A 248777-nucleotide genomic window follows, 5' to 3' on the forward strand; every position below is an offset into this window, starting at 1 on the left:
AGGGGGAAACCAGGGACTAACCACTCTTTAGCCTGGTTTTTGTTGCCCCCGACGCTGCCTGCGCTCATTATTTTGAACCAACTCGTGAGTAACATCTTCACTTCGGCATTCTCTTTGGACTTAATATCATCCCAAACAGCCTTTGAAAAATTACCATCATTATTAAGTACATCAAGACCAGTAAAATTCAAAGGACAAGGCTGCGAGGTGGTAGAGGATGGACTTGATCTAGATGGGGGGGGTAACACTCTTACTATTTTATTATGTTATATTATGCTTTTAATACATTATTTAATTTAAATTAATTTACTTTGTATTATGTTTATAATTTTGTATGATAACGTATTATGTTTATTTGTTAAGTTTTATATTTTTAGTGTTTGTTTTCTTATTTTTTCTTCTTTTCTTTTTTTTTTTTCCTTCTGTCTGGCATGGAGTGGGAGGCCTGCTTGCCCAGCGAGGGGCCTTTTAATATTCCGGTGGTCATGGGTAGAGGGCGATATGGCTCTGGCACAGCCCCTGCTCGTGTTAGTAGAACAGCGAACAGATGTTTGAAGGCTGTTCACTGTTCTGAGGCTGTGACCAACCCCCAATATCGAGGTAATCAGTTCAGCCAGCCTTCCACTCTAACCCTGGTGCTGTTGAATGCCAGGTCTGTATCGAATAAGCCCCAGTTGATTCATGATCTTATCCTGGAGGAGGATGCAGACCTGGCATGTATAACCGAGACGTGGCTCAATGGGGAGGGTGGTCCTCCCCTGGCCCTCATCTGCCCGCCCGGTTATGATGTCCAGCACCAGGGTAGACTGGAAGGACGGGGAGGGGGAGTTGCCATTGTTTATAAATCCAGCTTGGAGGTTACCAGGCGCTCCTCGGTGGTGAGGCCGGGTCTAGAGGCGCTCCACGTGTCGATAGGGGCCAGGGATGGAATTGGGATTTTGCTGGGCTACCGCGCTCCCTGCGGCCCAGCCACTTCCCTTCCGGAGCTGGCCGACTTTGTCTCCGCCGCACTGTTGGTTTCCCCAAGGCTTTTGGCCTTGGGTGATTTCAACGTGCATGCGGAGGCAGAGGTTACTGGGCCAGCTTTTGAGTTCCTGGAAACCATGGCTTCCTTGAACATGTCCCAGCATGTCAACGGCCCCACCCACGTGGGTGGTCATACTCTGGACCTGGTCTTTTCCTCCAATTGGGGCGAGAGTGGTCTGATGGTGGCAGACCTGGTGTCAGTCCCCTTGTCATGGTCAGACCACCACCTGATCAAATGTAACCTCACAGTGGCCCTCCCCCTCCCGCAGGGAGCAGGGGCCTATTTCAATGGCCCGCCCTCGAAGACTACTGGATCCGATTGGTTTTCAGGATGTCATGAGAGGGATTACGGCTGAACTGGCTAGTGCTCCTGTCGACGTCCTGGTGGACAGCTGGTCCACCGCAGCCACCAGGGCAGTAGACACGATCGCGCCCAAACGCCTTCTCCGGCGCAGAACTCGTCCGGCGCCCTGGTTCAACCAGGAGCTCCGGGCGATGAAGCGAATAAGGAGAAGGCTAGAGCGTAGATGGAGGAAGAATCCGACGGATAACAATTGGATAGCTGTCAAGGTCGCAACTAACCTTTACCTGAATAAGGTGAAGGCTGCATGTAGATCATACTTCGCTAACCGGATAAGCGAAGCGTCCAACCAGCAGGCGGAGCTCTTCCGTATAGTGCGCGACCTATCCGGAGTTGGCCCGGGAGATGGGCCTCCCCCTAGTTTTTCTCCGGACCAATTTGCAGCATTTTTAAAATCTAAAGTGGAGGCCATCCGCCGGGAGCTCTCTCCCTTTTTGAATGCAGTGAATCGAGCTGAGATGTCCAGCGCTCCGTCTTGCCCGGTTATTTTCGATTCTTTTCAGCCGGTAACGCCTGACTCTGTGACCAGGGTGCTTGACCGCTGTCGGGCCACCACCTCCTCCTTGGACCCTTGCCCGGCCTGGCTAATCAAAGCAGCCAGGCCGAAAACAACTGAATGGGCCACAGCAATAATAAATGGGTCTTTCCTGGAGGGCAGGTTTCCGCCTGCCCTCAAGGAGACACTCATTAGGCCCATACGAAAGAAACTCAACTTGGCGGCGGACGAAATTGGCAACTATAGGCCCGTCGCCAATATTTCTTTCATGAGCAAAGTGGTGGAGAGGGTGGTGGCAGACCAGCTTCAGGCTCTCCTGGATGAAACAGATGCCCTGGATCCATTCCAGTCGGGCTTCAGGCCGCGCCACGGTACAGAGACGGCATTGGTCGCCCTGTATGATGACCTGCTGAGGGAGGCTGACAGGGGCAAAACGTCTCTGTTGGTCCTCCTCGATATTTCGGCAGCCTTTGATACCGTCGACCACGGTATCCTCCTGGGGAGACTCTCTGAGTTGGGAATCGGTGGCCTGCCGTTAGCCTGGCTCCGCTCCTTCTTGGAGGATCGTCCCCAGAGAGTTCAGCTTGGGGAGAGTGTCTCGGCCCCGTGGAGCTCCAATTGTGGGGTTCCACAGGGGTCGATTATCTCCCCAATGCTATTTAACATCTACATGAGGCCGCTAGCTGGGATCATCAGGGGGTGTGGAGCATCGTGTCACCAGTATGCTGACGACACCCAGCTCTACATCTCCTCTTTACCAACTGCAGGTGATGCCGTCCTGTCCCTCCAGCGCTGCCTGGGGACCGTACTGGAATGGATGCAGGAGAATGGCCTGAGGCTGAACCCGGACAAGACGGAAGTCCTGAGGGTGGGGCCCCCCGTGGTTGGTGGCTTGGTCGACTCTCTCTCGTTTGGGGGGGAGGAGCCTGACGCCGAGGGAGGCCCGAAGGGAGAAGACACGAAACCGGGCCTTCTCGGCGGTGGCTCCTCACCTTTGGAACAATCTCCCTCCTGAGATTCGCGCGGCCCCTACCCTGGGCACATTTAAAACTCAGCTAAAAACATGGCTTTATGTTAAGGCCTTCCCTCCTGCCAGCATTTAATTTAATTTAATTTATTTTTCTTCTTTATCTGTTATTTATGATTTATGTTATGTTTGTTAATCGATATTTTTATTTTATGTTGCTATAATTGTATTAATATTGTTGTTAGCCGCTCAGAGTGGTATAGATGTATCAGATGGGCGGGATATAAATCAAATAAATAAATAAAATAAATAAATAAAATAATAATGTTGACTGACGTGCACACGATATGGAGCCTGGTGAGTGAACCGGCTGGTTCTGGGGGCTGAAAAAGGACCTCCAGGGCACCTGTGTTGGTGCGCTTCTTATTCATATCCTCTGGATATAAATACAAAGTGCCCATCTCTAATTGCTACAATTCAGAAACCAACTGTATTATGACCAGTTTATATGTCATAGTCATACAATTGGGACAAGGAAGAGCCACCAACATAGCCTTGATGTTGGAGGTCATGATTGACTGATTGATTGATATTATTTATATCCCATCTTCCTCCCCCGCTTACTGCTTAAAAGATGAAATGCTGTGTCTCATCTCCACTCAACACAACCTTGAAGTAGTAGCAGCGTAGAGGTCCTTTGGGGACCCCAAAGGTCCTTTGGGAGACTATGGCTGGAGAATTCCCCCTCATGAGACCCAGTCTGGACAGATGGCCAGGACAGGGATACAGTACCCCTATTGGAAGGGGAGGATGGACAATTATTAAGCACAGACTTTACCCTGGACTGGCTGGGTCCCTGCAACACCCAGGAGACTAATCCGTTCAAAGTTGAAAACTGGAAGCCCCCTCCTAACTCATTGTTAGAGGGACAAAAAGGTTGGAATATGTTTGTAGACATAGGCTGTTTGTTGAACAATCCAGTAAATGTAACACCAATTTCTAAATCAAGGAAGTCTCTCAATTTATTTGAAGAAAAAGTAGAGCCAAGACCTGAGCCCTCACAAGAAGGCAGGAACAGAGTGAAAATACAGTATATCTTCCTTCTCATGTAAATAAAAGCCACCTGCAGAAAGCTTGGAAAGAACTATAGAACCCATTCAATTCCCTCACAACACCCAAACTGCAAATCTGACTTCAGGTACAGTATAACACCATCCAGTACAGGATCAATCCCTATCCTCTGATTTGTCTTGTGACTGACCAGGAGCACTTCTGTCTTGTCTGGATTATGTTTCACTTTGTTAGTCCTCATCCAGCCCATTATTGACAACAAGGTGCTGATCTAGGTATAAAACAGCTTGCTTTGAATCAGATGGGAAGGAGTGACAGAGGTGGGTGTCATCAGCATGTTGGTGGCACTCAACCCTGTAGTGGTCCGGCCGCCACACAGGTGTGGAAGAATCACACGGGACGCAAAGATCAGGGTTGAAAGGGTTCCGGAGCGATACGGTCAGCCGTGGTGTATTATGGCTTGAGGGGAAAAAGAGACTCCGCCCTGATCGTCCGCAGCCCTCATTTAATTTTTCTTAATGCTCTCTCAAGGTTACACAGCCAATCCAATCAAGTACAGTGGTGCCTCGCATAACGAGTGCACCATTTAACGAATTCGCATAGCGATGCGGATTTTGCGATCGCTAATGCGATCGCATACCAATGTTTAGATAGGGCAAAAATCGCTTTGCGACGATCGGTAAGCATTTCGCTTACCGATCGTTGCATAGTGATTTTTTAAAACAGCTGTTCGGCGGTTCCAAAATGGCCGCCGGACGCTCAAAATGGCCACGTGCAGCGTTTTCGCGCCCTGCCCTCGCTTACCAAGGGTGTGAAAATGGCAGCTGGATGGGGAAACTTCGCTGAACGGTGAGTTTTGGGCCACATTGGAACGCATTAAATGAAGTTTAATGTGTTCCAATGGGTTTTTCTGTTCCGTATAGCAATGTTTCCCCATAGCGACGGTTAATCCGGAACGGATTAACCTCGCTATGTGGGGCACCACTGTATATGAACTTACATACAAATCTTACATAACATCTCTTACTGAGCATGCTCAGGGTGATACAACATTACCATATATGGGTATGTTACATAAGTTCCCTAGCTTGCTGGTGTACGTAACTGCTTCACTTAAGCATAATGGCGTACTCCCACAGAACCCCAAGACTGAACAACCTCTCCGAGCTGTTTCAAGTAGATGTTGAATAACATGGAGGGCAAATCTGAACTATGGGAGACACCATAGGCTGATGGCCAAGATGTCAAGCAGGGTTCCCCCAACACCATCTTCTGAGATTAGCTGTCCAGAAAGGATCAGAACCACTGTACAGTGGTGCCTCACTTAGCGATCACTCTGTTGAGCAATGAAATCGTTTAGCGATGGGGTTTTGGCCATCACCAGAGCGATCGCTTAGTGATGGCCCCTATGGGAAAAATCGCTTTGCTATGATCGCGGGGAAGCAATCATGGCAAAGCAACCCTTTTTGCACAGCTGATTGGCGGTTCCAAAATGGCCGCCGGAAAAACAAAATGGTCACCCACTGTTTTGCTTTGCTTTAGAGGCACCGAAAATGGCTGCCCCTATGGAGGATCTTCGCATAAAGTCAGTTTTTAAGCCCATAGGAACGCATTAAACACATTTTAATGCGTTTCTATGGGCTTTTTAAAATCGCTTAGCAATTAAATCACTTAGCAATGTTTTTCCTGGAATGGATTAACATCGCTAAGCGAGGCACCACTGTAATGGAATACGTCCAAGTCTCATCCCAGAAAGGCATTCCAGAAGGATACAGTGGGGTCTCGACTTACGAACTTAATCCATATTGGAAGGCAGTTCTCAGGTCGAAAAGTTCTTAAGTCAAATCTGCATTTCCCATAGGAATGCATTGAAAACCATTTAATCCGTATCTGCTCTTTTCGTCCATAGAAACTAATGGGAAGCTGCTATTCCGCCTTCTGCCACTAGAGGGGGATATTTTTTCTTTTTTCCTTTTAACCTAAGATGACTTGGCTTTTTAAAAAAGGGAAAAAAAGAGTTCGTAACTCGAATCTAAGTTCGTAAGTCGAGTCCATATATTCCTATGAGAGCAGTTCGTAAGTTGAAACGTTCGTAAGTCGAGCCGTTCGTAAGTCGAGACCCCACTGTACCTTAGTCAATGGTATTGAAAACTGTTGAGAAGTCCAGCAGCACCAACAGGGACACACTCTCCATCTGGTTCCCAGCATAGGTCATCCATCAAGGTGACCAAAATATATTTTGTAACCAGGCATGTAGCCAGATTGAAACCTTTTGATTGGGAATGTAACTAAGTTACATTTCAAAGGTAGCATAGCAAAGAATCATTTTGATATAATAAGTAATGGGTATTTGTTTCAAACATTACTTTTAAAGGGCATATTTTAATGTATTTTCAGGCATTTTGACAAGGATTTTTCAAGGCTTGTGCCATTTTCTTACCAAACTGCAAAGAAAGTACTGTTTGGGATTTTTTTTATTTTCAAGGTTATTATCAAAATTGGCCATTAGAGGGGACTAGAGAGTATTTTTCTGGCAAGATGGTTAACAACAGTGCCATGTGTTAACAACAGACAGACACTGGCCTTCTAGTGCACACAACAGAGATGACCCAGGAAATTTTGAAAACTGAGTTAGAAAAGCATATAGCATCCTTGAACCACCCACATCCTGGTGCATAGAAATCAAGGCTAGCCAAGTTATTCTGACTCATGAATCAGAAAATGCCACCTCTTTCCAACCCTGGCAGCAAAATTTCACTGATAACAAATAACTGACAACTTGCTGCCTTTTCACTACATCTCAAGCCTAGTTCCTGAGGCAATCAGCTCACTGTCTAAAGACAGTGTCACCTCCTTCACCATGTCTTCCATTATTTTCACCTTTTCCTTCTTTCTCTCTCTAACCAGGTCAGAGTTTCTCTCTGTCCTTACTACCTTATCTGTATCTTCCTTATCCTCAACTCTTCATTCCTTCTTTTTCATGCAGAAATGACAGCACTCAGGTGGAAATGCCCTCAGATCTGTTCTATTGTAAGTGTCCTTTTACTTTATGGGGTTTTTTTAAAGCGAATTCCTTATAACAGATACAGGAACATTATATAGCAAGAATTCATTAAAATCCAAGGGTAACTGATAACAATAAGAAGCAGAAAAATAATGCCTGAGTTAACAGGCTTCATTTTCCAAGTTGAAGAAAATGAAATGCATGTTTTAACAGGTAAGTGTGTAGTTGACAGTAGAATAGAATAGGCATCCTTCAGTCTCGAGAGACTATGGTATTGTGCTCTGCATGGAGGACTTGGAACAGCGTCTAGTGTGGCTGAGAAGGCCAATTTGAGAGTGACAGTCCCTTCCACACTGAGGACAAATACAATCTGTACCCCATCTAGCTCCATGATTTTGCTGCTTTCGTGACTGCCTCTTTGCCTCGGCCTGCTGGACAAGGGTCTCTTCAAATTGGGAGAGGCCGTGATGCAGCACCTGCCTCCAGGCTGAATGCTCAGATGTCAGGGTTTCCCATCTGTTGAGGTCCATTTCCAAGGCCTGCAGATATCCTTGTATCGCAGTAAAAACACCCAAAACTCAGGCCTCCCTAATATCTCAGTTCCATGTAAGGGGGCCACAACAAAGATGGTCCCACTCTACCCTATAAGTTTCACTCCCTAACTGCATCACTAAGGCTCTGAGTAGGTCCTTCAGAAAATATATACTGTATTGTAAACCCAGAATATTGCAAACCTTCAGTTCATCATGGTTGAAAGGAATATGCAGAAATGAAGCACTAAATAAGAAGGGATTTCCTATGTATGCACCACCTGGAGAACAAGAACACCAGAGCATGAAAGTACATTTTCTGCCCTATCTAAGGAGGAACTATTATCATGTTTTAATCTAGAGAATTGTCTGGCTATTGTTCTGACTCACTAGAGTTAATTGCAGACAATCCAAAACTCAATACATTTGGATTGCTAAGATAAAATTGAACTGAAATCACTTTCCTTCAGGGTACTTATGAAAATAAAAAATAAGGTATTGAATTCTATACAATGTCAAAGTCGATAGGGAGACATATTCAGGCTAGTCTGAAAGATCAGCAGGTCTATATCTAGAAAATAAGTTAATTACTAATATGTTATTTTCCCATCATTTTAAAAATGATTTCTGTTCACTTTTAATAATGTATTTTGTAGTGCTTTGTAAAATATGCTCTGTTCTGATTCTGTGGCACTTTCTGTTAAATTTTAAAAGAAAACCTGTTTTATCTTTGCCCATCACCTTGTATCTGCTTTATTGTTCTCATTCATTATTTAGATTGTGGGTTCACCCACACTGAACTAAGTGCTTTTTAAGAAAAGGGAGAGCATAGTTTATATAATGAGGAGTGGAACCTTGTGTGATTTAAAGAAAAGCACAGCTTGCCGCAACCACAGTGGGGGGAGAGGTCACTGAAGAAAGCTCCATTCACAAACAATTTTCCTAGTGGTGATGTTTCTTTTTAAAATACTGCCTCCATGAAAAAGTTGCTTTGGGAACTACTGGGGCCAGGTGAGGGGAGACATTTAATGCATTTTAATGGAAATATAGAAGTGGTTCCTTGAAACATAATCCTGTGTGCTCAGGGTTGGTGAACATTAGGCACTCCAGATGTTTTGGACTTCAGCTCCCAGAATGCCCACCCTGTATTGCCAATTATAAGCTTGTGGGAGCTGCTGTCCAAAACATCTATAGTTCCAAAGGGTTGCCACTCTGAAAATCCTGCTGCAGCATAAAATGCTATCTGCCTACCCACTTTAAGAATCAAATCACATAATCACATAATAATTAATTAAGAAAATATTGAAGCAAAAGGGAATAATCATAAATCAGTCATAAATCAAAGTATATTTTGCTGCTATCTGGTTGTAAATTAGTTCCCTTTTTTGCTGATAGTGTTTTCATTTTACTAGAAAAAATGTCTCAGCTGATGTGTTAACTATATCATAGAGGCATTAAATGACCTTCATTAGATTTCAGCACCTCTTGTTTTCAGTAACAACACTTAGGATAGGAAACAAGTTTATAAAAACTGTAAATTTCATAAAACATTGGCTGAAATCCTGTTGCTTAGTGTCGTTGTCGTCGTTTAGTTGTTCAGTCGTGTCCGACTCTTCGTGACCCCATGGACCAGAGCATGCCAGGCCCTCCTATCTTAGTGTAGTAAGTTGCAACTGGAGTATGCCCTTTGTATCAGTGGCAATTTAGTGAGTTAACTCCTGTGTACGTTCCATTGATTCAATGGGCATACTCTAATTGCGACTTACTACACAAGCCACAGGATGTCAGCCACTTGGAAGTGTTATTTTTTTTAATTTTAATTTTTTACTACAATTTTGACAACATTCCAGGCTCTGGCCATATTGGTGGGAGAATTCTGGGAGTTATGGTACTGTACAAAAAAAGAAGAGAAGGAACTTCTTGAAGCTCTGTATTTATATGATAGGACCCAAAAGAAGCTATGGCTTACCAGTTTAGATGACTGCCGTACTAAGGTTGCAACCTTGCTACAACATCCCAAGGGTTATAGTGAGCCTCGTGGCGCAGTGGTTAAAACGCTGTACTGCAGCTAAAACTGTGCTCACGACCTGGGGTTCAAATCCCATGTAGCCGGCTCAAGGTTGACTCAGCCTTCCATCCTTCCGAGGTCGGTAAAATGAGCACCCAGCTTGCTGGGGGGGCAATGTGTAGCCTGTATAATTAAATTGTAAACTGCCCGGAGAGTGCTTGTAGCGCTATGGGGCAGTATATAAGTCCAATAAATAAAAATAAATAAATAAATAAATAAATAAATAAATATGCCTAATGTACACTTTTCAATGCAGCAGCAAATCATTGGAATTAGTCCCAAGCAAGTGCAGAGTTAAATAGCTTCCAAACTTTGCAATGAAAAGATCTCTGGTCATAAAATGAAATCAGTACATACATTGGAAGAAAGAGAAGGAAAAGAAGAAGAACGAATGAAAAAAAAAGTTATTGTGATTCGGAGCCAGCAGCAGAGGAAAATGTTTAGACGGCTGCTCTCATATCACTCTTTGAGAGATTATCCTTGAAGACCGTTTTTGGCAGCTTCTTTTTTGTTGCAGGAACAACCTTCAATACATCCTCCTGGAACGTGAAAGCAGATATGCTGCCAATATTCTCAGCCTTGAGATTGTTAGGCTAGAAGGCTATTGCCAAACTCTCATTTCCACTCTGCAGTTCTTTCTCGTTGTCCCATGCAGATCTCAGAATACTGTAACTTTTTCTGTCCAGAGGGCTATAACCCAGAGAACATCTCTTGGATCAGTGGGACTGGATCTGTTCTTAGATGTCTGTTTTATTGTAGAGATTGTTCAAACTTGAAAAGATATTCAGGAGATGAAAGGCAAATTTCTATGGGGCAATATGGCTTTAATGATCACACACTTGCATAATATTTAATATCATTAAACATTAAATTATCTAAAACACAAATTTAATCACCAGTATCTTCCTTAGGGAATCAGATAATAAATCCATTATTTTCTTAAAAAACAAAGTTCATTAATATGCTGCCTGAAACCAATACTTGTTATTCTGTCTCAAAATGAGTTTAGTGTAGTATTAAAGGCTAGTTTGTGCATGATATTTGAATAAGTTCCAAAGTGTTCTGGGCAGAATACCTTGAGATGTTAAGTTGATTTTCAAACATGGCATAAAGTGCAGCTTTTATGGAAGAGGTGGCAAATATGTGTTCTAGCCTACAAAATAGGACTTTCACCCCATTATCAGTCACTTGTTTTATTGCTTAAATCTGCATAGATTTGCATATGACTAAAATAACTGTTTCGATAAAAATTTGCATTCATATGTTTCTGTAGGCATTTCATCCTCTATGAAAATTTTAAAAAATGAACACCACTTAAAGGAATATGCTTACCACCCACAGTTTTTAAAAGTACTTAAGTTAACAATAATGTACATTTTTTAAAAAAAAATGAGATTACTGTCAGGTCAATAAAAAGACAGCAACCCCATTATAATGCTTTTAGATTAATCTGTATCAGAGACAGCAAAATCTAATTTGAGTGTACAGTATATTGAGAAAGCATCAGTTAACCAAACAACTAGAAGCAGAGCTTAGAAAGTTATTTTTAAAGAAATTTTAGTTTCATTTCAAAAAGTAATTAATTATTGTAGTTATACATTTTAGAGTAACGCTTTATTTTCATGTTATTCAAATGTAACAAAAATTCCTACTTTAAATTTTTTTTAACCATTAGAATAGTTACAAGCTGTTGAGCTGTGATACAAACAGAGCTTGGAATGCTATTTAAAGGAGGTAATCCATTCTGTAGCTTGTTAGAAACTCACATGAGCAACTCATTAAGAGTAAGATTTTGTGGACTGTAAAAACAATATCTTGCACTGTTCTTTACCATACTACTTTCATTGCTGTTGCGTTGGGCAACAGGGTGGTATATTATAACTTAACTAAATTGCATGAAGGAAACTGCTGGAGGGATTCTGCCCTTCAGTTTTTAACTTCAAAATAAGGCAAGGGTAGACAAGGGTCCTTGCCTGTACATTGACTTGGCCTCTATAGTATAACCCACTTACATAATGCTGTTTTCTCCAACAAATTAATGTCAAACCCAGGATGTCCACTTTACAAATAAATACAAAACACCATAGCAAGATTTTTATTCTATACTATGTATTTATTCTACTATGTATTTATCTTTGTATAATCAGGTCCATGACCACATAATAAAACTTTACATTTGTTGTTCTTTAGTCGTTAAGTTGTGCCCGACTCTTCGTGACCCCATGGACCAGAGCATGCCAGGTCCTCCTGTCTTCCACTCCCTCCTGAAGTTTGGTCAAATTCATGCTGGTAGCTTCGATGACACTGTCCAACCATCTTGTCCTCCGTCCTCCGCTTCTCCCCTTGCCTTCACATTTTCCCAATATCAGGGTCTTTTCCAGGGAGTCTTCTCTTCTCGTCAGATGGCCAAAGTATTGGAGCCGCAGCTTCAGGATCTGTCCTTCCAGTGGCCATATAGTAGCCATCCACACACACACACACACACACACGCACACACACACACACACACACACACACACACAGAGAGAGAGAGAGAGAGAGAGAGAGAGAGAGAGAGAGAGAGAGAGAGAATTCAAATTCACACTAATCGGTCAGTGAGAATGTCATAGAGGGCCCAGTTCCTAGTAGTCATTTTTCAGGCCTCTTTTGGGTGACCACCCACAATAGCTTTCCCTCAGTGCCTTCCTTACATTACCTATTAGCTGGCCACTAAACAGGGCCACTTCTGAGATCCAAGACAAGAGCACCTGAAGGCATGAGGCTTCCTTCCTTCCTTGTCCCTGGCTACTGAGATTCAGACCTACACTGCTGCTGAACACAGGCGCTCTACTAAGTGCCCACGCTAAACACTGGCAGGCCCTGCCTCCTCCATCATGACTTTCAGGGGAAGAAATCACTTGTAACTGAAAATGAGTTAAGGAGTTTCAATGGCATGATTTAAAAATCTTTAAAGCTGAAGGTTTGGCAATTTCAAATAGCATCCTTGGAATTCCGTTATTCTGTGATTTTATGAAGGGGTCACAAGGCCTTTTGTCACTCTTGATGCAAGAAACTAAGGTGATGACTGCATGGGTGTTTAGAGCGCTGCTTGGTCCGCTGCAGGAATTGGCTGGTTCGCTCTTACAAATGGCAAATATCTTTATTGAAATGAACTAGGCCACTCCTAGAGCTATCCTGTCCAGTGGCTTTAGCTTCAGGCAGTTTCTCCACTGGTCCTTTTTAGGAGAAGGCAAAGCTGGGTGCAGGAGCAATTTCTGTGTGAACCATCAGGCTTGATTAGATTGTGCTAATCAAGCCTGATCATTCCAAAGCAGCCCATGCTGGCTTGCTCCCTGCTGCTAATGTAGCTGCACCCTAAAATGACTCTGCCCTCCACCCATGGAAACATCAGCCAATGTGATACAGTGGATAGTAGTTTGCCCTTAGGACAGGTTCCAAACCCGCTGTCAGCCATAAATCATAGTGAGTCAATGTTGATCCATTCATCTCAGTTTGACATATATTTCAGTCAGGTAAGAGTATCCTGTCTTTCAATTGACAGGGTTATAAGGACAAAATTGTGGGGAGGTTTATCATGTATATCAGCCTAAGATCTCGGCAACAGAGACGGGAATAGTTAGTTTTTCCATCTCTGCCCTGGAACCTATGTAACACATACTTTTAACAACCACTTCTCTCATTCTAGAATCATGTAGATTTAGGATGTGTTTATTGCATACTTGGGATCAAACATTTCATTATTTTAAGCTTTAATCATTAAGGCAAGAAGAGAAACTATTAGAAAAGCGTCATTTAATCCTTTAAAAGCTTTTAATTGAAATAATACATCAGCTGTGGGTCCTGATGGCAATTTTTAGATTATATATTTCAATTATATTTTAATTGTTTTAACTTTTTTACTGTATTTTAATTGTTGTAAGCTACCCAGAGAACTTTGGGTAGTGTGGGTGGCATATGAGTTAAATAAATAAATAAATAAATAAATTCGATTATATTTCAAGCGGTATGAATGTTGTGTCAAACATATACATTCTGAGCACCAGAAACACCAATGCTCATAACATATTGTGAAGATATGTATTTATCAGGATAATGCATTCCAATTCTCCTACTTTAACTCAACCACATCCATTTTTGACCTTTTTCTGTGGATATGAATGGCCTGGAAAAACAGCATAGAAACACGTTTATATGGCATGCCTGCTTTCCGTAATCAAGAACTGTGAGCACACAGAGTTTGGGGGCACACAGAGCAGCTGGACCCGACTTGCAGGTTGGGGACAGAAAAGAGTCTTGCAGAGCATGTCTCACCAGCCCTCCTCAGTGAATTTCTGAAGAGGGCTGAAGTTAACAGGCAAACACACACTGTCCTGCCTTATTTTATTTCCTCAAGGCTTCCCTTTTAACAGTTCCTGACACAGACCTTTTAAAATAGACCTGAAACCCAGGATGAGGCTTCATACAAGTGAACTCTAATTCAGAAAAAAACAAATTATTCCATAATACAGAGTTGTTAAGCTGCATTACTCTTTTTTGGTTTTGCTACAGGAGACCAACACAGCTCTCCTCTGAAAATCAAAATGTTCTTCAGTGTTTCTACGCTGTACATTTTGATGCTGCTTTAACTACCATGGCTTCCAAGCCTGGGATTTGTGGCTTGGCAAAGTACTAAGAATTCACTACACTAGGGCTCTCCAGCAGAGAATTAAAGGAACAGGAAAGAAATTCAAATGGGTAGCAACGACAGATGAAACCTAACCCACCCAAAGATAACCCTTCCATCCTACCCTGCTGGTGAACTAATCCATTGGAATGTCACCAGGGCCATTTGTCTTTAGGAGCCGCAGAAAGGCCTACTACAGCACAGCTGGGAGGGTGATAATCAAGCTGTGGTTGCCAGCAAGTGAGTCAAGCTACAAAATGGACGTTTACAGGTCCATGAGGAAAAAGGGGTCATTTAGTTTCAAGTTGGGGCATGCAGGGTTGATCAGTTTTTATAGGACTGTGTGAGGTATAAGGATAAAATATTTATTGAGGGTTCAGTACAGGTGATCCTGTGGATATTTTACATTATAGTTCAGAAACAGTAAAATTGCTGTATGTCAGTGGCAATAATAGGGTGTTTCTTATATAACATTTAGAAAAGAAAGGGGCAGAGGAAGGGGCAGAGGAACTACAGACCAAATTGCTAACATGCGCTGGATTATGGAGAGAGCCAGAGAGTTCCAGAAAAACATCTACTTCTGCTTCATTGACTACGCAAAAGCCTTTGTGCTGTGTGGACCACACCAAACTATGGCAAGTCCTTAAAGAAATGGGAGTGCCTGACCACCTTATCTATCTCCTGAGAAACCTATATGTGGGACAGGAAGCAACAGTTAGAACTGGATTTGGAACAACTGATTGGTTCAAAATTGGGAAAGGAGTACAACAAGGCTGTATATTGTCTCCCGGCTTATTTAACTTATATGCAGAATACATCATGCGAAAGGCAGGACTGGAGGAATCCCAAGCAAGAATTAAGATTGCTGGAAGAAATATCAACAACCTGCAGATGATACCACTCTGATGGCAGAAAGTGAGGAGGAATTAAAGAATCTCTTAATGAGGGTGGAAGAGGAAAGCGCAAAAAATGGTGTGAAGCTCAACATCAAAAAAACTAAGATCATGGCCACTGGTCCCATCACCTCTTGGCAAATCGAAGGGGAAGATATGGAGGCAGTGACAGATTTTGCTTTCTCGGGCTCCATGATTACTGCAGATGGAGACAGCAGCCACGAAATTAAAATACACCTGCTTCTTGGAAGGAAAGCGATGGCAAACCTAGACAGCATCTTAAAAAGCAGAGACATCACCTTGCCGGTAAAGGTCCGCATAGTCAAAGCTATGATTTTTCCAATAGTGATGTATGGAAGTGAGAGCTGGGCCATAAAGAAGGCTGACCACTGAAGAATTGATGCTTTTGAATTGTGGTGCTGGAGGAGACTCTTGAGAGTCCCCTGGACTGCAAGGAGAACAAACCTATCTGTTCTGAAGGAAATCAACCCTGAGTGCTCACTGGAAGGACAGATCCTGAAGCTGAGGCTCCAATACTTTGGCCATCTGAGAGAAGAGAGGACTCCCTGGAAAAGACCTTGATGTTGGGAAAGTGTGAAGGCAAGAGGAGAAGGGGACAACAGAGGACGAGATGGCTGGACAGTGTCATTGAAGCTACCAGCATGAATTTGACCAAACTCTGGGAGGCAGTGGAAGACAGGAGGGCCTGGCGTGCTCTGGTCTATAGGGTCACAAAGAGTCAGACATTACTTAATGACTAAAGAACAACAAAGAAAGAATTATTGATGGTGGAGGAAGGAAGAGGAGAACATGATAAGGGAAACATCTTCCTAGTTACATGCACACATACAATATTGTTGGTGGTGAGCAATGCCACGTCTCCGTCCATAGTAAAGGCCTTTCCCACCAGTCTGCCTCCCCTTGCCTTCCAGGCATCTTGTTGAAGTGTGTTAGTACTTTAGATCAGCTGACACAGGATCTATCACATATAAAGGCAAACCTCCTTTTCACCCCCCCCCCCTCTTAAGAGTATATTCTCTGGAGGCATGTGTGGTAAATTCTGCCTCATTATATTGTGTTTCAGTCCTTGCTACCTTTTTCACCATATTTGTCTATAAACAGAAGCTTGACTCTGTATGGATTAGCTATGGAAACCATCAGACATAAGGCCCATTCCTCAAATTTCAGGCATTCCACTGGAGGGTCTTAGGACCCTGATATAGCTGGCATAGGACCTAGGTCCTATGCGCTTCCCCCCCGCAGGGAGCAGGGACCTATTTGGATGGTCTGCCCTCGAAGGTTACTGGATCCCATGAGATTCCAGGATGCCAGGTCTGTATCCAACAAATTCCAGCTTATACAAGACCTTATTCTGGATGAGGATGCAGACCTGGCATGCATAACTGAGACCTGGATGGGTAGGGAAGGAGGGGTCCCTTTGACCCTTTCCTGCCCTTCGGGTTATGCAGTGCAGCACCAGGGCAGACTGGAAGGGCCGGGGGGAGTTGCCATTGTTTATAGAAAATCATTAGAGGTTACTAGGCGCTCCTCACTCGTGAGGCCGGGTCTGGAGGCTCTCCATGTGTGGATTGTGGCCAGGGATGGTATTGGGATCTTGCTGGGTTACCGCGCTCCCAGCAACCCAGCCACCTCCCTACCAGAGCTGGCGGACTTCGTCTCCGCGGCACTGTTGGAGTCCCCGAGACTTTTAGTCCTGGGTGACTTCAACATCCATGCGGAGGCGGAGGTATCCGGGCCAGCTCTTGAGTTCTTGGAAACCATGGCTTTCTTGAACTTGTCCCAACATGTCAACGGCCCCACACACATGGGTGGCCATATGCTTGATCTGGTCTTTTCTACCGAGTGTAGCGAGCGTGGTCTGATGGTGACTGACCTTGTGTCAGTCCCCTTGTCATGGTCAGACCATTACCTGATAAAATGTAACCTCGCAATGGCACTTCCCCCCCCCCCCCGCAGGGAGCAGGGACCTATTTTGATGGTCCGCCCTCGAAGGTTACTGGATCCCATGAGATTCCAGGATACCATGAGAGGGATTCCAGCGGCACTGTCTGGCGCTCCTGTTGAAGTCCTGGTTGAAGGTTGGTTCTCCGCCGCCACTAGGGCTGTTGACATGATCGCACCCAAACGCCCTCTCCGGAGTAGAGCTCGGCCAGGACCCTGGTATAGCCAGGATCTACGAGCGATGAAGCGAATAAGGAGACGGCTAGAGTGCATTTGGAGGAAGGAACTGACGGCTTACAATAAGCTTGCTGTCAGGATCGCAACTAACCGTTACCTTGATAAGGTAAAGGCTGCTAGAAGAGCTTACGTCGCTGACTGGATAAGCGAAGCATCCAACCGGCAGGCGGAACTTTACCGTATAGTTCGCGATCTATCCGGAATTGGCCAGGGTGAAGGGCCTCCTTCTATCATCTCACCTGACCAATTTGCAGCGTTTTTTAAATCTAAAGTGGAGGCCATCCGCCGTGACCTTTCGCCTTTTTTAAATACAATGGATCGAGCAGAGATGTCCAGCGCTCCGTCCTGCCCGGTAATTCTCGATTCTTTTCAGCCTGTAACATCAGAGCTGGTAGACAAGGCGCTTGATCGCTGTCGGGCCACCACCTCTTCTCTCGACCCTTGCCCGGCCTGGCTAATCAAAGCAGCCAGGCCGGTAACAACTGAATGGGCTACTGCAATAATTAATGGGTCTCTCCAGGAGGGCAAGGTACCCCTTGCCCTCAAGGAGACACTCATTAGACCCATCAGGAAGAAACCTAATCTGGCGGCGGATGAAATTGGCAATTATAGGCCCGTCGCCAGTGTGTCCTTCCTCAGCAAAGTGGTTGAGAGGGTGGTGGCAGACCAGCTTCAGGCGCTCTTAGATGAAACCAATGCTCTAGACCCATTTCAATCGGGCTTCAGGCCGCGCTATGGTACAGAGACAGCACTGGTCACACTGCTGGATGACCTGTTGAGGGAGGCCGACAGGGGCAATGTGTCCTTGTTGGTCCTCCTCGACATCTCAGCTGCCTTTGATACCGTCTACCACGGTATCCTCCTGGGGAGGCTCTCCGAGTTGGGAGTCGGCGGCCTGGCACTTGCCTGGCTCCGCTCCTTCCTGGAGGACCGCCCCCAGAGAGTGCAGATTGGGGAGAATGTCTCGGCCCTGTGGAGTCTCAATTGTGGGGTTCCACAGGGGTCGATCATCTCCCCAATGCTGTTTAACATCTTCATGAGGCCGCTGGGCGGGGTCATCAGAGGGTGTGGGGCATCGTGTCACCAGTACGCTGATGACACACAGCTCTACATCTCTTTTACTCCAACTTCAGTGGATGCCGTCCAGTCCCTTCAGCGCTGCCTGGACACCGTACTGGAATGGATGCAGTCAAATGGATTGAGGCTGAACCCGGACAAGACGGAGGTCTTGAGGGTGGGTGGCCCTCCCGTCAGCGGCATAGGTGACTCCCTTTCTTTTGGAGGGACGACCCTTGCCATAAAGAGTGAGGTCCGCAGCTTGGGGATACATCTGGACCGGGCGCTAACCATGGAAACCCAGGTGGCATCCGTGGTCCGTTCTGCCTATTTTCATCTATGGCGGATTGCCCAGCTGCGGCCATATCTTGATCGGGGGGCCCTCACTACTCTAGTCCACACGCTCGTAATCTCGAGACTAGACCATGGTAACGCACTCTACGTGGGGCTGCCTTTGAGGCTCATGCGGAAACTCCAGATGGTCCAGAATGCAGCAGCCAGGCTTATTAGTGGGGTGAGAAAATATCAGCACATCTCCCCCACTCTGGCTGCGCTGCACTGGTTACCTATTCGTTTCCGCATTGACTTCAAAGTATTAATGATTACATATAAAGCCCTAAATGGTTTGGGACCACAATATTTGGCAGATCGCCTCCTCCCACCCAGATCTACCCGAGTCACCCGACATAGCCAGCAGGGACGGCTGAGGGGACTGACACCGAGGGAGGCCCGGAAGGAGAAAACAAGAAACCGGGCCTTCTCGGCAGTTGCCCCTCGGCTGTGGAACACACTTCCCACTGAAATTCGGCTGGCACCTTGGCTGGGTGTGTTCAAAAACGAACTAAAAACATGGTTATTCAGACAGGCCTTCCCCCCAGTCACCTAAGTTCTTTTCCCCCTTTTTTCTGGTTCTTAATGTTGCCATCTTGGATAATATTAATTATAATAATTGCATTATGTTAGTTATTGTTCTACATTGTTTTAATGTGTTTTAATTTTTGTAAGCCGCCCCGAGTAGACGTTGTCTAGGGGGGCGGGGTAAAAATTGAATAAATAAATAAAATAAATAAATAAATAGTTCCTGAGAAATGAATTTATATTTGCAGAATACATGCTGAATGCATTTGTGTACAATATATATGTACACACAAAGTTTGCATCTTAATTGTTATTTGCTCCCAACACTGATAAGGAACTGTGTGTATATGTTTTTCTTTCAAATGTCACACATATGATGGAGGCCTTACACAAAAATGGTCCCACATCAGTTGGATACAGACAAGAAGTGGCTTCTAAGCTTAGACCGCATTCCTAGCTATTGTCAGAAACCTCCTTTTCTCAAAATCAGTTCTTTGGCTGTAACCCTATGCACACTTATTTAGAAGCGAACTATATTGAAATAATTGTAATTTACTTCCTCATCAGACTGCTGGTTTACCTATTTATGAAGTAAAGTGTGTTGAGAATTTTGATTATAACATATATTCTCATAACATCAACAAAGTAAGGAGATATTGGTTAGCAGAGATACTTATGACACTACAACACTGAGAGAGTAAAACCAACTTAGTCTATTTACACATATACATAGAGAATAGACATTCCTCTGGCAGCATAACATGAGATGAAGCAACACACAGCATAGGAAAAAGTGATATGGATGTTCATTTTACACATTACTTATGTGCAGTTCTGTGACCAATCAGAAAATACATTACTTCATTTTCTGTTACACAACGCTTCATCATGTACACAGTTGTACAACATTGTCTTAATCCTTGATACCCACACCTGAATACAATCAGTACAGTGACTAAGGTAAAATCAGCCATTTTACATTTAAGTATACAACATTAATGTTTAATACAGTTTCATATCAAAATACTGGTGCCTCATGGTCTAAATTCATGGGATCCCATTAACAGCAGCAGTACCTCATCATCAACACATAAACTTGCACTCATAAGGGGTATTTGTTCAGGTAGTAATGAATATGGCATCCTCAATGGCATTCCATGTAACCTGCCCATTTTCCTTTTTTAAGCCCAGGCTTCTCCCCCCTTTTTCCTTCTATAGGATAGAGCATTGCTAATTTTATATGCAAACAAAGTAAGTCACACATTATATAGGCCACTAAAGTCCTCTAGAGTTTCCTGTTCCATCTCCCAGCTGTCCTGGCCCGCATAACCAATGGTGAGGAATTTGAGAAACCTGGAGGGCGAAGTCTACAATTTAAAAAATAAATGAATGAATATGTATGTGTTTTTTTAATATCAAATTTTGTTATGCTGTGGAGCCTCTTGAATATGACTTCATTTAGGGCCCCGGGATGTCTAAACCCACACAGTTTCTGAAAGATTTCTAGACTGATACCAGCAGTCTGCTCAGGTTTATAACTTTCTAGCTGCTTCATATCCAGAAAGCAAATATAATTTTGGAGGGTCTGTTTGCAGAATGTCCGGCACATCATCAATGCACTATCTAAGTAGAGGAAGACAGCAGCTTTCTTAAATGTGGAGCCAAGATGTTTTTGCTTTACAATCAGGATACAATCCAACTCTGCTAAAATGTAGAGGAAGTTTCCCATCCAGATGTTCAATGTGATGTTGATTGGACTGTTAACTAAAACTTGTTTTTTCCAGTCTTTCAGAGTTATAGCTTTCATCCAGTATCAAATAAATATGAAGGAGTCAAAGTTCAAAGAAAGCCATGAGGGAGAGAAGAGAGTCTCTGCAGGATGTTTAAACCATGATAATACAAGCTCAAATCAAATAAATAACACAGATTAGGACATGATTAGGAAATGCATAAAGAAGACCAAGAGGACAGCCATGTGGTTAACAAGCAAAGTCAAAAGCTTGGTGGCGGTAACAGTGTAAGGCAAGAAAAAATGATGAAATACTAATGAGAAAAAAACCTTTTTTTATTAAAAATATTTTAAAAAATGTTAAAGCCTCATTAAAAGAAGCTAATGTTGAACAATTTTGGGCCTAGGGAAAAACACTGTTCTATTTCTCTTCTGGTTTATGAGGAACCATTTGTGAGCACTTTTTGGGTACTGCCTGTCAGCCAGCTAAAATCCACCAAACCACAGCATTGTCCAGCCCACATTTTACCAGTGTGGCTCCTACAATATCATGAGAAATCTTACCAAAAGCCTTGCTGAAATCAAGATACACTACTGTATATCCATAGCATTTCCTTCATTTAACAAACTTTCAGCTCTGTCAAAAAAGAAATAAGATTAGTCTGTTCAATCAGAGTTTATCCAGCAGGGAAATTGATTTCTTAAAGGTTTCTTGATGTATTTATTTTTTTGTTAAAAAGAGAAACAGTTTTCTTAAAGTGAAGAGAACTCAGCTTTTAAAAGAAGTCTGAACACAAATCCTGATAACTGTTTGCTCCCTTGCATCCTTGAACCAAGTTGCAAGGATGGGGGACAAATATTTCATCTGGAAGAGTAGAATGAGGGTGCAACGGCATTGCATTTAACCCTGCAGCTGGTGCTGGACTTCTCATAGTTACATTCAATCTATTTCCCACCAACTACACAAGTAAAACCAGCCTTTTTTCATGGGGACTTGTTGCTGTTAATTTAGTCAGCAGGAGCTAGTGCTTTTTTGTAGGGATTCTGCTCACATTGCTTTGGAAGGGGGGTGTTGAGTTCTGGCATGTATGATATTTTGTATTAGCCCAAGGCGCAGAGGAGGGTGTGCCCTAGGGTGATGTTTATAGTGGGACATCTTTAGATAATTCTTTCTTTTTTCTTTCTTTTCTTTTCTTCTTCTTTTTTTTGCAAATGACATAGCACTGAATTATTGTAACAACTTGTGAAACAGCAGTATGTATCTGACAGAGCTACGTATACTGGAAAAGTACAATAAAAATTGTTTGGAGGACATACTGTAACGAGGCTTTCACCTGAGGAGAGTGATACAACTGTAGTGCGTATTCCTCAGTGGTCTGGTATGCCAGGACAATTGGAACATTTATTTATTTATTTATTTATTTATTTATTTATTTATTTATTTATTTATTTATTTATTTATTTATTCATTCATTCATTCATTCATTCATTCATTCATTCATTCATTCATTCATTTTTGTTTGTTTGTTTGTTTGTTTTGCTTTTATACCGCCCATCTAGATTAATCTACACTCAATTTTGTTTAAAATACACTTTTCCGGTACAGGACTGTGTCATATAAGTACTGCAGTCACATAAAGTACTGTATGTCACTTGCCCATGTTAAAAAATGTTAGGGAACAGGGCATTGCTTATGACAGTAATCTGATGTGAATTGTAGCAATTTGTAGTGCAGTATGAATTCCTGCCCTGAAAAAAATTCTGAGATAATTGAATATTCAAAGAGAAGAACTGTGGCTATTTAGCTGCCCTAGGTAACTTCAAAGTGACCCAAATCAAACCAGGACAGCTTGCTAGTTAAGTCAAATTGCTTTAGACAGATTCACAGAGAGCAGATCAGTCAACCACTATTAGCCACAATAGTGAAACTGTACAATCTCCATGTCAAAGTTCTTATGACGAGTCTGAATACCAGTTGTTGTAGGACATGGCAATGGGAGATATAGTACCTTCATGCTTCCTTGAATCAACTGGTGCACCAGGATGCTATTTCAGAGGACCTTTTGGCCTGATCCAGAGCTATTACACTTTACTGGGTGCTATTCAGTCAGCAGGTAAGAATCAATCATAACTTCAATTACCTCTTTTCCTTTGTAATTTTCTCCTGATTCAATAATATGTTATGTTGATGCTCTACAACATATTATTCAACTTTATAATCTCCAATCACATTCCATCTCTGTGAGAACAAATATATTGCTTTAATTTTGCACCCTTCTATGTATCTTTCATCTTATACCTCAGTTCTAATAAATCATCTGTAGGTATAGATTATTTGTCTTTCAGCTAGCAAGTTTGAGTACAGTGACTATTCCATTTGTGTCATCATAAAAAGAAGAAAAAGAAAAAGGGGGAAAGGAAGCAGCTTTATAGGAGACATTTTAATATTATTTTAAGGCCAGAATCCTACTTGTGTCCATGTAAGTGCATTATGTGCTGTAGCTAACTGGGAAAAGTTGACAAGGCAGAAGGCTATATGCCTGCTCATGCAATTGTAGTGAATCCCGACTCTCATCAATTAGCCCAATTACCTGTGAAAAGTTACATAAATCTTATGTAAATATCAACAGGATTCTGGTATTGGTTTAAGTGAGGGTTCTCTAAAAGAATCTTAATTGCTCATTTATGTTCAGAGGCTGAGTGAGTGATGGCTGGGCTGCTATTAGTCACCTCAGAAATCTGTTCAAATGTGTCCACCTAACTCAGACACACATCAGTTTTTTCTCTTGCCCAATGTATTTATTACTTTCTTAAGTTCTTATGGAGATTTTCACACAGAGATATTCTATTTATGAATGAACACACGCACGCCCAATATAGAATCAAATTGAGACCAAATTAGTTGCACTTTGTTCCCACATAAATCAATGGGAGGTAAGTAATGACTAACTGATCTCATTTATTTAAGTGAGAACATCAAGTGCAAGTAACTTAAATGTGTACTCAGAATGAAGCCCTATTAAGTTTGGTGGGATTTTCTCTGAGATGAGCAAGTATGACCTGCATCCAATCCATCAGTTACAGTTTCGATAACCTACCAGAAACAATTGGTGATTTTTGCTTGTATAAGGAAAATCACATAAGTAATGGTGGCCAACTGCCATTTATTAATGAGGTTCTGGTTGTGTACTGGGCATGCACCCAAGATTGCAACCATCGCCTAATTAATGAGTGGCTTTGGCTGCCCTGATTTATGCAGTTTATTGTAACACAGGCAGAAATTGGCATTAAAATTCTCGCTAATGAAATTGAGTAATAGCCCTCTGTCAAACACTTGCAGCTTTATGAAGCTCTCTTTGGACCCCACAATACTGAAAAATTTCTGACGAGTATAATATCCCATTCTTAGGGAAGGTGCCAGAGCCGGTTGTAGCCTCTTAACTGCAGAGATTTCAGGATGGGACAGATTATCTAGATCCATTTCAACCTGGCTTAGGCCTGGTTATGGGACAGAGACAGCTTTGGTCAACTTGGTTGATGATCTATGCTGGGAACTGGATACAGGATCTATGTCCCTCTTGAATTTGCTGGACCTCTCACCATCTTTCATTGCTATCAACCACAGTATCTTCCTGACCCGTCTCTCTGGAATGGGACTTGGGGGCAGTGTTTTACGGTGGGTCCTCCTCCTTTCTGGAGGAGAGAACTCAGAAGGTGGTATTGGAGGATTCATCTTCAACACTCTGGCAGCTGACCTGTGCAATCCCTCAGGGTTCTGTTTTGTCTCGCATGTTATTTAACATCTACATGAAGCCACTGGGAGAGATTATCTGGAGTTCTGGGGCTCAGTGTCACAAGTATGCAACTGACATCCAACTCTACATCTTCTTGCCACCTAAATCCGAGGAAGCTGCTTTGGCTCTAGATCAGTGATTGGTATCAGTAATGGACTGGATAAGGGTAAATAAATTAAAACTTAATCCAGACAAGACAGAGGTGCTCCTGGTCATTTGAAAGGCAGATTAAGGAATAGGAATGTAGCTGGTACTGGATAGGATTACATTCATGGTTCCCTCAAGGAACTGTAGCTCCCCAGTGCCGGCAGCACTCATGCAGCCCCGGACCATGACACTTCCAGCACCATGCTTGACTGTAGGCACGACACACTTGTCTTTGTACTCCTCACCTTGTTGCCGCCACACACACTTGACACCATCTGAACCAAGTAAGTTTATCTTGGTCTCATCGGACCACAGGACATGGTTCCAGAAATTCATGCCCTTAGTCTGCTTGTCTGTAGCAAACTGTATGCAGGCTTTCTTGTGCATCAACTAGTGTGCTAGTTGTTAATAGAACCAGCCACAAATGTAAATGTGTCCTTTTCTTTCTCTCTTCTTTACCAAACCAAACCAAAATAAAATAACTCTTTTTGTGACATTCCTGCCCAAGGAGGCACTGACCTTTCCACTAATTTTTACACTAGCTGGGCCAGACATTCTTCAGGCTGTTGCAGGCATAACTTAGGCAATTTTTCACACCTTTTTAATGCCTAAAATTCTAGACATAAAATGTAGTTTCATGCAATATGTGTGTATATTTCTTTGTTAGTAGACTGTATTCCCTAATCTTCATTCCAAGGTACAGTACAGTTTATTGTTACGGTCCTTAGACCAATCACACAGGGAAAAAACATAGACATTCATAGTTTCCAAAATTCCAAATATCTTGTAAAACATTTGACATTAAAAGAGAATTTAAAATCTAGTATCTAGCTCCCATAACATTTCAAAATTTCAGGTACTTCGTTAAAAAAGGCATTTAAAACATAATTTAAAATCTAGTATCTAGTTACCATGGAATTTTCAAGACCTTAATATTGCCATATAAAATCTGGCTATTTGATAAGTGATCTTGGAGTCTATATCAAGAAACTCGAGTCTATTTTTTCCTTGATCAGTGGGGTGATGATCTCCTTTCAAGTCACCTTGTAATCAATCAATTCTTTATTTTCAGTCCTTAGAACTATCATACAGAGAAGTGGACAACCCAGATCCACACGATCTCTGCAATACGTAAAAACATCAAACACAGATATAGAATAAACAAGTATACAACAAGTATAAAACAAACAAGTATACAAGCAATTCAAAACCCTCCATAACCAATACCAGAATCAAGTGTGGGAAAAATTCGGAAACTTGAGAATCACCAGACAGAACCCAGATGCCTTGTATGATATCTTACTATCCCTGTCTGAGAAGAGATACTCAAACCTAGTTTTCCCTGATTGGCCAAGGATGTTTTCAATCAATGGGGTAATAATCTGAGTTCATGCTATTGCATAATGCAGGCAGCGGAAAAACATCTTTGTTCCATTTACAATTAATCATAAAAAGAGATTGCTTCTAACAATTAAATGGGATTTTTATTTAGAGACCAGAGGTAATACACGTGAAGGGAAAGGTAGATTCTCTTAATTTAAAAGTAGTAATAAAGGTTAAAACAACAGTAAAACATTTCTTCATAAAACTATAGCACAGACTATCAACTTTCTGCTCTAACTTTATGATGTCTCCCTCTAGACAGTCATAACTCAACTATTCTTTCAGCTATTTTCTCTTTAGACAATCTAATATCAACTCTGCTTACTGCTCGCTTGCTCTCTAGACAACCTAACTTTAACTTTTTTCCTGTTGTCTGTCTCTAGATAGTCAAATTTCAGTTAACTTCTCACCAGACCATACTCTCCCAATGTTCAATCATACCAGGTGGTCACCATTCAGCTTATTCATCTGTCAGTCACTACAGCCCCTCCACCCATATCTATGTGCAACACATTCAAATATATACATCAGATTTGTACACATAATACATATATCAGATATATATGTACATAACTTTAAAATATAGTCTCCCAATGGGCACAATCAACGCACACACACCAGAAAAGAAAATGCAAAACAAAACAAAAACCAAACTTGTATGGAAAAACAAAAAACAGCTAGGGACAGCTCTGTTGCCCTAACCCCCATCCCAACATGGGCTGAAGTTTTGCTTACATTTTTCCTGGATTTTGGACAGATCAGTTTGTAGTCTGTTTTAGCAATATTAAAAAAGTCTTGTGCCACCTTTAGGCCCAACACATTAATTTTGGTATGAGATTTCAGGGGTAGCCTGCTGTTCTGTCTGACTTCCATCCGTTTACTTGGTTCTGGGTGCTTTGTTTTTTTTTACGTAACAAAGTAATTATGGCAGGGGGAACTGGCCAGCATGGTAGGCAAAACCACTATTGGGGTCCTAGCAGGATGTTAGTGGGTACTGCTGTAATGCCCAGCAACTGCATGCCAATGTATTACCCAACGATTTTATAGCACTTGGAAATTGCTTGCAAATGCTGTTTGTTTTTGTTTGTTTGTTTGTTTTGTACAAGCAAGAATAGTGTGGAACCAGTTTTGCAGCCCAGAGACTGCAGCTCAAAGACACGTTCATGTGGGAGGACTTAGTGTATCCTTATCGGATATAAAGATCCCAAACCTGTGGAGCTTTGAAAGAAAGAGAACATTAAACTAGGCCTATACAAATGTTCAGGTATGCTTGGTGGTTCTTTAGGCACAGGATAATGATAGTTGTTACATACATGTACCAGTCTCAAGAAAGAAAGTGGAGAAGTGGTGTTACATAATTCTTGGTCCCAAACTAAATTAAATCCATGTCCGTTCCATGACAAAAATCTTCTTAATATACAGGAAATTGTGTTGTTGTTGTTTTTGTTTAGGAAGCCACTGAAATGTCATGGCTGCACACACATACAGTGAAAGCAGGAAATACTGTATAGGGATATATCGTCTATTGTCTCTATATTAAGCTTAAATGAGGAAAACACCTTCTTTTGTGCCTTAAGTAATGAAGGCAAACCATCCCTTTATCTGTATTTATAGATTATTCTCAATTATTCATGTTGAATATTCACAGGGCAGTTTCTATTGCAGATTTTATTATTGGCCTTTTGAAAATGATTCTGATGGAGGCACTCACATGAAAAAGTTCCATTGGAACAAGCCATCCAGGCAACTTCTTTAAAAACTGTCCCATAAACTTGTCCTGGTACTTTTGTCCAGCTTCCATTTACACATTTGTCTTTCAGCAAATTGCAGGGATGAGTCATTCCAATTACATGTGGGCGGATGTACACTGTTTACTACCATGGGCTGTATTTCAACAGTTGGCTTGTGGATAGACACATTATATTGGAACTGATACAACACCAAGACAATATGTATCTCCTCAAACCACTCCATCAGGACAAGCTTCAATTAAGACAAAGAGGCTGGACATCTTTAAGAACAGAGTTTTGATGCTCTTTGCTGGTTGCTTCCAAATTTTGCTAGATTTGAAATATAAGTGATTCTGAGTGGATTGTAACTACACATAGGTACCTAGTGTAGTGTTGTGGGTAGAGAAATGGGCTAGGAGGACTCAAGAGACCTGAGTTCGAATCCTCACTCAGCCATGGGAATTCATCGGGGCTGGGGGGGTTAGCACTGGTAAAACCAAACTGTAAATATCTCATTTACCTTGAAAACCTTATTTGAATATTGGATGCGACTTGATGGCATGTTACACATATGCATGCACGCACGCATACACACAAACTGTGCACCTAAAAATGAAATGTGCACTTCCTTTAATACGAAAGAGATCAATCTGAGATGATGATAAGGAACAGCAAATTGAAGGTCAGAGAAGGTGATTGTGAAGAGGAAACATGCACGATTCTGTCCCATTATTTGCATGCACTGACAGTGCTTAGAATATTTACTTTTTTGGACTACAATTTCCGAAACCCACCGGCAGCATGGTCACTAGCTGAGAGATAGTGAGGTATAATTTGGCCATACATCTGATATATGAGAACATTCAAACAATTAGCTATTATAGCACACACAAAATTGCTCTACAGTTCTCTTCCCTAAGGATGTTTAAAGTTAACATAATAGTAGTTAAAAACTCGAAGTCACGCCTCAGCAATAACCATGCTGGATAATTTGAGGACTAGCAACTATCACCCCAGTTACAATTTTAGAGTGCTAACATTGGCCTAAAAATGGGGGGGGGGGAGAGAATTGGCTTGTTTGTTTTACTACACCTCCAGTTTCTGAATAATCTTTGAGACACGTCAGTTTAGAGGTGGGGAGAATTTATTTCTCTGGACTTTCACTCCCAAAATGTACCAGCCAGAATGGCTGCTGTAGTCTGGAGCCATCTGGAGATGAAGTTCAAAAAGATAACATCTTCCACATCCCTGCACAAGCCTGTCTCAAAGAATCAAATGGGCAGATGCTTCACAGAAACCTTAACTAAGAGAGTCACATACTACTTAATATAAAAAAATTGGTCTTTTTCCTCAGAGTCTAACATCATGTTCATGGTTTAAATATTTATCCTCTTGTTCATAAAACTTTTGATCAATAGTTCTGGAAAAACAGTATGATTTCAGGGGGTGGGTGGCATCACCCAAACAAGCTGGTTGCTTAAGCTAATCACAGTCAGCCTCTGATAAACAGTGTTGATAACTACGCTAGTGAAATTATTTCCCTCAGTCTACGATTAAAGCACAAAGAAATGCATCCTGCAGCAACTGGCCCAAAAGAAAAAGGCCTGGACTTCTATTTTGGATTGAAAAAGCAGAAAATAGCTGCAGATTTGTCAGAAGAAGAAACTAACAATATGGCAGCTAAAAGCACTCAAACAGGAAAGAAAGGGTTTCTGCAGCAGAACAATCTGGTAAGAGACAGATTATCTAGATATGCAATTATAACTAGATGTCCAATGCTTTGAGCAGCCAGAAAAGCAACATTTTCACAATATTAAATTACTAATTATTTTAAATCACATAATTCTGTTTTGGTCAACTTGGCTGAACCACAAGCAGCTTGAAAAAGAATATCAGCCAGTCTTGAACCACTGGAGACTTCAGTTTCCACACTGACAAGAGAAATTGACATTAATCTCTGGAACAGCTAATGAGGCCTTAGGTCTGGGAATACAAAGTAGTACCAGAATCACAGCTCTTACTGCAATACCTAAAGTGTTCCAACTAAAGTTGGAAGATCTAAAAAATCAGCATGATTTTTTACATTGGCTTTAATGGCACCTGATAGCGTGTAACCCATTAATAAATCAGTCGTCTAAGAAAGGAGGTCTTCATCCTGCCACTTTGGCATTAGACATTCTCATTTCTTTGACCACAGTCCATTGGGGGTATATCCTAGTGTGGTTTCAGAATTTTCACAGTGTGTGCTGCTGTTTTTTCAGATCCAGTTGATTCTTCGTCTTCCTGCTCCACATTAAAATCCTGGCTTCTTCTCAGGCTTAGGGTGTTGACACCCATTCTGGCTTAGGAAGCCTCCAGAGCTGCACTCTGGGAAGCATGAAAAGCTGTTTCCTGGTATAAGCAACACCCACCTTCTTTTTCCTCTTCATGTTCTCCCCACTTCCCTCTAAAATAACTCAAATGCTTCATGCTATTTCCATCCTCTTTTATGCCACTAGAATTTATTTAATACAAGCCTTTCTAAAATAGTTTGTGGGGGCATAGCTGGCAGTGGAATGTCCACCTAGGACTCCCATCAAGGTCTGCTGTACCTTCATGAAGACCAATGATGGGAGCTGAAACCACATGAACTGCATGATCTGCAGCTGCCTTTTCTGCATGTGAGAGATCACAGAAGTCGCCTTCCTCAGGCGGAGCTGGTGGGGAAACAGTGTGGGTCAACAGTAACAGTTAGAAATCAACAGAGTCAGCCAAGGGAGTCGTTTTTGGAGGGTAAATGGACAGCAACTCCATTTCAATTGTAACAACATGTAAACTATGCATAAACTGTTAGATGGAAGTTGGAAGTTAAACTGGTGCCCCATTTAATATAACCTTAGCATCCTTACGAAAGGCCAGAGAAGCAGCACTATTGGCTGCAGAATTCCCTTTGCTGCCTTTGCTACTGGCTCTCCATCCACCTCTCCTCATCCTCCTGCTGATGGTGGCATACTTTGAGAAGCAGAGATTACAGGCAGGCTCATTCCCTTTTTTCCCCCCTTTGGAGTAGTTCACCTCCCAGGGGAACAGGGAGGATGAGGAGGACGTGACATGTACTCCAGCCGTAGGCCTCGCTTTGGTAGGTCTTTGAGAGAGTTAGAATTTGTCAGTGGATCAGGGCTGGGGGTGGGGCTTGAAGACTTTGTGCATCCCAAGAGATGTTGCAGATGTTCATAAGGTGAGAAAGAGAAAAGGTTAAGGTTAGGGTTCCTCTCAGTAGCAGCACTAAGTGCTGTGTAGATCCCAGGGCTCTTAGTGCCACAACAAAGCAGGTTAATACAAACAATGAACCTTCTTTAAGACAATTGCATTTAAGATAGAAAAGCCTGAGCCCCAATTTTAACTGGATAGATCTGTGCACTTGGAGGGCATCTGGGAGAGGAGCCACCGTCATGTCTTCTCCTCAGAGAGTTAGGAAGAAGAAAGGAAGTGAGACTGACATCCAGGCCCTGACAATATCCATTCATGGACAGATGCAGGAGGAAGTCAAGGTCAAAACACAGGGGAACCTCCTTGACTTTCCCACTCCCCAAATTCCCCCTTGGGGGTATCTGAGGTAGATAGGTGCTAACAGGCTGTGCTTGGAGGAGGTCAAGTCAACAACTGGTATCTCTTTGTTGTTTAGTCATTAAGTCATGTTTGACTCTTCGTGACCCCATGGACCAGAGCATGCCAGGCCCTCCTGTCTTCCACTGCCTCCCAGAGTTTGGTCAAATTCATGTTGGTTGCTTCGATCACTGGTTCTTAACCTTGGGTTACTCAGGAGTTTTGGACTGCAACTCCCAGAAGCCTTCACCACCAATTGTGCTGGCTGGGGTTTCTGGGAGTTGCAGTTCAAAAACATCCGAGTAACAAAGGTTAAGAACCACTGGCTTCGATGACACTGTTCAACCATCTCGTCCTCTGTTGTCCCCTTCTCCTCTTGCCTTCACACTTTCTCAACATCAGGGTCTTTTCCAGGGAGTCTTCTCATGAGATGGCCAAAGTACTGGAGACTCAGCTTCAGGATCTGTCCTTCCAGTGAGCACTCAGGGTTGATTTCTTTCAAAATGGATAGGTTTGTTCTCTTCGCAATCCAGGGGACTCTCAAGGGTCTCCTCCAGCACCACAATTCAAAAACATCAATTCTTTGGCGGTCAGCTTTCTTTATGGTCCAGCTCTCACTTCCATACATCACTACTGGAAAAACCATAGCTTTGACTATACGGACCTTTGTCGGAAAGTGTCTCTTAGATGCTTGTATATTCCCCCTTAGAACTTGTGTGGGGGCAGCACAAATCCCTCCCCGTGCAAAGGCTTCTGTCATGGATTCTTGCATTGAGCAGGGAATGGACTCAAAGGCCTTACAGGCCTCTTCCAACACAATTACTCTATGAGTCCAATAATTTGATCTTAAAATGCTTAATTATGCACTTCATTTGTTTAGAAATACTGTATTTCCTTATGAAAGCAGAAACACATCTTTAAAAAAAACCCAGCAATTCTGTACTAGTTATAACTGGGTCAGAGCCACAGCCAAGAACCTAAAGGGAAATAACCTAAAGGGGGAAAGTCCTCCAGGCCAGATTCTAAATTGACATTCAGTTGCCCAACCAGAAACTGAAACATGATAAATCTTTTAAAAAGTAGTCAGACTAAAAAGGGAATATTCTTTCTGCTCTGTAGGTGAAAGAAATTAAAGTAGGCAGCAAAGTGCCGTGGTAAAAGAAAAATAGGTACAGAACTGCAAAATGATAGAATCCGTTCAGGCAAGTGCATCCAGAGGTTTCAGCTGGGCACTCAAGAACAGTGTACATTGAACACTTGACTGGTACATTACATGACCTTACCTTAAAGAACAATATCGCTCCCCCTCCTCCAATCCCTAGATTCCAAACAAGGAGGTTTTTTCAGTTACTGACTTTTTGGGGGAATTTTTTTTCTGAAGAAATAAGATTTAAAAGTTAAGTGGAACAAATAGTGATATCAGAGCAAGCTTGAGGGCAATGTAAGTTACACTCAGATTTTAGTTATTTAAAAGTTTTATATCCCATTTTAGAGCAAATTTTTATTTTTTAAAAAATACACCACAAAGGCTTAAGTACAATTGCTGGCCTAAACTAAATTATACCCTTTGCATCGGTGGAACTTACATAGCTGCTAATTTATCCATTGAGTCAATGGCTAAAATCCAGTAGTAAATGGCAACTAGAGTAAGGCCATTAAATCAGTGGGGATTTGGAGAGAAAACTCCATATGCTTCTTTGATTCATTGGTCCTACTTTCATTGTGACTTGCTTCTAGATTTCAGCCAATAGGACTCTATGTGTGGCCTAACAATTGGTTTGGTAAACAAAGGCAATATGTTGCACCATATTATACTTTAAAATACAGTTAAAAGCCTGTGCGACTCAACTGCCTTCATTGTGAGATGAAACAACAACAACATTGGTTCTATGGAGGGAGCCTCCTTAAGCATAGAGTTTGGCAGATGGAGGCTGCCTGTACAATGGTTACTTTTCTCTGCATGCAGGGAGAATCTGGAGAAACCACATTTATATCTAAGGAAGTGCAAACAGCTTTTAAGGAAATGAAGAACAGCATCAGGTGTTGTGATCATAAGTGCGAGATTCACAAGGGATGCTTTATTTGTTCACCACCAGCTTCTTTCTCTGCTAACAATCACCCTCCAGGTTTTTCCTTGTAACTTGAAAATTTGTGGCATCTCAAGAAAGATACGTATACAGTGGGGTCTTGACTTGAGAACTTAATCCGTATTGGAAGGCGGTTCTCAAGTCAAAAAGTCTGTAAGTCAAGTCTCCATTGACCTACAGTGCATTGAAAACCCATTAATCCCGTAACAGGCCGTTTTTGTTCCATTTTGGTTTTTTTCTGGTCTGTAAGTCAAATCTCAGTCTGCAAGTCAAACCTAAATTTTGCGGCCAGAGAAGTCTGTAACTCAAAAAGTCTGTAAGTCAAGCCGTCTGTAAGTCAAGGGTCCACTGTATTTTAATAAACTGCAACCCTGAGTGAGGGATTCAAATCAGGACTGCAGAACTCTAATCCTTCCTCTAATAGTGATTTTCGCTGGGAAACCAGCACTAGGTAAACGGTTGAACACACCTCTCCTGCACCATGGCTGTACACCAAACCTACCCTGTTATTAGCTGCTAGTATTTACTAAAACATTGAGAACTAGAAGGTCCAGTAAAAGATTTTCATTGCTTTATCTATTCTGCCCTTAAGACTTCCAGAAAGATTTGAACTAGCAAAACGAAGTATATGCCAGACATAGACATAAACTATTTCATCTTTTAAAGCTTTCCTCCATGTTTGAGAGAACAATATGAAATGTTATTCCTTGCAGTCTGCCATTATTAACAACAAAAATGCCAAGGAGTATATATTTTTATTACACTGGTTCCTAGAAACATTTGATTTCTCCATGTAATCAATTCTAAATCAGTTTCAGAATACTTGAGCTATGGTGGTGGCTGCAGAATAGAATCTCAGAATATACCTTATGCATAGTAAGTCATTTCTTGTGCTCCAGAGATGGAATTCCAACAGCACGCTCATCTAGAAACTACTGGAACACACGTGCTATGGCAAGCAGAAATCCTTCATCACATAAGGAATTATCCCTTCTAATAACATACTATCTGTAATGTATAGTTCAATACTTAACATTGGCCCCATTGTGGCAGTGATTTGGATAGAGGGTGGATGGAAGGTAGTGCTCAGGAAACCAAAGTTTTGCAGCAAAAGCATATTTCTGAAATAGAACCAAATGCAGAAGAAGAGATTCAAAGTGTTCAAAATGGTGGTTCAGTTAATTTCACAGTGCTGTTCAGCACAAGGAAGGACAGAAAGTTTGTCACCTTTTGGAGGTTGTTGAACTTAACGCCCATGAACAGTTGTCACTTGCTATGCTGACTAGGGCTGACATGATTTGCACTCCAACAAGACATGGAGGGGTTACACATCCTCCGCCTTTGTTTGTGGGGTACTGAATAATAATGCACCTTCTTATATTGCAGCAATGTGTGTCTCCAGGAGAAGCCTTTCAGTTCCTGAGATGCGAGTGCTTTCTGGGGGTAAACACCATGAGAGAGAGAATAAACATATCAACATATAGTTGGCTGCAGCCCTCTTGCTCATAGTCACTTCTTGGCATCTGTCATCCACATACCCGAGGATACTTAGAGACATGGAAATCTTGTTTTATATATCTGTTGAAGTCATAATCTCAGTATATAAGCAGAAGTCCTCTAGCACACTTCCCAAAGCAATCCTGAGAAAACTCATTAAATTGAAAGGAGCTTTTGTAAGATAAGTGTCTTGTGGATTGCATTTGAATTCACTCCAGTGAAGAAATGGCTTCATCAGCTTGGATCTGAAAAGTTAATTCAGAGAACTCAGAAGTAATGAGCTCACCAAAGTTGATTCTTCTTAAAATAGCTGATGATGTCCCATGAGCCACTACAAAATAAATTGCATTCCAAGTGAACACAGTATGCATAAGCAGTGAAGTAATTCCTGGGTGATCATGATGTTTTCTTAGTTGCAGGCTTGAATTTCAGAGGACTCAAATCTGGCATAAGAAACTGCAGAGCTATATTTGAGATGAATATATTTCAGAAGCTATGGATTTCTGTGGATTATTTTGATTCTGCACTAAAAATCATCAGATCTATAAATACATATGTTTTAAAGCATGACCGAATTAGCTAGCGATGAAGACTCAAGCAGTGTTTAGTTGAACTACCACAACATTACTGAGAGATAGAATAAGTATAAGCTCACTGAGGATAAAACTAGAGATAGGTTTGGTATGTTTTGATAAGATGTGCGCCTTCAAGATGTAATAAGGATTGTCACAGCATAAATGATTTTCTTCACCTATGTATCTCACATTTGGTGTGTTTTGTTTTAACTCTGTGGTCAGATTATTCATTGGAAGGGAAAGATGGGTTTAATTTGGCTGTTGAATGGGTTAGCTAATTTCAAATGGGTGAGCTGGTTGGTTCCAAGGAAAGGGGATAACAGACAGAATAAGAAATGGTAGTAAGATAAAAACAGAAATTGAGACAAACAAGTAAGATTTAAAGAAAAACCTAGAGGAACGAGACTGAAAGGGTGGATGGCCCCAAGCAATGGTGGATGTATCCAATATTCTGTGCACTTGGCAGGTAGGGGGCAAGCTACAGCAATATAAGACCCATGATATAGTCCTAAGGGAGTGGTAAACATACATAGATTTAATTATGTTTCCCATATACTACAATTGACAAATGCAGGGGAATCCCTGAACCACCATAGCCTTATCTGCTGTTCAGTTCTGGGAGATAATTGAGAAAATAGACATTCAATGTGTCTTTTTGAAGTGGACAACTACTTTTAATCCAGGAGGTGAAAATACTATGACTAATACTGAATATTTGGAAAATCATTGCTTTAGTCAAAGCATTTTAACAGGTTCACAACTGACAATATTGGCTGAGTATCTTAGTGTAAATATTCAAATGTACAGTGGTGCCCCGCATAGCGACGATAATTCGTGCAGCAAAAATCATCGCTATATGGATTCGTCACTATGCGAAATTAAAAAGCCCATAGGAATGCATTGAAACCCCTTCAATGTGTTCCTATGGGCTTAAAACTTACCTTTTACTGTAAATGAAAATCCTCAATACGGCAGCCATTTTAGCTGCCCAGTATGCGAGGAATCCGTCCCTGTTTTACCTGGTGGTCATTTTGGAATTGCCGATCAGCTGGGGAAAAAACATCGCTATGCGAAAATCGGTAAGCGAAACAGCTTACCGATCATCGCAAAGCGATTTCCCCATAGGAAACATCATTATGTGATCGCAAAAACATTGTCGATATGCGGATTCATCGTTAAACAGGGCGCCCGTTATGTGAGGCACCACTGTATAGTAGAGATGGGGACAAAGAAAAAAATGGTGATTCGTTTTGATCTGTTATTTGTCAAGGTTAACAAATCAACGAATGCGAATATTGTTCTACAAATTGATGAATCGATCTGTCAATTTGTCTGCACTTTAAATGGCTATAAGGATCTAGAGGCACCAGATTTGCAGGGAAGTTTCCTCAGACACATGTCTACACCTTCTGAAAGCTTGGTGAACATTGGATCACAGACCCCCCCCAGTTATATAGTCACGAAGAGGACTCACCCAGGAAAGCTTCCCCCAGGTACTTAGAGACTCCAGAATCACAACGAAGCTTCCTATGTCTTTCCCCAACATATCTACCAACTTTGGTGAAGATTGGATATCACACATCCGAGATATTCACCCACAAATTGCCCCCCAGGAGAGTTTACCATACAGCACAGAAGCCCATTCTGCCTACTGGGCACCGATCAACTGATCAGAAGCCGATAGGCAGCCATACAAACACACAGCCAGCCACCTCAACAGTGTACCGCCACACCCCTTCCTTTCCCTACCTTAGTTCCCACCGCACTCCCACCGAGACCCCCTTACCTTAATAACTGCTGCTGAGGTCTCCATCAGGTCTTTGCAGCCATGGCATGTAAAAAGGGAAACTGGCTGCCCTTTGCAAAGATGGCAGCTGTGGCTTCATTTAGGGTAGGAAAGCTGCAGCTGCCAACTTTGCAAATGGCAGCCTGGATTACTTTAAGGCAGGCTAAGGGAATCCAGGCTGCCCTTTGCAAAGATGGCAGCTGCAGCTTCCCTACCCTAAATGAAGCTGCAGCCGCCATCTTTGCAAAGGGCAGCCAGTCTCCATTTTCACATGCGTGGCTCTGAGGCCAGAAGACCTCAGCAGCAGCGATTAAAGTAAGAGGGTGTCATTGGGGGTGGGGTGGGGTGGCGCCTAAGGTAGGGAAAGGAAGGGGGTGGGGTAGGCTGTGGTATTGGGTGGCTGTGTGGGATTGTGGCTGCCTTTCTGCCGCTGATCAGCTGATCGGTGGCCGATAGGCAGAAAGGTGTGGTTTTTTGGTGTTTTTTTAAATACAAAGGACAAATAAAAAGGGTAAATATTCATCCCTTCGTATTTATGGGGGCCTCTGGAACCCACAAAAATGGATCAATGAATATTTAACGAATCGGCTATATTTGTCAGAAAAAGCAATCCGTTTTTATATTCATCCCCATCTCTAATGTATAGTTCAAATTGTTCAGTTACAGCTATAACTTTTACTGTGCTATGGCTCTGACTACTGGTGGTCCAAGACATTTTGCTTCTGGGGGCAAATGGCAAGATTGCTCCATATCCACAATTCTAACTGGGGCTAAAACTACACATGTGCAGCAAGCTTTTTACTGTGGTTTATCTGCAAACCAGAATGGAACCACATACTGTACCTCTTATTTGACCTGGATTACTCAATGGCCAGAATCTTATTGGTGCTCATGTAAGGCTTATAAAGCATGCTGCTCCTTAACATCACTAATTGTGGCTAATTGATGAGGTGTCACAGTGCATCTCAGCTGTGCAGTCAGGAGTATGATAAGGCATATTACTCAGACATGCCCCACTATGTAGTTAGTTAACTACAACTAGCCACAGTAAATTACATAAATCTTATACAAATACCAGTAGGACCTTGTCACTGAATCTGATTCGATCACCAGTAACAGGACTGCATTCTGCTTCACAGTTGGACAGTGCAAGCTGTTAGGGAAAGTCATGCTGTGTGGCACCCATGCTTCTCAATTTTTTAGAGTACCTAAACATTGTTCCTTTTCAGTTGTAACCTTCTTGCTTTTTCCTACAACTTTCCCATTTCTTTTCAGGAGAGAAAGTTCTGAAATGCAATTTTGCAATATTTGTTGATAAGTAAGGCTAAGAGACATCCTGTGTGTAGTTGTTCATCAGCTGCTAATATTGTGAGCTTATCATCAAAGAAAAGATATGACTGCCAATTTATTTTTATGATTTGCCTGGGAAACAAATCAGAGCATACAACAGTTATTAAAACTATCTTGATGGGTACAATATTAAGCCTATGAAAAATTAGTCAGGAGATCACTCCTGAGACACAAAAATTCAAAACACTAGCTATTGAAGTATTTCAGAGAAGCTTGCCATCCCTTGTGCATAAATTCTAAGTTAATGGTACAAGACCTACATTTAAACGGGGGAACAGGATGATCCTTATTGCAACATGCTCCAAATGAAGAAGTAATCTTCAGCATGAAGAGCTCTCTTTCTTTTAAAAGATCATTTAACTGGAGGTAAGTCTTACTCACACAGTAATTAAATAAGAAATATACAGTATATTTGGATCTGATCTGTCTCATTTGGCTAGAAAAAAATTCTGGAAACTGAAGAAAGCAACCCTAGCAGATAAAGTTAATAAGTGTCTTTGACTGTTATGTGTTATCATGAAAGTATCTAGAGGGAAAAAATGACATGTTTTCTAATAATAAAATAGAAGCTTTCCATGTCTTGGTCTGTTCCAAGCCTGGTTAATGAGTTGTTTCACATAAATCTATCCATAAGAAAGTGTAGGTTTAATTAGAGGGATAACAGAAGTTAAACATCATTCTCCAGCCTGTAATCATACCAAATTCATAGTTTTAGTCACTGGGTTTGAAAAAGAATTAAAATTTCAGCTTTAGGAACAAAATCTATAACACTAATGACCGAAGAATGATGCCATGTTATTTAAGCTAGTGATAGTCAGCTCCTGCCATCTGGCTGGTTGATCTAAGTTTCCTTCCCTCTCCAACTCATTTTAATTCATCTTTCTTCTTGACTGAGGGCCATGACAAGATGGCTAGTAGGTTCTCCTTATTCCAATAGAATGGAAACTACTGGTGTAAATGCAAAAATAGGCAATACCTTTATAGACCACAAAAAAAATCATCACACAATAAACTGGGTTTTGTGGATTAAACACCACTTCATCAGAACTGGGCCAGTGTGAAGAACTTAAAATCCAAAATGCAAAGTCCAAAAATACATGGGTTTTTTTTTTTTGGCCAGGAAAGTTGCTCTTAGACGTTAAGTCCAACAGTCTTGGCCATTCGTCAGGCTTTTCTCTCTTAGATGGAGGTGAGGAGGCTGGTTGCTGTTTTACGGTTGCAATTTAGGCATCCAGTTCTACAAAGAAGCATAAGCACGTATGTACACTAGAGTTGGGGGGTATTCATATTCATACGTATATGAATATCTCCCCATAGGTGCAGATAACGAGGCCTGGGGCCAGACCTACCACTCACCATTCCACTGCTGCTGCACGCTCTGTGCTCCCTTCCTATCGTTCCAGAGCTCGCAATGGATTATTCACTGTTGGACCTGGCAGAGAGGCTCATCATCCCACCTTCTGCCAAGAGTGGCTAATCCACTATGAGCTCTGGGGCAATAGGAAGGAAGCATGAAGCCCAGAACAGTGGCAGAATGGTGAGTGGTTGGTCTGGCCCCAGGGGGCTAGACCTTTGTTATCTGCACTTGTGTGGGGGGGATATTTGTATTTCTACATGAATACCCTCATCTCTAGTGTACACACATCTGCCCATTCAGCCTTAGTTTGAAACAGATGTTTCTGATTGGCCAGTGGGGGGTGGGGTGGGATGACACAGAAAACCTGAATCTTCCATCTGAGAATTGGGATGATAATTTAGTAAACTCACTAGGTTTAGCCAATTGAGGCCAGATTAAAGCCAAAATGATATTATCTAGTGGTTGCAGTCCTCCTCTGATGATGTTGAGATTCCAAGTGTCTTCCTGTTGGTATGGGGGCGGTGTGGGGCTATTTCTTGGTATCCTCCTAGTTCCATTGAAGTAAAGGGCAGCCATGTGGACAAAACAAAATAAAATCCAAATGCAAAAATAGGTGGTAATAGACCACTAAAAAATAATCACAGAATAAACTGAACTTTCGTGGATTAAACACCACTTCATCAGGATTGGACCAGTGTGAAGAATTTAAAAGTCCAAAAGTACATGGCAAGATGGTTTTCTTGCCAAGAAAGTTGCTCTTAATAAATCACAATAAAGTGATTGGTTCAAAATTGGGAAAGGACTACGACAAGGCTGTATATTGTCTCCCTGCTTATTTAACTTATATGCAGAATACATCATGCAAAAGGCAGCACTGGAGGAATCCCAAGACAGAATTAAGATTGCTGGAAGAATATTTATTTATTTATTCCATTTATACCCCACCTATCTGGTCATTGCGGCCACTCTAGGTGGTTTACAACACAAAATACAAGAACAATATAAAAAAGGAATTTTTACATAATTAAAGAATTCTACAAGATGGAGCAAACAAAATAAATCATAATAGAGAAATATCAACAGCTTCCGATATGATGCTATCACTCTAATGGCAGAAAGTGAGGAGAAATTAAAGAACGTCTTAATGAGGGTGAAAGAGAAGAGCGCCAAATATGGTCTGACGCTCAACATAAAAAACCCCTAAGATCATGGCCACTGTTCCCATCACCTCCTGGCACTGGGGGTGTGGGACTGGTACAACAACTCTTTAAATATCTTACTTGCCTTGAAAGCCCTATTAGGGTCGCTATAAGTTGGTTCTGACTTGACAGCATGTAACTATCTTGGTCCCACCACCTTCCCAAGCTCATTTGGTGAGGACACCAGTGGCTACTCCCAGGGTTTGGAATGCACTGCCCCAAGAAAGCTAGGTTGGACCCTTTTGTCCTTCCATTGTCAGGCAAACACTTTCCTTTTCAAGCAGGCTTTTAAGCACTAAGTTGGGGTCTATGGATCACTCTATTTACGATATTTAAACATTTTTTTGTTTTAATCTTGGTTTAAATCTTGATTAATATTTTAAAATATTGCTTTGTATAGTATTGTAAACTTATTATTGTACAGTTTTAATTGTCAGCTGCCTTGATTCTCTGAAGGGGAGAAAGCCAGCATATATATAATATCAATAAATATCAAAGAATAGTTGCTGCTAGTTAGAAATGATTTCTGTTGCTATAATACCCTGTTTCCCTGAAAATAAGACCTAACCTGAAAATAAGCCCAACTATGATTTTTCAGGATGCTTGTAATATAACCCCTATACCCAAAATAAGCCCAGTTAAGTGAAAGCCCGCCCTCCATTGTGTAGCAACAGAAGATGACATGACTGGAGTGCCTGACCACCTTATCTATCTCCTAAGAAATCTATATGTGGGACAGGATTTGATTTGTTGGTTCAGGACTTCCAACATGAGAATAAACAGTGGGGGGGGGACAGCAGGCATCTTTGCCTTGTGCCTTTTTCAATTTGAATTGTTTCAGCTCTCCACTTACTTTGATTCTTGCTTCTTGTTTAGAATATATTGATCTAATTTCTCCTATAAATGTCTCTCCAGCTTCCATTAGTTGCAACTGTGTCAGCCAAAAATTCCAGTTCATATTGTCAAAGGCCTTCTCTGCATCGAAAAATATTATTGCCATCTGTTTTTCAGGGTGGTGTTCATAGTATTCCAAGACATTCAATACTATCCTGATAATTGTTTTTCATTTGTCTTTTTAGTAAGAATCCTGATTGATCCTGATGAATTATCTGCACCAAAACGTTTTTCAATCTGTTTGCTAATATTGATGCAAAAATTTTATAATCTACATTCAATAATGAAATTGGTCTATAGTTTTGGATTTCTGATTGATCTGTACCTTCTTTATATATCACTGAAATTATTGCTTCTTTCCATGAAGTGGGAATTTCTTTTTCTATTTTTATTTCTTCTATTAATTCCTTAAAGGGTAAATGTAAAACATCTTCAAAATTCTTATAATATTCAGCCGGTATTCCCTCGCTTCCTGAAGATTTATTATTCTTTTGTTTTCTAATAGCTTCCACCACCACACATCGTTATTGAGGAATTCAACAACTCTTTATTTTCTTTAGATAATTTATTTAACTGAAACTTCTGTAGTTATTCTCTTTGCTCTATTATTGATTTCCTTGGTTCTTTGTATAGCGCTTGATAAAAACCCTTGACAATTTTTTTTATTTCCTTCTGCTCTCATTTAGTATCTTCTTCCTGGTCTTAAAGGTTTATAATTTCGTTTCTTGTTTATTCTTTTCTCAGTCTATAGGCAAGCCATCTCCCTGGTTTGTTTGCTTTTTCAAAGAAAATTTGTTTCGCTTGTTTTATGTTCATTGCCATTTCTGACATCCACTATAGATTTATTTGATGTTGTACTGATTTCATATTACAGTATCTGCTAGTTTTTCAGTTGAGCTATTTGGTTTTGATTGTTCTTCTAGCTGGAAGAGTTTTTTCTCTAATTCTTTGTATTTTTGTATTTTTTTCCTTTTTTGTCTTGCTGCATGCTTTATAAATATCCCTCTTAGCTTTGCTTTTCCTGCATCCCAGACTATTCTCATTGGTGCATCTGGAGTTTTATTTTCTTTAAGAACAAAGACATTTCTTGCATAGCTTCTTTCTTAAAAATCTTCATTTAGCAAAAGACTAGTGTTCATTCTCCAAAACAATGTTTGTTTTGTATATTCCGTTGTAAAATAACTGGACTATGATCAGCAAAATTTCTTGGTAGTATGTCTATGGTCTTCATCACTTTTATCCAGCTTATTGGAATGTTTTAATAAACATTTAATAAACATTTCTTTAAAACACCCAAACATTTCTGGAAAGCAGAACAGATACACCATAGTATCATGCTGTGGGCTGCAGTTTGAATTTCCTAGATAAAGGGATTTGTGTTCACTCAAAATATGTTTCTTTACCAATTTAGAAGGAACACATACACTGACTTTATATTATTGGTAAAACAGTAAAGACCTTGGTTTCTTGGTTATTGTTTTAGAAATGTATTTATAGGATTTGAATTTGTTGCACATTTTTAATGCAGTTTTTAAAGGATATTCTTCAGTATGGCTTTTACATTTTTGTGCTACTAAAAAAGGATCCTACAATCAGTGGAGATTATCTCCATGTTTTGAAATGCAGCTATTATTTACACTCACTTTTTTGTGGGGAGTGGAATTATGGTTAGGATACAAAAAATAGCTCAGCTAACAAATACTTTAAAAGGGAAAGGGAACTCAAAGGCAGAACAAGAAAAGGCTAAACTGAGGTAGAAGTGATTGAAACATCTGCTGTTGGAAAGCACCAAATAATATACAAACATAACAACTGTGAGCCGTAACAACAACCTGCAATGGCATCATTTTATCAACATCTGCAAGTAGTTCATTACCTTCAGACTTAACTATCTGGTACTACTGAAAATACGTTTTTAAACACTGGAATGTAACTCTTGTCACTTAAAAAATGAAGGAAAAATGAGATTCTTTTTCTTGTGCTTCTTCTCACTATGAAGATTCTTCTTCATGATGTTTCTCCCTTCTTTCATCTTTATTTGTGCACTTCAGCAGTCTTGTCCCACATTTGCTTTGCTTACAGGTATGTGTGTGGGGATATTTTTTCAGTCTGAGGGGAGTTTACTGACAGACACATTGTTGATGTTTTTGGTTAGACATTGTGTCCGACTCTTCGTGACCCCATGGACCAGAGCACATCAGGCCCTCCTGTCTTCCACTGCCTCCCAGCGTTTGCTCAAATTCATGTTAGTAGCTTCGATGACACTGTCCAACCATCTTGTCCTCTGTCGTCCCCTTCTCCTCTTGCCTTCACACTTTCCCAACATCAGGGTCTTTTCCAGAGTATTGGAGCCTCAGCTTCAGGATCTGTACTTCCAGTGAGCACTCAGGGTTGATTTCCTTCAAAATGGATAGGTTTGTTCTCCTTGCAGTCTCCTTCCACCACAATTCAAAAGCATCAAGTCTTTGGTGGTCAGCCTTCTTTATGGTCCAGTTCTCACTTCCATACATCACTACTGGAAGAACCATAGCTTTGACTATGCGGGCCTTTGTTGGCAAGGTGATGTCTCTGCTTTTTAAGATGCTATCTAGGTTTTTCATCACTTTCCTCACAAGAAGCAGGCATCTTTTAATTTTGTGGCTACTGTTACCATCTACAGTGATCATGGAGCCCAAGAAAGTAAAATCTGTCACTGCCTCCATATCTTCCCCTTCTATTTGCCAGGAGGTGATGGGACCAGTGGCTATGATCTTAGTTTGTAATAACGATGGCAATTCAGTATGAATAATTACACTTTTCCAGCCAAAAGTTCTTACATTCAGAGATATTAATCTCTGTGGCCAGCATCTTCAGAGGTTGCTGTCCTCTGAAGATGCCGGCCACAGAGACTGGCGAAACGCTAGGAAGAATAACCTTCAGAAAATGGCCAAAGAGCCCGAAAAACCCACAACAACCATTAGATCCCGGCCGTGAAAGCCTTCACGAAGTTTATTATATTTATTGTATTTATTACATTGTGTTGTTATTGAATTATTTTTATATGGTGAACCACCCAGAGAATAATACCAATGGGGCAATATTGAAGTGGAAATAATAAATAAAGAGCAAGTTTAAATTGGAGAAGTGGAATGCTGCTAGTTAAATTAGCTATTTTCCCCCTTCATTTCTCACCAGTTCAAACAACATGAGGGACAGTCTCATAGCTACATATAAATAAACCAGTCTGAACCCAGTAGATCTATAATGGGAGATTTCTGCTCTATGTAGGGTGTTTCCTTGCTCAAAAGGAAATACAGACTAGATGTTCATGCTTCAAATCTTTTGCCATGAATAAACAGAGCAGAGATCTTCACTACAGCAAACTGGTGTAGATCATAGCAAACTACAGATTAGGAAGGAAAGTAAACAAGACAAGGATGTAATCAACATACCCTTAAAAAGCAGGTACCATTTCATATAATAAATGTTTATTTGTGGCACAAATGTATTCCAGTTTATACAGTATTCAAGCAACATCAACACAATCAAATATGCAAGTGGAAACAAATTTGGGCCCTTTATTGCTGGGAAGGATAAGGATACAGCAGTGTCACATGATTTCTCCTGGCAAATTGGGAACAGGTTATACAGTGACTTATACAAATTTATTTCAAATTAATGACAGTCTTCAGCAATGAACTTTCATCAAAGTTAACCAAATACAACATAACACAATGGGTTTGGTTTAAAATAAATATAAAATAGGTTTACAGAAAAACTGGAAGTCCATTCTAGCAAAGCAAATGAAACAGTGAAACCTCTTAAAGCAGATTAGCCAGAATTCTTTTGCTGGTTAGTGTACGAGGGATATGGGAAGTCATATTAAGTTTTGCCAGAAAATTGCCACTCATCAAGATGCCAGTTGCATTCTAGTCCACACAAATGCATAGGAATGCAAACACTATATGCAGCAAACACTAAGGCTTACACAATTTATCTTATGCAAACAATAAGCTTCCGGTCATCATGTATTTTCTCCCAAGGCGGTCTGCAAGAGCATTGTTTACTAAACAATTATGCAGAAGGCCAATTTAACATTCAATTGAAAAAACAATGGAGACAAGAACGATACCTACCTTTAACAATTCTACAAATTAATGATCATTTCTGTATCATTTACAAAACAAGATGAGACTTATTCAGTACCTCCCAAGAAATTACACTAATACCACCTAGACAACTGTAATACAAACTTCACAGTTACAATTAAAATTCCAGTTTAAAATCTCAAGTGTTCTCATCTCCATCCAATGCTAACATGGCACACAACTATCTTATTCAGATTCATATTAATCTACTCAGCATACCGAGTTCATTCGGCCTCACTCTAGAGGAAGTAATACAGGGCCATAGGCCGACAGTCTACAGTACAGTCAACCGGTACCCCCCCCCCCCAAAAAAAAACAGACCCACGGAACCAACGGCTGAATAGGAGGTACATGTGTATAGAAATCAATTCAACAGATTTAGTTTACGGGTACTACCGATGCTTATGACATCAAAGAAAGTGGATGGCGCTGAGGATATGGTGCGACTAAGGAGCCTCGGATGTCCTTACCAGGACAAACTCCATATTCCTGAAGTAAACAAAAAATATGAGTGCGAGAGAACGATGCAAATGGGACAACAGAGCAAGTTATTTTAAGCATGCGTTCCCCCCGTTTTATTCCCCTCCTCTCCTCCTCTGCTGTTCCACGTTCGCTGGGCGCAAAGAAACAACTCGTCGTCGTCTCTCGGCGAGCCCTTTGGCAAAGTCAACTTGTGCTGTCGTTTCCCGCACGTCGGCTAGGGCCGCTCTCCCGCGCCTACTCCCCGGAGAGGTTGAAGCGCCCGGAGGCCCCGAGGAAGAGAGGCCGCCCTTTTGAGCTCCGGGCACAGAGAGAGAGAGAGAGAGAGAGAGAGAGAGAGAGAGAGAGAGAGAAAGAGAGGGCCCCGCTTTGGCGGCGGCGCTCGAACTGACCGCGCCGAAGAAACGCCCCAATTCTCTCTCTCTCTGCAGCGGCCGACGGGAGGGGCAGGCCCCTCTTACGCAACTCTGCTGGCTCTCTGGTACCGGCCCTGAGGAAAAGGGAAACAAGTACGGCGCTGCCCGCTTCTTGCACCGGAACGGCTCAACATTGCCTCACGTGGGCCGACAGACGAACCTTCGGCAACCGGAGAGCCTGCTAGCCGCCCACCCCACCCCCTCACAAGCTGCCGCCGTTGCGAGGACGGTTTAACGGTTCCCTCCACGAAGACTGTCGGAGCCTCGTTCGTTGCATTCGAGGGACTCTAGGAAGAGAGCAGCGAAGCGCCGCCCCCGTTGTCCCTATTCTGCTTATACAGGACCGGGGGAGGGCGGGGGCTGCTTCGGGCTGTTCTCAAAGCGGCCATTCGCAGATCTGGAGTGCGCCCGCCCCCTCACAGCGCCCCGCCGGGCTCGCCTCCAAGCCTCGGCTGACTCCTCTCCTCACCCTCTCAGAACGCCGCGCCAAGGAAGCCATTATTATTCGTTGGTGCCAGGAGGGCCACGCCCCAGACTCGGCCCAAGGGAAGGCGGGGAAGGGGGGCGCTTGCGCGGGCGATGAGCGGTGCCCCCCCCCCCGGCTCTGGAGAAAGAATGACGGCGATGACAGCTACAGCCGTGCGTCCACACACACTGGTTCCATAGCAGCAGCAGCAGCAACCCCTCCGCGAGTCCCCTGCTTAATATCTAGCATGGCAGCCATTTACACGATACCTTTTTCTCAGCGAACTACCCACTAGCGAATCCTCCCCACAGCACGTAATTTAAAGGATGCAATACAAACTTGCTGCCTGTGGGGGAAGGGGAAAAGAAGCGATTTGATTGACTTCCTAATGGCCGAATAGCGATCCGTAGTGCACAGAAATCCCACTCCTTCCAGCCAATACTGCGCGGCCAATAATAAGGGCGGAAGCCGAAGAGGTAGACAAGAAGAAGAAAACTGCCGGTTTCTGTTTGGCACGTTTACACCTTCTCCAAAGGCTGGGAAGAGTAATAGAAATCATGTGGAAAGTAACCACAAATAAACAGGGTTAGAGGCGCTATTTGTTCGGCGTTGTTAAAAGCCCCCCCCCATCTTCAAATGAGTTTTGGTCACTAATTGACACTACTCCCTTATTGCCTGCTGAGACAGAAGGCCAGTGTTCAGGAGAAAAGCAAAAACACTTTCGGCAATTCAGCTTCGCTGTCTCTTTCTCAGTTCAGTTTGTGCTCTCCATCTACAGTATATGATTTTGTGACAGAAACCAGAATTTGTAGGTGATATGAGCGGTTGAGAAAGCTGAGGCCGAAATGGCATTTGTGGAACAGGTTTTTTTAAATGGATATTGATAATTAAGTCATATCCTGACAGAAGGGAACAGTGAGCATATCGAGATGTTTCAGAACTTTTTAGATATCAAATGTCTATTTTTGAGAAACAGACTTCATCTTCAAAAACTCTTACGACTGTACATCAGAAACACAGCCTCGTAACTACGTGTAATCGAACGGGGAAAGGCCTCTCCCATTGGATTTGCATTTGACAACTTTCAAATCCATCAGAGGCGGAGTCCAGCCATAAATTCTAGGTCTCATGTACAGTACTTTGATGTCTAAGTCTTTCGTAAGCTTGACACTATCTCCGGGTTCTACACCTTTGCCATTGAATTTCTGTTGGTATGGGGGTGCAGAAAGTCCAGCTGCTTCTTTTTCCACTTTTTGAAAGGCGAAGCCACGTGCCCAATTCAAAACAGTACGCCGAGGAACCTTGGTGCTTTTTCGCAGTGGCACAGGGAAAATGGTACGAAAATGTAATCGGGGAACCTGAAGTCGGGCGTCGAAACTACGGAGACTATAACTCTTCGGTAGAAGTAGCGAGGCTACCAAGCTCGAGCGTAGCGCTAGAAGAGCGCTATGACTGACGTAAGTCAACAAAGGTCACGTGGGCAAATCTAGCTGCACCGATTGGCTCCTGAGAGCACAGGCAAGCGGGGTGGGGAGGGGGGTCACGGTGGCGGCGTGGGGTTCGCTGTGTGACACAATTACAACAACTTTGTGCAGCTGCTGGGGAAGTTTGTACAGGCAACAAATACACCCCGCGCGGGCGCGCGCGGGCCCCTGTCACCCCGACTCCACTCAATCTTCGCCGCCGGGGCTGTCGGCTCAGCAGCGATGTAAACACTACTCCGCCGCCGTCACCGCCAGCAGTAGCAGCAACAGCAGCAGCCGCCTTCTCCTCCTCCTCCTCCTCCCTCCCCGCCTCCTCCCATTCCCTCTCTCCCCCCCCCCCGTCTCCAGCGCTGGGGCTCCCTCCGTCCCTCCCTCCCCTCCGTCCTCCTCCTCCTCCGAGCAGCGGGGCTTCCCCCCGCCTCCCTCTCCCTCCCCCTCCCTGCCGGCTGTTGTTGTTGTAATAAAAGTTGTGGTGGTGGTGTGTGTGTGTCGGGCACCCCGCCCCGCCCGGCACTGGGGGGGTGTTGGGGGCGCGCGGGGAGGGGGGGCTTGCGATCGTGAGTTAATTACGTTGCGTTTCCATGAAATCGTGTGGAGTGTCGCTCGCCGCCGCCACCGCCGCCTCTACTGCTTCTTTCGGTGATGAGGAAAAGAAAATGGCGGCGGGGAAAACGAGCGGCCAGAGCGAGGAGGACTTCGCCAGCCTGACAGCGGAGGAGAGAGAAGTCCTCGCTGGCCTCGACAGGTACCCGAACGGCAGCCGCTGGGTTCCGGCTGGTCCGGTGTTCTCCCTCGCCCGCCCGCGGTGTGCGAAAGAGTGAGTGTGAGTGTGTATATGTGTATGTGTGTGTGCGCGAGTGGGAGAGAGAGAAAAAGCGAGCGGAGTGTGAGTGTGGTGGTGCTCTTGGGCCGAAGTGCCAGGCGGCGAATGTGAGGGAGCGAAGGAAGCGGTCTCTTTGGGGCGGGGTGGGCTGTGCTGGTGGGGACTTCACGGACGTGGCTGTTTTTCTTCAACCTCCCTCTCCCTCCTGTTCCTCCTCTGCAGCCGACTCTTTGGATTTCTGAGGCTTCATGAAGATGGCGCCAGAATGAAGGCCTTGCTGTTAAAGGTAAGGGGACCGGGGTGGGGGAAGGAGGAGGCAACCGACGACGAGGGAGGGAGCCACCCTCCTCCTCCTCTCGTTCCCGTGGCGGTGGCTGCGGGTGAGGGAGCAGAGAGCGCAGTGGAATTAAACCGTCACACCGCGCTCGTGTAAGGCTCGCCAGGAGGACTTCGTAGCCGAGGAGCTGCCCTGTGTGACCGCCACCTCTTTCCTGGCTTTCCGACGAGAACCGTTCGGCTCTTCTCTGGCGCGCTGAGCAAGGAGCGTGGCGTTGAAAGCTTGTCTTAGCCACTTTCTGGGCATTGTCCGAAAGTAGGACAGAAAGTGCCTGCGCATCGGGCCCCACTCTCTCCAGCTCGGAACAACCTTTGAGAATGATCAGGAGATCGGACGTTACTCCTTTGCTTCCAGTGTGGAGCCCGTTTTCCTCCTCGTTTTAGCCGTTTCCGTCGTTACTGTTGCTGGTGGGGGAAGCCTGGACTGTAGTTGGCCTTTTTGATTGAATTCAGATCAGGAGGAAGAAAGGGGTGTTGATCAAATGCGGCCCTTTCCTTTCCATACTGTGTCACTTTCAGGAGTCAGTCCCCAACGATTTCGTTTATTCTCTTATCTGTCCATCATCTCTCAAACATGCATGTTCCTCTGATGTCTGAGGTCTTGTCAGAGAATTAGAGAACAGGCTGGTTGTGGTGGTAGTCATCTTGGATTATTAAAGCCAATATTGGGTCTGTAAAAACTTCTTGGTCCTGTCATTTAGTTAAGTAATGGCTGCTGTTGGCAGCCCAAGATGGCCGGACAGGGAGGAGAAAGAATTGGGTGGGAGAAGGTAAACTGGTAAATAAATAGTAGGAATTACTATGCATATCAACCGAACTCTGTGTTTTTAGCAGCTGTAAAGGCAAACTCCACTTGCCTGTCAAGAGTTTTCTTCCTTGATTTTCTGGAATAGAATATTTTATAGGCAGGGCTGTGGACATACTTTTATCAACCTGTGGCACATCTAGCTGCCACTCCATATGCCTCTGACAAAGACTGTAGAATCCAATTCTGACAAGGTAATTGTCTATATAATTTTAACAGTTATTTTGTAATAATAATAGATCATTTGACCCATCAAATGTTGGCAAAGCCAACATTTCTGCATTGTGACATTTTTATATCTATGTTAGATGTAAATGATATTATTTCCTTGTTTTGAAAATAATGTTGCACACTGAAGTCATTAGTCTACTTTAGATCCTGATGCATGTATACATAATTTCTTTTAGTACAAAGAATGGATTTATTTTTTTTGAAAATTTGATTTTGTGTGTGAGGTTGGCATTCTGCTCTGCTTACTGTAGATGTTCTGTTTACTATTGCAGTTAGAAATAGGGAGCTTCTATGAATTATGGAGCCCTTACCAGATATTTTAGTGAAATCTCTTATGTAACATGGTATATTGGGTTATCAGAATTTGAATGTTTAAAGAAAACAGCTAGCTTTAAGGCAGAAGATGAAAGTTGGAATGAAGAAGTAAGAATTTTCTATTTAAAGTGTTAGGTATAAGTCTGTAAATAACAGCAGCTTAAATAACTTGTGATATTCTGAGTTTCAAAAAATGTGCACATATAGCTAATATATTTGCTTTTGTGGATGCTCATTGTTCAAAACGTTTTCTGTTTTTCATGACTGCATCTATTGTATGGAACTGTAGGCCTGAATTATTCTGACATTAGTGGGGTGGATTTTTATCCTTGCTCTGATCTGTGTATGCGTAACCCTTGTGAATTCAAAGATATTAGTAGTGAGCCAAGATCTGAGCTGTTACCAATGACTGTTGGTCTCTTGAGCAGAATGCCAGAAATTATCATGTAATTCTTGTTGTGTACTTATTTTCAAGTATATTTTGAACTTCTGCTTCTCACTTTTCACTGATCTGCATCACTGTTTCTGAATATTTAAGCCAGATTAACAGAATAGTCCTATAAGTGTCTGCTCAGAAGTAAGTCCTTGGAATTCAGCAAGGCATTCTCTTGGTTAGGTGGGTATAGTTTAACAGCCATGCAAGACTTAAAGACTAGGGTATTTGATACAACTGGATGGTTCTGTTGATAGCTCTGACATTATGTAACTCAGACTTACTCTCCAGAATGAATCACTTACTTTCACGCAGGGAATGTTGTTGAGGTAACAGAAATCCAGTCAAGGTGGATTGAAGGCAGGTATGCGATAGAGGTTCCAAGTATGTAAAGATTCTGGTGGAACTAATCAAAATTCAACAGAAAGTAATAAATGGCGAAGAAAGCAATTTGGGACTTTATCCTCTATCCTTTATGCCCCTACGAATATTGTTGGGCTACAACTTTCATCTCTTGCTATGCTGGTTGGTATACATGGATACTAAAATCTAATAACATCTAGAGGGGTCATATGTTCCCCATCCTGCTCCAAATGGTGGCAGCTTTTAAAAACCACAATCTAATTAGCTGTTTTGGAGTCCTTGTGTCACTTTGGTCTAGTTTTGGTTTCTTAGTTCATTTATTGCTCTGATGAAGGTTATAGAATCATTTTAGATGGATCGAGAAGAACTTACATTGTAGTGGACAAATTTAGGAAAATACAATTTTGTGACTTGTATCAAAAGATAAATTCTGTCTAAATATATGGCTGCTGGGTGAAGTGTGTGAGTAAGAAGTGGGGAACCTCTAGAAATTGCCAGCTGTGCTCTGATCCATGGTAATACTGTCTCTTATGGCTTAACATTCTGAAGTTCTTTGCCACAGATAATAGATCATGTGAATTTGTCATATCAGTGGGACCTGGTTTACAGTGTAATTAGTATTGCAGGACAATTTGATTCCCCCCCCCCCAATAAGTTAGCCTTGTTGTGTAAACATAATGTTGCCTCTGTGTTGATACCTTATACTTTTCCAAAAAATTAAAAAAAATAAGTTTTGTGGGTGTATTGTATCCTAGAAATTAAGCATAATATTATCTCACAATCATACAAATAGGTGTGCTTTTCTTTGAGGCACAGCAGTGTTCTTGTTGGAGTTAGGAACAATGCTGTTTTAACTGAGAAGCAAGGTGGATGCTTAAACTATGATGTTTGTGACTTTTTGCTAAAATTTCTGTGTGGGATGCATTTAGGCTGTCACAGTAAGGCAGCAGTATTAGCTCATGTGTTTTGTAATTTTTGGACCAGGAGCAGTACTAGTGTGCGTACAACTTTGTGGTCTGGTTTAATGTTTACAGCCACATCTTTATTTGACTCAAGGGGGTGATAGAAAAATTGTAAGTGTTCCATACAGTGGGTTTTTTTATACGCTACTTTGTATAAGGATAGAGCATCTGTTTCTGTGCTTAATAGGGGTTAGATGATATAATAACAAAAATTACTTCTGAATTATACTTATTCATTTGTGGGCTAATAGCTTCCGGCATTGCTAATTTGGTTCTTAACTCTTGGTTCTGTATACCTGTAGAGCAGTAGGTAACTATTGGGTTAGAAGAAATAATTACTTTGTTATACTCAGTATTCTGAAAGATACATGTGACAGAGTGCTGGAGCCAAATGCTGTATATAAATGCCTTAAAAATGAGAGAACCATTTATCTATCATTTTCCATAGGTACAACAATTCTTGCTTAAATGATATGTTTATCAAAAGAATGATCTCTAGTCAACATTATGTTGGGTCATCATGGCCAATGTGCAATTCAATATAGGAGTTACAGTATAAAATTCGTTACATCATTGGCTATTATACCAACTAAAATGTTGTAACAGTTATGGTAAAGTACATTATTCTTTATATTTCTTCCAAATTAGAATTAAAAATACTTATCTCTGTAGTTTGGGATGAAATCTGACTAATGACCAAATTAACATACATGACATGCTTTTCTTTGTAGCACAAGGCAACTTTGTCTCTAGTTGCACTTAATGGTCATGCACAGTGACATATAAGTTAGTGATAATATATCAAGAAAGAAGGTCTTCGTGGTCTTTGATTCACAACTATGGGTTAGTTATTTGCTTGTGCAGATGTCTTTAGAACTTTCCAGAGCCTAGGATGGAATTTTCCATGTTTATAATATATTTGTGCACATTTTCAAGATGTATGTTCATAGGCTTAAATGCATATAGACTGAGATAATTGTGCACTTTTTGGTTTAATGCAAACCTCCCTTATTTAGAATAAGTATGATTGAACATATTGGCTAACAGCTACAACTTTTTGGTCCCATCGTACCTGCATTAACTTAGAAACATGACCTTTCATTGCAATAATTTCTGAGTAAAGACATATTGGCTTAAATCCTGTTGTGTAGCATAGTGAGTTGCCACTGGAGTAGATCTATTTAATTAGTGGAACCTATGGAGGACTTGACTCACCAAATCCCACAGATTCAGTGGGCCTGCTGCAGTGACGACTTATGCTTTAAGCAACGGGGTTTCAGTTACTATCTTGCAGGCTTATTCATGCTGTTTGGAGTATTGTATAAGTACTGGAAGTGGCTGGTGTTAAAGCATGAGCATTTCTAGATGTACTACTTCCTGTTTTTTTTCCTCATAAAAGCCGAGCAATTGTATACATTATTGTCAAAATGCAGTTATAATAAAAGCAAATATTTTAGGTAAAAGGTACTTGTTGGAATTTCAAGAGATATGAAGTTTTGAAACAGCATTATGCTTGGAACAGTTAAAGCATTTCTCTTCTGCTCTTTAGTTGAATAATGTCTAATATCCTGTTTTCTAATTTCATTCTAATAATTAGCTGAAGTTTGTGGAGATGGTTAATTTTAGTGGAATGTTTTATTGGTGGCTTGGTTAATATTTGATGTAATCAGAAAAATATATTTTACTTTCAAAGTATTGGTAGTGTTGTGATCTGTAGTATTTGCTTTCCTGTGATTAGTTACAGAAATATATTTATATGCTTTTTGGAGTTCTGGAATATATGTAAATCTCTGTGAGCGTCACAAAGATCAGAATTGGTTTTTCATTGTGACATTGCTTAGAGAGTATTGTACTGTGGCATCACAGCTTGAATATGTCAGCTTGGTTTCTCCCTTCTTCCTTGGTGGGCAGAGTACACATTTAAAGTCCCTGAGGGATTTTGTGTGTGCATCATTTGATTGCATTAATATGGATTCACTTCCTTTAAAATGTTTTGTAACCCCATTTCAGTTGAAAGAGGACTTCTTAAAAGTGATGAGAAATTAATTATTTTAAAGGATGTGATTTTCTTCATCTTTGTATCTTCTACTTAGTGTGCTTTGTTTTGTGATTGATTGTTGCAAGGTAAATAAATAACAGCTTAATCTGCATGTCTTTATTGCCGAGGCACGTGTCTCTGAGAAAAGCCAGTTGTCCGACAAAATGCAGGTAATCCCAAGGAGTATACATTTTCCTTAATGTCTAGTTAGACCCCTTGTGCTTAAGCTTGTATGCCAAATGACTACATCACTGCACACCTAAAAAACACAGAGAACAAAAATTTGATTTTTAAAAATTTATATTGTCAAAAAATCAGCTTTTAAAATTCAAATAGCGATTTAAATCAAATTCACCCTGCAACAGACTGTCTTATATGGTGGTGGTATTCCTTCATTGCAGGTTTTAAAGTAGAGTTTGGATGGCCATCTGTTGGGGATGATTCAGTTGTGGATTTACTGCTTTTTCAGGGGGTTGGACTCAGTGGTACTTGGGGTTCCTTCCAGCTCTACAGTTCTGTTATTTTAACATCTGAAGACCACGTCACCCAACTTTGCAGTGGATAACACCTGTGACTAGTAATAGTTCTGTCTATTTTCAGTTAAAAACACATGTACACAACCTATGTTCTGCCACCAAAATGAACTATTACAAGTATACTCATTTATGAAAACTTTGCATTCTAGATTTTGGGAAGATTATAGATTACAAATCAAGCAAAAGAATGGTCACATTTACCAAATTTAAAAATTCATTAGGGTGGAATGGATTGTAAATGCATGCAGATTTCATGTTGTCATTTATTTGTTTGTTTTATTAATTAATTAATTAATTAATTAGTTAGTTAATTAATTAATTTTACAGAGGTGTATGGATAGGAGTACAAGATGAGATTGCCAGAGTTAACAGCTTTCTTGAATCCTTTTTTCATCGTGGTACCGTGTTTCCCCGAAAATACGACAGGGTTATTAATTTTTGCTCCAAAAACACATTAGGGCTTATTTTCAGGGGATGTTTTATTTTTTTCATGTACAACAATTTACATTTATTTAAATGCAGTCATGTCGTCTTCTGCTTGCTGCACAGTGGTGGAGGGCAGGGTTTCACTTAACTGGCGTTTATTATTGGGATAGGGTTTGTATTACGAGCATTCTGAAAAATCAAACTAGGGCTTATTTTCAGGTTAGGTCTTATTTTCGTGGAAACGGTAGAACTGTATGCTCTGGATTGGAACGCATTTGTATGAATGGGACTTTATCATCAGGGAACTCAGGTTTTTTAAAGACCTTTTCTCCTTATTTGTGGAAGGAGTGGCACTTAACAGAAGAGAGGCGTAATTTGTTCCTAGTCTTTTACTTTTTCTTTTGGATCTTGCATAGCAATGGTTGGAGGTTAATCTGATGAACAGACAATTTAGAAGGAGAATGGGCATCAGCTACAATCTTTACGTGTTTGGCGGCAAGCAGAACTGTTCCTCACATATGAAATGGAAGGAAGTGAGAGGAAAGTGCTGACAAGCAATATGTGGAAGGGAACTCTGTATTTCTTATTCCCCCCTTTGACTCCTCTTTTATTTCCATTTCCTGCTGGAAGGGATGTAGGCCAAAGAATATATATCAGCAGGAGAATACAGTTATACATATGTCCTTATGTGTGCATCAAAAAAAAAAGACACAGGATATATAAGAATATTGCTGATACCTGTTCCAGACCTTTTGTTTCTCTGAGTGAACCAATATAGTGGTAGGGAGAAGCACCTTGGAATGAGAATTCTGCCACCTGCATTCTTTCTGATCTGAATGTTTCTTATGAAGCAGTTTGGCATACTATCTTTAAAGGCTCAAAATTGAATCATCTTTCATACCATATGCCCTTTACCAAACAAATGCTCAGTAGCCACTTACTGCTAAATTAAAGTTTTTGGGGAAAACTAAAAAGCATAGTGAGGTGGGGAATGGAATGTAGAGGTGTAGTCCATGCTCCATCATTCTGTTACATGCTTAACCTGTTAAGTATATCAATACTGGTTTCAATTTCCAAGTGCCAGGAGTGGTGTCTATAGACTTTGGAACATAAAATACTCTAAATGAGGAGGAGCATATATGAACAGGTTTGGAATTATGTTTAAGTGTTCACAGAACAGAATGGTGGACCATGGAGGAGGTGAAATAGAATGGAGCATCTGGAAAGAGGGCATAACTGGTGGAGTGGAACTTTAAACATGAGTGTCCACACTACAGTATTTTGCTGTAGTTCCTTTTGTATTGTACTTTCAACAATAGATGCCTTGAGATCTTAAGGATGTTTGGAACATGTTATGGATTCCTCCTCTCCCCTATGCTTGCTAATTCAAACAATCAGTTAAGGGGGTTGCATCCTAAATTAGGTAAAGAGAGGTAGCATGCAAATACTCAGCTGCTTTTATTGCATTCATATGTCAGGGGCCAGATGAACTGCATGCAGGAATACTAAGGAATTTGCAGGTGTAATTGGAAAGCCCCTGTTAAGGAACTTTGAGAAGTATTATGCAACATTTACATATCAACATAGGTGCATGTTGTCCCCATCTTCAAAAGGAGAAAAAATTTGATGCTATGGAAAATTCAAGAACAGCTTGTTAAATATTCAGTGTGTGATCACTTAGGAAAAAATACAATATTTACTAACAGCTAGCATTGGTTTCTCAGAAATAAGACTAATCTTACATTTTTAAAAAAGTTACAAGCTTGATAGGTTGTGAGAAGCAGTGGATATAGTGTATCCTCATTTCAGTCATGTTTTGGGCAAGGTTCCCAGTGATATTCTATTGATAGGTGTAAAAGGTGGGTAAATAATGCAAATGTTAGGTAGGTTTGTACCTGGTTGATGGACTGTAACCAAACAGTGCTTCCTAGTGGTTCCTTGTCATCCCAGAGATATGTGACAAATAGAGTGCACTACTATTTTGTCCTGGGCCTTGTATTGTTTAATATTTTTATTGGGTATCCTCCTCTAGATATGTTAGATGAAGGAATAAAGACAGTAGTCTTCAAATTTGCAAATGACACCACACTGTAGTGGGGGTGGCTAATATTTCAGTAGACAGAATCTAGATTTGAAATGATCTTAAGAAAGTGGTCAACTAGGCAAAAACAAAAATAATTTCTATGGGGATAAATGTAAAATTATGCATTTAGGTGGAAAAAATCAGTGTCACAGATACAGGATGTGTGACACCTGGCTTGATATCAATCTGTGTGAATAGGGTCTAGCGGTGTTAATCAGGAACAAGCTAACTGTGAGGAAAAACTCAAATGCAGTTTTAGCATATATCAGTAGAAGTATATTATTCAAATTAAGGGAAATAATAGGACCATCCTCTTCTGCATTGATCAGATATCACCTGAATTATAGTGTCCAGCTTTGGGCACCTTAGTTTAAGAGGGATATCAGCAAGCTGGAATGTACCAAGACAAGGATAACTTGATATGGCAAAAGATCTGGAAATCAAGCTCCTTGACACATACTATTGAGGGAGCTGGGTACAGTGGTGCCTCGCTTGACGATGTTAATTCGTTCCAGCGAAATCTCTGTAGAGCGAAATTGTCGTCAAGTGAAATAAAAACCCATTGAAATGCATTGAAAACCGTTCAATGCGTTCCAGTGGGTGAAATACCTGCTCGTCCAGTGAAGATCCTCCATACGGCAGCCATTTTCTAGTGCCTGTAATGCGAGGAATCCGTCCCTAACACAGCGGGGAGCCGTTTTCTACAGCTGGTGGCCATTTTGAAACCCGACAATCAGCTGTTTGCTGGTCGTCGTAAAGCGAAAAATTGGTTCCCGAAGCAGGGAACCGATCAATGTTAAGCGAAATTCCCCCATCTAAACATCGTTTTGCGATCGCAAAAGCGATCGCGAAAACTTCAACGTTGCTTAATTCGTCATCAAGCAGGGTAATCGTCCAGTGGGCCACCACTGTATATTTAATCTGGAGAAGAGACGATTGAGAGGTGATACAATAGCCATCTTCATATACCTGAAGGCCTGTCACATGGAAGATGGAACTAGCTGCTTTTCTCCTGCTTAGAGGATAAGACCTGAAACAGTGGATTTAAATTAGAAGGAGATTATGACTAAGCATTAGGAAAAACTTCATGACACTAAGGAACGTTTGACAGTGGAACATATTACCTTGGAAGGTGGTGAACTCTTGTTCGTAGTACTGTAGATTTTTAAACAGATTTTATGGCCATCTGTTGGGTATGCTTTAGCTGTGCATTCATTCATTATTAGGGGTAGACTGAATGATCCACTGGGGTCCTTTCCAGCTTTGCAGTTTTGTGGTCCTGTGATTTTGAAAGCATTTTCAACATTGATTTACACAAGTTCCTCAATAATAAAACTATTTGAGAATAGGCCAATTTAACTAAATAGAACATAATTTAAGATGGTGTGTATAGGATTATTCTCAATTATAGACAAACATGCTGAACTCATTTTAAGAGATGTCTTTTTACCCACAAGTTAATTATTTGTAAAATCTCTCTTGCATGAAGTATTGAATTGGAAGCATCTTTTGGCTAAAAGTTTTTGTTCCTATCATTTAGATGTATGAAACATATTGCACTAATATTTTTAGCATCTCCAAAAATGCATTGTTTCAGAATAGTGGTGACTGAATGGGTAGTGTACTACGCAGATTTTAGAGTTTCAGAGTTGTAATTAGGGATGCACCTTTTAAAAAAAAACTCCAGATCCCAGAAGTCTGCATTCTGGGAGTTCCTTCTGCCAGATCTACACTTAAATAGTGCACACCTAGAGAAGGGCTGGTTTGAAATGCTACATGGCAAAGGATAGATCAAGCTCCAGTCTAGTGCCTATTAGAAAAGAAAGTTACCCTGATGCCTGTTGGGAGTTCTTGCATGCTAAATTCTTTGCTAAACAAGATTCTATGCTAGTCTGTGGTGACCTCAGCCCTCTTCACTGGTTGAGGCTGGATGTGGACTACTTCCACTCCATCTGCCCCACTGCTGGTGCCACGTGACAGTCCTCATTCTTTTCCTCCTCCTCTTGTTACTGCTTTATTGCCCTATCTTGCCTGTCTGTTTACTCTGGGGAAAAAAAGAGAAAAGTTGCCACCATGACATATTTTGTGAAATAACAACCCCGTGCAAAGGTATGCCAGAAGAGGCAAACAAGAAGAGAAGCAAGCAGTAGCAGTGATGGCAGCACAGGGAGAAGGAAATTTAGACAAGGCAAGGCAGCATGCATAAATACTGTAGTTTCATGGGAGGAGCAAAGTGGTCACATTGCTGGGAGGAGCAACTCAGTTTGTTCGTCATGGTGCTCCACTGCTTGAGGTGACTGTTTTATTCTAATTGTAAAAAATAAAAATTGTAAAAAAAATTGTAAGATTGGTTCATATACAGTGAACTAGAAATGAGCATGAACCAGTGGTGCATGTCAGTTTGGCTGATGGATGCACAGCTGATCTACAGCCCCGGGAGGGGGCGCCCACTCAGCGGCAGTGCCCAGAGGAGGCAAGGCAGGTAAGCTGGGAGGAGTGCCAGAGGGGGCAGGGTGTTGAAACACAAATCAGCTGTGTGGCCACCGACCAAACTAACTGTTTGAGCCCCTCTCTAGAGTGAATTCATGAAGTACACACATTGTCAAGGATACCTCATGTAATTATTGAGAAGGACACTTATATATTATATTAATTATATGTTATGTTATGGTATAATATTATGTTTTTGATATAATATGTGTGGAACAGTATGAGATTCAGATGATTATTAAGAAATGATTAAGTTCTATGCATATTCCTTGTACAGTAATGAATGAATTTATGCAATCTTAATTGTTTTCCTAAATGCCAAAAGGTATTTCCGTATTTTGCCTTTTAGAATATAGTGTTGAGATCTTCCAGTAGCCTTATCTTAAATTACTCTTCTTCCTCTTTTCCCCCTTCTTCAAATTCCTTTTGATTATTATTAAATGTGAGAGCATATAAAGGTATGTGCTATAACAAAGTTTCTGTAGAGAGTGTTCTTATAAAACAAAACAAAAAAACAAAGCACAGTTACAGAAATCTACCTCAATGTGAATGTTTGGATTTAATGAGCAGTTTAAATTGCATCTGTTTCTGCCTCAAACTGTGTTTCTTCTAACACAAATACCATTTTCTTTCTAAACCTCCAGTGTTCATTCTTCTTTTACTCTCAACAATTCTTCATTAGTCATCCTAAGTTCTTAAATACGTTGTAGTTGCTAAATGCAAGATAATCTACTTTTGCCAGTTACAATATTCTAAGTCACTTTCCAAACAATAAAATATCTATTTACAATAGTAAACAATTGATCATCTGCAATATATTAGTACACATTTAAAACCTACCCAGTTTTCATCCTGCTTTACTGCATATAACGTCCTCAAGAAAATATGTCTTTGTTTTCAGGAGAATCCAGTCTAGTTTCACAGCCTTCCTAGGAGGTATGTGGGTGACATGCAAGTGTTTCTAGTGAGCTTCAAAAACAGTCTTAGAATAGTATTAGTACTTTTATGTAAAAGGGATTGGTTACTATTCAGAGCTTTTTGGGCTCCATCCCCATCTCAGAAATGCTTCTCAGTGTGCCAGGGGAGTAGGGAAGGCCTGTAATTGTCTTAAAATCTGAAACTGGAGAATATCACATGAGGAATGCTGAAAGCTTGGCTGACAAATTTAAATTGGTATTGCAAGCTTTTATGTCTTCATATTCTGACTAGAGACAAACAGATTTCATATCAGTAATGGTGTGTTTCTCTGTGTGTCGTTCCACACACAGAGGTCTCTAGCACACAAAAATTTCTTATTTGGCACATCCACCTCGGAGCTGCCTGCATCATTTTGTGATGATTATATAGCTACCATTTTCTGTTTTGAGCTACTATGTAATTATAAAATTTTAGCATATTGACTATAAGCATGCATTCACAGATATGGTCTGTATGACTGCAATCTTGTATACATTTCATGTTGTGAAGTAACATTTAATTAGATAAAATCCAAAGAAACAAAATAAAACAAAAAAGACAAAAACGTGGCACCTTAAAGACTATTATATTTTAATGTTAGCTTTCGTGGACAAATCTGCTTCATCACACATATGGGAAAAATGAAATGCTGGTTTAAATACCAACATACAAGCAAAACAGACTGTTCATTGGCTCTAAAAGTCTTTTTTTTTCTGAATTGGGTATTTGGCTACATCTCACATGCAGTGATTTGTGGCTTGTGTTTGGTTTAGGTTATAAACATTTCTCCAGGAGATAGAAAATGGATGACAGGCATGGGCATAAAGGAGAGGGAGAAGAGGTGGGGGTGAAGACAGTTTAAAAGTCTGCTTGCACAGACTAAGAGGACTACTTTTTTAAAATTACATTTAATTAGATGGGACTTAAAACTAGCTAATCTATGAATGAGTTGCATTGTATAAATAACTAATATATTCTGCTTTGATGTATCAAGAGAAAAAGGGGGAGAAACTTGATTTTTTCTCCCTATTTTGAAGTAAGATAAATATTTCTGAGATAACAAATAAATAAAAATGTCAAATGATAAGAATGTTGCTCAGAAAAAGTTGAAAACTATGGAGTAGGTATTCTGAGTAAACAAACCAATGTTATGACAACTCTTGCTTCCCTACCGTTTTGAATTACAGCTGTGACCTTCTGGATAGCTCAGTGGTTTAGGCATCTGGTTATGGAGCCAGAGGTTGGGAGTTTGATTCCCCACTGTGCCTCCATGATGGGCTGGATTTAATGATCCATAGGGTCCCTTCCACCTCTGCAGAACTAAGATTAAAACTTCTTAATCCTGGAAGGTAACTGATATGATTACACTATTCCCGTTTCAGTTAGTCAGCCCCTTGTCACAGTCATAGAGATATATTATAGAGGTAGCAGCAGAAAATACCATGTTTCCCGAAAATAAGACAGGGTCTTACATTAATTTTTGCCCCACAAAACATATCAGGGCTTACCTTCAGGGGATTTTTTTTTTCATGTACAACAATCTACACACAAGTGCATTAAGTATGTCCGTTACAACACAATGCCGAAGGGCAGTTGGCCAAGAGGACACAAAGAAGAAAAAGATGATGATGATGCAGGAGGAGGAGGCAAACCGGCGGCAAGAAGCAAACCGGGAAGGAAAAGAGCGGGAAGATGGTGTTGGTCGTGGCACGGGGTGGGGGAGGGAAGTGAGGAAGAGAGGCAGAAAGGGCACCCACTGTGGGTCAGTCACCCAGCGGGCACCACGCAAGGTGCTGACACAGCTACGGCTGACGGCTGCTTGTGCAGAAGGGGAAACTGGCCAGCTTCTTCTTGTTGGGAGGGGCGCCCTCCGGGTGCTGCAGCACCCAATTGGCGGCAGACCTTACAAGCACCACTTATCAGAGCCACACACTCCCTTTCTCTTTCTCTCTCCTCGCCTGGTGAAGTCCTCTTTTCAATCCGCAGGAGCAAGCACAAGATTGAGCTCAGGAGCTTCTAGCCTTGTCTTTCCTGTCCTCCCCCCCCCCATGCCTCCCATCCTTCCAATTCCCTGGATGTTTGGCTTCTTTTTAGCCCTTTCTCAATACCTCCCTTCCCATTCTTCTTCCCCTTATTTAAATGTACCTGGAGCCACTTCCTCCAGGGGTGCCTCCGCTGCCGGTGCCGGGAGGTGCCATTGTAAGGCTTGGGTTCCTTCAGGGACAGTGTCTGGGCTGAGGCTCCTGCTGTGGCTGGGAGGCGCTGGGTTTGCAGAAAACGGTGGCGGCGTTGGCAGCTGCAATGGTGGCAGTAGAGGGAGCGACATTGGTGTGGAGGGAGGTGGGGGCCCAAAGCCGGCAAGCCCAGTTGAGGAGAGGGTTCAGCATGGCAGTGGCCCAGCCAACAGTACCCAAAGAGGGAGCCAGATCAGAGGAGGGTTAAAAGACGTTTTAAGTCTCTCTGGAGGGCTTGGAGGATCCCAGTGAGTCCCTGGTGAAGGGTGCGGTTTTACTTAACTAGGGTTTATTTTTGGGGTAGGAATTGTATTAAAATCATCTTGGAAAAATCATACTAGGGCTTATTTTCAGGAGAGGGTTTATTTTCTGGGAAACACGGTAATATAATGCCGACAACATTAGGCCTTGCTGCATTTTACCAATGGCTGTACTCTCAGTGAAGGAAGAAGAGACAGGCAGCAACTATAACAATTTTGTTTCACCTAGCTGAGAAATCAGTTTTGTGGCTGCTGCATTTGTCTAGGTTGTAGGACTCCTTTTTGGTAGGCTGAAGACAATTTTCACTAACTTCTGGCAAACCCACCGTATTTTTCCATGTATAAGATGCCGCATGTATAAGATACCCCCCACTTTTCTAACCTCAAATTAAGAAACCAATATTTTAAGCATAATACATAATTTAATTTAATACATAATAGCCACCTAGAGTGGTCGAAATGACTAGATAGGTGGGGTATAAATAAATAAATAAATAAATAAATAAATAAATAAATAAATAAAATAAAAATAAAATAAAATAAAATAAAATAAAATAAAATAAAATAAAATAATACATTTTTATTTAGTAATTAGGTAATATTTACATACCAGTACTGTCCCTGTTGCATCTGAGCACTGCCTACATTCTCCACATCCAACGAGATGTGTTGCAGTTGGTTTCTTCAGCTTCAGCTGACGTCAGTTACATAAGGCTCGTGATTGGAGGAAGCTAAGTCTCCAGACTGTAGGAAACTAAGCCTCGTTATTGAAGAAAGCCTGTTTGCAGAGGCAAGTTGTGGGCTGTTTTGTTCTCTCCTCAGCTTTCGTTTATAAGTTGACCTTCAATTTTTAGTCTAAAGATTTTATTGTCTTATATTGTATATTGTATATTAAGAGTAATCTTAATTGATTAGATAGGTGGGATATAAAATAAATAAATAAATAAATAAATAAATAAATAAATAAAAATTGTATATTTTTTATGCATGGAAAAATATGGTAATTGTTATATCCTAACAAATTTCTTCCAACCTATGTGACCTTTTGAGTTAGTAGCCTCCAAGAGATCCTGTCATTGACGGCTGTACTGAGCTTATACACATTAAAAGCTTTCTCTTCTGAGTCTTATCTATCATCTATTAGGCCTTCTCCTTTGTATTTTTAGTCAGTTTTGTCCTTTCATGGTATGTCCTAATTACGATATCTTCAATTCAGTCTTTTTGCTTCTATAGAGAGTTCTGGCTTGACTCAGTCATGTGCACTTCAGTTGATTCTGAGTTATAGAACCCTTTTTAGGATTAAGTGTAGAGTACTCGGTGGTTTACTAGTCCACTGTTCTCTAAGACTGCAGTTTGCCCAAAGCGGCTTGGATTGGCTCTTCTCTGAAGAAAGAATTGGGGGTCAAACTAATCATTTCTGCCGTATTCCCAATGCACTAAACTATCCAGGGAGCTGATTTGATCTACCATTCACTTGCTTGTCCTTCTGCTGGTCCATCATTTTCACTGAGCACCTTTTCAGTATGACATTACAAATGAATCAATTGTTGTCTGCCTCCCCCCAACCTTCCTAACAGTCCAGCTTTCACATTCACACCATAGTGTGGATGATCTTGATCTAAGTCTTCAGTGACACATCATTAGTTTAAAGCATAGGTCGGGGAACAGGGATAAATTATCCCAAATGGGGTAAAAGTGAAAATCCTGGGGGTAATGAGCAGAGTGCTACCCCCTCCCTCCCACCCCACCCTCTGTAGCCAAACCTCAAAATGTAGGCCTTCTCTCCCTGTTACTTCCTTGGTAGCAGCAGGGCACTTGTAAATCCTCCTTAGTTCAGAGATCGGAGATAAGCTTCCTTGATTGGTTGCACCTGTGGATTAGCGACAGGCAATCAATCAATCCGGGGCTTCTGAATGACTGCTTCCTCTGGAGTGAGAGAGTGACTCAAAACTATGAAAAAGAACAGGCAAGCAAAAGAGAAAGCTTGAATTAAGGCGGGAGGAAGGGTATCTTTTTAAGGTGCTGTCTAGGTTTATCATTGCTTTCCTTCCAAGAAGCAGGCGTGTTTGAATTTTGTGGCTGCTGTTCCCATCTGCAGTGATCATGGAGCCCAAGAAAGTAAAATCTGTCACTGCCTCCATATCTTCCCCTTCTGTTTGCCAGGAAGTGAAGGGACTACTGGCCATGATCTTAGTTGTTTTGATGTTGAGCTTCAGACCATTTTATGCACTCTCCTCTTTCACCCTCATTAAGAGGTTCTTAGTCCTCACTTTCTGCGATGCTTTTGCGTAGTCAATGAAGCAGAAGTAGATGTTTTTCTGGAACTCTCTGGCTTTCTCCATAATCCAGCGCATGTTAGCAATTTTCTAGTTCCTCTGCCCCTTCGAAATCCAGCTGGTACTTCTGGGAGTTCTTGGTCCACATATTGCTGAAGCCTACCTTGTAGGATTTTGAGCATTAACTTGCTAGCGTGTGAAATGAGTGCAATTGTATGGTAGTTGGAGCATTCTTTGGCACTTCCCTTCTTTGGGATTGGGATGTAGATGGATTTTTTCCAGTCCTCTGGCCACTGCTGAGTTTTCCATTGATGATGATAAAAAAGCACACTGGTCCTTTGATATTGGGCTGTGGTACCAGGATGGGTGACATGACCTTTAGCATGGTTTGTTCCTTTTTGCACACCACACATAGAATGATTAAAGTGGTAGGGAAAGCCCCCTCCCCAATTCTGCGTTGGCTGTCTCTAGCAAGCATGTCGTTGCTAGCACCACTCTGGCAGCCACTGATGATGATTAAATCCTCTGCGAGCTAGCAAAAATTTAATGCAACTTGTTATGCACGTTGGACACCTTTTTACTCCCTGTACCACACCATGGCTGGAGTGCAATGTGTTCCAGCAAAAATAGTGCACATCTTTATCAAATTTGGTACATCCTGCTAGTTCGGTATACAGCCTGTGTAGATTCAATAATATTTTTAATTCAAATAATGTATGATTTCTTTCCTTTCAAATCAAGAGGGTAATGTTGGCGTATATAATTTTTTTTGGGGGGGGGGAAAGGTAAAAAAGTTCCCTGACCCCTGGTTTATTGTCTGCTATATTTGGGAAATTCCCAGGTTTGATGGATGTAACGTTTGGCAAAATAGAGTTTATGATATTTAGACCATCTTGAGTGAATTTATGATACTGGCCTGTATCCTGTTTATGGCAGTGTAATGTAAAGTTACACTGATGTAAATGTCCCAAGCATTACAAGGGATGTCCCAAGCATTACAAATGTCCCAAGCAAGCTATTGTGCCATGCAGTTGTACAATTAATTGGTCATGTGTCCCCAGCATGACCAATTGCTTAATGTATTGGTGTAAGCACTTCAGAGATTGCATTTCTGTCTCTGCTGTTGCACACCTACTGGAGGTGGAACCTCAGGTTGTGTACATACAGTTGCATGAGAGGATTTGGGCCATTGCATGGCTCAGACTGGCTTTTCTTCTGAAACCTCCTTTCCCGAGATTATATTGAAAATTGCTACAGATACTCAAGTGAGCCATTTGCAGAAGTGAGGCAAATGGGGACAAAAGTCTTAGTGTACAAATATAAGTCCTCCTGTATTCCTAAAATGACTTGGTAGACTGCTTACATACATTTGTAGTAATTGGAACTAATATCTATAAGAGAGTCTTTGTGTGTCAAGCAAAAGGTTATCTAGTCTAGCATCCTATTCCTCCATAGCCAAGCAGATATATTGTATGTGGTATAGGCAGAAGCAGAAGGACCGTAGTGTTCAGCTTGTGTTTTACAACAATTGGTATATAGAGACACTCTCCTGATTCTGGAGACATACTGTATTTTTCCATGTATAAAATGACAGTTTTTCCTTAAATAATTTGAGAAAAATTGAGAGTCATTTTATACATGGAAGGCAGCTCTTTACCACTGCCTTTTGTGAAGGCACAAGACTTAGCAAAAAGGAAGGGGAGGCATTGCTCTCTTCCTTTTTGCTAAGCTCCATGCCTTCTCAAAAGGCAAGGGGCGCAGGGCTTTAGCAAAAAGGAAGGGGAGACGTTGCTCTCTTCCTTTTTGCTAAGCTCCACGCCTTCTCAAAAGGCAAGGGGCGCAGGGCTTCAGCAAAAAGGAAGGGGAGGCATTGCTCCCTTCCTTTTTGCTAAGCACTGTGCCTTCTCAAAAGGCAAGGAAAACTGGCAGTCACTTTGATAGCTGCTTTCTTTGTCTTTTGCCAAGGCACGGGGCTTAGCAAAAAGGGAGCCCTTTGATCCCTGCTTTTTCTAATTTGGGGTTACAAAAGGGGGGTCGTCTTATATTTTGGGTCGTCTTATACAGTCAACCCTCGACTTACAACCATCCCTAGTACAAACATTTCGACTTACAAACCACTCTGATAGAAAAATATTGACTTGACTTGCAAACTTAGATTCGAGTTACGAACTGAAAAAAACATGCAGGGGGTGGGGAAAGTGCAAAATTTGAACTTTCAGTTAACCATTGGCCAGTGAAGAGGGTGCCTGTCTGCTTCCTTGCTCTTCCCAGTGTTTTGAGAGTGGATTTGGACACAATCTTCAGACTGCCTGGTACTGCCTGGTATTGCCTGGTACAGTGCTGTACAGACTGTATTTTTATTTTTATTTTTGGATTTTTAAAAGGTGTTCCCTCCCTCCTTTGCTGCCCCCTTTCCCCACAAAAAAGGTGCTTGTATTGGCTTGTCTTGATTGAAAAGGTGCTTTTCAAGGTGATCTGTTATCTGAAAGGTGCTTGATTTTCCCAGAAGGTGCTTGTCTTGGCTGAAAAGGTCCTTTTCAAGGTGTTCTGTTGAAAAGGTGTCTGTTCCCTCTTTCCCTCCCTGTTTTCTTTCCTTATTTTTAACCTAAGTCATCGTGGGTTAAAAGGAAAAAAATTCTGCCACTAGTGGTAGGAACAGATTAACCGGCTTTGCATTAGTTCCTATGGGAACTAATGATTCGAGTTACAAACCGTTCCTCAACCTAAGAACCCAAAACAGCCAGAACGGATTAATTGGTTTTCAATGCATTCCTACGGGAAATGCTGATTCAATTTACAAACTTTTTGACTTACAAACTTAATCCATTCCGGAAGGAAGTTTGTAAGTCGAGGGATGACTGTAAATGGAAAAATACGGTGACATCATGATTGATAGCCCAATGTTAGTCTTTTCTTCCATTATTATCCTTCCTCCCTTTTAAAGCTGTGAAATATAGACTATTCAAAGGTTGCTAATGTTTGTACAGTATATGTTATGCAATAATGAATGAATTCATGTAGTGTTAATTGTTACTGTTTTGTAGGCCTCTTATACTCTTCAGTAGCACTTTCTACATCAACATTTTAGAGTAATGGTAATGGATGAATGATTATGTTGCTGGTTTCAGAGGATGAGTGAAAAATTGGAACAAGGCACTTTTTATCTTATCAATTTGAGCAGTATATTTCCTCCTGGCCTTTTCTTCTCCATCCCTTTTTCATCCGTCTGCTCTGGGTTTATATGATTAGTTGGTGACATCTGTTTTTAGGGTTATTGTTGCTGCTTTTCATGTTTCTACCTTCATTTTTGTTTTCTATTGTATGCGTTATAACTGCCCAGATAAGTGCCTCAACACTAATGGAGCAGGATACAAATTGACTGACTGACTGATGACATTAAAAAAATGCATGCATGCATGCATGAAGAAAATAAATAATAAATAATAAAAGAAATGTGATTGGGTTCTTTTGTGAGTGTGGGCGGGCCAGGAGTTTCGATGGGAAGAACGGATGGAGATGACGCAGAAGGTACAAACAATGGTTCTTTATTCCGATTAACATCAACAGTTCCCAAACCAAATGGATCTAACAACTCAACATCAGTTAACACATGATAACGTTTCCCTCTGGTACTTTTATCTTCTTTAACATCTTTCAAACTTTCTTCACTCCAGGGGTAAAGTTGCCCGCTGGGTTCAGTATGGGTGCATTCAACACTGCGCAGGTTGTCCCGCAACATGGGTGCTTGACTAGCTGCCCCTCCAACTGCGGGAGATAAGGGTGGGAACCACATGGTGTCCCTTTCATCTCCAAAACCATGAAAGACTGAACTGTCCCCGAAATCCATCTCCCTCCTGCTCCACACTTATCTTTCTTGGACGTGTCCAATGGGTCTGGCAGTAACCCTCCTCCACTCATCAGGTTGGGGAAGTCTTTCACTAATTTCGCCACTAGATCTCTTTCTACTCCTGTCTCTTCGTCTGCACTGCTTCATCCTTCAGCTCCAACGCCCTGTACCCCTCCCTTTTCTCCTCCTTTATATTGTCCCACCTCCATGCCTTTAGCTCCTCCTTTTCCTCCCCCTGTCTACTTTCTGTTAAGAACACTTCTGTGGCTTTATTATTCCCTCCTTCAATGTCATCAGGGTTTATCAGTTCTCCAACGACGCATCCCTCATTTACTTCGACTTGTTCTTTTGGGGAGGACGGCACACTTCCCATCTCTTGCTCACAATAAATAAATAAATAATAAATAAATAAAATAAAATAACTAACCAATTTACTAAATAATCCAGTATAAGCCCCAGTTCCATGAGATCCATGTACCTGTATTTCTGACTGATTTACAGGGTGCATACAAATCTCCAGGCTCTTGGAAAAATGTGTTTTCTTCCTAAAGAAATTGTATCATTACTGCAATAATCTGAGATGAGTTTGGGAGAGCTCACTCTTGTTTATTTGCGGTAGTCTTTGCCAGTCCTTGTGCTTATTTATTAGAGCAGCAACTCATAGAGTTTAGTTATTGTTTAATTACTTGCTTAATTACTACATCTACTCTCTTAGTCCATTTATAACTGTACATTTACTGATTATTTTAGCAATTCCAGAAACCAGACATTTTGTCATTCGTAGCCCTGGTAGTCACATCTTGTGAAGGCATTTTTATGAATGTTTCTCAGAATATATCGAAGATATAAAGATAATACAGGAATTTGTACCATCTTAGAAAAGTGTTCTGATTTGTAAACAGAAGCATCTTCTTTTTTACAATGAAAAACAGCCATGTGGTCTATAAACAAAATAAAAAAATAAGGTTGAATTGTGTTTTTCTATGCTGGAACACTGAAACATCATAAGAAATATGAGTTTCAGGTTTTTGAGAACTCTGCATCGGTCTCCTCACTACAGAACTTAGTAGAGAAATAAGAGTCTGAAAACTATCCAGGCCTTATTTTAAAGGCATAGGATCTGAAGTTAGACTAAAGTCCTGAACTAGACTTCATAGATTCTTTTCAGTCATTCTAACATTTCAAAATTTTACAACTGTTAAGACATAGTATACTACAGTATTTGCATTTTGCCTTCAATCTGGCTATAGTTAGGCAAGCTTAACACCCAACTGATTTAAGTGGATGTGAACTATTGCAACTGCAGAATAGTATCATCACAATTATTATATGTAATTTAACATTTATTACATACTTAGTAATTAATGTTGCATTTTTAAACCTAAACTCATTTGAATGTAATACAGTATATTTATATGTTTCTCAAAATCATTTTGCTTAACATTAGCAATTATAAAGTCCCTAATTCATATTTTGGCAGCCATGGCATGGATGGACTCACTTTCTGTCTCTTTGAAATATACCCTTCTGACAGTGAAAAAAGCAAATCCTGGCACTATCATTGAGAAGAGAAACAAGTACTTGAGAGTTTCTTCTCAGAGCAACAGGACATTAATGTGAAGGGATAGGGCTGACTGAATCTTGGGATTTAAGATTCACTGAAGCTCCTAGCAGATCTAGAAATGCTCAGATATTTGGTGAAACTCCTCTGGAGACCACAGTTATGTGTCTTTTCCACTTGCAAAAGGGTCATCTTGTCAATTTGTGCCAACCCTTCAGGTGCTTTACTGAAGAGGAATGGAGCAACAGCTCATTTTAACTCCTTTAGTAATTAGCATTGCTTGTATCCACTGTGTCCCATGAATTTAGCTTGGCACTCAGGTTGTTGACTTGCTGATGGACTATCCTCTCGGCAAGCATTTGCTGAGTAATCTGTATTCTCTAGTATGGCTGTTGTGTCGTCCTATCACTCATTTTGCTCTGGGAAGTGATCATCCTTCAAAATCTATTTTTTTTACTGATAGCTCTTGCTTCCTGTGTATGACTGTCATCAACAGTGGTACTTCATGGATTTTTCTCCTACCTGGACTTCTTGCTAGAGGAGAATTTGTTTTCTGCCACTGCGGGTATTTAAATGCATGTGTTGATTCTTGTACCCAACAATCTTTAGCAAGAAACTCCAGAAGTGTCAACCATCCCTACTCCGTGGCAGTTGCTGGTAACACCTGTTCTGTTGCCAGAGAAGATAGTTTTCAGTTGGAATCAGGTCCCTAAGGTTAAAGTTGACTCATGAATCTTGACTTCTTTCAATACACTTAACTTAATCTAGGGGGTTGGATTTAATGTGAGATCATCTCTTAATGGTTTTGCATCCGCACTTGTGAGGAGAGCAGTAAATTAGAACCTAAGATTTGCATATGCTAGTGCACTGCTCTTCCATGTTAAACCAGGATTGGTGGGTTGTTGTGGCATCAAAATGCAGCTGTTAGGATATTAATTATAAATTCATTTTTTTGTATAATTAGCTTCAAAAATAATGAGATCAGTTTTAGGTTTCTAAATTTAAAGACTTTTTCTGTAGAGATGTTTATAGAATTTGAACAATTAGTCTGTGCCTTTATGAAGAGAAATAATAGTGATTCAGTTTCAGCATATATCAGATTAAAAGTTATCCTTCACATTACTGGATAAAATCCAGTAATAAGTTGCAACCAAAGTTGGTCCATTGAATCAGTGTGGATTTTGGACTCCTCGATAAGTACCTTTTTAGTCAATGGGTCTAATCTAGTTGTGACTTACTACTGGATGTCAGCCCTGTGTAAGAAAATTGTAGTGCTATTTGAGTTAAAATTATAGCTTAGAGATGACGTAAAATACATTTAGATACCATTGTGACCACTACAAAAATGTCTTGAAATTACCCACATTTTAACCATAAAAGTATTTGATAAAATAAATATAGCTGAGGTAGGGAGTTTATATTATAAAGAGAGTTTTAGGTTGAACATTTCCTTTAATTATATCATTTTTTCCCATATTGAGAAGTCATACTTAACATAAATTTAGTAATTTGTTGATTTCACATGAAAGGGTTTTACAGTAATGTTCTGTGGAGTCTTCTTTGAATTAAATTTAATTCTGACTTGTAGGTTTTTTTCCCACTGTCTTCGTTGATCCAGTTTTTATGGGGCCAATTTCTCTGTAACCTGATACAGTGGTGCCTCAACTTACAAATTTAATCCGTCCCAAAAGATGTTCGTAAGTGGAAATGCTCGTAAGTCGAAGCACCACTTCCCATTGAAATGCATGGAAATGGGATTAATCCATTCCAGCATTTCAAAAGAATACAAAATAAAAATAAAATAAAAATAAACAGAGCAAGTCCAATGCTGGGACTGCAAAAAACAAACAAAAAGCAAAAACAAAACAAAACACAAATCTAAAAACAAAACAACACAGCACAGAAACATAACCCCCCAGCCCAAACCCGCCCTGTAAAACCCACCCAGAACAGTTTTCTAAAAGGAAAAAGCAGCGCCTTACTAGTCCGAAGCCTCCTGGGCTTCCACCGCTGCAGCGACCTCTGCAGCTGCCTAGCCCGGGCTTCTGCCGTTGCTGTCTGGCCTGGGCTGCCGCTGCTCAGCCCAGGCTCCGCTGCTGCTGCCCAGCCCAGGCTTCTGCCACCGCTGCCCGGCCTGGGCTTCAGCTGCCGCTGCCTGGCCTGGGCTCTGCCTCCTGGAGCCTGTCCGGGAGCCGAGCAGCGGGGACTGACCCAGCACCGGGAGCCAATGCCCAGCCAGGGGGCGAACCCACCCCAGCCAGGCTCTGCCTGCTGGTGCTGGGTCAGTCCCCGCTTGCTTGGCTCCCGCCTGGGCTCTGACTGCTGAGCAGCAGGGACCGACCTGGCACCGGCGGGCAGGAGTCCAGCCAGGAACTGAGCAGCGGGGACTGACCCTGCGCCAGGAGCCAGAGCCCGGCTGGGATGGGTCCTCGCCTCCTGGCTGGGCTCTGGTTTCCGGCGCTGGGTCGGTCTCCACTGCTCAGCTCCCGGCCGGGCTTCGGGAGGTAGAGCCCAGACAGGAGCTGAGCAGCGGGGACCAACCCAGCACCGAGAGGCAGAGCCTGGCCAGGATGGGCTTGCTGGCTCTGGGTCCCCGCTGCTGCCACTGCTGCTGCTTCATTCCTTCTCCTAACCGTTGGGGCGAAAGAGCTGTAGAAAGAAGCAGCCTCTTCGCCACCAACAGTTAGCAAATTTAAATTTCCCGCCCTTTTCCCCTGCCTTTTTCTGTTCATAAGTAGAAGCTCCGCTCGCAAGTCAATGCAAAATTTTGTGAGTGGAGCTGCTCGTAAGTCAAAATGTTCGTAGATAGGGATGTTTGTAAGTAAGGCACCATGTAATTTTTTTTAGTTAGAAAGATGGGCTTTGCTTTTTAGTCAGTAAAAGAGTATCTGTTGTAAAGATAGTTTGTTCAATATTTTTGTTACCTCATTGTTGTAGATAAGCCCTCCTGTCACTTTGCTCCAGTAGTTCATTATAATAGATGAACATTCGTGTATCTAGTTTCCTTAAAAATCAGATAGGTGTGGTAAGGTCTGTATTCATTACAGTATCTAATGACAAAACATGTAACCTCCCATGAGGTTAACTGAACTTTGAACAAAAGCTCCAGCTGAATTTTTTAAAACAGATTAGTATTTATGGTTCATCAAAAAATGCTTAAACTCAAAAAAAGAAAAGAATATTAAATGCAGAGCCTTAGTTCACAGGCATGATGCTATACCACACGCTACATCAAAGTTTTCTATGACATCTGAACTGATGAACTGGTTTTAACTGATTTTGCAAACCATGGGTATGATAACTATGATCTATCATTACATTCAGAATAGCAAACCATTTTCAAGATTGTCATTTCACCCTAGAGGCAATGTATCATGAAGATGACAGGAAGAAAAGAAGAGCACAGAAATGGTTCTTACTGATGCTTCCTTAAACAGTTCTTAGCACTGTGATCATCCCCTGCTCAACTCATGGTGGATATTCTCAAAATGAAAATATTTTGAGTAATTCACAGAAGTTAAAATGATGTGAACAGCTAAAATAATTTTCAAGAGATCTGTTTGACTTTGTCCATTAATATTTCCCTTCAAGTTCCTTGTTGCATTCCTTTCCTGGCAATGTATTTGCCAGTTCATTGTTTTTGAATACACTGCCAAGCTATGACAACTGCAGAGCTGATGATATTCGTGGTATCCTTTCTGATTGAGTAAATAATATTGTAATTGCTGTTTTTCTTTGCAGTAATATTCACTTCTTGTAAATTGTAAGTAGCAACATAATTTCTAGTGTTCCTTATCCTTCTTTTGGTGTGACTTGGGTCACCCTGACTTAGATGTTATCTTAATTAAAATATCTATGGATGCATCTGGAATATTGTTGATCTTGAGTCAAGTTTTCTTGGTCAAATTTGTTGAGATACAAAGCTGCTGACAGGATGCTTCATGCAGTATGTGGTACCATCTGTATATTTGATTCATTTCGTGAAACTGCTTGTCACCAATAATCTGGGGCCAAAAGACCACACCCTGCTAAGGGTGTGGGTTGAGGTGCTTCAAAAAAGCATTGTTGTTGTAACCTGCTTAGGTGGCAATGTATTTTTTTAAAATCACATATAACTTCAAAAGAAAATTAAATAATAGATTTTTCTAATAATAACCTCATGAATATTAGAGATGGATGTGTGTTCATTCTGAAGTTGTGATTTGAACTAAATCTGTTCCTTCTACCAGATATACTTGATTGAAAAGAGACTTTTCAATGTAAATGAAGAACAGACATGATCATTTCTCAGATAAAAATATGTGTTACCTCCCAAACATTTGCAATCCCATAACATAAATATATTTGGTCAGAGGACAGATAATATTCTTGGTAAAACAAAGTGTGTTGCTCATATACCTGCCCCACTCTCTGGGCAGTTCACAGTTTAATTATGCAGTCTGCACATCTCCCCACCCCAACAAGCTGGATACTTACTTTACCAACCTCAAAAGGATGGGAGGATTAGTGAACCTCAAGCTGGCTACTGGAGATTGAACCCAGGCTGAGAGCAGTTTTGGCTGCAGTACTACAATTTAACCACTCTGCCATGAGACTTCTTAATAGTAGTCCTTGGTAGCAGTCTACCCTGTTTCCCCGAAAATAAGACCTAACCTTAGTATGATTTTTCAGGATGCTCGTAGCATAAGCCCTACCCAAAAAATAAGCCACAGTTAAGTGAAACCCTGCCTTCCACTATTGTGCAGCAACCAGAAGATGACATGGCTGTATTTGAATAAATGTAGATTGGTGTACATGAAAAAAAATAAGACATCCCCTGAAAATAAGACCTAATGCGTTTTTTGGAGCAAAAATTAATATAAGACCCTGTCTTATTTTTGGGGAAACAGGGTAGTTATAATTTAAGAGAAACTTGGTATTTATATGCCTTTTCTAAACATCTGACTTGAACAAGACAGTCTGATTTTTAATATTACAAAAGTAGTTTATTTTTATCCTCCACCTTGTGAAGAACTTCTCTTTCACACCCAACCAGAAATACAGACATGTCCTTTCCCTGCTAATTCCAGTAGGCTAGTAATAGGGTTTTTTCCTGCTTCTTCTTAAATATGATAGCTTTACTTACTAGTTAGGGTTTGTTTTGTTTTGTTTTGTTTTGTTTTGTTTTAGTATCAACATTAGTAGATAAAATATGAGCTTTTGAGGTGGTTTTCTCCAGATGTCAGGAAAAGATTGAAGATGGCCTTATTTCAATTTGGTTACAAATGAGTATTAACAAAGTTGTTATTTTTAATTGAAATTTTATTTTATTTATTTTATTAATTTATATTATTTATATGCTGCCTTTTTCCATAGGGAACTCAAGGCAGCTCACAGCAATTGAACTATACGAAAATCAATAGTTTCAAAGTGTTATAGGAACCAGGGTGGATAGAAATCAATGATTTTTCAAAATTGAATTGATTTAAATCACAATTTAATTTTTTAAAAATGATTTCATTTAAATCAATTCTACCCTAATAGAAACTGTATTAAAAACAATTAAATGTACAATAGTATTAAAACCAAGATTAAAAAACAATTTTTGAAACTTAAAAAAAATATTTTAAAATCTCTAGGTTTCTCAGGGCAGCACAAGTAATATAGTGGTGCCTCGACTTACGAACTTAATCTGTATTGGAATAGTATTTGTAAGTCGAAATGTTCATAAGTTGAAGCACCATTTCCCATAGGAATGCATTGAAAACCGATTAATCCGTTCCAGCTGAAGAAAAAAAATCACCAAAAATTTAAAAAGAACACAGCAAGCCCGGTCAGAAGGTGCTCCGTTGCTGAGGTTTATGAAGAAAAAACCCTCCAGAAACAAACACTAAAGCCACCTCTGTTGCTGAGGTTTAAGAAGAACTCCATAAACAAAAAGTAAAGCCACCTCCATTGCTGAGGTTTAAGAAGGAAAAAAAAACCTCCATAAACAAACCCTAAAGCTACCTCCGTTGCTGAGGTTTAAGAAAAAAACCTCCAGAAATAAGCACTAAAGCCACCAACAACACAGCACAGAAAACATACCTGCCCCAACCAAAACCCACCCAGAACAGTTTTTTAAAAAGAGAAAACAGCAGTTTACCTCCCTGCAGACACACGCACGCACGCACACACACACATGAAGCAGGAGGCTCTCCCAAGCCTCCTACAACGACGACACACACTCTAACTGCCGAAAGTGAAAGAGCTACAGTACAAAGCAGCCTCGTTGCCACCTCTGGATTTAGCCAAACCCTGCTGATCCAAGAGACCAGTCCTCAATAAGGATTTTTATAATTATTTTTTATTAAGAAAACATAGTTTCATAGAAACAGTTTGTTTTTGCTCAAGCATTAGCATAAAGACATGTTCAAAAGATTACCATAGTTAAATACAATAACTAATTCCCATTAAAATAATAAACACTAAAACTGGGCTAAGATGGGCTAGCCTCATCATCTCCTCTTGCCTACATTATTTTACTTTCAAACTACATTAAACTATCAAGAACTTCTGTCAAGCAAAAGTTCTCTTCCACACCATGGTCTCCATTCAGACATAACCCATTGTCCATTTTCTACATTCCTCGGTGTTACATACAGCACTGATGTTACCTGTCTGTCATGGGTTTGGAGGGAAAGTTCCATCCTATGGGGAGTGGAAGGCGGGACATCAGGAGGAGGGGCTGTACTGTATATATATGTGAAGCGTGTGTGGAGATGCTAGGAGACGCTGGGATGTGACGAAGCAGCAGCTGGGAAGAAGAAGCTGGTGTGGGAGTCTGTGTGTCAGACAGGGTACTACTGTGTGTCAGAGTACCAACCTGATAGGTTCAGGTGTCTGTTGGTTAGCCAGAACTGATAGGTTCAGGGTCTGTGCTTCAAGTTAAGGGTTCTGTGTGAACCAAACTGTATGCATGTATGAATGAGAATAAGCCACGTTACTTTATCTTATTCACCTGATCATTTTATTTTCCCTGTGTGTTGTTTTAAATAAACCTTGTTCTTTATTTGTTTAAAAATCCATCCCTGGTCTGTGTGACTTCTTATAGGGAATGGTTGGTGGCAGCTTAGTTAACGTGTGGCAGATCCCAGTAGGTCTGGGTTTGTCACATTGATTGGTGTCCAGCGTGTGGGATACGACTGGTCCAGTTGTCCAGCGGTCCAGCAAAGCCTTGGCAAGTGTGCCCAGAGCAAGGGGGGTCTAGTCAGGGACAATCTGAGGCGCGTAGGTAATCTTCTAGGTGTACCTCACGGGGAGGTGCGCTAGTGGAAGAACGTGCCAACTGGGAAGACTAGATTAGGGTGCTCTGAGGCAGCCTGGTTTTGGCGGGAAAAAAGCTGAGGCAAAACTGTGTAGTAACAGTGATTTAGCCTGCCTGCTGAGAGGCCTAGCAGAGGGGGGTAGGCTCTGGCTCGCAACTGTTGCAAGTTAAGTGCTGAAGGACAGCAGCAATCTCTAGGGAAAGCTGGTTCTGAGGCAAAAGAGAAAAAAGTGGTCGTTTTATTTTGAGGCTTGACTTTTTAAAGCAGCCTGTTCTGAGGGGGGATTATGCCCTTGACTCGAAGCCAGATGGCAGAAATGGGTGAAGTGAAAGACCCCCAGGTTGACCAAGGTTCTGAGGATGAATTTGGCTCAGTGCAGGGTGACAGCACAGGAGAGCAGAACCCAGAACTCAGAAAATTGCTCCTAGCCCAACAGCATGAACTGAGGGTGAGGGAAATGGAGGAAAGGTTAGAGAGAGAAAGAAGGGAGGAAAGGGAGAAACAGAGACAATTTGAATTAGAGAGAGAGAGAGAGAAAATTGCTCTGGAAAAAGAAAGGATGGCGTTTGAATTAAAAAAATTGGAACTGATGAACCAGAACAATAATAACAATAGGGATTCTGAGGGAGGCCAATTGTCTAAGGCTGACCTGAAGAAATTCCCTGTGTACCACAAGGGAGATTGTCCTGAGGTGTTCTTTTCCCTAGTGGAAAGAGCGTTTGTGGACTTCTCAGTGAGGGAAACTGAGAAGATGACCATCATGCGATCTTTAATCAGTGGTAGCCTGGCTGAGGTCTATGCCGAGATGCCTGAGGAACTGATGAGAGATTTTGCAGAGTTTAAAAAACTGGTGTTTGCAAGACATGGGATAAATGCGGAACAGCTGAGGCAAAGATTTAGGTCAATCACCAAAAAGCCAGAGCAGACTTTTACCCAAGTGGGGGCCCAATTGGTGAGGCTGCTTGAGAAATGGCTATCTCAGGAGGGGACAGAGACCTACGAGCAGCTTAAAGATTTGATAGCACTGGAACAGTTCTATTCAGTCCTGCATGGGGAATTGAAATTCCAGGTGAGGGAAAGGAAACCAAAATCTGTGGCAGAAGCCGCCGAGATTGCAGATTTTATTCACCAGATAAGAAAGCCCTTAGGTGAGGAGAAATCTGTAGGAAAACCCAAAGAAACCTACAGCAAGTACTCTCAGGGACCAGGGAAAAACCAGCAAGGGGGAGGGGCCCATGGTGAAGGGAAGCCCTCAGACATGAAACCAAGACCTCAGGTTTTGGAGGGAAAACCAAAACAAGATGAGAGAGAATCAAAATACACCAGAAAATGTTATTTCTGTCAGGGAAAGGGCCATCTAATCTCAGAGTGTGAGAAATTAAAGCAGCTAAAAGGAATGGTGCCTCAGGATTCTAGTGGAACCAAGCCAAAAGCTGTGTTCTGTGTCCAGAAAGAGCAAGGCTCATTGTCACTGAGGGAGCCTGTTGCCATGGCTGCTCAGTCTGGAACGGCTGCATCTGCTGATCAGGCTGAGGAAGGTGGTCCTCTTGTGGAGGTCAAGCGATGCTTGCTCGTGAGAACAGATTCTCAGTTGTTTGAGACAGCAGGGGTGGACGTAGGAATACTTGGCCGTCAGTATCGGGGGCTGCGGGACACTTGTTCTCAGGTGACCCTGTGCCATCCAGATATTATTCCTAGGGAATATATAATCCCGAATGAGAGCATAAAGGTAGCAGGGATTGAGGGGCAGATAATCTCACTGCCAGTCGCGGAGGTACCTGTCAACTTTCAAGGCTGGAGGGGAGTTTGGCGGCTAGCGATTTCATCGACTTTGCCAGCAGCCGTGCTCGTGGGAAATGACCTGGCTGAACATGTGAAACGGGTGCTAGTGATTACACGTTCACAAGCCACCACGGGGACAGTTCAGGGGGGTAATGATGAGCCAGAGACGGAAGCAGGTGGGGGGAGTTCAGAAGCTGTGGTGGAAACCTTAACCACAGACAGCAGATTTGGACAAGAGCAAAAGGCAGACGCCACTCTCCAAAAGTGTTTTGAACAGGTGACTGACGCCCAGCTAACACCTGAAACCCCAGTGAGATTTCTGGAGAAAAAGGGGATTTTATATAGAGAAACCCTGAGGAATATCTCAAAAGGGGGAGATGGGATCAGAAGTCAGCTAGTGGTACCTGAAAAGTATCGCCCCATGATCTTACAAAGGGGGCACTCTGACATGTTTGCTGCACACTTAGGGGTGAACAAAACACAGCAGAGAATCACACAGAATTTCTACTGGCCTGACATAGGGAAGCAGATCAGGGAGTTCTGTAAACAGTGTGATGTGTGTCAAAGGCAGGGGAATAGCCGCGACAGGACCAAAGCAAAGTTGTGCCCTTTGCCTGTGATTGACACTCCGTTCAAATGCATAGGGGTGGATATTGTGGGACCTTTGCCCAAGGCCACAAAGAGGGGGAACAAGTTCATTCTCACAATTGTGGACCATGCCACAAGGTACCCTGAAGCCATACCCTTGACTAACATTGAAACTAACACAGTGGCAGATGCCTTGGTGGGGTATATGTCCAGGATGGGATTTGCCTCAGAAATAATCACAGATTTGGGCGCATCGTTCACATCAAAGCTCATGAAACGCTTATGGCAAATCTGTGGAATTAAGCACAAGGAAACCACTGCTTATCATCCTGAAAGTAATGGGTTAACTGAGAAGTTCAATGGGACTCTAATGCGCATGATTAGGGCTTACTTGGCAGAGAATCCAAACAATTGGGACCAGAAGCTGCAATCCCTTTTGTTTGCTTATCGATCAGTGCCACAAGCCAGTACCGGGTTCAGTCCATTTGAACTTTTATTTGGGAGAAGGGTGAAAGGGCCCCTTGATTTGATCAAACAAAATTGGGAGCAGATCACCCAGGATGACCCACAAGACGTTGTGACATACATAGACTCTTTAAGGAATGACCTAAAGAGAAATCTAGAGCTAGCAGCAGAGACCCTGCAAGCTCAAAAGGTCAGAAAGAAAGTTTGGGATGACCAGAAAGCCGGGGAGAGGCACTTTAACCCAGGGGAGGGAGTGCTTTGGCCTAGGTCTTGCAGAGGGAACAAACTGCAGCTGGGTAGCCCAGAAGTAAAGTGCTTGGGTCACATAGTAGGGGGAGGAGTGATAAAACCCCTGGAGGCCAAAATAGAAGCTGTTCGTGATTGGCCCAGACCCAACACCAAGAAAAAAGTCAAATCATTTCTTGGGTTGGTGGGCTACTACAGAAAGTTCATCCCGAGGTTTAGCGAGATTGCGGCTCCGCTGACCGATCTGACGAGGAAGAAGGCTGATGACCGCATCCCGTGGACCAGCGACTGTGAGGCGGCGTTCCAGAGGTTGAAGGAGGCGTTAATCAACTATCCAGTGCTGCGTGCTCCAGACTTCGACCGGGAGTTCATCATCTACACCGATGCGTCTAACAGCGGGGTAGGAGCAGTTCTGTGCCAGGAGGATGAGAATGGTGACCAGCATCCAGTGTCCTACCTGAGTAGGAAACTTCAAAAAGGTGAGAGACATTTGGCAACCGTGGAGAAGGAGTGTTTGGCCATAGTCTACGCGATCCAGAAGGCCAAGCCTTACATCTGGGGAAGACATTTTATTCTGTGCACTGACCATTCACCATTGCAATGGTTAAAGACAATGAAAACCCACAATAGCAAACTTATGAGGTGGGCTTTAAACTTGCAGGACTATGACTTTGAAGTGAAGGTGGTCAGAGGGTCAGTGAACTGTGTTGCTGACGCCTTGTCAAGAAGACCTGAAGAATGAAGACGGCGAAAGAACATGGACTATGTATATATATTGATGACAAAAAGTTAAATGTACCTGTTTTTTTTGAACTTGGTTTGTATGAATAAAGGTAAATTGATGTATTGTATATGGTAAATGTTTAAATGCCTAAATGGTAAATGTTTAACTTAGAATGTAAGTATAAGTAAGTATAATATGGTATGTATAACTGTTGTTGTGTGTTTTATCCAGGTTGTTTTTTTGGGAAAAAGCACCTTAGCTTTCCCCCTACAAAACAACTTATAAAGAGGGGAGGTGTTACATACAGCACTGATGTTACCTGTCTGTCATGGGTTTGGAGGGAAAGTTCCATCCTATGGGGAGTGGAAGGCGGGACATCAGGAGGAGGGGCTGTACTGTATATATATGTGGAGCGTGTGTGGAGATGCTAGGAGACGCTGGGATGTGACGAAGCAGCAGCTGGGAAGAAGAAGCTGGTGTGGGAGTCTGTGTGTCAGACAGGGTACTACTGTGTGTCAGAGTACCAACCTGATAGGTTCAGGTGTCTGTTGGTTAGCCAGAACTGATAGGTTCAGGGTCTGTGCTTCAAGTTAAGGGTTCTGTGTGAACCAAACTGTATGCATGTATGAATGAGAATAAGCCACGTTACTTTATCTTATTCACCTGATCATTTTATTTTCCCTGTGTGTTGTTTTAAATAAACCTTGTTCTTTATTTGTTTAAAAATCCATCCCTGGTCTGTGTGACTTCTTATAGGGAATGGTTGGTGGCAGCTTAGTTAACGTGTGGCAGATCCCAGTAGCAGATCCCTGCTGATCCAAGAGACCAGTCCTCAATAAGGATTTTTATAATTATTTTTTATTAAGAAAACATAGTTTCATAGAAACAGTTTGTTTTTGCTCAAGCATTAGCATAAAGACATGTTCAAAAGATTACCATAGTTAAATACAATAACTAATTCCCATTAAAATAATAAACACTAAAACTGGGCTAAGATGGGCTAGCCTCATCATCTCCTCTTGCCTACATTATTTTACTTTCAAACTACATTAAACTATCAAGAACTTCTGTCAAGCAAAAGTTCTCTTCCACACCATGGTCTCCCTTCAGACATAACCCATTGTCCATTTTCTACATTCCTCGGATCTCCATGACTGTAAACCCAATTAATTCAAAGAGGTGTAATTGTCTAATCCACCTACAATTCTCATGGAGATGCAGGTGGTTTATCTCAATTCCAATTAAAAAAGAATTTGTTGGGTCTTTGCTCTGGGCCTCCTTGTCATTGCATCTCTGTCAGGTTTCACGCTGTTACAGCTTGGCTGTAAATTAAAAAATACTAACCTCTTTGCCTTTCTCACATTCCCTTTCACTTTTAAACCCTAACAGACTCAATTTTCTTTCCTCCTCATTGACTACAAATCCAACTCTTCTTTAATCTCTGACGGCAAGTCCCATTCTCCTTCAATCTCATGACATCCACAAACAAAGATCTCTAGACCTGTATACAGTAGTGCCTTGATTTACGAACATCCCGACATACGACCATTTTGAGTTACGACCAGCTCTGGCTGCAAAATTTTGCTTCGACTTGCGACCAGAGCTTCAAGTTATGATTTTAAAAAGGCAGGGAAAAACGGTGAGGAATTCAAATTGCTAACAGTTGGTGGTGTACAGGCTGCTTCTTTGTAGCTCTTTCGCCCCAGCAGTTAGAGAGTGTGCGATTGGAGGAGGCTTCGGACTGCCTGGTAAGGTGCTGCTTTCTGCTTTTTTAAAACTGTTCTGGGTGGGTTTTGCAGTGTGCTTTTGGGCTGGGGGGTTTATGTTTCTATGCTGTGATGGGTCTTGTGGTCTTTCTTTTTGGGTTTTTTTCGTGTTTCTGATGGGTCTTGCAGGGTTTGTTTACTTTTTGTCCCCCCCCCATTTCTGATGGGTCTTGCAGGGTTTGTTTGCTTTTGCCCATTTCCGATGAGTCTTGCAGGGTTTGCTTGCTTTTTGGTTTTCTTTTTCCCCATTTTCGATGGGTCTTGCAGGGTTTGTTTGCTTTTTGGGTTTTTCCCCCCTTTTCTGATGGGTCTTTCAGGATTTGTTTGCTTTTTGGTTTGCTTTTTTTTGCATCTCTGAAGGGTCTTGCAGTGTACTTGCTTTGCTTTTTTTTTTTTTTTTTTTTTTTTTTTTTTTTTTTTTTTTTTTTTTTTTTTGCATTTCCAAACGGTCTTGCACGGTTTGTTTGCTTTGCTCCCCCCCCCTTCGGCCAGAACAGATTAATCATGTTTCCGATGGGTCTTGCAGTGTTTTTTGTGAGGGTTTTTGGGTGATTTTTTTCTTCCGCCAGAACGGATTAATTGCATTTCAATGCATTCCTATGGAAAATGGTGCTTCGACTTACTACCATTTTTAGTTATGACCAGAATTCCAGAACCAATTAAGTTTGTAAGTCGAGGCACCACTGAACCTCTAGAGTTGCCACAACATGGCCACAACCACCTTGGAAATTCATTACAAAGTCTTAATATGCAGTTCTCCTTCCACTTGGGCCTACTTCTATCCCTTTGTCATGTATATTGTATTTTTACCTGTGGCCCAGCTAGCCAAGTCTGACTCTGAAATATGTTTGTTAGTTTTAAAGTGCAGAAACATAGGGAACTGGTACTTCCAATGGTATTAGAAACAAGAATGAGAAACTAGGTCTCAGGATGTAGAAGAATGTAAATAAACTTTATTCTAATTTTTAAATGCTCAACATGTTTTGGTACATGGTCTTCTTCAGGAGCAAGGTCTTAGAATTGGAACTTCATTAGCTTATTTGATCTGTATCAGCTTCAAATACTACCTTAGAAGAAGGCCATGTGCCAAAATGCATTGACCATTTTTAATCAGAATAAAGATTATTTACATTTTTTCTGCATCGTGAGACCTAGTCTCTCATTCTGATTTCTGATAGCTTTTAAGTGCGACAACAATTTTGTTTCTGTTGCTGAATCAGACTATCAATGACTGTGTCTTTGAAGTCCACAAAGAATGTGTTCTGAAGGTTGGAGGGGGAGAGGTCTTGCGAAAATCCACTTGTCAAGAAAGGATAATGGATGTACACATAGACAATGGGATTCAAGGAGGGCTTTTTTGACAAAAGTCTTACTATTGCCTCCTTTAGGTATGCTGGTATCCTTTTGTTGCAAGGATAGAAGGGACAAAATTCACCACTCCCTAACCTACTCAGTGAGTCGCCCTCTGGCTGCTTTTATAAACCAGGAAGGGCAAGGGTCCAGCACACACATGGTGGCTTTCACCTCTCCAAAGAATCCTGTCCACATCCTCAGGCTGCACCAACTGAAACATACCCATTATAACAGGACAAACAGGGACCAAAGTTACTTCAGCAGAACTTGCAAAACATCTTCTTTGCAGCAGGATAAGTTTGAAGCTGTTCAACATAGACTATCCATGGGAACAGCAGGAAACTCCTCAAGAAGAGTCAGAAAACCATTGGATCCATCAGTTTTTTAGGGCAGACCATTTTAATTGCTCCTCTATCTCTACAGAGGCCCAGAGTTCCAAAAAGCCTAACCCCCACTAGGTAATGATGTGTCCATGACAATGGAACTACCAAGAGTTTCTCCACACCCAAATCACCACTATCCTGCTCAGTACAGAAGACCAAGTCAAGAGTGTACTCTGCAACATGAATGTGTCCAGATACCACTTGGGACAGCTTCATGGTTGTCATCATAGATATGAAGTCCTGAGCTGCTCCTGATAAATTGGTCTTCACATGGATGTTGAAATCCCTCAGCACAACAAGCTGAAGAGACTGCACAAGGCCAGATCATACAGCTCAGACAGGGAGACTATTGTTCAGTGGGGTGGGCAACACACCAACAGAATCCCTATTCTGTCATGGGCTCCTACTCTTAGATACATATCCTCAAACCCAGCAGTCTTACTCAGCACCAACGCTTCTTCCCTGCTTCCCTGGTCTGGCCTACTGGTGCACAGAGAACCCAGGTGGGCAAAGCTAATAAAGACTAACTCTCCCAGCTTCATCCAACCAGGTCTGTAAAGAAAGCCAGGGATAGTATATTTGTCCAGGGTCAAATCCTAGAATGTTAGCTATCTTACCTTTTACTGACCTGGCATTTAGCAGGACTTATATTTTATATATTTTGTTTAGGTTTTATATCCTCTATGTGAAATACAATACCCAACTTTGTATTAAATGGAACCATAAATACTATAATGATAATGCAAGGGAACTATTGTTTAATTCATTGCCTATTAGTAAGCAGATGGCAGAATGACGTAAATTATTTTATATATTTTAAACTGAAATTCTGTTTTTCCAGTCATTTCTCTTTGCTTCTTTCGTCTGCTGTAGTTATGCTTTCTGTAGGGCAGCTGCTGCTATCATTTTACCAACTTGTATTATTCGGGTATTGCTTCCATCTCATTAAATAAAGGGAAGGAAGTAAACTAACTTCTTCCATTTTATTGTGGGACTCTTTATTACATTTGTAAAAAGCAACAGTCATAGAGGCTAGCTACAGTTGAATGCACTGTAAAATGCAACATATACTTTGGCTTTTTGACAATTTTGGGATCAAGATTCTTAATCTTCCAAGCAAGAAGAATATTGTTTTTCTAACACTCAGAGAACTAAGTCTATGCTGTGCTAACATAGTCTATATTTAGTGTCCAGAATAAATTTAGCAAAATAGCATACTTATTTCAACATATACATATGTCTTCAAGATTTATTAATTTGCTGTGTTGGAAAAGGTTCTGATACAGGCATGAACACAAGAAGGAGACTAATAAGGACTTTGTGCAATTCTGAGAGAAGGAACAGTTAAAGTAATGTCCAGTGAGAACTAAGGAAATATCCAAAGCGTATTAAAGTCTTACTCACCCACCCCAGTGCCTAGTCCCTTGCTCCCTAGCTTTCTAACTTCTCCCAAGTGATCAATACAGTGGTGCCTCGCCTAACGATATTAATTGGTTCCAAAAAAATTGCTGCTAAGTGATTTCATCGCTAAGCGAAACCTGGTTTCCCATTGAAATGCATCAAAAACCAGATAATCTGTTCCAATAGGAACGAATTGCCGTCCTTAAGCAAAAATCGTCATAGGAAACATCGCTAAGCGAAACGCAGTTCCCCAGTTGAAATGCATTGAAACTTATTCAATGCGTCTTAATGGGGAAAAAAAATACAACAACAAATTTAAAAAGAGTCAGAACAAAGTCAAATTTGGTTAACAAAGGGTTTATTAAGTGCACTTTATGATTTCAAACATTTTAAACAGTAAACTTTAGCTTAATAAGTAACAGAAAAACATTTTTAAAAAGCAGACATGAGGCATGAACTTTAAGTTTATAAACCTTAACTTTATAAATAACACAGAAAAACATTTTAAAAACAGCAAACATGAGGCAGGAACATTGGATTGTACAAAACTCTTTAGAAAGTGCATCAACATACAGAAAGTCTTCATAAAGTGCACAAACATAAAGAAACATTACATAAATGTTTAAGGACATTACAGAAACTTTTAACATTTTAACATTGTACTGTACAGTACAGTAAACATTACATTACAGAAACTTTTAACATTTTTGAACTGAACAAGTGAGGCTGAAGTCTGTAAACCACCCGGACCAGTGCTCAATGCAGGGACCTGGAGGCACACAGAACTGTCCCGACATCACAGCAAGCAGCAGTCTTCTAGGAGGATGAGGGGGAGGAAGAAGGCAACTGGGCACCTCTGGTGGAAGGAGCAGGTTCCTCTTCCTGTCTTGGCCTCTTTGTGAGAAACCTCTGCATAGTCAGCTGCTTCTGCCACCTTTTCAGCATTCCTCTGAAAGGGGACACGATCCTTTCATCATAGGAGTTTGAAAAGTTATGTGCCAGAGCCTTGTCCGGGTGGTGCTGCTGCGCTACAGTCTGCACAAACTGCCAGCAGTGCAAGAATTTCTTCAGGTCCCTGGTGGACAGCTGTTCCTCCTCTGGCTCTTCTTCCTGCTCCTCCATAGCCTGTGGCTGCATCTCGACCAGCTCCTGGGTGGACAGTTCCTGGTCGTGGCCCTCCACCAGTTCAGAAATGTCCTCCTCTGTGACCTCGAGGTCCATGTTCCTTCCCAAGGCCACAATGTCCTGCATCACTGTGGACTCTGGTGCAGGCGCAGAAACACCAGTAGCCACACAGTCTGGCCAGAGCGGGCGCCGCGCAGAGTTCAAGTTCCTCTGGCTGATGCCGTCCCAGGCCCTGGAGATCATCTTGAGGCAGCCGACGATATCAAAGTGCTCCTTCCAAAAATCATGGAGGGTGAGGTTGGTGGCCTCGGTCACCTTGAAGCACTCCCGGAAAAGCTCCTTCATGTAGCTCTTCTTAAAGTTGGCGATGACCTGCTGATCCATCAGCTGGAGTACTGGAGTGATGTTAGGCGGCAGGAACATGATCTTGATAAAGCTGAACTCCTGCAACAAGTCGTCCTCAAGGCCTGGAGGATGGGCAGGAGCATTGTCCATGAGGAGCAAGGCCTTCAGTGGCAGGTCCTTCTCCACAAGGTAACGCTTCACAGCTGGGCCAAAAGCGTGATTGACCCAGTCCACAAACAGGGTGCGTGTGACCCAAGCCTTGGCATTGGATCGCCACATCACCCTCAGCTGGGCTTTGTCCACCCTGTGCTTCTTGAAAGCCCGTGGATTCTCAGAGTGGTAGACCAGCAAGGGCTTAATCTTCAGGTCCCCACTGGCGTTGGTGCAGAAGAGGAGGGTGAGACGGTCCTTCATGGGCTTGTGGCCAGGCAGCTTGCTCTCCTCTTGCATCAGGAAAATCCTTTTGGGCATCCTCTTCCAAAACAGGCTGGTCTCGTCACAGTTGAAGACCTGCTGTGGAAGGTAGCCCTGTGTAGTCACAACCTCCAGGAACTCCACGGCAAAATCCTCAGCCGCAGGAACATCAGAGCTGGCAGCCTCTCCGTGCCTCACCATGCTGTGGATGCCGGATCTGGTTTTGAAGCGTTCAAACCAGCCGCTGCTTGCCCTGAACTCTTCTGGCTCAGCTGAGGGTCCGGGCTGTTGCTCCACGAGATCCGCATACATGGTCCTGGCCTTCTCACAGATGACAGCCTCAGTCACTGTGTCCCCAGCACGCTGCTTCTCTCTCATCCAGATAACAAGGAGCTTCTCGACTTCCTCCAGGACAGCTGGCCGGTTTTTTGCAATCCTGGTGACCGCCTGCACTGCATCCATGGCAAGGATCTTCTCCCTCATCACTACAATGGTGCCGATGGTAGATGGATTCCTGCCGTACTCCCTGGCAATGTCCGCGATGCGCTTGCCTCCATCGTACTTCTGGAGGATCTCCTTTTTCATCTCCAGGGTCATCTTCTCCCTGGTCAGCTTGCCAGCCTGGGCAGAAGCAGGCTTCTTGGGACCCATGTCAGCTGTTGCTAATTAAAAAAACAACAACAGTCAGTGCTTTACATCTGCTTCACCTTCCCACACACCTTCCCATACCTGGCCAAAACTGCCCTGGACAAACAAGTGGTATAACACCACCACCCCCAGCACAAGCTAAGAAAAAAAACCCACAGGAGAACAAATTCAGACCTACCTCTTCCTGTCCCAGAAGCTATGGAGAACTAGACTGCAGGCCACACCACGCCACGCCACAGGAGGATGCCTGACCAAAGAAATTTAGAAAGACTTAGCATAACTAACACCCCCCCCCCAGCACAAGGTAAGAAGAAGAAAACACAGGAGAACAAATGTAGACCTACCTCTGGCTGTCCCTGAAGCAGCAAACTCCACCGCAGGCCACACCACAGGAGAGGAGGATGTCTTAACAGAGAAATTTTTTAAAAATTAAACTTAGCATAACAAACATAAGAAAAAAAACAAACAGCATAACTCCCCCACCCCAAACAGGAGAACAAATGTAGACCTACCTCTGCAAACTCCACCGCAGGCCACACCACACGAATGCCACACGAACCGCAGGAGGGTGCCTGACCAAAGAAAAAGAAATTCATCTTGGCCCAACCTCCCCCCCCAAAAAAAAAACAGGAGAACAAATGCAGACCTACCTACCTTTTGCTCCCAAAAAGTTCTGGAAAACGCCAACATCACTGAAGACCACACCACACCAACCTCACCAAGAAAGATGATGCCTAAAATAAAACTTGGCATTACCTTCCCCACCCCAACACAGGAGAAGAAATGCAGACCTACATTTTGCTGTCCCAGATGTTCTGGAAAAGTCCACCCACCGAAGGCCACACCAAACGACAGAAAGGATGCCTACAGGAAAAAGAAAAAAATCAAACTTGGCATTAGACTTTTGCATTCAAACATCCACAACAGAAGCTACTGTATCCCCTAAGTTTCCCCTGCAGGGTACCCAAAATTTTAAATCACATTTCTGCACTTTTCTCCCACACAGAACCAATGCAATAGCAGATCCAAATTCTCCCAGGAAAAACATTTTAAAAGGCAGTTTTAAACTTTAAATCCCAATGCAAGACTCTAGCCATCCCAAACACACACTGCAGTCCCCCCCAATAAGAATGAGACTTCTCCAGAACTCTCTCACACCGAAGGAAAGCAATCCAAGGGGGGAAAAAATAAAAAGGCAGTTTTAAACTTTAAATCCCAACTTTTAAAAGGCATGCACAACCCCCCCTGCAATTTACCCCAAAATAAGAAAATAAAAATACAGTACAGTAAAAAAATTTAAACTTTTAAAAGGCTTGCACAAAATAACCCTTGCAGTTTCCCAAAATAAGAAAATAAAAATACAGTACAATAAAAATTTTAAACTTTTAAAAGGCATGCACAAAAAACCCTGCAATTTACCCCAAAATAAGAAAATACAAGACTTATGCAATAAAACCCACACAAGAGAACAAATGTAAACTTACCTTCTGCTAGCCAAGTTCTCCAGAAGAAACCAAAGTTGCTCCTGATGAAGCCAGCCCTGGAACTCCACGTGCAAAAGTAAATCCAGGCTGCATGGGGAAGGGTTTTTAAACCTTCCCTGCACAAGGCACAATGCATCCTGGGTATTGACGGTTGAAATTTGAAAGAAAACAGCAACAGGGAAAAGCACCCTGGAGGCAGTTGCATTGCAAAACAGCGACCGTTAAAACGCCATTCATGCAAAGCACGACCTCCGGGCTGTCAAAACCATTGTTAAGCGAAACAGGGTACCCAAAATTTAATCGCATGCGAAGCATGGTCCGGGCATCGCTAAGCAAAAATCGCCCATAGGGACCATTGTTAAACGAAGCGTAAAAACGCTCCAAAAAAGTTGTCGCTAAGTGATTTTGTCGTTAAATGAAGCAATTGCTAAGCGAGGCACCACTGTACTTTCCAATATTTTTCTTTTTGCAACTGAAGGGCTATTAAATGTTTTCACCCTTAAATTGAAGAGAATTTCAGATGCATGTCTGGAGAGGCTGCCATGAAAAGGATAAGTTGTCTAAGTTCATACTGTATTTTATATCATCAGAATGCTGTATTTCAATATTTGTGTAAAGTCCTGGTTGTTATTCTGTCCATTGCAAAATATATTTCATATACAAGCTGATGAGCATAAGACCAAAATAATGTTTAGATATTTAATGGTTGTTTCAGTACCTGATTAGAATCTTTCATTGTAAGAGTAGAAGAATAGTGGGGGAGGGAGGACAGTAATTTTAAAACACAAACAAAGTATGGTTTTATGGATACTATTGTCATACAATCAGAGCAGTTTCAAATCTTGCTCTCCCCCCCCCAAAAAAAACAGTGCTGTAAAACATTTCATTGAGAAAGTTAGTTGCAAGACTTACAAATCAATGTAAATTGTCTATAAAATATACTTAATAAATTTGTGTCCTTTTCAGGCTGTTGGCTGCTATGAATCGCAAATATTGAAAGCAGAAGGAAAAGTTGAATCTGATTTCTTTTGCCAGTTAGGTCACTTCAACCTCTTATTGGAGGATTATCCAAAAGGTAAGAAGATTACTATTTCTTTTAGTAGCCCTTGTTTATAATTCATGTGTGCTCCTTTTGTATTCAGTGTGCCTTATTCTTTCAACTGAGATGCTTATCACTGCATTGGATAGTATTGTCCATAATTCCTTGACTTTCACGAGTTGAGTACTGGTGGGAATGTTGCAAGAGGTTAGTTGAGTTCCTGTAAGACTTCCTGCACAGTCCTCTGGATCCCAGTCTTGACATACCTAAAAGAGTACTGTAAAATGCTCATGATAATCAAAAGAAGGAACTTTTCATTGTGATTAGTTACACATTTTAAGAAGGAAAAAAATGATTTGTGGATATTTTAATTTGCAGATTGCATCTGTCCAGCAATGATTTGAACTGTACAACTTAATCACACATATGATTGGTGTTTTGTTAAATACAGTACTCTTATTTTATACATGTTTTTATTTATCTTGAATAATAAAAGTATTCTGAAATGTTGGCTAGGAATTATATTTATCATTAAATAAGATTACTGTCTTGAAATATGATAGCATGTGTACATAAGTGAGTCATGATGACTCCGAGTGACCTAGCTACAATCATAGTGTTCACTTGACTGAAGCTTTCTAATATTCTATATGTGTTGACAGTTGGAAAGAGAGTACAGATACTAGGGCTATTATTTCCAATAGGAATTAACAAATAGGATATATGTAAATTGAAGGCAATTATGATAGTCCATTAGTGAAGAAAAAACTGAAAGCCACCTTAGGGTAGTTTTGATTGTCCTAAATATGTTAAGAAAAGAGACAATTGATTTTTTTTACCATGATGTGCTCTGAGAACAATTGGTTCAGCTTTTGATTTAGCAACTATTTCGAAAACAACACAGTTCAACTTACACTGGTTTGGAGGCTGTGCAATTCAACATGGGTCCAAGTCTTGATCTGGAAATGAAAATGTTTCTACCTTTCATTGATTGCCATTGGAAAGTTACAGTTGTAACATTTTTTTTTGTGTTAGGATTTGATGAAACCCACTGGAAGAGATTGTCTAGAGGGGTAGAGTGTCATCAGATAAGGCTTATAGTTAGTGAGTGGGGTATTTGTATTCATATATGAGTACCCACACACAGCTGGATGTAACGACCGTCCACTCGAGCATCTGACTCTGGCTCTGCTCTCCCTTCCAATCACTCCAGAGCTGCCGGATGGCTATGCACCCATCAGCCTGGCGGGGAGACTCTGCTTCTGCCAGGAGTTTTTTTTCCCCTTTTTGTCTGATTCCAAGGAAGCTGTACTGGTAGTCTAAACCAGTACCTGATATCTCTAATGGGCTAGATGGGAGTGAAGAAATTGAAGCTTAATCCTGGTAAGACAGAGGTGCTCTTGATTTAATTAGGGAAGGGGTAGCATTGTGTCCCCCTTCATTGTAAGGGCAGATTTGGCTGTCATGGCTCATGCATTCAAACTGCTAGAGACCCGCTGAAGGCTCTTCTACATGGATTCCTTTAGAGTGGGATGGTATAGGCTACATAAAGTCACTTAGGGTCAGATTGAGGTGTGATCCTTGCATCCAGATGGCATACTGGGCTTGAAGTGACTCTTTTTGGTCCAACTCTTTCTGCTGTCAATTTGCCATATCATAATGTAGCTCGAGAAGAGAACCACAGGTTATTGCCAAGTTAAACATTTTGGTGGAGGGGCAGAGGAAATGAAAAATAAATAGACTCTATTAGGGCAGTGCAGAATGATCTTCATCACTTATTTTTTAAAAATTAAAATAGAAAACTTCCTCCCAGAAGTGGGAGGACACTTCTCCTCTTTTTCAGCCTTTGTAAAAATTTGGTGCACTTCTGTGCTTTCTGCCATTTCTTCTTTCCGGTCTTCGAGGGAAGCATCAGCAGTTTGCAGAAATTACTCAACATCTTTATGAAAACGCTTTAGTCGTGTGAACTTTTTTCTCAATAATTCAGTGAGAACTGACCATGCTTATGGGCCACAGAGCAATGCCTTGATTGTTGGGGAAGAGATGTCAAATGAAAGATGAGGGTGGGGATACAGAACTGAGTGAAGTACTTGGAATCCTGCAGTGTTCATTTCTGTGTAAAAGTGAAGAGGATTAGTCAGTGGGAAGAGGTGTGGATATTAGAATCCTTTTCTCTCACCTTTTTAGAAATGAATTGTATTCCCCATTTATTCTTCAACTGTTTCAGCAGTTCATTGACATGGAAGTTGAATGTGGTTCAAGGTGCATTTATTTTAGACAGAACTCAAACTCAACTACGGTTGGGACATCTTGGTTTAATGGAACTCCCAGTTAAGATTTCTTTTAAGTATGATTAGTACATATCGAAATGAATTTGTGGGCAAAAGAATACATTGTTAGGAAGTAGATATGCCATTTTACTATGTTGAAGTGGGAGCCAGTACTATTCTTGTGATGTGTAAATAATTTATTATAACCATGTTTTGGATTTTCTTTTAAAAAAGTATTCTTTCCATTCCAGCATTATCTGCATACCAGAGGTACTACAGTTTACAATCTGACTACTGGAAGGTCTGTATAGATTTATAATTTTAAACTTTCATGCAGTTTTTCAGTTTTATATTAGGAATCTTGTTTTACTGCTTCCATATTTCCCTTTAATTATTGTCTACATCGTTGCTTTCTCCAGCTCTATCTTGCATGTTGAGAACCTAAGAAGATTAGTACCAGATAAATTCATAAATCTATCTAGTCTAGCATTTTTTTCTGTAGTTGATAGTCAAATTCCAAAAGAAGCACAAAAGAAGTAAAAGAGGGTAATAGCTCCTCTTCTCCTATTATTCTATAGCAAGTGGTGCTCAGAGGCATGATAGCTCTCATTTTGGAACCACTGTCTATATATCCTGTGTTTCCATTGGTAATTTTATCGCTCATAAATTTGTCTAGTCTTCTTTTATAGGAAGCAGTATATAAACGTTAGTAAAACAGAGCTGCCTTATTGGTGGCTATCACCACATCTTTTGCAAGCAGATTCTATAGTTTATTTATATACAGTAGGACCACTATACCTGTGTCGGCTCGGTTCTGTGATCTACAGTCAACCCTCGACTTACAAACTTAATCTGTTCCGGAAGGAAGTTTGTAAGTCGAAAAGTTCGTAAGTCGAATCAGCATTTCCCATAGGAATGCACTGAAAACTAATTAATCTGTTTCGGATGTTTTTGGTTCTTAGGTCGAGGGGTGGTTTGTAACTCGAATCATTAGTTCCCATAGGAACAAATGCAAAGCCGGTTAATCTGTTCCTACCACTAGGGGCAGAATTTTTTTTCTTTTTTTCCTTTTAACCTAAGATGATTTAGGCTTAAAAAAGAGGAAAGAAAAGAGCGAGGGAAGGAGTGAACAGACACCTTTTCAACAGAACACCTTGAAAAGCAACTTTTCAGCCAAGACAAGCACCTTCTGGGAAAAACCAAGCACCTTTTAGACAACAGATCACCTTGAAAAGCACCTTTTCAATCAAGACAAGCCAATACAAGCACCTTTTGGGGAAAAGGGGGCAGCAAAGGAGGGAGCGAACACCTTTTAAAAATCCAAAAATAAAAATAAAAATACAGTCAAAATGTTTGTAACTAGGGCCATTTGTAAGTCGAGGGTTGACTGTACCATGGTTGCCTCAAATGGCAGATAACAAGGGAGGAACCCTATATACAACACAAAAGGGGATGGGACAAAGGCACAAGACACACCCTTGAATGTTGCATTTAGAACTGTGGCAAACAATGGATAAATGGAACTGTGGATGTGGATCCTGCGGATACTGGGGTCCTATTGTACTATGTTCTGTTTAGTTTGGTTTAATTTAATGAACTGTATTTCTCATACTGTGAGATTGTGATAAAAACTTCACCATGCATGGTTTTATGCAAAAAGTCTGAACCATTGTTATCTTTCATTTGTTCATTTGTTTCATTGTTCATTTCTGTACCTTTTCCAGTTCTTCAGTATGCTTTTGAAAGTATGTGATCTCTAACATGGATTTCATCTTTTTCAGAGCAGCTGCCGGGATGGGTTTGATTTAAATCAAAGTGATTCAAATCATGATTTAAATTTTAAGAACTGGATTTTTTTCTTGATATAAATTTTAAAAATTGATTCTTATAATTTAAATTGTGATTTAAATCAATTATATATATAAATAAATTGATTTTTATCCACCCTGGTAACTGATCATTGGAATGTTTTCATTGAGTTGTTCCTGCAATTTCAAGATACTTTTCTTTGCAGTTGCTGTGCATCTGGGACTAGGAGAGAAGTAACCAAAAAGAAACCCAGTGGTTTTTGGGTCTTGCTACCCATTAGACTTTGTGGAGGGAGTCTCTCGCTGAACTACCCTCTCATGGAGTGCTAAGATGACTCCCAGGAAGAAAAGTGACTGAAGGGGCATTTCTGTCTTTCCAGTTGAACCACATAGAATAATGCAGACAATGGCAGCAGAAAGACATCTCCTTTTGCTTCCTGGTTTTTTCTCTCCCCGTTCTAGAAGTCTACCTTGGGAATTCTTAGTGACCTCTGGGACCAGAAATCCTAGAATTACAAAAACTCGTTATCTAGTATAAATCAGTGTTGCACACTACACACTGGTGTTGTGTGTTTTAATCTGCATGCGTGCCAAGTGTTTGCAATTTCAGTCATTTGATAAATGTAGAGAAAAGGATTCATCCACATTTAGGACCTGTAAATGGAAGAGGATTGTCCTTTCAGCCTGCAGCATGTCCCCCTCTCTGGGAGGAAGCTTTGGGCTCTTCAAAGCCTAATGGATCTCTTTGCGCGGTACAGGAAATGAATTAGGTTTTAAAAAACTGTTCATGGATATTGTGTGCACATTGTAGTCAGTGAAATTCTTCTGAATAATTGATGAAAATATTAATCCTGTTTTTTTCATTTATAACAAATTAATACAGGCTAACCTCTGCATAGCACCTCTCTTTTTACAAGTAATTCATCTCTTCCTTCTCCTGATAAAGTACAGCTAAACAACATGTTTGTACAGATTTGATTAAAGGATACCATGTTGCCCTTTTAATTATGATGTAAAGTTTCAAAGGTCAGTTGCTCATTTGAACTGTCCAAACATAACTTCTGGTTTGGCATCCGTTGTAGTTCACAGATGATATCTGTCTAGGTCCTAGTCACAAATTCTGCTAGCTTTGTGGAGATTTTTGTATTTTAGGATTACAAATTGTGCAAAACAATGCAAGAACTGCACAGGAATAATCTTCATGTGTTGTTATCATTGGAACCAGAGGATGAGAGATCCTGCATATCATTGGCATACAAAAAAGAGTTCTGCTCTGGGCTGTAGTACGTTCCTCACTGGAGCTCTGTTGTTTAGATAAATTATGCCCATCTGATTTATTATACACATATATAAAGATAGCCTATTCTTTTGAAGTGAGCAGAAACTGGTGTGTATAGAGTTTATGAGATAGTGGTGAGGTAATTGTACCGATTGGTTCTAGTGTAATAGTTGTATGTTTTTAACCACAACAAACCAACTGTCTAACTTACTAATAGTTTTACATACATCCTTTTTAATGGAGCAGTGGTGGCCAAGGTTCCCTCTAAGCTGAGCTCCCATGCATGCATAACTTCGCCTCCCTCTGTGCAGCTCTCTTCATCCTCCGTGCAGTGATCACTTTTGGTTCCGGTCGTTACAGAACCCTGCGTGTGAGGGGGCGGAGGCGTGAGCACAGGGGTGAAGTCATGCAAGAGAGAGGCGGAGCCCCATGCAGCGGGTCTGAAAATTAGAGGGTACGTTGGTGGTGGCCTAGTCCTTGTTGTTTCAGACACATTGGAAATCTGTGCAGTTTTTGTTATTTGACTGGGATCCTGGTGTCCTCATGATCTGTGCTCCAAAATTCTTTAGTGTGAAATGTTTGTGGAGGATTACAGAAGTATTTTGTGTTTCATTTTAAAATTTATTTAAACTGAATAAGCACATGCATGGGTTTCATTCTATTCTATAACATTCATTGAATTTTCAAAGGTAATTGATATTTGGTGAGCAAATCTTCCTTGGCAACAAGGCAACAAATCTTTACAGACACTGGAACATTATTTCCTTTAGTTTACAACTGTTAAATTATTGTATGACTAGCACTTGTGCATCAGGAGTAGAATAGTTTGTGGTGTGTCTGTGTTCTGACACCAGAAAATGTTAATATATTTAAGTTTTGTGCTAAAGGCTAGGGTTCCATGTACACATTTTGTATAGCATAATATCTAAGAGATTTCCTTTAACCTCTCTGAGTGGGACCAACCTACTGAGAACCAGACTTGCTTCTGGATCTTTTGCATTATACTTTGTCAAAACCAGCATGGAACATTTTTCATTCAAATATATTACATGAGTTGGGTTGTCTGGCTGTACAGTCAGGTGTCTGGAGTTAGGTTTCTTGCTGGCTCCTGGGAGAAGAGCCAGCCTGTGTAGCCTTCGGCAAGTTGCACAGTCCCAGAGCAACCCAGAAGAAGAGAGTAGTAAATCATTCTGAATATTCTATGCAGAAAACTCTGGAAAGGGTTGGCATAAGTTGGAATTGACCTAATGACAATTAATTAATTTTAGGGTAATATAGTACCTTATCTGTGAGGAAAAAGGAATTTCATTGGAAGCGTCATTTCACAGAGGAATATCTGAATAACTTCACAGGGCTCCTGTTTCTACAGACTCTCTGTGAGAGACTTATACATTTATGTTTTATACACATCTGACAAGGAATTTAATTGTGGTCACAGAAGATTTTATATATCCCTTTATATTCATTTAATTCTTCCTTACTAGATATCCTTCAGAACCTTGACATAAAGTTCAAAAATATATCCTTTTCTTCTTTAAAAGATTTATTTAGCAAGCAAGTAATCATATAAATAAGAACCAAAAATGCAAAATACACTTGGAGCATATAAAAAGCTAAATGTGTATGTATTCTCACCTAGATATAGATATATAGTAAAACTCACAGTCCTCTAATACAAAAATTCCTATTTCATATCTGTAGATAGCATTTTTAATTAAAAAAACCATAGGATTTGCTAAAAGTACGATTTTCTATTAAAATGGCATGGAACTGAAATTTAGTACTTCAAAGCAGTGGTTCTTAACGTGGGCGATAATGCCCCCCAGGGGGCGATTTCATTTTTCAGGGCGGCGGTAGAACGAAAAGGGGTGGCGTGGGGGCGCTGTAGCAGAAGGGTGCAGTAGGGGGGGCGCTGGAGCAAGCCAAACCTGTGAAGATGGCTGCAGCCTTTTTACAGTGTGCATGAATATATATTTTCCTTCAATTTTAATTTAGTTTCAGACTTTTTTTCTTGAAATTTTTAGTTCCTGCATTTGTTTTTATGCCCTTTTTATATTTCTTTTTGCGTCTTAAACTTCACTTGCAACTAAATCATTAAATGTTACTTTTTTGGGGGGCATTTCATTTTCTTGGAATTTAATTTTGTTTTCAGAGGTCATTGGATTTAAGTGTCTTAAATAAATAAATAAATAAATAAATAAATAAATAAATAAATAAATAAATAAATAAGATATCATCACCGCGGGGAGGGGGGCGATGATAACTTCCTCAATGGCTCAAGGGGGCGTTTCTTTCAAAAAGGTTAAGAACCACTGCTTCAAAGGATACAGTATTAAAGCTATTTCCTTAGCAAAAAGCTATAAAATGCATAAACTGTCATACAAGTCACTTAAAAAATCTCTATTCCAGTACATATTATTTGTAAAAACAAATCTGATCATGGTATAAGTCACATTACATTTCATAATTCTCACCCACTCCAAGCAGAGCTTTTCCTTTTGTTTGCAAAACCAAGGTTCATGCATCTTTTGAGATGTTCCATAAACATGGTAGAAATCTCTGTTTATATATCTTATGATGTTATGCGTAGTCAAAACATTCTAATGTGGGACTCTAGCTTTCCTGTGGGTCTGGGATGTCAACATGCCCTGATCTCTGTCTAAGCAATATCATGAACCAGGGACCTCCTAGACCACTCTATTAGCCCCCTCCTTTGGAGTACAGCAGCTAAATTGCGTAACCTACTGACATTATTTTTAGACAGTACAATGCATTTTGAATGTCTATTGCTTCTTACATTTTCCATGTTATAAAATGTTCCCCATTGGGGATAATGGATTTTAATAAAAATTGTGTCTCAGGAAAAAATAAAAAATTCAAATGGGGAACATTTTATAACATGGAAAATGTAAAAAGGATGTGATAAACAAGAGAAAACAATGGATTTGCTGGTGGGGAAATAATGGAGTCTGAACATGGCAAGTGGCTAAAACATGGAGACAATATCAGTACTGTATAACTCTTCATGTGATAGTCACAGAATGCCTGAACTGAAGTTCTGATATTATGTGAATTCGACATTAACAGCCTGACCCAGAAGGGAATAAAATGTCCCATTCTGGTACATGAGGTTTAAACACATAAAGTAGAGCAGCTCAGGTGAGGAAGGCACCCAGCATAAAAATGAATGTGAGATCATAAAAGTGGAACCCTGCAATTCCTATCTTTATTTCTACACACCTTCTGTTCACTGTATGCTGTTTCGGAGATCAGCCACTATTTTCTCTGACTGAGCAGCAGATTTTTCAACAGGTACAGGAAGTTACTGTGTATCAGGATATGTCTGGTGTGTGGGAAAAGTCTTTTGCTTAAGTATGACACAATTTGTCAGTCTTTGAATGGAAGTACAGTGGTGCCCCGCAAGACGAGCACTCCATTTAACGACGAAAGCACTTGACGTCGATGTTTTTGCGGTCGCAAAAGCGATCGTAAAATGATGTTCCCTATGGGGGAATTTCGCTTTGCGATGATCAGTTCCCTGCTTCGGGAACCGTTTCTCGCAAAGCAATGATTTTTTAACAGCTGGTCGGCGGTTTCAAAATGGCTGCCAGGTAAACAAAATGGCCGCCCCGCTGTTTTCTGGGATGGATTCCTGGCTGCACAGGCAGCGAAAATGGCCATGCTATGGAGGATCTTCGCTGGATGGTGAGTTTCCAGCCCATAGGAACACATTAGCCAGGTTTTAATGCATTTCTATGGGCTTTTTAAAATCGCTTTACGACATTTTTGTTCTACAGCGATTTCGCTGGAAAGAATTAACGTAATGCGAGGCACCACTGTAATCTAATACTAATACTTGTAGAAAAGAGATTGTGACACATTCTGTGGACATGCCTTCAAGTTCTCACACATGCTTTTTATACGTCACATAATTCAGAAACAGAAGTATCCCTTATGTTCTGCCTCGGTTGATGCTGTGATTTATTTTAAATAGTAGGCATTATTGTTTAATATGGATATATAGCAAAAGTACCGTAATGGAAAATTCTTAGTGCAAACCTTTAGATGTTTTGTCAAAAACTAAGTCTAACTTCGACAAGAATTACTCCAAGTTAAATATGTGTAGGATTGCAGTCTTAATGCCAATGAAAGCTTAGATCTTACTTTTTAGATAGATTTTGTGTGTTTTGTAATTGGTGAAAATAGCCTGTTGGATTTATGTTGACATTTTTTTTACAAAGCTGATCTCCTTCCCTTTCATGCTATGCTATTGTTCAGCATAGTTTGCAACAATATGGAAATATAATAGAAAGAATTTTTTTAAGGGCACATGAAACCAAACCAAAAGTGTAAAATTTAAAAAGAACAAGAAAAAAAAGGAAAGCAAGTACAGTATTAAAACAAACTTCTTAACCAGCAATGGTGGTCTTCACTCTGGAGTTCAGTTTTTTGGTATATAGATAGTGGTATATGTGATAGACCAAACATTTCAGTCATCTGGACTTTGTCTGTGAACAACATTTGAATAGAAGAGTATCTCTTGGCTAGATCTCCATAATCTCAAACATGTTTCAGGCTTAAATGAGACACAGACACATGCTTGTCTCAGGAGTCCTAGCAAAAGTGTATCCCAACAGACAATATGCTTCTCTTCGGTTGTTTTTCTACCAGAATGTTTGCAAGAGCTGAACTCAGACTGAGAACTGCTAGCTCAGATCAGTCAAAGCAGAACATCTGATCTATGATTCAGCATACATCTTTTTACAGGCAAGTAACAAGGTTTACGTTAAGATTGGAAGAACTAGGCATAGCATGGGAAGAAACAGCTGAACGGGTCTGGCTAGATTCATGTATGCCTTTTAAACACTCTGCTGCCCAGTATTTTTTGATGACTTTAAGATATTGGAAGATAAATGTGATGCTGATTAAACCAGAAAAACCCAGGAAACTTTGCTGCTTCATTATAATCTCTGTGACTGTCAGATTTTTATAGAAGCAGCCAAGCTTGTGACCTGTCCTCCACTCGCAAACACAGACATTCCAGCTGACAGTGCAGAAAGTAGATGGTTATCGATGGAACAGCTGGAATATGTACCGTATTCGCCTCTTGGCATGTCAACTGACAAAGTGTACTATATCATCATTTGGGAAGTATACCACATGATGTATGAGTAGGCAGGTGACGTGGACAACAAAGTACATGTAGGCAGTGCTGAAATTTTTAAAAATATCAGTAATATTAGTCTGGATTACCAGATGGCAGCAATTAATGTCAACATATTCTTCATAATACTATACAGTGTCATAGAGCTCCAAAGGCAGGGAGAAAGGGCGATGCCAATTTTTGCGAATGGAGCCGTTCATAAATCAAAAAGTTCATATGTAGGGACATTCGTAAATCGAGGGTTGACTGTGTATCAACATTGTGTATATTTAGAGTCCTGTTTCCATGCTAATAAAAATAGTATTTCAGCTAGATGTGTCTCATATTCCAGAAGCCATCTGACTGTTTCATATATCATTGTAGTCCATTCCCCCCTCCCTAATATTTTTTTGTCTTCATCCGTTGGAAACCTACTGTTGTTATTGCAGCAGATGGTAGAAACCTTCTGGTGGTTAGACATGTTTGTATCCTTTCATCAGGATTTCTTTGGGTACATAGACTTTAAGAGATACTCTGTCTAGATATTACAAGGTAGAATTGGCTTATCATGTTGTGGGAAAATCTCGCAGTGGGATTAGGGCTCATTCAATGTGGTGGTTGCCATGCCACCTATTTTATGAGATAAGTCCCTCAGACAAATTTGCAAGATGTACACTCACAAGGTACAATGAGTTTGTTTCTTCTTGTATAGTATTTGATCAAAGAGTTCTGCTGAGGCTTCTCATTGTTTCAATTGAGGTGGGCAGGATCCCGAAGTCTGGGCCACATATGCATGTTTCTGTAACTTGGAGAATCACTTCCTTGACCCCACTCAGAAATAATTATTTCAAAACTAGAGGGAAGTACCTTCTGTGGCCAGTTCTCTTTTTAAATGAGCAGGGGCCTTAGGGATGTAGGAGCCTCTTGAAAATGGGGAAATTTACTCCGTGTCCCCTAGAGCAGTGGTCCCCAATCTTTTCTGAGTCTTGAATTGCTTGGGGGGTCCATTTGTGGGGGCACCCCTCGTGTTCACGGATGGAAGGGGTGGCATGTGCTCATGCAGAGGGGCAAGGCATGCTTGCGGAGGGGTGTGCATGTGCAGAATGCACTCATGCACAATGGAGCAGAACGCACTCATGAGCATGCGCAAAGGGGCGGGCTGTGCTTGTGGAGGGGTGGGGCAAACTTACACACATGCACAAAGGGGTGCAGTGAGCTTACAGAAGGGAGAAACATGCTCGTGAGTGGGCAGGGCACCTGTGGGTGCGGGTGGGGTTTGCTGGGGTGAGGGGGGGGAAATCTGTCTACACGGCCCTGTCCTGCCATGGCCATGGACCAGCACCGGGCTGCGGAGTGGGGGTTGGGGACCCCTCCCCTAGAAGGCACATGGGGATTTTGTGAGCCATTCCCTGACCTGAAAAGGTTTTATAAAACATTTAGGGTGCTGGAAGGGCTTATCCTCACATAAATGTTCCTCACATAAATATTTTGCTCTTATAGGTACTGATTTTCTACATATCACTAGGCACAGAGTTTTATCTTTTTTTCATGTAAATTTAGATTCTTGGGGGACACTGGAAGTCATTTTTCCCACTTGGTACACAAGATTTCTCTGTGAATTTGGGTTTTGTGTTCAGGACTTCTTGGAATGATATTCTGGGACTTTTCACAATTTTTTCTGTTTCTTTACCTTTCTGTTTCTCTGGAGTTACTTTATGTTTCAGTTTGTTGTTTGTGGTTTACTTTTCATTACCATGCACTGTTAATGATAGAATTGATTCCTACTTTCTTAATTCTACTCTATAGGGGAAGTATCTCCTCAGTGGGGGAGTCATTTGCAAAGTGTCATTCCGCTTCTGATGAAATAACTTCAAAAGCATTAGACCAGTGGTTCCCAACCTTGGGTATCACATGTTCACTGCAGCTCCCAGAAAACTTGACCAGTGTAGTTACTGGTGAAGGCTTTTGGGAGTTGCAATCCAAGAACACCTACGTTACCCAAGATTAGGAACCAATATTAAAGCGAAGAACAATAAGTATACAGATATATTAAAAAAGTCACTTCAGCAAAAATAACTTCAGCAAAAGATTATTATAGCATCTTTTTATATTTCCCCAATTTCCAATTTTGATATGAACAATACAGAACACAATGTTAGAATTATTGGTAATATTTTGTCATCATCCTTAATTTCAGTTATGTTCAAACCTCAGCTTAGTTTCAAGAACAAATAGTTGTTTTGGAGCTTTCTCCCTATATTCAATTTTTGAAAATAAGGATGACATCTTGAGCATAGAACTTGAGATCTAGTAGCACAGGACTTGTGACTGATGAAGCAGTACTCCAGGTCAAAGATCCCTCTAAGGCAGTGATGGCTAACCTTTTTGAGCCCGAGTGCCCAAATGGCGACACAAACCAAATTATTTCTTTCGAAGTGCCAACACTGCAATTAAATCTGAATACTGATGTTTTAGTTTAGAAAAAACAACTCATACAGTTGTCTGAAATAATCATCACCTTTTGTCTTCAAAACATAACAGAACTTTCAATGATACACACACTTTGTTTCCTTTTACTAAAGTTAATGATTATTTTTCAATAAAAAATAACCATTAACTTTAGTAAATGGAAACAAATATTAAAGTAATACAAGCCAGGTAATTTATACAAACTTTTAAAATAATTATATGCATGTATTTTTTGATAAGGGATACTCAACTTGGCAACTTTTGCACAATGTGATTTTTGAAGTTGTATGCATGCTGATAATTTGTCAAACCTTGGCCCATATGCTGTTAGTTTGAGAGCAACACATGCAGCACCCAGACAACCCAGATAGTGTGGTTGCTGACCTTGAGCCAGACATCCTGGAGAGTGAAGTCAAGTGGGCCTTAGAAAGCTCGGCTAACAACAAGGCCAGTGGAGGTGATGGCATTCAAGTTGAATTATTTAAAATCTTAAAAGATGATGCTGTTAAGGTGCGACACTCAATATGCCAGCAAGTTTGGAAAAGTCAGCAGTGGCCAGGGGATTGGAAAAGATCAGTCTACATCCCAATCCCAAAGAAGGGCAGTGCCAAAGAATGCTCCAACTCCGTACAATTGCACTCATTTCACACGGTAGCAAAGTTATGCTCAAAATCCTACAAGGTAGGCTTCAGCAGTATGTGGACCGAGAACTCCCAGAAGTACAAGCTGGATTTTGAAGGGGCAGAGGAACTAGAGACCAGATTGGTAACATGTGCTGGATTATGGAGAAAGCCAGAGAGTTCCAGAAAAACATCTACTTCTACTTCATTTACACAAAAGCCTTCGATTGTGTGGAGCACAACAAACTATGTTAAGTCCTTAAAGAAATGGGAGTGCCTGATCACCTTATCTATCTCCTGAGAAATCTATATGTGGGACAGGAAGCAACAGTTAGAACTGGATATGGAACAACTGATTAGTTCAAAATTGGGAAAGGAGTATGACAAGGCTGTATATTGTCTCCCTGCTTATTTAACTTATATGCAGAATACCTCATGCGAAAGGTTGGACTGGAGGAATCCCAAGCTTGAATAAAGATTAAATGTAATGGGAGGAAATGGGCATACTGGAAGAAATATCAGCCTCAGATATGCAGATGATACTACTCTGATGGCAGAAAGTGAGGAGGAATTAAAGAACCTCTTAATGAGGGTGAAAGAGGAAAGCGCAAAAAATCATCTGAAGCTCAACATAAAAAACCAAGATCATGGCCACTGGTCCCATCACCTCCTGGTAAATAGAACGGGGAGATGTGGAGCAGTGACAGATTTTACTTTCTTGAGCTCCATGATCACTGCAGATGGTGGCAGCAGACACGAAATTAAAAGATGCCTGCTTCTTGTGAGGAAAGTGATGACAAACCTAGATAGTATCTTAAAAAGCAGAGAGACATCACCTTGCCGACAAAGGCCCGCATAGTCAAAGCTATGGTTTGTCCAGTAGCGATGTATGGAAGTGAGAGTTGGACCATAAGGAAGGCTGGCCACAGAATATTTGATGCTTTTGAATTATGGTGCTGGAGGAAACTCTTGAGAGTCCCCTGGACTGCAATGAGAACAAACCTATCCATTTTGAAAGAAATCAACCCTGAGTCCCTGGAACGACAGATCCTAAAGCTGAGGCTCCAATACTTTGGCTATCTCATGAGAAGAGAAGACTCCCTGGAAAAGACCCCGATGTTTGGAAAGTGTGAAGGCAAGAGGAGAAGGGTACTACAGAGGATGAGATGGTTGGACAGTGTCATTGAAGCTACCAACATGAATTTGACCCAACTCCGGGAGGCAGTGGAAGACAGGAGGGCCTGGCGTGCTCTAGTCCATGGGGTCATGAAGAGTCGGACACGACTAAACAATTAAACAACAACAGCAATGCCACACTCGGTTCTCTTAGACTTGCAGTGGTTGACACTGGAAGTCAGTGTCTGTATGGGCATGCTGTTCAAGCTTTCATAAGAACATACGAAGAGCCCTGCTGGATCAGGCCAAAGGCCCATCTGGTCCAGCTTTCTGTATTTCACAGTAGCCCCAACAGATGCCTCTGGGAGCACACGCGACACCTAGATACCTATCTCCTGATACCACTCCCCTGCATCTGGCATTTTGAAGTACCCTCTTATTAAGCCTGGAGATTATACATCTGCATCGTGGCTTGTATCTTGTGATGGACGTTTCCTCCAGAAATCTGTCCAATCCCCCTTTAAAGGCATCTAGGCGAGATGCCATCACCACATCCTGTGGCATGGGGTTCCACAGACTTAACACCACGTTGAGTAAAGAAATCTTTTGTCTGTTATCACTCTCCCAACACTCAATTTGAGTGGATGTCCCTGGTTCCGGTATTGTGTGAGAGGGAAAAGAGCTTCCTTCTTTCCAGCCCCTGCGTAATTTTATATATCTCTATCATGTCCTCCCTCAGGTGCCTTTCTCTAGACCAGGGGTTTTAAACTCAATTTACTTGAGGGCCACTGGAGGCAGAGTCTGGGTGAGGCTGGGCCGCATCAGATTTTCCGCCAAGCGGAGCAAGAGCCCGAGGAAGCCGCCCAGGAGTTTCTTTAGCTGACAGACAGGTGGGCTGGCTGGCAGGCTGCAGTTCCGAATGGAGGGTGCAAGAGGCACTGTCTTGGGAGAGAGCCGGCGAGCGAGGCAAGGCTTTTTTTTTACTCTTGACAGCAGAGGATGTGTGGGCGCTTTGGGGGGGGCAGGCAAAGCGAGGGCCACAAACTATCATCTGGGGGGCCGCAAATGGCCCCCGGGCCGCATGTTTGAGACCCCTGCTCTAGACTAAACAGCCCCAAACACAGTAGCCTTTCCTCATAAGGGAGGTGCCCTAGCCCAGTCTCTTGAAATTACACAGATGCTTTCCTTTCACAGTTGCAGAAATAACCTTGGAACTTCCAGAGCCTAAGGAAAGTGTTAAGACACTCCACTACACATGCTTCCCACTCTGCATCAAGCCTTTAGTTCCCTTTTTGCTGCTGCTAAGAGAACAGCTTAGGAGCCCTTACATTTCTCCTCAGTTTACATAAGATTTACATTATGTATAGTTCTTTACTTTTTATCTCTTCACCCTCTCTTCATTCTTCATTCTAAATAAAAAAAAATCAGATATGTTTGTTATACAGTGGTGCCTTGACTTATGAATGTCCCTACTTACGACCATTTTGACTTAACGACCAGCTCCAGCCGCAAAATTTTGCTTTGACTTGCGGCTGGAGCTTCCACTTATGAACAGAAAAAGGCGGAGGGGGGGGAAGGCAGGAAATTCAAAGGGCTAACTGTAGGTGACGACAAGGCTGCTTCTTTGTAGCTCTTTTGCCACAGCAGTTAGAGAGTGTGCGATCAGAGGAGGCTTCAGACTGCCTGGTAAGATGCTGCTTTCTACTTTCAAAAACTGTTCTGGGTGGGTTTTGCAGCATGCTTTTGGGCTTGGGGGGGGCTATGTTTCTGTGCTGTGATATGTCTTGGGGTGTTAATTGTTGTTGTGGGTTTTTTTGGCTCTTTGGCCTTGTTCTGAAAATTGTTCTTCCTAACATTTCACCAGTCTCTGTGGCCGGCATCTTCAGAGCACAGGAGTAGCACTTCGCAAATACACTTGTGGGGGTTGTTCGTTTTTTGGTGTCCCCCCCCCATTTCCAATGGGTCTTGGGGAGTTTAGTTGCTTTTTGTTTGTTTTCTCCTCCATTTCCTATGGGTCTTGGGGGTTTGTTTTTTGGCTTCCCCCATTTCTGATGGGTCTTGGGGGATTTGGTTGTTTTTGGGGTTTCCCCCCATTTCTCAAGGGTCTTACATGCTTCCCTTGCTTTTTCCTTTGTTTTCTTTGAATTTCCAATCTTCTCCCTTTGTTCTCTGCGCATTTCCGACCTGTTCCCTTTGTTTTCTGTGCATTTCCGACCTGCTCCATTTGTTTTCTGTGCATTTCCAAAGGGTCTTGCACACTTGATTGCTTTTCTTTCCCCTCCCCTTCAGCTGGAAGGGATTAATCACGTTTCCAATGAGTCTTGCAGTGATTTTGGAGGGGGGGTGATTTGGAACAGATTAATGGGGTTTCAATACCTTCCTATGGGAAATGATGCTTAGATTTATGACCGTTTCGAGTTAAGTCCATCTCCTGGAGCGGATTATGGTCGTAAGTCGAGGCACCACTGTATTCTTATATTTGCCAGTAACATACTTGTCATTTGTCAATGACTCTCCCCATCTTTTTATGGCACTGTCAGACCCATTAAAAAAGTGTGTTAGTAGCAACAATAAAAGCCTTCTCACTGACAGCCACTTTAAGTGCCTATACTGCTTCAGTAAGGGACTTCAAATGCACACAGTTGTTTGATCTGCTGCATATTTATAAAGGTTGCTGTCACAAACCAGCAGTCCCACTTGTACTCAAATTTGTGGGAGAAATCCTTACAGGCAGTTGGTAAAATCACCAAAGATACCACTTCAGTTCCTGACATCTCCATTTGTAAAGTGTCCTTGAAAGAAACCCATATGGAAGCACTCTAGAAGGACCTGAGAGATCTCTCCTCTCAGTTACCCCTCCCCAGCCAATTAACACGATCCCTTGCCCTTGATATTGAGGATAGGCCTCCAACTTCTAAATCAAGTTCAAAACCTTCACCCTCTACTCAGAAAAAGAGGAAGAAGTGAGTTCAGATTCCCATTCAAAAAATACTAAGACTAAAAAAGCAAAGACTCATCTAGAGTCAAATGCTTCTGTTGAGTAAGGAGTTGTTAACTGATGGATAAAGAAGACAGCTTCTGGAATTTTCCCTCCCTTTGTGTCACTCTGTGAACATGAGAAGGTCTCCTATAGATAATCCTGACTGCTGCCATTGGTGTTGTCAACATTCAGTCTTCCCTTTGCTACCATGTTTCCCTGAAAATAGACAGGGTCTTATATTAATTTTTGCTCCAAAAATGCATTAGGACTTATTTTCATGGGATGCTTTGTTTTTTTCATGTTCAGCAATCTACATTTATTCAAATACAGTCATGTCATCTTCTTCTGGTTGCTGTACAATGCTGCACGGTGGTGGAGGGCGGGGTTTCAATTAATTGGGGCTTATTTTGCGAGTAGGGTTTATATTATGAGCATCCTGAAAAATCATACTAGGACTTATTTTCAGGTTAGGTCTTATTTTTGGGGAAACAGGGTATGTAAAGTTTAGCATCCTTTTTCCTGCTGGCAGTATGGGCACAATATTGTGCAGCAATATCAGGCCATTTCCTGGTGTTTTGAAATGTGGATACAGAAACACAACATCCCACATTCATAAAATTGTGTGGGTTTTTTTTTTTTTGATGAATTGAATAGCAGTTCTTTTGAAATAGAACTGACATGGATTGTATGAAGGGCCTGATGGTTTTATAATTTGTTATGCCATTCATAGAGAGTGCTGAAGGGTTATCATCAATTCTTATACCAAATGGAGGAGTGCTGTGTTGGACTTAGAAAGTTGGAAATAACGGTGTAGGTGCTTCCTCTTTCCTTGTTTTCCTATAATGACTTTTGTCCTGCAATACTTTTCTACACTATTCCTGTGCATCTTAATGTGAGTTCCTACTTCTGGTCTTAGTACGAAGAGAGAAGTTTTATAGACAGCTTCTGTAGAAACACTGTGTTGTGAAACTGGTTTGTAATCGTGATGTAAATTGAAACAAGAGTGCAGAGATGAGTACTTACTTTTAAAAGGAAACTGTTAGGCTGTGTTATTTAGTTCTTTTGACTCACTTAAAATTTGTGATTGATTTTTGAGTACATAAGAGTGCTTAGTAGAAATTAAATGCATTTGGAGAAAGGTAGAGGGTGCTGGAGAAGCCAGTGCCTGACATTTTCCTTCTAGCTATACAGATTTAACATTGCACTCTCCAAAAACTGCTGTACTAAGTACAGTATAGTAGCTGCAGAGACTAGGAACACAAGTACTTCCAGACTGCATTGCTTCACTGGTTTACTTGTTTTAGTCATAAAAACCTCATTCACCTAATCACACTTTATTGGATGAATACCCCAGTCAGGTTTTTTTGTGCATGGAGGATAAACTACATATATACAGCTGGTTGTATGGCTTCTGGTCACTTATATTCTGATATGTTAATTGGCAGTGACAGAGGAACCTGAAAGATAAAGCAAAATTGTGGGACAGAATTCAGAAAGCTTATGTCTGACATTCCTTAGCACTTCATCCTGCTTTGTGGTTTAACTTTACTTCAATAAGCTTTTGCCCATTAAATTAGATTCCAAATAATTCATGTCACTCAAACAAACTATTCAAAGCTTTTTTGTAACAGTATATATTGAACAGATTTCTCACACATGGTGTCTTGACTTTTTAATGAATCTCTGTAATCTACCTCCTCTAGAAATAATTTCTTATGTGAAAAGCTGAAAAAAAAATCAGGTGTTTTCAGTAGGTTCAAAGATGAATAGAGAAGGAACTTTTTTTCGGTGCTCAAGCCACTGGAAACCTCAGAATACTGAATGGGGTTTTGTGCCTCCAACCTTGATGGAAATGGTTGGGATCTGTCAGTCCCCTCTTCTCTCTCTCTCTCTCTCTCTCTCTCTCTCTCTCAGATCTCTTCTTTTAGTGACCAAGAGTCCTGAAAATTTCCCTCCTCTTGCTAGAAGAGGGCTCCTCTATAGTATCAGTCCTGAGCTCCTAGAGATGCAAGCCATCTCTGATTGACCAAGATTTGTTTCTGACAAGTTGTGAGGCACATGAGATGGAAATTACAGTTGTAGAGTAGGACCCCTTATCCACAGGATTAGTATTCACAGATTTATTTATCTACAGTATGAAAATACAGGTACTAAAAATATTACATGGAAAAAATAGAAATGCAGTACAAATTTTCAAGATCAGAACTGACCACAATAGGGTCCCATGGATATGGGAGTCCTACTCTACTCAAAGTCTTGTGATGGACTTCCCATAAGCATGTAATTGGCTGTGGTGTAAACAGAATGCTAGACTAGCTCTGACTTTCGTCTTACCCAGCCTGGCTCTTCTTCTATTCTAAACTGGAACTTTTAGCAGAACATTGCAGCGTCCTCTCTTCTAAAAGGATGTTCTTGTCCGCTGTTTGAGCCAGTCATTCCTGTCTAAGTAGGACATTGAAAACATAGCTGACATGCTTTGATGAACAGTTCTTGTTGGGCAGCATTTTTGACTCGTTGCACTATTAATTTTCACCTTTTTTCTATGCTTCTGCAGGCTTTAGCATTTTCTGAAACATCTTCTGCCATCCCGTTTTCTGTGTAATTATGGAAGTATTTACCACCAAATTTATTCTCTTCTCATCTTCAGTATTGGGTTGTAGCAAGTTGTTAGCATTTTGGGTTACCTCGTAGAGCCACTGCTTCACTTCAAGCACTTAATGCAGTGAACACATTTAATTCCTGTATAAAGTTGTTATTGCTGTTTTGAGATGTTCAGAATTTTCATGATATAGAAATTAAATCTTTGAATGGAGAAGCTACAGTTACCTGTCATTTACATGAATGAACAACTGAGGAATAGCCTGCCTGCCATGTGACATACTAGCAAACTGCATTTTGATAAACCAGTTATGGATATCAGTGTTTAGTGTTAAATTGTGTGTCTACCCCAAAGTAGTTTTTAGGATATAGGAAAATACCCATATGAACTAGATGTTCTGTGTGAATCTATAATCTTAAGGTAGTAAAATTGAGGAGCTTAAAACAGTGATAAACACAGACTGCATAAACCTCATTTTAAAAATTGGGGGAGGGTCTGTGCAAATAAAAGAAAAAAAAAGCTGGCACCAGGAAGTATACATATATGCTAGGTAAATATACTATGGGAGGACATTTGAGTGATTACACCGCAACAGAGAAACCCCTCATAGACACATTTATCACAGTGGTTCCAAACCTTGGGTAACCCCAGTGTTCTTGGATTGCAGCTCCCCAAAACCCCAGGTAGCACAGCTAGTGGTGAAGGTTTCTAGGAGTTGGAGTCAAAGAACACCTGGGTTACCCAAGATTGGGAACCATTGATTTACCATATAGAAGACATGCAGAGGTGGAGACAGTAATGGATAGACAGTTTTAAATGGGAGAAGGCATTTCTTCAAGTTGCTACCTTTAATTGGGCTTAGTGCTGATTAGGTAACCAATATGTGTAGCTCCTTCTAAAGTAATTTCATATGGTGCCACTTGGTCAAACTAGCCAAAAATTTAGCAGCTGGTACTTGTGGAAATTTCCAGAATATTTTGTAGGGCAGAACCACACACAGGATTTAGCAGTAATTCAACCTGGTGACACCTAGGAAAAATAGGCACAAACCGGAAAAAAAACTCAAATTGGGGTGGTTTGTGGCTACCCACAAACCTCAGAAAAATAAGCCTGTGGGGAAGGAAAACCTAAAATCCTCACCCCCTTCCTGCTGCCCCTGTCATCTCCCTTCCTGGTCCTGTTGTCTCCTCCTCTTCCTTGTCTACCGCTACCATCTTTAGGGATGGTGGCCTGACCTCTGGGAAGCCAGACCAGCTGTCTGCACATGCTCTGCCCTATCAAGTGATAGATGGGTGTGCACATGTGCATAGACAGCTGACCCAGGTCCTGGTAGGGAAGCAGAGATGCTGTCCCTGAAGATAGCAGTGATGGAGAAGAAAGAGGAGGAGGAGGCAGGACCAGATAGGGAGGTGAGGGGAGAGTGAGAAGGAAGTGAGGCATCTGATTTGCTGAAGCAAAATGGAGCACTGGACAAAAAAAAGTTTGGCGTTTCATTTTGACAAAATGGAATACATGAACCGAACTGCAAACCAGCCCAGTTTGATGGTTTTTCGGTTCATAGTTCAGCTTGTGTCCATCTCTACTAGAAAATACTGCATCTGAAGAACCAGGGAAAGCTGGTGAATAGTTCTGTGGCACTAAGGTCACTTGGGTTACAAGAGATAGCATCAGAACTGGGAGCATCCCCAAGCTGCCCAGTGAGGAATCACTTCATTCAAAACAAGTACCATACCAGTTACTGTACTTGTGTCTGAGATTCATCAGCTCGGTTGCTTAAGTTTTGGAACTGGGAAGCTAAGAGAACATATCCATTAAGAATTCAGAGAAATCTTGCAACCAACATTCTTATGTTACATTTTAGCTTGCTTCTTTCTGAGCACTCTTTGGGCCCAGTACAACTGTAGTCATTCCCATGTTTTGCTGTACTTGACCAGAGTATTTGAAGCCATGTGTTGATGTCATAGTCCTGTCAAGCATGAGGGGTTTGTGAAATAGGGTGAGAGTTGTATGTACTTCCTGCCTCAGCTTGTTTTTAAACAGAAGTTATTTACTTCATATCCAGCTTTTTCTTCCAAGAGCATAAGGATATTTGATTTTCTAATACCACCAGTTCATTCTCACAGTAGTCAGTGAAGTAGTTAGTGAACTGGACTGAGAAGTGATATTCATGTCTAGGTGTTGACAGTGAATATGAGTTTGTCATTTTAATTTTAATTTTAATCAATACTTTGGTTTGAAAAACTGTGATAGTTCAGTGATTTAGGTAGCTGGCTACAGAGCCAGAGGTTGTGAGTTTGATTCTCCACTGTGCCTCCTTGCAGGAGCTGGACTTGATTATCCCTTCTAGCTCTGCAGTTCTGAGATTATTATTATATCATGAAATATTTTATTGCAGTTATATTTACAAAAATAGGTTAAAATGCTTTCATTGCTTTGTAAGAGGTAATCCAAGAAACAAAACATGTGGTTGGAAAATGGCACTGACTGGATGGGAAGGTATGGTACTACTTATGTGCTAAGTGCTTTCTGTTATAACTGCTGTAGCATTTCTCTTGTTCTTTAAAAAGACAAAACATGAGTGTGGGTTGACTAAAAATACTGATGAAGTGGTACTAATAAGTAGGATAAAATATGGTGACAGACTGACTTGCCTAGTATAACCATTACTGCTTCTTAGAAGAAGTTGACTGGTGGCACAAAGAAATACTGTGCCTGTGAAAAATTGCATTACTGTACCCTTCTTTCAATAATAAATGAATTATATGTTGTACTCTTTAAAAAGTACAAGACACTGCAACAATAATTTGATGAATGTGCCATGTAGATGTTCTATAGTAAGTGTCTGAATGAAGTGTGGCTATTCTAGAAAGTGGACAGGTTTTTTTTCAATATTGAAGGCATGATGAAACGGACAGTGCAAGTTCCTGTGCTTCCATATGTACTATCCTGAAAAATTATTCTTTTCATTTTACAGAATGCTGCCTTTTTGTATGGCCTTGGCCTGGTCTACTTCCATTACAATGCATTTCAATGGTAAGTGTAAAAAAATTTCATTTTTCTATATTGTGATTTTTTTAAAAATGCTGGGATTGTGATAACATGTATACCATTGAAGAGCTTGTGTCCCTTTTACATAAATTAATAAGGCCACTGTTTCAGTATGGTTTCATTTTGACCTTATGGATATTGTGAATGAAGTTGGAAAATAATGAAAGCTTTATAAAAAATTTTAAAACTGCTTTTAACTATGGCAGTGGTTTAAAGTCTGGAGTCTCCCTGGATTACAGTTCCCATCATGGCCAGTGGTTGGCATGCTGAAAGTCGTATTCTAGCATTTAGGGAACAATGTTGTACCACTCAAGGCTATAAAACTTCACATTGACCTGGATCAAAGTATGAACAGGTATTCATGAGACTTGGAATCTATTGTGGTTCCTTCCCCTCCTCAGATGTCCAAAGTTTCTTGTTACATCCATGGTGGAGTTTCGGTTACTTTAGATTTTGGTTAGTTTAAACTAGGGATGGGGAACTTGTGGCTCCATCTCTAGCCCAGATGGTATACTCTAAAAAACTCTAAATTGAAATTCTCTCATCTTCTCCATTAGTGCTTCTAACTAGGTCTGTTAAGAGTTAGAAATTAACAACATTTTAAAGTCTACAGGTTCCGCACCTTCATTCATTCATTCATTCATTCATTCATTCATTCATTCATTCATTCATTCATTCATTCATTCATTCATTCATTCATTCCCCACCCATCTAAACTGAATTCTACTCTTTTGGTTTAAATTGTGGTTTATTGAAAAAAGTCAAGGTGATAAAACACATGGCCAGTGATGAAAAGTTGGAGTGCATTCGTTACAGCTGTTCATGTGATGATGCGGCAAAATACCTACATTGTAGGTTTTAATTCCTGCAACAGCTCAAGGCTTTGGGAGACTAAAGTGTCCAATTCTGGTGGGTGAGAGTTAAATGAATTGGTCTGTGGCTCTCTGAGACATAACAATAAATCAGAGTAAGTTGAAAGAACAAAAAAGGTGTTTCCAGTCCTCTCTGCAACCACAACAGAGGAACACTAAGCTTGTTCACATATTGCTAAAATTTGATTTTGTTTCATGTCTAAACAGGGACACTAAAATATAACAGATTTACAGAGATAAATTGAAAAACACTTAGCATCTAGAATGCTGAGTTTTCATCTTTGTCTTATAGAAATTATTTGCCTAATTAACAAATAAAACATAAAATTGGTTGAAGAAAATGAGGACTGCTATGGCTGCTCTGTCTGTAAATTGGAAGAGAAAATGTGTATTTGAGAACAAAGGTGGAATAGCAGGTGTACTGTCCAATAATAGTAAAATGAGTTTTTCTAGATTTTGGCTCTGTATTGCAGAAGAACTATTGTGCAACATGGAGGAAGTTGACCACATAGTCCAAGAGTCTCTTTAGCTGACGCTAATACCTGTATTTTATATTTTAGAATGTGCATCCTCTACATAGGCAGACACTCCCTACGCCAGAGAGAATCTGTTTTTCTTTCCTAATTTAACATGTTTTCTAGCTGCTTCTGATGACCATGTATGGCACTTTTACTGCACAGTTCTTTGAACAAGAATAGAAACATAGATTAAGGAAGGAGGCGTATAGCTACTTGAAACCCATAGAGCATATTATTACTTACACTTTTGCTGTTTTGAGCAAGATGTTATGCATCATGATGGTCTTTCCTTATGTATCTCTGAGAAACAACATGCTGATGTATAATTTGAAGACTTCCTTCCCATGGCTCCCACAGCCCCCATGTAATTTATTTATCACCTGGGAATCATAGAATTGGAGAAGGAAGTCTTCAATTGCCAAAAATTGCTGGCAGCAGTAATCGCATCCTGCTGGCTGCGATTTTCAGTGATTAAAGACTTCTTTCTCTCATCCTGTGACTCCTACAGTTTCCCCACAATGAAAAGGATGACATAGCAGCTGTGGAAGCCATGGGACAGGAGTAGGAAGTGTTTAATTTTTAAAAAATTGCCCCTGCTGATGACATTGTCAGCCTTCCATAGGCATAATTACATCAATGGTTTTTCAGCCAGTATGTTTTACTTATAATTAATTAGTAGGCACGCTTTTTCAAGAAATCTGTCATCAGTTATATTTTATAAAACTGAAGATTGGATTGAAATCTGTACCTTGTTCCTTGATGACAGGAATATTTTCGGTCTTCATGTTTATTTGCAGTTGTTATTACATGTTGTCATGACACCTTCGACTTACAGTGACCTTATGACTGAGAAATCTGCAAAATATTCTGTCCTCAACAGCCCTGTTCAATACATCCTGTATTTTCCTGCTGCCTTCAACATTGTTGTCTTCTCCATAGAATCTTGTCTTCTCACAATGTTCCCAGAGTTCATTTGCTGCTAATACATAATAGTAGATTTGACAGATTATTGTTCTAAGATAGAAAAAATATCACAGAAATAGACATAATACTCAAAAAGAATTTTTGAAATGATTGCTGGAATCAAAGAACTGATTAAATGTTCTATTGCTAAGTTACCTAGATCACAGCTAGCGGTATTGTTTTATTACCTTCCAAGCACATAGAAAGAGCAGAGATATTAAGATTGTATATTGTGTGGATGGTCAGAACCCAATGTACTTATTTTTTAAAGTGCTGTAAAAAAATTTCAGTAACCGTGTTAATTGTAGCAAATATTTAATCTAAAATTTTGTAGTTTGAAAATTCAGTGTGTATTCCCCTCTCCTCCCAGGGCAATTAAAGCATTTCGGGAGGTGCTTTATGTTGATCCCAGCTTTTGCCGCGCCAAGGAAATTCATTTACGACTTGGGCTTATGTTCAAAGTGAATACAGATTTTGAATCTAGTTTTAAGGTAAGAGTTTGTGTGTGTGACTATGGCTGCAGCGTGCTTCAGATTGTACATATTTCTCATTGCACTACAATCAAACGTTTATGTTTGCCTCCGCTTTATCATGCCAAACAGTTTTTACTTGCTTCTACAGGTGATATCAAGAGGGGACTGTGAATAACTGGCTTTTTCTCTTGTAGTTTTCTTTTGGTTTTATATTGAAATAAATGTGATATCCTTCAGCTTTGCTTTTGATTTCTATGGGAATTGTGAGAGCATGTGCACAGGATCTCCACATAAAATGGGTAGAGTTACAAGAGCTATGTAATAATGGAGAAGATAAATACTATTTTGAAATATTTTGATTTGAACATACCCTATATAACAGTCTACATAGATGATGATCAATAAACAAAATGTTTCTGATGAATTGACAAGTAGTGCTGACTGATTTTTCCATTTGATTATATTTAATTTATATGCCATGGGTTGTGTAGGATAAGAATTACAAAAGTGAATTGCTTTCTTTAAATATAGTATTGAACATATGAAGTTAAACTAAGGAGGAATAAAAATGATAAAGTGTATTGTTATTTAGATTATTCAGATACAGTCATACTTGCTTCTAGCAGAAAGCATCTAAGAAAGAACCTTTACAGTCTCATTTAGGGAACTGTGCATGTACACAGTGTGACTTCTCTGAAATGTTTTGAGTCATTCATCCTTCATCGTGCTCTCTTTTCCACATTGACAGTAGCCTGCAGCCTATCCCAAAGCCCTCTCTAACAACACGCATGGGACCCAGCATGTCATCAGAACTACCATCCACTCAACATTAGGTCACAGTTTTTTCTACTCCCACTATATCCACTACAGAGCAGCCACAGTCGGAAGCTTTTGATATTGCTATGGCCCTGTAGGGCCGGCTTATCAATTCCTACTTCGGAGGCAAGTTCTTTGAGTCTTTACTTACTTCCTGAGCTCAATCCTGGTCACCAGCACCTTATGCTCTTTGCTCTCTCAATCTCGAAATCTGCTTCAGCTTTTATCTCATTCTCAAGTTCATCATTGCTTTTCTAGACAGGAACCTCACATTCCACTGAGGCTTCTGGGCCATCTCTAGTCAAATTGCTCTCCATGCTCATATCTACCAGCTCCTTGTGACCGATGACTGTTTTTCATATACCATTATTGCCTTGATAATATTCCTCTTGTTCTGTAGTACTGATCCTGTTTGCCATGATGGAGTGCATCTTGGTCTGTCCACTCAAAGACTTCAGTCCTGATACTGGTTGGTGTCTTCTCAGCACCAACCTCTTTATGCTTCCCAGCTTCTTCATAATCCACGCCATTGCTGTCATATCACTATGCCCCCTAAGGGTACATCTGAAAGGATCCCTATTGCTGGTATAAGCAATATAGTCCATGCATTCTGTATCATCACTGTCATGATTCCCTTGTGGCCCCTGTTTGTTTCACCGCACTAAGAACTCGCGCTACGTGCCCCTCAGCTGCCACCAGTTGATTACATCAACATTACCTATTATTAATGATAGATGTCCAAGCCATATGTCATTTTAAAAGAACCAAATAGAAATTATTGTTACAGATGTTGATAGAATAAGCAATATTAACTCTTAAACATTCTTCTTTATCCCGCTCAGCCACCACCCACCACCCAATCTCCTCAACTCTTAACTCTCTATTTTTCTTTCTAAAAAACTCCTCCTGCTGAGTCTCTTATATCTCGTGACTCTGCCCCTCCAGCACTCCCATCGGTCTATGCAGATAGCATATGAATATTTATGACTTGGGCAGATGCCACAATCACTATCCTCCCCCCACAGTTCCAGGGAGTCAGGGTGCATAAAAATCGAATTAATTTAAATCATGATTTAGATTGTTGTTTAGTCATTCAGTCGTGTCCGACTCTTTGTGACCCCATGGACCAGAGCATGCCAGGCCCTCTTGTCTTCCACTGTGTCCCGTAGTTGGGCCAAATTCATGTTGGTAGCTTCCGTGACACTGTCCAACCATCTTGTCGTCTGTCGTCCCCTTCTCGCGTTGCCTTCACATTTCTCCAACATCAGGATGATTTCCAGGTAGTCTTCTCATGAGATGGCCAAAGTATTGGAGCCTCAGATTCAGGATCTGTCCTTCCAGTGAGCACTCAGGGTTGATTTGTTTCAAAATGGGTAGGTTTGTTCTCTTTGCAGTCCAGGGGACTCTCTTTAAATTAGAATATATATTTTCCATTTAATTCATTAAAAAATTTGAACATTTGTATTATGATTAAAATCAAATCCAACCTGCAGAGTGTTTTCAACTTTGTGAGACTTCCCAAATGCAAATTCCAGAGATGCCTCCACATCCTCTGGCCTTGATAACAGTCTTCCAGCAGATCCAGCCATTGATACTGTGACCTGCACTAAGTGTCCCCTCACATTCATGGGTAAAGTCATTGAATACAGCTTTGACATGAACAGCTTATTCCCAGTCTCTCAATAACCCAAGATTCCCACCATTCCAGCCTCTCTGGCTCCCACCTCATCTGATTATAGGGGATAAGATTATGCCTCATCCTGTTCTGTATCATTGCCTCAACCAACACCACCATTGCCAAATGTATTGTTGGATGATGCCATCACCTGTTCATGGCATAGCAACTCTGTGCAGACCATTGGATTGGAATGAATGGCATAACCGCTGTCATCTTCCTAGTCGTGCCATTAATCCTTCTTGTTGCTCAGGACTCTTGGCTCACACTCTTCTTCATCACCTCTATGTTGAGGAACTTTGAGAATCTTTACCAGATTGTAGAAAGAACTGTAGATTCCTCTTTAAACATCTACCACCTGAATAATTGTGGAGACAGCTCAAGGCAAAACTAGGATTAAGTAGGCTCCCTAGGCAGCAAAAGTAGACTCCCTTGGCAAGAAAATCTGCTCCACCTCTGTGCTGTCTTATGCATTGCTGACTACCAGGCTTTTATGGGGGCCTATCAGCAGCTTCTTGGGAAATATGTAACACCCATACTAGATAAGCTTCCAGACAACAGTCACCATGCAGCAGTAATCTGTTACATTGAGCCTTCTGGTTCTGGGGATCAACAGATCACCGTGGCACGTCACCTAGTAGACTGTGAACTGAAGACTCTGATGATAGTCATCATGCTACGAAAACCACGTGTGAGAGTGATTCAAGGCTCCACTCCTCTGGTCTCTTCCCACAGGACTGTTCTACAGCAGATGCCAAGCTTGATCACAGACAAAAGGCATCTTATTGTATTCAAAGTCATATCCTTCATGGTTTTGTAACCAGGGTTGGCATTTTCCACCACTTCCCTTCCTCAAAGACAGCTTTGTACCTTCTCCTTTTTAATTTCACAGAGGAAATCAATCCAACCAGCCACACTGGACTTGCTTCACCTAGAAGGATTACTGAAGACCCAAGAAGTGCTTTAACTACTTGTCCTTTTCACCACCTTCAAGGGTGACCCTTTGGAGATTGCCTCTAATAATATCCTTCAACTTAGACAGCGTTATTTCAGATGCTGGGTCTTACTCTTGATCACAGGAGGATACTTGATAATTTCACCTCTCCTTCATTGACAGACCATGTTTATATCACCCCATCTTTGCCTATCCTATGTGATGAAATCTTCTGTCTTCTCTTAAAATAACCCATTCCCAGAACGTTTCCTAGTTGCAGAATGAGATACTATTGTCTGTCTCATTCTCAACCTCCATGCCCTCAGTGCCTTCATCCATCACCCCAAGGTCCCACATGATTACCCTGATAGTTATAGTACCTCTCTTTCACCCTAGGGGGTGAGGGCTAGTTTACCACCATGGACCTCCAGGATGCATACTTTGACTTTCCTTCTGCTCCAGACATTGGTACTTCCTCATCTTCACCCTTGGCCTTTCTGTTTACCAATTCCATGCGCTTCCCTTTAGCTTTGCTACCATTCACAGAATGACCACTTGAAGAACCATGGTTACAGGTAAGTAACCCCATTTTTCCCAAGTACACGGCAGCAGAGGCAGCTCATGTCCACACACTGGGCATCCATATTCATCTCTGCATTATTAACTAACTTAACCTTGCACTGTCCAGAGATGACCTCTACAGTTCCACACGTGGAAGTACATCCATTCTTATTTCCCTTGGTCTCCTTGTCAGAGTCAAACAGTCTCACTTCATGGTTGTTGTGAGTGTTTCGGGCTCTTTGGCCATGTTTCTTCCTAACGTTTCACCAGTCTGTGCTCTGGTGCAGTTTGTTTGGGAGTTGAGTATTTGTGGCTGTGAGATCAGCTTTTGTCCTTTTCAGGAGATGGGTGATTATAGTGATCAGTGTGTTTTTGTGTGGGTGTATTGTTGTGATAAGGATGAAATGATCTGTCACTGTGATTGATGGGTGTTGTTAGCTGGTCTTTTGTGTGTAGTGATCACCGGTCCTTGTGGCTGGGTCGAGTTCGTTGACCTTTTGCATGCTGTATTTTTCAATTCTGGGAGCCAAGTTTTGTTGAGTTTCAAACTTTCCTCCTTTTTGTTGAAGTTCTGCTGGTGTTTGTGGATTTCAGTGGCTTCCCTGTGTAGTCTAACATAATGATTGCTGGTGTTGTCCAGTATTTCGGTATTTTGAAATAGAATTTCATGTCCAGCTTGTTTTAGGGCATGTTCAGCTACTGCCACAAGTACCAGTGATCACTACACACAAAAGACCAGCTAACAACACCCATCAATCACAGTGACAGATCATCTCTTCCTTATCACAACAATACACCCACAACAAAAACACACTGATCACCATAATCACCCATCTCCTGAAAAGGACAAAAGCTGATGTCACAGCCATAAATACTCAACTCCCAAACAAACTGCACCAGAGCACAGAGTGCTGTTCTCTGAAGATGCCGGCCACAGAGACTGGCCTAACATTAGGAAAAACAACCTTCAGAACACGGCCTAAGAGCCGGAAAAACCCACAACAACAATTAGATCCTGGCCATGAAAGCCTTCGCAAATACAGTCTCACTTCAGCTCAAACACATCAGCATAGTTTTGGACTCTGTAGTGGTCTGAGCCTTCTTCCCAGAGGACAAGATGCTCATCCTTATCTGGGTAACTTCTGGGATCATTTCCTTCCATCACTCGACTGCTGGAATCATTTAGGTCCTTCTAGGCCACATGGCAGCAACTGCAAACGTTCTACCACATGGCAAACTATGCACGTCCACTTCAAAGGTGCCTCCTGTCCCAATTCAGGCTGCTCAGAGACCGCCCTGACAAGGGCATCCTGCTTCATGAACCACTCCAAGAAAAGCATGCTGCTCTCACAGTCCATTGTCAACTCTTGTTTGTTGAAAGACAAGGCCACATCACTTCCTTGCTGGAATGATCTTTTGCCTGCTGTGGCAGTGACAGCAATCACAATAGTTACTGCTCTCACTGGTTGAGAGGCTCACTTCAAGCATCATCAGTGTCCTTTGGTCTCAAATGGAGGACAGGTACCATACATCAGTGTTCTTAAAATGCTATTAGTTTGGAAGGTCTTCAGACTGTTCAAGCCTATTGTTTGGGGTCCCACAATACAAATATGCATGGAGAATACAATTATCATTTTCTGTGTCAACAAGCAGGGCAGCATACATTCGGCCTCACTTGTCAACCTAACCCTGGCAATTTGGCACAGGTTCTTTTTAAAATTGACACTGGGAGGAAAGGCCTAAGAAACAAGTGCAACCTCAGAGGTAGGTGTGATGCATGGTTATGTTTAAATGTATTGTTTATATCGCAGGGACGTGGTGGCGCTGCGGGCTAAACCGCAGAAGCCTGTGTTGCAGGGTCAGAAGACCAAGCAGTCGTAAGATCGAATCCACGCGACGGAGTGAGCTCCCGTCGCTTGTCCCAGCTCCCGCCAACCTAGCGGTTCGAAAGCATGTAAATGCAAGTAGATAAATAGGGACCACCTTGGTGGGAAGGTAACAGCATTCTGTGTCTAAGTCGCACTGGCCATGTGACCACGGAAGATTGTCTTCGGACAAAACGCTGGCTCTATGGCTTGGAAACAGGGATGAGCATCAGCCCCTAGAGTCGAATACGACTGGACAAAAATTGTCAAGGGGAACCTTTACCTTTACCTTTTATTGTTTATATGATTTGATAAGTTTATGATGGGAATAAAAGAGTGAGGAGTGTGGAATTTTGGTGAAATGATCGATGATTACCTGTGAGAAGATTGGAAGTGGAGTATTGTTGATATTTTTGAGGAGTCTGGTGTAGAGAGATTGGAGAGAGGGTGCTTTGGGAGTCTGAGAGAGCAGCCTGAGCAACAAATCTGAGAAAGAGTTTGAGAAGAAGGGGTGACAAGTAGAATGAGGAAGTGTGCTGAATAAACTTAAAGCCTAGGAATAAACAATATTCTTTTAACATTGTTATCTTAGTAAAACCTTATTAGCTGTATTCAAGCTATGTGGTGCTGAATTCAGTAGCTAGGCGTTGTCTGTGTGCAGAATGTTATAAGGGCATAAGTTAAAGGGTAAATATACACACAGAGGAATAGTTAAAGGTTGGTGGCATGGAAAGAAGAATTAAATGAAGGTTATTAAAGATACTTTATTTCTGTGGTGATTTAAAGAGATAATTACCTAAATTCATCAAGTGACAAGCAAAGGGAGGTTTGATATCAGTACCACAAAGAAAGGGTGTGGCCAGTAGTCCCTCCTCCAAGTGAGCAAGATGTAGGTGTCTGCGGGCTGGAACTCCTAGAGTCTTCCCTGGGGAATTCTTGGAGAATTCCAGAGGTTTGAGTACAACAACAAAACCTCAGAGCACACCTCTACAAGAACTCTTACCTCCCTGAAGTTTCATTGCTTCCGGCTGCATCTTGTGTGTGTGTGAATAAATGAATATAGAGGCTGCAGTATGCTGAGAGGTTAAAGAAGGATATGAGGTTAAAAGCCAGAGCATGGGGCTAGAAATATTTCCTCACCTCAGAACCTCCATGGTGGTGATGCTATTTGATTGCCATTTTCCAGCAATTAATAAGTGTTTGTGCTCAATTAAACTATTATTGATGTGTTTTAGTATTCATATTGCAATAGTTATATGGCAGGGAAAATATAACTGTAGGAAAAACATTTGGTGTGAACATATGATCATTTATACCAGTGGTTCTTAACCTTGGGTTACTCAGGTGTTTTTGAACTGCAACTCCCAGAAACCCTAGCCAGCACAGCTGCTGGTGAAGGCTTCTGGGAGTTGCAGTCCAAAAACACCTGAGTAACCCAAGTTTAAGAACCACTGATTTATACCAGGACTGTTTTATACATATTATGCAAAAATTATTGCTTTGTTCATCTTCTTTTATTCGGTTTATTTAAGGTGTTCTCTTGTTTTGATTAAGTAGTGTAGAGTGAAAGAGAGAACTTTTAAGCCCCTTTTCTTTTAAAATAAATGAATTCCAGTTTTTTAAGGACTCTGGAGAGCAAACTAATGAGTTGATTTAGAAGCACATGCTGCATATCCTCCCACCTTAACCCTTAACATGCCAGCCAGATGGAGCTTGCCAGAACTTTGACTAAGCAAAACTTTCTGTGTTCTAGTTAGCTGAACAAAAGTTAGCTTTCAGGATCAGGCATCACACCTAAATCTATCAGTTAAGAAAGCCATCTCTGAAAGTTGTTCTCAACTAGGATATGGCTTTCCACTACAGTAAGTTCATGTCAGAGTTGTCATATTTTTAATGATGGATACACTTGCCAGGTTTCTTAAACCAAGAATCACAATTTATTATCAATTCAGAAATGAAAAATATAAAATTCTAATGTCTGTATATCAAAATAGTTTATGTGTTAGCTAAAAATGATTTCCAGTAACTGTTTGAAGATGTCCTTGCTTTCTACAGTTAAGTACTTTTATGCATTGGTGATTCTGGTAGTTTTGAACTATACTGAAATAAAATAGTAGAAATATTTAAGAAATAGACAGTATCAGTGAATGATGAAATATGACTAGTGCCACAGAGGGCTTGTTATTTCTGTGTAATACAGTTTCTACAGTTTACATCCTATTTTCTGTAGCTTTGCAGGTACCCAAACAGTACTTTTTAATCCCTTGCAGAGGTCACATCAGTGACAGTTACTGCAATCACAGCACCAGTTAAGAACTCTGAAGGCGAAGTCTCTTAATTATTGTGCAGTCATAATTCCTGACGAGTTATACACTGCTATTGGCTTGAGTTGCTGTGCTTAAAAGATGTCACCACTTTTAAATATTTAGATTAGTGCTGTATAGGTAAAATCCTCTTACTCATGATTTGAATTTCAGTAGATGGATGTCTGCCTTGAGGTATTGCATGTCGTCTCTGAACTGCAGTGGCCTCTCCTGCATATTAACTATTTCAAACAGCAGCAACCAGCTTCAGTACTGCGATATTTGTTGGAAATGCAGATGTTTACTAGCTTCAGTTTGTAACTGGATATTTAATTTGATGCATTTGTAGTTTATAGTGCCGAAGGTAGAGCATACTATATCTTTTAACAAAGGTTTGTTGCTCTTTTTTTTCCAATGGAATACCTCGGAAAGAATTTCTGTGTTTGATTGTAGCCCGATGTGCAGGGTTGTTCTGGATGAATAGGTTTGTACTTGTATCTGTTTTAATAATTTGCAGTACCTTTATGATAAATATTTTATTTATTGTTGTATTACCTGTCACTATGTTCAGGACTGTGAATTTTCCTTAGAAAACATTCCATTTTGTATTTCTTATATTCTGAGATATTGAATTGGATACAGTTTTGAATTGTAAGATAATACAATCAAATAATATAAATACATTCTTACTATTTAAACGTTATTAAATATTTTGGAGCTCATTAGTGGCTTCCACTGCAAAAACAAATCAGAGCATCTGTAATTTGATACTGAATGTTGCTTATTTATGTGAGGTGATTTTAAAAAGCATTCCTTAATCCTGGTAAATCTGTGCTGACCTTTTTGTTATTTTATTCTCTTCTTATTGTCTTATTAAGGACTCGTAAGCTGAGTCTGTACTTGTGTTTTATAAAGCTACATATTTATTTATTAGGCCTACACGCAAAGGCTTATGTGTTTCTTATTATGTAGCGTTTTTTCCTTCAGATGTTCTGTAAGTTTTGAAAAAAACAGTAGGTGTATCAGTAGCTTAACATTTACAGGCTATAAAGTGTTTTGCAACCTTTATAATCATTTAAGTTTTAGAAAGGATCCGATAATGCACATAAGTTAATTTGATGCTTTGTTCAACTAGAATTCCATGTGTTTTCTAAGAAGGCATCCCAGATAGCCTGATTATATAATTGATTGCTTAGAAAAGTAGTAGTTAATAACAAATTAACTTGTCTGTGCATTATCAAATCTAGTAGTACAATTTTATAAGATTTTCACAATATATATTGCTTGCTATGGGGTGACCAGTTTCTGTAACCTTCTTTCTACTGAACCACTATTGGGGTTCTTAGTTCCTCTTTTTGACTCATTCCCAGAATGTCTTCACAATCTTTTTTAATGAGAAGGATTTTTTAAAATAAAAATCGTGAAGTCAGTGCTTCTGTTGTGTGATGGGAGCAGAGGCATACAGTGGCATCTCAACTTACGAACATCTCCACTCGTGAACAGTTCGAGTTACGAACGGCTCCGCTCGCAAAAAGTTGCTTGGACTTAGGAACAGAGCCTCGAGTTACGAACGGAAAAAAAATGAAAACACCTTTCCTGCCCTTTTTTTTGACCTAAGTTCATCTTAGGTCAAAAGAAGAAAAAAAATAAAAAAAATCTCCCCCTAGTGGTAGAGTACAGATTAACCGGTTTTGCATTTGTTCCTATGGAAACTAATGCCTCTACCTACAAACAGCGCCACGACATGCAAATAAAAAACGGCCGGTACAGATTAAATGGTTTTCGGTGCACTCCTATGGAAAAGTTTGCCTCGATTTATGAACTTTCGACATATGAACGCCGTTCCAATACGGATTAAGTTCGTAAGTCGAGGCACCACTGTATTTACAGTATGAAGTTGTCATTTAGTTACAACCTTCTAATAGAGTGGGTGGGTATTAGCTACTTACCTAGAAACATTCATTTTTTGCATAGGTAATTGTTCCTGCTTTTCATGTGGTGTTCAAGATGATAGCATATGATTACTTATATCTAGTACTATGTTTGTCAAAATAGGTATTGTGTGGTTTTATTACTTTATGGACTGATACATAAGACTCAGTACTCATGTTGAATCATTAAGTGAACATTTTCATTTAGAAAGGTGATTTCCTATAGTCAGAAACTTCAGAGATCATTCTGCAATCCACTGAAGATCTCTTCGGTTTTCTAAACATGGTGGGACATGGGCTATAAATGTAAATTTTTGAAACAGAGAATCAAGTATAGCAGTTTCTGTGTAACGTGTATTTTTTATGATCCTTCATTTGTTTTGCATCTATCTCTGTGCTTTCTTAATGTAGCTGTTAACAGTATAGCAAGCCATAATTGATAATGGCAGCCCTTTGTGCTCTCAGATTTTATTTTTCCGCATTTACATTTAATTGCTCTTTACATACATTGCTACTGTTAAACATAATCAGTCTTATTATAGATGTTTGACCATATATTCAGAGTATTTTCATCTTCTCAGCCTATGGAAAATTATTATAGTTTGAGCTGTGTTACTGTGTTTGCCAAACAATACACTACTTTTAGTAAACATCCATTTCTGTGTTCCTTTTCCAGCATTTTCAATTAGCTTTGGTTGACTGCAATCCTTGCACTTTGTCCAATGCTGAAAGTAAGTGCTATAAATGTTACAGTAATATATTTTAGTTATTCTATTTGTTTTATGTTACTATATCCTCACAATTGGATTCATTCCATTATTTTCCAGTATAGTGCTATCTAGTCAGTTTAGACAAGGAGTGTCATTTCTCTCAGAATCTAGTAGAGTGGCATTAGGATAATAAAGAATATATTTAATAGATAGCTGGCTATATGTTAATTAACTTCCTTTTAAAAAGTAAGAGCAACACATGTTTCAAGTGTAGATTTTGAAAATAAATCTGTTGTGAAGAGCATGAGATTTGGTGTTTTCCCTAAACAAGCATAATTGCTGTTTAATTTGTCTACATGTGCTATTTGTCCTACAACATCTAATGAAAAGACACATTAGTGATTTCAGCGAGAACTCTTACTTTGAATAGTATGCTTTGATTATATATGTGCTGGATTACAGAGCTTTGTCAATCAGTCTGTTGATTTAATATACAGTGGTGCCCCGCATAGCGACGATAATCCGTTCTGAAAAAATTGTCGCTATCCGGGTTTGTCGCTATGTGGGACTAAAAAGCCCATAGGAACGCATTAAAACAATTTTAATGTGTTCCTATGGGGGGGGGAACTCACCGCTATGCGGAAATCCTCCATACGGCCGCCATTTTCACCGCCCGGTATGCGAGGAAACCGCGTGAAAACGCTGCGGGCGGCCATTTTTCCCAACGGCCATTTTGAACCGCTGATCAGCTGTTTTTAAAACATCGCAATGCGAAGATGGGTAAGCAAAATGCTTACCGAACATCGCAACGCTATTTTTGGCCATTTAAAACGTCGCAATGTGATCACTTTTGCGATTGCAAAATCCACATCACTATGCAGATTCGACATTAAATGGGGCGCTCGTTAAGCGAGGCACCACTGTACTGCCCCATTAGTGTGATACACTGTTCTGCTTCACAAATATGCAGTAGGATTTTGATTTTTAATTACTCAACAGCAGATTCACAGATGCCATATCACAAAGAAACATAGTGGTTTCAACAACAACAACAAAATGCTTATTATTTTAGATGACTGTGTATTTCCCATCCACTGCACTATCTGGCCTTAGGCCAGGGGTGGGCAATTAATTTCTATAGGGGGACCACATGAAAAATCTGAACTTAAAAATAAAATGAAACAGTGATGCTATGATTGTTTTTATTTTAAACTTGTTAATCTTCACAAATAATAAAGAGGTTTTTTGCAGTATGTTAAAGATAAGCAACTGATCAACTTTAGACAAAAAGCTATAAATGGTTTTGATGTCCGGTGGGCCTGACAGGAGGAGCTTGCAGGCCATATGTGGCCCTCCAGCCGCCCTTTTCCCAGGTCTGCCTTAGGCATATCTCCTACTTCCTCATCTTCTCATGGTTTTCCTTCCCATGGTTTACATCCCTCTGCTCATCTCCTTTTTTCTCTGTACTGTACTAGATCATTCTCTTCCCTGTATACTAATTTCCTGCCTCTCCTTCCTCAAATTCCTTGATTTACTAACTTTTCAGATACAGTGGTGCCTCGCACAACGAGTGCCTCACACAACGATGAATTCACATAAGGATGTCTTTTTCTGATCAATTTGCTGCCTCACACAGCGATGGTTCCTATGGGGGATTTTCACATAACGATGTCCCTTTCCCCTCATTTAAAAGTGTCTTAAACTGTTAGGAAACTGTTTTAAATGCTTGGCATCGATAGTCCAGCTTGTGAAAGGCATGCAAACTTAATTTGGTGTTGTTCTGAGTCTTCGTTCATTTTTGCTGATTTTTTTTATTTTTCCTCATTGAAATGTATTGGACGGTCCGTCCAATACATTTCAATGGAGAAAAATAAAAAAATCACCAAAAATGAACGAAGACTCAGAACAACACCAAATTAAGTTTGCATGCCTTTCACAAGCTGGACTATCGATGTCAAGCATTTAAAACTGTTTTCTAACAGTTTAAGACACTTTTACAAGAGCGAAAATGGAGATCGGAAACAGCTCTTTGATCTCCGTTTCCCTTTAAAAGCTCTTTCCGATGTCCCTTTTCCCTCATTTAAAAGTGTCTTAAACTGTTAGAAAACTGTTTTAAATGCTTGGCATCGATAGTCCAGCTTGTGAAAGGCATGCAAACATAATTTGGTGTTGTTCTCAGTCTTCGTTCATTTTTGCTGATTTTTTGTTTTCTCCATTGGTCCAATACATTTCAATGAGGAAAAATAAAAAATCAGCAAAAATGAACGAAGACTCAGAACAACACCAAATTAAATTTGCATACCTTTCACAAGCTGGACTATCGATGCCAAGCATTTAAAACAGGTTTCAAACAGTTTAAGGCACTTAAATGAGGGAAAAGAGACATCGGAATGCCATTGAAATGTATTGAGTCGGCTTCAATACATTCCAATATAGGAAACATTGTTTCACTCAACGATGTTTCCTATGGGGATTTTCACTGAACGATGGCAATCCGTTCCAATTGGAACGGATTAACCGGTTTTCAATGTATTCCTATGGGAAATGGTGCTTCACAGAACGATGTTTTCACACAACGTTGATTTTTTTGGAACCAATTAACATCGTTGTGTGAGGCACCACTGTACTTGGTTTGTGATTTCCCACAGCCATTCTTCTGTTAATTACCTTCCTATTGTTGTTGTTGTTGTTGTTGTTGTTGTTGTTGTTAGCTAAGATTACCCAGAGTCCTTGATGTTTCTGTGAGTTCAGCCCAGACAAATAGATATGGGGTCAATGTTAGACTCTCAGAGATAAATCCCCTCCTTTCTTCCAAGGTACTCAGGATAGATGGTTTCCCTATTAGACCTACACAGAGGAAATACTTTGAAATCGGTATCTTATTTTAGAAGTTCCCTGGCTCAGAGGCAAATGTGTCATAAAGGGTTCTATTTGTAATTTCAAAATATGTGCAGCTTCTCTCATTGCACATAGGTTCTATGCATCCTGACATTAAAAAGGGAACCTTTTTCTTAGTGGCCAGATATCGCTACCTGTGACATCACTCTTGCTATATTGATGAAACTCAGCAAGACGACAATGAGACTTCAGTTTGCTGTAAAATTAGTGGCACTATAGTTCAGTGGGCCAATTCTGCGTAGGACTAATACTAGATTTAGTTTTCCTCACCACCACCACTACATTCCATAGTGAATTGTACAGTCAGATTTTGAAACTTTTCAGAAGTGGCCTGAAAAGAGAGGATGCTGTTTAAAACAAAACAAAACCTTTGTCATATTAAAATAATGAAGTTCCCTGGATACGTGACTGTAATATAATCACTTGTATTAATTTTTGCTCCAAAAACGCATTAGGGCTTTTTTTAGGGGATATTTTTTTCCTGTACAACAATCTACATTTATTCAAAAACAAACATGTCTTCTTCTGTTTACTGCACAATGGTGGAGGGTGAGGCTTCACTTAACTGGGGGTTATTTTAGGGGGTAGGGCTTATATTACGAGCATCCTGAAAAATCTTACAAGGGCTTATTTTCAGGTTAGGTCTTATTTTCAGGGAAACAATGTAGCTAATTTTTCTATCAACCAGACATAGCTGCCTTGGCTTAAGTTTTATTCTTCATTGTGGTCTTCTGTCAATTCGCACAAAAGGGTTAACTCAGCACCACCGTTGGTCCTCTTGGAACATTCTCGAGCTTTAAGAGAATAGTAACAAAATTTAAGGCTGCCTATACTGCACATGCTCCACCCGCTCAAGCCTCAGTTCCATTTTTCCGCCTAGCGATTTGGAACCTCTCACTCCGAGCTCTGTTTTTTCTACCTATTTCCATGGATTTTTCGTGTTTTTTCGACCGGACTGTACTGACTATGAGAACTGCTATATCCCTGGACGTGGACCTCTTTCATGGACTCTTCTTTAGTTTTTTCCCTTCGAACTTGACTGCCTTGGATTTCCTGCCTTTTTTCCTTCGCCTCGCAACGGCTCCCTATAGACTTTATAGACTTTCTTAGCTTTATGTCCCCTTCAGGGCCTTTCAGACGTTGCATGCTTTGTGATCGGAAGATACCCCACCAGGACAGGCATGATCGTTGCCTTTTTTGCCTGGGAGAAGCCCACTTATTAAAGGCAAAATCCTGTAAACACTGTAAGGTTTTTACTAAGGCGGCTTTGAAAGCCAGACAACAACGTCTGAAATACCATCTGTGGAAATCCACACTGTCTTCCACCAAGCCCTCAGACATGGAGCTTGCCTCACTGTCAGCTACTCCTCGTTCCGAGTCCATAGCTTCCCCTCAACCGTCTACTTCTAAGACGGGCAAACCGCGAAAAAGTCTGCTCCCTCTAAAAAATCTGGCAAGACTTTGGATACTGCTTCAGTTTCAGCTCCTAAATCTGCAAAGCAAACGAAAACTAAAGCTACAGTTAAAGTGAAGGAGCCTTCCATCCAGCTCCCTCCGATATCCGAATCATTACCATCACCGATTTTGGAGGAGTCTTCGAGAGATCATGAGTTTTTGTTGGAGGTAGCACCATCTCTGCCTACTCGACAAGCTGAGCTGGTTATTCCACAGGGCGTCTCTTCTCCGATGCCGAGTTAGCTTGCTGGAGCCACCACAGGCTTGACTTCTGACCTGCAGAGCCCGATTTCTCATGGGCAGGGGTCTTCGGCTCTTTCGATCTCCTCAGCGCCCTCGAGGTCGAGGTCCCCTCGTAAGAAGCGCACGTCAAAAAGGAAGCACCGTTCTTCCAATCGATGCCGATTGAAATGTCGATGTCGAGACCGTTCCTCCACTTCAGATGACTCAGGAAGGGTTCGATCAAGGAAACACCACCGACGTCGACAACATTCGAGCTCCTCTGATTCCTCTTTGACCTTGACTGATCGACGTTGAAAGCATAGGAAAATCAAGTACATTTATGTTTCATCTTCTTCAACCCTGTCATCATCGTCAACATTGACGGGTTGACACTGAGGCTCCTAAGGCTTCAGTGCCTTTGCCAGCAGTGCCTGCGCCTTCTGATTTGAACCTTCCCTCGACCTCTCAACAGACTCACTCTTTAACATCGAAGGACAGACACGACATCGAACATGGGTCCCGTAAAAGGAACAGGGATGCCTTTTCCACTGACCATGATGAAGTCTCTTCTTCTCATTCCTCGGACTCTGATCCTGACCCTCCAGCTCAGCCTTGCCAAGGGGACCTTCCTGAAGGTGACGTTGTGCCTTCTGATACCGAGGACCCCCATGCTTCTTCCCCGTCAGAGGACTTTTCTTCATATTCACAAATGCTTTCACGTCTAGCACGTGCACTAGAAGTGGACCAACCTATGCCTCCTTCTGAAGACCTTATCTTTGGAGATATCAACCAGGGGAGGTCTCCACCTCCAAGTCTTACTTTTGTACTGGTTATTATGGACATTATTAAAGAATTTTGGGAGCAACCTGCTACTTCTCCCTCTATTTCTCAACGAACTGAAAACCTCTATCGTGTCCACGGCAACAACACGAAATTTCTTCTCAAGCACTCTAATCGTTGAAACCAGTTGTACTAAGCCCACTGGAAAATCACACGTTACCCCCACAAACAAGGAGGGTAAAAAGTTAGAGATGATCAGAAGAAGGATTTACTCTTTAATCTCTTTACTCCTTCGGATCATAAACTATCAAACTGATTTAGGGGTGTACCAGAAACAACTCTGGCTCAAAATTTTACCTGGTCTCAAAATGACTCCAGAAGATGTAAGACAGGGTTTCTTGAATTCTTATGAGGAAGCACAAACTGTTTCAAAACAGTTTCAAAAGGTTTTCAACTCGGCACGCAGCAGAGACCGCTGCCAGAGTTCTCATGCCTGCAATAACTATACGCAGGCATATTTGGCTGAGATCTGCCAACATCCTGGAGGATGTCAAGACCAAAGTAGAAAGTCTTGCCCTTGACGCCACTAGACTTTTCAATGACAAGACTGATAATAATCTAGAACTACATAAGGCCCAAAAGACGGCAAAATCCTACTCAATACAGCCTCAGCCTAGATATGCTAAATTTCAGTGGAGAAAGTCCTACTCCCAATATCAACAATCCTCACAGCAATACAGACCGTATAAGAACTTATCTCAACAGAGGTCCTCTCAAGCTTCTTCCTCTGCTCCCAGCTATCGTCCTCAGCATTCACAGCGTAGGCAATCCTATAAGCCACCTGCCAAAAAGTCCAAACAGTATATTTGACTCTGTCATAGACACAAACAGAAATCACATCACCACACGGCTTCAACCATTTCTGGCAAATTGGTCTACCATTACAAACGACTCGTAGGTATTAAAAATCATCCAATCCGGCTACCGATTGGAATTTATAGAATTTCCTCCCTTAGGATTTGTAAGTCACATCTTTCAACCCTGCTCTAGAAGAGGAGGTTCTATCTTTTCTAGGAAAGGACGCCATTCAACCTGTCCCAATCACAGATCTAAAAAATGGATTCTACTCCCGGTACTTCGCCGTGTCAAAGAAAGGTGGAGGTATAAGACCTATCCTTGATCTAAGAATCATAAACACTTACTTGCATCCAAGACACTTCCGCATGGTGACCTTGGAGTCCATCCTGCCCCTGCTAAAGAAAAACAATTGGTTTGTGGTGGTGGATCTGAAGGATGGGTACTTCCATGTGACCATCCATCCAGACCATCGCAAGTACCTTCGATTCATCTTCCAGGGAATTATTTATCAATTCCTAGCCTTACCATTCGGTCTTTCAACAGTTCTCAGGACATTCACAAAGGTCATGGCACCTGTGGCAGCTTACCTACGCCTCAACGGCATCCACGTCTACCCTTACATAGGCGATTGGCTGGTAGACTCTCCATCCAAGACTCAGGCTCTGAAAGACACAAAATTCATTCTACCAAAATTCATTACTACCAAAACTAGGCCTCACCATCAGCAGGGAGAAGTCGCATCTCGAACCCTCCAGGGTAGTGCATTACACCGGAGCACGACTAGATGCCATCAGAGGTCGAATTTTTCTGCCCAGGGAATGAATTCAAAAAATACAAAGGGCTCTCAAGAAGTTTCGGCCAAGGGCCCGCGTGAGGGCGAAACACGTTCAACATCTGTTAGGCCTCATGGCCTCCACCACTCCAGCTCTGGCACATGCACGTCTCAAACTGCGGTCCCTACAATCATGGTTCTTGGCACTCTTCAATCCCATGACAGCCAGCCAGAGGAAACGCCTTCATGTAACTCCGGAGCTTGCACAACAACTCCAATGGTGGAACTATCCTCCTCATCTGAGGATAGGCAGGCCTTTTCGACCACTTCAGCTCACTTTGCAGGTGACAACAGATGCCAGTCCGACAGGCTGGGGAGCACACTGCGGACGGCACAAGGGTTCATGCTCTCTGGTCTACTCAAGAAAGGAACCTCCACATAAACCATCTGGAGATCATAGCGGTCATCAGGGCCTTCAGAGCTTTCCTTCCCATGGTGCAGGGTCGTAGTGTTCAATTAGTGATAGACAACACCACGACCATGTACTATATCAACAAACAAGGAGGGACACGCTCAGGATCGCTTCTCTACCTTGCCATTCACCTTTGGGAGTGGTGCTACCAGCACCATGTCTTTCCTGTAGCGATACATGTGGCCACAACAGACAATGTGTTGGCAGACCAGCTGAGCCGTCTCACACGTCAAACACACAAGTGGGAACCGAACACCCAGGTGTTCCAGCACCTCTGTCATCTCTGGGGGACCCCAACTGTAGACATCTTTGCCTCTCATTGCAATGCAAAGTGCACCAAGTATGCATCCAGAGCCGGCCTAGGCAAGGACTCGTTAGGGGACGCATTCATGATACCATGGAATCAGGGACTCCTCTACATGTTTCCTCCTCTTCCTTTAATACAGAGATCTCTAGTGAAGCTTCATTACTCACCTGTGCGGGCGATCTTCATAGCACCATACTGGCCTCGGCAAGTGTGGTTTCCAACACTGATGAGGATGTCCTCAGGGTTCAAGAGACTGCCAACATTATCCAATCTCTTGTCACAGGATGCAGGCAGGGTGTTCCATCCAGATGTAGAGACACTGCATCTAACTGTGTGGAGGATCTCCCTGAGATCAAGGAGGTGTTAGATCGGGCCATAAAGCCGTCCACTTCATTGCTGTACAGTTATAAGTGGAAAAGTTTTCTAAAATTTACTGAAGCCAGGGGTCTTGTACCATCCCCTGTATCTTTTTCTACCTTGTTACAATACTTACGTTACCTGTTTGATTTCAAGTTGTCTCTTTCCACTATTAAAGTTTACCTGGCTGCAATTATCTCCTTCCAGCCTAAGGACTCCGCCTCGTCACGCCTTTTCTCCCATCCTACAGTTAAAGGATTTACTAATCTGAGGCCTCCAGTTCGACCACCAGTTCCGCAGTGGTCCTTCCAGTTAGTGTTGCATGCCCTTACTCGTCCTCCATTTGAGCCAATGGCTGCGTGTGACCTCAAAATGTTATCTCTTAAGTCATTGTTTCTTGTGGCCATCACTTCTGCCAGACGAGCGAGTGAACTTGCTGCTCTTCGTTCTGATCAACCTTTTCTACAGTTTTTAAAGGATAAGGTACTGTTGCACCCTGATCTCTCCTTTCTCCCAAAAGTTGTCTTGGACTTTCACCTCAACCAGCCTTTACTGCTTCCCACTCTGTTCCCTAAACCAGCAAATGACACCAAGCGCATGCTCCACACCCTTGATGTGAGGAGGGCTCTGGCCTTCTGTGTTTCTAGAACCAAGGACTTTAGGTCATCCAATAGACTTTTCCTCTGCTACTTTGGGAAAAAGAAGGGTCTCCCAGCATCGTCTTCAGTGCTCTCCAGATGGCTTGTCTCCACAATTTCGCTTGCTTATGAGCTTCAGCATAAGGCTGCACCTGAAGGACTTCGGGCTCATTCCACCAAAGCCATAGCTTCTTCTACTGCCCTACTACGTGGCATTGATATGCCTGACATCTGCAGGACTGCCACTTGGTCTAATGTCTCCACCTTCGTCACTCATTACAGACTAGACCTGAGGGCCAAGAAGGAGACAAATTTCGGGAGAGCAGTGTTGATGTCTGTCCTCCAGTGACAGCCCACCATCCGGTGAGTAAGCATGCTAATCACCCTTTTGTGTGCATTCACAGAAGACCACAATGAAGAAACAGAGGTTACTTACCTGTAACCATGGTTCTTCAAGTGGTCATCTGTGAATTCACACAATTCCGCCCTGCCTCCCCTCTATCTGTCACTGGCTGTATCTAGCTCATGCTCAGGTACCTTTGGCGGATAAATGGAACTGAGGCTTGGGCGGGTGGAGCATGCGCAGTATAGGCAGCCTTATACTTTGTTACTTTCTCTTAAAGCTCGAGAATATTCCGAGAGAACCAACGCTGGCACTGAGTTAACCCTTTTGTGTGAATTCACAGATGACTACTTGAAGAACCATGGTTACAGGTAAGTAACCTCTCTTTTTGACTGTTCCCTATTTTTCCCATGCAGTAATATTGTGGTACTTCTTGCTATCCAAAAAGTAAATCCTGTCCTTTTCTCTCCATCCCTTAGCAAGACTTCTGATGTATTGATCTGATAATCTGTGCCTTTTAACTATGAGAATCTCCTTTCTGATCATGGGCCTTCCTCCTTAAATTCTCTCACATTTATGCAAATTCCAAAATCCTGTGTTTCTTTCATTGTTCTGTTCTCAAATAGGCTAATTTCCTTTCATTATCACATTATTATCCTTTCTTTCATACTAGGAGTTCAAGGTGGTATACATAGTTTATCCTGTAGTTATTTTATCCCTGCAACAACCCTATGAGTTCAGTTAGGCTTAGAGAGAGAGAGAGAGAGAGAGAGAGAGAACCCATGGTCACCCAGTTAGATTTATGGATTAGTAGAGATGTGAATTAAGGTCTCTCCAGTCCTAGTTGAACACACTAGCTGCTACACCACACAAACTCTTTCTACCCACCTTTTGTATCCAGCACAAATACCACCTCCTTAGCTTGGTGCCTCCTATCTCTTATTTCTAGATGATTAATAAATTTCCATTAAATTTCTAATTTATCGTTAGTTTACCTATTTGACATAGAAAGCAAGGCTTATAAAATCAATGTTCTGAAGTTCAGAGTCCTTACAGGCTGATACCTGCTCATAATTCTGGCTAATTCTTTATCTTATTCTTTATAGTCTAGTTTCATCTTGCCAGGTACCTACCTAGTCAGTGCCTCATAGGCTCAATCAGGTATTTCAGGTGGTAATCCAGCAAAGATGTAAATCTAGCATATTTAGCAGCTTTTTTAGTGTAATTTTAGATTCTCAGTTGGGAATCACTCAACATATTCATTTAATTTTAATGTAATCCATATATAGCCCTAATAGAAATATAAAGTAATACTTAAACAAGGAAGATCCCAATACTGTACGCTAAATTAAATGTCCATTCTATGCCTAGTACCATATAGATGGCATATTTTAGATGAGCCCACATTCTAACTCAGAAAGGTTTGACACACCTTCAATTAATTAATTTAATAACCAAAATAATTACTGTAAAATCCCATACTCACAAAGAAAATTACACACAAATGTTTTTTGTAGATTTTTTGCCATCTGTTATATACCCGTGCACATGATCAAGTGCTCAATCAAGTGTAAAACAAAACTGTATCCAAACACAGAACAGGCAACACAATTATACACCATTTATTGCACCATATCTAGCTTGTGTTACACAACCCCAGTAGGATTCAGACATTGTATACAAATCACCACTTGGCTAGCAACTCAGCAGCCTTGCAAAGAAACTCACCCTCCCTCCCATCCCAGCTGAACAGGGCTCTGGGAGTGATTGGAAGGAAGAGTGAGGATGCTGCTGCTGGTGGACACATGAGTGGATGGGGCTGGACCCTTGTTAAGTCCAGCTGGGCAGGGGTATTCATATACAAATACCCCCATCTCTAATTCAGACAATAAAACATGAAAGTATTAAATACAGTAACTTCAATAACTAATTTTAAAAACACCAAATTAGACTGAGAAAATACATACAGATGTGACTTTTGATTATGAAAATACTATGGCAGGAGTTAGTTCACTGCCCCCCGTGCACCATAGTCCCAGCAAAAATCCCTTCTATACTAGCTATTAACATTTTCTTTTTTTAATAGGTACTGCTATAAACAATACATTTAAGCATCACATTTAGCCCTGACATACCTAAATCCTATGCTTTATCTCTTTGAAAACATGAAAATGTATTCTGCTTCTTTAGAAACAAGTAATAGATCAAATCTGTGATTCTACTTCTCTTATCCATTACCACCATATCAATCCATTCTGATCAGATTAAGATGTAAAATGAAATCAGATGAATTAAATTATTATTTTTTGTGGGGAAAACAGAGACAAGTAGTATTTTTCGTAAAAGAAATTTAGGCCAAAAGAAATAAGCTAAAATTTCCATTTGCTTTCCCATCAAAAATAAAAAGAGGGAATATTTCTGACATAGGTCAATTGAATAAATAAATAGCATTTTAATGCTCTGTTCCCCAAATTGCCATTTCAGGAATATTAGCCTTTCGGAGAAATAAGGACAGGGCATGATGCCATTAGTCCAGTCAAAACAATGTCTGTCAGGCTTGTTCTCATCTTTGGGAAATAAAGTACAGTACCGTAAAACAAAATTGCTTACCCTAATGACTGAAAATGTGTGTGATATTTACTGAGAATATGCTACAGTAACAGGAAGTCTAAATGTGTGTGCAGTCTTATTCTACTGTCATTTGTGGTTTAATGGGGGATTGTTTTGATACACTTTTTTTGCAAGGTATCAAGTAATGGACCCATTACTGATTGCACCCACTTCTGCCTTGGCTTGTCCTCTATTATATATTAACCACACACAAATTGACAGATCAAAATTGTATTGTCACTTTATGTTGAGGCACACAACTTGGCATGCAATAGATAATGTCTACAGTGATTTCTTAATTTGTTATAACACCGAAAGTTATACTGTTTGTGTTATATTCACAGACTTAAATAATAGGATTTTGGTAATTACGTTAAAATTAAATATGCATACATATATGCATCACAGATTTCCTTTGGATTTATTATTCCTAATACCTTTATTTTCCTGTGTTTACAGTTCGGTTTCACATTGCCCATTTATATGAAACCCAGGTAAGTTTACATACTTTCTGGTTAATAAACCTAGTTACGTTGGAACAGTGTTGTGTAGCAGTTTGAATGGAGCTAATGGAATGTGCAGACAAAAATATTTGTCAGGATTGTAAATGAACCCATGTTAGTGATTATTGAAATGATACGGAATGTTTCATGTAGTCAGGAAGCATTGAGCCTACTCTGTGCCTCCAGTAACACCAAAATACAGGAAAAACTGTTTCTCTGTGGCAGTGTTATCCTATTTATTCTATGAATTCTGATTGTCTGGATATCATTCTAAGAAGCTTTAACCAGAGTGAGCACAGCAAAGCAGTAGCAGATAGGAATGAACAGTTGCAGAAAATATGGTTGTAAAATGAAAATTTTCTCAGTTGAATGTGAGTGGGTTAACTTTTGTGCATGTGAGAAATACAGAGTCTCCTCCTTCACTATCACTGAGCAGTACTTCCAACCGGAAGATCAAAATGAAACAACATTCACTATAGCCTTAACAGTGTTCATTCTCAGACTGTAAAGTGTGTATTCCTTTAGAGCAGGAAGGAGTAGCATGTACTGTAGTTTTCCAGATGTCATTGAAGCTTCAGTCAGTGGTTGTCAGAATACTGAGACATTTTGAATAATTATCTGTTGATTGCACAGTAAAGAATTTGTTATCTTTTTAAAACCCTAAAAACTGAACCATGATAAACACACAGTGTGATCTGCTTTACTGTAATAATAGATCCAAAGTTTACTGAAACATGATAGAGGAGGGGGAAGATGGTTTTTGTTAATTTCCTTCTCCTACACCAATTTCCCTGAACATTTATTGCTAGCAGTTTGAAATACTACCTGGAATAGTATGAGAGGAACAGATAGAAGAGGAAATAGAACATTTACCATCTTCTACCTATGAGAATAGTAGAATCCAGTACTCTTTTTTTTCTGGAATATCATGTCTGAATCCACTGCAGCATAATAGTTGGCCACAAAGGCAGATTTTAAAAAAGCTCTGTAGTTGCACTACTGAGGCTTTTGTAAATCCCAGCAATAATTAAAAGATCTCTTTTAGCTGTATTTTTGCCACTGATCATTGCAAATCTCAAAGAGCAGTTAATCCTAATTTGCACTGTACAACATACAGTAAGATCGAGGAAGATAATGCCAATGGTACTTAACCGGAGAGTAGTAGTATTGAATATCAGTAACTTTGGTACCCCATTTAATGTGTTAACATTGACTCCAATTGATACGTTTTGATTCTTCATGATATATAACAATAGCTACGTTTTGATTCTTCATGATCTATATCAATAGCTCCTCCTTATTTTCTGGTCATGACAGTGGGCACACTAAATTTTGCTGGATGAACTCTGCTGTGTTCAGTCAAGCACAGTAGAGCATCCTTAATGTAGCAGAATTAGAATAAAGGGTTATATTTAAGAAAATCCGAGAAGAATGGTGGACCAGTAGTTCACTAGGTTAATAAATACCAGTGGTGCCTCGCTTAGTGATTGCTTCATTTAACGATGTATTCGCTTAATGATGGGTTTTTTAAAGAATTTTCCGCATCGTTTAACGATGTTTCCTATGGTCGATTTTCGCTTACCGATTTCGGGACCATGCTTCGCATAGCGAATGCATTTTGGCTCCCCTGTTTCGCTTAACGATGTCCGTTTTTGCAATTGTGTCCTAAAATGTTCAAAAACTGTTTTAAATGCTAGGAATCATTAGTGCACCTTCTAAAATGTGTGCAAACTTAATTTGGCTATGTTCTGACTCTTCGTTAATTTTTGGTGATTTTTTTTCTCCCCCATTGGAATGCATTGAACCCGATTTTGACAGCTGTCAAACGGGCACTTCAATGCATTCCAATGGGGGAGAAAAAAATCACCAAAAATTAACGAAGACTCAGAAACTGTTTTAAATGCTTGGATTCATTAGAGCGCCTTGTAAAATGTGTGCAAACTTAATTTGGCTTTGTTCTGAGTCTTCGTTAATTTTTGGTGAATTTTTTTCTCCCCCATTGGAATGCATTGAACTGTAGGTTTGACAGCTGTCAAACCTACAGTTCAGTGCATTCCAATGGGGGAGAAAAAAATTCACCAAAAATTAACGAAGACTCAGAACAAAGCCAAATTAAGTTTGCACATGTTTTAGAAGGCGCACTAACGATTCCAAGCATTTAAAACAGTTTTTGAACATTTTAAGACACTTTAAAAATTGCAAAAACGGACATCGCAAAACCATTGAAATGCATTGAATAGGCTTCAATGCATTCCAATGGGGAAAACATTGTATTGCTTAGCGATGTTTCCTATGGCGATTTTCAGTGCACCTCTTTGGGGAAAACGTGTTTCGCTTAGTGATGTTTTCCCATAGCGATGTTTTTTTTGGAACCAATTAAAATCGTTAAGCGAGGCACCACTGTACATTTTAAACATAAAGGTTCAGTTGGGTATTTTTTCTTCAGAATTCTATTAATGTGTGTGAAAACAGTGTTCTGCTGCAGTGCTATATATCACTAACATTCATTTACATTTTTGTTTTAGCATCTTTTAACTATAAATTCCCCCTCCCTCCCTTTCTATACATACACACACATACACATATCTATGTATTATTCTTTTTTAAGAGAAATTATCATTTGGCAAAGAAGGAATATGAACAACTGTTGCAGACCGAAAATCTTCCTGCACAAGTGAAAGCAACCGTGTTACAGCAGTTAGGTATGTGAACTTTCTTCGTAGTAGTAGTAGTAGTAGTAGTAGTAGTAGTAGTAGTAGTAGTAATAATTTGGGTTGGAGGGACATGGTAACATCCAATTCTCCAATGACCCAGACTGAAAATGTTATTTAAAAATATATTTTGTTGCACAGTCATCTGTCATCTAAATGTGGTGTGCAAGTATAATCATAGGAAATGTTTTTTGCTTTTTTTCATTCAATTCAATTTTTTTCTATAACTTAAATGTCTGAAGCTAATAAATTTGAAACTGAATTGCTCCTGAAATATATTGAGAATCCCCACAATAACACAAACAAATAGGGACTGTTTAGAAGCAACTATCATTGTGCCACCCTCTGTGATGAAAACTAGGCATGTGCCAATATATCTGTGAAGATTTTCAGTCATCCAGGTGTGGTTATCTGGAAATTGAGTCATGGCAACTGGACTTCTTTCTTTTGAGGTTGAAACATTTTGTTACTCATCCAAGTAGTTTCTTCAGTCTAAGGAGAGTTGGTAGGAAATCCCTGATACATCCTCCAAGGGAAAGTGAAACCAACATGGAGGATATATCAGGGGTCTCCTACCAACTCTCCTCAAACTTAAGAAGGTACTTGGATGAGTAGTGAAATGTTTCAACCTATTTATTTATTATTTATTTATTTAATTTATATGCCGCCCAGGTCAATATAATTTCAAATTCAATATAACAAGAGATAAAATGATTAAAATACAATTAAAATGCTATTAAAATTGCCATCAGGACCCACAGTTGATGTTATTTCAATTAAAAACCTTCTGGAACAGGAAGGTTTTGACCTGGCGCCGAAATGTCATCAACATCGACACCAGACGAATTTCAATTGGGAGGGCATTCCATAGTCTGGGGCAGCAGCCGAGAAGGCCCTTTGTCTACAAGCCATCCCTCTTACCTCCTTGAGGGATGGCTCTTTCAAAAGGGCCCCCTGGCTAGATCCTAACTGCCGGGTAGGCTCACATGGAAGGAGGCGGTCTTTCAAGTATCCATGGCCCAAGCCGTTTAGGGCTTTATAGGTCAGAATTGGGACCGGGCAGCAACTGGTAACCAATGTAACTTATACAGAATCAGCTTGATGTGCTCTCTAGCGGCCCCACCACTCACCAGCCGTGCAGCTCGATTCTGGACCAGTTGCAGTCGCCGGACCGTCTTCAAAGGCAGCCCCACGTAAAGCGCATTGCAGTAATCTATGCAGGATGTTACCACTGCATGTGTAACTGTCATGAGACTCCGTTCATCCAGGTAGGGCCATAGCTGTTATAATTTCCGCAGCTGAAGGAAGGCGCCCCTGGCCACCGAGTCCACCTGGGCTTCCAGTGTTAGACGGGTCCAGGAGCACCCCCAAGCTGCGGACCCTGTCCCTTAGGAGGAGTGTGACCCCACTAAGAAAGAAGTCCAGTTGCCATGACTCAACTTCCAGATAGTCATGTGCCAATCAGATTTTTTTTTTACTCCAGCTTGTAGGATTCTCCAGGAATTCCCCAGGCAGAATTCTGTGCATTCTAGCCCCCAGACCCACGCATACAGGGACCCATATTTTGCTCACTTAGAGCAGATCCTGTCTTGGAGGCTCTATGTCTGTCTCAAATCTCTACTTCCTGTTGTTAGTGTACAAGAATAGAAGTGGAAGTGGTGCTTTCTGGGAGTTGTAGTCTACCTTCCTTTCAGGCTCTGTTGAGGGCAGCTTCTGAAGAAACATGTTAAAAATCTTTTTATAATACATAGAAACAAAGAAAAGAAGGATTTGAAAGAAAGTGTTACAGGATCTCTCCTTTGGGATAGCCTAATATTTAAGGCCTTTGACAAAGTTCCCCATGATATTCTTGCAAGGAAGTTAGTAAAATGTGGGTTAGACAGCGCTATTGTTTAGTGGATATGTAATTGGTTGACTGACCGAACTCCAAAGGGTGCACACCAATGGCTTCTCTTCATCCTGGAGAGAGGTAACAACCGGGGTGCCTCAGGGTTCTGTTCTGGGCCCTCTGCTATTCAACATCTTTATCAATGACTTGGATGAAGGAATAGAGAGTATGCTGATTAAATCTGCAGATTATACCAACATATTGGAGGGGTTGCCAATTCCCCAGAGGACAGGATTAAAATTCAAAATGACCTTGACAGATTAGAGTCCTAGGCCAAAACTAACAAAATGAATCTCAGCAGGGATTAATATAAGGTCCCATACCTAGGCAGAAAAAATTAACTGCACAGATATAGGATGGAAAACACCTGGCTAGACAACAGTACCTGTGAAAAGGATCTAGGAGTCTTGGTAGACCACTTTGAACATGAGTCAGCAGTGTGATGCGGCTGCCAAAGCCAGTGCAATTCTTGGTTGCATCAGTAGGAGTACAGTGGTGCCTTGCAAGACAGGCACTCCGTTTAATGACGAATCCGCATTACGACGAGGTTTTTGCGATCGCAAAACAACGTTTTGAATGGGGGAATTTCGCTGCGCAATGATCAGTTCCCTGTATCGGGAACCAATTTTTGCTTCCCGACAATCAAAACAGCTGATCGGCGGGTTTTCATAATGGCCTCCAAGTGCTCAAAATGGCTCCCCACTGTGTTTAGGAGCCATTTTTCGCTGCACAGGCACCCGAAAATAGCCACCCCATGGAGGATCTTCGTTGGACGGTGAGTTCTTAGCCGATTGGAACGCATTAACCAGGTTTTAATGTGTTTCAATGGCTTTTTTATTTTCGTTTTACGACGTTTTTATTCTACAGTGATTTTGCTGGAACAAATTAACGTCGTAATGCGAGGCACCACTGTATAGTGTCTAGATCAAGGGAAGTTATAGTACCACTCTATTCTGCTTTGGTCAGACCCCACCTGGAGTATTGAGTTCTGGGTACCTCAATTCAAGAAGGATATTGACAACCTGGAGCATGTCCAGAGGACAACCAAAATGATCAAAGGCCTGGAAGCCATGTCCTCTGAGGAGCGGCTTAGGGAGCTGGGAATGTTTAGCCTTACGAAAAGAAGGTTAAGAGGGGACATGATAGCCATGTTTGAAATATTTGAAGGGATGTCATGTTGAGTAAGGGACAGTTCTTCATGGCCTCTGTGAATGAACACAAATGGGTTGTTCTGCGCCTGCGCTGAACATCTTGGAACATTCTAGAGCTAAAAGTAACAATTTAGTTATGGGATGATTCCCCGTAGGGCACATGCTCCTCCCACCCAAGATTCCCCTCAGTTCCTTTTTTCCGCCGTGTTGATTGGTTCTCTGGAAAAATAGAGTAATTTTTGAGCAATTTCTGAGCTATTATAGTCGTATTTCCTTTTTCAATTAACCACTAAATTGAACCTTTCTTATTTTCCAATCATCTAATCATAGTTCCCTTGTGAGTTTGTTTCGTTTTCTTGCTTTGCCGCATTTGGCTTCCTGCCCCCCATCTCTTCAACCATGTTTTCCTGCTGGTTTCCCGCTATTTATGGCATCTACAGCCCCATTTAAAAGGTGCATCGACTGTAATAACAAAATCCCACTATCTGATGGCCATGAGCGCTGTTTACTTTGCCTTGGTGAACAGCAACAAACCCATTCCTGTGTGGCCTGTAAGAGGTTAAACAAGCCAGCACTTAAACAGAGGCTCCAAAGATTACAATCTCTCCTTTGGGAAGCCACCATTAACCCTTCAACACCTTCTGTAGAGGCAACCAAATCTCCAGACTTACCCGTCGAGCAACAGGCACAGTCCCATGCTGCTCCCGATCTGATGACCCCTTCTCCTCAATCGAAGGAAGGCTCAGATAGATCCAAGTTAACATTCAAACAAAAGTCAACATTGGCACCGAAAGCTACCGTTTAGGCTCATGATGTGTCTAAGAAAAAGGAGAAAATAGTCACAAAGAAATAAAAAAAAAGTAAATCAGTCCACATCGAGCCTCCACAGGTATCATTACCATCTCTGAAAAATCTTCGAGAGAACCTTTAGGATCGACATTGGAAAGGGAGCAATTACCAGCTGCACAGGCTCCGGTATCTACCGATAGCCTATCTCCCCAAACTGACTATTCTATTACTGAGTTGCCATCCAGTCAGGCCTCGGCACATTCAAGCCCTGCATCAGGGCGGGCGATTGAAACTCAACTTTCGGAGTCGGATTCTCCTCAGCAATCTCCCGGAAAACGTAAAGAGAAGCAGAAGCATATTTCTCCATCCCAATATACGCCTCCAGATGGACAGTACTATCAGTATCCATTCTTCCCAGGATACCCTCGCTTCAGCATGGAGGGAGGTTTTCCTTACTGTGATCCATATCATATGGAAACCTATCAAGAACACTGTCAATATGAAGAGCCAAAATAGGTGCAGTATACACTCCCTCACCAACGGGAGTACTCGCAGTCACCATCACCTTTATGCCACTGACACCGGTCACAAAATCCAGCAACCGGCTACTGTTATTTATATTTATTTATTTATTTATTTATTTATTTAATTTATATCCCGCCTATCTAGTCGTGGTGGACTACTCTAGGCGGCCAACAACAGAGATAAAATACAATAACATAAAACAGCCTAATTACAACAACAATTAAAAATAGGGGAACAATAAAGGAGAGAAGAAAATCAAAAGTAATCTGGAGAGAAGGCCTGCCGAAACATCCAAGTCTTTAATAGGTTCTTAAAGGTGCCCAGCGAGGGAGCTCCGCGAATGCCAGGAGGTAAGTTATTCCAAAGGTGAGGAGCCACCGCCGAGAAGGCCCTATTTCTTGTTTTCTCTTTTCGGGCCTCCCTCGGCGTTAAGCTCCTCAGCCTCACCTCCTGGCTCGCCCGTGTGACCCGGGTAGAACTTGGTGGGAGTAGGCGTTCCGCCAGGTATCGAGGCCCTAAACCGTTTAGGGCTTTATACGTAATCGTTAACACTTTGAAGTCGATGCGGAACCTGATGGGCAGCCAATGCAATGCGGCCAGAGTGGGTGAAATATGTTGGAATTTTTTCACTCCACTGAGTAATCTGGCCGCCGCATTCTGCACCACCTGTAATTTCCGCAGCAACCTCAAAGGAAGCCCCACGTAGAGCGCATTACAGTGGTCTAATCTTGAGATTACGAGCGCGTGTACTAAGATGGTGAGTGCCCCCACTTCCAGGTAGGGCCGCAGCTGGGCTATCCGCCTGAGGTGAAAAAAGGCGGTGCGGACCACCGACGCCACCTGTGACTCCATGGAGAGCACCGGGTCCAGATGGATCCCCAAGCTGCGTACACCGTCCTTTGCAGGGAGAGTCACCCCCCCCAAAAGAGAGGGAGTTTCCCAAATCCCCAACTGTGGGAGGGCCCACCCTCAGTACTTCCGTCTTGTCCGGGTTCAGCCTAAGCCCGTTCTCCTGCATCCATTCCAGTATAGTCCCCAGGCAGCGCTGAAGGCACAGGATGGCTTCTCCTGCAGTTGGCAAAAAGGAGATGTAGAGCTGCGTGTCGTCCGCATACTGGTGACACGAAGCACCACACCCCCTGATGACCCCACCCAGCGGCCTCATATAGATGTTAAATAGCATTGGGGAGATAATCGACCCCTGTGGAACCCCACAATTGAGGCTCCACGGGGCCGAGACTCTCTCCCCAAGCTGAACTCTCTGGGGGCGGTCCTCCAAGAAGGAACGGAGCCAGGACAATGCCAGGCCACCTATTCCCAACTCGGAGAGCCTCCCCAGGAGGATACCGTGGTCAATGGTATCAAAGGCTGCTGAGATATCGAGGAGGACCAACAGGGACACTTTGCCCCTATCGGCCTCCCTCAATAGGTCATCACACAGGGCGACCAAAGCCGTTTCTGTGCCGTGGCGCGGCCTGAAGCCCGACTGGAATGGATCCAGGGCATCTGTTTCATCCAGGAGCGCTTGAAGCTGGTCGGCCACCACCCTCTCGACTACCTTGCTAAGGAAAGAAACATTGGCGACGGGCCTGTAGTTGCCAATTTCGTCCGCCGCCAAACTAGGTTTCTTCCTGATGGGCCTAATGAGTGTGTCCTTCAGGGCAGATGGAAATCTGCCCTCAAGGAGAGACCCATTTATTATAGCCGTGGCCCACTCCGTTGTTAGAGGCCTGGCTGCTTTGATTAGCCAGGCCGGGCAAGGGTCCAAAGAGGAGGTGGTGGCACGACAGCGGTCAAGCGCCCTGGAGACAGTGTCAGGCGTAACAGGCTGAAAGGTGTCCAGGATCACCGGGCAAGACGGAGCGCTGGACATCTCAGCTCGACTCACTGTGCTCAAAAAAGGAGAGAGGTCCCGGCGGATGGCCTCCACTTTTGATTTAAAAAATGCTGCAAATTGGTCCGGCGAAAAACTAGGGGGAGGCCCATCGCCCGGACCAATTCCGGAGAGGTCGTGTACTATACGGAATAACTCTGCCTGCTGGTTGGACGCCTCGCTTATCCGGTTAGCGAGGTATGATCTACTAGCAGCCTTTACCTTAGCAAGATAAAGGTTAGTAGCGACCCTGACAGCTATCCTATTGAAATCCGTCGGGACCTTTCTCCATTTGCGCTCTAGCCGTCTCCTGACCCGCTTCCTTGCCCGGAGGTCCCGATTAAACCAGGGTGCCGGGCGGTCTCTGCAGCGGAGAGGGCGTTTAGGTGCGATCATGTCAACAGCCCTAGTCGCGGCAGCAAACCAGCCATCCACCAGAGCCTCGACAGGAGCGCCAGCCAGGTCAGCCGTAACACCTCTCATGGCATCCTGGAATCCAACCGGATCCAGTAGCCTTCGAGGGCGGATCATAACAATAGATCCCTGCTCCCTGCAGGGGGGAGAGCCATTTTAATGGTACACTTTATTAGGTGGTGATCCGACCGTGACAAGGGTACCGACTCAAGGTCAGTCACCATCGGACCACTCTCGCTCCCATTAGTGGAAAAAACCAAGTCAAGTGTGTGGCCACCCACGTGGGTGGGGCCATTAACATGTTGGGACATGTTCAAGAAGGCCATGGTCTCCAAGAACTCAAGAGCTGGCCCGGAGGTCTCTGCCCCCGCATGCACGTTGAAATCCCCCAAAACCAATAGGTTCGGGGAACTCAGCAGTGCCGCGGAGACAAAGTCCACCAGCTCCGGTAAGGAAATGGCTGGGTCGCGGGGAGCTCGGTAACCCAGCAAGATCCCAATACCATCCCTGGCCCCAATCGACACATGGAGGGCCTCAAGACCCGGCTTTACCACTGAGGAGCGCCTAGCGACCTCCAAGTTGGATTTGTGGACAATGGCTACTCCCCCACCCCGACCCTCCAGTCTACCCTGGTGTTGGACAGCATAACCGGGCTGACAGATGAGTGCTAGAGGGGGACCCCCCTCTCCGCCAATCCATGTTTCGGTTATGCAAGCCAGGTCTGCATCCTCCTCCAGGATAAGGTCGTAGATTACCTGGGCCTTATTGGATACAGACCTGGCATTCAACAGCACCAGGCGTAGGGTGGAAGGCTGACTGGTCTGGCTGCCTCGATACTGGGGGCTGGTCACGGTCTCAGAACAATGTACAGCCTTCAGACATCTGTTCATCGTTCTTCTTACACGAGTGGGGACCGTGCCAACGCCATAACGCCCTCTACCCGTGACCACAGAAATGTTTTGGGGTCCCTCGCTGAGAGGGCAGGCCGTCCATTCCATGTCAGAGGGGGAAGGAAGGGAGGGAAAAAGAAAGGGGGGGGGGGACAAAAGCAGGAAAGGAGGGGAAAAGGAGAAAAGAAAATTTAAAAAAAAAGATTAACTTAATACAACTAGGTCAAATAACAAAAAAGAAAATTAACCATATACAGTAAGACAGTGCACAAAAATGATATACATAAAGTAAATAAACATAAATTGAATACAGTTAATAATAATAATACAAATAAATCAAATAATAAAAGAAAAATAAACCATATACAGTGCATGCAAATAATATACATGGCATACCACCCAGGGTCAGGCTTCCGGTTTTTATGGCCTCCCTCCCCTCCCAGCCAGGTGGCTGATGTTATGGAAGGGGGTGGGGTGGCCTCAAGCAGCATCAGCAGTAGCAACAGGGTCCCAGTCCTGAAAAAAGGCCGGGGAGTGCAGGCCAGAGATTCTCCCAGACACGTCTCTCACCCCGTGCCTGGGGATGGCAGATATTGCAGGCAACTCCCCCAATGTCAGGAACGCTGGTCTGTGAGGGCCCTGGCACAAGCTTCCGGCTTTTATGGCCTCCCTCCCTCCCAGCCAAGTGGCTGATGTTATGGAAGGGGGTGGGGTGGCCTGAAGCAGCAGGAGCAGTAGCAGCAGGGTCCCAGTCCTGAAAAAGGCCGGGGAGTGCAGGCCAGAAATTCTCCCAGACACGTCTCTCACCCCGTGCCTGGGGATGGCAGATATTGCAGGTAACTCCCCCGACGTCAGGAACGCTGGTCTGTGAAGGCCCTGGCACAAGCTTCCGGCTTTTATGGCCTCCCTCCCTCCCAGCCAGGTGGCTGATGTTATGGAAGGGGGTGGGGTGGCCTGAAGCAGCAGGAGCAGTAGCAGCAGGGTCCCAGTCCTGAAAAAGGCCGGGGAGTGCAGGCCAGAAATTCTCCCAGACACGTCTCTCACCCCGTGCCTGGGGATGGCAGATATTGCAGGCAACTCCCCCGACGTCAGGAACGCTGGTCTGTGAGGGCCCTGGCACAAGCTTCCGGCTTTTATGGCCTCCCTCCCTCCCAGCCAAGTGGCTGATGTTATGGAAGGGGGTGGGGTGGCCTGAAGCAGCAGGAGCAGTAGCAGCAGGGTCCCAGTCCTGAAAAAGGCCGGGGAGTGCAGGCCAGAAATTCTCCCAGACACGTCTCTCACCCCGTGCCTGGGGATGGCAGATATTGCAGGCAACTCCCCCGACGTCAGGAACGCTGGTTATGATCCTGAAACCATCTAAGAAGCGCTCGGCATCATCACACCATGCCGACCATTCATCACACCATGCTGACCAAGCATTTATCTGAGAGCCAACAATCCCTTCATACCACTACTACGTTGCGGGCCCACATCCAACTATGGAACCAGAAATTCATCACCCTTGGTCTTCCACCCGTACTCAACCCCCTTCTGGTTGATACCGAAACTAGGAAAAGAATTACCTCATCATCTGCATCATCCACGTCTGACCAAGAATTAGGATCTGATTCATTGGATGAATCACCATCTAACCTCCCTACACCATCATTGCATGCTATTGATAATCACCCTCTGTCTCCCTCAGAGGATTTTACATCCTACTCACAGATGATCTCCAGGATGGTTAAATCATTGCAATTACTTGTTGAAGAACTTCCTTCTCCAGAAACTGATCTGGCCCAATCTAGGGCTAGAAACAGGTAATCAGTAGCCCCTACTAACAAGGATGGCAGAAAGGTCGACATCATCGGGAGGAGAATTTATTCATTACAATCATTTTTACTTAGGGTGGCCAACTATCAAGCAGTGATGGGCGCCTACCAGTGCCAACTCTGGAACAAAATTTTACCACTATTGGAATCTGCACCTGAATCAATCAAAACGGACCTGATTAATTCACATACAGAAGCCACATCTCTGGCAAAACAACAGAAAATAAGTGCTAGACTTGCGGTGGATGCAGCATCGAAAACCTAGGCATCTTTGATATCACTACGCTGACATGCATGGCTTAGGTGTACCGGTTTGTCTGATTATGCCAAATCAAGGATTGAAGATCTTCCCTTCGACGGCACTGGTCTCTTTAATCAAAAAACAGACGAGACCATGGAGAATATTCACAAAATATGGAAAACTGCCAGATCCTACACCAACTGTCCTTTCGATACTCACAACCTCAATACAAGCAATTACAATTCTACGCACTATCATTTCAGCAGCAACCATACCAAAGATTCCTACCGTACAGACAATTCAGACCTCAGCCAACAGATAGATCATTTTCAACTACAGCACCATTGACATCATCCTTTCACAATCAGAATCAATCTCAGCAACGCCAGCCTTTTCGCAAACCGCAGAAAAAGTGTAAGACATATCAACAGTATTAAGAAATCTCATATCCCTCTAAACAGTACTCATAACCGATTTCAACCAAGATTACAACCATATCTTCCCTTCTGGTGAAATATTACCAATGATCAGTGTGTCCTGTTTATTGTCACTTATGGCTGTCTCATAGAATTCAACTCCATCCCACCTCTGGGGACTCTTAAAAATTACTCCATATTCTGTAACTCTTCAAGAAGAGATCTCAACTCTTCTGCAAAAACATGCTATAATTCAAGTACCATAATCTGATTTGTACAATGGTTTCTATTCGAAATATTATACAGTACCTAAAAAGGGTGGAGGCCTCCGTCCAGTTCTTGATCTCAGGGACCTTAACAAATTTATTCGACCCTGAAAATTTAGAATGTTGACCCTCGACACTATTATCCCTCTACTTTCATAGGAAGACTGGTTTGTTGTAATCGATTTATAGGACACTTACTTCCACATTTTGATCCACGCATCACATCAAAAGTTTCTCATATTCCAATTCGACAATTTCACCTACCAATTTTGCTCCCTACCATTCGGACTTTCAATGGTGCCAAGGACTTTAACGAAGTGCATGGCACCAGTCACAGCATATCTCTGCCTTCAGGGTATAAACATCTATCCATACGTCGACAGCTGGCTGATAGTCGTGAAATCACACCACAATGCCATGAAAGTAACAACCATCACACTTGACACACTTCAAAGTCTCGGCCTCAAAGTAAACCATGCAAAATCTCATCTGGAACCGCGCAAACAATCACCTATATCGGAGCCCTTCTCGACTCCGTGCAAGCCAGTGCATTCATTCCACTGGAATGAATCACAAAGATAAAGAGAGCAATATGTCCCTTTCGACCTCTAGCTCTTGTTCCAGCCCATCATGTCCAACATCTCCTCGGGCTCATGGCGTCCACGACATTGGTGATACAACACGCTCAAGTCAAACTAAGGTCACTCCAATCGTGGTACCTTTTGCTGTTAGACCATCAGTATATGACTTTGCTAGTAACACCAGAGTTAGCCACTCAACTCACCTGGTGGACTTCCATGTCAAATCTCCATGTCAGACATCCATTTAGAGCCTTCCAGCCGATGGTCCCGGTCACCACCGACGCCAGCCCATCCGACTGGGGAGCCCATTGTCTCCATCACAAGATACATGGATTATGGACAGAACAAGAAAGGTCACTCCACATCAGTAATCTAGAGCTCTTAGCATTCATCAGAGCTTTCCATGCTTTTCTCCCAATCATCGAATGTCGAGTAGTACAGCTAGCAACGGATAATACAACTGCCCTATACTATGTGAACAAACAGGGAGGCACATACTCATTATCCCTCCTATACCTAGCCATCGACCTATGGGAATGGTGTTACCAATACCACATCTTCCCTATTGCAGTGCATATCTCCACAGACGATAATTATATAGCCAATCATCTAAGCCGCATGACTTCGAGAACCCATGAGTGGTCTCTCAAAGATACCATTTTTCATCAACTTTGTCAATGTTGGGGAATGACTGCCATCTATCTACAGTGGTGCCTTGCTTAACGAGCACACCGCATAACGACGAAATCGCATAGCGATCCATTTTTTCGGATCGCTAATGCAATCGCTTAACGTTTTTCTTATAGGGCACAATTCGCTTTGCAAAACGAAGCCCGACGATCAGCTGTTCGGGGGCCAAAATGGCCGCCGGAAGCCCGGAAATGGCCCAAAATGGCCGCGCGCAGCGTTTTCGCGCCCTTGTTAAGCGAGGCGAGGGCGCAAAAATGGCTGCCGGCCATTACGAAGCTTCACTGAACGGTGAGTATTTGGCCCATTTGGAACACATTAAACCATGTTTAATGCGTTCCAGTGGAAATCCCTGCCCCGTTCAACGATACTTCAGCATAGTGAAGGTTAATCCGGAACGGATTAACCTCGCTATGCGAGGCACCACTGTATTTGCATCAGGGACGAACACCAAGTGCAACGTCTACTGTTCTCGAGCCGGAGCAGACAAGAACTCTATCGGGGACGCATTCATGACAGATTGAAACAGCAATTTTTTATATCTTTTCCCACCAATACCACTTATTCAGCAGACAATCATCTGTCTCCATCACTTCCAATCAAATGTGATCCTATAGCTCCCTGTTGGCTGAGACAGCCCTGGGTCACTTATCTCAGATCAATGTCGACGGACATGTTTCAGCTCCCTCCGGTTCCCGACCTGATGTTGAACGAAGGGATGGTCTATTATCCAGACGTTCCATCCCTGAACCTGACAGCTTGGAGGATACTCCTGCCTTGAAGCACATCCTGGATCTAGCCAGAAAACCATCAACTCGACTCCTATATGAAAATAAGTGGAAAGTCTTCCTTAAATATACAGAAACAAATACCTGCCATACCTGTCTCCATGAAGACACTACTTGCCGTCTTACTCCATCTTTTTTATTTCGGACTTTCCCATTCCAATTTAAAGGTTTACATATCAGTCATTGTTGCCCATGAACCTGATAATTCTAACTTAGCAAAACTTTTTTCTCATCCTACAGTCAAGAAATTTCTTAAAGGACTTAACAACATTCGCCCACCGTGCCAATGTATCATTTCCCAATGGTCATTACAAATTGTTCCCAATGCACTTATATGCCCTCCATTTGAACCAATAGCCTCTTCAAACTTTAAATTGCTTTCTTTGAAAACAGCATTCCTGGTGGCTATAACATCTGCAAAAAGAGCCAGTGAGCTTGCTGCCCTACGCTCTGATCCACCCTTTATCCAATTTCACCCAGATAAAGTGACTTTATGTTTTGATGTCTCCTTCTTACCTAAGATTGTGTCAGAATTTCATCTTAATCAGTAAATCATATTACCATCATTCTTTCCATCACCATCATCTCCTCTAGAGCACATGCTCCGTATGCTCAACGTAAGATGCTCTCTGGCATTCTATATTGACAGAACTAAGACTTTCAGAAAAACTAACAAGCTCTTCATGTTTCTATGGTCCTCACAAAGGAGGTCCAGCCTCACCGCAATCCATTTCCAGATGGATAGTCCAGACCATATCTCTGGCTTATGAATTGTCAGGCAAGTCACCTCCTGATCAACTGAAGGCACATTCCATGAGAGCAATGTCAGCTTCTACTGACTTCCAGCGTGGATTCGAGATTCCTAACATCTGTTGTGCTGCAACATGGTCTATCCCATCGACCTTTGTCAAGCACTACCGCCTAGATGTAAGAGCACGCAATGATGCTGGATTTGGCAGAACTGTGTTGGCATCCTTCCTATCATGATGTCTCACCATCCAGTTAGTGAAGCTTGCTAGTCACCCATTTGTGTGCATTCACAGAGCCACGAAGAAGAAGAAAAGGTTACCTACCTATAACCATAGTTCTTCTAGTGGTCCTCTGTGAATTTACACATCTGACCCATCCTCCCCTCTGTCCATCACAGGTTATATTTCACATTATTATATATATAATGATTTATCTGCCTGGTGGACAAAACTTAGGAACTGAGAGGAATCTTGGGTGGGAGGAGCATGTGCCCCGTGGGGGATCATCTCACTAAATTGTTACTTTTAGCTCTAGAATCTTCCGAGACATTCAGCGCAGGCGTAGAACAACCCATTTGTGTGAATTCACAGAGGACCACTAGAAGAACTGTGGTTACAGGTAGGTAACCTCTTTGTTTATTTTCCATGGCTGCAGACACTAGGACAAGGAGCAATGGTTTCAAACTACAGGAAAAGAGATTCCACCTGAATCTCAGGAAGAACTTCCTGACAGTCAGAGCTGATCGGCAGTGGAATATGCTGCCTCGGAGTGTGGGGGAGTCTCCTTCTTTGGAGGTTTTTAAGCAGAGGCTGGATGACCATCTGTCAGGAGTGCTTTGATGGAGTTCCTACATGGCAGGGAGTTGGACTTGATGGCCCCATAGTCTCTTCCAACTCTGTGATTCTATGATTCGATGTTTGACAGCTTTAACAATTGCCAGCAATTCCCCCAAATTTATTATCTCTTCTAATGATGTTGTACTTGACCACTTTGTCCTAAATGGAAGGCAGAACTGGACTCTTAACAAGTTGTGTTGGGACCATATCATTAATCACTTCACGATTCTGCTGAGGCAGTTTGGAGTTTTGATCATTTTTAATTTTGGTCATGTTGAGGCTAACAAGGAACAACCTGAAAATACATAACTCATACCAAATTGTGTCTTGCTTATTTAGAACAATTCAAGTATTGAGAGTACTTTTAATAATATGAAAGTCATAAGAAAGCAGGCATTCTTCTTCGTAGTCTCTGTGAATACACACTAATAGGTTAATCTGCACCTGCACAGAGGTCTCTGGAATATTCTAGAGTTCAAACATGCATTCGCCAGGACCATCTCCCTAGTACACATGGTCTGCCCGTCCTGGCAATTGCCTCAGTTCCTTTTTGCCGCTGCTGAGGTCTCATCTCATGACAAGCTCTCCTTTCGTGACTTCTTCTTTAACCTTAGAGACAAAAAAGAGTGAAAAATAGAAATCAGTCCTACAGAAAGAAAGAGTGAAAATATTAAAAATAAATGAGAGACTTTTTCTCTGCTTCCCGCCTGTCCTCCCCTCTGTCACATCTGTTTCATTTGATACAGTGGCAGGCTGTTTGGGAACTGAGGCACTCACTAGGACAGGCAGATCACATGTAGTGGGGGGGTGGTCCTGGCAAACACATGTTTAAGCTCTAGAATATTCTGGAGACCTCTGTGCAGGCACAGATTAACCCATTAGTGTGAATTCACAGATGACCACTCAAAGAACCAGAGTTACAGATAAGTAACCTCTCTTTTTCCTTATGTTTGGAAGTTATATTAGAAATAGAATAAGGAGCTACTCAGGATAGAAGTCAAAGGTTCAGATTACTGAAAATACTGGACTCCTGAATTTTAAAGCCAGAAAGAGAATTGTGGGGCATGAAAGTTACCCTGCATGACTTGGTTCCATGGAAAATAGAAATAGTGAGAGAACCATATATTTCAGAAACACATGGTCAATACTGACAACTGTACAAGGTATTTATGCTAATGCTACAGGCTTCTGTAATGGTTCACACTGCAGAAAGTTAAGTGTAAATTGCAAGATAACACATTCTTTATATTTTAATAATTGGGAAGTGGGATACTGGACTGAGAGGGCTTTTGGTATAATTGATTTGATATAGGACCTTCCAGCATCATCCTGTATGTTAATGTATATTGACCATTGATTGAAATTCTGTTGCTTAACATACTAAATCACAAGTAGAATAGGCCCATTGAATCAGTGAAACTTACAGAGAAGTTGACTCACCAAATCATCATTGAATCAGGGAATCTACTCTAGTTGTGACTTACTATATTAAGCAACAAGAGTTCCAATCTTTGTGTGTTAAACAGTGTGTGGTTTTCTCTCCTAATTAGAATGATACAGTTACACTTTCTTAGTGCATTCACTTCATAATTAAATGTGGCTTTGAGGGTTTTGTATTATTTATAACCACATAGTTATTCCCAGTATGAAATTTGCTTTATATAAAATAGGAACTGTATAGATCATGGAATAAGCACTTAGAATTAACCTTTTCCCTTCAAACCAAGCTATATCCCTCATGCAAATACACACATGCTTGTTTTTATTTTCTTAAGGTTGGATGCATCACACAGTGGATCAGTTAGGAGATAAAGCCACCAAGGAAAACTATGCTATTCAGTGTCTCCAGAAGTCTCTAGAGGCAGATCCCAACTCTGGCCAGTCGTGGTATTTCCTTGGAAGGTAAAAATGGGTGATATAACACTTGTGGAATAGCATGCATTTTCAAAGTCTGTGATTTTGACCTGACCAGGCATTTCCTACCATCCACACCTGGTCACACATCCACAGTTTTATTGGCTCCTAGTTTTGCTGTCTAATGGAAACTGCAAAAAAAAAAGTCAGACAGCTATCACACCACAGAATGTGGTTAAGGGAACTTCATGTTTTGGTTGAGTAGCTCAGAAGTTGTGCTGGTCTCTTCTAGCCTTTTCACCTGTTTTAAAGCTGTATACAAAAGTGACTAGCAGTTTTCTAAATTTCAGAATGAATTATGTATAAGAACTGTTGCATCAACAAATGCCAAGGTTTTACTTGGAAAGTGCACTGTTTGCAATAATAGGGGTACTTTTATCTAAGTTTCTTCAGTCTTGGCAATAGTTTTTTCAAGCATGCTCAGGCCATTTCCTTCTATTTCGTATTCTGCACCTTGTTCATTGAAATGCAGGTGCTCCTGATCCCAAGTTCTTGTATATATACAAACTACATTGGAAATGGGCTATATTGGATTTGGGTTATTTTTTTATAGATGAAAACTAGTTTGTTGAAGTTGCTTTCTATATACAGAATATATGCTTTCATCAGTACAGCGCTTCCCCCCCCCCATGTAGCTTTTTGTTAACTATGTAATATTAAAGGTGAACCTTTATCAGACATTTTTATAATTAGTTTTTAATTAATCTTTCCTTTTTTGTCAGGTGCTATTCGAGTATTGGTAAAGTTCAGGATGCCTTTATATCCTATAGGCAGTCTATTGATAAATCAGAAGCAAGTGCAGACACATGGTGTTCTATAGGGTAAGAGGTTATATGAGAAGTGATATATAATTGAGCAAAATGACTTAATACTTGTTGTTTTAAAATATAAATATTTTTAATAAAATCAATCTATATTTTAAAAATTCGTGTTTTAGGTTATTGCTAAATAAGTTTCAGATCCACTGTAACATATACAGTTAAGGATAATTTCTAGCACTGCCAGAAATTAGAGTGAACAGAATTAACTAAGCATTGTAGCTGTAGAACCTCCCATTAAAAGAATTGTTTATAGGTTTCCTTGTATTCTGTTACGTATACTAAGGTTTTAAAGCTATGTTTTTGTGTGAGATTATTCCTATTAGAGTCTGAGATAAAATATGTCCGGTTGGTATATTGAGGCACATAGAAGAGCTGAATATGTCATCTGGAATTGATTATTTCATTAATCTTATTCTTCAGTGTCTTGTACCAGCAGCAGAATCAGCCTATGGATGCGTTACAGGCCTATATCTGTGCTGTGCAATTGGACCATGGCCATGCTGCTGCCTGGATGGACCTTGGCACCCTCTATGAGTCCTGCAATCAGTCTCAGGATGCCATTAAATGCTATTTAAATGCAACCAGAAGCAAAAATTGTAGTAATACCTCTGCACTTGCAGCACGGATAAAGTATTTACAGGTAAAAACCTTGATCTGGTAATAGGGGCCTGTTTTAATATGGGTAGGAGGAGAAGGAAAATAACACAAATCCTGTAATATGTAATTGTTTCATGAATTGTACAGTCTGTTTCCATATGCATTCTAAACATATCATAGCTTGCAGTTTCATTTGATTTTTCATTTTAAGTGGGTCTCTATTCTTTAGTATTTATTTCATATATTATAATTTATGCATATTTTGTGTTGTTTACATTTAAGTTATCATAGCATTTAGTGAGAGAATACACAGACTATCTTTTGCTCTTATTTGCAATTTCAGAACTAAAGTATTAACAAAACCTCTGAAATTAGAGCTCAACGTTGTTCTGATTCTCACAAAGGTTTATATTCTGGTTACCCTCTTTATCCTTAGCACCTCTCTGAAACCCCAGATTAAAACTTATTCTTTCTAAGACACAATAAGAGTACAGAATTTAGAAAGATTTCATGGATTTGATCTTACTAAATTAGGCCTGTGTTAAATTTACTTTTTACATAATTTTTCCTAGGCTCAGTTGTGTAACCTTCCACAAGGTAGTCTACAGAATAAAACTAAATTACTTCCTAGTATTGAGGAGGCATGGAGCCTACCAATCCCCGCAGAGCTTACCTCCAGGCAGGGTGCCATGAACACAACACAGCAGGTGAGAAGTTGGGTTATGTTCTGCAGCTGCCCAGCTTTTAAGGGTTCTTTTCAATCAATCTGTAGTAGTCAAGCTTATTTTGCTGTAGTACAAGGTTAGTTTTCACTGGTAACAAGACTAATTAGCAAAGGGAGATTAACAGTAGACTCCCAGTCATTTGGAGGAAATATGGGGTACCAATTTAGAACCTTTGTGGATTTTCATGATTATCAGAAAGATTTCATCCCATATAGAATTTGCCACCGTTCTTTTTGTTTGTTTGTTTTAAGAAGAAGCCTATGAAAGGTACACACTATTCCTTTGATCCTATGGAAATTGGTTTTCAATAAATGAGATCAGTATAGTCACTTAGACCTTTAAAAAATGTGCAGCTGCTAACAGAAATATAGCTTAAGGAGCATTTTTAGATGTAAAGAACCATATTGTTTCTTCCTCCTTTGGTTTCTAGGCTTGTAAACCTCATCAAAATACTGATCCTGTACTAGGCCTCAGTCAAACACCTATTTCACAGCAATTGCCACTACACATGATTCCTTCTAGCCATGTAGATGACCTGTCCAGTCCAGCCAAGAGGAAAAGACCATCTAGTCCAGCAAAGGTATATATCCTTATAAAAGCCCCCTTTAGTTACAAATATTGAGCATCCAGGCCATGATAAATTAACAAAAAGAATTGCAAAGTGTACAGTTATGACATCATATGAGAAGTAGGTGAAATTACATTATCTATAGCAATATTGTATGAGAGGTTAGAAAAAGAACCATGCCATTCTGTTTTCCACATTTGCTTATATTTAGAATGCTTAACCATCACATTAATAGAAGAATTAAAATGACTTTTGATAAATTTGGAAGTTCACCATTTGGTTTCATTTAAGTGTTCATTACAGTTGATTATCTTTTAGTTTTTCTCCTGTGATTACTATATTAACAGATTGAATTATATTCAGCAAAATGTTTTATCCTTTTTTTTAAAGATTAATAGGCTTGGTTTGTATTGGGCAGATAAAATAAAATTTTTATTCTCAGTATTTATACTTCTAAATGTATTGTTTTCCTCAGAACACTTTAGATGCTTGGAGCAGCAGCCACACAGTGTCACATCCTCCGGTACAGCAACAAATACATTCTTGGTGCTTGACACCACAGAAATTACAGGTAAATCTATAGAGGGCCTTTGGACACGCCCAAACACTATAAGTACTAGACAGCAGTAGAAAGTATAAAATTATCTTGTTTGTCATCACAAATTATATCCAGGACCATTATTCAGTGGTGCCATTCTGCTTTTTCAAGTGACAGCATGCTATGTGAAATCTTGTTATAGAGACTATGCATAAGGGAGAGATGCTGCACAGTTCCCCACGAAGGAATCTTGTATGGGATATATGACAATCAAAATATTTGTCGTTGTGTTTAGGATACAGATGAGTTGTTGCCCACAAAACAGCATTATTTTCCAGGGGTACACTATCCGCATGCATCATCCAAGTCAAAAGTTAAATATGTGGTGCCTCGACTTACAAAATTAATCCGTATTGGAACGGTGGCCGCATCTCGAAATTTTCATAAGTCGAATGAGCATTTCCCATAGGAATGTACCGAAAACCATTTAATCCCTTCCGGCTGTTTTTCGTTCTTATGTAGAGCCACCATTCTTAAGTCGAAGCATTAGTTCCCATAGGAACTACAGTATTTATTTTGGCTTTTTAAAAAAAAATTGGATTTTTTATTTTTGACATTCCTTTTTTAAGCAGAGAGACTGTCTGTTTTGGGTGAGTACACTACAGTATGTTTTTACTTTACTGTACAGGGTTTTTTGCAGCTCGTTGGTGGGGGGCTAGGGCTAGGTGGGGGGTTTCTGAGCTCTGATGGGTCTTGCTGGGTAGATTTTACAGTTTTAAAATGGCTGCATGCTTGCTGGAATCTTTCCTTGCTGTGTGTGTCTCTGGGTGTGTATGTGTGTTCTGAATCTGTCTGGATAAAATGTGGACCCATGTCTCTCTTTGTGCTGAGGAATTCTGTTGGGAAGAAAGCTTGCTTGCAAGCAGGGTAAAAATGGAGCTCAGAGCCATGTCTCTCTTTGTGCTGAGGAATTCTGTTGGGAAGAAAGCCTGCTTGCAAGCAGGGTAAAAATGGAGTTCAGAACCATATCTCTGTTTGTGTTGAGTGTTTTTCAAGGTGTTCTGTTGTCTGAAAGGTGCTTCTTCCCTCTCTCATTTGCTGTCCCTTTCCCCCCAAAAGGTGCTTGTCTTGGCTGAAAGTGTGCTTTTCAAGGTGTTCTGTTGAAAAGGTGTCTGTTCCCTCCTTCCCTCCCTCTTTTCTTTCCTTTTTTTAAAACCTAAGTCATCTTAGGTTAAAAGGAAAAAAAGAAAAAAAATTCTGCCCCTAGTGGTAGGAACAGATTAACCGGCTTTGCATTAGTTCCTATGGGAACTAATGATTCGAGTTGCAAACCGCTGCTCAATTTAAGAACCAGAAGCAGCTGGAACAGATTAAATGGTTTTCAGTACATTCCTATGGGAAATGCTGATTTGACTTACAAACTTTTTGACTTACACACTTCCTTCCGTAACGGATTAAGTTCATAAGTAGAGGGCCCTCTGTAATGCAAAGCCGGGTAATCCGTACTCTACCACTAGGGGGAGAATTTGTCTTCTTTTGACCTAAGATGAACTTAGGTCAAAAAAAGGGCAAGAAAAGAGGGGTGGCGGGAACACCTTCTAAACAGAACATCTTTAAAAACAAGCAGCTTTTAAACAAAACCAAGCACCTTTTGGCTTAAAAAAAGGGCAGGAGAACACCTTTTAAACAGAACATCTTTAAAATGTTATTTTGTATATATTTTTATTGCATTTTAAATGTTGTAAGCCGCTCAGAGACCTTTGGGTAGTGTGGGCGGCATATATATATAAATAAAGCCAAAGAATCCAGCAAGCAATATAAATAAATAAATAAATAAATAAATAAATAAAGAAAGAAAGAAAGAAAGAAAGAAAGAAAGAAAGAAAGAAAGAAAGAAAGAAAGCCAAAGAATCCAGCAAGCATTATTCCAGCACAGAACTCCTCATCACAAAAAGAGAACATAGAGGGAGAGAGAGAGATCAGACAATGGGGGTGAGAGCCTTGAATCTACAATAGACTCCATGTGAAAAGTCTATTTTAAACTCCATTTTAAAGCCTGCCTGCATCAACAACCAGCAACCATTATTACAGCAAACAGATCCCCAAAGAAAAAAAGCCTTTCAAGCCACATTTTAAACACACATTTTAAAACGAAAGATAGTCCACAGTGCACAAACCCGAGGAGCCACAGAATCCAGCAAGCATTATGGATTCATAATGCTTCATCACAACTCCTCATCACAAAAAGAGAGTCTAAACTGCATTTTACCGTCTGCCTGCATCAACAGCCAGCACAGCCCCTCACAGAATATTTTCTGATTTTAAGAAAAAAAGACTGTGGAGTCTAAACTGCGTTTTACAGCCTGCCTGCATCAACAACCAGCAACCATTATTACAGCAAGCAGATCCCCAAAGGGGGAAAAAAAGACTTGGGAGTCACATTTTAAACCCACACATTTTAAAACAACAGAGAGGTTGCAGGATACAAGCCCTAGAAGCCACAGAATGCAAAAATAAATAAATAAATTTTGCATTTTAAAATTACAGTAGTTTTCACATTTAATTTTAATTTAATATCACATTTAATTTTAATTTAATATCTACTTTTCAAATTTTAAATCCACACTGCAAGACCCATCAGGGCACAGAAACATAACCACCCACCTAGCCCTATCCCCCCACCAAGCTGCAAAAAAACCCTATACAGTACAGTAAATACTGTACAGCAGTGGTTCTTAACCTTTTTGAAAGAAACGCCCCCTTGAGCCATTGAGGAAGTTATCATCGCCCCCCTCCCCGCGGTGATATTTATTTATTTATTTATTTATTTATTTATTTATTTATTTATTTATTTATTTATTTAAGACACTTGAATCCAATGACCCCTGAAAACAAAATTTAATTCCAAGAAAATGAAATGCCCCCAAAAAGTAACATTTAATGATTTAGTTGCAAGTGAATTTTAAGATGCAAAAAGAAATATAAAAAGGGCATAAAAACAAATGCAGGAATTAAAAATTTCAAGACAAAAAGTCTGAAACTAAATTAAAATTGGAGGAAAATATATATTCATGCACACTGTAAAAAGGCTTCAGCCATCTTCACAGGTTTGGCTTGCTCCAGCGCCCCCCTACCGCCCCCCTTCTGCTCCAGCGCCCCCACGCCGCCCCTTTTCATTCTACCGCCCCCCTGAAAAATGAAATCGCCCCCTGGGGGGCATTATCGTCCAGGTTAAGAACCACTGCTGTACAGTATACGTACTCACTCAGAACAGGCAGTCTCTCTGTTTTTAAAAAAGGCAAAAAATCAAAACTTTAAAAAAGCCCAAAGAAATTGCAATCCATACAGTACAGTACCAGGTAGTCTGAAGACTCTCTCCTTATCCACTCTCTAACTGCTGGGATGAACAGGTTAGCAGACAAACAGCCTCTTTGCTGGCCAACGGTGAACTGAAAGTTCAAATTTTGCACTTTCCCCACCTCCCCTGTGGGATTTTTTTGTAACTCGAAGCTCCGGCTGCAAGCTCCGGCTGCAAGTCGAAGCAATATTTTGCAGCTGGAGCTTTTCGTATCTCAAATTTTTCACAACTAGGGACGTTCGTAAGTCGAGGCACCACTGCATTCCTCAATTGTTAATTTATGTAGATGATATGTATTAGTGTTCAATATAACATGTTTCAAAGAAAGGGCGTTTATTTTCTAGATGAATGTGTATGGTTATCAATGTATACATGACTTATTTGGACAAGTACATTGTAAACAGATCCAAACATACACGTAGAACCTAAGGACAATTTTTTTTTATTTCTTTTCCAGCACTTGGAACAGCTGCGTGCAAATAGAAATAATTTAAATCCAGCACAGAAACTAATGCTCGAACAGCTGGAGAGTCAGTTTGTCTTGATGCAGCAACACCAGCAGGTGCCGGCAAGCACACTTACTTACTTACTTGCTTATTGTTTACTTTATTTCTATCCCACATTTCTCTCCCAGAGAGATTCAAGGCAGTTCTTTTATATGAGTCTTTCTCTTTTTCAAACCATGATCTCATATCTTATGGTCATGCATATACAGTAAGAGATTTTGGCATGCCTTCTTTGTATTAGATCTTTATACAACATTAAGCTTGGGTTGACATTTAAATTTCCAGATTTTTAAATATATATGTACAATGTAAATAGTAGTTAATATATATAAACAAGTTTGAGCAATCATTTCAACCGTAGAAAGCATTTTTAAAGCAGCATGTAAGTAACTAAATTACTTTAAGATACCTTTGTTCCTTTTAAAGAGAAAGGCAGTGTAAAAATACATACATACATACATACATACATACATACATACATACATACATACATACATACATACATACATACATACATACATACATACATACATACATACATACATACATACATACATACATACATACATACATACATACAGTTTGACCAATGATAGCCACTATGTAATAGAAAAAGGTCAAGCCATTTATTTCTTCCTATTTATGTTGGCTGGAATTTCCAATTTTCAATAGAGTATGTGTTAGTTTGCTTCAGTCTCTACTGATGGTCTGTATAAGTCCCATTATGTACCTCAGTGAGCATCCAACAGCTCAAAATGCCTGCACTGAACAAAGTTCAATGGACTTCTACTAGGTACAGAGCTTTCCTAGTACCAGCCTTGTGGAATGCCTCTTCAGGAAGGTTTGCCAGACACTATTTTTTTCAGAAAATCTTTTCAACAAAGCTGATTTTACTTAGCAGTCTACTTGGGACTGTTACCTGTTGCTTTTTTGTTCTGGGAAGGAAATGTATTTTTATTACAATATGTTTATTAACCTGCTGCGGCATTAAATTCATTATCCTCTATTTGACATTTGCTATTTTAATGTATTTCTATCTGCTTTGTCACTCTTGGTGAAATGATAAAAGAATGGAAATAGTTAAAAGGATTACATTACAAGTGACAGAAAAAGCCAAATACTTTAGCATAATAAATAATGTTCTGGGCTAACAGTCTTTATATTTTGTTTCCTTTTTATTAGATGAGGCAGACAGGAGTTGCACAGGTACGATCTACTGGAATTGCTAATGGTCCAACAGCTGACTCATCACTGCCTACAAACTCTGTCTCTGGTCAGCAGCCTCAGGTTGCTCTAACCAGAGTGCCTAACATCACACAGCATGGAATCCGTCCAACCTGCCCTGGGCAGCCTATGGCAAACGGACCCTTTCCAGCAGGCTCAGTTCCCTGCAGCACAGCAAGAACGCTGAGTAGTACAGACACTATTTTGATAGGCAATAATCACATAACAGGAAGTGGAAGTAATGGAAACGTGCCTTACCTGCAGCAAAACACATTCTCTCTACCTCATAACCGCACAAACCTGACCAGCAGCGCAGAGGAGCCGTGGAAAAAACAACTATCTAATGCCACTCAGGTATGCAATATATTTTCATGTAGCAGTAAAGCTGAATGCCAGTGTTTTCTTACAGTATTGTATTTTATGATCTACAAGTTTGAACATATGCATTGAAATTGAATATTAGTTTTCATATATAGTATGTAAATCGAATGTTTGTGCAAATGTTTTATTTGTAACTGAGCTGTTAAATAATAAGGTCCAATCCTAATAAGGCAACTTGACATTTGACTTGGTTCCATCAGTCAGAATCTGCAAGAACAATTTTGACAAGCTCTTAAAAAAACAACTTTTAAATATTACCAGTTTCTCTATGAGAACTAGTAATATTTAAATAACAGTTTATATGGAGAGGACAGTGTGTTGCAGTTTACTTTCCTGCCTTTTTTTCTCACCAGCATTCAGAGTTAGCTACAGTGCTTAGGGATCCTGTTGAGTGCATTAGATGTTGACAGGATGAAGGCGCTTCAAAAAAAAAAAAGATTGAAATTATGTAGTTTCAGTCAGTTTTCCAGTCTTCCCTTTTTCTCTACCCTCTTGTGCCACTGCCTGCTACACTCAGCAGATTGCCCTGACTCCCAAGGAGTATTTTTGTTAGTCCATAGGCCAAGGAGAGGAAAAGGCTGGAAAGTTACTGTAGGGAAATCTGGATCCAACTTGCTCTAATAAAATGGAGCTTGTTGCATTTTAGATCCTGTTCTTCCCTTTTTTTATAGTCAGTCACCAAATGACGTATAGGAAAGGACATAAGAAACCAGCCATAGAAACTCAGAATACAGGATCACGCATAATAAAATATAGGTAGTTCTGAAGAGAGATATAAAAAATGCAAGCCATATATTGATCTATGCATACACAACTAGTAAGTGGATAATCAGAATAAAACCACAAAAATTAAAAGATCTATACAGAAATGTATGCAGTACAGCAAGCGGTATAATTCCACAAAGATGAAGGCTCAGCACAGATTTGATGAAAACTCCAGATGCTGGGGGTTTTTTAGTTCATACTTTAGTCTTTGAAGATTTATTTTGAATGTGGGTTGTATATGTACAAATCAAATAATTACACATTGTTAAGTCAATATTGACTTATGGTGATCCTTTCCAGTGTCTTCTGGATAATAGAGTTGGCAGAAATCATTTACTATTTCCTTTTTCTGGGGGCATCTTGAGAACATGCAGCACACCCAAGGCTGGTGCTTCTTTCAGGAGGCACAGTGGGGAATTGAACTTCCAACCTGTGACTCCACAGTCAGATATCAAAATCATAAAAACCTGAGAAACTCTGATTGATGTATTCGCGAAGGCTTTCACGGCTGGGATCTAATGGTTGTTGTGGGTTTTTCAGGCTCTTTGGCCGTGTTCTGAAGGTTGTTCTTCCTACCGTTTTGCCAGTCTCTGTGGCCGGCATCTTCAGAGTGCTGTCCTCTGAAGATGCTGGCCACAGAAACTGCCAAAACGGTAGGAAGAACAACCTTCAGAACACGGCCCAAGAGCCCTAAAAACCCACAACAACTCTGATTGAACTCTCATTATCCATTCCATTTTTAGGAAGTAAGAAGAAAAGCAGTGTTGAAGCATTAGTACGTGATAGCCATTCTTAGTGTATGCCAAGAGTAGAAATGGATGCTGTCCTTCAGGAATGGGGAGATGGGGTGGGATTTTGGAAGCTAATTGAGGCAGAAGCCACTGAAAAAGAGGATTATTTTCTGCAGAGATTTGGAGATTGGATTCCAGTGTTCTTCAGACATGGGTACCACGGATTTGCCTGACTCTTTTTAGATTCCATCTACTAGAATTCTCCAATAATGACCCAGACAGAATTCTGAGAGTTCCAGTCCATTCTGAAGACAGCTTCATTTCACGAAAATGGACAAGGTTGAGGCCTCCTAGGCCTTCACTTCTTGCTGTAGTGCTTCCTGGGAGGAAGCTTTTGTACTGTTTCTTGCAGATAATACCTTCATTGCAATTTATGTTCTATAGAGGGCACCTCCAGAAGAACTACCACTCAAGAAAGCATTGCAGTAGGAAATGAAGGATTGGAATGAGGTTTGAAAGCCACTGAGAGGTCCAGCAAAACCAACAGGAACACACTCCTCTTGTCCAGTTCCCAGTAGTTCATCTAGCAAGGTGACAAAAGCTATCCCTGCCTAAAGCCTGACTGAAATTGGATCTAGATGAGTAGTTCCCAACCTTAGGCCCCCAGATGTTCTTGGTCTACAACCCCCAGAAATCCTGGCTAGCAGAGTTAATAGTGAAGGCTTATGGGAAATTTAGCATGCTTCTTGGGAGGAAAGCAATGACAAACCTAGACAGCACCTTAAAAAAGCAGAGACATCACCTTGCCAAAAAGGTGAGAGCTGGACCATAAAGAAGGCTGACCGCCAAAGAATTGATGTTTTTGTATTGTGGTGCTGGAGGAGACTCTTGAGAGTCCCCTGGACTGCAAGGAGAACAAACCTATGCATTCTCAACCCTGAGTGCTCACTGGAAGGACAGATCCTGAAGCTGAGGCTCCAGTACTTTGGCCATCTCATGAGAAGAGAAGACTCCCTGGAAAAGACCCTGATGTTGGGAAAGAGTGAAGGCAAGTGGAGAAGGGGACTACAGAGGATGAGATGGTTGGACAGAGTCATCGAAGCTACCAACATGAATTTGACCAAGCCCCAGGAGGCAGTGGAAGACGGGAGGGCCTGGCGCACTCTGGTCCATGGGGTCATGAAGAGTTGGACACGCCTTAACAGCTAACAACATCTGGGGGCCTAAAGTTCAGGGAACTATTGATCTAGATAATCTGATTGATCCAGGAACTTCTGAACTTAGGATTCCACTACACATTCCAGAATCTTGCCCAAAAATGGAATATTGCTTGTAATTATCCAATACAGTGGGATTCAAGGAAAGCTTTTTGGCAAAGGTGTTACTACTACCTCCTTCAGGCATGCTGGTATCCTGCTTTTCTTAATGAGGAAACATTCACCCCTAACCAATGTTCCCTCTTAATTTTCAGCCCTGATGGGCAGGGCTCAACCCTGTCTCTTGTGACTCTGCCCCCCTTACCAAAGGTTTCCATTATGACCAGAACCAAAAAGGCTAGAAACACTCAATGTGGGTGTACAGAGGGGGAGGAAAGCTGCGCGGAAGGGGTGGAGTCACCCACATTTGTGCAGCCATGTATCTTAGAGAGAACCTTGCCCCTAACCTGCTCAGCCAGTTAAGTCAGGAAAGGCAAGGTCCAGCATACATGTGGTGGCTTTCACCATATTTAGCCTCAACTAGGTATGTTTCAGTCGGTCCAGTTGAGGCTGGACCGACTGAAACATGTCCATTATAACAGGACAACCAGGGACCAAAGTTGTATCAACAGGACTTGCTGAATATTTTCCTTGTAGCAAAATCAGTTTGAAACTGTTAAAGATAGACTGTTTAGGGGAGCGATGGCGAACCTGTGGCATGTGTGCCACAGCTGCCATGTAGAACCCTTTCTGCAGGCATGCGAGCCATAAATCACTGGATCACTACAGCCACCACCACCCCCAGACAAACCTCAGGAGGCAGCTGCAGCCGCAGTGCCAGCGCTTCAACAGGCAGTGGGCCAGGATCCGGAGCGGAGTCTTGAGGCACCTCCAAGCCTGGTATTTCCCCTTCTGCCACTGCCACTTCAGGTGCTGCCATGGCCTGCCGCCTGCTGGGTTTTTTGTTTTTGTTTTTCATTTTGGGCACTCGGGCTATAAATTCTGCAGGTTCTAAATCTGAGGGGCACAAAATGGTGATAATAATACCTATAGTTGAGATGTTGAGATGGGCCAGAAGGAAAAAATGCTGCACAATGCCTGTTATGTGCATGTTTTATTCTTAATTAGATTTTGGTGTATTTGTATTAACTGAGACCAGTATTGTTCCATTTAACAGTTTGACCTCCCACTTACAAAAAACAAACAAAAAACGCCCAGAAGTTTATTTTGAAAAATCAAAAATATTGCTTGACAGCTCTCCTGCTGCACACATTGTGGTTTCTTCATCATGATAATTCCTTGCACAGGCATATTAGTTTAAGAACACACACAGTTTAAAATGGCTTAATAGGAGAGACTATTAAGAGAGACACAACTTAAATTTCTGCATTTTTCTTCATTTGAAAGGGCCATATTTTTGTGTCAGCCATAGAAAAGCATTTATTCTTTCAATTTAGTGTTTATTCATTCTAATGTTAACAAATAGAAAGCTCTGTTGAGTAGCTCCTATGTATGCTTGTGTTTGTGTTTCCCTTTTACATTCACTATGCAATAGAATATGGCAATTATTTTCCAATGTAGATTCTTTGCTTTAGATACTTTTATTTTTATAGGTTTTGCTGTTATAAATTTCGCAGCAGTTAAGATATGAGAACAGTAGGCACTCTACTTTTTGTATACAGTGGTGCCTCGTTTAGTGATCACTCTATTGAGCGTCAAAATCACTTAGCAATGGACTTTTTGCCATCGCAAAAGCAAGCTCTTAGCAATGGTCCCTATGGGGAAGATTAGCTTTGCAATGATCGCGGGGAAGCGATCATGGCAAAGCGACCCTTTTTTAACAGCTGATCGGCAATTTCAAAATAGCCGCTGGAAAAACAAAATGGCCGCCCACTGTTTTGCCTCGCTTAAGAGCAGTGAAAATAGTGGCGCTATGGAGGATTTTCGCTGAAAGGTAAGTTTTTAAGCCCATAGGAACGCATTAAACGTGTTTTAATGTGTCTCTATGGGCTTTTTAAAATCGCTTAGCGACGTTTTTTCCGGAACGGATTAACGTCGCTAAGCGAGGCACCACTGTATTTCAGTGCCATATTTCTAGTAACACTACATGCTGTGTAAATAATTATACTATAAATAATACAGTGGGGTCTCAACTTACAGAATTAATCTGTATTGGAAGGCGGTCCCATAGGAATGCATTGAAAACCATTTAATCCGTATCTGCTGTTTTCCGTCCATAGAAATTAATGGGAAGCTGCTATTCCATATTCTACCACTAGAGGGGGATTTTTTCTCTTTTTTTAGGTCTAGAAAAGTTCAGGAAAGGAGGGGGGAGGCAGGGAAAACTTTTAAAAGCACTTTTGAAATCTTTTTTTCAACGAAGCCAATTTTAAAGCATGTTTAACACAGAGACGGGAGTCTGGAATTCACCTTAGCCCAGTCTTTGCAAGCCAGCATTCTGACCCACAGAATTCTTCAGCAAAAAGACAGGCAGGACTCTGGAATTCACTTTTTCAACCAAGCCAAGCCAAACCAAGCCAAAGTCAGGAAAGGAGGCAGGGAGGGAGAGAACAATGGGGAAAAGAGGGAGGGAGGGAGGGAGGGAGGGAGGGAGGGAGGGAGGGAGGGAGGGAGGGAAGGAAGGAAGGAAGGAAGGAAGGAAGGAAGGAAGGAAGGAAGGAAGGAAGGAAGGAAGGAAGGAAGGAAGGAAGGAAGGAAGGAAGGAAGGAAGGAAGGAAGGAAGGAAGGAAGGAAGGAAGGAAGGAAGGAAGGAAGGAAGGAAGGAAGGAAGGAAGGAAGGAAGGAAGGAAGGAAGGAAGGAAGGAAGTCATCACTGGGACACACAGACCCCCTCAGACAAAGGTTTGTGCTTTGAAGCACAAAGAGAGAGAGAGAGAGAGAGAAGACGGGGGGTGTTTTGGGAGGCTAAAACACACATTTCAAACAAAAAACATTTAAAGAACATTTTTAAAACCAGGAACTTTTAAACCAAGCAACTTTTCAACCAACCAACCAACCAATCCACTCACCTACCCACCCACCACACCTTTTAAAACAAAAGAGAGGTGGCTTACCTTTCGTTGTCTTCTGGAGGTCCCCTCCTCTGGGTCATCTTCTGCAGGGGATTCCTTCTGTGGGGGGGGGGGGGGTCCCATGGTGGCAGGGAAGCCTTCAGAGCTCTCAAAGGGCTCCCCCCCCCGCCGACACAGGCTTTCCCAGGGTGGACGGGCCTCCCAGGGGAGGGTTTCCCCCAGAAGGCCCAGTCTACTGCCCGGGAAAGCTTGGTAGACAAGGCCTCCCGGGGGAGGGCTTCTGCCGGGAGGCCTGGTCTACTGCCTGGAAAGCTTGATTAGACAAGGCCTCCCAAGGAAAGCCCTCCCCTGGGAGGTGTGGTCTACCAGGCTTTCCCAGGCAGTAGACTGGGCCTCCTAGGGGAAGCCCTCCCCTGGTAGACCTGTCCACCCTGGGAAAGCCTGCGTCGGCGGGGGGGGATGTCCGAAGGCCTTCCCCATCGCCATGGGAGACCTCTTGGAGGTCCCCCGCTGCCGCTGATATTGCTTTGTTGGCACTATCGGTGGTGGTGGGGACCTCCAAGAGGCCTCCCATGGCGGCGGTGAAGGCCTCTGGATGTCCCCAGCAGTGGCGGTGGCGGGGGAGCTCCAAGGCTTCTCTGGATGGCATCCAGAGGTCGCTGCCGCTGCTGGGAGCCGCGCCAGGCTATCCCAGCCATGCTCGGACTCCTGGACAGTCCAGGAGTCCGAGCATGGCTGGGATCGCCTGGCGCAGCACGGCTCTCAGCGGCAGCGGTGGCAAGAGACCTCTGGATGCCTTGCAGGGCTTCTCTGCCACCATGGGAGGCTTCTTGGAGGTCCCCCCCCAACCGCCAATAGTGGCTCCAAAGCACTATCAGCGGTGGGGGGGACCTCCAAGATGCCTCCCATGGCGGCGGAGAAGCCCTGGAAGGCATCCGGAGGCATGACCTACGGCCTACAGACTGGAAGGGGGAGGCGGGGAAAGTGCCGAATTTGAATTGGGCGCTTTTCCCACCTCCCTCTTCTGGTCCATAGGTCGATTCTCCAGCCGCAAGTCAAAATGAAACTTTGCGGCCGGAGAAGTCCGTAGGTCGAAAAGTTCGTAAGTGGAGCCATACATAAGTCGAGACTCCACTGTAGTGCTTTTCTTGACCTTTTTATTCTTTTAGTGGAGCAGTCCTTTTAGCTGTTAAATCAATATATAATATTTCTTAAAACTCATATTTTAACTTCCCCATATCTTTTTTTACTGTGTGGGACACATTCTTCTGCAGTATCTCAACTACCTGAATTTGCACAAACTTTCTTTTTTCACAAATCTATTTTGTCCTTTCCTTCCTCTTCTGTTTTGCCCCCATCTGCTCTCTCAAAAAAGTCTCTCTCTCTATCCCTTACTTCGGTGTAACTTATGACAGGCTCCCTTTAGTTAAATTATCTGCCCGGAGTATGAAATAGTATTGTTTGTACTGTTGGCAGTAACCTAAGGTGACTTTTTGAGTATACTGTACAGAATTCACGTTCTCTCAAAAAATCTTTCACAATCCTCTTCTCAAACATACAAATGTCTCCTCTTCATCCTGCTTGTAAAGCAAACTGGAAACTTCCTGGTTTACAAGTTGACTTACAGATGTATGTCAGCCTCATTAACATACTGCCACTGGCATTTTGTTACTGAAATACTGTGTGATACGTTTTTATATACAAGATGTGTGTTGAACGTTATTAAATTAATTCATCTAACTCTGTTATATACTAGTGATAAAGTACATCAAATGCTTTCTATAATATGTATTCATGTATCCTATGTGTAAGTGAATCTGTATATTTCATTGTCTTATGCCTTCTCAGGTACCCAAAAACTTGTATTTCAGGAGTAAAAAGGCTTTAAGAACATATTTTTCTATCTCCTTATTCATAACATACACATTAATTTATTGTTGTAGCTTTTGTGATTGTGAACTATGTAAAAAAGCTATAAATTCTGCAAGTTCTAACTCTGAGGGGCACAAAATGGTGATAATAATACCTATAGTTGAGATGTTAGGTTTGTATTAACTTAAAAATGGCATAACACTGCCTTCAATCAGCTAGTTTGATAATTGCAATCAAAAAGTATTTACTTTAATATTCTACTAATTATTTGATTTTTTTTTCAGTTATTTGTTCTTACATAGGCCCAGATCTAAACCTACTTACATAGTGATCACATAAATTGCCATGGCTAATTGACAAGGTGCAGGGTGTGTGCTGGGCACATTACCAACCATGTGACCAGCATCCCATTGGTTTGCTATGACAATGTAATGTGATCCTCATAAGCACCAATAGAATTTTGAGTATTGTGTTTTAATTAAAGGCAAAATGCATTTTAGCACTATAGTGGTGCCTTGCTTAACGAGTGCCCCATTTAACGACGAATCCACATAGCGATGTGGATTTTGCGATCGCAAAAGCAATCACATTGCGACGTTTTAAATGGCCAAAAATTGCATTGCGATGATCGGTAAGCGTTTCGCTTACCGATCTTCACATTGCGATGTTTTAAAAACAGCTGATCGGCAGTTCCAAAATGTCCACCGGGAAAAAATGACTGCCCACAGCGGTTTCCTCGCATACCGGGCGGCGAAAATGGCGGCCTTATGGAGGATTTCCGCATAGCTGTGAGTTTTTCCCCCATAGGAACGCATTAAATGTGTTTTAATGCGTTCCTATGGGCTTTTTAGTCCCACATATTGACGAATCCAGATAGCGACGATTTTTTAAGAACGGATTATCGTTGCTATGCGGGACATCACTGTAATTAGAGTAGACCCATTGAATCAATGAGGCTTATGTCAATGTTGACTTAACAAGAATCAGCCATTCAGAGGGTTTATTTGAGATTGATAGGGGGGTTTAACTGTAAAAATTTGTTCTTCACATGTCTTGGCAAAAAAGGTTGCCATAAGTGAAATAATAAATAAGTTATTTTAAATAAGGAGCTACTTTACAAGTGGCCTGTTGCAAATAAATATGGTCATTAAAGAAAACAGGTGAGTTTTTGTTGTCTTAATTCATGATAAGTTCTGAAACTGTTAACTGGGCTTTGTTCTTTGAGCATGGCCTTCACGTACTATATACAAACAGATCCCTTGCAATTGTCTTGAAATGCTGGAGGTGAGAGGAGCTTCATTCCCTTTTATATTATTTTCAAAACTGTATTTTAGACTATATACATATTTTAATGTGTTTGAAAATTAATGTGTAAAATTGTAAAGAAAATATTGCAAGTCATTTTTATATCTGCTTATTTTTATCACTTCACATTTCTGTGCTTAGATCTATTTAGTATACAGTCAGAAAACATTTTGTCTATTGTGTGTGCGTATGTGTGTCTAACTTAATAAAGCTATGTTTCTTCTTTTTAGGGGCTTCACAAAGGTCAGAGTTCACATTTGGCAGGTCCTAATAGTGAACGACCTCTCTCTTCCACTGGGCCTTCCCAGCATCTCCAGGCAGCTGGCACTGGTATTCAGAATCAAAATGGACATCTAACCATGCCTAGCAATTCAGTAACACAGGGGGCTGCTCTCAATCATCTCCCCTCTCACACTGCTACCTCAGGTGGACAACAAGGCATTACCTTAACCAAAGAGAGCAAGCCTTCAGGAAACACATCAGCAGTGCCTGACACAAACAGGCATTCTGGAGAGACACCTAACAGCACTGCCAGTGTAGAAGGACTTACTAATCATGTCCATCAGGTGACGGCAGATGCTGTTCCTAGCCCTAGCCATGGAGATTCTAAGTCACCAGGTTTACTTAGTTCAGACAATCCTCAGCTCTCTGCCTTGTTGATGGGAAAAGCCAATAACAATGTGGGTACTGGAACCTGTGACAAAGTCAATAACATTCATCCAACTGTTCATACAAAGACTGAGAATTCTGTTGCCTCCTCACCATCTTCAGCCATTTCCACAGCAACACCTTCTCCAAAATCTACAGAACAGACTACCACAAACAGTGTTACCAGCCTTAACAGCCCTCATAGTGGACCTGCAGTTAATGGAGAGGCATTGGAGGACTCTCAGAGCCCCATAAAAACCAACCCTCCTCTTATTGATCACAAGCCTAATCCCCCAATCATACCATCAGTGTCGGTGTCTATATATCCTAGTTCTGCAGAGGTTCTAAAAGCGTGCAGGTGAGTATTTCATGTCCTTTAATATATGATTTTACATTTTGTTTTATTTTATCAAAATGCCATTGAATTTTTTCTTTAAAAATATAGAGCATTTATATTATAATAAATTTGTTTGCTTTTACTTACTGTGCAAGTCTCAAAGTTGATTAAGTTCAGTTTGTTTAAAACAAAGATAGCTTTAGGTTAGATTTTTGAACTTTCATTTTTAAACTTAGGAAAAGCAGTGCAGCAACAGAAGGCGAGAATTCAAAGAGCTGTGGAACAAATTCTGTTTGCCCAAAGAGTCTGTAGAGTGCTTTTTCTGACTTCCTCAGAGAGCAGCCACTCACAGTGCATGACATAGTGGCCAGAATCCTGTTGGTGAACTATGCATAAGTGTAATTATGTAACTCACTGACTGCAGTGAATTGCTGCTAACTAATGCATTGGTTGCTTTGATAGACATGCACCTTTATGTAGTAGGCACACCTCTAGTAATGCAACTAGTGTCTTATTCAAATCATTCAGTTATATCTGACGCTTGGCAATTTCATGAGCCAGCTCTCTCCATGATTTCCAATCTTGTACAGCTTCTTTCATCTGCATTATTTTGGCCAGTGTCTGCTTTGATTACGCCCAACCAACACGTTCTTCGGTGTACTTGTCGTCTTTTACCACTGTCCTTTCTAAGCATAACACATTTCACCAATGATGGTGATTGCACGATATGGCTGAAATAACTCTGAGTTTTTTATTTTGCTTTCCACTGACATGTCTGGTTTTATGCGCTTCAGGACTTCTTTACTGGTTGTCTTTTCAGTCCATGGAACACACAAGAGCCCCCTCCAACACTATAGCTCAAAAGAATTAGTTTTTCTTCTGTCCATCTTCTTCATTGTTCAACTTTCACAGCCATATGTAGTTATGGGGAACATGATGGTGCGAACTAATCTGCAGTTGGGCGTCAGTTGGACATCCTTGCTTTTCCATATTCGATTCATATTCATCATTGCTGTGCAACCTAGCATGATTCAACATTTTATTTATTGGCTGCAGTCGCCATTTTGATCAACCAGTGAGCCTAAAAAGATGCATTTTTCCACACATTCAACCTTCTTTCCACCAGTTACTATTTTGATGTTTGATTCTTTGCATGAGTTTAGTCTTTTTAATATTCGAAAAGAGGCCAAACTTCTCACTTTCTTCTTTGGGTTTTATGATCAGGTACTTTAAACCTTCCTGGGTTTCTGAGAAGAGGGTTGCATCATCCACATATCAAAAGTTATTGATGTTTCTTCCACCAGAGACCTTTGGGTAGAGTGGGCGGCATATAAATAAATGAATGAATGAATGAATGAATGAATGAATGAATGAATGAATGAATAAATAAATAAATAAATAAATAAATAAATAAATAAATAAATAAATAAATAAATAAATAAATAAATAAATAAATAAATAAATAATTGTTTCTTCTAATTCCAGCTTTCTAATTATCACTTCATTGTACAAGTTGAATAGGAAAGGTGACAGGATGCAACCTTTCTACACACGTTTCTCAGTCTTAAATCAGTCAGTGCCTCCATATTGAGTTCATACAAAGGCTTCCTGGTTTTCATACAGTGATTTCACCAATTTCACCTAGGTCTTCTAAGGCTTTCCATAGCTTGTCATGGTAAACACAATTGAAAGCTTTCTAATAATAGATGAAATACATGTACAGTCAACCCTTGACTTACAGACGGCCCGAGTTACGAACATTTTGACTTACAAATTGCTCTCATAGGAAAATATTGACTTGACTTACGAACTTAGATTTGAGTTACAAACTGAAAAAACGCATGGGAGGTGGGGAAAGCGCAAAATTTGAACTTTCAGTTAACCGTTGGCCAGTGAAGAGGGTTCCTGTCTGCTTCCTCGCTCTTCCCAGCATTTAGAGAGTGGATTGGGAGACAGTCTTCAGACTGCCTGGTACTGCCTAGTATTGCCTGGACTGTATTTTTATTTTTGGCTGTTTTTGGATTTTTGCTTTTTGACATTCTTTTTTTAAGCAGAGTGACTGCCTGTTCTGGGTGAGTACACTGTATGTTTTTACTTTACTGTATGTACTATATAGGGTTTTTTGCAGCTTGGTGGGAGGGTAGGGCTAGGTGGCGGGTCTTGCAGTGTTTTAAAATGTCTCGGCCTGTGGTTAAAATATTCTTTGTGTGCATGTGCTGTTTGTTCAGGAAGGCAGGCATTTTTGTGCTGGAGGAATGGTGCTGGGACTCAGGAGGCCTGGATATGAATCCCCTTTTAGCATTAGAAAATCACTGGGGATGTGAAACTAATAAAACCACTCTTGAAATATCTCATTCATCGTGAAAGTCCTGTTCAGTTGCTTTAAGTTCAGTTTTGAATTGAAGATACATAACAATAATTAATTTCATTGTGCAACACTGTGGTTAAATTTTGAACTTCTCAATGTTAAGATGAATTATATAAATTTTAGAAATGTTCATATGTTAATCACTATTGATGAACCTTTACTGGCATATTATACTAAACCAAGGGTGGGTAACATATAGCCATTGACCATTTGCTGTGCTGATCCCAGTATTTCCCCATCATTGGCACTTTTAGTTAGGGCTGATGACAGTTTTAGTACAAAAACATCTGGAGGGCTACACTTTGCCCACTACTGCAGTGGTCCCCAACCTTGGGCCTCCAGATATTCTTGGGCTACAACTCCCAGAAGCCTTCACCACCATCTCTGCTGGCTAGGATTTCTGGGAGCTGAAGTCCAAGAACATCTGGAGGCCCAAGGTTGAAGACCACTGTACTACTGCATTCAACCCTTGTGTAGCCTTACATAAATGAGCCATGGTGAATCTTGGGTTCTTCAGCATGGTCTTCTGTGAATGCACACAAAAAGGGGGTTAAGTCAGCGCCTGCGCTGGTCTCCTCGGAATGTTCTCGAGCTCTGTAAAAAGAAACATAGTTAGGACTGCCTATACTGCGCATGCTCTGCCCGCCCAAGCCTCAGTTCCATTTCTCCGCCGTGTGAAGTGGTTCTTCTTGGCTTGAGATCTACCTTTTACTCCTTTTTTCTGGCTTGTGAAGACTCTCAAATTACATGTCGATGAACCAGCTCCTCCAGAAGAAGATCTTATATTTGGAGATATCAACAAGGAGCAGTCTCCACCTTCTAGTCTATCCTTCTTGCCAGCTTTGTTGGACATTACTAAAGAACTCTGGGACAATCCTTCAGCTTCGGTACCTTTGCCCAGGCGTACAGAAAACATGTACAGAATCAACGGAAATGATGCTAAATTCCTGTTGAAGCATCCTATTCCTAACTCTCTCATAGTCGAGACAAGCTGTACAAAGCCAACAGGGAAGGCTCATGTTATCCCAACAAACAAAGAAGGCAAAAAGTTAGAAATGATAGGCAGGAGGCTTTATTCTCTAATTTCCTTCATGCTGCGGGTGGCTAATTATCAGACTGCATTAGGAGCCTACCAAAAGCAGTCATGGCTCAAGGTTTTACCGAGTCTAAAGATGGTACCAGAGGATGCTCGTCAAGCCTTTCTCAACACCTTTGAAGAGGCCCAGACTGTTTCGAAGCATCAAAGGATTGCTACTAGACACTCTGTGGAAGCTGCCGCCAGGATTCTTGTTACGGCTGTCACTCTTCGTAGACATGCGTGATTACGTGCTGCTGATATTCTCAACGATGTAAAGACCAAAGTTGAAGACTTGCCTTTCAGTACCTCTGGTCTTTTTAACGAAAAGACTGATGATCATCTTGAAGAACTGCATAAGGCCAAGAAGACTGCTAAATCATATTACATCCAACCTCAACCCAGGTTCAGTAGGTACCAATGGAAAAAAAAATCTTCTGGCCAATATAACCAGCCTCCTCAACAATACAGACAATTCAAGATTCAGTCTCAGTCCAGATCATCACAGGGTACCTCTGCAACATCTACTAACCGTGCTCAAACATCTCAACGCTGCCAGTCTTACAAACCGCCTGCAAAAAAACATAAACAATATCTTTGCCCCAGAACTGTTTTCCCAATTCTCAGTGCTGACACAAGACTTCAACCGTTTTTTCAAAATTGGTCCACCATTACAAGCGATTCCTGGGTTCTAAACATCGTCTATTCAGGTTATTGTCTAGAGTTTACAGAATATCCTCCTCTAGGTCATGTAGAGTATACTTCATTCGACCCTGTCCTAGAGGAGGAGGTTTGCTCTCTGCTACAAAAAGACGCCATTCAAAGAGTACCAAAAAGAGATATCGCAAACGGATTTTATTCAAGGTACTTTGCCATTACCAAAAAAGACAGAGGGATGAGGCCCATCCTGGACCTTAGAAACCTGAACACTTACCTTCATCCGCATCGGTTCCGGATGGTGACATTGGAATCCATCATGCATCTCCTAAAAAGAGAGAATTGGTTTAAAGGACACCTATTTTCACATAACCATTCACCCAGATCATCGCAGGTTTCTCAGATTCATCTTTCAGGACACTCTTTATCAATTCCTTGCTCTCCTGTTCGGGCTCACCACGGCCCCTCGGACATTTACGAAATGCATGGCACCTGTGGCGGCTTACCTGAGACTCAGCGGTGTCCATGTTTTTCCATACATCGACGATTGGTTAGTGGTCCCATCATCCAGACGCAGAGCCCTGAAAGACACAAGATTCATTCTTCATGTCCTTCGCAATCTCGGCCTCACAGTGAATTACAAGAAATCTCATCTCAGTCCCTCCAAAGTGATAAATTACATCGGTGCCACGATAGACGCGTCCAAGGGCCGCATTTTCCTTCAAGAGCGGATTCAAAAGATTCACAAAGGTTTCGCCCAGGAGTCACAGTGTCAACCAAGCACGCCTAACACCTTCTGGGCCTCATGACGCCTGCCTTGGCTCATGCACAGCTGAAACTCAGGTCTCTCCAAACATGGTTTTTGTCCCTCTTCGACAATCTCCAGGACCATCAGGAAAAACTTCTCCCGGTGACCTGAGAACTGGCACAGCAACTGCAGTGGTGGAACTTTGTATCACATCTGCAAGTGGGACGTCCATTTCATCCTCTGCGTCTAACCATTCAAGTCACGATGGACGCGAGTCCTACAGGATGGGGAGCGCACTGCGGCCCGCATCGTATCTATGCCCGTTGGTCACTTCAAGAGCAGGGTTTTCACATCAACCATCTAGAAATTCTAGCAGTTATGAAAGCACTCAAAGCTTTCTTTCCCCTAGTACGTGGTTGTGGTGTACAGATAGTCACAGACAATACCACAGCCATGTACTGCATAAACAAGCAAGGGGGCACGCATTCTCAGTCCCTACTCTTTCTGACTGTGACTCTCTGGGAATGGTGCTATTGTCATCACATATTCCCAGTGGCAGTTCACGCCTCGGCAGAGGACAACATCGTAGCCGACAAACTTAGTTGCCGCAAGAACCAGATGCACGAGTGGGAACTAGATGCACCAGTGTTTTACCAACTGTGCCGCCGCTGGGACACCCCTGTCATAGATATTTCTGCCACATGTCAAAATGTGAAATGTCCTCTGTATGCGTCCAGGGCAGGACGGGGACAGAATTCTATGGGCAATGCCTTCATGATCTCATGGAAGATGGGTCTGCTCTACCTGTCCCCCCCGTTTCCTCTGGTACATAGAACGCTGGTGAAACTCCCGACAGGAGTCAGCAGAGGCAATTCTAGTGACACCTTTTTGGCCTCGGCAGTCTTGGTTTCCGACCTTATTAGAGATGGCAACAGACTCTGTGAGACTTCCAATTTTTCCTGCCCTGCTCACTCAGGATGCAGGCAAGATCTTCCACCCCAATCTGAGCACGTTGCGTCTCACTGCGTGGAGGATATCCCGGAGATCAAGGAGATCTTAGATAAATCTAAGAAGGCATCAACCTCTACATTGTATAGTTATAAATGGAAGAGTTTTCTTAAATTCACTGAGTCTAGAGGACTATCGGCTTCTCCAGCCTCACTCTCTACACTGTTACAGTTTCTCCGTTATTTGTTCGACTTCAAGTTGTCTGTTTCTACTTTAAGAGTTTATATTGCGGCGATTGTCTCGTTTCAACCTAGAGACTCCTTCTTCACAGTTTTTCTCTCACCCCACAGTCAAAGCTTTCCTCAAAGGACTTACCCACTTGCGACCTCCGGTTAAACCGCCAGTACCTCAGTGGCCACTTCAATTGGTATTGAATTCACTAATGCGTTCACCATTCGAATCTCTGGCTACCTGTTCTCTCAAGTTGCTGTCTTTGAAGGTGTTTCTGGTCGCCATCACGTCTGCTCGTAGGGTTAGCGAGCTTGCTGCTCTTCGAGCTGATCAGCCTTTCTTACAGTTTTTCCACAATAAAGTTGTGCTGCACACGGACGTTTCCTTTCTTCCAAAAGTTGTCTCAGAATTTCATTTGAATCAACCTCTAATACTTCCTACCTTGTTTTCACAACCTGCCAATGACACAGAGCACATGTTCCACACCTTGGATGTCAGAAGGGCACTTTCTTTTTATGTTTCACATACTAAGGACTTCAGGTTGTCTCCCAAACTTTTTCTGTGTTATTTTGGACAAAAGAAGGGTCTTCCAGCTTCTTCGCTCTCGTGGTGGCTTGTTTCCACAATATCTTTGGCTTATGAACTTCACCAGAAGACTCCGCCTGAAGGTTTGCGTGCTCACTCCACCAGGGCAGTAGCCTCCTCCACAGCACTTCTACGTGGTGTTGATCTCCCTGACATATGCAGAACTGCTACTTGGTCCTGGGTGTCCACCTTTATTATCCATTATAGACTAGACATGAGGGCCAAGAGAGAAACAAGATTTGGGAGAGCTGTCCTGGCATCCGCCCTTCAGTGGTGGCCCACCTTCTGGTAAGCTAGCTTGTTAGTCACCCTTTTTGTGTGCATTCACAGAAGACCACGCTGAAGAAAGACGGGTTACTTACCTGTAACCATGGTTCTTCAAGTGGTCATTCTGTGAATTCACACAATCCCGCCCGACCTCTCCACTATCTGACACTGCATATTTATGTCTCATGCACGAATATCTGTGGCGGATAAATGGAACTGAGGCTTGGGCAGGCGGAGCATGCGCAGTATAGGCAGTCCTAACTATGTTTCTTTTACAGAGCTCGAGAACATTCCGAGGAGACCAGCGCAGGTGCTGACTTAACCCCCTTTTTGTGTGAATTCACAGAATGACCACTTGAAGAACCATGGTTACAGGTAAGTAACCCGTCTTTCAAAATGTTTTCCTCTCCATTTTTCTCTATGGAATGGATAGATGGTGGTTACTGTGTTTTAGATTAACCACAGTTCAATGTATTGCCAGAAGTCCAAAGTGGTTAATAATTCTAGTTAGTGGAATAATCATGAAGTTGGCTTGTTTCTACTAAGAGTAACTACCAGGATTAACCACAATATGTAGGCTTCAAATAATGTGAGAAGTTAATCAAAAAGCAACAACGAAAGCTTTCACATTTTGCTTTGCACCATATTCAGGACTCTGATGCTTACCTAAGCATCCTCTCACTGATATTATAGTTTAATGTTATATCTGTGATGTTGTTAGCTAAGGCAGAATATTATGTCCCATCTACAGTTATCAGCTAATTTTGGCTGACTAGTTGTAGTGACCAGTCCCTCCCTTGACAAACCCCCAAACTTTTTCCTTCAGTTTTGCCATCATATCTGGTCTTTTCCTTTAGACAAGCAAGTTATAATGCCAATAAAGGTTTCTAAGAATGGAATGGACAAGCAAGTCCATCATCTCCTTTTCCCTACCTTCCATTTTCTTCAGAGCAGGAAATGTAAGCAAGATAATGTCAGTTTAGTTCCACTGTAGTCTGTGCAAATACCAGTTTCCAGTCTTCTGTTCAACTACAGCTCATTGTTGACAGTGTTGTCAACCTGTCTTGCAGGTTTAATTTTGTGTAAATTCTGCGGCAAATCAACTGTGTTGTCCATAGCAGTATTTGCCTATTGGCTGCTTGAGACCCATAATGTAACTGAATCAGAACTGCATGCTTTGCTAATGTTCTTCTAAAAACTGAGCGTGAATTGTTCATTCATCCGAATACCCCATCCTGAACATATCCATTATTAATTTGTCTGATCTGGCCACGGTGACACTTGACTTACCGTATTTGCCGGCGTACAAGACAACTTTTTGGCCCTGAAAAACATGCCTCCAAGTGGGGGGTCGTCTTATACGCTGGGTGCACTTGAACCCCAACCGCCCAGAGCGGGTATATCCGCACGCCCCTGAGAGAGTGAAGCCGAATCCTTATCAGCTTTTGTGTCTCCGAGCGCCCCTCCCCGCCTGGTCTCGGCTGGTCTCTCTGGTTTGTCTTGCTGGTCCTCCGGAGGGAAAGAGAGTCACCCAGGCAGCAGAGTCCTCCAGGCAACAAACGAAGGCAGCACTTCAAAGCATTTCAGACGCTTTGAAACAGACACCCCACAACCCCAGACATTTGGTGTGTGGAAGGTGTGCGGAAGAGGGAGTAGTCTTGTATGGCGAGTATATAAGGATCTCTGTATTTTGAGTGGAAATGTTGGGGGTCACCTTATATGCCCAGTCGCCTTGTATGCCGGCAAATATGGTAGTTACATCCTGGCTGGATTATTGGTACATGCTCTACATGGCTCTTCCTCTAAAAAAAATTTGGAAACTTCAGCAGGTTCGAATTGCTAACTGGGGCTGGGCACAGGGATCACACCTGTTTTCTAGGTGTTGCTTTTCCTGATGTCAGATGCGTATCCATTCATTCTTCTGCGCAGAGATTTGCCCTTTTGATTCTGTGAATAATGTAAAGGAACACTGCTGACAGAAGATGGTATAAGTACATTAGAGGCTGAACAAGTGAATAAACCCATGAATATGTTGCAGACGTTGTTGGGACTCTGGATGGTACTGTTAATATAGAAGCACCTATCATTTAGATTTCTGACAGGGCCTTGTACCTGTCTTGTCTTCGAGTTACGATGCCTCATACGTGCAAGAAGCTGTTTAAGGTTGGGTTGTTGTCTATAGGGAATTTTATTGGTTGGATGCCCAAAGCCTAAGAGAAGGAAGTATTGTTGTTTGGAATGGACTGCATGTCATAGATAATATGTCTCAGTAGTCTCATTTGGGAGCTGTAGGTAACTACCAATGGTGTTTTATCTCTGTTGGATCTGTATTGCAGCAAGTTGTTTCTGCTTATCTGTGTGGCTCTATTAGGTGTGCTTTTTCCCCTTGTTGAATGAGTATTGTAGTTTAAGAAATTCCTCCATTAGTTTTGATTCTCTCTCCTCTGGTTCTGAGCAAATCCAGTTATGTCTGAGAGCTTGGCTGTAGACTAGGTAACCCAGGTGTTCTTGTACTGCAATCCCCAGAAGCCTTCATCAGCAACTGTGATGGCCAGAGTTTTTGCAAATTGCAATCCAAGAGCAGCTAGGTTACTCAAGATTGGGAACCACTGCTGTAGACAGTGTGCTTGATAGTGCATTCACTTGGAAGCTGGAGTCGTGTGTGTGTGTGTAAGCATTAATGGGTTTGGGTTATACCATAGTGCTAATATGTTCCTTGTGCATTTGCACTGTGGTATCCATGCTACTTATGTGGATTGCTGCAGGGTTAGCTTGACAGAAGAATTAAAGTTACTGAAGTCTCAGTGAAATTTCTCCAATGATTCTTTGCCCTGTTTTGCAGTTGACATCAAATAGTGTGAATTAGCTAATGCCTTAGGATACAGGAACAAAATTCAAAAAGATCTTGATAGATTTGAGCACTGCACTAAAAACAACAGAATGAAATTTAACAGAGATAAGTACAAAGTTTCTACACCTGGAGGGCAACCAAATGCACAGTTACAAGATGGGTGATATTTGGCTCAGTAGGATTACGAGTGAGAACGATCTTGGAATTCTTGCAGATCAAAAGCTGAATATGACCCAGCAGTGTGATGTGGCTACAAAAAAGGCAAATGATAGTTTAGGATGTGTTAACAGAAGTATATTCTTGAAATCCTGTGAGGTACTAGCTCCCCTCTATTCAGCACTGGTTAGGCCTCATCTAAATTACAGTGGTGCCTCGCTTAGCGATGTTAATTTGTTCCGAAAAAATCGCTGCTAAGCAATTTCATCACTAAGCAAAACGCGGTTTCCCATTGAAATGCATTGAAAACCGGATAATCCGTTCCAATAGGAACTAATTGCCGTCCTTAAGCAAAAATCGCCATAGGAAACATCACTAAGCAAAACGCAGTTCCCCAATTGAAATGCATTGAAACCTATTCAGTGCATCTCAGTGGGGGGGAAATACAACAACAAATTAAAAAAGAGTCAGAACAAAGTCACATTTGGTTAACAAAGGGTTTATTAAGTGCACTTTATGATTTCAAACATTTTAAACAGTAAACTTTAACTTTATAAATAACAGAAAAACATTTAAAAATAGAAAACATGAGGCTGTTTAAACCATCGTTAAGCAAAACAGGGGATCCAAAATTTAATCGCTATGCGAAGCATGGTCCCAACCATCGCTAAGTGAAAATTGCCCATAGGGACCATCACTAAATGATGCACAAAAAAGCTCCTAAAAAGTCATCACTAAGTGATTTCATCGCTAAGCGATTTCATTGCTAAACGGAGCACCCATTAAGCGAGGCACCACTGTACTGTCTCCAGTTCTGGACACCATGCTTCAATATTTGGCCATGTTTACCCTTGAGAAAAGAAAACAGAAAGGTGTGATAACACTTTTCAAATACTTGAAAGATAGTCATACAGAGGAGGGTCAGGATCTGATCTTGGTAATCCCAGAGTGCAGGGCACATAATAATGGGTTTAAATTACAGAAAGACAGATTTAGGCTGAATATCAGAAAATACTTCTTAATTGTTAGAGCAGTACAGCATTAGAAACAATCAGCTTGGGAGATGGTCAGAGCTCCAATGCTGGAGTCATTCAAGAGAAAATTGGACAACTATACTTTGAGTTGGATTCCTGCACAGAGCAGGACATTAAACTTGATGGCCTTATAGGCCCCTTCCAACTCTATTATTCTATGATGTATGATTCTATAATTAATCTCAGCTAGAGGAGAGGTTCCTGGGTATAGGAACTGGGGAAACATTGTTCCAAGTTGACTAAATATATTTGTACTGTATGCTGTAGAATCATATATGTGCCCATAGCTATGCCATTGATCTGAAGTTATATGTTATTGCCAGAGATGAAATAGTTATGTATGAGTCTGAGTCACACCGCTTAAAAGTCACATTTGTCAGATTAGAATTGGGGGATTTTAATGTCTTTCAGAACAGTGGTCCCCAGCCTTGGGCCTCCAGATGTTTTTGTACTACAACTCCCAGAAGCCTTCATCACCACCTCTGCTAGCCAGGATTTCTGGGAGTTGAAGTCCAAGAACATCTGGAGGCCCAAGATTGGGGACCACTGTTTTAGACCATCTGAGAAATAATGATTTAAAGTGTCTATATGTCTATGTTACGAAAAGTAATATTTTAAGGATGATGTCCTCTGGAAAGTTACACATGGACTGTAGTTTGCTTAGGAAGTCAACTGTATGTCTTATGTAGTTGGCGTTATTGGAAGCAATTGAGATACCCCATAAGTGAAACAGTGAGATGTCTGGAGTTACCCTATTTGCATGTGACAGTATGACAAAATTCTTCCTCCCTCTCTCTCTTTTCTTTTCCTCTTTAATTTTGCAAACATGCTAAGATGGACTAACATACATACTTTTTAGAAATGACAACAAAAACAGACATTTGAGGTAATTCTGCACTGTGCAACCAGGAAGGGAGAAATTGGGAACTGTGGGGATGCAGGAATGATAGCATAGAATAAATGACATTTAAGGTACTGATTCATATAGAGCAAAGGAGAGAAACCTAGCCATTCTACACTGCTTTCCACCACTTCAAGAAAATTTGTAGTATAGGTTTTAAATTGAAAAAAGCATATCTTTTATTGTTGTTGTTTAGTTGTTAAGTTGTGCCCATCTCTTCGTGACCCCATGGACCAGAGCATGCCAGGCCCTCCTATCCTCCACTGCCTCCCGGAGTTGTGTCACATTCATGTTGGTTGCTTCGCAGACACTGTCCAGCCATCTCATCCTCTGCCATCCCCTTCTCCTCTTGCCTTCACTCTTTCCCAACATCAGGGTTTTTTCCAGGGAGATTTCTCTTCTCATGAGATGGCCAAAGTACTGAAGCCTCAGCTTCAGGATCTGTCATTCCAGTGAGCACTCAGGGTTGATTTCCTTCAGAATGGATAGGTTCGTTCTCCTTGCACTCCAGGGGACTCTCAAGAGTCTCCTCCAGCACCACATTTGAAAAGCATCAATTCTTCAGTGGTCAGAAGAATTATGGTCCAGCTCTCACTTCCATACATCACCACTGGAAAAACCATAGCTTTGACTATGCAGACCTTTGTTGGCAAGGTGATGTCTCTGTTTTTGAAGATGCTGTCTATGTTTGTCATTGCTTTCCTCCCAAGAAGCAGGTGTCTTTTAATTTCGGAGTTGCTGTTTGCCGGGAGGTGGTGGGACCAGTGGCCATGATCTTAGTTTTTTTAATGTTGAGCTTCAGACCATTTTTCGCGCTCTCCTCTTTCACCCCCATTAAGAGGTTCTTTAATTCCTCCTCACTTTCTGCCATCAGAGTGGTTGTTGATATTTCTTCCGCGAATCTTAATTCCAGTTTGGGATTTATCCAGTCCAGCCTTTCGCAAGGCAGTGATCCATGAAGGGGATATCTTTTATACTGTTGTGCACATTTATAGAACATATAAGTAGTGGCTTTAGTTCATCCTTTTTTTGCTTGGAATTTTAAGTTTTATTGTAGAATGTATAATACATAATACTGGTTGGTTTATATTTTGCTTTTTAAAGTAAAAAAAAAAGTCTTATGCATGAGATTCCGTCTCTCTCCTGAAAGATAGCCAGTTCCTCATTTTTGCACAAGTCCATACATAACTAGAACTTTTTGTGTGTTCTCATGTTGTCAAAAGATCTGTTTTACAGATGATCACATGTTTATTTTCCTTACTCCTCTCTTATGAAACTAAACTTTTCTGAAGATTGAGCCTCCTTGCTTTTACCAATTCTATGTTCACGTCTTTGTTGTATTCTCTAATCCTATTAGCATATTGCTGTAACTTTTACATGAATGGCTGTTTTGAGTGACATTCTCAGAAATGTTTTCCAACTTTCTATGTGAATGATGGGATGATTACCTGAGTGTGAATGTTGCAATTTTTTTGAACTTTTTAAAAATATTCTTTATGTTTTAAGCAAATTCTCTTTCATAAAATTTCACTTTCATTTTTTTGAAATTTCACTTGAATCTAACTTTCATGTTGCAAATTCCGTGGGCTTGCCGGTCCGTGGGCTTGCCGGAACTGGGCCGTGGATACTGATCTCCACCCCCCATGCACACATTGGGCATGTCATGCTCGTGCAGGGGGTGTGTCATGCTCATGCGGGGGGGTGTCTGGTTGGAGGGAGAGAGCTCCATGTGCAGGGTGGTGGTGTGCGTGTTGCACTCACGGTGAGTGTGTCGTGCTTGTGCAGTGGGTATGTTGTGGCCATTGCATGAGCATGACACACTGTGCAAGCGCGGGGGTGCCCCGCCCGCTCCCACACATGGAGCTCTCCTCCCAACTGGTCCGCGGTCCCAAAACGGTTGGGGACCGCTGATGTAAGTAAATACTGGAAATCTTTACTGAAATATATTCTTCAGGTTTTCTATGCTAAATAATCAATTTACATTTGATTTTTAATTAAAGTGCACAGTTCATGGATGTGCACATTCATTGGATATTTATATTTTTGTTCCACCTTCCCTTTAGGAATCTGGGAAAAAATGGTCTGTCTAACAGTAGCATTTTATTGGATAAATGTCCTCCTCCAAAACCACCACCACCTCCTTATCCTCCCCTGCCGAAGGACAAGCTGAATCCACCTACACCTAGTATTTATGTAAGTGCTATTTAGATGATTGAAAGAAAAGGCCATATTTTATGTGCTTGTTATACAGTGGTGCCTCGCTTAACGAGCGCACCGTACAACGATGAAATCGCATAGCGATCCCTTTTTTGGGATTGCTAATGCGATCGCTCAACGTTTTTTTAATGGTAGGACCACGATATATGGGAGGGGGGATCAGTCCCAACACACACACACATGCTGAAAAGAGCAGATATATAGTATAGGCTCTTGTTCCCTCTAGTGGCCAGTTCTGGTAGTACACTTTGGAAATGCGTATTCCAGGGGAGTGTTAATATTTTCAGGAAGTGAGTAAGTGAAACTGGGCATTGATCCTGCTGATACAGCAGTCCTACTGTAGTTTACACAAAACAGTCTGTCTTTTGCTTTCTTCCCAGTACTGTATTTAAGCTTTTCATATTGGCATATTAAGCACAGTACAAAGCTACTCTCATAATGTAGTTCTTGATGCATCTCTCAGAATCATGACTCATGTTTATATAAAATGCGACTGCTTTTTCAGAAGGTCCTTGGGAATGCAGGTTTATAGTACTGACTGAACATTTTAGTATGTACTCATGTTCTGTGTCTCACAACCCACACTGTGACTCTCTTGGTTTCTGTGTATGTTTAAGCGTTTTTGCATCAGACTGGAATGCAGGGACACCTGCCCTTATAACTTTCTGAGTATAATAATGATTAATATTTCTTATAATTCTGCCATGGCAGTATCACTGAATAGTTTCTATCTTTCTTTGAAATTAAGTTTCTGAGTTTCAAAGAAATAAAAAAAATTAGTTTCAGTAATAATTCTTAAAATATTACTCTTCGTTTGCATACATCAATTAGCTTAATTTTGTAATTTATACTGAATAGAATCACCGCGCAACATGGCGTCTGCAATTATTAGCAATAGCATCTATCTCTGTGTTTTTAATTTTCATTAATAATTGCATTAAAACTGATGTGTTAATTTTTATTTTTGTAGTTGGAAAATAAGCGTGATGCATTCTTCCCACCTTTACATCAATTTTGTACCAATCCGAACAATCCTGTTACTGTAATCCGTGGCCTTGCTGGAGCTCTTAAGTTAGGTAAGTTGGATCTCCAGAATTTTATATTGTTAATGTAAATCATTTTTCTTTAAAAGAAAATGTTAGAAGAGATGAAACTTATAAAAATATTTCAAATTACTTGGTCTGTGCGTTTTTATTTTGGCATCATTTGTAAATAATGCAATGACCAATGCCTAAACTATTGAACTGAACTGAAACCGGTAATATACCATATTTTTCACGCCATAAGGCGCACCTTACCATAAGATGCACCTAATTTTTAATTTGTCATCCATATTGTGCCCCTTAATTGATACTGCCATCCATATGTGCCCCTTAATGTTACCAGCCAGTAATCCAGCCAGAAATTCCTCTGTATTATGGTATCTGTGTACCTGGACGAGTATTCTCCCTTCCTCACAGTGCTCTCCTCTCTCTCTCTCTCTCTCTCTCTCTCTCTCTCTCTCTCTCTCTCTCTCTCTCTCTCTCTCTCTCTCTCTCCCCGGCGTCTGGCTGGTCATGTGATCCGGCTGTCCAGTAAGTGGTGCTGGTCCTACAGGGCTGCTACAGATGCCCTGTAGTAGCAGCGCTAGTAATGAGTACAGAACCCAGCCGCATATGACAGCGGCATGGGCTCTGGGGGGGGGGCTGTTAAGCCATCACCATTTTGCCTAGTCCCAGTAGCTTGAGGCAGCACCCTTCCAGATCAGTGTTGTAAAAATGGTGTAATTATCAGATTGACCACTAGAGGGAATTTTTTACATTATTCGCTCCATAAGATGCACACCCTTTTCCTCCCACTTTTATTGTGGGGGGAGTGTGTCTTATCGAGCAAAAAAATATGGTAGCCTACAACGGCCTGCTCATCTAGTTTTTCAAATTTCAAACACCTAGGAATCATATGATCTCTCATAAATATTTGGAAAGCAAATGTATTATAAGCTACCTTTTAGAAGCTTCTAGTGTTGTATTTTCAGTGACACCTATAAGAAACAAACTTTTATCTGTATAGATTATTTATACAGATACTATTTGTACAAAACATTATCTTACTGTGGCAATCCCCCTTTGTGCCCTTTATATCTGTGGGCTCCACAAAGGTAAATATGCCCTTTTCACTGCCACCAGGTATTATCCTAATACCAAATCAGGTCCACACACAGGAGCTGTCACCCCAAAGGGTCATATAATTTCAGGAAGGAGGGGTTTTAAATAAATATTCTTCTATTATTGAACAAAATCATAAGTAGAATCAAATGTAACTGTCATATATTCATGGATATTAAATCAGGTGTTAAAGTATATCAGATCATGTCAATATCTCTCATGTTATATTTATGCGTTCATTCCTGCTTCTTCAATACATTTTACTCTTTCAATTTCCTTTCTTAACCCCTTTTAGCTACTCCTAAACCCTAGCACTCTCTCAATAACTTCTGATCCCTAACTCTATCCCTATCTGATTCCAACTCCTAACTGTCTCCTCTAGCTGTCCCAACTGTCATTCTGACTCCGCCCCTCCTGCTCTATCCTCTGATTGACATGCAGGAATGACATCATACTTTGGGTTCCATTACACTTACATATTAGGTTTTGCTTTGGTTGAGAAATACTTTTGAGATGGCAATCAGAAGAGAATGGTAAAAAAAATGTGGAGGACTCTCCCTGAAGTGCCGTGATACAAGATCACAGTTGGAAGGGGATCCCAGTCTCAAAATATGAAGAGTTGTCACCTGATATTTAATTACTAGTTAAAACCTAAGAGGATTCCTGAGAGACAAACAAGCTTTTTTTCAGATTTTGGTTGATGTTCTCCTTAGTTGTTTATTATTATTATTATTATTATTATTATTATTATTATTATTATTATTATTATTATTATTATTATTATTATTATTATTATTATTATTATTATTATTATTATTATTATTATTCATTTTCAGTAGGGATAGGATTTGGAATAGGGGTATGGGGGCAGGGGAAACTTGGTACGGGTGGAGGAAAGGTAAAATTCCAGAGAGTGAACAACTATTTTTTACATCCAATTATACAATTATGCTAAAAAGGAAGATCACAAAAAACTTTAGTATTTTTTTCCAGAATTTCTTTACTTACTAATCTCTCCATTCCCTGGTTGGACCTTCACATTCTTCCTTTATATATACTTTCCAACCCATACTTCGAGTCCAGCTATAAAATTGTTTCCAGTTTTTGAGTCCTTTTTGAGATGACCTTTCATTTAATGCTTCTATTAGTATATATACAGTGGTGCCTCGCTTAACGATGATAATCTGTTCCATGAAAATTGCCGTTAAGTTAAAACATCGTAAAGCGAAATTAAAAACCCCATTGAAATGCATTGAAACCCGTTCAAAGCATTCCAATGGGGTAAAAACTCATCATCCAGCAAAGATCCTCCATACAGCGGCCATTTTCGCTGCCTATATAGCGAGGAATCCATCCTTAAGCACAGCGGGGAGCCATTTTAAGCACCCAGTGGCCATTTTGAAACCCCGACAATCAGCTGTTTTTGATTGTCGTAAAGCAAAAATTGGTTCCCGAAGCAGGGAACCGATCATCGCTAAGCGAAATTCCCCCATTTAGATCATTGTTTTGTGATCAAAATTGCGATCACAAAAAGATTATCGTAAAGTGTATTCGTCGTAATGCAGGGCAATCGTTAAGCAGGGCACAACTATAATATCCCATATAGTTACTACATATCTCATATAATGTTCTCCTTATTTCTTGACAGTAGACTAGCTAAAAATACCTTGCCAGTTATTCCAGGGATGGCTAATCTGCAGACTGGGGGCTGGAAACCACCTGCATGGGTTCCACGTGTGGCTCAAAAATTTCAACATCATCATCTATATGCAGTGTTGCCCTTGGCAGATATTTATAGCTAGGGTGTTTGGTGGGGGGAGATAGAAAACAAATAAATATTGATTCTTAAGGTTTTTTTTAAAAATTAACAAACACCTGTTTGCGAGTAAGAAGGATTATATAGCAGATCTCCATGACGCAAGATACTATAGAAAAATGCCTTGTTGCGATGATAAAAAATAAAAGTGACTAATCACTTTGCCAGAAAATAGGCATTTGGTTTATAACAAGTAGTTCAAAGTTATGAATGGACTTTTTCTTTTTTCATGGCACTGACTAGGGTATGTTCCAAATTTTACAAGGCAAAAGCAAAAGGTTGTTGAAGAAGTCTGTTGGTAATTTTAGCTTGCAGAACTTTGTGTTGAATTTGGTAGGCTTGAATTTATTAATCTTCACAATTTTACTATCTTCTGTGATACACTGCGTATTTTTTTTGTTCTATTGTGATGACTTAGAGTTTTGAACAGTAAATTGCATGTGTAAATACATTTATATGATTGCTGACACTTCCTGTACTTTTATAATGCTTATTTATTGATCACTTGCAGTTCCAGCAGTAGCAATGCATATACGAAAGTTGTTTTTATTTCGGTTCTCTAGATCTGGGACTCTTCTCTACTAAAACCTTGGTAGAAGCCAATAATGAACACTTAGTAGAAGTAAGGACACAACTATTGCAACCATCAGATGAAAATTGGGACCCTACTGGAACAAAGAAAATATGGCGTTGTGAAAGTAGTAAATCTCAAACTACAATTGCTAAATATGCACAATACCAGGCTTCCTCATTCCAGGAATCGTTAAGAGTGAGTAGACTACTGTAATTTATTTATTGATTAATCACTATTAACTTCCAGTTGAAGATTCTTGGTAATAATGTTTTATGTACATGCTTACCATGATTGGAATTCATGGTTATTATTTGTATATGATTTGTGTTACTTGCTATAGCTAATTGTGATAATCGACAAGGTGGCATGGCCCCTTCAGCTGTGTAGACACATTATCAGGTACACAACCAAGATGTGTCTCAGCATCTTACCAGTTTGCTACATTGAGCTGTGGCAAGTTACACAAACCTTACACAAACACCACTAGAATTCTGGCCATGTGCTCTATTCATGCAGAATAATATTTGGGCGAGTTAAGAAATCCACAGACCAAAATTATTTCTGCTTTTTTCAAATACATTCTCTTTTGAAGTTAAAAAAGTAAATGTTTGATGTCATTAATAGGCTATAACTAATATGTTAGGGAGCAAACATGTATTTATATTTTTTACCTTAATAAATATGGCAACCTTCAATAAAAGGTTTTGAAATATATTTTCTAAACATAGAAAGATCATGTTTGTTGTGTTCTTTTCTATTTAAAAATAATAATACTGAGCTTAGTACTACATTCTCTTGAAAAGTCTAAAGTGGTCTATACAAACTTGTTATTTTTAAAGGGTGACACATTTCTAATAGAAACAGTAAGAAATGTCTTGTGCTTGATATAAATGCAGTTGAAAATTAATTGTTGGAATAAATAGGGGAAGAACATATTTTTTCCTGTTTCAAAATAAGAGAAAGGGTGATTGAAGACTTTGTGATTTTAAAGCAAATATGTCTTTTAGAAGAATGTAGTCTGACTTGCATATGAAAGATTTTGAGAAGACTTCATGGGTCTTCAAACACTGTTTAAACTATGGATGTGCACTCAGATTTGGAAAATATTTGGAATTCACCAAATAGTTCTATATTCAGATAATTCCAAATATATTTGAAAGTAAAACTTAAAGACACTACTGTTTGAAGAAGAAATAGAATATAGGCTGATTTAGCATGTGTGTTCATTGTAAAATCCTAATACTACTTGATTGGGCTGATCAGGGGCACACATGGGATTTTTTTAGATTGCCAGTGGTGATTGGGGAAATGGGATATCCACTGAAGATTTCCGTCTGCTGGTTGGAGAAGGGAGCCAGCACTGTACTCTCCCAGATCATTCCAACACTGTTGGAGGGTGGGGGTTTCCAGAAGCGTTAAGCCTCCCTGATTCAGAGGCCCAGAAGGTAAGCTAAAAATATCAGAATATCACCAAAGCATTATGTGGAGACTGAGAAGTTCTGGTGGGACACAACTGGAGTCCCATTGTTTCAAATGAAGAAGTAGGAGAATTGCAACATGATTGGGTAATGTTTGCACAATTTTTTTATATTGGTTGCAAGGAAATATATTTCAATAATTCTGATCACATTAAAAAATATAAACAGATAGAATTATACTAACATTTTGAATAATAAAATGTATGGTGTAGAGATTGTTTCATGTTATTAAAATTTAAGATGATGATAAATAAAATTATAATAGCTCTGATCTTATATTTTGTAAGAAATAAGTTTAATACCTTTCAGTTTTGAAAGGATTTTTTAAAACTAGGGATGTGCATTCAGATTCAGAAATATTTTGAGTTCACCAAACACTGACATATTGACAGTTACAAATATATCTGAAATCATATTTCATAGTTCCAAATGTCTGTATTAATAATTCCTAATATTGGGAGTCCCATAAACACCTATAGATTAGGGGGGGGGGGAGGCTAGATTTCTGCTTGCTAGTTGAAGAAGAGAAAATGAAACCTTTTTCTCAGTCATCCTGGAATGATTTCTTGAGAAATTAAACTTAAAGCCAGTCTGGCACCAAGGATAATGGAGGCAGAGAATTCAGTGTCTCCTGCTTGGGATTGCCATTGGTTTCCCAAGGGAGCAGACGGGGGTGAGAGAAGAACCTGTAAATGATGTTTGTTTGCACCAGTGAAATCTAGAAGCTGGCACAGAAGCCAGAAGGTATTTTTTTCATTTTGATTCTTCCAACTGAAAGGTGAGCATAGCTGCTGACAAATTCCCTGAGCATTTACTGTTAGCATATGCTGTGGTGAAAGCTTACACTGCAGTAGTGTTCTCTGTGTCTGTCTCTGAGCCTTCAAACTACACTTAAATGTTTTTACCTCTCATTATATATTGTTTACCTTATATAGTTAAGAATGAGATTAGGATTAGTAGATTCATAATTTAACACATTATAAATCAATAGGGAAATATATTAGATGTAGGTCTCTTTGACTATATTGGGCAGAGGAAGAAGATTTTGTTGTCTGTGAAGGTTCTCAGTCATCCAGGTGAGGTTATCTCAGAGTTGAGTCGTGGCAAATTGACTTCTTTCTTGTTAGGTTGAAACATTTTGCTACTCATCTAAGTAGCTTCTTCAGTCAAAGGAGAATTGGTATGAGTTCCCTGAACCATGCCGGACCAGCATTCCTGCACTCAGGGAAGCCGAATACCATCTGCCTTCTACAGGTCTCTGTATGAGAGACAGTGGGACTGTGGTTGGGCTGCTGCCAGCTGCGAACCTTTTCCAAGGGAGCCTGACTCAGTCTCCCTCTGCTTTGCAGGACTGGGCCCTGCTGCTTCACCCCCTCCCAACATGAGCTACCTGGCTAAGGGGAAGACAAGGCTTTTAAGCTGGAGCTGCTTTCAGGGCCCCACTGAACCATCATTCCTGCGCTCAGGGGAGCCGAATATCATCTGCCTTCTACAGGTTATTGTGTGAGAGACAGTGGGACTGTGGTTGGGCTGCTGCCAGCTGCCAACTTTTTCTAAGGGAGCCTGGCTAAGTGTCCCTCTGCTTTACAGGACTGGGCCCTGCTACTCCTGGCTGCCTCACCCCCTCCCAACATCAGCCACATGGCTGGGGGGGGGAAGAGAAGGGGCTTTAGAAGGGTTTTTTAAATTGTGATTATTTTCATCAATTAAGAGCGACTCACAGTGGATTTGAGGGAACAGGAAGGGGGGAGGGCATTGGAGGGGGCAGCCATTGAGGTGATGCTGAGTAGGGGAAGGAATGGTGGTGAGGGTAGAACATGCCCACTTAGGAGAAGAGAGGTTAGATATCTTACATCTATCCCCTCTTCTAGTCCTACCCCCAACCAGATGGTATCAAGTGACCATATCAGCAAACCCTTGAGCCACACGGTGCTGTTGATGAACGCCAGGTCAGTACAAAATAATACTGCCCTCATCCATGATGTAATTCTGGATGAGGGTGCTGAACTGGCATGCATTGCTGAGACCCGGGTGGGAGAGGGGGGTGGTGTTCCCCTCTCCCAGCTGTGTCCACCTGGGTACTCGGTCTAGCCCAATCTTGCTCGGAGGGTCAGGGAGGGGGAGTTGCTATAGTCTATAGGAGTTCTATCTCCTTGACCAGGCTTCCTATCCCTTTGAGAGGAGGTCTAGAGGGCCTGTATTGTGTGTTGGGCTTATGAGACAGATTGGGGATTCTGTTATTGTACCGCCCACCTCCCTGCCTGAGCTGACAGAGATAGTCTCGGACCTGGTGTTGAGGACTCCCAGGCTGTTGGTGCTGGGGGACCTCAACATCCACGCCAAGGCTGCCTTGACTGGGGCGACTCAGGACTTCATGGCTGCCATGATAACAATGGGGCTGTCTCATGTAGGCATCCTTCAGTCTAGAGAGACTGTCTCAATGTGTCATCATCCCGACACATGAGAAAGGTCCATACCTTGGACCTGGTTTTCTCAACGGGACTGGAAGATGGTGGTTTGGATGTGGAGGGGCTGTTTGTGACACCATTGTCATGGTCAGACCACTTCCTGCTCAAGTTTAGTCTATTAGCTTCTCCCATCTGCAAGGGTGAGGGATCTATTAAGAAACTAATGGATCCAGATGGTTTCCTGAATGCTCTGGGGGATTATCCATCTGATATGGTCGGCGCTCCTGTCAAAGCTCAGGACACCCTATGGAATAGGAAGATGACCCAGGCAGTTGACACGATTGCACCTAAGTGCCCTCTCCCTGCATGCAGAGCCCAGACAGCTCCTTGGTATACATCTGAACTGCAGGCAATGAAGCGAGAGGGGAGACGGCTGGAGTGCAGGTGGAGGAAATCCCGCTTGGAGTCTGATCGAACACGACTTAGAGCCCATTATCGGGCCTATTTCGTGGCAATACGGCTGGCGAAACGGCAATATTTCTCCAGCCATATTGTTTCCTCAGAATGTCATCCAACAGAGCTGTTTTGGGTGGTCCGGGATCTTCTTCAACCGGGAAATCCTGTGGAGGTCCCGGACTGCCCATCAGCTCGCTGTGATGACTTTGCCATTCATTTTGAGGGAAAATCACTCAGATTCGCAGTGGGTTGGACTCCATCGTTAGTGCAAAATCAGAGGATGTGTCCAGTGTGCCGTGCTTAGGTCAAATATTAATGGATGAGTTTCAATTGTTGAGACCTGAGGATGTGGACAGGGTGCTTGGATCTGTCCTTTCTAGCACCACTCCGCTCGACCCTTGCCCATCTTGGCTAATTGGAAGATCTGCCAGGGGGGTTCGCACCTGGGTCCAGGAGGTCGTGAGCGCCTCTTTGAGAGAGGGAGTGGTCCCTACCACCTTGAAAGAGGCGGTAATTCAGCCACTCCTAAAAAAGCCAAACCTGGACCCAAGACCTGGTGATTAACTACCAACCAGTGGCGAACCTCCCTTATTTGGGCAAAGTGTTGGAGCAGGTTATGGCCGAGCAACTCCAGGCGCTGCTGGATGAAATGGATTTTCTGGCTCCATTTCAATCGCGTTTCAGGCCAGGTTTTGGTACAGAGACTGCCTTGGTTGCCCTGTACGATGACCTTTGCCAGGAGAGAGACAGGGGAGTGTGACCCTCTTGATACTCCTGGACCTCTCAGCGGCTTTTGACACCATCGACCATGGTGTTCTTTTGGATAGGCTGACTAGGTTGGGAGTTGGGGCCACTGTTTTATGGTGGTTCCACTCTTTCCTGGCTGACCATATCCAGAGCATGGTGTTGGGGGACAGTTGCTCTGTCCCGTGGCGTTTATGTCATGGGGTTCCTCAGGGCTCAATACTGTCCCCCATGCTGTTTAACATCTACATGGAACCGCTGGGAGAGGTCATCAAGAGGTTTGGGCTGAGGAGTCAGCAATATGCTGATGACACTCAGCTCTGCCTCTCATTTTCCACCAGTCCAGTTGTGGCGGTTTCTGTTTTTGAACTCATGTCTGGACCTGATAATGGACTGGATGAGGATTAATAAATTGAAACTCAATCCAGACAAGACAGAAGTGCTGTTAATAGTTGCTTCTCTGGACAGGCTGGAGGGCCATTTCTCTGCCCTGAATGGGGTTACACTGCCCCTAAATGGCAGGGTCTGCAGCCTGGGGGTGCTTCTGAACCCCAATCTAACTCTCGAAGCCCAGGTGGACTTGGTGGCCAGGAGTGCCTTCCTTCAGCTGCAGAAATTATACCAGCTGCGGTCCTACCTGGACGAGCAGAGTCTCATGACAGTTACACACGCACTGGTAACATCTCGCATAGATTACTGCGATGCGCTCTACGTGGGGCTGCCTTTGAAGACAGTCCGGTGATTGCAACTGATGCCGAATCAACCTGCGCAGCTGGTGAGTGGTGGGGCCACTAGGCAACACATCAAGCTGATTCTGTTTAAATTACATTGGCTACCAGTTGCTGCCTGGGCCCAATTCAAAGTGCTTGTTTTGACATATAAAGTCCTAAATGGCTTGGGCCCTGGATACCTGAAGGACTGCCTCCTTCCATATGAACCTACCCGGCAGTTAAGATCTAGCCAGGGGGCCCTTTTGAAAGAGCCATCCCTCAAGGAGGTAAGAGGGATGGCTTGCAGACAAAGGCCTTTTTCGGCAGCTGCCCCCATACTATGCAATGCCCTCCCGACTGAGATTTGTCTGGTGCTGATGCTGATGACATTTTGGCGCCAGGTAAAATCCTTCCTATTCCAGAAGGCTTTTAATTTAAATAATATCAACTGTGGGTCCTGATGGCAATCTTTAGAGTACAGTGGTGCCTCGCTTAACGATTTTAATTGGTTCCAAATAAAACATTGCTATGGGAAAGCATCGCTAAGCGAAACGCGTTTTCCCATAGAGATGCATTGAAAACCAGATAATCCGTTCCAATGGGAACGGATTACCGTCCTTAAGCGAAAATCACCATAGGAAACATCGCTAAGCGAAATAATGTTTTCCCCATTGGAATGCATTGAATAGGTTTCTATGCATTTCAATGGTTTTGACAGGTCTATTTTCGCTATTTGTAAAGTGCCTTAAAATGTTCAAAAACTGTTTTAAATGCTTGGAATCGTTAGTGCACCCTGTAAAACCTTTGCAGACTTAATTTGGCTTTGTTCTGAGTCTTCGTTAGTTTTTGGTGAATTGTTCCCCCCCCCCATTGGAATCCATTGAAATGTAGCTGTCAAACCTACAGTTCAGTGCATTCCAATGGGGGGGGAGAAATTCACCAAAAATTAACAAAGACTCAGAACAAAGCCAAATTAAGTTTGCAAAGGTTTTACAGGGTGCACTAACGATTCCAAGCATTTTAAACAGTTTTTGAACATTTTAAGACACATTTAAAATAGTGAAAACGGACATCGCTAAGTGAAACAGGGGGACCTAAACTGTCATCGCTAAGCGAAGCAAGGTCCCGAACATCGCTGTGCGAAATTTCCCCATTGGAAACATCGCTAAACGGAGCACAAAATTGCTCCAAAAACCTCATCGCTAAGCGAATACAGTGTTAAACGAGGCAATCGCTAAGCGAGGCACCACTGTATATATTTTAATTGTATTTTAGTTGTTTTATCTTTTTATTATATTTTAATTGTTGTAAGCCACCCAGAGACCTTTGAGTAGTGTGGGCAGCATACAGTATAAGTTGAATAAATAAATGTCTTCCACATTGGTTTCACTTCCACCTGGTCTGAATAGGCTCATTAGAAGGACAATAGACTGGGGGTGAGGCATAATCCCACTTCTGCAGTCCTTCTCCACCCATTGTCATGGGTCATTAACAGTGATTAACAGTGGTATTTCTGGTGTGGGGGGCCCTAATCTTTCTGGGGATGGATGAAAGGACAGCATGATAAATAGGGGACAGATTGTATCTAAGGCCTCCACCCCTGTTGAGTGAGGGATTTTCTATATGCACATGTATGGCTTCCGTGACCCTTCTCTCAAACCACCTCTTCTCAGTCCAAAATGAGTACATCTAGGTCATCAGATGAGTATCCTTTGTTCTTCAAATGAAAGAACACTGCTGATTGCATCCCTGAGCCATTGCCCCTCCTGTGCTGGTCCATTTTAGTGGCTGTTTGGTTTCTTTTTGCATTGGACTGCATATATTATATTGCTCCTGTTGTGTTTTGGTGTCCAGTCTTTTGGGTGGACGAGTCTCTGCCTTAGTGTGTTTGTGGGTCTGGAGTGGATGGAGATGTGATTTTACCAAAAATCCTTTTGAGCTTTTCAGACACACCCACCATGTAAAGAATGACCAGGTTCTGCTGTCAGCTCTGGGTCTCTGACTGCTCCATTGTCCTGCTGAGTTGGAACATTGCTTTTTAATGGCCTATTTTGGATATCCACGGGCCTTAAGGGCTGTCTTCAGATGTCCATCTTCCTTCTTATTGGCTTCTGTGAAGGTTGGGATGTTTCTTGCTCTAACCCCAAGTTTGTGATGTAATAGGTGATGAAATTCAGATCACAGGTACTGATTTTTTTAAGCAAGAAGATAGGTGGTCTGAGAGGAGTCAAGGAGGATTACATGTGCATATAGAAAATATCTCACTCAACAGGGCTGGAGACCTTAGATAGAATCTATCTCCTATTTATCATGCTGCCATTTCAATTGTTCCCCCAAAAGATTAGGACCACACACACCAGAAAGACCACTGTTAACAATTGTTAACGACCCATGACAAAGGGTGGAGAAAGACTGCAGGATTATCCCTCACCCCCAGTCCATTGTCCTTCTAATGAGCCTATTCAGATAAGGGGGAAGTGAAACCAATGTGGAAGATCTCAGGGATCTCCTACCAGTTCTCAGACTGAAGAAGCTACTTGAATGAGTAGCAAAACCTTTCAAACTAACAAGAAAGAAGTCCAGTTGCCATGACTCTACTTCCAGATAAGATTTTGTTATATTTAGACAGATCTAGATTCTCTCTCTCTCTCTCTCTCTCTCTCTCTCTCTCTCTCTCTCTCTCTCTCTCTCTCTCTCTCTCTCTCTCTCTCTCTCTCTCTCTGTGTGTGTGTGTGTGTGTGTGTGTGTGATTTTCATTGGAAGGATTTGTGTTCTGCTGTAGCAGAATTATATACTATTCCTCTTTGGTAGAATCTGCTGGCAATATGGAACATGGGTATGACAGAAGAAGTAGGCACTTGGGGAAGGCTGCAGGAACACTGCCTGCATCCACTTCAGCAGCTTCTACTGAAATGAGTGTGAGAGGGAGAGGAAAAAGATAGCCTTCTGCTGCTACTATGAGTCTTCTAAAAATTTGTCACCCAACTTTCTTGTTCAGCACTGACACTATGAAAGAGCAGCAGGACAGAGAATACCCTGGGTCAAGGTGGGCCAGATATGAGTGAATTTCAGATATGTTTCATTGATGTCATTGTGCAATCCAACTAGATCAAGGGACCAAAAAAGATAGTGAATAAGGCACTTTTCTCTCAAACAGTTGATAAGGACAAGGATGGCATCAGCATTCAGAGTGACATTGTCAGCATGGGTTGCAGCAGTGCTCCTGCTTTTGTGGTTGGGAAAGAAATCGACAAAGAGTACCAGACATTGCCTTCCATACCATGAAGTTCCATCATATTCAAGGAAGGGTGTACCCCCGGCACCTATTCCCAGCAGCCCTCTACTGTGCAACGCAACATTGGGGGTGGAGGGAACTCCCCTTGAAGTACATATACATCTGATACAGGGGAGGAGGAGACTTGAGGGGACTCAGGTGGGCACTGTTTCAGAAGCATGTGACACTGAAATCACCCCTGCCCCTCCAGCTGCACTTGCTTTTAAAAAAAATTTTATACAAAAAATACACAAAAAAACATACATAACAACAAAAATACAAAAAAAATACAAGTAATAGTGCTTATTATAAACTAAATTCTAACAGGCACCCTATACCCACGGGACTCTATTTACTATAATAATTTTTTTTACAGATTACCTCTCCAAAATTGTATTGAGTATTTTTAGAGGCTTTTCCCCTTCCTTTCACTAACACAAATTCCACAAATTTACCCCAAATATCATAGAAATTGTTACAACTTATTTCCCCTCTTTTTATTTTAAATTCCATAGTCAATGTATCATTTAATGCAATGTCCCATACTTCGCAATACCAGTCTTCAATTTTAATATCATTCTTGTCTTTCCAAAATCTAGCTATTAATATTCTAGCACCTGTCATAAAATTAGTGATTAATTCTTTCGAGTGATGGTCCAAATCTGTATTATCAAAAATTGACAATACAGCAATTTTGGCATTAAAATCAATATCTTTACCAAATATATCACACATTTCCTTAAAAATCAATTCCCAAAATTTCTTAACCACTTTACATTCCCACCACATATGAAAATACGTACCAATTTCCTCATCACATTTCCAACATGCTTTGGGGTATGTTGGATTTATTATATTCAATTTTACAAGAGTCAAATACCACCTTAGACAGATTTTTAAAAAAATTTCCTTTATTCTTGTTGACATTAATCTTAATGCTCTCATCCTCCACATTTTTGTCCAATCCTCTATTTTAATTTCTGTTTTTAAATCATTTTCCCAAATTAATTTTAAACCTTCTATTCCCCATTCTTTTTCCTCTTGTTCTAAAATTATATTATATATTTTACTTACTATTCCTTTCAAAATTGTATCTTGCATATCTTCATGTGATGACAGAAATTGTTCGTACTTAGTAAGTTCTCTACATTTACCATTAGTTTTCAACCAATCCTTTGTCCAGGTGTCTAACTGAATAAGATTATACCATGATAGTTTATTAGATTGAAGTTTAGACATAATCAACTCCTTCAATCTCATGTTACCCATCCAGTCCTTCAATCTTGCAACCCTTTTATTCTTAAATAGTTCTACTAAATCCTTTAAATTTGTAGGAAAGTTTTCTGTCTCAGTCACTAATTTTAATGGTGAAGTTGAGGGACAAAACTTCTCTTTATATTTATTCCAAATATTTAACAGGTTTCTTAAAAAGGGGTTTTTCATCTGATTTATTGAACTTCTCTTTACTATATTAAACAAGTATCCTTCAGCATTTCCATTTATTTCTGAAGATTCCATCTCCCACCAAATTAATTTTTCTTTATTGTATATAATATCTCCAATAACTATTAATTGTTTGCTATATAATAATTTTTAACATTGGGCATATCTAAACCTCCTTTTTTTTGAGCCTTATACCAATATCTTTTATTTATTCTAGATTTTTTGCCTTGATTACAAAATCCATTAATTAATCCCTGCCAATATTTAAAATCCTCTTCTTCTAATCGTATTGGGAGCATCCTAAATAAAAAAGTGATCTTCGGTAATATTTTCATCTTAATTAAAATGATTCTCTCAAACCATGATAGTTTCAATTTGGCATACTCTTGCAGTTTATCTTTAATTTCATTTTTTAATTTATTAAAAATTTTCTCGTTTAATTTTTGAGTTCTAATTATGTTTATACCTAAATATTTGATAAGATTACACATTTTAACGCTATATTTATTCACAAACATTTCTTGTTCCTGTATATTATAGTTAAACATCATCATTTGTGATTTTTGCCAATTAATCATTAAACCTGTTATTTCCCCAAATTTTTCTAAATGGTTTTTGATGTTTTCCATACTCTCTAATGGATTTTTAATAGTCAGTAAGGAATCATCAGCAAATAAATTAATTTTAATTATTTCATTTTTACCTGTTCCTTTAATTAATTTATCATTTCTTATTGCGTTAGCTAATAATTCTATAACCATGCAAAACAATATTGGTGAAAGTGGGCAGCCTTGTCTAGTACCTCAGCCTAGAAAATCTTTTCCGTTAGACCATCATTAACTATTATTTCTGAAGTATTATCTAAGTATAATTGATCTATAACCCCTCTAAACTTTTTACCAATTCCCCAACCTCTTATAAGAAGTTTTAGTGTTGACCACTCAACACAATCAAAGGCTTTAAATTTATCCAATGATAAAATCATTGCTTTTATTTTTTTCTTTTTCTATTTCATGTATAATATTTAAAACTCGTCTAGTTTAATTGTCCATTTGTCTACCCTTAATGAAACCACATTGGTCTTCTTTAATTCGCTATAAATCTATTTAATCTATTTGCCCCAGCTGCACTTGCCCCAACAGTTGCTAGAACTAATAGTGATAAGAAATTAGAAACTTGCAGTCAAAAACTGGAGCTCCCAAGAATTCAATGAACTGGAAGCATTTTCAACAGTGTAGAATAGATGCTCACATGGCTGAATACATGTACTACAAGAAGAAGCTCAAGTGTGCAGAGGGCATGGATTACCTCTGGAAAATGAATGGGTATTGTGGGGGCAAGTGTCTTCCCTATTGTGAAAGGTAAAAATTATCAGACAGCCAAGATTAATCCAACAGCACAAGGAAACAGGGAGGTAGACAGATAGCAAGAGTTGGGAGGCAGCAAATGCCAGACCCACATTGCAAGAATAAGTTCTGAACTATCCTGGAGGAGCTTGGAGAGGTGCAGGAAAATGCCTTCTGCAATGCAAAAATGCCACGATTATTCATCACCTAGGGAAAATGATAGCCTTAGATGACCAGCCTTTCTCTCCATTGGAGAACATTGGTTTCTGTAGGTTTGTGGCAGAACTGGCACCCCATTACCAATTGCCGTCCTGTAGACCCTCAACTGCAAGGTGGTGCGAGAGTTATATTGTGGTGTCAGGCAACTGGTACAGCATCAGTTACCCAGGTAACAGCCCATTTGACTAGTGGAGCAGTCCAGGGTGCAAAACATTCCTATCTCTCCCTGACAGAGGTGGCGGCATTAGGCATAGGGCAACACACAAGGGTAGGGTACAAGGAGTCTGTAGCGGGCCACTCTTAAGCCTCTACCAGTACAGGCCTCCCAGAGTGCTCACTACTCTTATTCAAACTGCTGCCACCAACTTATCCTTAATACAGTGGTGCCTTGCTTAACGATGTTAATTGGTTCCAAAAAACATCGCTATGGGAAAACATCGTTAAGCGAAACACCATTTCCCATAGGAATGCATTGAAAACCGGTTAATCCGTTCCAATGGGAACGGATGACCGTCCTTAAGCAAAAATCCCCATAGGAAACATCGCTAAGTGAAACAATGTTTTCCCCATCGGAAAAGCCATTGAAAAGCATTGAGTCGCCTTCAGTGCTTTTCAATGGATTTTCCGGTGTCCGTTTTCGCTCATTTTTAAGTGTCTTAAAATGTTTGAAACCTGTTTTAAATGCTTGGAATCGGTAGTGCACCTTGTGAAACCTATTCAAACTTAATTTGGCTTTGTTCTGAGTCTTCGTTAATTTTTGGTGATTTTTTGTTTTCCTCATTTAAATTCATTGAAGGCACAGTTCAATGGATTTAAATGGGGAAAACAAAAAATCACCAAAAATTAACGAAGACTCAGAACAAAGCCAAATTAAGTTTGCGTAGGTTTCACAAGGTGCACTACCGATTCCAAGCATTTAAAACAGGTTTCAAACATTTTAAGACACTTAAAAATGAGCGAAAACGGACATCGTTAAGGGAAAATTCCCCATAGAGAACATCGTTAAACGATGCGGAAAATTCCTCCAAGAAACACATTGTTAAGTGAATTCTTCATTAAATGAAGCAATCGCTAAGCGAGGCACCACTGTACTAAAAAAGGACAAGTGTTACTTTCAAACAAATAAGTTGTTTATTGATTTATACAAAATAAAAGGGAGTAAACACAGGTAGTAAATCAAGTTGTTAATCACGGTTTCCAATTACTAAATCACACAGACTTTTTCCTCACTGACTAGCTCTCACAAATCTATCTCACTCTCTCAAACAACTTCTCTCATCTCTCCAAACTCTCCCTCACACATCACGCACACCCCTTATATAATCCAGGTCCTTCCCCTTCTGCACCACCCTCCGTCCTCTCATTGGCTGATGTTCCCCTGCCCATCTGTGATGGATAGGTGAAAGCAGAGCTGTATGTTACAGAGTCCCTGTTGGATGTGGCCATGATGTTGCTCACAACATTCAAGAGACTCTGAGGATCATGCTGCAGCAATGCAATCTACAGAAAAACATGGTTTTTGTCACAGACAGTATGGCAAACATGGTGGCAGCAATGCAGACTGCAAATACAAAAAGTGCAGTGTATGGCTCATACTCTAATGAAGAAGGGCTTACACAGAGCAGGAAGAAACTGGCTATGTTCATAGCACCCCAAACAGCAGTACCAGCAGTTGTCTTCTAGAGCCCAAGTCCCTCACCCTGCAATAACAGAGCAAGCTTCCTGGGACACTCTTCTGACAAGCATGACAAGGGACTGTCCTCTGGAGACACCACCCCAGAGGAATGATATGGCAGAAGCAGAGGGAGAGTCATACATGCAGGAGCCCTGCAAGCTGAAAGAGACCAGTCCTTTGTCTTAGTGGGCTGAGGAATCTTTTTGGGGACGTCTGGCCAAGGTGGCATTGGGACTGCTGTCATGCCCGCATATTAGTGTGCCCAGTGAGAGACAGTCCTCTCAGGAAGGAGAATTTGTAAGTCCATTCCATGCGTAGAATGTGGATCTGTAGAAAAACTTATTTTCCTTAAAGTCAACCTACAATTGCTCAGCTTCCCAGAAGTTCTCTTTAAGTGAAAAAAAGAATGGCGTACTCTGATCACAGTGTTAAGTATGCCATGCTCCAGTGTGCTGCCCTCTCCTTCTGGCTCTTCTAACTGCTGCTCCAAAATTGTGCTCACTCACTCAGCTATGCTGTGTCCCATGCTGTGGGCTGAGGGTCCACCCACCACGGGCTGTCTCTAGCTCCACTGCCTGGCAGTAGTGCTCAGGGTATTTGCCCACTGCCTGATGTGCCCTGTACTACTGCTGATATTTCCTGCTAGCATTCCCACTGTTCAGGGTTCAGTCAGTTGTTTCCTGATATTTAGGCACTGACTGTTGGTGTGCACCCTTGTTGTTTGGCATAGTCACTGGGAAGGTGTCAAAGAGTCCAGGGAAATCCTTTTTAAAATGTTTTGCCTGTTTATGTTTTTTTTTTTAATTGGGGAAGATAATGGCTACAGTGGTGCCTCGACTTACAAATTTTATCCGTTCCAGAAGATGGTCGTAACTCGAAATGGTCGTAAACCATTTCCCATAGGAATGCATTGAAACGTGATTAATCTGCTCCGGCGGGGGGGGGGGGTGTCACCAAAACCAACAAAAAGCAAACCACTGCAAGACCCATCAGAAACACAATTAATCCGTTCTGGCCAAAGGGGGAAAAAACCAAAAAACAAACAAATCCTGCAAGACCCATCGGAAATGGGGGTGAAAAAAACCCCAAAAGCAAACAAACCCTGCAAGACCCATAGGAAGGGGGGAGGACACAAAAAGCAAATAAACTCTGCAAGGCCCATCAGAAACACACACAAAAAACCAAAAAACAAAGGCTGCAAGACTCCTCACATCACAGAAACACAACCACCACCACCCAGCCCAAAACCACGCTGCAGTTTGGACAGGCAATTTTTAAAACAGGAAGAAGCACCTTACAGACAGTACAAAGCCCTCCTCTGAACGCACACTCTAACCACTGGAGTGAAAGAGCTACAAAGAAGCAACCTATTTACCACCAATGGTTAGCAGTTTGAATTCCCCATCTTTTTCACTGCCTTTTTTCCAATCATAACTCGAAGCTCCTGTCACAAGTCGAAGCAAAATTTTGTTGCAGGAGCTGGTCGTAACTCAAATTGGTCGTAAGTTGGGACGTTCTAAGTCGAGGCGCCACTGTATTGTATTCATACTGACTGTAATGGCATTCTGGATATCTGGAAATTCCAGATTTTAATAATGTTAAATTCCAAACCTGAAGGGCTGCAATTCTCAGTTCTGAAATTGATTTTGATGCTAGTGTGCAGTCCCGAATTACAGTATATTAATTTTAATTAATCATAGGGTGTGATTACATTGACATATAATACAGGAAATGCTATGTGATTGGGATGGTCTGATTTGCATTTTTTTGTTGATCACATGACATAGAAGCCAATATGAATCAGCCCAGAACACACAACCTCATTTGTAGTTTTTTTTTCTGCTGCTGGAGATTCTGCTTTATTTGACATCAGATCTTTTTGCATAGATTCATTTGGTGATTGCTTGACTGATGCAGAAAAGTGTGTGCAGGAGTGTTGGTGGTTGTTGCAGTGATGCAGGGAGTAATGTAAAACACCAGGAAGGTTGTATCTTTGCAAATAATGTAACTTCTTTTTAATTTTTTAAGTCTTGGTGGCAGCACTGTTGCACTAGGTCATTTGGACACCCAAAAAAGGAGGTTGAGATGAAAGAATAGGAGGAAGTTGCTACTCAACCATCGAGGCTTACAGCTTCATTAAGCTAGTTCTCCTATAGCCATGCCTCTTGGAGGGCTATGTGAACATGCTGTAATCAGAGCTTTTTGTTAATTTCCTCCTCTCTACCTCTGTGGCCAGTTAACTTGAATTTAAACAGGGAAACCTGAGTTGCAAGGTGTGACTTCCCATTGGGTGAATTCACATTTTTCTCATTGTGTAGTTACGGCCTTAATTTTGCAATTAAAAGCAAGGAATAGCATCAAATAACATCATATGGCTGAAGAAGACTGTCTTGTATTCAGTTACAACTATAAAAGAGAGCAAATATCAGAGAGTAAATACATATGTAGACAGATACACTGATGCATTTTAAGATGGAAAAGTGTACTGTGATGGGGGATGACTCTGCCATCTTCGAGAAGATACCTTCATTTTTGCCAGACTTATCAGTTCCGGGTATGCATTGAGATATTGGAATGTTGGCTAAACTATCCTGAGGAATATGGCTGTTTTCATGGTCAGAATATTAGCTGATCTTTGGCTTCTCAGAATAGAAAATACTTGCATGCTTAATCATGTTAACTTCTAAGTTGTATATATTATATTTTAATATATCTTTGATTTTTGCAGGAGGAAAATGAGAAAAAAAGTCACCATAAGGACCATTCAGATAGTGAATCAACATCTTCTGATAAGTGAGTGGATTGAATTTTATGTTGTTTGTGAAAGAAATTTTAATGTTGTCTGCTCTTCGTAGCCCTGTTTCCTCTTTTGCCTTCCTTTCTAGTCTCCTTTTCTCAATCTGAACAGATACTTTTTGTTTTTGCTTTTGTTGTTGAACTGCTGTTCCCCTTTCCTACATCATCAAAGCCCATGTATTTTGTAAGGAAGAGGCGACTACATGTGGGGCTAAACCTGTGGGTTAAATCCACATGCATGTACTTCTGCAGTGTGAAATTAACCCATATAAAAGTAGTTTCCATGTTGCTGTCTTAAGAAAAGGCACAGACAAATCTTGTTATAACTTGGACAACCAATGTCTCTTCTCTATATCTGGAACTGTAGCTGCAAAATTAGGTTCTTCTTCGTGGTCTCTGTGAATGCACACAAATATGGGTTAAGTCCGTGCATGCGCAGAGCCCTTGAAATATTCTGGAGCTAACAAGATCGCTGGAACTGCCCCCCCCGCAGCCCACGTGCTCTGCCTGTTCTAGTGATTACCTCAGTTCCTTTTTTTTTTCCGCTGCAAGAGGTCTCTTCTCTGGAGCTCTCCCTCTCGGAATACAGTGGCACCCCGCAAGATGATGTTAATTCGTTCCGCGAAAATCGCTGTTTTGCGAAAACATCATCTTGCAAAATGTGGTTCCCCATTGGAATGCACTGAAATCCGTTTAATGTGTTCCAATTGGGAAAAATCATCGTTGTTTTGCGAAAACTGCCCATAGAGAAACCGTTTTGCAAAGCCGCATCAGCTGTCAAAAATTGCTGACTTGTGAAAAACAGTCCCCAAAACACCCGTTTTGCGAGTCGCGGACTCAGCTGTCAAAATTGTCATCTTGCGAAAAACAGTCCCCCCCCAAAAAAAAAATCTTGCGAAGCACAGACCGAAACACCGTTTTGCGAACTGCTATAGCGATCACAAAAACTCATAGTCTAGCGAATAAACCGTTTTGCGAGATAATCGCCTAGCGGGGCACCACTGTAATTGGTTCATCTGTAGAGGAAAATCACAAATGTTAGTTTTCTCCCTCAAATAGTTCATATTTCCTCTTACCCTTTATTAATAAAAAAGAAAAAAGATTGTTATTAGTCTATTCATTCCCCTGCCCCCCCCCCGTTTATCCCCGTCTCAATTCCCATCTTTTATGGCCCCTGTGGGCCCTTTAAAAAAATTCATTTCTTGCACTAATAAGATCCCGACTTCGGACTGTCACAAAGCTTGCTTATTTTGCCTTGGAGTGGCTCATCAACCCTCCGGTTGTCTCTATTGTAAGAACTTTACAAAACAAGCAATTAAATTGAGACAACAAAGGCTGTGTGCCTTCCTTTGGGAACAGTCCCTTAGGCTGCCTACTACAATGGACACTCTTCAGACCCTTCAACTGCCAGCCTTTTCAGCCATGGTGTCTCCATTTCAATCTCCAAAATATAAGATATCTAAATCCAAGTCCTCTGGGTCTACTATTCATTCTACGCCTCCGTCTAAACCTAAATCCAAATCCACTTCAAAGACCAAAAAGTCCAAAAAATGTCCGCCAGAGACTCATTCTACAGTACAACAGTCTTCCGATCAATGACATACATTTGATTTGGACACCAATAAGGATTCCATCCCAATGGTATCGAAGCTTCCTCCTTCTCCACTGCTTGCCAGATCACTGTCCTGGGCGGATGCCTCAGCTGAAGTACAGGCATTGGAGTATTCTGTAGATTCAAGCCCCAGATCGCTGGCTGGCTCTGGGTCAGTGTGTGGCTTTGGGTCTTCTTCCATCCCTGACCCAGTTACCATGAAGAAGAGCAAAGCCAAAACACACCATACCAGTCGGCCCGATACTGTCGTGCATCAGCCTCCAAAGCACTCGGGGCTGAAGGTATCAAAAGGCTCCAGGGCTTGAAAACATCAGCCCAAGCATGTGAAGATCTTTGAGCCTCCTCCATTTTATGGAATGCCAACCATGCCGTACTGCTATCAACATCAATACTAGCATCATATTATGGAGCACTGTTATGATCCACAGATGCACTATGGATATGGCTATCCTTCTGATTCCTCTTTGTCGTCTCGATCCCAATCGAATACTGAATTGGACAAGGATGATTTTCCTACTCTGGTACCTATGACCCGTACCGGACAGCATAAAAGAGATCATACCTCGGTTTTATTTCCACCGGTACTGAAGAAACACAAGGCTAATAAACACTCAGTACTGACCGTCTCTAATGATCGGAGCATTTTTACCATGGTTTCTCTTAAGGATCAACACATTGCTTCTTGGGACAGGTCTTCCATGGTTCATGCTGCATCTACCTGTACCAAGCCATCCCTCAGTGCTGGGCACGGTACCAAGCATCGAAAACGTCCTGCGGGGAGTGCCATGCCGTCGCTACCATCCAAGGGTGACAGACCAGTTGAAGAGTTCTACGCTCCCCAAACACTCTTCAGCCTTCCTCTTCACGGTCCTCCGAATCTGACTCCTCAGATTCTAATCTGGCAACTCCAGACTCAGATATTGGAGACGCGAATCCTCCATCACCAACTGAGGATTTCGCCTCACATGGTTCAGAGGATAGCGAAGGCATTGGACCTTGATGTACAACCTTCTCAAGCAGAATCTGATAAAGTGTACCAGGATATCGATGAGCATCCAACACCTCCACTACATATGGGTTTTATAAATTCCTTACTCAAGTTAGTTAAGCAATCCTCAGACAAACCCTCATCGATACCACAGATGTTGCATAGAGTAGAGAACCTCTATAAAACACATGGTACTGGAACTGAGTTTCTATCCAAACATCCACTGCCAAACTCAGTCGTAGTTGATGCTACGCAAGCAAAGTCTTGTAATAAATCTACTGTCACACCAAGTAACAAGGAGGGCAGAAAACTGGACATAGTTGGATGAAGGATCTATTCCTTGGTCTCCTTCATCCTCAGAGCTGCAAATTACATAGCAGCTATGGGGGCTTATCACAAACTTCTTTGGAACTGTGCTCTACCATCTCTACAAGCAGCTCCACAGAACTCAAACTGTGGGGCCTTTCCTTCTACTAGGAGGCCATGGCTCTTGCCTGCCAAGAAAGAATTACAGCACGGCACATTACAGAGGCTGCTTCTAAGCACCTGGTCACAGCAACAGCTCTACAAAGGCATGCCTGGCTTTGATCCACCAGTATTTCAGAGGATTGTAAAATGAGGATCAAAGACCTACCTTTTGATGGTTCTGTATTGTTCGATACCAGAACTAATGACATTCTGGAGAACCTGCAAAAGATGAGAAAGACAGCACACTCTTACAATGTTCAACCGTACTACAAGTCTCAAAAATAACAGTGTAGACACCAGTACCTGTACCAACAATATAAACCATTTTCAGGAAAGCAAAGATACCTACCACAGCAATCCTCCTCTTATCAATCAAGACAGCACAAACAACGCCAGCATCCCCGTCAATCCTACAGGAGACCTGAGGGGGGGAAAAACAGAGTCTTTGAGTCATTTCTATAGATGCGTCACTTTATATGTGAAAATATGATACTGGAAATGATAGCACTCCCATCTGAGTTTGATGATTCCATAGGAATACTGCCTGAACAGGGTCTCAGTCTCATTCTCTAGCAGCTGGTATGTAGCTGTTGCCTCCTTTTCCTTGCCTCCTCTTATTAGCAACCCCAGGCTACAACTTAGAATATTTAAAACTTTTAATCTTTCACAGTGTTCATGAACATGGGACTCCCTCAGCTACTGAGGATATATTTCCAGTATTTCTATAAATTGAAACATGATTAATTATTTTTATTTCATCAAATTAAAACCCAGAGTTCTTTCTACCAATAGGTAGGGGACCACGTATAGGTAGAAAGGCACCTCACTTTTTTCCCAGCTAAAATATCTGCTTTTGTTTATCTTTGCACATATCTACACATTATATACTTTAATTTGATGCTTCTTTGGGCTCTTTCTGTGACCACATCAAGTGCCCTGATGAATTACAGTGGGGTCTCTACTTAAGAACTTAATCCGTATTGGAAGGTGGTTCTCAAGTTGAAAAGTTCTTATGTTGAATCTGCATTTCCCATAGGAATGCATTGAAAACCATTTAATCCGTATCTGCTCTTTTCCGTCCATAGAAACTACAGTGGAATCTCTACTTCAGAACTTAATCCGTTTTGGAATTGTGTTCTTAAGTTGAAACGTTCTTAAGTTGAAGCAAAATTTCCCATAGGAATGGACTGAAAACCAATTAATCCGTTCTGGCTGTTTTTTTGTTATGTAGAGGTGCGTTCGTACATTGAAGCATTAGTTCACATAGGAACTAATGCAAAGCTGGTTAATACGTACTCTACCACTAGGGGGAGAATTTTTTTTAACCTAAGATGACCTAAGGTTAAAAAAAGAGCAGGAAAGGTTTTTTTTTTCCTGTTCTTATCTTGGATTTCTGTTCTCAAGTAGAAGCAAAAGTTAGCAAATGGAGCTGTTCTTAAGTTGGATTGTTCTTAAGTAGGGACGTTCTTAAGTAGAGACCCCACTGTATCCAAAACTCTTTGTGACTTCCCAAACAAGTATATGATGACTCATGAGCAGACAGTCATGTAAGTTGAAATACACACAGATGATAAAGCAAGAAAGAGCTTAGTGTGGTTTTACAGAAGTTGGTGGTGTGCAGCTTTAGCCAGTAATAACAAGCATAGCTGATGGTAAGGAGTGCTGGAGTTACAGTTCAACTGTAATTATAATAAATTGAAATGTGATTAATAATATCTATTATAAAGTCACACTTTAATAAGCTTTTTTTAAATGTTAAGATTTATAATTATAATCCACTTGACTTAAAAATATTTGTCACTGTCTCTTATTTGTATCCTTTATTTGACAGTTCTGGGAGGAGAAGAAAAGGACCTTTTAAAACTATCAAATTTGGGACCAACATTGATCTTTCAGATGACAAAAAGTAAGTAAAGCTGTGCTTATATATTTGCCATTAAAAGTAAGATTAAAGTTCCTGACTTTACACCAAACCCAATGTTTTTCTTGGGTTGCATTGCCAGCTCGTATTTTACTAAACTCTATCACCTAAGTCAGTGTGATTGGATTTCATTGTCACTCTACTAGCTACTCTGTTTTTCCCAAAAATAACCTGAAAATAAGCCCTAGTATGATTTTTCAGGACACTTTTAATATAAGCCCTACCCCAACAATAAGCCCCAGTTAAGTGAAACCCTGCCCTCCAACACTGTGCAACAACCAGAAGAAGATGGCATGACTGTATTTGAATAAATGTAGATTGTTGTACATGGAACAAATAAAACATTCCCTGAAAATAAGCCTGACTTCATTTTTGAGCAAAAATTAATATAAGACCCTGTCTTATTTTCAGAGAAACACGGTATTCAGCATTATCTTCCTTTATGGTATGAAATAACTAAGAGAAAGCCATGTTGGATTAGAGAAATGCTCTATCTTTTCTAGACCTATCAGGGCCATCAATTATCTAGACCTATGTACCACTTACCTAATGTTTGGCTGGGAAGCTTGCCTGTTGAGTTAGAATTATATACATTGGACCCTCTATTTACGGAATTAATCCGTATTGGAACGGTGGCTGCAGGTTGAAAAGTCTGTAGGTCGAGTCTCCATTGACCTACAATGCACTGAAAACCGACTAATCCCGTAACCAGCCGTTTTTGTTCCGTTTTTTTTCTGGTCTGTAGGTCGATTCTCTGGCTGCAAGTTGAACCAAAATTTTGCGGCCAGAGAAGTCTGTAACTCGAAAAGTCTATAGGTCAAGGGTCCACTGTAATGAAAACACAGCAATTGACTGTTCATCAGTGAGAATACTTCTACTAAATGGTGATGGAAACAAAGTTTCATAGAGGATTGCCAAGTGGTTTATAGGCTGTGGTTGGTCTGTGTAACTGATTCAGTTAAGTTTCTAATGCCATCCTTTCCTGCCCACTGACATGAGTCAAAGAGAGATGTGATGAGGCAGTGAGGGACAGTGTACTTGCAGGTAACTCTATTAGTATCCAAGGCCAGCTTCACATCTTGAAAGTTGCCCAAACCACTTACAGCATAGTTGCAGAAGGTATTCTACTCTATTTATTTATTTAGCTATCTGATCACTTTCTTGTCAATATTTCTGAAACATTTCATGAAAAACAATAAATAATAAAATAGAAGAATAAGAAACAAAAGCATAAAAGTGTCCATTTAGAGTGTGGAGAAATAAAAAGCTATTTGCCTAAGGAGAAAAGCTAATAGAGATGTTGCAGAAGCCTCCCTATTGAGACAGTTCTGTCTGTGGTCCTGCAGCTGAGAAGCTCCCTTACCCAGTCACCACTTGCTTCAGATAATTAATTCGTGCTAGAGGGCTACTCCTCCCTTAAATAATCTCAGTGCATTGACGTTTGATGCTGGAGTAGGAGTTGCTCCATGTATTTTATTCAGTCTGTATCCGATCCCCGAGTACCACATCTCCTACATAATCAGTCTCTTATAAAGGGAAGAGGTGTCATTGACATGCCTGTGAGAACCAGTTCAAAAACTCCAGATTAGCATCTTGCAGGTAGAGCTCAAAATCATGTAGGAAGTTGCAGTAGCCTGCAGAACCCTGAAAAATAAATGCCAAGGGGCTGTGTAACCATCAGATATGGTTATACAGAACTTTGGAAATACTGTCCTAGTTTCTCAATGGTAGATAGTCTGTCCAGAAGGGTATTATGGTGATGGCATCAAACACCACAGAAAGGTTCAGAAAAGATTAATTTCCCCTGCCTGTCCTTCCTCCTGTTCACTTACAAGTCATGTGAGACCATGCTTTGAAATCACAATGAAAGGGCTCTAGATAATCTGTCTCATTTAAGACTTCTGAAAATTAGTCAGGGTTGTTATGCCTGCCATGAAGTTCTTTTTAGCTACAGTTAAGGGTTATCATATAATGAAATCCCAGTGACAGGTACAGTATCTGGAAATATCTCTATACTGATGTCTTGAAGTTGAGAGGCAGTGAAGGTGACTGGTACATCAGCAGAATCCACAATCTAATACTGTATGTATACCAGCACAGTAAACCTCATTTTCAAAGACTTGGGTATGGATAGTGCAAATTTTCACTTTTTAAAGATCTGTAGAGAGTATGAGCATGTTTTATTTCCTCAAATATAAGATAATTCAATTAATCTGCTGGTTTATAACAGGTGGAAGCTGCAGCTCCATGAACTTACAAAGCTTCCTGCTTTTGTGCGTGTGGTATCAGCAGGAAATCTCCTTAGTCATGTCGGTCATACGATCTTGGGAATGAACACAGTCCAACTGTATATGAAAGTTCCAGGTAGTAGAACACCAGGTGGGTAATGTGGAATATTGGGAATATACACACACTAACTACAACTGTCTGAATTTCTCAGTGTCTTAACTTTCCTTGCCAGTAATAAATCAGAAGTCTACGTTTATCTGTCTCCTCTTTTCTAGAATTATCAGTCTAACTGCTTTAGTCATAAATACATATAATATTGGCACAACTTTTAGAGAGAGCAATTTCCAACAGCTGTGCAGCATTAAGCAACAGAGCGAGAGAACAGTTGATGCAGTGTTGAGTATCTTGGAGAAAAGGCAGGATATAAATGTATTAATATAATCAGTATTTAAAAATAGATCAGTTCTCCCCATTCTTGTTATCCTAACTGTTTTATAAATACTTACTCTGACCAGCTTTTTGTTTATCATCTAATACACTGGTTCTTAACCTTGGGTTACTCAGGAGTTTTGGACTGCAACTCCCAGAAGCCTTCACCACCAACTGTGCTGGCTGGGGTTTCTGGGAGTTGTAGTTCAAAAACATCCGAGTAACAAAGGTTAAGAACCACTGATCTAATACATGAAGTGACCTCTTTCCTCTGAAATCTAACGCAACAGTAAATACATTATCCTTTAGGTACTGTGAGATTGTCATTTTTGTTTCTTTTTAGTATTCCTTAAATTATAACATGTTGCAGGCATCAGCCATCACTGTTATTAATTTTTCTGTTCTTATTAATTTCAGGTCATCAAGAAAATAACAACTTTTGCTCAGTCAATATAAATATAGGCCCAGGTGACTGTGAATGGTTTGTTGTTCCAGAAAATTATTGGGGTGTCCTGAATGACTTCTGTGAAAAGTATGTTCACTGTTTTTCATCACTGTATATTGTGTTTCCAATTACTTTGCAACCCACTCCTACCTCTAACACAATGTTATATTTATACTTATTTGGAAGGATGTATTTGGCACATTCTCTATTATGTCCTACTGTACTTCTGTCTTTACTATGCCACCATTATAGGCCTTGAAATGTAATAGTAATATTGACATGGAAATGTAAGTATGTGCTAGAATTGTGGCTAAAATCTAAACATACAGTGCAACTCCTTCTGCTAACCAAAGACACTTAGGGATTGTTTCTTGGAATGAAACATTTTCTGCAACAAAGCAAATTTTATCTTGGTCATATGGATGGCAACAGGATCTGCTGTTCAAAGATCCCTTTAGGCACAAACACATCTAAACACTAGTAATTGTAATTAATCCCTGGAATAACAAGTTGGCTTTTGGTATTATGAAGACAGATAGGCAGAAATTAGTGAACAGCTTTGTATTCATAAGATTTTCACACAACAGTGGTGTGTATCTATGCTAGTTCATTATATGTGCCCACACAGATAGGGAGCAAAGTTTATGCAAACCCCAGTTATATATGGTTTGCTGATGCAGCTAGTTGGACTGCTAAGTACTAGGGTCCTGTATGTTCTGTGATTTCTTGTTGTTGGAATGCAACTTCTCCCGTCAGTCATGGTGTTACTGGTTGTTGCATGGTAGCTGAAATATGTGATCCAGCTGCCTGGTTCCAGATATAATTGGGAGTTTCCTTGGGCTTGGATAATAAGAAAAAAACACTGCAGTGCTGTTCCAGACAGCAGAGTAATAGTGATACCAGCAGACCACTGCAGAGACAGTTGAAGTTGCAGTTACTGAAGTTACTGTACTCTGAAGCAGTGTTGTGTTGTTGTTTTTATAATGTATCTGGCTTTGTATGATACTTCTCAAACTCCATGAACAAACATTAGGATGTAGCAGTTTCCTGTAGCAGTTCACTAAAGAATGAGAGCTTACTGTAGTAGTAAGACTGGGCAGATTATTTGTAAACATTGTGGCATTTCTTTTGTTAGTTGAATAGAACACTGGTCTTATTTAATTTCTTGTACATAGGATATTTATATAAATGTTTAAATGTTCACTATCACTTTCCATTATAGAAACAATATGAATTTTCTAATGGGCTCTTGGTGGCCTAACTTGGAAGATTTGTATGAAGCCAATGTCCCAGTCTATAGGTTTATTCAGAGACCTGGAGATTTGGTGTGGATAAATGCTGGGACTGTTCACTGGGTGCAGGCTATTGGCTGGTGTAACAATATTTCTTGGAACGTTGGCCCTCTTACAGGTATGATATCCCTTAAAGTTGTATAAATAACTTTAAAATGTTGAGAACATTGAAATTGCAACTTCTGATACATTAGAAATGAACAAGTTTACAAGTAATTAGATCATATAGGATATAGAAATTAGAGTAATATGTATGAGATTTTGTTATTTTAGATACTATCTTGAGAAATTTCTAGGGGAAATGAAGACTTTTCAAAACTGGCATTTGGCCATCAAACAGTATTTAAACATGAGAAATAGCAGTTTCTAGTACAAGAAATTTGTGTTGGAATAAAGTGCAGTACATGTATAATTTAGTAGGCTGTGAACAGTACAGCGGTGCCTCTACTTACAAATGTCCCTACTTAGACCAATTCGACTTATGACTAGCTCTGGCCGCAAAATTTTGCTTCTACTTGAAACTGGAGCTTCCACTTACAAACAGAAAGAGGCAGGGGGAAATGGCGGGAAATTCAAATTGCTAACTGTAGGTGGCGAAAGAGGCTTCTTTGTAGCTCTTTCACCCCGACAGAGAGTGTGCAATCCGAGGAGGCTGCCTGCTAAGATATGGTGCTGCTTTATGCTTTTTAAAAACTGTCCTTGGTATTTTTGCTGCATGGTTTTTGGCTGGGGGAGGCTATGTTTCTGTGCTGTAATGGGTCTTGGGGGGTTGTTTGATTTTTTTTGTTCCCCCGCCATTTCCGATGGGTCTTGGGTTTGGTTGCTTTTGGGTTTTTTTCCCATTTTCGATGTGTCTTGCATGCTTCCGTTGCTTTTTGCTTTGTTCTCTTTGCATTTCTGATCTGCTCCCTTTGATTTCTCTGCATTTCCGACCTTGTCCCTTCATTTTCTGTGCATTTCTCATCTGCTTCATTTGTTTTCTGTGCTTTTGCAATGGGTCCTGCATGCTTCCCTTACTTTTCTCTCCCCCCCCCCCTTCAGCTGGAAGGGATTAATCGTGTTTCCAATGAGTCTTGCAGTGATTTTTTTTGTTATTTTTTTTCCTTTGACTGGAACGGATTAATTGCATTTCATTGCATTCCTATGGGAAATGGTGCTTCGACTTCTGACCATTTCAAGTTACGACCATCATTCCAGAATGGATTATGGTCGTAAGTGAAGGCATCACTGTCTGTCAAAGAAATATTATAAACAAGGTTCCTTCTAAGCTGGGCAAGGACGCTCCTGTGCCTCTCTCCGTGCAGCTATCTTCCCCCTCTGTGCAGCGATCATGTTATGTTCCAGTCACGGCAAAACCCTGCACAGGGAAGGTGGAGTTGTGTGTGCAGGAGCATAGTCATGAGAGAAATGGAGCCCCACCCAGTGTAGCTGAAAGTTAGAGGGCACATCGACTATAAACCAAGATTAATTGTAATAAGCTGTTTGCGTGTCTGCTGGCTCCTCCCTTTGTAGCCACTAGTACATACTAGTATTGAACTGAGGTTTTAATCCTAGTTTGGAAGGATCACTCAAACTAGGTTTGGAAAATGGGATATTTGAATACAGCAGATAGATTTTCAGTTTCTGAGCCAATCGAACAAATTTTGTTTTTCCAGCAGCATGGCTTTTTAATAAAAGACTACACTTAAAGAGCAATGAATTTTACTATTTTAAAAGGCAAAGAATACATGGCACTTTCTTCTCAAATACCTCCTCTTTAGGTGAGGTATACAGCAATGAAAATTTGGTACCAAAGTAATTTATTTTGAATTATTTCAAACAGTTTTTCGTGTGAATAAACAACCAACAAAAAACTACACCTTAAATATCCTCTATAGCAAGTTTGCACTCATGTTTTCTCTCCTGTATTGTCCTGTAGCCTGTCAGTATAAGCTGGCTGTGGAACGGTACGAATGGAATAAATTGCAAAGTGTGAAGTCAATAGTACCTATGGTTCATCTTTCTTGGAACATAGCACGAAATATCAAAGTCTCAGATCCAAAGCTTTTTGAAATGATCAAGTAAGTCCTTTTTTAATCTGTATACCTGCATTTACTGTATCCTTATTAGTGTAAATAGGAGACAAGGAGCATAGCTCCAGGTAGAACAAACTATCTGAATTTTTGTGTGGTTGGTACTGGTTCAAATATTAAAATTGTATACAGAGTTCAGTCTTCACTGAACTGAGTATGACCACAATTATTCTGAAGGGCTTTTCTTCTGCTGGAAGATATATTGAAAGCATACAGAAAATACAGCCTCCCACAATTGCCATATATAACAGGCCAGCACTCCAATTGCTAATAAATCCTGCAGGTAATTAAACCACAGCTAGTGTTTGGGCCAAGTATATTACCCTCTTGTGGCTGCAAGTGGTATTTCAGCATACAGACCTCAAACAGGTTTCGGTGTTCACTTTCACATAAGAAAAGAGATATAGCTGCAGTAAATACCTGCTATTTTTGTTATTTAGATTTAAATTCTACAAATGATATTTTGATCTTTGGAGCAGATACACATAAAATCCTATGCCATTTTGGAGCAGTGAGGGAACTTTGTGTTTTTTCCATGATTCCCATTAATAAGTAGTAGAATATTGTCTCCTGATATGAGAAATAAACTCTCATTAGTACTGGTTTGCACTGTTTAATTCTGAACATGGCTGAAAAATCTCTTCAATGAATCCAGCCTTGTGCTAATGCTTTTTCCTGTTCTTGTTTTGTTTTCCTCTCCTTATTCCTGCACTTTTCTTTTTCATTTCCATGATATAGTGGGAAAAAGCACAAAAGTGCTTGCCTTTTATTAGTACTGCTATAGAGGCAGTTACTATCTATTTTCTGTGTGTGCCTGATCCCTCACCCACCAATCTGTACTTAAATTATATGATATGACACTTGGTGAAAGTGAAAATATCAAGAAGGAGAGAAGTCAGTAACTAAGTTTACTGAGAATGGATTTTAAATTGTTTGTAACTTTCAAAGTGTAGCTGAGTAACATTGCTGGCCATGGTAGAAATTCCCTCGTTCACATTTTCAAAATACTTGTGAATATATTAAACATTAATAAGAACTTTTTAATGTAGTTATTGGTTCAGCAAAGCAATATAATACAGTGGACCCTTGACTTACAGACGGCTTGACTTACAGACTTTTTGAGTTACAGACTTCTCTGGCTGCAAAATTTAGGTTTGACTTGCAGCCTGAGAATTGACTTACAGACCAGAAAAAAACCAAAATGGAACAAAAACGGCCTGTTACGGGATTAATTGGTTTTCAATGCACTGTAGGTCAATGGAGACTTGACCTCCAGACTTTTTGACTTGAGAACCGCCTTCCAATACGGATTAAGTTCTCAAGTCAAGACCCCACTGTATGACATTGGTACAGTAAAGCAAACTGAAATACTATATATGGAAGGCAGTATAGGCCTTTCTTAAAAACACAATAATTAAAATGCAACCCAGTAATATTCTAAAAGAAATGAAATGTGTTTTTATCATATTAATTGAAGCCACCTTAGGAAGGCTTTTGCTTTGAAAGGCAGCTTATAAATTCTTAAATATAATGAAAAATAAATAAGGACCAGAATCCAGTTGGTGATTAATGGGCCTACATTAAATCACTTGTCAACCACAGTGAATCACTGCTTACAAGGTACTGGTTGCATTATTAGGAATGTGCCTGGTGTTTATTCAGGCATACACCTTGTAATATGATTAGCACATTACTACACTAACTGTTCCTCTATATACACTGTTCTATCCACATCTTCATGTACTGTGCTGGAGAGTTTTGTACTTCCCATTCTCTCCTGCTGAGAGGAGGGATGGGATCACTGGAAGGGTTAAATAAGTGAACACTACTTCCTGCTGTCATTCACAGTCGTTTCAGCTTTAGTGAAAATACATATATCTTTAGCACTGTCATGCGTTTATGTATGGCCCCACAGTACAGCAACATATTCATGGTGAACTGAGATCAGAACCTTTTCAGCTCCTACTTCCCCAGAGACGACTTCTCTGTGATTTATTAGTGATATCTTTATTATCTGGACCCATGGAAAAGAGGAACCTGTTGATTCCCATCTGGTATTTAGTAACTTCCACAACCATCATCAACCTCTGCCTAGACCAGTTCATGCAACAGTTCCACTTTCTGGATACCAGTGTGTGATTATTAAACAGGCAGACAAACATCACCTTACGTCAGAAATCTAGAGATGGCTACTAGCTTCCACATGTTTAGCTTCCACCTCAAAACTTTACTAAATCATTAATCTACAGCTAAAATATATGGCACAACTGGAATCTTCTCAGATCAATCAGAGACTTTTAGCTTAAGTGTCTAAGTAAAGCATTTCCAAGACTGTAGTAGTTACACAACGAAGTGAAACACATTCACACAACCAGTGATACCTAGGAACTATCTTCTGTATGACAAACTCAGATAACAACAGAACACCTGCAATTCTTAGCTTAAACCACTAAAATGCATCGACAAGCTCCACCACCTCTTGGACAGTGATACCTCTCTTGAAAGAGCCCTAGGTGGGAGGCCTAAAGGTATATACAGACAGCTTCCTAACATGAAAAGATTACTTACAAGCAACCACAGGCCTCACAGTAGGTATGTTCATTCCAGAACCAATGTCAACACATATGCCGATTCTGTGCTCACATCTACATTAAAACACTGTTGAAGGACCTCAAGATGTAATCTGCAACATTAGGGGTTCCTACACCAGCTGTTCTTCCAATGTGATGTATGTACTGCCTTTTATCAATGTTTACCAACAGCACTGTACAAAATGCAACAGTTTTAATGCAAAAGAAATCTGTTAGTAGAAACAGTAGTACACTAAATCACTTCTGTCTCACTGTCTGCTTTGGCTGTTATCCTTAGACAACAGAACTTGAAAAATAGCCTCCAAAAGGAAGTGGCTGAAAAGTAATGCATCAGAAAGTTCTGATACTTCTTCCTAGACTTCAGCAGGGTTTTTTTTTTATTTCATTTTAACCATAAGCCTATTAGATATTTACACACTTGCAAAGAAATATTGTGGAAATTGCAATTGCTAATTACCAAGGTGCTGGTTGCATGCCTGATTGCGCACCTGGCACCTAATGCCTTGCCAGTTAGCCATGGAAACCTCCCCAATTTCTCCTGTGCACATCTAAAAATTAGATATTTGCCTACACATATCATACAGTTTTGTCCATATTGCTACCCAACTTTCTTATGCTTTAAGACAGCTGTCTGCACAGTTTCCTTTACTTATACATTTGGCACTCCTGTTCACTTTACCATTTCTGATAACTGCTAAAACAAAAAGTGAATACATTGGGGTATAATGAAATTAATTAGCTGAAAATATAAAGCAAACGTTTCATCTAGAACTCCCAATGTATCTACAGTATTTATACAAAGTAATATACTGTAAGTAATAAATATGTGCCATCAAGTCAGATAGGACATTACAGTCATGATAACACATAGCATTAAGGATCTTGCAATATTAGTTGCTGCTGCATGCTGTGGCTGTAATGAGCTATTTTATTATGTATAACAAGATCTGTTCTGGTTACGTTACGTTTTAAATTTCTATTTCTAGTTGATATATGTTATTATATTCTAGTTTGTGTATTGTTTCTTCATTTTTGCAGTAGTCATCAGAGCAAACAGGAGTACATTTGCAAGAAAATCTACACTTGTATTTGTGTAAATTTCATGTCGGAATAAGATCTGTGCAGAATGTTATAGACCTCTAGCCTGTGTTCATCATAGCTGTTGTTTGTTCTGACAAAAGGTTAATTCCAAAATGAAACCAAACAATCATTGATAATCATTTCAAAATTCATCTGAATAGCAAAGTATAAGTCTTCTCATTGCTGCAGTAATTCCAGACAATTGTCTTATTCTACAAGCTTTATTCCAGGCAATTGTCTTATTCTACAAGCTTTATTTATCTATGTTGCTTGGCCATTCCATAAGCACAAAAATATTTCACAGTTGTAAAAAAAACAGAAGTCTTACAGCCTTGAAAAACTATAGGCATAAATACTTAAATAAACATGATAACTAAACTTAAGTTGCAGGCAAGTTCTTGTGTCAGAATTCTATCTGAAACATGGTAGAAATAACATGGCAAAAAGAATGTTTTAAGTTACATTCTAAAAACGTATAGCATAAAAAAGGGAAAATTGAAAAACAAAAGACAGAATAAATATCTTAAAATATCAAAGCTGTTAAAATTAAAAATCTTTGAAAGTAAAATATATTGCTTTATATAGCTTATAATCTTAAAAGGCACATTTAAGAAGCATTAGGGAAAATTCAGAGTTCTTAAGAATAAACATTAGAGATGGGGATATTCGTATTCACATACGAATATGAATATCCCTGCACAGCTGAACTTAACGAAGGTCGGACCATCCACTCACACATCTGGTGGCAGCGGCAGCCCCACTCATCTTTCCAGTTGCTCTCTTCCCACTTGGCTGGCCACTCAGCAGCCATGCAGGGAGACTCGTCCTCCCTCCCCCTGCCTGAGGGAGCTGAGCAGAAAGAGAGCGATACTCCAGGAGCAATTGGAAGGATGAGTGGGGCCACTGTTGCTGCCGGACGCAAGAGTGGACAGTCCGGCCCCAGTTGCCAGATCCTCATTAAGTCCTGCTGTGCAAGGTTATTCGTATACGAATACCCCCATCTCTGATAAACAGATATTTAAGAAAATGGCTTCCTTATGTTCTAAGCATATTAAGAATGTTCACAGAAAAATTCTAAATAATGCTGTCACCCAGCCAAGCCAGTCTTGTGTCAGTTTACATCTATGGAGGGAATCCATGAAGATTGTTGCTATTTGGTGTGTGCAATGTAGTGTGGAGCCTTGCTGTGTTGATAAGTTGAATTCCTCAATGCCTGTGTGCAGTGTTCCCTCTAATGTTCTTTACCACCGCACGGGAGCCTTGCCCCATGCGTGCATGGAGGAACAGGGTGTGGCGATCTCCTCTGAAGCCCCTATCCCCTCAGGTCTTCACGAGGTTCTCACTCTTCTTCTTTCTTTGCTGCCACCAGGTATTACTACTTTACCATTTTAATCATGGAGATATGTGTGCTTTTAAAACTTAAGTCATTTATTAGATCAGGGAAGTTAACATCTGATTAATATTCAATAGGTAAATCACAGGTTGCTAATCACTTGTATTTGAAACAATTCTACTTTAACTTTAAAACTCAATTAACTCTCTGTTCCATTCAACGTTCTCACAGATCTCTAACTCACTCTTAGTTCACTTTTAAGTTTCACACTGTCTCTCACTACCAGGATCTCTCTTCATACTCCATACACTAGCCTTTATATCCAGCCTCCTCCCCCTTGGCTCCGTCTTCCATCCTCTCATTGGCTCCTTCTCCACTGTTCTGCTGTGCTGGACAGGTGAGGGCAGGGCTGTTCGCTACACACCTCTCCCCTTAAAAAGTTGTTTCGTGGGGTAAAAGCTATAGTGCTTTACCCTCATGAACAATGAGAAGCTTTACAGTAGTTAAACCTCCACTAAACACCACAATCAAAATTTACCACCTTTGAACATAAGTAGTAATTACACAACTGATATGCTTGTTATACATTAACTTTGTAATCCAGTTACTAATTCAGTTACATTCCTCATCACTTCAATAATCTACACAGGTGCTTACCCAACAACAACACACAACACCTTTAATAATTACATACAATTTTTTTAACACACATTATATAACATTTAACAAGGTGCAATTACACATTCTATCGCTTTTGCCATTTTACCAAAGTCCATTTCCTCCTTCTTTAGTCTTTGGCACACATTGCCAGGGCGTCTGCCACAACATTATGAGTCTCTTTTGTCCACATTTTAATTTTTCCCAGTCTGTTTTATGACATAGGAGTTATCTCTTAACACCACGTTTTTGTCTTCTTCAAAAGTCCAAAACCGTAGTCATGGTGGAGTGATAGTGCTCATACTGGAAATGTCCTACCCTCCTGCGTGGCTTGAGATATCGTGAAGTCCACCTCCCTCTGCACCTTCACGATACTCACAACCTCCTGACAGCTGGGATCCCTCACTGACCTGCATCTTCCCTCTCAGGAATGAACTAGGATGAAGGATCTTGCAGTCATCTGCCTGGCCGGCGCAGCTCCTGTTTAGAATCCGGACCCCTCCCTGATGGTGATGCCTCACTGGCATTTGGGACCTCTCCGTACGCAGTTTGCCACTGGCGTGGTCTTCCATCTCTCTTTCCGCCATGATATTTTAGCTGCTCTACAGAGTTTCACCTCTCCCTCTGGAGCTGCTATTGTGATGCTCTTGGTTAAACCCTTTAGGTAGGGCCTAGCAAGATCGAGCCTCACTCACAACCCTTTTGCACTTTGCACCACTGGCAGGATTAGGCTACATTTCAAGCTATTAAGCTTTCGATAGTTCACCCCTCTGCCTTCCCAATATGACCATGCATGTTTTCTCAGGGTCTTTCTCCTTCTCTTATCTTGAAAAAACTTTGCGTCCTGGCCCCAAAGTTTGGTTAGATAGGTTGATCGTCTATAAGGTGTAACTGCCTGTGAGTGTGCATCCCCGGTGTCAAACCTGTGCACAACACCCTTGGCTACTTTGGGATTGTTGTAGAAAACCTGTTTGCACCTCTAGGTTTTCTTTGTTGTTCTGGGGAAACTGAGGGATTGATTTGGTCCTCCTCTGAGGTGTATTTGGGTCCGCCCTCCTTTCCCCATAAGGTAATTCAAGGCTTTCACTGTCAGCTTCTTTCAATGCCAGCAAGACAACGTTTTCCTTTCTACAGTAGGGCTTGATCATTTTCACCTGGTCCACTATCCCGCCTGTCTTTCCCTTTAACAGTTCAATGTAATCTCCCTCGTTCACTTGGGAGGTTATTTTTCACCATCTTGGACAGGAAGGAGGTTTCTAAAAACTGGGCTAACTCAGAAGTAAACCCTTTGCTACACATGTACATCAGCAGGTCATCTGCAATGGTCTGAGTCTCAGTATTTCTCTGTAGAACCGCTTCGGGATAATGTGTTGCACAATCAGTGATATTCAGAATGATTCTGTTTCCCCTCAGGGTAACTCTGGGCAATGGTCCAACTATGTCCAAAACACTGCATTGGACTGAGTTCAAAATGGCAGGTAAAGGACATAGCTTGGTATCGGTTTTGTCACTGCAATCCCCTTGCCTCTGACCTACTTCACATCTCTGGCCAAATTCTTTTATCTGCTCCTCCATTTCAAGCCAGTAAAAGTTTTGAGCCAATCTTTGGTCAGTATTTGCCATGTCCATATGAGCTGCAAAGGTACCAGTGTGCCCCTGCTCCTCTGTCCCCACTTGATCTTTGAGAGGCACAATCATTTGCTTGAGGTGAGTCTCCCCTCCCCCACTGGGATTCACACAGGCCTCCCTGTCCACATGGTCTTTTCCCGGGAATAACCTTGCTGGACTCTCAGGGGTTAACTGAACTTCGCCAACTGGCTTAAAACATTGATCCAATGTGGGATCTGTACTTTGTTCCCTTTTAAAAGTGTTTTCTAGTGGAACCTTAACTGGTATTAATTCAGCTGTAGGAACTTCTCCTCCCACCAGCTCTGTTTGAATTTCACCCTTATCCTCTACTTTGCCTGCTTCTTTCTGCTGGGTGCGAGTCTGCACTAAAACACTTTTGACATGCTCAGTGAGATTGATCACAATCAAACAAGGTGCAGGCAATCGATCAGCCATACCTATTCTCCATAATCCTTTCCACTCCGATATCTAATAGGTACCTCAGCCACTGGCATGGTAATTAGTTCTGTATCCTTTATTGATGCTTTTTTGTCATTTGTAAAACATATTCAGCCATTAGGATTTTGTGGTGATTTGACTTTGCTAGGCTAGAGACTAATTGTTTTGAAATGATTATAGTAAACTATTGTTCAAATCTCAGTTTTATAAAGCATTTTCATTTTCAGGGCTATTTTTTTTCTATACCTCCCTTAATTAATTTAAGCAAGGCAACAAAAAGAATACATTGCCAAAATGTGCTGCTTATGTACCACCCTATAGGGCTTAAAGCACTCTCTGGGCAGTGCACAATTTAATTATGCAGGCTACACATTGCCTCCCCCAGTGAGTTGGGGACCTTAACATTCTGTACACACAAAACATCAACCTCAACAGGTGGCTTTTGACAGGTCTACTTCTATATGCCTTCCAGCAGGTGAATGTGGGAATATTTTGCTTGTAAATCTTCAGTGTTGTTAAAAAGTCAAGTGGATGACCTCCAGTCAGAGATTATATGTCTGCGATGTTCTTCCAGCTTTTCTTGCTAAAAGCTTAGTGCAGTCATCTGCTTGTCTCTGGTCCTTTGTCTGGCAAAGATCTGGAAATTTGCTTGTTACTTTCACCTGAAATGAAATAAAGGGGGGGGGAAGAGACTTTTAAAAGTCATATTTTTCCTGTGTGTCATGCTTAGGTCAATGTAAAAAATTAAAAATTGTATTGGCATGGGTGAGACTTTCAAAACTTAAAAATCAAAAAGTCAAAAATTATTGGAATAGACTCCTTTTAAAAATTGTCAGTGGGAAGAAAACAGTGTTTCCATGTGATTTTAACATAAAATATCCTTAAAATCCTGGACGTTTTAAAGATTCCAGTTGCAATGTAGAACAGTTTTTTAGTTTCACTTGACTGAATCATTTATGTGAAATATTGATTGAAGCACTTGAGAACTTCTGTTTGTACCCCGTTCCTTTTCTCTCCTTAGAGTAAGTATTGAAACCCAGGCATCTTCCATTGGGATATACTTCTACTATACCCTCCCATTATTATTATAAAACTGCAGACACAAAATTTCAAACCTTCACATTATTATATCCTAATTTGTGCATTTGATTCCCAGTGTGGTGTAGTGAATAGAGTGACAAACTAGGACTCTGGATAGCAGGGTTCTAATCCCCAGTCAGCCATAGAAATTGACTTGGAATGTAGAACTGGTGAGACCACTTAAATATCTCACTCACCTTGAAAGCCTTATTAGAGTTGCCATATGTCGGTTCTGACTTGACAGCACAACGCATACACTATTTGTGTATTTCTTGCTGTTTTTTTTTTTTTTTTTTTTTGTGGGGGACTTATTTCTTGTTTTCGCTCTTTCTTACTACGAAACCAATTGGAGCTGTGGGCTGTGCTGTTGTCTTACACTGGACTTTCAAACATACTTTTGCCCACTTTAAATGTATGAGTATGCTTATCAACACTTGAATATACTAGTTACCCATTACTAATGTTGGAGTGATTTTGACAGAATATCCTTGCCTGTCAACCTAAAGGGGTCCTAGAGTCTTTTAAGAACCACTGACTGAGAGTCACTATCCTGGATCTTCTGTAGTTCTGTTATATTTCACACTGCCACCCACCTCATACTGTGTAAATATCTGTCTACTGAGGCTACGCATGTATATAAAGAAATGGACTACTGTCCACAAAGGTTTCTGTGAAAGAAAACTTGTTAGTACCTCCAGATGCCTTGGGGTATTTTCCCTTTCTTTCCATTGGAAAGATGATTTATGTCATAGTGCTGACCATTCTTGGTTGTTGTTTCCAGTGAATTTTACCTGCCTCCCATCTGCGTAACTCAAGTAGTGCATCATATGTCTTTTTTCTAATTACTAAAATTCAGATAGGTACTGTAGTGAAATTTACAAAAGGAACAATACTTGAGGGGCTGATGTTTCTGTTAAATTTTTACAAACACTCAAGTGTAAATGAACTTTTCATTGTTTCTTTATCCTAGGCTAGGAAACCACTGAGAGTCTAGAGATCGTTTTTGCCTTCCCTTGGACTTTCAAAACCAGTCACTTCCAATTTTCAAATAAGTCTGTTTTCGATTTTAAAAGACTTGGGGGAATTACTTGTAAATGATGGACCACCCCCCTGAAGAAGCTACTTGAGAGTGTTGTTTTCCCTTTTTTGGCACTTAAGTTCTTTTTACAGGGATAAGGATAGAGGTAAAGGTGGTATGGGGGAGCCACAGGCCACACTTTGTCCTGCTCTACTTTATTTATTAGACTTTTTTTGTTTAAATGTGTTTCTGTAACATTACATGATGTTAATTTTTTGTGTAATATTTTTTAAAAAATGAGGGAAAAATATTTGTGAAGCCTAAGACACATTAAAACAAAAGCATTAAATGAATTGGTTTAACAATTCTAACATCTGTTACAGGTATTGCCTGTTGAGAACTCTCAAGCATTGCCAGACTTTGAGAGAAGCTCTAATTGCTGCAGGAAAAGAAATTATTTGGCATGGGAGAACAAAGGAAGAGCCAGCTCATTACTGTAGCATATGTGAGGTTAGTAAACATGTGTGTTGGTGTCATCTTACAGATCTGTTACATCTGATACCTGATACATCTATCAGAGTCACCCCTCCCATTGTGTCATTAAAATACTCAAATCTCCTGTTACATCTCTTCTAGATAACATTGTTGTCTAATAATTAGAGCAGTAGCAACATTAAACATGATTAGCACTACATAAAAGTTCTTGTGTAACCCAGGATGTGAAACTACAGTGGTGCCTCGCTTATCGATTGCCTCATTTAACGATGTATTCGCTTAGCAATGAGGTTTTTGGAGCGATTTTGCACTCCATTTAGCGATGTTCCCTATGGGGAAAATTTGCATAGCAATGTTCGGGACCTTGCCTCGCTTAGCGATGACAGTTTAGGTCCCCTGTTTCGCTTAGCAATCTTCCATTTTCGCTATTTTTAAAGTGTCTTAAAATGTTCAAAAACTGTTTTAACCTACAGTTTAATGCGTTCCAATGGGGGGGAGAGAAATTCACCAAAAATTAACGAAGAGTCAGAACAAAGCCAAATTAACTTTGCAAAGGTTTTACAAGGTGCACTAACGATCCCAAGCATTTAAAACAGTTTTTGAACATTGTAAGACACTTTAAAAATAGCGAAAACGGACATCGCAAAACCATTGGAATGCATTGAATAGGCTTCAATGCATTCCAATGGGGGAAACATTATTTCACTTAGCGATGTTTCCTATGGCGATTTTCGCTTAAGGACAGTAATCCGTTCCCATTGGAATGGATTAACCGATTTTCAATGCATTCCTATGGGAAATGGTGTTTCGCTTAGCGATGTTTTCCCATAGCGATGTTTTTTTTGGGAACCAATTAACATCGTTAAGCGAAGCACCACTGTAGTTGCACAGTGTTGACCACTTTCCTATGATACATATGCATGTGTGCTTTAACAATTTTTGAACAGGCAGCAGTGTTACAACTTTACTAGCCCGTGTGAGTATAAAAATAGAATATCTTCATAAAAGTTCTCATTCTTGTGAGAAGTCACAAGTATGTTTATATTCCTTCTAGTACACTGCAGTGTGCAGAAGATGGAAATGTTCTTTTACTGCGCTTCATTCAATACATTCCAGGGTAGAGAAGCTCCATTTGTTTTCTTCCCCATGCCTAAGAAAGTGCTAGTATCAAGCTTACCTTGTAGAGTTTACTGAGTTTAGCAAAGCATTTTCTGATCTTCTTCTTGTAATGCTAAACCTCCTTATAAAAAGAAGCTCACAATGATGCTCTCAGAGTTGTGAAGGGCTTCCTTAAATGGTAGGGGCCCTAGTCAAAATTGCTGTACACAGAACAGATACAGATATCTTAGATTTTTCTCATGTGAACCTTGCATCTGTTAGTAAACAGCATTTTAAAAAATGCTCCTCTACCAAAGGCATACTCCCAGCACTGCCAACAGGTTGAGAATTCTTTCCATATGTGAGACCAAATGGGGAGGGATCACAACCAGCATCACTCTTTACAGCAGAGGTAAAGATTTCTGGAGGAAAAGTCCATCACAGGCTACAAGCCACCATGGGGATGTATAATCTCCAGGCTTAAAAGGAAGGTACTTCAAAATGCCTGATGCAGGGAAGTGATATCAGGAGACAGGTATCTGGTGGTCTCTGCTCTTTCAGAATGTTGGGAGAGAAATGCAAACCCAGACACATCTGGTGGGGCCACTGTGAGATACAGGAAACTGCACTAGATGGGCCCCTGGCCTGATCCAGCAGGGCTGTTCTTATAAGGTTCACCATGGTGACTTTAGATATATTGGAGTTAGGAAAGCAGATTGATTGCTCAAGGTTATTATGTGTAATCTACAGCACAGGAATAGTAGAAAGATATATATTTACAGTAGGAATTGTGTCCCACTCTGGTTTCCTGGACAATGGACTGTACTTGGATTTTTTCTCAGGCGAAAGTATGACTTGTCAGTATTTTTTGGTCTAATCCTGCTTATTTGGTCACAGTAATTTGTATCATTCTAGTTTTCAAAATATGTTTCAGATCTGTGTATATTACCCAGAGACAAGTATTTGTACAAGTTCTGAAAATTTAAGGCATTACAGAACCATTTGTTTTCAGTATGCTTAGTGTTGAACACCTAGCCCTGCCTCCACTTATTGTTGCTTTCTTCACCATTTCTGAAGAGGAGAAGTTCCTGGTGGCATGGAGACACTCTATGCAAGCAAGAACCCTGAAAAACAAAGCTGCACAAACTGTATGTCAATAAGGAGCAGTTGAGACGCTCAGTTTTAGGGGAGTTGTGAACCCAAAGGTCAAGACAGTTGGGGGAGGGGCAAGAATATGTGCTTTTATTCTGAGCATATTCCTTCCTAGCCCCTCCCTCAAATTTCAGCTTTCAGTTTGTCCCAATTGTCTGCCTGAGTATGTAGGTCATATATTTTTACCAATAAATAATGCCAGATCCCAAACTGAGCATTGTACATAGGTCTAGAAGTGCTGCCATGGTCCATTTCTACAGTTCCACAAGAGATTACACTTAATTGCCTCTCTTACTTACGTCCAACAGGTGGAAGTCTTCAATTTGCTTTATGTCACAAATGAGAGTAATTCTCGGAAGACCTATGTTGTACATTGCCTAGATTGTGCACGAAAGATAAGTGGGAACCTGGAAAACATTGTGGTGCTAGAACAGTACAAAATGGAGGACCTGATGCAAATCTATGATCAGTTTACATTAGTAAGTGGCATCATATTGTGAGGTGGAAATATATTGAGTACAATTTGAATGTGTTGGTTGAAATATACTTGTTGCAACTATGTATTGTCCTAGGAAGGAGGGGGAGTCTGTAGGCAGTCACCTGATGTATAAAATAGAATTGTAACATCAAAAGAACAGATAAAATACCACGTGTTGCATTTTTAAAAAAAGAAAAACCAGGTTTCCTGGGTAATATGAATTTATTCATTGATTTGTAACCACTAAGAAGCAAGCTTAAAAGGTGTACCATATTAGTTCTACCTTGTTCTCTAATTGTCAGATGTTTCCTTTCTACAAACCCAGTGCACTCACTCAGTAGAGCAACTAAGCCAGTTACACTTGCAGAGTCCATAACACCTCTGCCTACCTCCTCCTTCTTTTGTGAAAGTACAGTTGATCAAACAATGGCGTTGAGCGAGGGAGAGCTGTAGAGAGGTCAGGACAATAGTTGCAGGAGTACAGAGGAAAAGCCTGTGAGTGCAGAACTATTGTGCTGCTACTAAAAATACAAAGCTGAGTTTCTCAGCTTTGTATTTAACACCATGTCAATAGAGCATTTCGCTCATCATGATTTCTTCTCTCCGGTTAAGGTTTCCTCTGGGAATATGGGCACCTCATATTCCCTATGGTAGCCATGTTTGAGCTTCAGGAAGCATGATTCCTATGGTGTTCAATTTACCTGTTTTACATTGTTGCTTTTTTCATACAAGGAAACAAGATGTATCTTTATTGTGTTAGATTTTCTCTCTCCCAGAAATCCCAGGGTAGGGGCAGGTTTTGCAAAGTTTGAGAGCTTTTGTCAGTAAATTGTCCCATTCTGTGTCAGATGTTGAGGACCCCTTTCATTCTCCCCTCCTAAGTCAGGGAAGCTGAAGCCCCCCCCCCAACCTGGGACTTGTGGGCTGAATGCTTGCTTGTTCAGACCCTTCAGTGGCCAGAACAGCTTGCTTTTTGTTCTCTCCTGGTCTCATAAGTCAATATAGCGCTGGCTCTTGGGATCAAATCCAGTTGTGGTACGTAGTATCTGTTGCTACTACTAATTCTGGAGCCAAACCTCAGTAGCTTTGATTATGGCTCAACCTTTTAATGGGGAGGAAATCAGTGTCCTGGAGCTTCCGATAGTTGGCATACATCCTGAAAGATGAAATGGGGGCAAACCACCTGTAGTGTACATCACTGTGTCAAGTCTGAAAGTCTCTGATACCCATTCCATTGAAACTGCTCTTTCTGTCATGAGATCATAACAGTTTCCACAAATGTTCTGAATTGAGTGTGGTCTCAGTACCAAATTAGACCTCACATTAAAAGCCTCTTTACACTTGACATACATGTCTTTTAAAATGAACATAGCAACTGCTGAGAGTTTTAGGATTATTGGTATTAAAGCTGAAGAGGAAGAATACCAACTCATCCTGTGCTGGAGCCTTGACTAAATGCTGTTGCCTGAAGCAATTGTTTACAATGGTGCAGTCACATTACTCTACTTTTTGACTCTTAGTTACACATGAGATAATGTGTTTGCTAAATTCCTCTTTTAAAATGGATAATATATGGCACAAGTGTTGTCTGTATTTTTAAGGGAATGCCGTCTCTTAAAGGAACACTAATAGAGAAAATTCATAGTGAAGCAGTATCCAGAATATAGCCATAAAGACATAGTGAGTCAGTAAATTTCCAGTTGTTAGCAGGTTTTGTGGAGTGAAAACTAATCCTTTCTGAAGACATGTATCGTTGATACTAATTTATAAAAAGTAATATAGTATGTTTTCTCTTTTCAGGCACCTCCATTGCCATCATCTTCATCTTGACATTTTTCCAAGGACATTTTCATAAAACTTTTCTGATATTCAGGAAGTGACCCAGTTCTGCACCACTGATTTTTGTAGCGATCCCATAAGGCTGCTGGCTGAAAGCTGTGTCTATGCAACCTTCCAAGTGCGGAGTGTCAACCAACTGGACAGGAGAGAGCACAGCTCCTACTCCAGAATTTAAATATAGAAAGCTTATTCAGCTGAATTTTTTAAAAAATTCCATGTTTTGTATATATCTGACAAAACTGGCAACATTATAGAGACTACTGACTTGAAGACCACCTCTTTTGTATTTCTCCGTTTTCTGGGCTGATGAATTGGTTTCATCTATTTCCCTTCCCCTTCAGTTTTTTCTTGGAAAAGTACTAGCATAGCTGGTCATTTCTTTGTAGGGTAGTTAGAATTTTAAGTCTTTCTTTGGGCTACACTTTTTTTTAATGTGAAAGGTTAGGTGATACTTTTTTTTACTGCTTTTATGTTATTCTCTGTCTTGTTTTGAAACCATGATGGTTACTTTTTGTTTCTTAAATAAAATTTTAAAAAATTAACAGCCAAGTCACAAAGATAAATGGGTTGCACATAGACTAAAAATAAACTTCAGATTTGTGATTTTGTTTCTAATCTTGATGTAAATTTACACTATTTATAAATACATATTTATTGCTTGAAAATATTTGTGAATGGAATGCTGTTATTTTTTCCAGATTACCTGCCATTGAAATTTTAAGGAGTTCTGTAATTTCAAACACTACTCCTATTACATTTTCTATATGTAAATAAAACTGCTTAGCATTGTACAGAAACTTTTATTAAAATTGTTTAATGTTTAACATTTTGTATTGTTTGAGTTTTAAAAAGATTTATGTACATTGACACATTTTTGTTGATTTTTTAAAATCTGGTTATATATATTTTATATATACTCGTGTGTGTATGTGTATATATATTATATATATATATATATATATGTATATAGAAATCTGAATATAAATATATGTATAAAGAATTAGACCTAAATTTTTTCTTGTTTTTAAGTTTTACATCTATAGCAGATTTGAGGTGTCTACTGTAAAGTATTGCTTACAAAAGTATAATTATTTTTTAAAAATATATATGGTATGTATCATCAAGATATGATATGTCCTTCAGACTGGTTTATTGTTAAATTGCACTTCTTGCAATTGCAGACAAATAGCTGATGCCAAATTCTAGTGGTAAGATGTGTGGAGTAGAGTACTAACAACTACAAAAAATATGTCTATAGTTTAACAGGATTTTACAGATTAAATTTAAACACCTTAAAATGTAGCAAGGAATTATAAAGAAAACAGAGTTTTAATGACAATGGTATCTTAGAGCACAGCAAAAACAAGATTTGTACATTCCAGTTGCTTTTTAGCAAGCATATGTTATGTCTTAATGCTATTTTTCTGTTTTATTTTGTAAGCCAAATTCATTGATAATTTTTTTAAGCATTAGAATCCTTTAGGAATCTTTGTTTCATTTTTTTCAAAGTTAACAATAGCAATTCATTCTATTAAATTGCTCCCATTGTTTCTCAACTGTTACATGAAAACAGTGGGTTAGTTTACTGATTTATTAAGTTCTGCACTGAGTCAACTGGTAATTGTAACTTCTGTATGTGTTCTGTCATATTTAACGTCGCTGACACAAAGCATCAGAATTCACTTACATTTTTCAAATGTATAGGAATTTAACTGTGCTCCTCAGCAGATTGAGTGAAGGAAAGAAGACAGGAAAGGCAGACATTTGATTGAAAAACCAGAGCTATCATGTGTTAACATTTCAAATAAAGTACTTAAACCTAAGAAATGCTTTCAGGAATACAGTTGAAGGGCGTCAATACTGTGCTTCATTTTTTCAAGAATGTGGATTGGACTTGTTCAATAATCAGATTGAAAATGCACTGCAGTACTAATGCTCTCTGCTTGAAGAAGTAGGATGGTGGTGTCCTCTTATGAGGTATAATTATTTGTGCTCTTTCTTTGATTGCCTTTAGTGAGATGATGGAAACTGTTTTACAAGGCCAACAAAGGAGAGCATCAGTTTCCAAACAGTTTCTTTGCATATAGTAAAGCTGACATTATACCACAGTGTTGCATTCTCCAATGGCCATCTATCTCATCAGAGGAAAAAATATATTGTCATCACAGAACTGTCAGAATATAGTCATTTGTTGTGCATTTCCCTAGGTAATTAATATTCTTACCTAGGGAGGATTTTCTGTGATCAGAGGAGTTCTCTAGATTTAAAGAGTCATGGCTGTTCCAGGGTGTTCTACAGCACACTGGACATGAAATTTGTGAAATAAACTGAATACTGATACTCTAGTATACAAGAAGGCAATGTAAACCACCTAATAATAGCTCATCTTCTCTAATTGATTAGATTGATGACAAAATTGGGTTTGCGCTGAGCTGCGTACAAAGGTAGAGTTTTAACTCCTGGAGGTTTTAGATATCTGCATGAGACTCAATCTGTTAAGGCACAAAAGATAGTGGACATCAAAGTTCCAACTCCCTCAATGCAATGTTAGGCCCACCTCACCAAGTTAAGGCATATATTTGAGCATCAGTCTTGGGCAAAATCTATACAAGATGTCAAGAACAAATAAGATTAATGGTCTTCTCTTTAGCTGCTCCGGTGTCTTTCTTGGGATAATTTAAAGGAGTGATGAGTCCACCTTCAGTCAATGTATTTGTGGCCTCCACAAAATAGCAAATGTGAATGTCAACTTCTTCATGGCCTTGTGACTCACACAAATGGGTGTTTCTGCTGTTCCACTGATAATTCAGAACATTCAAAACCTGGCCATTGATTTAGTGGTCTTGTATAAAGATGGAAAGAGCATCAACTTGCTCACAAAAAAATGACATGCATACTATTATTTTGCAGCCCAGTTCTCAAGGTCTTCAAAACTGGTTTCTTGGACCTATCAATTTTGGGAAACTGTTTGTGGATGAGATGCATCTAGTACTAGAAGCTGGTTTACCATGTGTGGAAGCTCAAATGGTAGACATGGGATCTTAGTAGAAGTATATAGTACAATTCAGATATTTCCAGAGACTGTTATTTGTAAATGCCAGATGCAAGGAATGGTTATCAGGAGACTGGTATCTAGTTGTCTCGTGTGCTCCCAGAAGCATCTGGTGGGGCCACTGTGAGATACAGGAAGCTGAACTAAATGGGCCCTTGTCCTGATTCAGCAGGGCTCTTCTTAATGTTTTACTTCCAGCATCATGCAAATTGCTCACACTCATATTATGTGGAAGGCACTTGCATTTTGGTTTATAATTTGTACCTGGATATCGTTAACACAAATGAAAGTGCTGGGTATCCTTGAGTTTCTATAGGCCAGGCTAATAGGGACCTTCTGATTCAACATATTCAGCAGACACCACACATCTAGAACATGTTGAAATTGTCAAGTGTCTGAAATGAATCTTCTGTGTTTACAGAAGAGAACATCAATTGGATTATGAGTCACGGTTCTTGGATGCTTTTTAAGAGATTGTTTGCAGTGGATATGGAAGGAACCTCCCCAAACAATGTGAGGACTGTGAACACATTCAGATGTCCTGACAGCACATCCTTCCACTCCAGAAGCACCATTAGATTGCTTCTGACAAACAAGATGTTTTTAGGCCAAAAGATACTCTTTCCAACCTCTCAAGGTCTCCCTGTTCCCTAATCCAGCAGATGATAAAGCTCTCTTCAGACATTCACAAAAATGTTTAAAAATCAACATGTGGAGAAACATTCTAGCACTCATCCTGATCTTTGCTATTTCACATACAAAGGAGTCTTAGAAATAAGCCCTTTTGTGGGGCTGGGAGGTAGACTGCAGGTTATAATAAAATGTTGTTATTTATTTATTTAATATATTTCTACCCTGCCTTTCTCCTCAGAAGGATCCAGGGTGGTTGGCTTGGAGTTCAGGTTCCACAGCTCAGCATCCCACCCCCTTCTGCGGGTGCCCATCCAGCAGCAGTGCCTGGAGGAGGCTAGGTGGGGTGCTGCTACTAAATGAACTGAACTGTGCTGAACCAGTGGCTTGTGCCTATCTCTTGCTAATCCTGAATCAGATGATCGGGCATTGCTTTTCTTTGTCTCTGGGGCTTTCAGAGGTTTTAACTATATTTTCTGATACAGTTAACCATTCTGCATCATGTTTTATTATGAAAAAGTGTGATAGACGTTCGTCTTCAGTAAATAGTTATCCGGTAATGAATACTCTTTCAGGATTATTTTGGAAAGGTGTAGTCCTGGAAAGCAATATTTGCCCCATCTTTGGTCCCAATATGATGGGCTTATTGACAGTAGAGCTGCTAATTTAAGAGTAAGGAGTCAGCTTACTAGATGAAGTTGCACATATTTTTACATTTCTGTGAGGAGTCCTAGAACCAGCTGGATGGCCAAGTAAGAGCTGTGCTAGGAATTCCTGAATACATCTTTGTTCATGTGCCACTTGTGTCCACTCTCAGAGAGGACAGACCATGTCTGCATGCCTTAGTTACTCAAAGTTGAATGTACCACATTAGATGGGTCTACTTTTGAAAAGTGCTTAGAAATGTCAGAACATGTGCTGCTTTTAAGTGTTTTATTTATTTAACATACAACTTCTTTTTACATTAGGTTCTAATCTGTGTCTTTATAAAAAGGTTCAAGAGGAAAAAAATCTGGACCCTCTGCTCGTTCTTTCAGGATGTTGGGAGAGATCAGAAATGCAACTAATGAGTAAACAGCGAAGGGCTTTCTTTGCTGAAGTGCAAGCAATATTAATTTAGAAATTAAGTTCTCTGTTCTCTGTTTTACTCTTTTTCCTTCTGAAACAGCATTGCTTGCTTTTAAAGAGTTATTAGCTATCTTCAGCATCATTGTGATGAAACAAAAATAGGATATATATGAAGGCTTGTATCTATGCCAAGACCTCTTGCACCAACAGTTGCATATTTGCATAATTAGTGCAAATATACAGTACTGGATTTTGCAACCAGCTGTGTGACCTCTTGCCCAACCAGTGATATAACTCCATGCAGAGTAGCTTCTATAATACTGTACTAATCTAGCACAAGTCCTTAAAGAAATGGGCGTGCTTGACCACCTTATCCATCTCCTGAGAAACCTATATGTGGGACAGGAAGCAACAGAACTGGATATGGAACAACTGATTGGTTCAAAATTGGGAAAGGAGTACGACAAGGCTGTATATTGTCCCCCGGCTTATTTAATTTATATGCAGAATACATCACGCGGAAGGCTGGACTGGAGGAATCCCAAGCCAGAATTAAGATTGCCGGAAGAAATATCAACAACCTCCGATATGCAGATGATACCACTCTGATGGCAGAAAGTGAGGAGGAATTAAAGAACCTTGTAATGAGGGTGAAAGAGGAGAGTGCAAAAAACGGCCTGAAACTCAACATCAAAAAAACTAAGATCATGGCCACTGGCCCCATCACCTCATGGCAAATAGAAGGGGAAGATATGGAGGCAGTGACAGATTTTACTTTCTTGGGCTCCATAATCACTGCAGATGGAAACAGCAGCCACAAAATTAAAAGACGCCTGCTTCTTGGGAGGAAAGCGATGACAAACCTTGACAGCATCTTAAAAAGCAGAGATATCACCTTGCCAACAAAAGTCTGAATAGTCAAAGCTATGGTTTTTCCTGTAGTGATGTATGGAAGTGAGAGCTGGACCATAAAGAAAGCAGACCGCCGAAGAATTGATGCCTTTGAATTGTGGTGCTGGAGGAGGCTCTTGAGAGTCCCCTGGACTGCAAGGAGAACAAACCTATCCATTCTAAAGGAAATCAACCTTGAGTGCTCACTGGAAGGACAGATCCTGAAGCTGAGGCTCCAATACTTTGGCTATCTCATGAGAAGAGAGGACTCCCTGGAAAAGACCTTAATGTTGGGAAAGTGTGAGGGCAAGAGGAGAAGGGGACGACAGAGGATGAGATGGTTGGACAGTGTCACCGAAGCAACCAACATGAATCTGACCCGACTCCGGGAGGCAGTGGAAGATAGGAGGGCCTGGCATGCTCTGGTCCATGGGGTCACGAAGAGTCGGACACGACTAAACAAACGAACGAATCTAGCACATGTGCACTAGTAGGGATTTTCATATTACTAGTGCTGTGTTGAATTTAGTATCAAATGTTTTAAATACATATTCAAAATGTTTCTTTTTTCATTTCAAAGCAGTGGTCCTCCTGCCTTTGCTAGAAGTAATGCTGCCTGAATCATTTGCTTGTAGCCTTCTGCAAACAAAATTTTGCTATATACTAGGATAACATCTGTGGATTCTAGGGATCATAACCTATCTTCTGTACAGGAGGAGGATCCTTTTTCCAAGCATAGAGACTGCCTTCTGGATACAATGACTATTAAGAAAAGGATGCTATTGAATTGGATTGATGTTCAGAAAAAAGAATAACAAGAATTACTCCAATGATTGTTGATTATTTTGTCATTTACTTTCTCTGAAGAAGCAAAAAGCCTGGAGCATCCTTCAAAAACAGGTAACCTGTTTACTTCAACATCAGGCTTACTCTTCCTTCACCCCTGTGGTAGGCCAGGCATTTGTCTTAGTAGATCAAGCATCAGGTACATTTGCTAGTGATGAGCTCAGACAATCAACACTCATGGTCGCTGATTAAATATCGAGAACAACCCACTATATGCAGTTGCAGGAGAGGGCTTTCTCAGTTGCAGCCCCTCAAACTCCTCCCCCCTTAAAGGTCTAGGTGGTTCTAAAATTGGTTTATTTTAATGTCCAACTAAACCTTGGTTGTTTAACCAGCTACCTGGGCACATGAGGCAGCCATAGCATCATTTCCTATAGTTTGGTGGTTTTGTTTGTTTTTATTCTAAAATAGCTAAGTGTTTTAAAACTATTTGTATTAAGGTATTGGGCTGTTTTAGATTCTTGAATGTGATCAGCAATCAACAAATATGGCATCATCTCAATATAGCTGCAGGCTAGATCAGAGAGGTTTATGTTTAACATCCCTATACGCAATATTCCTGAAGGATTGGTTGGAAGTAGGTATATTAAAATTAATATACAGCTATCATGAGTACTAACTCAGTCTTAAGACATATTTCTTCTGAAGACACTTCAGATTTAATATTATCATTCTTAAATGTAATCATTTATTGGAATATGGTAATAATGGATTTGAAGGATTAATTTAAAATTTGTTATTTTGAGATTCAGAACCAGCAACAATATACTGTATTTGTCATGGCATTGCCTGTTCTTTGTTCTTTGGTGTTTTTTCATTTTGTTATTTTTTTATTTATTTTTATGGAGCGTAGTACTAAAAATGCTCACTACTTTTTGAACCAGGGCTAAGTTGGCAGCAATTGTTATCAAAGGCCGTTCATCGTCTGGAAAGTAAATTATAGGCATTAAAGTTTCTGAAATCATATGTGAACAGTTCAATGACTTTTGTGTGTAGCTTTCCTTTCCTTTGTTATATCCTAGTTAGATGTAGCTGATGAATATATTGAGGAAATTGAAATCTTTGATTTGAAAATGGACCCATGCCATACTACTACAAATTAAATATTTTTCACATTATTACACAGATCCATGTCATACTTCTACAAATTAAATATTTTTCACATTATTCCGTAGCTATAACCCTTTGTACCAACACCATGCATTCTGAATTTTCTTCT

General features: G+C 41.0%; 1 protein-coding gene across 5 annotated transcripts; it reads left to right on the forward strand.

The window, feature by feature from the left end:
• Window positions 1-49712: 49712 nt before the first annotated feature.
• KDM6A (lysine demethylase 6A) lies at window positions 49713-241895 on the forward strand. 5 transcript variants are annotated; one of them, XM_020783901.3, is made up of 31 exons: window positions 49713-50023; window positions 50324-50387; window positions 93231-93339; window positions 95825-95874; window positions 116562-116620; window positions 119359-119479; window positions 130223-130277; window positions 142428-142462; window positions 145080-145173; window positions 160864-160990; window positions 161725-161823; window positions 162244-162463; window positions 162993-163127; window positions 163576-163725; window positions 164189-164284; window positions 168067-168171; window positions 169298-169693; window positions 178852-179627; window positions 193491-193620; window positions 194615-194720; window positions 198168-198373; window positions 199465-199623; window positions 214660-214724; window positions 219627-219701; window positions 221947-222095; window positions 222792-222906; window positions 224042-224229; window positions 226030-226171; window positions 236393-236519; window positions 239063-239233; window positions 241033-241895. In XM_020783901.3, exons 1-31 carry the CDS (start codon window positions 49860-49862, stop codon window positions 241060-241062), a joined length of 4518 nt encoding a protein of 1505 aa, XP_020639560.3. In that variant the 5' UTR covers window positions 49713-49859; the 3' UTR covers window positions 241063-241895. The 5 variants fall into 5 exon arrangements, with proteins under 5 accessions (XP_020639560.3, XP_020639562.3, XP_020639561.3 ...); XM_020783903.3 differs by lacking the exon at window positions 199465-199623; XM_020783902.3 differs by lacking the exon at window positions 162993-163127.
• Window positions 241896-248777: the final 6882 nt, after the last annotated feature.

This window comes from Pogona vitticeps, chromosome 3 (assembly GCF_051106095.1).
Source record: "Pogona vitticeps strain Pit_001003342236 chromosome 3, PviZW2.1, whole genome shotgun sequence".
In the NCBI taxonomy this organism is placed as follows: Eukaryota; Metazoa; Chordata; class Lepidosauria; order Squamata; family Agamidae; genus Pogona; species Pogona vitticeps.

Coding starts and splice junctions, on each gene's coding strand:
- KDM6A (XM_020783901.3), top strand. CDS start 49,860: ATGAAATCGTGTGGAGTGTCGCTCGCCGCCGCCACCGCCGCCTCTACT. Junction 130,278..142,427: donor CACTTTGTCCAATGCTGAAA/GTAAGTGCTATA, acceptor CTGTGTTTACAG/TTCGGTTTCACATTGCCCAT. Junction 226,172..236,392: donor AAGCTTTTTGAAATGATCAA/GTAAGTCCTTTT, acceptor CATCTGTTACAG/GTATTGCCTGTTGAGAACTC.